The following is a 245,242-nucleotide window of genomic DNA, read 5'->3' as shown; positions in this document are numbered from 1 at the left end:
CCACAGGCGCCGCCCAGCTGAGAGAATTTTTAAAACATCTTGGCTGGGCATATGGCTCATGCCTGTAATCCTATCACTCTGGGAGGCTGAGGAGGTGGATTGCCTGAGCTCATGGGTTCGAGGCCAGCCTGAGCAAGTGGGAAACCCCAGCTAAAAAAAATAGCTGGGCGTTGTTATAGGTACCGGTAGTCCCAGATACTAGGGAAGCTGAGGCAAGAGAATCGCTTGAGCCCAAGAGTTTGAGGTTGCTGTGAGCTATGATACCACAGCATTCTACTGAGGGCGACAAAGTGAGACTCTATTTCTTTTTTCTTTTTTTTTTTTTTTTTATTGTTGGGGATTCGTTGAGGGTACAATAAGCCAGGTTACATTGATTGCAATTGTTAGGCAAAGTCCCTCTTGCAATCATGTCTTGCCCCCATAAAGTGTGACACACACCAAGGCCCCACCCCCCTCCCTCCATCCCTCTTTCTGCTTTTCCTCCCCCCGCCCATAACCTTAATTGTCATTAATTGTCCTCATATCAAAATTGAGTACATAGGATTCATGCTTCTCCATTCTTGTGATGCTTTACTAAGAATAATGTCTTCCACTTCCATCCAGGTTAATACGAAAGATGTAAAGTCTCCATTTTTTTTAATGGCTGAATAGTATTCCATGGTATACATATACCACAGCTTGTTAATCCATTCCTGGGTTGGTGGGCATTTAGGCTGTTTCCACATCTTGGCAATTGTAAATTGAGCTGCAATAAACAGTCTAGTACAAGTGTCCTTATGATAAAAGGATTTTTTTTCCTTCTGGGTAGATGCCCAGAGACTCTTATTTCTAAAAAAGAAAAAAGATCTAAACATATCGTCAATGGACATGGACAATGTATGGATTGAAAGAATCAAAATTGATAAGATGATCATTCTCTTGAATTGATCAATGGATTTAATATCCCTATCAAAATTGTGGCAGTTATTTTATTGTGGAAATTTGACCGTGAGATGTATATGGAAATGCAAAGGACTTAGACCAAAACAATTTTGCAAAAGCAGAACAACTTGGAGGGCTTCTATCACCTTATCTGAAAATTTACTGTAAAGTTATAGTAGTCAAGACTGTAGACAATGTCAAGATAGATGTAATATTGGTCTTATAAAACAGAATTGAGGGTCCATTACATTTATAGTCATTTGATTTTTAACAAAGGTGCCAAGGTAGTTCAATGGCAGAAAAGATAATCTTTTCACAAAATGATACTGGGACAGTTGGCTGTCTATATGTAAAAATATGAACTTAGACCTTTACCTTATAACATATATAAAAATTTACTGAAAGTGGCCCATAGACTTAAATGAAAGCTATAATTATAAAATTTTTGTAACAAAATAGAATTATTTTTCTTTGGGAATGAAAGTTTTATTTAAAAAATAGAAATTCTTTTTTTTGTTCTCAAGAATTGCTTAAATTAAGGCTGGGCATGGGCTCATGTCTCTAATCCTAGCACTCCATGAGGCTGAGGCAAGTGGATCGCCTGAGCTTTGGAGTGAGACTCTGTCTCTAAAAATAGCTGGGGTATGACACCCATAGCTCAGTGGTTAAGGCGCTGGCCACATACATTGGGAATTGCCGGTTCAAACCTGGCCCAGGCCTGCTAAACACCAATGACAACTATGACAAAAAAATAGCCAAGACATTGTGGCAGGCGCCTGTAGTCCCAGCTATTTGGGAGGCTGAGGCAAGAGAATTGGTTAAGCCCAAGAGCTTGAGGTTGCTCTGAGCTGTAATGCCACGGCACTCTACCACCGGCGACATAGTAAGACTCTGTCTTAAAAAAAAAATTGCTTAAGATAATTCTTTATGGGTGGCACCTATGGCTCAGTGGGTAGGGGGCCAGCCCCATATATCGAGGGTGGCGATTTTGAACCCGGCCCCAGCCAAACTGCAACAACAACAACAAAATAGCTGGGCGTTCTGGCAAGCAAATGTAGTCCCAGCTACTTGGGAGGCTGAGGCAAGAGAATCACCTAAGCCCAGGAGTTTGAGGTTGCTGTGAGCTGTGACACCACAGCACTCTACGGAGGGTGATAAAGTGAGACTCTCTAAATTAAAAAAAAAGATAATTCCTTATTTCAAAGGGACATTGCCAGGATAAAGCAATAGAGCTTCAGCTGCCCAATAACTGGAAAACTTCATGGCCACTGGCATGTTCCTGAGGCATCACCAAACCATATAATAGCTGTTAGCAAGTTCCACTCCGTTCAGAAAGCTTTCTCTATCTAGTTCTGCCTGCAGGCATCCGTCTCTCTTTTTTTTTGCAGTTTTTGGCCGGGGCTGGGTTTGAACTTGTCACCTCCGACATATGGGGCCGGCACCCTACTCCTTTGAGCCACAGGCACCGCCCAGGAATCTCTTAATTTTCTGAGCATCACTAATTATTTAGAGTGGGTGTCATGAGGTAAATAATCTTTCTGTATGATTATTAAACATTTTATCTTGCAGCAGATGTTATGCTTTTTTTTTTTTTTTTGAGACAGAGCCTCCAGCTGTCACCCTGAGTAGAGTGCTGTGGCATCACAGCTCACAGCAACCTCTAACTCCTGGGCTTAAGCGATTGTCTTAAGAATCATGGGCCCCCGCCACAATACCTGGCTATTTTTGGTTGTAGTTGTCATTGTTGTTTGGCAGGCCTGGGCTGGATTCAAACCCGCCAGCTCTGGTGTATGTGGCTGGTGCCTTAGCTGCTTGAGCTACAGGCACAGAGTCAGATGTTATGGTTGTTATATGCACATATTGGTGCTGAAAAATGTAAATTTGTATTCAGCCTGCAGAGCAAAACTGGAGATGGAACAATGAAGGGCAGAGTCATCTTGTGGCCAAGAATCTCCAGGACAACTGTGTGAACAGACACACACGTAAAAGGCGACTTAAAAGGTGTTATTGAAGAAGCAGAAGATCCCAGGGTGTGTTAATAAACATACAGAACAGCTGATTCAAGCGTGACAAGAAAGGTGAGAGAAAGGGGCATCGGGACCCGGCGGGGAACTCCGCAGGCTGGCTGCCAAACCAAGCCTCCGACCGGGGCTTCGGAGAAGCTAAGGCACAGAATGACAGGCCAGGACTTGCGTGAGGTGTCCGTGGCCTTGCTGCGAACTGGGATGGGCGCTTAGGGCTGTGGAATCGCCAGAGGGTCATGGAGCCAGGTTGGAACGCAAGAGCAGAGACTACTTAGCCCAGCCTCCAGCGTTTTTACCAGGCCCACCGGGCTGGGAGACAGCGCCTGGACACCAACCTACCTAGTTTCCTTAACCAAAACTGCCAAGAAAGGCTTGGAACTGAAACAGAACCTGATAGAAGAGCTTCGGAAATGTGTGGACACCTACAAGTACCTTTTTATCTTCTCTGTGGCCAACATGAGGAACAGCAAGCTGAAAGACATCCGGAATGCCTGGAAGCACAGCCAGATGTTCTTTGGCAAAAACAACAAGTGATGATGGTGGCCTTAGGTTGGAGCCCATCTGATTAGTACAAAGACAACCTGCATCAGGTCAGCACGAAGTTAAGGGGTGAAGCTGGTCTCCTTTTCACCAACCGCTCGAAGGAAGAAGTGAATGAGTGGTTCACAAAATACACAGAAATGGACTATGCCCGAGCCGGTAACAAAGCTACTTTCACTGTGGGCCTGGATCCGGGGCCCCTAGAGCGGTTCCCCCACTCCATGGAGCCACAGCTGAGGCAGCTGGGCCTGCCTACTGCCTTCAAGAGAGGTGTGGTGACCCTGCCGTCTGACTATGAGGTGTGCAAGGAGGGTGATGTGCTGACCCCAGAGAAGACCCGTGTCCTGCTTTTTGGGTATGAGATGGCTGAATTCAAGGTGGGATGCAGAGTCAGGAAGGTTCCAACAGATGGGACATGACTTGCCAGAGAGTGCATCTGAGTCAGCAGGAGAATCAGAGTCAGACATCTAGGACTGATGGGCTGTCAGGACTAATGGCCATCTTGCACTGCCTGGATTGCACTGTGTGGATTACGCTGGGCCACACAGGACCTTCCACTGCCCCTCCGGTGGGGGTAGCTCTTTATTCGGCTGTGGATGAAGAAGGGAGGGTAATGGGCACTGACTCTTCCTATACAGAATAAAACTACACAGGGTGTCAGCCTGGAGAAAAGGGGCTTTTCTTAAAAAAAAAAAAAAAATAGCTGATTCACCGTTCATTGGTTTTTTTTTTTTCGTAGAGACAGAGTTTCACTTTATGGCCCTCAGTAGAGTGCCGTGGTGTCACACAGCTCACAGCAACCTCCAACTCCTGGGCCCAGGCGATTCTCTTGCCTCAGCCTCCAGAATAGCTGGGACTATAGGCGCCCGCCACAACGCCCGGCTATTTGTTTTTGGTTGCAGTTCAGCCGGGGCCGGGTTTGAAACCGCCACCCTCGGTATATGGGGCTGGCGCCTTACCAACTGAGCCACAGGCGCCGCCCTATTTCACTCTTTTTTATTTTTATTTTTATTTTTTTGTAGAGACAGAGTCTCACTTTATGGCCCTCGGTAGAGTGCCGTGGCCTCACACAGCTCACAGCAACCTCCAACTCCTGGGCTTAAGCAATTCTCTTGCCTCAGCCTACCGAGTAGCTGGGACTACAGGCGCCCGCCACAACGCCCAGCTGTTTTTTGGTTGCAGTTTGGCTGGGGCCGGGTTTGAACCCGCCACCGTCGGTATATGGGGCCGGCGCCTTACAGACTGAGCCACAGGCACCACCCTTTTTTTTTCTTTTGAGACAGAGCTGCAAGCTGTCTCCCTGGGTAGAGTGCAAAATTTGAGGAAAGCTGATCCTGCAGGTTGTTTTTTGAGACAATCTCAGTATGTCGCCCCCCTTTGAGTGCTATAGTGTCATAACTCACAGCAACCTCCAACTCTTGGCCTCAAGTGATTCTCCTGCCTCTGCCTCCCAAGTAGCTGGGACTATAGGCGCCCGCCATAACGCCTGGCTATTTTTCGGTTGCCGTCATTGTTATTTGGCGGGCCTGGGATGGATTGGAACTCGCCAGCTCAGGTGTATGTGGCTGGTGCCTTAGCCACTTGAGTCATAGGCGCTGAGCCTCACCGTTTCATTGTTAAGTCAATCACTTAGTCACTCCTTTTATCTAACATTTATTAAATGCCTGCTATGTGCCAAGCACTGTGCTAGAAGCTCAGATGGCCAAAGAGAATAAGATCTCCCACCATAGGGAGCTCCTAGTTATGGCGGACACTTTTGGTTATCTACACAGCATCCATTTCACTATTTTTTTCTTTCTTTTTTTTTTTTTGTAGTAACAGAGTCTCACTTTATCGCCCTTGCTAGAGTGCTGTGGCATCACACAGCTCACAGCAACCTCCAACTACTGGGATTAGGCAATTCTCCTGCCTTAGCCTCCCCAGTAAGCTGGGACTACCAGCGCCTGCCACAACAACGGCTATTTTTTTGGTTGCAGTTCGGCCAGGGCTGGGTTTAAATCCACCACCCTCCGTATATGGGGCTAGCGCCCTGCCCACTGAGCCCCAGGCGCTGCCCCAATTTCACTATTTCTTACTTGTTATTAGAACACTGGTTTTGTTCAAGTATTCACTTACCCCAATGGAGGAGTCAATCCTATTTAGTCTAAACCAGTGATTTTTCAACTGGTGTGCTGTGAAAATTTTTAAAGATTTTTTTTTTGAGACAGAGTCTCACTGTGTTGCCCTGGGTAGAGTGCTGTGGTGTCATTGTAGTAGTTCGTAGCAACCTCCAACTCCTGGGCTCAAGCAATCCTGTTGTTCAGCCTCTAGAGTAGCTGGGACTACAGGCACCCGCCACAATGCCTGGTTAGTTTTTCTATTAAATTATTTTCCGAAGACATTCAAAGCACAGTAAGTATATTGTTTTCTTTACTCTTTTTGTTTTTGATCAACATAATTTAAGTGTGCAGCAGAAGTTTAACTATAGGTTCAAGTGTGCTGTGAGATAAAAAAGTGAAAAACACTGCTCTAAACCTATCATAGTGATTCGTTTCCTCTTGCACACCCTTGGAATCTGTATGGATTCTGACCAATGAGGCATGAAGTATAGTCCTCTCCAAGACTTTTGGGAAGGGTTTCTTAGTTTTTTCTTTGCTTTCTTTTTTTTTTTTTTTCAGTTTTTGGCTGGGGCTGGGTTTGAACCTACCACCTCCAGCATATGGGGCCAGTGCCCTACTCCGTTAAGCCACAGGTGCTGCCCTTTTTTTCTTTTTTGAGACACAGCCTCAAGCTATCGCCCTGGGTAGAGTGCTGTGGCATCACAACAGCAACCTCCAACTCCTGGGCTTAAGTGTTTCTCTTGCCTCAGCCTCCCAAGAAGCTGGGACTACAGGCGCCTGTCACAACGCCTGGCTGTTTTTGGTTGTAGTTGTCATTGTTTGACAGGCCCCGGCTGGATTCAAACTCACCAGCTCTGGTCTGTATGTGGCTGGCATCTTAGCTGCTTGAGCTACAGGTGCCACCCTCTTAGTCTTAAAAAGAAACATTTTACCAGTTATATCACATGAATAACATGTAGCCCAGATATACTGTGATGAGAAGGCCACTTCATCTCTTTTATTCTTTTTTTTTTTTTTTTTGAGACAGTTTAACTTTGTCACCTGGGTAGAGTGCTATGGCATCATAGCTCACAGCAACCTCAAACTCTAGGGTTCAAGCAATTCTCTTAGCTCAATCTCCTGAATACCTGGGACTATGGGCGCCTGCTACAATGCCCAGCTATTTTTAGAGATGGGGGTCTCACTCTGGCTCAGGCTGGTCTCGAACCTGTGAGCTCAGGCAATCCACTTTCCTTGACCTCCCAGAGTGCTAGGATTACAGGCATGAGCCACCATGCCCAGCCCTCTTTTATTCTTTTCAAAAATCTATAACTCTAATCAAATCATGAGAAAAACACCAGAAAACCCAATTTGAGGGTACCATTCTACAAAATACTTAATACTGCTCAAAACTTTCAAAATTATGACAACAAAATGAAATGTGGTGTCCTGGATTGGATCCTGGAACAGAAAAGGGCATTAATGGAGCAACTGTAAAATTTGGTTTAGAGGGCGGTGCCTGTGGCTCAGTCGGTAAGGCGCCGGCCACATATACCGAGGGTGGTGGGTTCAAACCCGGCCCTGGCTTAACTGCAACCAAAAAATAGCCGGGCGTTGTGGCAGGTGCCTGTAGTCCCAGCTACTTGGGAGGCTGAGGCAAAAGAATCGCTGAAGCCCAGGAGTTGGAGGCTGCTGTGAGCTGTGTGATGCCACGGCACTCTACCAAGGGCTATAAAGTGAGACTCTGTCTCTATTAAAAAAAAAAAAATTCGGTTTAGAGTCATAGCATATAACTCAATATTAGGCCAACCTAACCAGAAATAGAAAAGTAAAATGTGTAATATCATCTATTAGAAATGATAAAGGAGAAATAACAATAGATACCTCAGAAATTCAAAAAATCCTCAATGATTACTACAAAAATCTCTATTCCCAGAAATATGAAAATCGGAAGGAAATGAACCAATACCTGGAAATACGCCACCTTCCTAGTCAACCAGAAAGAATTAGAAATCTCAAATAGACTTATCTCAATCACTGAAATAGCATCAACAATATGAAATCTCCCAACAAAGAAAAGACCGCCACCAGATGGCTTCATATCTGAATTTTATCAAACCTTTCAAGAGGAACTAGTACCTATATTATACAACCCTTTCCAAAGCATAGAAAAAAAGGAATACTTCCCAACACATTCTATGAAGCAAATATCACCCTGATCCCCAAACCAGGAAAGGATCCAACAAAGAAAGAAAATTATAGACCTATACCATTAATGAATATTGATGCAAAAATATTCAATAAGATCTTAGCAAACAGAATTCAACAACACTTTAAAAAATTATGCAGCATGATCAAGTTGGTTTTATTCCAGGGTTACAGGGTTGGTTCAACATACACAAACCTATAAATATATCACATCAATAAAGTAAAAAAGACTATATGATTCTCTCAATTGATGCAGAAAAAGCCTTTGATAATATCCAGCATCTTTCATGATCAGAACACTTTAAGAAAATAGGCATAGAAGGGACATTTCTTAAACTGATAGAGGCCATCTACAGCAAACCCACAGCCAATATCATATTGAATGGTGTGAAATTGAAAACATTTCCACTCAGATCAGGCAAGGATGTCCACTGTCTCCACTGCTATTCAACATAGTAATGGAAGTCTTAGCCATCACAATCAGGCAAGAGAAGGCAATCAAGTGTGTCCAAATAGGGTCAGAGGAGATCAAACTCTTCGCTGATGATATGATCCTATACCTAGAAAATCCTATGGACTCAACTTCAAAACTCTTAGAAGTGATCAAGGAATACAGCAGCGTCTTAGGATACAAAATCAATACTTGCAAGTCAGTAGCTTTTATATATGCCAACAATAGCTGAGCTGAAAATATAGTCAAAGACCCTATTCCTTTTACAGTAGTGCCAAAGAAGATGAAATATTTGGGAATTTACCTAACAAAGGATGTGAAAGATCTCTATAAAGAGAAATATGAAACTCTGAGAAAAGAAATAGCTGAAGATGTTCACAAATGGAAAAACATACCATGCTCATGGCTGGGAAGAATCATTATTGTTATAATGTCCATACTACCCAAAGCAATCTACACATTTAATGTGCTCCCTATTAAAGCACCATGTTCATATTTTAAAGAACTTGAAAAAATAGTACTTTGTTTTATATGGAATCAGAACAAACCTTGAATAGCAAATACATTACTCAGAAATAAGAACAAATCAAGAGGTATCACATTATTAGACTTCAGGCTATACCATAAATCTATAGTGATCAAAACAGCATGGTACTGGCCCCAAAACAAAAGGACGATTTATGGAACAGAATAGAGAACCAAGAGATGAACCCACTTATTGTCATTTGATCCTTGACAAGCCTATCAAAAATATTCAGTGGGGGAAAAGGCTCCCTATTTAACAAATGGTGGTGGGTGAACTGGCTGGTGACCTGTAGAAGACTGAAATTGGACCCCCACCTTTCACCATTATCAAAAATTGATTCTCACTAGATAAAAGATTTAAACTACAAAAACACTAGAAGAGAGTGCAGGGAAAACACTTGAAGAAATTGGCCTGGGAGAATATTTTATGAGGAAGACCCCCTGGGCAAATGAAGCAACACCAAAAATACATTACTGGGATCTAATCAAACTAAAAAGCTTTTGCACAGCCAAGAGCACAGTAAATAAAACAGACAACCTTCAGAATGGGAGAAGATTTTTGCAGGTTATGCTTCCGACAAAGGTCTGATAACTCAATCTACAGAGAACTCAAACTAAATCAATAAGAACAAATAATTCGATTTTTATGTGGGCAAGAGACTTGAACAGAAACTTCTCTGATGAAGACAGGCACATGGCCTACAAACACATGAAAAAATGCTCGTCATCCTTAATCACCAGAGAAATGCAAATCAAAACCACTTTGAGATATCATCTAACTTCAGAAAGATTAGCCCACATCACCAAATCCAAAAACTACACATGTTGGCGTGGATGCAGAGAGAAGAAAACAACACTTCTACACTGCTGGTGGGAGTGGAAGCTAATATAACTTTGGAAAGAAGTTTGGAGGAACTCAAGGAACTAAAAGTAGACCTACTGTTCGATCCTGCAATTCCTCTACTAGGTCTATACCCAGATGATCAAAAATTATTTTACAACAAAGACATTTGCACCAGAATGTTTTTTGCAGCCCAATTCATAATTGTCAAGACATGAAAACTGCCCAAGTGCCCATCGACCCATGAATGGATTAACAAATTGTGGTATATGTACACCATGGAATACTATGCAGTCATAAAAAAGATGAAGACTTCATATCTTTTATGTTTACCTGCATGGAGCTAGAATATACTCTTCTTAGTAAAGTATCTCAAGAATGGGAAAAAAAAAAAGGGTGGTGCCTGTAGCTCAGTGAGTAGGGCACTGGCCCCATATACCAAGGGTGGCGGGTTCAAACCCAGGCCTGGCTGAACTGCAATAAAAACATAGCTAGGCATTATGGCAGGCGCCTGTACTCCCAGCTACTCGGGAGGCCGAGGCAAGAGAATCGCCTAAGCTCAGGAGTTGAAGGTTGTGGTGAGCAGTGTGACATCATGGCACTCTACCGAGGGCGATAAAGTGAGACTCTGTCTCTACAATAAAAAAGAATGGAAAAAAAAGTATCTGATGTACTCAATACTACTATGAAATCAGTGTGTAATCACCTATACATTCATATGAATGGCAAAACATAACTATAGTCCAGAAAGTAGAAGGGAAAAGGAGAGAGAGGGGAGGGTAGGGGGATTATGGGAGAGAGAGTATTTGGGGGATCTCACCTAATGTGCATGATACAGTGGTACATTTCAAAACTATTAAGAAACGAGGGCTGGGCGGTGCCTGTGGCTCAAGGAGTAGGGCGCCGGTCCCATATGCCGGAGGTGGCGGGTTCAAACCCAGCCCCGGCCAAAAAAAAAAAAAAAGAAACGAGGGCTTAGTGCCCATAGCTCAGTGAGTAAGGGCGCTGTCCACATACACCGAGGGTGGCGGGTTTGAGTCCGGCCCAGGCCTGCTAAACAATGACAACTGTACCCAAAAATAGCCTGGTGTTGTGGCAGACACCTGTAGTCCCAGTTACTTGGGAGGCTGAGGCAAGAGAATTGCTTAAGCCCAAGAGTTTGAGGTTGCTGTGAGCTGTGATGCCACGGACCTGTACTGAGGGCAACAGAGTTAGACTCTGTCTCAAAAAAAAAAAAAAAAAAAAAAGTATAATTGTGATAGATGTGTTACTTAGTTCAATGTAAGCATTTCGCACTGTGTATCAAAGCAGTACACTGAACCCCATAAATGCATCAATGTACAAAGTTATAATTTAATAAAAAAGGAAAAAAGTACAAGTAACACGGAAAATAATGAAACATTGTTGATTCTTTGATGTTTCAAAAATAAATAAATCTGGGTGACGCCTGTGGCTCAGTGAGTAGGGCGCTGGACCCATATACCGAGGGTGGCGGGTTCAAACCCGGCCCCGGCCAAACTGCACCAAAAAAATAGCTGGGCGTTGTGGCGGGCGCCTGTAGTCCCAGCTACTTGGGAGGCTGAGGCAAGAGAATAGCTTATGCCCAGGAGTTAGAGGTTGCTGTGAGCTGTGAGGTGATGGCACTCTACCCAGGGCCATAGCTTGAGGCTCTGTCTAAAAATAAATAAATAGGGCAGTGCCTATGGCTCAGTGAGTAGGGCGCTGGACCCATATACTGAAGGTGGTGGGTTAGAACCCGGCCCTCCCAAACTGCAACAAAAAAATAGCCGGATGTTGTGGCAGGTGCCTGTAGTCCCAGCCACTCGGGAGGCTAAGGCAAGAGAATCGCCTAAGCCCAAGAGTTGGAGGTTGCTATGAGCTGTGATACTATGGCACTCTACTGAGGGTTACAAAGTGAGACTCTTATCTCTAAAAATAAATAAGTTTACAAATGTGAAAAAAAATAGTCAATGATTTTAGTTATAGAATCACAGAGTTTAAATACAACCAATTTACTAAATGTTGTTACCATAGTTTTTTTTTTGCAGTTTTTGGGTGGGGCTGGGTTTGAACCCACCACCTCTGGCATATGGGGCTGGTGCCCTACTCCTTTGAGCCACAGGAGCTGCCCCCTGTTTCCATAGTTTTGAGAAATGTACAGCAGGAATGTAAGATGATAACATTAGGGGAATCTGAAATTGGGTGTTGGTATCTGGGAACTCTCTGTACTCTTTGCAATTTTTCTATAAATCAAAAATTATTTCAAAATAAAAAGGTTATTTTAAAAAGTCCTATTGGCTCGGCACCCATGCTCAGTGGTTAGGGTCCTAGCCACATACACTGGGGCTGGTGGGTTCGAACCTGGCCTGGGCCTACTAAACAACGATGACAACTGCCAACAGAAAAAAAAAAAAAAGGAACAGATGGGTGTTGTGGCGGGTGCCTGTAGTCTCAGCTACTTGAAAGGCTGAGGCAAGAGAATCACTTAAGGCCAAGAGTTTGAGGTTGCTCTGAGCTGTGACACCATGGCACTCAACTGAGGGCAACATAGTGAGACTCTGTCTCAAAAAAAGAAAGACCTACTGGGATAGATGTTCTTTCAGTGGACATTGTTGGGTCTGGTGTTTGCCTGGATTTGCTATAAACACACAGCCTGTAATGTGAAGTATAGGAAGATGGAAAGGCCTGGATCCTAGATGAGGCCAGTGAGCTACTGTGTAAACTAACCTGGAGCTGGGTGTGGTGCCCCACACCTGTATTCCTAGCAACTCAAGAGGCTGAGGTGGTAAGATCACTTGAACCAGGAATTTGGGACCAGCCTGGGCAATGTAGCAAGGCACCCATCTTGACAAAAAGAAAAAGAGAAAGTAAAAGCAATAGAAAAATTAGGTGGGCATGGTAGAAAACTCAGGAGTTTGAGGTTGCATGAAGCTGCCCCATTGCACTTGGCCTAGATGACTGAATGAGACCCACTCTCTCTCTCTCTCTTTTTTTTTTTAGAGACAGTTTCACTGTGTCACCCTTGGTAGAGTGCTGTGACATCACAGCTCACAGCAACCTCAAAGTCTTGGACTTAGGTGACTCTCTTGCCTCAGCCACCCAAGTAGCTGGGACTACAGGCGCCTGCCACAATGCCTGACTATTTTTTGTTGCAGTTGTCATTGTTGTTTAGCTGGCCCTGGCTGGGTTCGAACTCACCATCCTCAGTGTATGTGGCGGACGCTGTAACCACTGTGCTATGGGTGCCAAGCCGAGATGCAATCTCTAAAACAACAACAATGGGCGGCGCCTGTGGCTCAAGGAGTAGGGCGCCGGTCCCATATGCCGGAGGTGGCGGGTTCAAACCTAGTCCTGGCCAAAAACCAAAAAATAAATAAATAAATAAAAAATAAAACAACAACAAAACTCCACCTAACCAGTTCTGGAGCTGCACTATCTCTGGATTTCTTGTTTATGTGAAGCAGTAACTGCCTTTTTCATTTGAGTGTTTTTTTCTCCTGAGGATTGTAGTGGAAATCTCTGGGAATATGGATAAGTAAAAATCAGCACACTAATGTGCTGAGGTAGAAGTCTATAGGAGGCAAAGGAAAGGATCAGTGTGTTCTGCCTGGGGAACAGCCTCAAGACTGGCTTCTCAGATTGGAGTGTTATTTGAGCTGAGTCTTAAAAGACCGCAGAGGTATTTATGAATAAATCATGGAGTGGGAGTGGGTAGGCTGGAGTGAGCAGGAAGAGGCAGTTAATGTTCCAAATTCCCAGGGAATAGAATTTAGTAATGGTGGCTGAGGGAGCAGGAGGGCCACATCAGAGATGGGCGTTTGGAGTGGGTAGGGAACCAACACAATCAGATTTGCCTTTTTTTTTTTTAGAGAGAGTCTTACTTTGTTAGAGTGCTGTGGCATCACAGCTCACAGCAACCTCCAACTCCTGGGCTTAGGCAATTCTCTTGTCTCAGCCTCCTTAGTAGCTGGGACTATAGGCACCTGCCACAACGCCTGGCTATTTTTTTGTTTGCAGTTTGGCTGGGGCTGGGTTTGAACCCACCACCCTCGGTATATGGGGCCAGCACCCTGCCCACTGAGCCATAGGTGCCGCTCCAGAGTCTTACTATGTCACCCTTGGTAGAGTGCTCTGCCATCACAGTTCACAGCAACCTTTAACTCCTGGGCTTAAGTGATTCTCTTGTCTCAGCCTCCCAAGTAGTTGGGACTACAGGCGCCTGCCACAGCGCTCAGCTATTTATGGTTGCAGTTGTCATTGTTGTTTAGCAGGCCTGAGCCGGCTAAACAACACCTTCGGTGTATGTGGCTGCCACCCTACTCACTGAGCTGTGGGCGCCGAGCCAGATTTCCCTTTTAATATGGACTCACCTCTGGCTGGGTGCTGGTACCATAGAGGTGACAGCGCTAGCCATATACACGCAGGCTGGTGGGTTTGAATCCAGCCAGGACCAGCTGGAGGACAATAACAACTGCACCAAAAAATGGCTGGGCATTGTGGTGGGCGCTACTTGGGAGGCTGAGGGAAGAGAATCACTTGAGGGTGGAGAGAAACGTACAGATTTACTTTTTAAAATTTTTTTTTTGCAGTTGTCATTGTTGTTTAGATGGCCTGGGCCGGGTTCGAACCCACCAGCTTCTTTTATGTGGAGCCCACATTTACTTAAAAGGTAGAGTCAATGTGACATGGTCACAAACTGAACATGGAGGTTCAGGAGAGGAACACTGTATAGACGCTAAGGTTACAAGTGTGGAATGTTGATGGTACCATTTACTGAGAAAAAATATATAGAAGGAGCTTCAGTTTAAGGAAAAGATAAGACAATAGAGTAATTCCATTTTGGACATGTTGCCTTTGGGGTGCTCAGCGGAACTTAAGAGGAACTAGATGGAATAGGAGAAGCTAGTTGTCTTCAGCTAGGAAAGGCCTGACCTTTTCAGAGTCATCAGGGGTAGGCTGAGATTAGAATGAAAACCCCCAGAGTCCAGAGGCATATTCAGGGAGAAGACAGGCCATACTACATTCTGAGATGAATACTCCAGAACAATACTGTCCAATGGAAATATAATGGCAGCCACATATGTAATTCAGTTTTTTTTCTTTTTTTTGGCTGGGGCTGGGTTTGAAACCGCCACCTCCAGCATATGGGGCCGGCGCCCTACTTCTTTGAGCCACAGGTGCCGCCCATGTAATTCAGTTGTTTTTTTTTTTTTTTTTTGTGGAGACAGAGTCTCACTTTATGGACCTAAGTAGAGTGCCATGGCATCACACAGCTCACAGCAACCTCCAACTCCTGGGCTTAGGCGATTCTCCTGCCTCAGCCTCCTGAGTAGCTGGGACTACAGGCGCCCGCCACAACGCCCAGCTATTTTTTGGTTGCAGTTCAGCCAGGGCTGGGTTTGAACCCGCCACCTTCGGTATATGGGGCCGGCGCCTCACTGACTGAGCCACAGGCGCCGCCCGTAATTCAGTTTTTTTAATAGCTACAATAAGAAAGTAAAAGAGATACCAATCTTCCTGGATCTTAAAGATCCTGGTAAAAAGAACCAGGTAAAATTAATTTTACTAATACATTTTTTTAACCAAAAATAGCCAAAATATTATATCAGGATATAATCAATATAAAAATATTAATGAGATCTTTTATTTTTTGTACCTGTACTAAGTCTTTGAAATCTGGCTTGTATTGACACTGACAGCACATCTCAATTTGGACCAGCCCCATTCCCAGTGCTCAATAGCCAAAGGTGGTGAGAGGCTGCCAAATTGCACTGAGGCAGTTCTGAGTTCAAATCTTCTGAGTCTGCATTTTCTCATCTTTGAAATAAGGACTTAATAGCTATCTCCTATGGAAGGGCAATCTCTTGACACATAGTGGGCCTGCAATAAATGGTGACCCTTATTACTGAAGGAAGGAAGAACCTTTAGGAGGGAGGGAATGGAGACAATAAGGAATGAAGTTTTACAGAGACACAGCAGAGGGTTTTATGCTTTCTTCAAAGATGGGGGAGGTTTGGCATGTTTTTAGGCACAGGGGAGTTGCTCTTAGGGAGGGAGAAGAGATTAAGGCAATGCAGACTATGTGGGAAAATAAAGTAGGGAGATGGAATTGAAGCGTAACATGGAGAGATTAGCCTTAAACCCAACACTGATTGGTGGTGAGAGCTCCTTGAAGTTGGTTCCTTTGTCCTGTGATATTCCTCACACAGTACCTTTTGGTATAACAAAATATTTCAGGCTCCTCATCTCATTCTACAATGCCCTATACCTGAAACCAGCTATTTCTCTAATGAACCTTAATTCCTTTTAGTGACGAATGGTACATGTGTTACAGACCAAAATCTTTTTTGTTTTTGAGACAGAGTTTCACTTTGTCACCCTCAGTAGAGTGCCATGGTGTCATCACTCACCTCACAGGAATCTCAAACTCTTGGTCTCAAATGATGCTCTTGCCTTAGTCTCCTGAGTATCTGGGACAACACAATCCAGTGATGCCTGCCACAGTGCCCACCTATGTTTTAGAGACAGGGTCTCAGTCTTGCTCAGGGTGGTCTAGAGCCTCGGCCTCCCAGAATGCTAGAGACCCCTGGCTAGAGACCAAAATTTTAATGCAAAATATGCTTTTTGTTGTTGTCATTGCTGTTTAGCTGGTCTGGGCCAGGTTTGAACCTGCCACCCTTGGTGCATGTGGCCGGTGCCTTAACCACTGTTACTGGTGCCGCCAATGCAAAATATGCTTATTGCCAATGGAGTGTATTTGATTTTAGGCCCTTTTAGCAAAGAGAATGAATATATATATATATATATACACATACATACACATGAATACACATATATACATATTATAGAAATCATGGGTTTCCACTGATAGTTCTAATATCAGTCTACTTCTATAGGATTTTGTTTTCTTGTTTCCATTACATATCTGCATTTTTTCTTTCAGAGTGATGAAGGCTGGTTCTTAACATTAGTACATCTATAATATTTGTTTGTTCAACCATATAATACATGTGAAATAGTTTCAGAATTATTTTGCTAACAGTGCTACATAAACGAACCTACCAAAGACAGTTCAAAATGTGTTTGCAGTTTTCTCCCCACTCTTTTTTCATCAGTCCCTAGCTTTTTTTTTTTTGTAGAGAGCCTAGCTTTTTAACTACTACCACCAAACAAGGTTGCTTGCTGTAAGGAAGGTGGTAGCAGAGAGGGAGCAGGGGACTTGAGGAAATGGAGAAGGTACCGAGTAGCCACAGAGGAGGAAGAGTGATGGAGCTTCAGTTTCAGAAGCAGAGGGTAAGTTTCCAAGGGTGGAGAAGATACATGTGCGGTGGCCCTGGTGCACTTGATGGCATGTTTTCCTGCATCCTCTTGGCAGCCTGGGCATAGGAATAGAGAAGACAGATGGTTGGGATTGCTGGCTGCTCCAAAACTGGGGAACTACCAGGTGGACGTGACAGCAGGACAGAGGGTGAGGATACTGAGGTGCTGGCAAGAAAGTGGCGGACAGCATCAGCCCTGCCTGGAGTCTGGGCTGAATAGGGAAGGAAGTGAAGCCAAGCAGGAGAAAGGTAAGTGATGGAGCTGTGAAGGACTTATTGATGTGATTTCTTGTCACTGAAGCTAACAATCTAGGAATAGCCAACTCAGGGGACTATGAGGGGAGATGGCTGATACCAAAATTGATTTGGGACAAGATGAGAGAGACTGTACTCAGAGCAACCAAAGAGACCTTTTTCCTCCAGATCAGAGATTGAGAGAGAAAAGACCTAGTTGGCCTAGACTGAAGAGGGAAACTGTTCCAGGCACATTACTGCAATTTATGACCAACAGCTGAGAATAGTTAGTGTTCAAATAAGTGTGATTTCATAAAAATGAAAGGATATTGGATACCATTTCACCTGGAGAGTCACTTTACTTTTAAGGTCAGGAAGTAAAGGTCCAGAGCAGTTAGCAACTGCCCCCTCTTTTCCCTGCCCCTAGCCCAGATGGGATTCAAACTTAGGTGTTCTAAATTCCAAGTTAGTAGTTCTTTAACCCACTACTATTTCCTGAAGCTGGTAAGATGTCTGACTGATTGTTTGCCACTTGGATTTTAAGCCATGGGCAGGAATGGAATCTTACACATTAGTGTATTCTCCATAGTTCCTAAGTTAGTCACTGCTCAATGCTTTGTTTTTGAATGATGAGTCAGTGGGAATAGACCATATCTTAGGGTAGAAATGTCGGCAGGGAGCCAGAATTTTCAAGAAGCATCATTTCTTTTGGTATTCTAAGAGGATCTTCCTTTCTTTCAAGCCTCATTAAGCAAGCATTACTCTGGACATGTGTTATGCGCTTTGTCACTAGAGCTTTGTCAGTAAACATACTCATTAAAACAATGTCTTTCTGAACCTGATTTCACAAGGAAGCTTGTTTTTCACAGACAACATGACTCAGTTTCACAGAGCCAAGGTGGAACCCACTTAACTGGGAAAATATGTAAATTATGAGCTTCTTTTTGGTTGACCAGGCAGCATCAGTGTGAAGAAAAGGGAATTAAGATGGCAAGCATTTGCTCGGTGCCTGTGGCTCAAGTGGCTAAGGTGCCAGCCACATACACCTGAACGGGTGGGTTCAAGTCCAGCCCGGGCCGGTCAAAGAACAATGACAGCTGCAACCAAAAAATAGTCAGCGTTGTGGCGGACACCTGTAGTCCCAGCTACTTGGGAGGTGGAGGCAGGAGAATCTCTTGAGCCCAGGAGTTGGAGGTTGCTGTAAGCTGTGATGCCATGGCACTCTACCTAAGGCTACAGCTTGAGGCTCTGTCTCAAAAAAAAAAAAGATAGCAAGCATTAACAGAGATGAGCTTTTCCTTCCCAGTAATGGACGCTATTAAAGGGACAGAAATAGCCAGGCACTGTGGCATATGCCTGTAATCCTCCCCACTCAGGAGATGGAGGTGGGAAAATCTCTTGAGCCCAGGAGTTCGAGGCTAGCCTGAGCAACACAGTGAGACTCCTGTCCCTGTCTCTAAAAAAAGGATCAGATAGAAGTGTCACTGTAGAATTTAGTTCAACTAAACCAAGCCAAGCCATATGGTTTGTCTTTGTAGTTTGAGGAGCAGAATATGCTTTGTAGCTTCAAAGGCATATTGTATAGAAGGTGGCAAGTCTCTGTGCCCTGGAAACATCTCTGCTATTCTAGATAATTAAACCAGAATTAGTCTGAGAAGACCCTGAAAAACCAGAAGATGGGAGATCTATTTCTGCAAAGCAGAGCATTTTCTCCAATAATTGTGATCAAATTTGTTGATAATGTACCTAAATGAGTGATTGATGGTAGTTTCAGAGTGGCCAAGTACCCAGTAGGTCTTCAAAATTATTATTATTTTTTGAGACAGTCTGGTTTGTTGCCTTCGGTAGTGTGTTGTGGCGTCACAGCTCACTGCAACCTCAAATGCTTGTAGTGTAGCTGGAACTATAGTCATCTGCCACAATACTTGGCAAGTTTTTCTATTTTTAGAAGAGACAGGGTGTCTTGCTCTCACTCAGGCTGGTCTTGAACTCCAAGCTGAAGCAATCCACCCACCTCGGTCTCCCAAAGTACTAGGATTGCAGGTGTGAGCCACCACACCCAGCTTCTTTTATTGTTTGTTTTTATTGTACCTTTTTATTTTTATTTAATTATTTTTTAAAATTTGAGACAGTCTCACTATGTAGTGAGGTAGAGCGCCATGGCGTCACAGCTCACAGCAACCTTGAACCCTTAGGCTTAAGCAATTCTCTTGCCTCAGCCTCCCAAGTAGCTGGGACTACAGGTTTATTGTACCTTTTAATGAATGGGGAAAAAGCACCTAGAATTTTTCTCTTCAAAAAGCCACTGTTTCGGGGTGGCACCTGTGGCTCAAAGGAGTAGAGCACTGGCCCCATATGCTGGAGGTGGCGGGTTCAAACCCAGGCCCAGCCAAAAACTGCAAAAAAAAAAAAAAAAAGCCTCTGTTTTGGCTCAGCGCCTGTGGCTGAAGCTGCTAAGGCACCAGCCACATACACCTGAGCTGGTGGGTTCGAATCCAGCCTGGGCCCGCCAAATAACAATGACGGCTGCAACAAAAAATAGCTGGGCGTTGTGGTGGGCGCCTGTAGTCCCAGCTACTTGGGAGGCGGAGGCAGGAGAATCACTTGAGCCCAGGAGTTAGAGGTTGCTGTGAACTGTGATGCCACAGCACTCTACTCAAGGCAACAGCTTGAGGCTCTGTTTCATGACAACTGCAACAAAAAAAAGCTGGGTGTTGTGGCGGGTGCCTGTAGTCCCAGCTACTCTGGAGGCTGAGGCAAAAGAATTGCTTAAGCCCAAGAGTTGGAGGTTGCTGTGAGCTGTGACGTTATGGCACTCTATTGAGGGCAACATAGTGAGACTCTGTGGAAAAAAAAAAAAAAAAGTCTCAGCATCTGTAGCTCAAGCGGCTAAGGTGCCAGCCACATACACCTGAGCTGGCGGGTTCGAATCCAGCCCAGGGCCACCAAACAACGACAACTATAACCAAAAAACAGGCGGGTGTTGTGGCAGGTGCCTGTAGTCCCCAGCTACTTGGGAAGCTGAGGCAAGAGGATTGCTTGAGCCCAAGAATTTGATGTTGCTGTGAGTAGAGATGCCACGGCACTCTGCCCAGAGTGACAGCTTGAGACTCTGTCTCAAAAAAAAAAAAAAAAAAGCCTCTGTTTCCCCTCCTCTCCTCTCAAAAATAAATAAAACCTCTAGGGTGGCATGGGTAGCTCAATAGGTAGGGCGCTGGCCACATACACAGAGGTTGGTGGGTTTGAACCCAGCCCAGGCCAGCTAAAAAACAACAATAACAACTGCAACAAAAGAACAATAGCTGGGTGTTGTGGCAAGCACCAGTAGTCCCAGCTACTTGGGAGGCTGAGGCAGGAGAATCGTTTAAGCCCAAGAGTTTGAGGTTGCTGTGAGCTGAGATACCTTGGCACTCTACCCCAGGGTGATAGCTTGAGACTCAAAAAAAGGAAAAAAAATCTATGTCTATAGCATTCCTATATTTAATGTTCCATCAAAAACTTCCTAAGAGTAATGTTTACTGTCATCACTTTACCTCTTCACGTTTGTTTATATTACTTTCAAGAGATGTTGGCACCTCTCCAAAAACAGAAAAAGGTACCAATGGCACATGGTGCAAAAGTAAGGCTTCTTAAAACACATGTTCGTCTGGTTCAGCGTCCGTAGCACAGTGTCAGCCACGTACACCAAAGTTGGCAGGTTCGAACCTGGCCCGGGCCAGCTAAACAATTGCAACAAAAATAGCCGGGTGGTGGGCGCCTGTAGTCCCATCTACTCGGGAGGCTGAGGCAAGAGAATTGCCTAAGTCCAGGAGTTGGCGGTTGCTGTGAGCTGTGACGCTACAGCACTCTACTGAGGGTGATAAAGTGAGACTCTGTCTCTAAAAATAAAAAAAAGAAAGCAAAGTATTGTTCTCCTTCAACTATTAAATGCAAAATTGATCTTATTTATCCTCTGACCACATTAAATGCTATTTTTCAACTTCTGCCTGATTTTGTTCTCATAGTTTGCTCTTAGTAATCAAGATGCTTCAGTTTGTTTTTCCAGCAGCCTGAGATTTATTTCTGTTGTTCAGCGTGTAGCACGAATTACCTTAGTTTATCATTTTAAAATCTCTAGCCAGAGTCAGTCATCCTTCAGCCTCTCACCAAAAGCTTAATGAAAAATGACAGGCACAGCTGGGTTTGGTAGCTTGCACCTGTAATCCTAGTATTCTGGGAGACCAAGGCAGGTTGATTGCTTGAGCTTATGAGTCCAGCCTGAGCAAAAGCGAGACCCCATCTCTACTAAAATAGAAAAACTGAGGCAAGAGGATTGTTTAAGCCCAAGAGTTGGAGGTTGCTGTGAGCTATGATGCCATGGCACTCTACCCAGGGCAACAGCTTGAGATTCTGTCTCAAAAAAAAAAAAGGACAGGCACTTTGGCCTCTAGATGGTGCAGTATGTAAATTTCCTGTGGGGCACTTCTTCCTAATATAAGGAGAAAAACTTGCCACTCTTTTCTAAAGAGAATACAACTTATTTACAGGACTGACTACATGTGAGCTGGGCAAGTCTTGAAATTTAATTATCATGGCCTTTCAGCTATTACTGGATGTGAAGGCCGTGTCTGGATTTCACATTATTCTTTTCTTTTTATCCCTTTAACTCACATCAAAACTGTATCTCTCAGGAAGCTTTCTGTGTTCTCAAAAAGCAATTTAAAAACTGATCACATAATTCTGATTTTTTTTCCTGAGGCAGAGTCTCACTATGTCACGCTAGAGTGCTGTGGCACCACAGCTCACAGCAACCTCAAACTCCTGGGTCCAAGTAATTCTCCTGCCTCAGCCTCTCTAGTAGCTGGGACTACTGGTGCCCCCCCCTCCCCCACAATGTCCGGCTATTTTTTTGTTGCAGTTGTCATTGTTGTTTAGCTGGCCTGGGCCAGGCTCAAACCTGCCAGCCCTGGTGCATGTGGTTGGTGCCCTCCCCACTGAGCCAAAGTTTTTTTTTTTTGAGACAGAATCTTACTTTGTTGCCCTCGGTAGAGTGCTGTAGCATCACAGCTTACAGCAACCTCAAATTCTTGGGCTCAAGAGATTCTCTTGCCTTAGCCTCCCAAGTAGCTGGGACTATAGATGCCTGCCACAATGCCCGACTATTTTTTTTTTTTTTGAGACAGAGCCTCAAGCTGTTGCCCTGGGTAGAATACTGTGGCATCACAGCTCACAACAACCTCCAACTCCTGGGCTCAAGCGAGTCTCCTGTCTCCGCCTCCCAAGTAGCTGGGACTGCAGGCGCCCGCCACAAGGCCCGGCTCTTTTTTTTTTTAGTTGCAGCTGTCATTGTTGTTTGGCGGGCCCAGGCTGGATTTGAACCTGCCAGCTCAGGTGTATGTGGCTGGCGCCATGGCCGCTTGACCCACAGGCACCGAGCCATGCCCGGCTATTTTTAGAGATGGGAATCTCACTCTTGCTCAGGCTAGTAAAGTCAAAATAGTTAGAGTGAGTTAGAATGACCCTTCTTTAACATAACTCCAGCAGGTTGACAAGACATGCTGCAGCTGGCAGACTGTGGTTGGCGCTCATGAGGGACTTTCAGAAAGAAAAGGCTGACATAAAATATCTGTTCACATAGGATTATGCAGTTAACCAATCAAAGGAAACAACTTGTTAGAAAGAATTTTAATCATCAGGTTAAAAATGTTACAAGACTTTGTTGAGCATAATATATGAGACATTAAATTCTGGGTAATACAGGAATTATCACTATGTGGGAATACCTCATATTGAGCAAACCTGATACACAACAGTCTGATCATTCATCACTAGAAAGCCCTGACACAAGGTTTTTAAAAAATTCTTCCAAAACACTTCCAGAATATGTTGAAAATAGAGTTTTATCTTTTAAATTGATTTGTACATAATTTTAGAGAGAATATCTATTGGTTAAAATACATGCTGTAGTTCCATGAGCACACACTGCAGTTTCTAATAAAGGAAGCTTTTCTATACATCATAATAAAATTTCATTTTGTGAAAAAATAGTTACGTTCATGAGGTATGCATCTTGAGCACACGCACACGGTTCAAGTACATGGTGTAAGATCAGTGTGTGTTGAATGCACAACACAGTATACCATGAATGTATGTGGTTTCCAATCATACCTTTCCCATGTTTCAGAGTGTATCTAACCCCAAACACCCTGAAGAAGTGCCGTGTGGCACAGCCCAACAGCACCTATGGATATGTGTATATGTGCAAGGATGGGTATGCCACCAGGGTAGCACGGTCTCTTTTTGTGGCAGGATATCTGTTTCTAGGCCAGTTTGGCTTCATACCTGGAACTGGCTCTTGGCTTGAGTTTGTGCTTCTCTTTGGAGTGCATGATACTGTAAAGCCTGGTTTCTTATTCTGTGCAAACAAGATTTAAAAAGTTTAATTCACTTTATGTTGCCATTTCTAAAGTTATAGTTAATGTTGGCTTGGCTTTATAAGGAGTTAGTAAGTATTCGCATTTCTTTCCCAAAAACCAACATGGTTGACATTGTTTTTTTTTTTTTTTTTTGTAGAGACAGTCTCACTGTACCGCCCTCAGGTAGAGTGCCGTGGCGTCACACGGCTCACAGCAACCTCCAACTCTTGGGCTTAAGCGATTCTCTTGCCTCAGCCTCCCGAGCAGCTGGGACTACAGGCACCTGCCACAACGCCCGGCTATTTTTTTGTTGCAGTTTGGCCGGGGCTGGGTTTGAACCCGCCACCCTCAGCATATGGGACCGGCGCCCTACTCACTGAGCCACAGGTGCCGCCCATGGTTGACATTGTTAAAGGGCAGAGGTGAATTGAGCACTTATCCCGATCCTCTAGATAGCCAAATCAAGGTCTATGGGCAACGTTTAATTGCCCCAAGAAGTGGAGGGACTGCAATTTATACATTTTTTAGAATCGTTACACAAAGGAAGAGAAAAACTACATCTATTAAGGTGGGAGACTACTCCATATTTTCAATTGGAAAGTTAAATGCCCACATCTCTGTTAGAGAAATAACACAATAGAAATGTTAAGAAAATGAATTAAAAGTTTGGATGGCATACATCTTATTTATTTATTTTTTGAGTTAGAGTCTTACTCTCTTGTCCTAGGTAGAGTGTTGTGGAGTCATCATAGCTCACAACAACTTCAAACTCTTGGGTTTGAGCAGTCCTCTTGCCTGAGACTCCTAAGTAGCTGGGACTATAGGTGCCTGCCACAATATCCAGCTATTTTTTTTTTTTTTTTTTTTGTAAAGACAGAGTCTCACTTTATGGCCCTTGGTAGAGTGCCGTGGCCTCACACAGCTCACAGCAACCTCCAACTCCTGGGCTTAAGCGATTCTCTTGCCTCAGTCTCCTGAGCAGCTGGGACTACAGGTGCCCGCCACAACACCCGGCTATTTTTTGGTTGCAGTTTGGCCGGGGCTGGGTTTGAACCCACCACCCTCGGTATATATGGCACCGCCCTTTACTTTTTTTTTTTAAAGTAGAGACAGGGTCTTGCTCTTGCTCAGGCTGGTTTCAAACTTGTGAGCTCAAGAAATTAACCACAGTACTCGGCCTCTCAGAGTGCTATAATTACAGGCGTGAGTCACTGTACCTAGCCTTTTTCTTTCTTTCTTTTTATTTTATTATTATTATTTTTTTTGTAGAGACAGAGTCTCACTTTATCATCCTTGGTAGAGTGCTGTGGTGTCATAGCTAACAGCAACCTCCAACTCCTGGGCTTAGGTGATTCTTCTGCCTCAGCCTCCCGAGTGGCTGGGACCACAGGTGCCCGCCACAACACCCAGCTATTTTTTTGTTGCAGTTTGGCCAGGGCTGGGTTTGAACCCGCCACCTTCGGTTTATGGGGCTGACATACTACCACTGAGCCCAGGCTCTGTGCAATCTTTTTATTTTTTAAGACAAGCATAAAATAAAGTTTATTGAGGAAAATAAAGGTAGGTTTACAGAGTAAGAGCAAAATTTAGGCTTACAGAGCAAGATACCTTCACCATAGACAGTCAACAGGCCTCCATTGCCAGGGCAAGTAAAGAATCTTAGCTTGGCTGGGAGTGGTGGCTCATGCCTATAATCTCAGCACTCTGGGAGGCCGAGGCTGGCAGATTGCCTGAGTTCAGGAGTTCAAGACCAGCCTGAGCTAGAGCAAGACCCTGTCTCTAAAATTAGCTGGGTATTGTGGCAGGTGTCTGTAGTCCCACCTACTCAGGCAAGAGAATCACTTGAGCCCAAGAGTTTGAGGTTGCTGTGAGCTTTGACACCATGACACTCTATCAGGGGTGACAAAGTGAGACTGTCTCAAAAATAAATAAATTAATTAATTAAAAATAAAATAAAATAATCTTATCTTTACTGTCCATAAGGACCCTGCACATAGTTGGTGCTCTAGAAGATACAGATAAGTAAATGAGAGCATCAATCCAAGAATTCCTAAGCAACAGAGTTGGAAAGACAACAGGGACTTCACCTTGGGAGAACCATCCTTTCCATTAATATATCTAGTACACCTAACTGAATCCAGTAACTCTCAACCCTCTGTGCAAACATAGGGAAGCAACATCCACCCTGGGGTACTTGAAACAACAGCTAACTAGCTGTTTTTCTACCTCTATTTTTCTCCTTTTCAGGAAAGAATATGCAAGTGCCACAAATGAGCATGGAGATGTTATTATAGAGATATATATGAATTCATTCTAAATTATTCTTTTAAAAAGGCAAATCACAGCCAGGCCTGGTGGCTCAGGCCTATAATCCCAACACTTTGGAATGCCAAGGCAGGAGGATTGCTTAAAGCCAGAAGTTCAGGACTAGCTTGAGCAACATACTGAGACGCTATCTCTATGAAACATTTTTTTTAAATTAGCCAGAGTGTGTGGAACATAACTGCAAGAGGGACTCTACCTAACAAAATCAAATATTTGACTTGGTTGTTTGTACCTTCACATAAACCTGAAATAAATTTACTTAAAAAAAGAAATTATAGGCATGGTGGCACAAGCCTGTAATCCCAGCACTCTGGGAAGTTGATGTGGGAGAATTGCTTGCACTCAGGTGTTCAGGACTAGCCTGAGCAAGAACCAAAGCTAGACTCCATCTCCACAAAAAATAAAAACATTAACCTACGGTGGTAATCACCTATAGTCCCAGCTACTCAGGAAGCTGGGGCAGGAGGATCACTTGAACTCAAAAGTTTGAGGTTGCAGTGTTGAGCTGTGATGATACCACTGCACTCTATCTGGGGTGACAGAGTGAGACTCTGTCTCAAAAAGAAAAAGTCTGGGTATAGTGGCTCATGCCTGTAATTCTAGCAGTCTGGGAGGCCAAGGCTGGCGGATCGCTTGAGCACAGCAGTTTGAGATGACGCCACAGCACTCAAACCCAGGGCAACAGAGTGACCCTGTCTAAAAGTAATAAATACAAATAAAAATTAGCTGGGCATGGTGGTGTGTGCCTGTAGTCCCAGCTACTCAGGAGGCTGAGGTATAAGGATCACTCAGACCCAGGAGTTCCAGGTAACAGTGAGGAGGGCTTGGCGCCTGTAGCACAGTGGTTAGGGTGCTGGCCACATACACAGGGCTGGCAGGTTTGAACCTGGCCTGGCCCTGCTAAGCAACAATGACAACTGCAACAACAAAAAAAATAGCCGGGCATTGTGGCAGGCACCTGTAGTCCCACCTAATCGGGAGGCTGACGTAATAAGACTCTGTCTCCAAAAAAAAAGGTTAACAGTGACGTATGATCATGCCACTGCATTCCAGCCTGGGTGACAGAACAAGACCTCTAAAAAAATAAAAATAAAAAAGCGTATTGTTCGACTCAGCACCCATAGCACAGTGGTTACGGTGTCAGCCACATACACCAAGGGTGGCGGGTTTAAACTCAGCCTGGGACAGCTAAACAATAATAGCATCTGTAACCAAAAGTAGCCAGGCATTGTGGTGGGCACCTGTAGTCCCAGCTACTTGGGAGGCTGAGGCAAGAGACTCACTTAAGCCCAAGAGTTTGAGGTTACTGTGAGCTGTAATGCCATGGCACTCTACTAAGGGCAACAACAGCTTGAGACTGTGTCTCAAAAAAAAAAAAAGCAATTCATTCACATACTTGAGTACCAAATAATCAATGCTAACCTGGATGACGGCAACACGTCTTAAGGTTGAGAACCACTGTGGCGTTCACTGTCACTGTTTTACCTGCCATGTTGTCATGGAGTTTTAAATAATGGCTGCCTAACAAATATTTGCTGAAATAAAACTGAATTCTCTATGGCAAGCATTTAGCTCTGGGTGGGCTTCCTCTAGGCCTGTAGTACCAAGTAGGCTGCACCCTAGGGTGAAGAGGTGATTTATAGTTGGAGGGTACAAACTGCCTTAGATGTTTCACTTGAGCAGAACAAATCTGAGAAGGCAAAACTGTGTGGCTTGTGAATCACCACCCCTCCAAATCACAGATTACATTTGAGAACTACTTAAAATTGCTGGCATATAAGTATATACAGTATACTAGGTGAAGTACCTGCATTTTCTCTTTATTCTTAGTCAGAATCAGGGTAGTCACTGACGGGTCCAGAGAAGTGCCTTTGTCTCTTCCAATTAACTGTGTTTAAAGTAAATGAACAAATCCTCACTAAAATTTCCACTTCAACAAATGTGATTATATGGAATTTACATCATTAGTTTGCTTTTTATTCATGCATGTTGATTCATTATGATACTCTAATACAGTGGTTCTCAACCTGTGGGAACTGTATTAAAGGGCTGTGGCATTAGGAAGGTTGAGAACCACTGCTCTAATACAAAAAGAGAGGCAAGAGACAACTGAATAACAGTTCAAAGAAAAGGAAGAAAGGAGACTAACATTTATTAAGTGCCTACCATATGCCAGGTACTTAACACAGTTTCTTATCTAATTCTTACAACCACCTTAGGATGTAGATATTATCACCATAATACTTTAGATGCAGAAACTGAGTCCCAGAGATTCACAGCTCACAGCAACCTCCAACTCCTGGGCTTAAGTGATTCTTTTGCCTCAGCCTCCCAAGTAGCTGGTACTACAGGTGCCCGCCACAATGCCTGGCTATTTTTGGTGGTAGCTGTCATGAACCTGTAGTTGGCAGGATAGGGCTGGATTTGAACCCGCCAGCTTTGGTGTATGTGGCTGGCGCCTTAGCTGCTTGAGCTACAGGCGTGAGCCTTTTTTTTTTAGCCATTGATAAGAATTTATTCTTCTCTTAAATAAGATTATAGTGCTGTGAATTGTCTGTTTATAATTACAATTCCAAGATTTATGCTAAGAATTTTTTTCCATCAAGAATAAGACTCTTGGGTGGCACCTGTGGCTCAAGGAGTAGGGTGTCAGCCCCATATACCAGAGGTGGTGGGTCAAACCCTGCCTCAGCCAAAAACTGCAACCTCCCCCCCCCCCAAAAAAAAGAATAAGATTCTTGTTTAAAAAAGGCCAAGAGAGGGCGGCGCCTGTAGCTCAGTGAGTAGGGTGCCGGCCCCATATGCCGAGGGTGGCGGGTTCAAACCCAGCCCCGGCCAAACGGCAACAAAAAAATAGCCGGGTGTTGTGGCGGGCGCCTGTAGTCCCAGCTGCTCGGGAGGCTGAGGCAAGAGAATCGCCTAAGCCCAAGAGTTAGAGGTTGCTGTGAGCCGTGTGATGCCACGGCACTCTACCCGAGGGCGGTACAGTGAGACTCTGTCTCTACAAAAAAAAAAAAGGCCAAGAGAAAAAATTCAAAGCTATCCAAAATAGAAAGGTTCAGTAGCAACAACTGATGTTACCCTTTATACACAGAATGTGCTAATCTACACAGGCTTGTTTTTTTTTTTAGAGACAGAGTTTGACTTTATCCCCCTCGGTAGAGTGCCATGGCATCACAGCTCACAGCAACCTCCAACTCCTGGGTTTAGGCGATTCTCTTGCCTCAGCCTCCCAAGTAGCTGGGACTACAGGCGCCCGCCACAACGCCCGGCTATTTTTTTGTTGCAATTTGGCCAGGGCTGGGTTTGAACCCACCACCCTTGGTATATGGGGCCAGCACCCTACTCACTGAGCCACAGGCACCGCCCTACACAGGCTTGTTGTAGTACATACGCTGCATTTAGAGATTTGACACATGAAGCTTTCTCCAGAGAGCACAGGCAGATACAACATTTACTTTGTCAAACAGGCTCAAGATTTTAGTTTGGAGGACCATTTGTTAACGACAGATGCACTTAGTAGCTATCATGTCTTCATATTCTTTATAAGCAATTGAACCATCGGGCTCAATGGGCAAAACACTCAAATGGGCTGTATTTGGCAGGTACACATGATGGTCTCAGCACTGAGGGGTTGAGTGTCTCATAGATGATGTTCTGGACCACGGTGTGAACTGGAGAACCATACCGATGCCGAACTGCCCTGGGACAGTCCCCTTTACACTATTGAGGGTTATATCTGTGTGGGGCCACGATCCAGTTGTCCCACTTCAGCTGACTAAAGCTAAGTCTAAAGTCATGGAGCTCACACTCATTTTGGGGAAAAAGAAATTGAAGTATTCACTCAGATTCAAGGAAGCTGGAACCAGGGGCTTCTTCAGTTCATAGTCGGCCGTTTCCTGACCTCTCCGGTGACGGGAAAATCGCCTCTTCTCCCACAAGATAGGCAGACAGATTGTTCTTCTGGTCAGGAACCTGCAAAGGCCTTCTTTCGTAGTGAAGGGAATACCCCCTATGATAAGCCTGAGCCTGACTTGTGTCATTCAGATATAAGATCAGTGAGGGGAACACTAGAAGAGTCATGTTAATGGGCCATCCTGTGCCAAAGGAGGCTGCAGGTGGTCTCATGCAGGTAAAATTTACAGACATGTGAATCTTCTTGTTGGAGGCCACTAGAGACTGAAGGAGGGTGGTTATATCAATCTCAATCCACTTATGTTTCTTTCCAAATTCAAACTGTGAGTTAAAAGTAAAGGAATATGGAGCTCTAGAGAGAGTCTTGCCAGAAGATTTTGGCTCTTTTATCACCAGGTTGCATACACATTTAATGGGAGAGGAAAAGGAAACTGAGTTGTTGATAGTGTATAGGAAGACTGACTGGAGTAAGTGTTCAACAGTGGTAACACGATCCAGGTTAAACAGCAGGTTCCCTGATGGAAGGATTCCTGTCACCCGGTCTCCAGGAGCCTGCTTGTGCTGGGCACAGGGGGTGAAGAGCCGAATAGTATTGTAGAGGTGACTTCTGTTGGATTTAGGAATCCCTTACTGAGTAGCATATTCCTTATGGAGCTTCTTCATGTATTGCAAGGCTCTGGAGTCTGGCTGTAGCCTAGCTGCCCTATCTTGCCCATCAGATAGGACTTTGAAGAGAGGGGAAAGGAGGCCAGATCTATCCCTCCTGTCTGCAGTTGCAGCAATGACCAAGGCTCAGCCTCAGATTCCAATTCAGAACTAGCTGCAATCTGAGCTTCTCCCCTAGAAGCCTAGAACCAAGGCTACTAGGAAAACATGGCCAGGCAAAACAGCAAAACCAAAGGAGGAATTCGCCGGGAAGTGCCAGGGCTTGTAAAATCTAGGGAAGAACACATTTCCCCATGCCAGTCTTCTTTCTAAAGTCTTTTTTTTTTTTTGAGACAGAGTCTCACTATGTTGCCCTTGATATACTGTCGTGATGTCATAGCTCACAGCAACCTCACTCTTGGGCTTAAACGATTCTCTTGCCTCAGCCTCCCAAGTAGCTGGGACTACAGGGGCCCGCCACAACACCCGGCTATTTTTTTGTTGCAGTTTGGCCAGGGCTGGGTTCAAACCTGCCACCCTCTGTATATGTGGCTGGTGCCCTACCCACCGAGTCACAGGCCCCTCCCAAAACTTATTTTTATACATTAAAATAATTAAGAATTTAGGGCAGTGCCTGTGGCTCAAAGGAGTAGGGCACTGGCCCCATATGCCAGAGGTGGTAGGTTCAAACCCAGCCCTGGCCAAAAACTGCAAAAAAAAAAGAAAAAATAGCTGGGCATTGTGGCGGGAACCTGTAGTCCCAGCTGCTTGGGAGGCTGAGGCAAGAGAATCACGTAAGCCCAAGAGTTAGAGGTTGCTGTGAGCCGTGTGACGCCACGGCACTCTACCTGAGGGCGGTACAGTGAGACTCTGTCTCTACAAAAAAAAAAAAAAAAGAATTTTATAGCTACAAAACTCTAAAGTATTAAAGGTTAGTTCAGTGCCTCTCATCTACTGCCATTGCATCCTACTCTATGATATAATTCCTGCTCACTTGTTAAAATCTCCATCAGATTCTAAAGTCCTTGAGACAGGGATAGTATTTAGTTCAATGTTGCATTCCCAGCATCCAGTTAAGGGCTTAACATATAGCAGTTCCACAGTAAATTTTGTTAATTTTAAAATAAAATTTGTAGGTGGTGCCTGTGGCTCAGTGGGTAGGGCGCTGGCCCCATATGCCGAGGGTGATGGTTTCAAACTCGGCCCCGGCCAAACTGCAACAACAACAACAAAATAGCCAGGCGTTGTGGCGGGGGCCTGTAGTCCCAGCTACTTGGGAGGCTGAGGCAAGAGAATCGCCTAAACTCAGGAGTTGGAGGTTGCTGTGAGCTGTGATGTCACTGCACTCTACCGAGGGTGACAAAATGAGACTCTGTCTCTACAAAAAAAATAAAAATAAAAAAAAATAAAATTTGTAAGCCAAGGCTGGTGGATTGCCTGAGCTCAGGAGTTTGAGACCAGCCTGACCCACAGCAAGACCCTGTCTCTACTAAAAATTGGAAAGCTAGCTGGGCATTGTGGCAAGCGCCTGTAGTCTGAGCTACTCAGGAGGCTGACACAAGAGGATCCCTTGAGCCCAAGAGTTTGAGGTTGCTGTGAGCTATGTTGCCACGGCACTCAACCCTAGAATGAATGAGACTCTGTCTCAAAAATAAATAAATAAATAAAAATAAAACAAAGTAAATTTTGTTGGTCAGGTAAACGAGTGAATGGATGGATGAATGTATAGTAAAGCAGCCTGTTCTTACATTCTTGGGATACAATCCCAATCACCAATATTCGATGTCAGACTTCAGTGGTGTCTAATCCAAAGCACTTTCAGTGTCTCCCCTAAACTGAATGTTCCCCTGCTCCCAGTATCACTGACAGGTAAGGGTGATATAAATGACTTTTGTATCTTCACTCTGTGGGTGAGATGTGCTAATTAGAGAAATCAGGAGAATCTGTGTGACAAAGAGTCAAAAATACTACCTCATTCAACCTCGGTTTTTCATTTTCCATTGTTGAAGAACAGGAATTTTCTGAATTTTTCAAAAAGGTAGGCTGCTTTTGTAGAGTAGAAGCATATCTTGCTCTTTCCTAGAAGGAACGAATCAAAGGAGAATCTTTTTGAATTGATCCATTCATAATTGACCCAATTCACCAACAGCAAAACTCCCAGTTCTGTAAGCACTTCTTTTTTTTCTTTTTTCTGAGACAGAGTCTATGTTGCCCTTGGTAGAGTGCCATGGCGTCACAGCTCACAGCAACCTCAGACTCTTGGGCTTAAGCGATTCTCTTGCCTCAGCCTCCCGAATAGCTGGGACCACAGGTGCCTGCCACAATGCCTGGCTATTTCCTTGTTGCAGTTGTCATTGTTGTTTAGCTGGCCCAGGCCAGGCTCGGACCTGCCATGTTTGGTGCATGTGGCTGTTGCTGTAACCAGTGTACTATGGGCACTGAGCCTCTGTAAGCTTTTGTCCTTAGAAAACAAACGGTATGTATGGTGTGAGTACGACAACTCAGAGAAAGTCTGAGAGGGAGCTATGAAGTTGTTTTTTACCTGGACTAGACCTAGTCCCTCAGCCACCAATCCACTTGGACTAGCTCCAGCCACCACTCTCCCAGTACCACCTCTTTTCTTTCTTTTTCAGAGTCTCTCTTTATTGATCTCAGTAAAGTGCCCTGGTGTCACAGCTCACAGCAACCTCTAACTCTTGGCCTCATGTGATTCTGTTGCCTCAGCCTTTCAAGTAGCTTGGGACTATAGGCGCCTGCCACAATGCCTGGCTGTTTTTAGAGATGGGGTCTTGTTCTAGCTCAGGCTAGTCTCCAACTTGTGAGCTCAGGCAATCCCCCCACCTCAGCCTCCCAAAGTGCTGGGATTATAGGCGTGAGCCACCAAGCCTGGCCTCACCACCTCTTTTCTCTAGAAATCCAGACTTAGGCCAGGCATGGTGGCTCACACCTATAATCCAAGCACTCTGGGAGACCAAGGCAGGAGGATCCCGTGAGCTCAGGAGTTCGAGCCCAACCTGAGCAAGAGCAAGACACCATCTTTACTGAAAATAGAAAAAATTAGCTAGGCATTGTGGCAGAGGCCTCTGGTCTCAGCTACTCCCTGAGGCAGAAGGATTACTTGAGTGCAGGAGTTTGAGGCTGATTGCCATGGCACTCTAGTCTGGGCAACAGAGTGAGACTCTGTCTCAAAAAAAAAAAAAAAAAAAAATAGAAATTCTGACTTGGTCTAAATCCAGACTCTCTACGTCAGAGTTTAGGAGAGGCTCGGTGGGCCAAGACTGAAACCTGCTCAGAGATGTCCAGAAGAACCATGGAAAGGCTCTGATCTCAAAATAGAATATATCCCCATCTCAACCCCAACCCTCTTCTGGTTTGGAGTAACTTTGACCTCTTTTCCTGCTCCCTCTATAGAATACTCTAGATCAGACAGTAGAAATAGGTAGCAAGACTTACTTACTGGGTTATCTTCTGTTAACTTTAACTCCCGCATGAAGTTATTTTTCTGATACTGCTCATTTCGCTGTTTCCTAGATTGAAGCAGCTTCTTCTTTTTTTTCTTCTTAAGCACCTTCTTCTTCTGATTCAACTATTCCAGAAGTAGAGAAACTGGTCACTGAAGATGACAGAGCTATGCCCACCCCCAGGTACACCCACTCTTTTCACACAACACTCTTAAGACTCAAATGCTATAGGGCGGGGGGAACCCCCAGCCTTGGAGCCGTGACCTTCGGAAATCCTTAAGTGCAGCCTTTTGACTGACTCCAAATTTTACAGAACAAGTGCTTTTAATGAAGGGATTTGTTCTATGAAGTTTGGATTCAGTTGAGGGGCTATACTTGGGGATTTAGAGGGCCATATGTAGCCCTGAGGCCACGCATTACCCAAGAATGAATAAGCAATTTAGTTACTTCCTTACTAGAACCTGCTACCTACTTAACACCCCCAAATCCCACCATTACAGATATACTACCAAAGGGGAACGTATACCAAGAACCAAATATCTGTGATTTACAATATGAAACCAGATTACTTATGGCAATAATGTCAGATCCAAATAACACTGATCATTAACTATGTGTTTAAACTGATCATTAGTTTGGTTGTTACCATAAAGTGGCTTTAATAATTAAGCAAGAAAGTTATTTTTTCTTTCTTTTGTTTTTCCTTGCTTTTTTTTTTTCCCCCTCCCTTCCTCCCTTTTTTTTTTTTTAATTGAGACAGGGTCTTGCTCTGTTGCTTGGGCTAGAGTACAGTGGGGTCGTCATAGTTCATGAAAGCCTCTAACCTCCTAGGCTCAAGCAATCCTCTTGCCTCAGCCTCCTGAGTAGTTGGGACTATCAGTGCATGGAACCATGTCCAGCTAATTTTTCTATATTTGAAGAGATGGGGGTCTCTCTCTTGTTCAGGATGGTCTTCAACTCCTGGCCTCAAGCAGTCCTCCTGCCTTGGTCTCCCAAAGTGCTAGGATCATAGGCGTGAGCTGCTGTGCCCAGGCCAAGCAAGAAATATTTATTTATTTTTACTTCTAAGTTTCTGCACAAATCAAATAAGAAATTTATAAAGGACAAAATAAAAGATTCCAGGGCAAGGTGACCAGTTACTACACTCTTTCTACATTTTCTGTAGATCTTAGGACAGTTGGAAAATTTCACCAAATTATCAAGTAGTGTTGTGATTCTTTTTTTGAAACAGAGTCTCACTTTGTCAACCTTGGTAGAGTCCCGTGGCATCATAGCTCATAGCAACCTCAAACTCTTGGGCTCAAGCAATCCTCTTGCCTCAGTTTTTCATTTTTAGTAGAGACAGGGTCTCACTCTTGCTCAGGCTGGTCTCAAACTCCTGAGCTCAAGTGATCCAACCACCTTAACCTCCCAAAGTGCTAGGATTATAGGCATGAGCCGCCACGCCTGGCCTGTTGTGATTTTTTTTTTTAAGGCTGCTACTTCCTGGGTGTAACAGTTAATATAATCTCACCTCATCTGCTATATTCAGTAGGTGAACAGGAAGACCATCTGAAAGAGAGCTGTCAGAACCACTGGTGCTGTTTCCAAAATAAAAGAAAAAAGGGAAATAACTGTCATTAATATGTCTAGGAAGTATAATATTTACCAGACCAGCCACATAGGATTAGGATAGTTAGTCTATTATTTGCCTGATCATCTTTGTGTCAGTTATTAAGAATTCTTCAGACACATTCGCTTATTTATTCTGAATACCTCCTGCATGCCAGGCAGTGCATTAGGCACAGAGAATACAGATGAACAAGGCAGAACCAAGGAATTCATAATCCTGCAGCAAAGCAAATACTGGACAGATGGGTGACATTGCCCTTGGCAAAGGTTGGGAAGGGCCACAGGTTTCTCAAGAATCTTAGAGAACAGCAGAGGACTATGATTTATTTGAAAGCAGGTAATTTTTCTCATTCATTCCTGTCTGGCTGGTTCAGTTCAGAGAGCCAGGATCCTACCAGGTGCTCTGTAAAAATGTATCGAATATATAAACAAGGGGAAGGAATAGGAGTAAAAACCTACCTAACAGGTATAATGAACAATATTCAGGGCCCAGCACGCTGGCTCATGCCTGTAATCCTAGTACTTTTAGCTAGGCGTTGTGGCAGGTGCCTGTAGTCCCAGCTACTCAGGAGGATGAGGCAAGAGAATCGCCTAAACCCAAGAGTTGGAGGTGCTATGAGCTGTGATACCACAGCACTCTACCGAGGGCAATAAAGTGAGACTCTGTCTTTACAAAAAAAAAATCCTGGCACTCTTGAGAGGCCGAGGCGGGAGGATCCCTGAGCTCAGGAGTTTGAGACCAACTTGAGCAAGAGCAAGACCCCATCTCTACTAAAAATAGAAACACTAGCTGGGAGTGGTGGGGCGAACCTGTAGTCCTAGCTACTCAGAAGTCTGAAGCAAGAGGATCACTTGAGCCCAAGAGTTTGAAGTTGCTGTGACCTATGATGACATCATGGCGCTCTATCCAGGGTGACAGAGTGAAACTCTGTCTCAAAAAAAAAAAACAAAAAACAGAATATTCAGGTAATGGACATACTTATCGCCCTGACTAAAGCATTATGAAGCCATCTATGTAAAAAAAATTTGTATCTCCTTAATATTTTGAAATAAAAAAATTTTAAAAGGAGCTAAAACACGGAAGTAAACAAATATATAGACACAAATAAATTTATATGTATATAAACAAATAAATTTAATAAAAATCTGCAGGTCAGAGACTGAGAGTATTACTTTTATCACCCCAATTCTCTCTTCAAAAGTTTTATAGGTGGGGGTGGCGCCTGTGGCTCAGTGAGTAAGGCACCGGCCCCATATACTGGAGGTGGTGGGTTCAAACCCAGCCCTGGCAAAAAAAAAAAAAAAAAAAAAAGTTTTATAGGTGGGGCGGTGCCTGAGGCTCAAAGGAGTAGAGCACCAGCCCCATATGCTGGAGGTGGTGGGTTCAAACCCAGCCCCAGCCAAAACTGGAAAAAAAAAAAAAAAGTTTTATAGGTGGCACCCATAGCTCAGTGGGTAGGTTGCTGGCCACATACACCCAGGCTGGCAGGTTCAAACCCTGCCCAGGCCAGCTAAACAATAATGACAACTGCAACAAAAAAATAACCAGACATTGTGGCGGGCACCTGTAGTCCCAGCTACTTGGGAGTCTGAGGCAAGAGAATAGCTTAAGTCCAAGAGTTTGAGGTTGCTGTGAGCCATACGGCACTCTACCCAGGGCAACAGCTTGAGACTCTGTCTCAAAAAAGAAAAAAAAAAGAAACGAAAGTTTTGTAGATACATCTACAGAACAGTCTAATGTTTTCCCTCATTTTCCCTCCCTCTTTCTCTAAGGGCTAGGATTAATACAGATGCAGATAATCAATCTTTTCTTTCTTCATCATGTTCTTTGCTTAAGTATAACATTATGTTTTTTATTTCCTGGGGTTTGGTTAGCTAGAACTGAGAGCTATTCTCCATGACATAGAATCCACATATAAAAAGTTTCTTGGGGGCAGTGCCTGTGGCTCAAAGGAGTAGGGCACCAGTCCCATATACCAGAGGTGGCAGGTTCAAACACAACCCTGGCCAAAAACTGCAAAAAATAAAACTAAAAAAAAAAAAAAAAGTTTCTTGGCCAGGTGTGGTGACTCACCCCTGTAATCCCAGCACTCTAGGAGGCCGAGGTGGGTGGATTGCTTGAGCTCAGGAGTTCAAGACCAGCCTGAGCAAAAGTGAGACCCCATTGCTACTAAAATTTGAAAAACTAGTTGAGCATTGTGGCAGGCACCTGTAGTCCAAACCTCTCAGGAGGCTGAGGCAAGATCACATGAGCCTAGGGGTTTGAGGCACTCTAGCCTAGGGCAACTCTGTATCAAAAAAAAAAAAAAAAATGCTAGGCTCAGTATCTCACATCTATAATCCTAGCACTCCAGGAGGCCAAGGCTGGTGGATTGCTTGAGCTCAGGAGTTTGAGAACAGCCTGGGCAAGGGTGAAACCCCTTTACTACTAAAAATAGAAAAATTAGCTGGGCATTGTGCTGGATGCCTGTAGTCCCAGCTACTCAGGATGCTGAGGTAGGAGGATCATTTAAGCGCAAGAGTTTGAGGTTGCTGTGAGCTATGAAGTCACAGCACTCAACCCAGGGCCACAGAGTGAGACTCTGCCTCCAAAAAAAAAAAAAAAATGTTTCTTAGGCAACAAACTCAAATAACCTGGGAAAAGTCAGCATTTCTGTTTACGTTCTCCTTGCTCCCCTCAGTGCGCACTGAGGAGTCCCACAGCAAGATAGCAGGAAGAACACCCTATCCTCTCAGATCTAAGTCCCAATTCCTTGTTTTCACCAAGGTTTTCAAGGCAAGAGTAGCCTTTGAGGCCACTAGATAATAGTTTCTGCAGTCCCTTTGGGAGAAAACAGAAAGCTTTAACAAATAGGATTAAAGCAGTAGATGCAGTGTGTTCCCCAAAGTGTTAAAAACCACATGTGTGAACACCTAGAGGAAACTGAAACTGGGCTTGTACACTCACAGCCTACTTTTCTGGGCAATTGTGAGAATGCATAGGTAGAGCCCTTTGGAAGTTTATGATAGCCAGCTTTGTAATGCAGAGCCTGGCAAACTGGCTCCAATAATTCTTCATCAAGCCTGGTACTGTGGCTCACGCCTGTAATCCTACCACTCTGGGAGGCCAAGGTGGGTGGATTATCTGAGCTCAGGAATTTGAGACCAGCCTGAGCCAGTGAGACCTTGTCTCTAAAAATAGCTGGGCATTGTGGCAGGTGCCTGTATTCCCAGCTACTCGGGAGGCTGAGGCAAAAGAATCGCTTAAGGGGCGGTGCCTGTGGCTCAGTCGGCAAGGCGCCGGCCCCATATACCAAGGGTGGCGGGTTCAAACCCGGCCCTGGCCAAACTGCAACCAAAAAAATAGCCGGGCGTTGTGGCGGGTGCCTGTAGTCCCAGCTACTTGGGAGGCTGAGGCAAGAGAATCGCCTTAAGCCTAGGAGTTGGAGGTTGCTGTGAGCTGTGTGAGGCCACAGCACTCTACCAAGGGCCATAAAGTGAGACTCTGTCTCTACAAAAAAAAAAAAAAAAAAAAATCGCTTAAGCCCAAGAATTTGAGATTGCTGTGACCTATGATGCCATGGCACTCTACTGAGGGTGACAAAGTGAGACTCTGTCTCCAAACAAAACAAAAAAACTTCATTAAATGCATCAGCGTGTCCCTGCTGAGTCAGCTAAAATACAGAATCTGGCTGTTTCTGAGTTGATTAACTTTGGGCCCTATCAGTTGATATTCAGAGTGCATTTTGTTTTGGAAGCTGAAAAGTGGAAAGGAATGGTTGTGCAGTGGTCTTGGAAGTTTAGGCAAAGGATTCTGAGAAAGGGGAAGGGGTGACATGATGAATGGGGCACCCTACCTGGCCTGATGATTTCACTTAAGGTTCATCAGGAGACTCACCTAGAACACTTTTAAAGCAGATGTCAATGCCACACGGAATAGGAGAGCAACCCCCTTTCTACTATCTACCACAGACTACAGTGCAGCCTCTGGCAGAAGACCTCTGTGCCCAGCCAGAAACCTGGGGGCATCTGCATTAGCCTTGAGGCATACTGGCCAGTAAGCTGGAGTGGGAGGTGCTCTTGAACACTCGAGAGATGCCCACCCATCTGGGAGCTTCCCAAAATAGTCATAGAGACTATGAGGGTGGAGTTGAGATCCTGTATACTAAATTCAACAAATATTTATTGAGCTCTCCCTCTGTGCTAGGTACAGAACAGGTACTGCTCTAGTTGCATGAGATACAGAGGTGAACAAAGTCAAGATCTCTGACCTTGTAGAACCTATCTCCTAGTGGGAGGAGACAGACAATAAACAGTAGACATGATAAAGACTTAAATGATACAGAATTAAAGAGGATATAAATGCTACAGAAAAAAGTAGAGCACCTAAAGAGGATAAGGAGTGGCAGGAATGGGAATAGGAAGGCAATTTGCAGTATTAGAGTAATGAGTATGGGCCATATTGAAAAGGTGACATTGGGCATCGCCTGTGGCTCAGTGAGTAGGGTGCAGGCCCCATATACTGAGGGTGGTGGGTTCAAACCCGGCCCCGGCCAAACTGCAACAAAAAAATAGCCGGGCATTGTGGTGGGTGCCTATAGTCCCAGCTACTCGGGAGGCTAAGGCAAGAGAATTGCCTAAGCCCAAGAGCTGAAGGTTGCTGTGAGCTGTGATGTCATATCACTCTACCGAGGGTGACAAAGTGAGACTCTGTCTCTAAAAAAAAAAAAGAAAGAAAAAGGTGACACTTAAGCCAAGACTTGAAAGAGGGTGAAGGAATTAGCCATATGGATATCTGGGGAAAGAGCATTCCAGGCATAAAAAATTTCAAGTTCAAAGGCCCTAAGGCAGAAGAGGGCCTGGCAAGTCTGACCAAGAGTGAGGCCAGTGTGGCAGTAGCAGAATCTGAAAAGGAAAGGGTAGAGGCCATTAAGATATCAGGTAGCTAGATCCTATAGCTTTGCAGGTCATTATAGGGTGTTGGGCTTTTTATATGAGTGAATTGGAATGGACATTGAAATGATTTTATTTTTTAGAGACAAGGTTTCACTCTGTCACCCACGCTGGAGTGCAGTGGCCTGGTCACACTATAGCTTCAAACTCCTGGGATCCTACCCACTCTTAAGGTTTAAATAATATCTATCTACTTATGCCTGTAATCCTAGCACTCTGGGAGGCTGAGGCAGGTGGATTGCTTGAGCTCACGAGTTTGAGACCAGCCTGAGCAAAAGTGAGACCCCCCATATCTACTAAAAACAGAAAAACTGAGCAGAGGATTGCTTGAGCCCAAGTTGGAAGTTGCTGTGAGCTAGACACCACAGCACTCTACCCAGGCAACAGCTTGAGACTCTGTCTCAAAAAAAAAAAAAAAAAGAATATATATATATATATATATATAATATCTATCCGATGATGACTCTCTTTACTGGACTTCTCCATTGAATAACAGACCCATATATCCAACTGCTTATTCAGTATCTCCATTAAATGTCTAATGGACTTCTCAAACTTAACAAGTCCAACACTAGACTCCTAATCTTCACCATCTCTCTAACCTTTTCCACTCCCTTGATTTTCCCCATCTCAGTTAAAGGCAATTCCAGCCAATCGTGGAGTCATTCTTTCTCTTTTGTGTGTGAGTGTGTCCCATATCCAATCCATAAGCAAACTCTAATGTTTTTATTTCAAAATATATCTACAACCCAACCAATTCACATCTCCCCCCATAACTATTACTATTGCTTTGGTCTAAGCCACCATCACCTTTTACCTATACTAATGCAAAAGCCTCCTATTGAGTCTCCCTGCTTAGACCTTTCTTCTTCACAATCTATTTTTCGCACAATATCCAGAATGTTCCTTTTGAAACTAAAACCTAAGTCAGATCATGATACTCCTCTACAGCATGCACTCAATACATAATTGCTAAAGAAATGAAGTATATTTAAGGGTGCTGTGAACTAAAGAGTATGATGAACTTACTTATTCACATTTGTAGTCCAAAATCAAGACTAAGAAAATAACAGATCAAACAAAGCAACAAATTTATTTAAAAAAATAAACTCTGGTGTTTCTTTGTTACCTGGATTCAATGTCAGACAAAGAGATGTCACTCCAACTTCCTTCTAAATCCAAATCTTGTCCAAGTGCATTGAATTTCTTGTGGATTTCCTGTTGTAAGAGTGCCTTAAGCTCTGCTAGACACTGAGTAAACTGTGAAAGTGAAAAAAAAAAAAAGATTTTGGTAAGTCATTTATTCATCAAATACTTTCTAAAAATATGCTGAAAGGCTTATTATTATCGTTTTGTTTTTTTTTTGAGACACAGTCTTACTATGTTGCCCTTGGTAAAGTGCCGTGGCGTCACAGCTCACAGCAACCTCAAACTCCCGGGCTTAAAAGACTCTCTTGCCTCAGACTCCCAGTAGTTGGGACTCCAGGGGCCCGCCACAAGGCCCGGCTATTTTTTGTTGTAGTTGTCATTGTTGTTTAGCTGACCCAGGCTAGGTTCAAACCACTGTGTTACGGGCGCTGAGCCTATTATTATTATTATTTTAGGGATAGTGTCCTGCTTTGTCACTCAGGCTAAAGTACAGTGGTACAATCCTAGCTCATGGCAACCTGAGTGTCCTTGACTCAAGAAATACTCCTCCCTCAGGTCAGGTGCGGTGGAGTTATAGTTCACAGCAACCTCAAAGTCTTGGGCTTAAGTGATCCTCTTGTCTCAGTTTTTCATTTTGAGTACAGACAGGGTCTTACTTTTGCTCAGGTTGGTCTCAAACTCCTGAACTCAATGGATCTCTTGCCTCAGCTTCCCAGAGTACTAGGATTACAGGCATGAGCTGCCAAGCTTGGCCTATCACCACATTTCTTTCTTTTTCTTTTTGAGACAGAGCCTCAAGCTGTTGCCCTGGATAGGGTGCCATGGCATCACAGCTCACAGCAACCTCCAACTCCTGGGCTCAAGGGATTCTCCTGCCTCGACCTCCCAAGTAGCTGGGACTACAGGCGCCCGCCACAACGCCTGGCTATTTTTTGGTTGCAGCCATCATGGTTGTTTGGCAGGTCTGGGCTGGATTCGAACCTGCCAGCTAAGGTGTATATAGCTAGTGCCTTAGCTGCTTCAGCCACAGGCACTGAGCCCACATTTCTTGAAACATTATTTTTTCCAGGGCTGGGTTGAACCCACCACCTCCAGCATATGGGGCCGGCGCCCTACCTCTTTGAGCCACAGGTGTCGCCCTTGAAACATTATTTTTTACCTTGGTTTGGTCGGGATCACAGAAATCAAGAAGAGTGTCACAGACAAGATAACCTAGGGACTTCAAATCTTCAGTGGTAAAGTGGGTGTCTCTTTTACTACCTGGAAAAAATTTCATAAGCATTTTAAATTAAATTTTAATGATTGAATGCAAATCTAAGTTATAAATACCTTTTTAAAAATACCCAATTCTGTGATATGCTTCTAGACAGGGTAGCTCATCTAATTTTAGTTTGATTCAGAAGAACCTTTGACCACGAAAAAGCTTCTAATCAGGAGGTTTTACTTTGTGGTAGGCACTATGGCAGGTGCTTTATGCACTATTTCATTAAGAAGTACCTATAATGCAGTACTATAATCATTGCTTTTTTTTGAGACAGAGTCTTACTATGTTGCCATTGGTAGAGTGCTATTGCATCACAGCTCACAGCAACCTCCAACTCTTGGGCGTAAGCAGTTCCCTTGCCTCAGCCTCCCAAGTAGCTGGGACTATAGGTGCCCACAACAATGCCTGGCTATTTTCTTTTTGTTGTTGTTGGTCATTGTTGTTTAGCAGGCCTGGGCTGGGTTTGAATGAGCCCCGGTGCATGTGGCTGGTGTCCTAACTACTGAGCTATGGGTTCAGAGTTTTTTTGTGTTTTTTTTTGAGACAGAGTCTCACTTTGTTGACCTGCCCTTAGTAGAATGCTGTGGTGTCATAGCTCACAGCAACTTCAAACTCTTGGGCTCAATGATTCTCTTGTCTCAGCCTCTCCAGTAGCTGGGACTACAGGTGCCTGCCACAATGCCGGGCTATTTTTTAGAGACAGGGTCTCATTCTCTAATTCCAGGTCTTGAGCAATCACTATACTATACTGCCCCGTTAGGTATTATATTTCACATTCACTTTTTGAGTACTCAGTTTTAGCATAAGGCTAGAGAAGATAATTCTCTGTGTTGGTTATCTCCCCAGCATTCAAAGGCATTTCATCTCCCCTGGTGCTTTGCTTGGCTTTCACTTGCCATGTTGGCCTATGACATTCAAAGGGGAGCATACCCAGGGTGGACCCGCCAAAAGTAGACTCCACAGTGTAGCTGTTTAGGATTCCCATCCGCCACATCACAACTCTTCCTGTTCCTTCTTTGCACTTTTGGACCTTAAAATTACAACTATGAAAGGAGAACTAAAGAGAAATCCAAATTCTCCATTAATCATAAATCGGTCAATGTAAAATGTCTCAGATTTGTTAATATGATACAAGAATAGTTCCCTTGGGGTTTATGTATTATTTCCTAAAGCATGTTCCATAAAATACTAATTCTGAGGGATGTTAATAGGTATTACAGGGAAATAAGGAGTTCAGTGGTCATAACATGAAGGAGTTCATGTTAATCAGGGCGATAAAGAGTTAACAAAATAAAACAGGCTTTCTGGGGCGGCGCCTGTGGCTCAGTGAGTAGGGTGCTGGCCCCATATACCAAGGGTGGTGGGTTCAAACCCGGCCCCGGCCAAACTGCAACCAAAAAATAGCCGGGCGTTGTGGCGGGCGCCTGTAGTCCCAGCTACTCGGGAGGCTGAGGCAGGAGAATCGCTTAAGCCCAGGAGTTGGAGGTTGCTGTGAGCTGTGTGAGGCCACGGCACTCTACCGAGGGCCATAAAGTGAGACTCTGTCTCTACAAAAAAAATTTAAAAAAAATAATAAAACAGGTTTTCTCTGCAAGACTTCTCAGAGCATTTAATATGCTATTGCGGCTGGTGATCTTCCAAAGGAAAGAGAGTCAATTTACATATTATTTTCCAAACTTAATTTACTCATGAACCTTCCTTCCTCTTCCCTCCTCATTACTTCCCCCTAGAATTTTGTAGGGCTAGGTTCTTAGAACATCTGGTTGGCATTCAAGGTAGGAGCCAGTTTTTCTAAGACTTATTTTATGCCACTCCCCATAAACCCTTGGATCTAGTGGGTTTATTTGCTCTATATAATATGTGTATTCCTTATCCCTACAATCTCTGCCAGGAACTCTCATCACTTCAAGCTCAGTCTCCTCCACTGTCTATAAAAGACCCTAACCCTTTTCCTCACTTGGTTGGAGCCTATAACATACACTTTGCATCTAATCTTACCTATCCTATCCTGCTGAAATGTTTTAGAGTTGGTATCTCTAATGATTTTTAAAATATGCTCTGTGGAATTTAGGGGTTCTAGTGAGGAGCCTCAGGGCATTATCTGCTTCCAAGACTAAGGGAAATGGCTTGGCGCCTGTAGCTCAAGCAGCGAAGGTACCAGCCACATACACCAGAGCTGGCGGGTTTGAGTCCAGCCTGGCCCTGCCAAATAGCAATGACAACTACAACCAAAAAATGGCTGGGTCTTGTGGCGGGTGCCTGTAGTCCCATCTACTTGGGAGACTGAGGTAAGAGAATCGCTTAACCTCAGTAGTTGGAGGTTGCTGTGAGCTGTGATGCCATGGCACTCTTCCCAGTGCAACAGCTTGAGGCTCTGTCTCAAAAAAAAAAAAAAAAAAAAGACTAAGGGAAATGGGGCAACTTTCCAAGCTCTCTCTCCACTTCAATTAATTTGTTTTAGATGTGGGTTCTACATATGATCATTTGAAAATAAAAGAAGGGAGGTAGGAAGGAAAACTTCCTCTCTCTATATTTTTGAAACAAGAGCAATACAAAATATCTGTATCACATTCTTTTTAAAAAAATTTTTATTCTTTTTAATTTTTAGAGACAGAGTCTCACTCAGTCACCTTGGGGTAGAGTGCTGTGGTGTCATAGCTCACAGCAACCTCAAACTCTCTAGCTCAAGAAATCCTCTTGCCTCAGTCTCCTGAGTAGCTGGGACTACAGGTGTCTGCCACAACACCCAGCTATTTTTGTTAGAGATGGGGTCTCTCCCTCTTGCTCGGGCTTGTCTTGAACTCCTAAGCTCAAGCAATCTGCCCACCTTGGCCTCCCAGAGTGCTAGGAGCCACTGCCCCTGGCTGTCTCACGCATTTTTTTTGAGACAGAGTCTCGCTATGTAACCCTTGGTAGAGTGCTATGGCGTCACAGCTCGCAGCAACCTCTAACTCCTGGGCTTAAGCAATTCTCTTGCCTCAGCCTCCCAAGTAGCTGGGACTACAGGTGCCCACCACATTGCCTGGCTATTTTTGCTGTTGTTGTTATAGTTGTCATTGTTGTTTGGCAGTCACCGGGCTGGGTTTGAACCTGCCTGTTCCAGTGTATGTGGCTGGCGCCCTAGCCCCTGAGCTACAGGGGCCGAGCCTGTCTCACACATTATTAAGCGAGAAATTTTGCACTATCATTTAAATGCTTTTCTAAATCCAACCTACTTTCTTCTTTCTGGGGATGGGGAGAATATATGTATCTATATATATTTTAAAGATTTTTCTCTGTCACTCAAGGCTGGAGTACAGTGGTATGACCATAAATCACTTGAAGCCTTAATCTCCTGGGCTTCAAGTGATTCTCTTGCCTTACCCTCCCAAGTAGCTGGGATTACAGGCATATGCCACTATGCCTACTGATTTTTGTAGAGATGAGGGTCTCAGTATGTTGCTCAGGCTGGTCTAGAACTCCTGACCTCAAATAACCCTCCCATCTTAACATCCCAAAGTGCTAAGATTACAGATATGATCCCCCCATGCCCAGCCTGAAGCTACATCTTGTAGATCTATTTATTTAATTTAATTAATTAATTTATTTATTATTTTTTTTTTGTAGAGACAGAGTCTTTCTTTATCGTCCTCAGTAGGGGGCGATACACAGTTCACAGCAACCTCCAATTCCTGGGCTTAGGCGATTCTCTTGCCTCAGCCTCCTGAGTAGCCTAGACTACAGGCACCAGCCAAAACGCCCGGCTATTTTTTTGTTGCCGTTTGGCTGGGGCCAGGTTTGAACACGCCACTCTCGGTATATGGGGGTGGGGGGCGCCCTACCCACTCAGCTACAGGTGCTGCTCCATTTAATTTATTTATTTTTGAGACAGAGTCTCAAGCTGTCACCCTGGGTTGAGTGCCGTGGCGACATAGCTCACAGCAACCTCAAACTCTTGGGCTCAAGCGATTCTCTTGCCTCAGCCTTCCAAGTAACTGGGACTACAGGCATCCACCACAACGGCCAGCTATTTTTCTTTTTTCTTTTGAGACAAGTAGTCGCCCTGGGTAGAGTGCCGTGGCATTACAGCTCATAGCAACCTCCAACTCCTGGGCTCAAGCGATTCTCCTGCCTACACCTCCCAAGTAGCTGGGACTACAGGCACCCACCACAACGCCCGGCTATTTTTTGGTTGCAGCCGTCATTGTTGTTTGGTGGGCCGGGCTGGATTCGAACCCGCCAGCTCAGGTGTATGTGGCTGGCGCCTTAGCCACTTGAGCCATGGGTGATGAGCCCCGGCTATTTTTTTTGTTGCAGTTGTTACTGTTTTTTCCGTTGGCCTGGGCCAGGTTTGAATCTGCCAGTATTAGTGTATGTGGCCAGTGCCCTACCCACTGAGCTACGGGCATCACCCTGTAGATTTATTCATAATGCAAAAAATCAACTTCTAAATCAGTGCAGATTATCTGTATATGGCCAACTGTCACAAAGTTCTTAGCAAACTATTAAAAACTTTTATGTTGGCTCGGTGACTGTAGCACAGTGGTTACAGCGCCAGCCACATACACTGAGGCTGGTGGGTTCAAACCTAGCCCAGGCCTGTTGAACAACCATGATAACTACAACAAAAAATAGCCAAGTGTTGTGGCGGGTGCCTGCAGTCCCAGCTACTTGGGAGGCTGAGGCAAGAGAGTTGCTTAAGCCAAAAGTTAGACGTTGCTGTGAGCTGTGAGGCCCGGGACTCTACCGAGGGTGACAAAGTGAGACGATGTCTCAAATAAAAAAAAACAACAAAAAGAAACCCCAAAACAAAGAGATGCAATCTTGGCTCAGTGCCTATAGCTCAGTGGCTAGTCAGCCGACCACATGCACCAAGGCTAGTGGGTTTGAACCCGGTCTGGGCCTGCCAAACAACAATGACAACTACAACAACAAAAAATAGCCAGGGGTTGTGGTGGGCACCTGTAGTCCCAGGTACTTGGGAGGCTGAGGCGAGAGAGTTGCTTAAGTCCAAGAGTTGAAGGTTGCTGTGAGCTGTGAGGCCCAGCACTCTACTGAGGATGACAAAGTGAGACTGTGTCTCAAAAAAAAAAAAAAAAATCCAAAAACATAAAGAGATGTGATCTTGGCTTGGTGCCTATAGCTAAGTGGCTAGGGAGCCGACCACATGTACCAAGGCTAGTGGGTTCAAACCCAGCCTGGGCCTGCCAAACAACAGGATACAACAAAAAAATAGCCAGGGATTATTGTGGGCACTACAGGAAGTACTACTTGGAAGGCTGAGGCAAGAGAATCGCTTAAGCCTAAGAGTTGAAGGTTGCTGAGTTGTGACAGCACTCTACCGAGGGTGACATAGTGAGACTGCTCAAAAAAAAAACAACAAAAAAACAAAGAGAGAGAGAGAGAGAAAGATACAGTGTTCCTATGTTTATGTTGTCCAGGCTGGAGTGCAATGGCTATTGACAAATGTACAGGAGTTTTGACTTACTCCATTTCCAACCTGGGCCAGTTCACCCCTTCTTAGGCAAACTAGCAGTCCTCCACTGTTAGGAGGTCATCATAATGATGCCCAACTCGTGAATGCCAGACTGCAGAGCACACTACAGCACAGAACTCCTGGGCTCAAGTGATCCTCATGTCTCAGCCTCCCCCAGCCAGTTGTGATCTTGTATTATATCATTCCATCATTCATTCATTCCTCCTTCTCTCCCTCCCTTCCTTCCCTCATTTCCTTCCATCTTTCTTTCTTTTTTTGAAAGATATTGCAAATGGTGTTGTTTTTCTCTGGGTCTTTGTTTTGTATTTAAAATATTTTTTTTTTTTTTTTTTTTTTGTAGAGACAGAGTCTCACTTTATGGCCCTCGGTAGAGTGCCGTGGCCTCACACAGCTCACAGCAACCTCCAACTCCTGGGCTCAAGCGATTCTCTTGCCTCAGCCTCCCGAGTAGCTGGGACCACAGGCGCCCGCCACAACGCCCGGCTATTTTTTGGTTGCAGTTTGGCCGGGGCTGGGTTTGAACCCGCCACCCTCGGTATATGGGGCCGGCGCCCTACCGACTGAGCCACAGGCGCCGCCCGTATTTAAAATATTTTTTTAGACAGTACCTTGCTCTGTTGCCCAGGCTATAATGCAGTGGCCTCATCGTATCTCACTGCAACCTTAAACTCCTGGGCTCAACTGATCCTCCTGCCTCAGCTTCCCAAGTAGCTGGGACTATAGGCATGCACTACCATACCCAGCTAAGTTTTTGGCTGGGGCAGGGTTTGAACCTGCCACCTCCGGTATATGGGGCTGGCACCCTACTCCTTGAGCCACAGGTACCACCCTCCCAGCTAAGTTTTCTTTTTTTTTTTTACATGAATCCTAGTGTGTTTGATTCATATACAAAGTTACAAAATATGGGCAGTGCTTGTGGCTCAGTGACTAGGGCGCCAGCCCCATATACCAAGGGTTCAAACCTGGCCAAACTGCAACAGAAAAATAGCCAGGGTTGTGGCAGGCGCCTGTAGTCCCAGCTACTCAGGAGGCTGAGGCAAAAGAATTGCCTAAGCCTAGGAGTTGGAGGTTGCTGTGAGCTGTGAAGCCACCCACAGCACTCTACCGAGGGCAACAAAGTTAGATTCTATCTCTTAAAAAAAAAAAAAAAAAGTCACAAAATAGTCCCTGCCCAGAATTCTTTTTTGTTTTGTTTTGTTTTTTTGAGACAGAGTCTCACTTATTAACCCTCAGTAGAGTGCCCTGGTGTCACAGCTCACAGCAACCTCCAAATCCTTGGACTTAGCAATTCTCTTGCCTCAGCCTCCCGAGTAGCTGGGACTACAGGTGCCCGCCACAATGCCTGGCTATTTTTTTGTTGTAGTTTGGCTGGGGCTGGGTTTGAACCCACCACCCTTGGTATATGGGACCGGTGCCCTACTCACTGAGCCACAGGCGCCACCCCAGAATTCTTATGTTATGGAAATGAAAACCCTGGAATGAGGTGGTTTTACAAATATATTGGACTGGAACACAAACTATAGCTGTTTTGGGGCTGCAAACACACGTGGGCCTCAGAGCAGCTCCCCGTCAACAGCTCTGGCCCAGTGGTGTGGGCTGGTCCGAAGAGCAGCACTCTCTCTGAGTCCTGGCTTTCCCCTCCACAGAGCTGCACAGGTATCAGCTGCTCAGTACTCTCCACCTTTCCTTTCTATGGTGCGCAAGCCATACTGATTTAGGGCAGGTTTCATGTCCTTCTGTGGATCTGTCTCCTTGTTTGCACCAACACACTTCAAGCGCCTCAACACTGGGACTTTTCCATTTATTCCAGATCCAAACGCTGACTGCAGTGTGGGGCTGAAGTAAAATGACAATTTGGACACTTCTGAAAGCTTTAGTTGGGAGTTCCATTATGCAGGCCCGTCCTTGTCTCTTAGGATGGTCCTCCTCTTGCTTTAGGGACTGTTTCTGGCAATCTCGTAGAACACACAGTCAGTGCTCCAAAGGTCCATCTTGTACATGTAGAACCTATCAGTGAAGAGACACTCTGGGGCCCAGTACCAGCTAATAGAGACATATTCAGTGTATGGCTGCTTGGAATAGGTACTCTAGCAGGACCCAAAGTCCCATAATTTCAGGACATCCTGCTTTATTATATTTTCTGGTTTTACATCTCTGTGAAATATTCCATTTCTGTGCATATGATCAAGGGATTTATATAACTGGTACATATAGTACATAATTTTTTTTGCTTTTTTATTTATTTATTAAAAAATATTTTGTTTTTGAGACAGAGCCTCAAGCTGTTGCCCTGGCAGAGAGCTGTGGTGTCATAGCTCACAGCAACCTCCAACTTTTGGGCTTAAGTGATCCTCTTGCCTCAGTTTTTCGACCTTTTTTGTTTGTTTGTTTTTGAGACAGTCTCATTATGTTGCCCTCGATAGAGTGCTATGGCATCACAGCTCACAGCAACCTCAAACTCTTGGGCTTAAGAGAATCTCTTGCCTCAGCCTCCCAGTAGCTGGGACTACAGGCACCCGCCACAACGCCTGGGTATTTTTTGTTGTAGTTTGGCTGGGGCTGGGTTTGAACCTGCCACCCTTGGTATATGGGTCCGGCACCCTACTCCCTGAGCCACAGGCACCGCCCAACTTGTTTACTATCTTCATCCTGGATGTGGAAGCCTGAAACACTGCCAACACCGGACAGAAAAGAAAGAGGCAGGAAGGGTGGCCCCCTGCCTTCCCTGAGGCAGTGTCCTGCACTAAGACCTCCATGGTGGTCCCTTGATAGAAAGCATTAGGATCTGTCTGCCATGTTGTATCTCAAGTTTTCTATTTTTTGTAGGGATAAGGTCTTATTATGTTGCTCAGGCTGATCTGGAACTTCTATCCTCAAATGATCCTCCCACCTCAGTCTCCCAAAGTGCTAGGATTACAGTGGCATGAGCCACTGTACCCAGCCTACATAACCTTCTCTGTTTCCATATGATATTAGCATTTTTCTTATCCTTCACCTCTTCTTCCAGGGCCAACCTCAGGATTAAAGGTGACAGATAACTACCTACTAAGCATTTCAATTCATGCCCCAGGTGAGGCATCCAGAACAATTTCTGAAAATCATCTTTATTAAGATATAGTTCACATACCATAAATTCACTTGCTTAGGATGTAAAATTCAATGGGTAAGTATATTCACAGAATCGTTCAACTATTACTACAACCCAGGTTTAGAACATTTCATCCCTCAGAAAAAACCCAATACTCATTAGCAGCTACTCTTCATTTCACTTTTCCCCTACCATCCAGGGCAATCACTACTTTCTGTCTCTGACTTGCCAACTTGTAAACATTTCAAATAATTGAGTCATATAATATGTGGTCTCTTGTATCTGGCTTCTTTCACTTACCATGATGTGTTTAAGTTTTATCCATGTCCTACAGTATCTTCTTCTTTTTTTTTTTTTTTTTTTGTGGTTTTTGGCTGGGGCTGGGTTTGAACCCACCACCTCCAGCATATGGGACAGGCGCCCTACTCCTTGAGCCACAGGCGCCACCCCAGTATCAATATTTTAAATAACATTCCATGTATGAATGAATCTACTACATTTTTTTTTTCTTTTTTTGAGAGTCTCACTTTGTCATCCCCAGTAGAGTGCCGTCATGTAATAGCTCACAGCAACCTTAAATTCTTTGGCTTAAGCGATTCTCTTGCCTCAGCCTCCCAAGTAGCTGGGACTACAGGCGTCCGCTACAATAGCCGGCTATTTTTAGAGATGAGGTCTCACTCTGGCTCAAGCTGGTCTCCAACTCGTAAGCTCAGGCAATCCATTCACCTTGGCCTCTCAGAGTGCTAGGATTACAGGCATGAGCCACCATGCCCGGCCCTACTACCACAGTTCTATTTATCTGTTCATCAATTGATGTTGATAGACACAGGAATTTTGAAAACCAGATCTTTCTAAATGCTTGACGTCTAGGTTGCTGGCATTTACCTAAGGTAATAAAAAGGCATGCAAAATCCCAAATAATGGCCTGGTATGGTGATTCACACCTGTAGCCCTAGCACTTTGGAAGGCTGAGATAGGAAGACTGCTTGAGGCTAGGAGTTCAAGACCCGTCTGGGCAGTATAGTGAGACCCCATTTCTAAATATATATATATTAAAAAAAATTTTTTTTTTTTTTTGAGACAGAGTTCCAGTCTGTTACCCCAGGCTAGAGTGCCTGGCATTGCTAGATCATAGCAACCTCAAACTCTTGGGCTCAAGCAATACTTCTACCTCAGCCTTCCAAGCAGCTGGGACTACAGGTGCCCGCCACAATGCCTGGCTAAGTTTTTCTGCTTTTAGTAGAGATGGGTTCTCTTGCTCAGGCTTGTCTCAAACACCTGAGCTCAAGGAATTCCCCTCACCTTGACCTCCCAGAGTGCTAGGATTGTAGGTGCAAGCCACTAAGCTGGGTTTGAACCCACCACCTCCAGCATATGGGACAGGCGCCCTACTCCTTGAGCCACAGGCGCCACCCCAGTATCAGTATTTTAAATAACATTCCATGTAAAAAATGGAATTTAAAAATTTAAATATTAGCTGGGTGTGATAGAGTGCACCTGTAGTCTTATCTACCCAGGTGACTGAAGCAAGAGGATCGCCTAAGCCCAGGGGTTTGAGGCTATAGTGAGCTGTGGTTGAGCCATGGCACTCCAGCCTAGGTGACAGAGCAAGGCCGTCTTTTTTTTTTTTGAGACAGAGCCTCAAGCTGTCACCCTGGGTAGAGTGCTATGGCATCACAGCTCATAGCAACCTCCAACTCCTGGGCTCCAGCGATTCTCCTGCCTCAGCCTCCCAAGTAACTGGGACTACAGGCACCCGCCACAATGCCCGGCTATTTTTTGGTTGCAGTCGTTATTGTTGTTTGGCAGGCCCGGGCTGGATTCAAACCCGCCAGCTCATGTGTATGTGGCTGGTGCCTTTGCCGCTTAAGCCACAGGCACAGAGCCGCAGGGCCTTCTCTTAAAAAAAAAAAAAAAAAAAAAAAAAAGGAGTGGCGCCTGTGGCTCAGTTAGTAAGGCGCCAGCCCCATATACCGAGGGTGGCAGGTTCAAACCCGGCCCCGGCCGAACTGCAACCAAAAAAATAGCCAGGCATTGTGGTGGGCGCCTGTAGTCCTAGCTACTTGGGAGGCTGAGGCAAGAGAATCGCTTAAGCCCAGGAGTTGGAGGTTGCTGTGAGCTGTGTGAGGCCATGGCACTCTACCGAGGGCCATAAAGTGAGACTCTGTCTCTACAAAAAAAAAAAAAAAAAGTGTTGGCTTGGAGCATGTAGCTAAAGCAGCTAAGGTGCCAGCCACATACACCAGAGCTGGCGGGTTCAAATCCAGCCTGGGCCCGCCAAACAACAATGACACCTATAACCAAAAAATAGCCAGGCTTTGTGGTGGGTGCCTGTAGTCCCAGCTACTTGGGAGGCTGACACAAGAGAATTGCTTAAGCCCAGGAGTTTGAGGTTGCTGTGAGCTGTGAGCTGTGACCGTGGCACTCTACCCAGGGTGACAGGTTGAGACTCTGTCTCTGGTTCAGTGAGTAGGGCGCCGGCCCCATATACCGAGGGTAGCAGGTTCAAACCCGGCCTTGGCCAAACTGCAACCAAAAAATAGCCGGTGTTGTGGCGGGCACCTATAGTCCCAGCTGCTCAGGAGGCTGAGGCAAGAGAATCACGTAAGCCCAAAAGCTGGAGGTTGCTGTAGGCCGTGTGACGCCACGGCACTCTAACTGAGGGCAGTAAAGTGAGACTCTGTCTCTACAAAAAAAAAAAAAAAAAAAAAAAAAAATACTACATAGAGAAAGCAGTCAGTTCCCTTGTACCTCAGTAAATGGACAGAAAACCATCTTACATGCTTACCTTATCTGGTGCATTTTTGCTTAACATTAAAGGAAAGACTCGCTCATGAAGCCAATACTTGCGATTGTTGCTATTACAGCCATACAAGAAGATATTATTCTTACGGCTGTGGCCGTGGAAATCACAATACAAAAGAACCTCTCTTTCTTCAAGAAGTCTATTGAGGAGAGGAAAGAAAGGACTCAGTGGATATTCAGATGCATGGAAATCCTCTTTTACATTTACATGGATGGAGCTGGAACATATCCTACTTTGTAAAGTATCTCAAGAATAGAAGAAAAAATATCCCATGTACTCAGTACTATTATGAAACCAATTTACAATCACTCACACTTTCATATGAAGAACAGATCACAACTATGGCCCAAGATGAAGGAGGGAGGATGGGAGGGGAGGGGGGAGGTAAAAAAAAATGCATGGAAATAATCAAGGATTATGTGGCATCTCTTCCTTAAATATGGCTATTTATACATTCCCTCCCAAGAAAATCCCAACTTCAATGGCCTTCAGTAGACCCTATCCCCATCCTTAGCCATTGCTAAAAATATTTCACCAGCATTTCTTGTCCCTCTTAATCAGAGGGACTTGAAATGGAAAAGTCTGACATGGAAATGGATGGTGGGTAGGCCTTGTGTAAGCTGACAAGGAAGTGGAGCAAACCTATTGGGAAAAAGCCCACCCTGAAGCAGAACTGTGAAGAGAAGAAGGGAGGCATAGAGGCTGCAGCTACAGGAAAGAAAAAGAACCAAGGAGACTTGGTGCCTGTAGCTCAGTGGCTAGGGTGCCAGCCACATATACCTGACCTGGCAGGTTCAAACCCAGCCCGGGCCTGCCAAACAACAACTGTAACTAAAAAATAGCCAGGCATTGTGGCAGGCGCCTGTAAGTCACAGGTACTTGGGAGGTTGAAGCAAGAGAATCCCAAGATGAGGCTGCTGTGAGTTGTGCCGCAAAGGCACTCTGGCACTCTACCAAGGGCAACATAATGAGACTCTGTCTCAAAAAAAAAAAAAAAAACAAAAAAACCAAAAGAAAAGAAAAAGAACCAAAGAAAGCTTTTGTTCCCAACTTTCTAGGGGCAGTTCCTAAAGGCTCAGTTTGTCTTCTGATCACCCACGACACCTATTCCAACTGTATAAACATGCTGACTTTCTCCATGATGATGTTGGTAAGGTAATAATGCTACACATTTATAATGTGCTGGGTATATGCTAAATAAGTCTCATGGATTATCTCATTCAATCCTTACAGTAATAACCCAAGGCAGGTATTATTATCACCATTCTACAGATGAGCAAGCTGAGGCTCAGAGGTTAAATCACTTAGCCAAAGTCACAGAACCAGCCATTAGTAAACCAGGTCTCAAACCCAGGCCAGTCTAAGTCCCAAATTCATGCTCACCAGCCCAAACTACTCTCCACCTTTTTATTTTGAGACAGAGTCTGACTTGGGCTCAAGTGATTCTCTTGCCTCAGCCTCCTGAGTAGCTGGGACTACAGGTGCTGGTCACAGAGCCTGGCTATGTTTAGAAACAGGGTCTCGCTCTAGCTCAGGCTGGTCTTGAATTCCTGAGCCTAGGCAATCCACCCACCTCAGCCTTAAGTGCTGGGATTATAGGCGTGGGCCACAGCGCCCGGCCGTTACTCCCTACATTTAAACAGCATGGTTAGAAGGTGTGCATGCACATATTTTTACTGTATTTTCATTCCCAATGAAATTTAGAAAATTCCTTCAAAGTAAGTGCTATTAAAGGCTATAGCTATCAACTCTTTAACACAGGCTTGAAAACTGCTAACAGATTTTATTTTCTTTCTTCCTGAGAGGTAATATAAGATAGTAATAAGGAAGTCTCTAAATCTAGAGACCCTGTGTTTAAATATCTACTCTATCACTTACGAGTTGTGTGACCTTAGGCAATTAATCCCCTCATACAACATAGGATATTGAATTTGGGTCATGTGTGTAAAACACTGAGAATAGTGCCTGTCACTTCATATGTAAGTACTAATTGTTAGCTACTATTAGTATTACACAGGTCTTATGAAGAACACCTAGGAACTCGGACCTTTTCCATTCAATTGTTTCACTTACAAGTTTCATTCCTACATGAAATGTTGTATGTTCAGTTTCAACCCAAAGATTAGACATGATTTAAAAGTCTGAAAATTAACAAACCCACTTGACTGCAAAGAGAATGGTAAAAATTCTGTCTCCAAAGCCACATTTGATTCCTGTAACAGAAGAGACCTCGTGCCCCATCAGAGATATCTGGCGCTAGTACTCACAACATTCCCAGAAAGATCAACAGATAAAAGGTCTCACCTTTTGATCATGTTCCTGGTATACCAAATGCAAGGGAAAGTCTCCTTGAGAATGGTTTTATAATGCCTGTTCAAGTCCCTTCCAGCCAAGGAACATCGATAATTTCCCACAATCACACCATCTGGATTTAACATGGGAACCACCTTGAAGACAAAGATATCTCTGAGGAGCTGGGCATCTGGGGATTTGCTAAGGATGAAGTCCAGAAAGCCTTTCATAATCCAGGAGCCATTACTTTCCCCAGGGTGGACCCTAGCACTCAAGACCACAGCTCTCTTTGCAGCTGCCTGTTGAGGGGTCTGGGATGGATTGGTGATGGTGAGCAGGTAGACAGTATTTCCTGCTAGGCTCCTACATAAAGTTCGGAGCTTGCAGAACTGAGACTGGATGGGGTTGTTAGCCACTGACAGGAGGTAGCACTGCAAATTGGTGTATGTATAAGGGTAGAAGTGTGCAAAGAAGCAAGTGTCCTGGTCATGTGGAAACCGAATGGTCCACGTGAGACAGTAGAAGGGCTGTTGCCCATCATCTGTGTTGTTTTTATAGTACTTAATTTCATTTCCTTCTCTCCTCCAGCCAATGTTGTGGATGTTGGCATCCAACTGGGAGTACATGAGTGGCTTCATCCCTATGGTATAAAGGCTCTTGGGTTTTAGCAAGTTGATGATGGTGAAGCGATAGGTGGCATCTTTTCTGGTGTTCTGAACCCGAAAATAAAACCATTGAGTATGTTTGTTTGTGTAGAGGTCAGTTCGCAAGGTGAGTTCATACTCATAGGTGTCTCTGTAATGGGAAAAATAGAAGAACATCTCTGTAACTTCACATTCCTCTTAAAAACAAATCTGGAAAAATACTGCTTTTCTCTGGTAAAAATGAATCTATTTACAACAGAAAAACCTGAACCTGCAACATCAAACATTTATTTTCTAATTAGTTCTCCAATGCACATATTAAACTAGTAGAAACTTGAGGAAAGAAAAATTGTTTGGAATGGAGAAGACAGTTTCAAAACACATTGTTGCATATTTTTTTTTTTTGAGACAGAGCCTCAAGCTATCGCCCTGGGTAGAGTGCTGTGGCGTCACAGCTCACAGCAACCTCCAACTCCTGGGCTTAAGTGATTCTCTTGCCTCAGCCTCCCAAGTAGCTGGGACTACAGGTGCCTGCCACAACGCCCAGCTATTTTTTGGTTGTAGTTGTCATAGTTTGGAAGGCCCAGGCCAGATTTGAACCTGCCAGCTCTGGTGTACGTGGCTGGCCCCTTAGCCACTTGAGCTACAGGCACCACCCAGTTGCATAGCATGTTTAGAAGTTCTGTGAGCTTTTTGGTGTTTTTCCAGAGTGCTTAGTAGAAGTTTCTAACCACTGTAGTATATGGTAATGAACAGGTCGGGTGCGATGGCTCACACGGGTAAATCCTAGCATTCTGGGAGGCCGAGGTGGTTGGATTGCTTGAGCTCAGGAGTTTTAAAACCAGCCTCAGGGGGAAAAAAAAATTGTAAACATCATAATTTCCCATCAGTTATGAACACGGTGAATATGGTGTGGAATAATCCTACAACGGAATAATATACACTATTAAAAATAAAGATATATATGGATGGTTCTGCCATAAAAAAACACCTAAAATTTTTTAAGTAGAAAAAGACAACTGGGGCGGCGCCTGTGGCTCAACGGGTAGGGCACCGGTCCCATATGCCGGAGGTGGCAGGTTCAAGCCCAGCTGCGGCCCAAAAAAAAAAAAGACAACTGGCAAAACAATGTGTGTATATCATTATCCTTTTTTTTTTTTTTTTAAATTGAGACGGTCTCACTTTGTCATCCACTGAGCTACAGGCACCCAGCCTTTTTTTTTTTTTTTTTAGATAGTCTCACTTTGTTGCCCTCGGTAGAGTGCACTGGTGTCATAGCTCACAGCAACCTCAAACTCTTGGGTTCAAGTGATTCTCTTGCCTCAGCCTCCCAAGTAGCTGAGACTTACAGGTGCCTGCCACAACGCCCAGCTATTTTTAGAAGTCCGGAACTCAAACTCGTGAGCTCAGGCAATTCACCTACCTTGGCTTCCTAGAGTGTTAGGATTACAGGCATGAGCTACAGTGCCCGGCCAGCAGTTGCTGCATCTGGGAGGTGTGATGATAGGACTCTTTATATTATGCATATTTACTACATCAATCTTTTTTTTTTATTTTTGAGACAGAGCCTCAAGCTGTCACCCTGGGTAGAGTGCCATGGCATCACATCTCACAGCAACCTCCAACTCCTAGGCTTAAACGATTCTCTTGCCTCAGCCTCCCAAGTAGCTGGGATTATAGATGCCTGGCAGAATGCCTGGCTTTTTTTGGTTGTAGTTGTCATTGTTGTTTGGCAGGCCCAGGCTGGATTTGAACTCACCAGCTCTGGTGTATGTGGCTGGCACCTTAGCTGCTTGAGCTACAGGTGCTGAGCCACTAAATCAAATTTTAAGTGAGCTCTAGTTTCTTTCATAAGCAGAAGAAACAATTTAGATGATGTTTTATTCTGGGGAAAACATGAGTCATAATTATTCCATTCTTCTTCTTCACTCTCATAACCATTTCTTACCACTTCTCTCTTTTTTTACTAACACTCCTAATTCTGATATCATTCCTGAAAGTGCCTCTCAATCACTGTAATTACTATCCTTTTGGGAAATTTCTTTTTACTTACACTCTGACAGCTTTTTGTAGATTCCCACTCTCAAACCTTGATTCAAACAATAGGGTATTGTCTTCTGGTCCTTGCAAGGTGACAGCAAGTTCCTTGATACTTCCTCGTTTGCCTCCTACTCTGGAACTGGTGAAATAGGAACCTTCTGTGGGCACTGCAGATAAAATAAACATACTTTGTCCATACTTCTCTCCACTCAAAAATTCATTTATTCAGAAATTTACTGACCTCATCTATGTGGTCAGCACTATTCTAGGTGAACAACAGTTGAATATTCAAATTTTCAATCACCTTTGCTGAGACTTTTTTTTCCCTCAGTAGAGTACTGTGGTGTCACAGCTCACAGAAACCCCAAACTCTTGGGCTTAAGCGATTCTTTTGCCTCACGCTCCCAAGAAGCTGGGATTGCAGATACCCACCACAACATCCAGCTATTTTTTAGATGGGGGTCTCGATCTTGCTCAGGCTGGTCTCAAATTCATGAGCTCAAGCAATCCACCTGCCTCCCAAGTGTTGGGATTACAGGTGTGAGCCACCTTGTCCAGTGTCTTTTGCTGAGACTTTTAATTTTCATTTTTTTTCTTTCGAGACATGGTCTCACTCTGCCATCCTGGGTAGAGTGCAGTGGTGTCATCATAGCTCACGGCAACCTCAAACTGGGAGGCCCAAGCTATCCTCCTGCCTCAGTCTCCCCAGTAGCCGGGACTATAGGTATGCACCACCACACCTGATTTTCTATTTACATATAGATTGGGTCTCATTCTTGCTCTGGCTCTTCTTAATCCTCCTGCCTCCGCCTCCTAGAATGCCAGGATTATGGGCACAAGCCACTACAACTAGCCAGAGGCTTTTAATTTTCAACCATTTATTTCTTTGGAGTCTTTTAAGCATATAAGGGCACTTCCTTTTGTTTTATGACTCCCCTTGGTATCTCAGATACTGCTTGTACCCAACTGAACCCTAATTTAAAAGAAATGTTGGCAAAAATGATATTCTAAATGTTTGAAAATACAATGCTATTTCACCTACCTTTATGGAGGATCTGAAAACATTTGTAATCTTTTCTATAAAAAATGCAAATAGTGGCTTGGCGCTTATAGCTCAGTGGTTATGGTGCCAGCCACATACACCAGGGCTAGCTGGGTGTTGTGGCGGGCATCTATAGTTCCAGATACTTGGGAGGCTGAGGCAAGGGAATCATTTAAGCCCAAGAGTTTGAGGTTGCTGGGAACTGTAACACCACAGCACTCTACCAAGGGTGACATAGTCAGATGCTGTCTCAAAAAAAAAAAAAAAAAAAGAAAAAATATATAGTCAGATGTTAACAATACCCGTGAACAAGTACCCATAACAATTGATATCAAAGATGTTGACCAGGGGGCAGTATACATCCTACCATTAAATAGTAATATTTTGCTGGGCCTGATTTTATAACTAGTCAGTTTATTAGTGAACACACCCATATTTTGATGACTAAGGTAGAGCTAGACAGTGAATTGCTTTATTGCTTTACTATACTTTATTTCATTGTATATAGCTTCCCCCATAGTAATATTTATTATTATATTATTATTTATTTTTTTAGAGACAGAGTCTTACTTTATTGCCCTTGGTAGAGTGACGTGGTGTCACAGCTCACAGCAACCTCCAACTCCTGGGCTTTAGGTGATTCTCTTGTCTCGGCCTCCTGAGTAGCTGGGACTACAGGCACTTACCACAATGCCCAGCTATTTTTTTGTTGCAGTTTGGCCAGGGCCAGGTTTGAACCCACCACACTCGGTATATGGGGCCAGCGCCCTACCCACTGAGCCACAGGCACCGCCCAATTATTATTATTTTTAAAGACTGGGTCTCTCGTCTCTCAGACTTCAAAGACTTGCTCAGGCTGCAGTGCAGGCAGTGGCTGTTCACAGGTACTGCTACTGCTTCCTCAGCTTCCAAAGCAGTTGGGATTATAGGCATGTGTCACCAGGCCAAGCTTTGTTTTTTCACCATATTAACATTAACATGAGGAGAGCTCATAATCAAGGCAAGTGAGAGTGGAGCATGTGCTATTTATATCTCAGAGAAGCCTTGAACTATAATTGGCTCATTTCATCCCTCTACTTGCAGGAATATAAAAATTATGCAGACATTCCCTCCTACTTCTGCTTCTTTCTCCAAGAGCCTCCTCTGATTTCACTGACTAGGCACATTCTATTTCTAACTAAACTCGGTATATATTCCACCTCCAATAAAACATTTTCTGATCATTGTATTGATTGATTTTGAAATTGTGACAAATTTTTTTCTATTTCTTTCATATAATGTTTTCCAATTGTCAAAAATTCTTGTTTAAAAACTCTAATTGGTCCTGGTATTGATTGTATGTGCAGAGTATCAGATTATTTTTAGTGATGACAAAGGATGCCCTTGTGGGCAGCTCCCCTACCTCCTCCTATCCATCCCTAATAACAATTTGTGGTCTTGCCATTATTCTAAATTCGCTTCCCCCCCTCAGAAAGGTTCCTGTTACATTCTTTGCTCATTGCTCTCTAGCATTATGCCCCCTTTGTTCTATCTCTAATGGTACTGTTTCCACCTGCTCCACATCCTCCCCAGCACTTATTATTGTCTATCTTTTATTACTGCTATTCTAGTGGGTATGAAAAAGTACTAATGTCAGCTTGGTGCCTGTAGCTCAGTGAGTAGGGTGCTGGCCACATACACCGAGGCTGGCAGGGTCGAGCTGTCAGTTGCTAAATTCAGCAATAACAACTGAAACAAAAACAACAAAAAAATAGCTGGGTGTTGTGGGTGCCTGTAGTCCCAGCTACTTAAGAGGCTGAGGCAAGAGAATCACTTAAGCCCAAGAGTTTGAAGTTGCTGTAAGCTGTGACGCCACAGCACTCTACTGAGGTAGACATGCCTTTTCTTTTTTTTCTTTTTTGTAGAGACAAGAGTTTCACTTTATGGCCCTCGGTAGAGTGCCATGGCATCACACAGCTCACAGCAACCTCCAACTCCTGGGCTTAAGCGATTCTCTTGCCTCAGCCTCCCGAGTAGCTGGGACTACAGGTGCCCGCCACAACACCTGGCTATTTTTTCGTTGCAGTTCGGCCGGGGCTGAGGCCGGGTTTGAACCCGCCACCCTCAGTATATGGGGCCGGCGCCTTACGGACTGAGCCACAGGTGCCACCCAGACATGCCTTTTCAAAAAAAAGAAAGAAAAACTACTAACATCTAACATGGTTTCAATTTTCACTTAACAACTTATGATGTTCAGCATCTTTTCATGTACTTAAAAGGCATTTGTACTGGGCAGCGCCTGTGGCTCAGTGCGTAGGGCACCAGCCCCATAAACTGATGGTGGCAGGTTTGAACCCGGCCCCAGCCAAACTGCGACAAAAAAAAAATAGCTGGGCATTGTAGTGGGCGCCTGTAGTCCCAGATACTTGGGAGGCTGAGGCAAGAGAATCACCTAAGCCCAAGAGCCGGAGGTTGCTGTGAGCTGTGACACCACAGCATTTTACTGAGGGCAACAAATTGAGACTCTGTTTCTTTTTTTTAAAAAAACAAAGCATTTGTATTATTTTCTTTGGTAAAATATTCAAATCTATTGCCCATTTTTTAGTTGGTTTGTCTTTTTTTTGAGACAGAGTCTATTTCACCCTTGATAGAGTGCCATGGCATCATAGCTCATAGCAATGTCAAACTCTAGGTGATTAAGTGATTGTCTTGCCTCAGCCTCTCAAGTAGCTGGGACTACAGGCTCCCATCACAATGCTTGGCTATTTTTTTTGTTGTAGTTGTCATTGTTGTTGAGCTGGCCCAGGCTGGGTTTGAACCCGCCACCCTCAGTGTATGTGGTGGGTACCCTAACCACTGTGCTATGGGCGCAGGTTATAATCAATAATCTGCAATTTTGCTGAATTTGTTGATTAGATCTAGCTTTTTTTTTCTTATTTTTAGAGACAGAGTTTCACTTTGTTGCCGTGGTCTGTAGAGTGCTGTAGCGTCACAGCTCACAGCAACCTCCAGCTCTTGGGTTTAGGTGATCCTCTTGGTTCAGCCTTCTGAGTAGCTAGGACTACAGGTGCCCGCCACAACAACCAGCTATTTTTTGTTACAGTTTGGCCGGGGTCAAATTCGAACCTGCCATTGGTATATGGGGAGAGTGCCCTACTCACTGAGCCACAGGTGCTGCCCACATCTAGTAGTACTTGTATGTGTATGCATTCTTTTAGATTTTCTATATATCAGATCATATCCTCAGTGAATGGAGATAATTTTACTTTTTTCTTTCCAGTTTGGATGACTTTTATTTCTTCTTTTTGTCTAATTGTTCTGGCTAAAACTTACAGTATGATGTTGAATGGCAGTGGTGAAAGTGAGCATCCTTGGCGTGGTGTGGTGGCTCACTCCTGTAATCCCAGCACTCTGGGAGGCCGAGGCATGTAGATTGCCTGAGCTCACAGGTTTAAGACCAGCCTGAGATGGCTTGGTGCCCGTAGCACAGTGGTTAGAACTTCGAACCCAGCCTGGACCAGCTAAACAACAATGACAACTGCAACAAAAAATAGCCAGGCGTTGTGGGGGGCACCTGTGGTCTCAGCTACTTGGGTGGCTGAGGGATGAGAATCGCTTAAGCCCAAGAGTTTGAGGTTGCTGTGAGCTGTGACACCATAGCACTCTACTGAGGGCAATATAGTGAGACTCTGTCTCAAAAACAAAACAAACAAACAAACAAACAAACAAACAAAAAACACCAGCCTGAGCCAGACTAAGACCTCATCTCTAAAAATTGCCAGGAATTGTGGCAGGCGCCTGTAGTCCTTGGTACTTGGGAGCCTGAAGCAAGAGAAAAGCTCGAGCTCAAGAGTTTGAGGTTGCTGTGAGCTATAATGCCGTAGCACTCTACACTCCTTATCTTGTTACTGATCCTAGAGGTAAATCTTTCAGTCTTTTACCATTGAGAATGATGTTATTCCTTGTCATGTGTAGTCACCAACTCTCCATTCCATTATATCTGAGGTCAGCCAGTGGCTTAACAGAGATATTTCCTCATATACATATAGCGAAAAAAACCCTACAATCAAAAAAACTCACATAATTTTCCTACTCTTTGCATATTGGCTCTGAGGTGGGACTTTTTCAATACCAAGGTGGCTCAATGTTAGCCTTCACCTCTTGCTTGCACAGGACCCAAGGAACAATCAAAGGTGCACATCTAGGTTCTTCTTAGGTTCTTTCCTACACACGGGTGCAGCCCTAGCCATGTATCCTGCACTCCCCAGTATTTGTGGTGGCCCTTTCTTTTCTTTTTCTTTTTTTTTTTTTTGAGACAGAGTCTCAAGTTGTCACCCTGGGTAGAGTGCTATAGTGTCACAACCCACAGCAACCTCAAACTCTTAGGCTTAAGCGATTCTCTTGTCTCATCCTCCCAAGTAGCTGGGACTACAGCCACCCACCACAACACCTGGCTATTTTCTTTCTTTCTTCTTTTATTGAGACAGAGTCTCATTATGTGTCATCCTTGGTAGAGTGCTGTGGCATCACAGCGATTCTCTCAAGCAATTCTCTTGCCTCAGCCTCCCAAGCAGCTGGGACTACAGGTACCCGCCACAATGCCCAGCTATTTTTTGTTTTAGCAGGCCGGGGCTGGGTTCAAACCCACCATCCCTAGTACATGTGGCCAGTGCCCTCTCCGCTGAGCTATAGGAGCTCAGCTGGGCACCTGTAGTCCCAGCTACTTGGGTGGCTGAGGGAAGAGAATCACTTAAGCCCAAGAGTCTGAGGTTGCTGTGAGCTGTGACACCACAGCACTCTACTGAGGGCAACATAGTCAGACTATTGCTATAGGAGCTCAGTGGATAGGGTAGTATATAGGTAGTATACGTCTTTACATGCTTTTGATAGATGCTACCAGGAAAAACTGCTCTATCCCAAGAGGGGAGAAACAAAAATCAGACTTTGCTCTGACTCCTTAGGGAGAGGTGAGACAACTTAAAAAAAAAATCAGAAACAGTTTTTTGAGAATAAGATCCATACTTTCCTTCCCCAACACCAGCATGACACCTTAGGAAATGGGCTACCGTCCTCATAGCCTCTGCAGAGCTGAAGAATGGGGAAAGCTAGGTGAGTTAGCAAAAATGCCACTTTCTCTTTTGCAATTTTTTTGTTTTTGAGATAAAGTCTTTTTTTTTGTTTGTTCGTTTTTTTGTTTTTTTGAGATGGAGTCTATTGCCCAGGCTTACCTTGAACTCTTTGGGTACAAGCAGTCCTGAAACTATAAGGGTGCTTTACTGCATACAACCAGCTCCAACCTTCTCTTTTTTGCAGTTTGTTTCTTCACTAAGCATTTCTCTCAGTTGCTGTTTATAATTTGATTCTAGCATTCTGAAAAGATTGATTCTTTTTTTTTTTTTTTTTAGAGATAGAGTCTTACTTTGTCACCCTCGGTAGAGTGCTATGGCATCACAGCTGACATCAACCTCAAAACTCTTGGGCTTAAGCGATGATTCTCTCTTACAGTCTTGAGCCACCTCGACTGGCTGATTTAGGGGAATTTTTTTTTTTAGAGACAGAGTCTCACTTTGTTGCTCTCAGTAGAGTGCATGGCGTCACAGCTCACAGCAACCTCAACTCTTGGACTTAAGTGATTCTCTTGCCTCAGCCTCCCGAACAGCTGGTACTACAGGCTCCTGCCACAACACCTGGTTATTTTTTTGGTGCAGTTTAGCTGGGGCTGGGTTCAAACCCACCACCCTCGATGTATGGGGCCAGCGCCCTACTCACTGAGCCACAGGCGCTGCCTGAAAAGATGGATTCTTTTAGCTTTTCCCAGGTTAATGGCTGCTTCTATAGAGGGACTGATTTTTGGAGCTCTTACTCTGCCATTTCTATCAAATGCCTTTACTGTGCCACATGGTTTTTGTCTTTTATTCTATTAAAATGTATTTCATAGCCAGGTGCAAAGGCTCATGCCTGTAATCCCAGCACTTTGGGAGGTTAAGGCAGGTAGATTGCTTGAGCTTAGAAGTTTGAGACCAGCCTGAGCAAGAGCCAGACCCAGTCTCTACTAAAACAGAAAACTATGGCTTGGCACCTGTGGCTCAAGTGGCTAAGGTGCTAGCCACATACACCTGAGCTGGCAGGTTTGAATCCAGCCCGGGCCCACCAAACAACTATGACGGCTGCAATGAAAAAATAGCCCAGCGTTGTGGCGGGCACCTGTAGTCCCAGGTACTTGGGAGGCAGAGGCAAAAGAATTGCTTGAGCCCAGGAGTTGGAGGTTGTTATAAGCTGTGATGCCACAGCACTCTTCCCAGGGTGACAGCTTAAGGCTCTGTCTCAAAAAATATATAAAATAAAATAAAACAGAAAAACTAACCAGGTTTTGTGGCAGGTGCCTGTAGTCCCAGCTACTTGGGAAGCTGAGGCAAGAGGATTACTTAAGCCCAGGAGTTTGAGGTTGCTGTGAGCTATGGCGCCACAGCACTCTACTGAGGACAACATAATGAGATGTTATCTTAAGAAAACAAATTGCATTTAATAACTGATTTCAGATGTTGAAACAATTTTGCATCTCAAGTATAAATTCCACTTGGTCACAATGTATATTCTTTTGTTGTTGTTGTTGAGATAGAGTCTCACATAGTAACCCTGGGTATAGTGTCATGATGCCATAGCTCACAGTAGCCACAAACTCTTGGGCTTAAGCAATCCTCTTGCCTCAGCCTCCTAATAGCTGGGACTACAGGCACCCATCACAATGCCTGGCTATTTTTTCTGTTTTCATAGACGTGGAGTCTTGCTCTTGCATAGGCAGGTCTCCAACTCCTAAGCTCAGGCAATCCACCCACCTCGGCCTCCCAGACAGCTAGGATAACAGGCATGAGCCATCTCACTCAGCTATAATTATCTTTTATATGTTACTAGATTAGGTCTGAAGTCAACCTTGTAGAGGATTTTTTGCATTTATATTCATTAGCGATATAATCTTGCCATTTTCTTGTGATGTCTTTGCCTGGCTTTGGTTTCAAAAAAGGGTAATACAGGTTTCATAAAAGAGGGGGAAACTTTTCTTCCTCTTCTGTTGTCAGAGTTGGTGAACATTTGGTACTAATTCATCTCTAAATGTGTGACAGATTTCAAACAAACCCTGCAAAATCATCAGGGCTTGAGTTTTCTATTTTTTGAGACAGTTTTACTATGTCACCCTTGGTACAGTGCCGTGCCATCACAGCTCACAGCAACCTCCAAATCCTGGGCTTAGATGATTGATTCTCTTGCCTCAGCCTCCCGAGTAGCTGGGATCATAGGCGCCCACCATAACTCCTGGCTAGTTTTTGTTGTAGTTTGGCCAGGGCCGGGTTTGAACCCACTACCTTGGTATATGGGGCTGGCGCCCTACTCACTGAGCCACAGGCGCCACCCTGGGCTTGAGTTTTCTTTGTGGCAAGTTTTTGTTTTTGAGACAGAGTCTCAAACTGTTGCCCTGGGTGGAGTGCCATGACATCATAGCTCACAGCAACCTCCAACTCTTGGGCTTAAACGATCCTCTTGCCTCAGTCTTTCTATTTTTAGTAGAGATGGAGGTCTCACTTTTGCTCAGCCTGATCTTGAACTCATGAGCTCAAGCAATCCACCTGCCTCGGCCTCTCAGAGTGCTAGGATTATAAGCGTGAGCCACCTCACCCAGCCACTGTGAGAAGATTCTTATTACTAATTCAATTTCTTTGTTTTTTAATTTTTTAATTTTTGTGACAATGTCTCACCTTGTCACTCTTGGTAGAGTGCCATGGTGTTATAGCTCACAGCAACCTCAAACTCTTAGGCTCAGGAGATCCTCTTGCTTCAGCCTCCCCAGTAGTTGGGACTGCAGGCACCTGCAACAATGCCTGGCTTTTTTTGTTGTTGTTGTTTAGACAGAGTCCCACCCTATGCCCCTGAGCAGAGTGTAATGGCGTCATAGCTCACTGCAACCTCAGACTGGGCTGTGGGCATCCCACTGCTTCAGCCTTTGGAAGCCGCGCTCGCTACCTCACCTGGCTGGGTTTTTCCATTTTTTTCATGAGTCGGGGTTTCACTCTTGCTCAGGCAAGTCTCAAACTCCTGAGCTCAAGCAATTCTCCCTCCTCAGCCTCCCACAGTGCTGAGATTACAGGTGTGAGCCACTGCACCCAGCCACATGGCTATTTTTTTTTTGAGATGGGGGTCTCGCTCTTGCTCAGGCTGGTTTCGAACTCCTGAGCTCAAACAATCCACCTGCCTCCGCCTCCCAAACTGTTAGGATTATAGGCATGAGACACTGTGTCAAAGGAGTAGGGCACCAGCCCCATATGCTGGAGGTGGCAGGTTCAAATCCAGCCCCAACCATAAACTGCAAAAAAAATAATAATAATAATAATAATAAGAAGAAATGTGTTGTTCAATTTTTTTTTTTTTTTTTTGAGAGAGAGACTCACTATATTGCCCTCGGTAGAATGCTATCGTGTCACAGCTTACATCAACCTCAAACTCTTGGGCTTAAGCGATTCTCTTGCCTCAGCCTCCCAAGAGGCTGGGACTACAGATGTGCACCACAGTACCCTGCTATTTTTTTGTTGTGGTTGTCATTGTTGTTTAGTAGGCTCAGGCTGGGCGAGAACCCACCAGCCCCGGTGTATGTGGCCAGCACCCTAACCACTGAGCTTCAAGTGCCAAGCCAATGTTGTTCAATTTCCTAATATTTGTAGGAATATTGTTTATTCTCATTCTATTGTTCACATCTCAATTTTGTTGTGGTCAGAGAATGTACTTTGTATGATTTCAACGCTGTTAATGTATTAAGACTTGCTAAGCCTGGTGTGGTGCTCATACCTGTAATCCTAACCCTCTGGGAGGCTGAGTTGGGTGGATTGCTTGAGTTAAGGAGTTCAAGATCAGTCTGACAAGACAAGTCCCCATCTCTACTAAAAATAGAAAAAAAAAAAGGGTAGTGCTGAAGGTGGGTTTCCTAGGCTACGCACGGGGGACTGGTTCCTTGTTCTAGGGGAAAGTCCCCGGATCTCAGGCAGAGAATGCCGCGTGCACGCGCACGTAGACATGGGTCCGTTTCTCACTGTTAAAACCCGCCAAAAAGCGAATCTCGCAGAGCAGCGTGGTGTGTAGGCGTCATCCCTCAGCTTCACTAGTTACACAGGCAGTGCGTGTCTTAGCGCACCAACCACATGTGGCTCATTCTCAGCACAGCTATTAAACAAATAGATAAATAAAATAAAATAAAATATAAAAGAAAACTAGCTAGTCATTGTGGGGGGTGCCTATAGTCCTAGTTATTGGGAGGCGGAAGCAAGAGGACCATTTGAGCCCAAGAGTTTGAGGTTGCTGTGAGTTATGACACCACAGCACTCTATGCAGGGCAATAGAATGAGGGTCTGTCTCAAAAAAAAGAGACTTGCATTATGGCCTAGCATATAGTCTATCCTGGGGGATCAAACAGGTGCCTTTGAAAAGAATATGTATTTTGTTGTTCTTTTGGGGCATAGTGTTCTGTATTATATTTTACAAAAGGCATAGATTCTACCTGTAGAAGTCCACAACTCAATTCAGGAAACCATATACTACATGTACATTCAAAAAAGTACTCACTAGGGAGGCACCCATAGCTCAGTGGTTATAGGGCCGGCCACATACACCAAGTCTGGCGGGTTCCAACCCAGCCCAGGCCTACTAAACAACAGCAACAAAAATAGCTGGGCGTTGTGGTGGGTGCCCGTAGTCCTTGTAGTACTTGGGAGCCTGAGGCAAGAGAATCGCTTAAGCCCAAGAGTTTGAGGTTGCTGTTGAGCTGTGACGCAACAACACTCTACTGAGGGTGACATAGTGAGACTCTGTCTCAAAAAAAAAAAAAAAAAAAAAAAAAGGTACTCACTAAAGTACATATAGAAGGTAGTAAAAAGAAGAGTAAGCTTCCCAGGTTGATACAACATTTGATTTTCAGGAAGGGGAATAACAAGGAATAAACTCTAAAATGGACTTAGAACTATTAAGAAACTGTCATTTTCAGCTTGGTGCCTATAGCTCAGTACTTAGGGCTCTGGCCACATACACTGGGGCTGGCGGGTTCAAACCCGGCAGGGCCTGCTAAACAACAATAACTACAACAAAAAAATTGCCGGGCATTGTGGTGGGTGCCTGTAGTCCCAGCTACTTGGGAGACTGAGGCAAAAGACTCACTTAAGCCCAAGAGTTTGAGGTTGCTGTGAGCTGTGACACCACAGCACTCTACCCAAGGCAACACAGTGAGACTCTGTCTCCAAATAAATAAATTAAAAAAATTGACTGATCATGACTGGTATCAGGGATCCCATTTAGGTTGGTCTGGAAAAGACAGTTTATCACTAAAGCATAGATTTTTCAAATCACCTTTATCTAAGAAAATACATTTATTATAACTGTGTCACAATTAACCACTCATTGTTCAATGTAATGACAATACCTGAATCTAATTGATAGACAATTTTGCCTTTTTCCTCTCCTACAATTTCTGGTACCTTTTCATTTCCTGTAGGTTGATAGAAATATTCTGGTTGAGGTGGAACCCATTCTGAAAGGAGACATTTTAAAAAGTACAAAATAAATAACATAAAAGAAGATGTCACTATATTATCATGTTTTCTACTTGAACTTTAATGATAACTCTGAGTGGTTTCATTGAGATCACTGGAAATGGTAATCAGATGGAATTCTCCTAAATTTCTTATAGGCACTAATAAAAATAAATAAATAAATAAGATAAAAGGCACTATCAGAACTGATATACAACTAAAATAATAATTATTAAAATAGCTAGTTTGGTTGAATCAAAACAAATTCCCACCCTAAGTTTTCAGGTTGTTTGTAAATTATGTATTGCTTCTTTCTACAAAGACTATAAAGAGGGCTGGGTGAGGTGGCTCACACCTATAATCCTAGCACTCTGAGGGCCGGGGCAGGTGGGTTGCCTGAGCTCACAAGTTTGAGATTAGCCTGAGCCAGAGTGAGACCTCATCTCTAAAAATAGCTGGGTGTTGTGGTGGGCACCTGTAGTCCCAGCTTCTTAGGAGGCTAAGGCAAGAGAATTGCTTGAGCCCAGGATTTGGAGGTTGCTGTGAACTATGATGCTACAGCACTCTACTGAGGGTGACAAAGTGAGACTCTGTCTCAAAAAAAAAAAAAAAAGGATTATAAAGAGACTTTTAATAAAAAGTACATATGATTAAATAAACTATAAACATAAGACTTAAAAATAAGCCAAGAAAGTCAATATAGCTACTACAATAGCTCTTCAAAATGTGAAAAAAAAAATGTGGTCCTGATTTTCCTTAAAGTCAGGAAAATATTGACAGCTACATAGGAAAATATGTAGCTGACAATTACTTTTTTTACCACAGAGGAACAAGTCTATTAATTGTTTCAGAGGAAACAAGGCTTTTTGATTAGCACTGAATTAAAAAAGATTTCTTTCAGGTTGGGAGTGGTGAATCCTGCCTAGAATCCTAGCACTCTGGGAGTCTGGAATGGGAGGATCACCGGAGCTCAGGATTTGAGACCAGCCTGATCAAAAGTGAGACCCCTTTCTCTACTAAAAATAGAAAAGAAATAACCGGGAGCTGTGGTGGATACTTATAGTCCCAGCTACTCTGGAGGCTGAAGCAAGAAGGACCGCTTGAGCCCAAGATTTGAGGTTGCTGTGCGCTATGATGCTATGGCATTCTACCGAGAGTGACAAAGTGAGACTCTGTCTCAAAAAAATTTCTTTCATAGGACTTCAGCAACTTGTCAGTATCATTTTAACTACAGTAGCCAGAGATGAAAGCCAAGGGCATGTAAAGACACAACTCAGTAAAAGATGCTTATTTGTTTTCTTAAAAGTTACATAAAATGATAAGTAAAGCTTTGACAATTTAAATGGTAAGGTGCTTGTTATTAAGTTTCCTTAAAATATATATGTAAATTTTTTTTTGGAGACAGAGTCTCACTCTGATGCCTCAGGCTAGAGTGCTAAGGCATCAGCCTAGTTCATAGCAACCTCAAACCCTGGGGCTGAAGTGATCCTCCTGCCTCAGTCTCCCATGTAACTGGGACTACAGGCACCTGCCACAACACCCAGCTACAGACTCACTCTGTCTCCCTCAGTAGAGTACCATGGCGTCATAGCTCACAGCAACCTCAAACTTTGGGGCTCAAGTGACCCTCTTGCCTCAGCCTCCTAAGTAGCTGGGACTACCGGCACCCACTACAATACCCAGCTATTTTTAGAAATGGGTTTCACTGGGCAGCGCCTGTGGCTCAGTGGGTAGGGCGCTGGCCCCATACATTGAGGGTGGCGGGTTCAAACCTGGCCCCGGCCAAACTGCAACAAAAAAATGGCCGGGCATTGTGGCGGGCACCTGTAGTCCCAGCTACTTGGGAGGCTGAGGCAAGAAAATCACCTAAGCCCAGGAGTTGGAGGTTGCTGTGAGCTGTGTGATGCCACGGCATTCTACTGAGGGTGATAAAGTGAGATTGTCTCCACAAAAAAAAAATGGATCTCACTCCAGCTCAGGCTGGTCTTGAACTCCTAAGCTCAGGCAATCTACCCATCTTGGCTTCCCAGACTGTTAGGATTATAGGCATGAGCCACTGCGCCTGGCCAGGATCTACCTCTTGGTCAGGCTGGTCTTAAACTCCTAAGCTCAAGTCATCCTCCCTGAGTCTCTTAGTATTGCAGGCATAATCCACTATGTCCAGCCTCTCCTTGAAATTTTTTCAAAAGCTGCTTTTTTGAAAGATCTTGTGGTTTAGTGGATTGCCACTAAAATAACTTGGTTATTAAATTACAATTTGCCACTTTTATTTTTTGCTTTTCAAACTGAATCCCTAATCGGGTCACAGGAATTCTCTCTTGGTCTAATTCTACTATTTTGTATAGGGAATAGCAAAATCCTATTGTCTGGCCAGATAAACTTGTACTTTTATCTAAAAACTACACAGGGTAGGAGCAGATATCTTAGGACTCTTCCCAGTCATTGTACCAACTCAAAATGCCCTGGTCCCCCTTTTCCAAATCCCCAAGAGCAGCACTGTCCCCAGCACAGAACACTGAGCCCCTCCCTAAATTTTCATTCCCATCTCTTGTCTCTCATGCTCAGTGTTTCATGGTTACCAAACACGTGGTACTCTTTTACTGTTTCCTGTAACTGGAATACTTTTGACTCTCATTTGGGACATTTCTACTCATTCTTTTTCTTTTTTTGAGACAGTCTCACTTTGTCACCCTCAGTAGAGTGCCATGGCATCATAGCTCACAGCAACCTCCAACTCTTGGACTTAAGCAATTTTCTTGCCTCAGCCTCCCTAGTAGCTGGGACTACAGGCACCCGCCATCACGCCCAGCTATTTTTAGAGATGGGGTCTTGTTCTGGCTCAGGCTGGACTCAAACCTGTGAGCTCAGGGCAATCCAGCTGCCTCGGCCTCCCAGAGTGTTAGGTTTACAGGCGGGAGCCACCTTGCCCGGCCTCTACTCATTCTTTAGATCTCAGATCACATGTCAGCTCCTTTTGGATACCCATCATGCTGATGTCTAAGCTGGGCTAGGTGTTCCCCCAGGGACCAAGCTCTATGCAATTGCCTGGTAAAATAATTTCCCCAACTAATTGATGAATTCTGGATTCTCCCACTTGTTCATCACTATTACCTCTCGCACCAAGAACTGTATTTAGCATACGGTAAATGCAATTACATAGGTACTGAATGAATATTTTAAGAAGGGAGTGAGAAAATAAGAAAGATTCAGTTGTTTATACAGTAGTCTAAAGCAGAGATATTATGTTGGGTAGACGTAAATTTTCCGGTAATTAGAAAAGTCCCTGCTTTTCAATGCAACCCACTTCTGTAAATGCCTCATAAAATGGATGCAAAAGACTGTACTTGCACCAGGAGTTCACAGGTATGATCAGCAATGTCATAAAAATGTCTCCACTTGGGCAGCGCCTGTGGCTCAGTGGGTAGGGCGCCGGCCCCATATATGGAAGGTGGTGGGTTCGAACCCGGCCCTGGCCAAACTGCAATAAAAAAAATAGCTGGGTGTTGTGGCGGGTGCCTGTAGTCCCAGCTACTCAGGAGACGAGGCAAGAGAATCGCCTAAGCCCAGGAGTTGGAGGTTGCTGTGAGCTGTGATGCCATGGCATTCCACCAAGGACGATAAAGTGAGACTCTGCCTCTATTTAAAAAAAAAAAAAAAAAAAAACTCCAACGAACTCAAAATATAATTAAAGACAGTAAAAACTATTCTGGCATATATGGCCTTCATCAATTATACCAAGGCTGGTAAAATTACAACTCATCAATAATACTGAGATAGGAATAATATAGAAAACAAGTTTAAATATTTATATATTTTAGCCTCTAGGAATGTATCGTCCCTTTCTGAAAAATTCAGAAGCATTCTAGTTTATACATTAGTGTAATTTTACTTTGATGAGTATATATCAGTTTCCCAAAGTTTAGTTTTTTCAGAGTGAGTTGACTGATGTTGACTCTGTCTTGCCTTTAGCACACAGCACTTAAAATTCTAAGGTCTGGCAGAATAGCAAGACTACCACACACAAGTCACATTACCAATATGATGAACGTTTTCCTTGATGACCTCACATTCTATTGGCCATCTTGGAGCCTGCAGTGGCCCGCTGGTAGAGAAAAAGCCAAAGAGCTCTTGAGGTTCTCGAAGACGTGGGTATACTCTGTCTAACTCATCATAAAGAAGCTGTCTGGTTCTAAGAATTGGTGAACTCAGCATAAGTGAATCTGCCAAAGGGAAAGGGAATAAGTGAACATCTTTCTTTTCCTCCTTGGGAACTTTAACTCATTTATAACAATGAAATAAATGTAAGCACTATATTAAAATGTCAGTATAGATATACAATTCTATGACATGCCTTTCCTTCAAGAACAGTGGTTCTGGCTCAGCACCTGTGGCTCAAGCGGCTAAGGCGCCAGCCACATACACCGGAGCTGGAGGGTTTGAACCAGCCTGGGCCCACCAAACGACAATGCCGGCTGCAACCAAAAAACAGCTAGGTGTTGGGGCGGGTGCCTATAGTCCCAGCTGCTTGGGAGGCTGAGGCAAGAGAATTGCCTAAGCTCAAAGAATCGCTTAAGCTGCTTGGGAGGCTGAGGCAAGAGAATTGCTTAAGTTGGAAGTTGCTGTGAGCTGTGATACCATGACACTCTACCCAGGATGACAGCTTGAGGCTCTGTCTCAAAAACAAAACAAAACAAAACAAAGAACAGTGATTCTCAACCTTCCTAATACTGTGATGTATTTTCTTTTTTTCTTTTGCAGTTTTTGGCCGGGGCCAGGTTTGAACCCACCACTTCTGGCATATGGGGCCAGCGCCCTACTCCTTGAGCCACAGGTGCCACCTCCATGCTGTATTTTTATTGTTACAAAGGGGTCACAACCCACAGGTTGAGAACTGCTGTTCAAGAAGGAAATTTAGTCCAGAACGACAGATTCAGAATTATAAAATATTAAGATTCTGCATGTCCATTCAATATATAAATGTAAAGGTTTAGAGTATGTTAGAAGCTTTTTAAAAATTAAAGTTAATAAGTCTAAGAAATTTCAATGGTGGGTTACAATGAATAAAAAATTACTTAATGTATTTTATTTTTTTGTTTAGAGATCGACGAGAGGAAAATTAGCATTTTAGAAAAAATACATAAAATGTTATTAACTACAGTGAAATATTCTACAAATTAAATTTTAGCTCCATAATATAACTAAAGGATAGAGACTTATAAAACAAAGAGGATAGAAAGGAGAAGGGGAGAACAGGAGTGAGAAGAGGCAGAACAGAGGAAGGACATCTCTTGGGAAAGAAAGAATGAGACAAAAGAGGAAAAGAAAGACTTTTTGGGAGACAGAAAAAGAAAGCATATGAGAGGAAGAAAGAAAAAAATGCAAACAAAAAGGGGAACTAAACGCTGACAGTCCCTCAGTGCCCATTAGACATGAATTCCAGGCTTGTCTGGTAATTTTTGGTTTGGGTCGTGAAGACATATTCCCATAAAGAAACTTAAATTTAAAAAAAAAAAAAAAGAAACTTAAATTTTCTGGTCTGGAAGGACATGAAATACCTCTGCTTACAGCTTCTATCTGTTTGTGCCCAGTTGAAGATAAATAGGTAGACCCTGGAAAGAAGAGGAGGTACAGTTTGTCCTAGGGATTTTTGTCTTTCTTTTTTTTTTCTGCCCACTGTCCCCATCCCTTCTCACTTCCCATGCCCATGATGGGGCCCTGTATTATTATATATGTAAATCTTTTCCCCACACTTCAATGGGAGAAAAGAAGAAGAAGGCAATAAACATTTGAAAATTACTCATAACTAAAGAAATATAAATCAAACTGATAAAGAAATACCAGTTTTACCTAATGGATAGGAAAGACATGTATGTCTTCACAATCATCCTGGCAAAGGTATAAGTAAACAAAACCTGCTGTTAAGAGGGCAAATTGATGCAACCTTTCTGAACCTGTCCAGAACAGTTTGATAGCATCTAATACAATTTATAATAGACACAATTCTTGGATCTAGCAATCCCATAGCTAAGAATTTATCTTAAATACTTTCTCAAAAAGTTCATAAACACCATCTTTCTCTCTCTCCCCCCCATTCTCTGCTCTCTCATCTCTTCCCCTATCTTCCCTTTCTCTAATATAAAATACACTTATACTTTTATATATATTTTTTGACATTTTATAAATTTAATTGCAAGAAAATACAAACTCGGGGGCGGCGCCTGTGGCTCAGTCGGTAAGGCGCTGGTCCCATATACCGAGGGTGGCGGGTTCAAGCCCGGCCCCGGCCAAACTGCAACCAAAAAATAGCCGGGCGTTGTGGCGGGCGCCTGTAGTCCCAGCTACTCGGGAGGCTGAGGCAAGAGAATTGCTTAAGCCCAGAAGTTGGAGGTTGCTGTGAGCTGTGTGAGGCCACGGCACTCTACCAAGGGCCATAAAGTGAGACTCTGTCTCTACAAAAAAAAAAAAAAAAGAAAATACAAACTCTACTAATAACAAATCCAAAAACAACTTTAAAAGCAAATTTATGAATACACATTAATGAGTTAACATGGCTGATAATAATTCTTTTTTTTGTCTCTTTTGGCCGGGGCTGGGTTTGAACCCGCCACCTCCGGCATATGGGACCGGCACCCTACTCCTTGAGCCACAGGTGCCGCCCGGCTGATAATAATTCTAACAAATCAAAATTTAGCAACAGTGGTCTGAAGTTTGGGCTGGCTGGGAGATGGCCTTTCATCTCAAAAAAGACAGAGGGGTTTTGCAAGTGAACCTGCATCTGCAGGGCAGATTTTTTTTTTTTTTTTTTTTTTGAGACAGAGCCTCAAGCTGTCGCCCTGGGTAAAGTGCCGAGGCATCACAGCTCATAGCAACCTCCAACTCTTGGGCTCAAGTGATTCTTCTGTCTCTGCCTCCCAAGTAACTGGGATTACAGGCACCTGCCACAATGCCCGGCTATTTTTTGTTACAGCTGTCGTTGTTTGGCGAGCCCGGGCCAGATTCGAACCTGCCAACTCAGGCGTACGTGGCTGGGACCTTAGCTATTTGAGCCATTGGTGCTGAGCCATACTTTTATATTCTAAGAAAAAATTCATCAATATGCATATACTCATTACATATAAAGATGCTTATGTAGCAATGTTCGAATAACAAGAAAGTGGAACAAAGCATCCATCGAAAGGGAAGTTTAAATAATTGTGCCTAATTAATGAGATGGAATAGATGCCTTTATTTGTTTGTTTTTTTTTTTTGTAGAGACACAGTGTCACTGTACCGCCCTCGGGTAGAGTGCCGCGGCGTCACATGGCTCACAGCAACCTCTAACTCTTGGGCTTACGCGATTCTCTTGCCTCAGCCTCCCGAGCAGCTGGGACTACAGGCGCCCGCCACAACGCCCAGCTATTTTTTTGTTGTTGTTGCAGTTTGGCCGGGGCTGGGTTTGAACCCGCCACCCTCGGCATATGGGGCTGGCGCCCTATTAACTGAGCCACAGGCGCTGCCAGGAATAGATGCCTTTAAAAAGAATGAGGTGGGCGGCACCTGTGGCTCAGTGAGAAGGGCGCTGGCCCCATAAACCGAGGATGGTGGGTTCAAACCCATGCCCGGCCAAACTGCAACAACAACAACAACAAAAACTGAATGAGGTGGGTGGTGCCTGTGGCTCAGTGAGTAGGGCACCGGCCCCATATACTGAGGGTGGTGGGTTCGAACCAGCCAAACTGCAACAAAAATAGCTGGGTGTTGTGGTGGGCGCTGTAGTCCCAGCTACACGGGAGGCTGAGGCAAGAGCATCACCTAAGCCCAAGAGCTGGAGGTTGCTGTGAGCTGTGACGGCATAGGACTCTACAGAGGGCAACAAAGTGAGACTGTCTGTAAAAAAAATAAAAATAAGAAAATAAAAAGAATGAGGTAAAGCCTGCCTACACAGGAGACTGAGCTAGAAGGAACGCTTGAACCCAGGAGTTCAAGACCAGCCCGGGCAATAGTGTGACCCTGGCTCTACCAAAAAAAAATTAGCCAGGCCTGGCACACACCTGTAGTCCCAGCTACTTGGGAGATGGAGGTAAAAGAATCACTTGAGCACAGAAGTTTGAAGTTGCAATGAGCTATGATTGTGCCACTGCCCTCTAGCCCAGGTGACAGAGTGAGATTGTGTCTCATAAAGAATGAGGTAAATTCTTCTAATATGTATTATTAAACAAACAAACAAACAAAAATCAAAGAGATTGTGTATAGAATACCCTGTGGGCGGCTCAGTGCTAGGAGTTGTTTCTTTCTAATTGAATTTTGAGTGTCAGTAAATTGGACCAGGGAAAACTGAAGGGGAGGTCAGCTGGCTCCTGAGCCAGCCATCTCACCCTGACCAGTCTCTTCTGCTGCTCCTCTGGCCTGTTCTCTGTTAGGCTACATTCTCCTGAATTCCCATAGGAGTTATTAGGCAGTGAGACTCTTGGGGAGAGGAGTGTCACACATACTGATATATTACTCACATAGAAGCTTCTCTTTTTGCAGGGTGTCTGATATAAAATCATCTCTTTCCCCCAAAGAGCTATTCACCAGGTATCGAGGTTTATTCTTCCAAACATGCTGATGTGTAGCAGGGTCTGGTAAACTGCCTCTCTGCCCTAAGAATAAGCAGTTTTATTAAAGTTGCTCATCACATCTTAACATCTAGGTTAATACCAAACCACTACTACCTAAATCACCACTCACTACCACAGGCCTTTGCAATGAGCATGTGCCACTTTTCAAAGGGCTTTCACATTTCAACTTCTGTTAGGCATTAATTATCCCCATTTTACAACTGAGGAAACGAGAGTAAGCAGGAAGACCTAAGCAACAGCATGGTGTAAGGGAACAAGAAAGGACTTGGGAGACACAAAGACCTGGTAGCTTTGGCATGCCTGAATGCTTTGAACTAAAATGGGAAGGCCTTAGAAAATGCCTCCTAGGCTCGGCGCCTGTAGCTCAGTGGTTGGGGTGGCTGGCCACGTACACCTGGGATAGTGGTTTTGAACCCAAGCCCAGGCTTGCTAAACAACGACAACTACAACAAAAAAAATAGCTGGGCACCTGTTGTCCCAGCTACTTGGGAGGCTGAAACAAGAGAATCACTTAAACCAAGAGTTTGAGGTTGCTGTGGGCTGTGATACCAATGGCACTCTACCAAGGACAACATAGTAAAACTGTCTCGGAAAAAAAAAAAAAGAAAAGAAAAAAGAAAATGCCTCCTAAAGGACTTTTAGACCTCTCCTGTTTCCCCACCACTCCAAGAGCAGGGAAGGAGGACTCTCTCTGAAATTTCCTTATCTAAGGAAACTTCTTTCCAAAAGAAAAGCAATTGTCTTAAGACCTCCACCTGAGAAATCTCATCAAATAATCAGGAAAAATTAACCACTACAGAAGAAAAGAAACTAAAGGTCCCCTCCTGACAAAGTGAGACAGTTTCAAAAAAATAATAAAAATAAATAACAATAAACAAATAAATAAAGTCCCCTCCACACCCAGATACACTTTTTTTTTGCAGTTTTTGGCAGGGGCTGGGTTTGAACCCGCCACCTCCAGCATATGAGGCCAGCACCCTACTCCTTTTTTTTTAGAGACAGAGTCTCACTTTGTTGCCCTTTGGTAGAGTGCCGTAGCATCACAGCTCACAGCAACCTCCAGCTCTTGGGCTTAGGCGATTCTCTTGCTTCTGCCTCTCAAGTAGCTGGGACTACAGGCTCCTCACAACGCCTGGCTAATTTTTTGTTGCAGCTGTCGTTGTTTGGCCATCCCGGGCTGGATTTGAACCCACCAGGTTCAGGTGTATGGCTCAGCCGTTTGAGCCACAGGTGCTGAGCCCAGTGGTTCTCTCTTAACCATGGTTTCGTTTTCTGCAGTTTCAGAAAAAAACTGTGGGGTCAACTGTGGTCTGAAAAGTAAATGGAAAGGTCCAGAAATAAGCAATTCTTAAAAGTTTGTTTTTACTGCAAGCCATTTGCTGTCTGTACATCACCCTTTTGTCCAGCACATCTATAATATATGTGCTATCTGCCTGTGAGTTACTTAGTACCTGTCGCTGTTATCAGATTGGCTGGTATCATAGTGCTTATGTTCAAGTAACCCTTATTTTACTTAATAATAGCCTCAAAATGCAGTAGTAGAGATGCTGGCAATTCAGATATGCCAAAGAGACACCATAAACTGCTTCCTTAAGTGAAAAGGTAAAAGTTCTTGACCTAAGGAAAAAAATTGTCTGGTGAGGTTGCTAAGTCCTGCAATAAGAATGAATCTTCTGTCCATGCAATTGTGAAGAACGAAAAAAAAATCTGTGCTAGTGTTATTGTCACAATGCAAACTGCAAAAGTTAAGGCCATAGTGTACTTAGTGTTAAGGTAGAGAAGGAAATTTATGGATGGAAAATATGAACTGAACCTTGTTCTGACAGTAATTAAATTCAATACTATGTGTGGTTTCAGCTATTCACTGGGAGTCTTGGAATATATCCCCCGTAGATGGGGGAGGAGGCCTATAGTAGTTAATAAGAAAGTTTAATGAGCTTGTTAGAGATAAACACCGTTCCAATTTTAGTATATGTGCTGCTGAAGCAAGCAAAGATAAAATCAACACTAAAAACTTGGCCAGCTGGAAAAAAAAAAAAAGGTAGGTTGGGCGCTGGCCCCATATACTGAGGGTGGTGGGTTCAAACCCAGCCCCAGCCAAACTGAAACAAAAAAATAGCAACCAGTAAATGAAACAATTCACTTTAAGACCCCAGGAAAGGTGATGTTAGGTAAGAACACATATTACCTTTAAAGTAGCCATAATACCGAAGGTGATGGTACATAAAGTCTTCATAGGGATCAGGATGAGCCTGTTTAAGGAAAGGCCAACTCTATCAGAATAGTCCTTTGAGACAACAATAAACCCTTGAAAAGTACACAAGCAGGCCAGGTTCAGTGGCTCACACCTGTAATCCCAGCACTTGCGAGGCCCAGGTGGTTGGATTGCCAGAGCTCAGAAGTTCAAGACCAGACTGAGCAAGGTGAGACCCCATCTCTGAAAAACACTCTACCAAGGGTGACCAAGTGAGACTCTGTCTCAAACAAACAAAAAAAAAAAAAAAACAAAAAAAGAAGAAGAAAGTACACAAGCATTGATTGGACTGTGTACTCGAGAATTTCTATATACAAACCAAGACATTCATACACGTTATTGTATCTTGGGAATCAAGACCTCCAGCTAGAAAAAGGGATATCCTGCTACCAGAATATCCCTTGTGATCTAGTATTGGATTTCTGCGGAGTTCACAGAGAGGGGTGTGTACCAACCTCCTGCTTCAGCTCTGTTTCCAATGCTGGGAACATGTTACTTCTGCATGGTATGATGACCAGTCAGTGACATTGGCATCCAGATGCACCTCCTGCCCACTTTCCAAATAAGCAGCTGATTACGCAGGAGACGCTACAAAGCCAGAACAGGACAATTAAGAAAAACTGTCGGTAGCTCTTCTTCCTCCACCCTACATCCAGCTTTTCGCTTGAGGAAACCCAGCTGGTGGTTCCCTCCTCGAGCTGGGAGGCGCACCTGAAGATCAGGAAGAGCTATGCGTCCGGGCCCGGCCCCACGCTTCCCGCTCCCTGAGAAGGGAGACACCTGCCACCAGGATGCTACGGGAAAGCGAAGGTGAGGGTAGGGCATAAGGCCAAGTCGTCTCCGGGTACATGGAATAGAAAGGTCAGGGGTCGGGAGGGTGCGCCCTGAAAAGGGAATTTAGGAATTGGTTCCCAGCTGTTTGGCCCGGGGAAGGTGGAGAGGTTTCATATGGGTTGGAGACAGTAGGGTAAACAGAAATGTCCTAAGAAGGAAGACGAAAGGTACAACCACCTCCAAGCCCCAGCTTGTCCCGGGCAGCAAAGGTGGGCGCAAGGCCAGCGGCAGCAGAGAAGCCTGGGATAGCCGGGAAGCCGTCAGCGTACCAGAGAGAGGATATGCTGCAGCCCTCACCCACCACGGCTTTTCTGTGAGGGCCTGGGTAGCCTAGCAACCGAGCAGGAAGCGGGAGGGTGGGGCAATCTGGCGTTTCCGGGGAGCTGGGCCCCGCCCCCAAGGACAGCGCGGGGAACCCTGGGAAGGTCAAGTGTGGCGGGTGCTGGCGGTTTAGACTTACTCTTCCTTCATACTTTATAGCCCTAATCTGGGGATCGAAATTGGATTGATGAGTACAATACCAGTAGTCTTCAACGTATTTCCCAGCTCGTTTGCAGTTCCTTAGCTTTAGGTAACTGCTAAATGCTTTGCTCCAAGGGAACTGCTTCCCCTTTCACCTCACATTTATTCTCTTCACACTATAGGTAGAAGGAAAAATTACCTTCTACATTGAAAAATCACAAGAAACGAAGTTAGCCAAATAAATAACACGCAATTCAACTCATTAGTTTGAACAAAATTTAATTATATGCATAGAAATATACTGGAATAAAATTCAAATTATTATCTTTGGTTAACTTTATATGATGGCAGCTTTATCTATTACCTTTAGAATCAAGAGTGGGAAAGAGAAAAGCTATAAAGCACCTTTATTTTTTAACACATTACATTATTTCCAGGACTTAAATAGGTCAAATATTAAGCTAATATCATAGAGTACAAACCAAATTTAAGTCATACAGCACCTTCTGGTACTAGAGGCCTGTTTTCTAACCCTGCCCCACCAAACCCCCTCCATTCCTACCCAAGATCCTGCTGTTCTTTTCCTGAAAGCAGTTCAATTGGTTTGCACATGCCTTGCACTGTATTTGATTAGAAAAAAACAATTAAGAATTGACTTAAAATAAGTCCTGGTTACATAATCAGGGGTTACCAGGCTTCGAAGAGCAAAAGGATAACCAATCAGAAGTATAAAAAAAGCTTTATTAGTGCATATATACAAATTTACAAGGTCAAAAACTGGAGAAATACAAACAGTTTTAAAACACAATTTGCCTTTTCTTCAGTTTAAAGTGACTTTTACCTGATTGTGGTACCAATAGAATGTACAGAACAGTAAACTGCTTTTTAAATACTGGAATTTTATGGAGACAATATTCACACAAAGAGAGGTAAATTTTGGACCAGGGTAAGACAACTAAGACACATTGATACAGAGCGACTTTTGCTGCACATACTCAAGGGGTAAATTCTCAAAATCAAGGATAGGAACACAAGCTGTTACTGCTTGTATTAAAATTTAAATATGTCCCCTAGTGTGTGAAATGACTGAGCCATCAGTTCTAGAGTTGGTCAGAAAGAACTATTTAAAGACTGTGGCCAACTATCAGCACAAGATAACCACCTGACAGCACTTCAGGGGTGGCAGACTAGGGGAAGAGGTCAGAAAGAGATCCTGGTAATCCCAGTTAAGCAAAGTCAAATACAGAGCTGCCTTCTGAATTGCACTTGTTCTGGGGTTAGAAGTCACTGAGAGCCTGTGCCACACTAGAACTAAACTAACCTATCAGGCAGAAAAGTTCTTCACTTTTTGCCATTGAGCCCCACTGAAGTATCAGATTTGTGTGCCACACGTTCCTCAAAATTGATGAGGTTAATATACCTAACATGCTAAGTTTTGCCAGTGTGATAATAAAGGCAGCCAGGTCAAAGCAATTCCAATCACCTCACCTTTCAGCAAAACACACAAATTACAATTCACAAGTATGAAAACTTTGTATCATATGTTCTTGACCAGGAAGTTCATATGCTCTCCCCCCTCAACATTTATAGTTTATTTGACAACAGTAAAACTGGTTAAGACTCTGAAATAAACACAAAACAAATTAAAATTTTTTCTAGATTTAAAAACTATGTGTTTGGAGTCATTTTCCTTCTCTTCAGTCTTGCTCGCCAATCCTCAGGAAGGGCTTCAAAATTAGCATTTCTCTCTGCCATGCCACTGTTAAAACAACATACAGATTACTTCACTGGAAAGAAAGAACAAAAGTGCTCACTCCCTAGCAAATAAAAACCTCTCACCTCTAAAACTGAAAACTTTATCATGCCAGTTTATAAAATATTCTTAAGTTTCTCAACTAAATTTAAGCATGTTCTTCAAATTTTTGAATTGATAGGCCAACCAAACACACATCTATATACACTCATTTTATGTACACATCTAAGTATATATTTTATATAAAAACATATCTCCAATAACCATTAAAGCCATACTGAAGGAATAAAACACCTTCTTTCTAAAGTTTTTCTCCTTAGCACATACAAAGCACAATTCTTTAAGGTGGATATATTTGATCTTGAATATATGTCATCAGAGGACCCTTGGAACTAATGTTAAAGTTTCTCTTTTGAGCAATTTTGTTTTTGAGACAGAGTCTCACTTTATTGCCCTGGGTAGAGTGCTGTGGCATCACACAGATCACAGCAACCTGCAACTCCTAGGCTTAGGCGATTCTCTTGCCTCAGCCTCCCGAGTAGCTGGGACTACAGGCACCCGCTACCCTCGGTATATGGGGCCAGGGCCCTACCCACCGAGCCACAGGTGCCGCCCTCTTTTGAGCAATTTTATTTGTATGTATTAAAACTCAAATTCCATCTTGCAATTACCAGCATGGGCGCACTGGACCCTTTCATAAATTCAAATTAAGATAGAAACTATCAGATGTGAACTTGAAATCAGACATCAATATTTATGAGATGGTTATTTTTGTCTGGAGACAGAGTCTCACTCAAATGTCCTGGGTAGAGTGCCGTGGCTTCATAGCTCTCAATAATCGCAAACTCCTGGGCTTACTGATTCTCTTATCTCAGCCTCCCAAGTAGCTGGGACTACAGGCACCCGCCACAACACCCTGCTATTTTTTTCTATTTTGAGTAGAAACAGGGTCTCCTAAGCTCACTCAAGGGCTCCTCCTGCCTTGGCCTCCCAGAGTGCTAGGATTACAGGCGTCAGACACCACTCCTGGCCTCTTTCTAAAATTTATGAGGCTGGGTATGGTGACTCACACCTGTAATCCTGGCACTCTGGGGTGGCACCCTACTCACTGAGCCACATGCAATGCCCACAACTCTGATATTTCTGATTTTAAAAAAAATCTCTAGAACACAGTTTTTTTTTTTTTTTTTTGAGACAGAGTCTCACTTTGTTTCCCTCAGTAAAGTGCCGTGGTGTCATAGCTCACAGCAACCTCAAACTCTTGAGCTTAAGCGATTCTCTTACTTCAGACTCCCAAGTAGCTGGGACTATTGGTGCCTGCCACAACGCCTGGCTATTTGTGTTTGTTTCTTTGTTTAGCAGGCTCAGGGCCAGGTTCGAACCCACCCCCAGACCTAGTGCATGTGACTGGCACCCTAACCACTGAGCTATGGGTGCCCCCCCCACCCACAATTTTTATAGGAAAATCATGCTATGAATTAAAAGCGGTTTTCTGGGCTCAGTGGCTGGAGGTTGAAGCAAGTAGATTAAACCGAGCTCACAGGCTTGAGACCAGCCTGAGTAAAAGCAAGACTCTTGTCTCTAAAAGTAGCCAGGCATCATGGCAGGTGCCTGTAGTCCCAGCTACTCAGGAGGCTGAGGCAAGAGAAATGCTTAAGCCCAAGAGTTTGAGGTTGCTGTGAGCTATGATGCTACAGCACTCTACTGAGAGTAACAAAGCAAGATTCTGTTTTTTTTTTTTTTTTTTTTAAAAGAAAAGCTGTTTTAGGTAAGTTTATAAAGAATAGCAAAAATTAAGGGGTGCAATCTTAAGAATATGACTGTACTAATACAACTAGTACCACCACGATCAACCCCCTCTGTAATCCCCTTTCTTTTTACCTAACCAGCTGCTGCTGTTTCCACTCTTCAATTCGCTTCTGTGCAGTTGATTCCCGGTCTTCTTCACTGGAACTAGAATTGTCCTCTTCATCTAACTCACGCTGAATACTCTGCCACTTCTTTACTAAAGATGGCATTTTGGTTTTACTCTTCTTTGCCTATAACGAAGATTAAAGGTCAGAGGGAATATAATATGTAAACTAAAGAAATGACACCCCCTCGCCCCTTTTTTAAGACAGAGTCGCCCTCTATCATTCTAGGTATAGAGTGCAGTGGTGTCATCATAGCTCACTGCAACCTCAAACTCCTGGACTCAAGCAATTTTCCCACATCAGTCTCCCAAGTAGCTGGGACTACAGGTGTGTACCACAATGGGTTAATTTTTTAACTTTTTTGTGGAGATGGTAGCTTGCTTTTGCTTCAGATGGTCACAAACTTCTGAGCTCAAATGATTTTCCAGCCTCAGCCTCCCAGAATGTTAGTATTATAAGGGTGAACCACTGTACCCAACCTAAGAAATGAGTCTTATACACTGGAAATCAAGAACTTTTGCTAGTTCTAAGGAATAAGTAGACCGTAATCAAGTAGACTTGATTATAATAACATATACAGAAAATAAGTACTACTCTAAGTTCTTGTCAGAAATTCTATCAACTTTAAACCAAAAGGGTTGGCTAAAAACACCCATAAAACAGCTCAGTGCCTGTAGCACAGTGGTTACGGTACCAGCCACATATAACAAGGGTGGCATGTTCAAACCCAGCTGGGACCAGTGAAACAACAATTGACAACTGCAACAAAAAATAGCTGGGTATTGTGGCTGGCACCTGTAGTCGCAGTTACTTGGGAGGCTGAGGCAAGAGAATCGGTTTATTAGCCCAAGAATTGGAAGTTGCTGTGAGCTGTGACGCCATAGCACTCTACCAAAGGTGACATAGTGAAACTCTGTCTCAAAAACAAACACCCTTAAGACTGTAACTATTGATGATTAGGTTAATACTAAGACAGGGTATATAATAAATCTTATTTTTCTTCTTCAGTCTTACTTTCATTATACAAACTACCTATAATAAACATGTACTTTAGTAGTGGAAAAAAAAAAAAAAGGCTCAATGCCCATAGCACAGTGGTTATGACACCAGCCACTTGCACTGAGGCTGGCAGGTTCGAACCCAGCCCAGGCCAGCTAAAGAACAATGGCAACTGCTGGCTGGGCATCCATAGCACAGTAGTTACAACCCGCCACATGCACCAAGGCTGCCGGGTTCGAACCTAGTGGGGCCAACTAAACAATGACAACTGCAACCAAATGATAGCTGGGCGTTGTGGCGGGCGCCTGTAGTCGCAGCTACTCTGGAGGCTGAGGCAAGAGAATCGCTTGAGCCCAAGAGTTTGAGGTTGCTGTGAGCTATGATGCCACAGCACCCTACCGAGGGTGATATAGTGAGACTATCTTTATAAAAAAAAAAAAAAAAGGGTGGGGGGGCGCCTGTGGCTCAAGGAGTAGGGCGCCGGTCCCATATGCCTGAGGTGGAGGGTTCAAACCTAGCCCTGGCCAAAAACCACAAAAAAAAATATAAATAAATAAAAATAAAAAATAAAGGGCAGTGCTTGTGACTCACTGGATAGGGCTCTGGCCCCATATACAGAGAGGTCCTGGTCCTGGCTGAACTGCAACCCAAAAAATAGCCGGGCGTTGTGGTGGGTGCTGGTAGTCCCAGCTGCTCAGGAGGCTGAGGCAAGAGAATTCCCTAAGCCCAGGAGTTGGAGGTTGCTGGGAGCTCAATGGCACAGTAGTGAAGAGACCTTCCCTAAATGCATTATCTATAAAAGCTCTGCCTTCCAAAGATTTCTGTTCCCTTTTATTTTTTCTCCACTGCTTTTACTTTCCTTCCCACCTACAATGTCAATAACTCAATGCTTTTAACCTTTTGGGTGTGAGTGAACAATACCTGTAAGCAATCATTTTGCAAACAAAAACTTGATGACAGGCGGCGCCTGTGGCTCAGTGGATAGGGTGCCGGCCCCATATACCGAGGGTGGTGGGTTCAAACTCGGCCGCGGCCAAATTACAACAAAAAAATAGCCAGGCGTTGTGATGGGTGCCTGTAGTCCCAGCTAATCAGGAGGCTGAGGCAAGAGAATCGCCTAGGCCCAGGAGTTGGAGGTTGCTGTGAGCTGTATGAGGCCTGTATGAGGCCACACTTCCGAGGGGGGATAAAGTGAGACTCTGTCTCTCTAAAGAAAAAAAAAAAAAAAAAAACTTGATGACACGCCTTACTGTTACCTTACTACTTAGAGTCTATAAGCATCATACCATTGGTTCTCAGGATTTTTCATTTGTACCTAAAATAACTGGTATCAGCCTGGGTGAATTATTTTGATTAGTAAGAAACCAAAGAACTACCCTGTTTCCCCGAAAATAAGACAGTGTCTTATATTAAGGTTTGCTCCCAAAGATGCGCTAGGTCTTATTTTGAGGGGACGTCTTATCTTTCCTGTAAGTAGGTCTTATTTTCGGGGAAACGGTACCAGTATGCCCCAGGTACGGTAATGGTTGTTGAAACTGATGCACACCTCAACTGGTAGATTTGGTTTCTCAGCACACTCTTCAAAGGATTAAAAGCACTTAACATATATATTTTTTCCTTATCTGTTTCCCACTTCATCCCTTGCCAGAAGAAAAGCTCTACAAAAGCAGATTTTTGTCTGATTCACTGCTAAATCCTAACCCCTTAGGGAAAACACCTGACTAAAAATTAGAGATTGCTAAGACCAATTGTTGTCACTATTTTTTTTTTTTTTTTTGTAGAGACAGAGTCTCACTGTACCACCCTCTGGTAGAGTGCCGTGGCGTCACACGGCTCACAGCAACCTCTAACTCTTGGGCTTATGCGATTCTCTTGCCTCAGCCTCCCGAGCAACTGGGACTACAGGCGCCAGCCACAATGCCCGGCTACTTTTTTTGTTGTTGTTGCAGTTTGGCTGGGGCTGGGTTTGAACCCGCCACCCTCGGCATATGGGGCCGGCGCCCTACTCACTGAGCCACAGGCGTTGCCCTGTTGTCACTATTTTTGAAGAGAAACATGTGTCTGAAGACCCGACCATGTTATACTGTTAGTATCACAAGTAGGAATAGGTATGACTAAATGCTGTAATTCTGTTAGGACTAGATAAGGTGATTTTCTACTTGTACTTGAAGCAGATTTCCTGAATAAAGTCCCCCAAATTCTGAGAAAGAAGCTTAATATTTTTAGTCTTTCTAGGTTCCTTGGCTCCCTGCCAAATACTCTATATTATCAATAGTAATTAACTTTCTAGGGAAATGAATGCTCATGTTTCATGCTCAGAACTTCAAATACCACGTTCTATTCTGTCATTTTGCCTTTGGCACAACCTTACTGCATACTATACCCTTCCAACAAGATCCATTCTAGATTAGCATGCAATCAAATGAATAAAAGTAAAGATAGATTAATAAATGATTGCATGGCGGTGATGCCTGTGGCTCACTGGGTAGGGAGCCAGCCCCATATACTGAGGGTGGCACGTTCAAAACTGGCCCCGGCCAAACTGCAACAAATAGTAGCAATGCATTCTGGCAAGTGCCTGTAGTCCCAGCTACTCCAGAGGCTGAGGCACAAGAATTGCCTAAGCCCAGGAGTTGGAGGTTGCTACAAGCTGTGACAACACAGCACTCTACCGAGGGCGATAAACTTAAGACTCTGTCACTAAAAAATAAATAAATATTAAATTAAATAATAAACAAATTAAAAAAAAATAAATGATTACATGAGGCTTGGTGTCCATAGCACAGTGGTTACGGTGCCAGGCACATACACCTAGGGTGGCGGGTTTGAACCTAGCCCAGCCAGCTAAACAATGACAACTGCAACAAAAATAGCTGGACATCATGGCAGGTGCCTGTAGTCCCAGCTACTTGGGAGGCTTAGGCAAGAGAATTGCTTAAGCCCAAGAGTTTGAGGTTGCTGTGAGCTGTGATGCCATTGCACTCGACCAAGGGTGACACAGTGAAACTCTGTCTCAAAAAAAAAAGGTTAAAACTTTAGGCTCGGCACCCGAATCACAGTGGTTATGGCACCAGCCACATACACTGAGTCTGGTGGGTTCAAATCCAGCCTGGGCCAGCTCAACAACAATGACAAATGCAACAAAAAAATAGCCAGGTGTTGTGACGGGTGCCTGTAGTCCCAACTACTTGGGAGGCTGAGGCAAGAGAATCTCTTAAGCCCAAGAGTTTGAAGTTGCTACGAGCTTTGACACTACGGCACTCTACCAAGGTCAACATAGTATGGCTCTGTCTGAAAAAATAAATAATAAATGAAAAACAAATTTAAACCCCCTCCTCAACAAAAACCTCAGTATAGTACTGGCACAATGACAGGAATACCAATAAATGAAAAACATTAATTAAGAGTGAAGAAATAGGTGGTGCCTGTGGCTTAAGGAGTACGGTGCTGGCCCCATATATTGGAGGTGGTGGGTTCAAACCTAGCCCAGGCCCAAAAACTGCAAAAAAAAAGAGAGAGAGAAAAGAGTGCAGAAATAAACCTATATGTTGGCTTGAAGTGGTAAGGCGCCAGCCACATACACGCGAGCTGGCGGGTTCGAATCCAGCCCGGGCCTGCCAAACAATGACAGCTGCAACCAAAAAATAGCCAGGTGTTGTGTTCAAATCCAGCCTGTGCCAAGTCAACAACAATGACAAATGCCACAAAAAAATAGCCGGGTGTTGTGATGGGTGCCCGTAGTCCCAGCTACTTTGGAGGCGGAGGCAGGAGAATCTCTTGAGCTCATTAGTCAGAGGTTGCTGTGAGCTGTGATGCCATGCACTCTACCTAGGGCAAAAGCTTGAGGCTCTGTCTCAAAACAACAACAACAACAACAAAAAAACCTGTATGTTTTGTTCAACTTATCTGACAAGAGTGCCATGTCTTGAATCAAGTTGGACCTCTAGGACCTCTATTTCACATCATACAGAAATATTAAATATTAACTCAGGCTCGGCGCCTGTAGTTCAAGCGGCTAAGGCGCCAGCCATATACACCAGAGCTGGCGTGTTTGAATACAGGCTGGGCCTGCCAAACAACAATGACAACTACAACCAAAAAATAGCTGGGCATTGTAGCAGGCGCCTGTAATCCCAGCTACTTGGGAGGCTAAGGCAAGAGAATCACTTAAGCCCAGGAGTTGGAGGTTGCTGTGAGCTGTTGACACTACCCACGGCACTCTACCCAGGGCAACGGCTTGAGGCTGTCTCAAAAAAAAAAAGAAAAGAAAAGAAAAGAAAAAGAAATACCAGATCCTGCAAGAGCCACTGCTGCCAATGACATGTTCAAGGTACTTTAGAAGTCCGTGGGGCCGGCCAGCCTGAGCTTGCTCACCTTCAAAGTCTATGCAGCACCAAAAAAGGACTCACCCCCCCCACAAATCCAATGAAGATTAATGACTTTTCACTCTACTCAGTTCCAGAGGGTCAATCCAAATATGTGGAGGAGTCACGGACCCAACTTGAAGAAAGCATCTCACAGCTGCAAAATCACTGCAAGCCATATACAAGTTGGTGTCGAGAAACATACTCCCAAACTAAGCTCAAGATGCAAAGTTTGGTTCAATTTGGGTTAGACAGCTATGAATATCTCCAACATGCCCGGCCTGGGTTTTCCCTAAGACTTGGCGTTGTTATTGGTTTCGCTGGCCTTGTTGGACTCCTTTTGGCTAGGAGGTTCAAAAATAAAAAAGCTGGTGTATCCACCTGGTTTCATGGGATTAGCTGCCTCTATCTATTATTCACAACAAGCCATCGCATTTGTCCAGGTTGGTGGGAGAAATTATATGACTGGGGTTTGCAAGGATACATAGTTGTAGAAGATTTGTGGAAGGGGAACTTTCAAAAGCCAGGAAATGTGAAGAATTCAACTGGAAATAAGTAGAAAACTCCATGCTCTGCCCATTTTAATCAGATACAGGCAAACATTGGAAACTCCATACAGTAAATTAATTACTTCTACAGACAAATGGCAGAGAAGTCAGTATTGACTGTATTAAACTGGCATGCTTCACCAGGAAAAACTACACTAGGCCTCTTTTATCTTGGGTGATATTTTTCTACAAGCAAACTAATCTGAAATCCTGTCACCTAGAGATAATGTATAAGCCTTAGAATTCTTCATGCTCATGTTGCTATTTATGCACATAATTAAAATCCAAGTTAAAAAAAAAATCAACCCAAATGAATCAATGGCCTATATTAATGCAAAGAACTATAAAGTTCTTAAAAAAGAAATGACGATTGAACTTTGCATAAATTTAAAACATTTGGTCTGCAAAAGACAAAAAAACAACAACGAACAAACAAAAATAAGGCTAACAGGTAAGGAGAAAATAGTTGCAAACCATATAAGGGTCTTATACCTGGACTACACATAGAGCTCTTACAATTCACAGAGAAAACAAAAAAAGAAACCCAATTAAAAAATAGGCAAAGGACCTGAACAGGTATTTCTCCAATGACGATATATAAATGGCTAAGAAAATTAAAAAAGTTCAACATAATTAGTTATGAGAGAAATGGAAATCAAAACCACAATGAGATAACTACTTCATACCCACCAGGATAGGCATAATAAAAATAAAAAACAGGGCGGCAGCTGTGGCTCAGTTGGTAAGGTGCTGGCCCCATATACCGAGGGTGGTGGGTTCAAACCCTGCCCCGGCGGAACTGCAACAAAAAAAATAGCCAGGTGTTGTGGCGGGCACCTGTAGTCCCAGCTACTTGGGAGGCTGAGGCAAGAGAATCGCTTAAGCCCAAGAGTTAGAAGTTACTGTGAGCTATGTGATGCCATGGCACTCTACCTAGGGCCGTAAAGTGAAACTCTGTCTCTACAAAAAAATAAATAAATAAATAAATAAAAAAAACAAAGGATAGGCATAATAAAAATAAAAAACAAAGGCTGCTCGGGAGGCTGAGGCGAGAGAATCGCGTAAGCCCAAGAGCTGGAGGTTGCTGTGAGCCCTGTGACGCCACGGCACTCTACCCTCGGGCGGTACAGTGAGACTCTGTCTCTACAAAAAACAAACAAACAAAAAAAAAACAACAAAGGGTGGCTCCTGTGACTCAGTGGGTAGGGCGCTGGCCACATACACTGAGCCTGGCAGGTTTAAACCTGGCTAGGGCCTGCTAAAACAATAAAGACAACTGCAACAACAAAAAATGGCCAGGCATTGTGACAGGCACCTGTGGTTCCAGCTGCCTGGAAGACTGAGGCAAGAGAATCACTTGAGCCCAGGAGTCTGAGGTTGCTGTGGGCTGTGGTGCCATGGCACTCTAAGCTTACATTATGGCAAGATTCCATTTATATGAACTATCCAGAATTGGTAAATCTAGAGACAAAAAGCACCCTGGTGGTTTCCACAGGATGAGAGAAAAGCTAATGGAGAGTGACTGCATTATGGGTACAGAGTGCTCTTTATGGCTAATGAAAATGTGGTTTTGAGGGGCAGCGCCTGTGCCTCAGTGAGTAGGGTGCCGGCCCCATATACCGAGGGTGGTGGGTTCGAATCTGACCCCGGCCGAACTGCAACAAAAAATAGCTGGGCACTGTGGGCACCTGTAGTCCCAGCTACTCAGAAGGCTGAGGCAAGATAATTGCCTAAGCCCAAAAGCTAGAGGCTGCTGTGAGCTGTGACGCCACAGCACTCTACTGAGGGTGACAAAGTAAGCCTCTGTCTCTAAAAAAAGAAAAAAAGGAAGAAAAAAAAAAAAAGAGAGAAAATGTTGTTTTCTCTGGGTGTGGTGGCTCACGTGTGTAATCCCAGCACTCTGGGAGGTCCAGGTACGTGGACTGCTTGAACTCAGGAGTTCAAGGCCAGCTTGAGAAAAAGTGAGACTCTTTCTCTACTAAAAATAGAAAAACTAGTACGGCACCCACAGCTCAGTGAGCAGGGCCCTGGCCACATACACAGAGGCTGGCAGGTTCAAGCCCGGCCAGCGCCTGCTAAACAATGACAACTGCAACCAAAAAATAGCTGGGTGTTGTGGTGGGTGCCTATAGTCCCAGCTACTTGGGAAGCTGAGGCAAAAAGCCCAAGAGTTTGAGGTTGCTGTGAGCTGTGATGCTAGAGCACTCCACCAAGAGTGACGAAATGAGACTCTGCCTCAAAAACAAAACAAAACAAAACAAAACCCCACAGCAACAACAACAAAAAAACAAGGCTAACTGGGTATTGTGGAGGGCGCCTCTAGTCCCAGGTACTTGGAAGGCTGAGGAGGTGAGGAGGGCAGGTCACCTGAACTCACAAGTTCCAGCTTGAGCTAGCTAGAGTGAGACCCCATCTCTGAAAAATAGCCAGGCATGGTGTGTGGCTGGCACCTATAGTCCCAGGTACTCGGGGGGCTGAGGCAAGAGAATTGGTTAAACCCAAGAGCTGGAGGTTGCTATGACCTGTGATGCCAGAGCACTCTACCAAGAGTGATGAAATGAGATTCTGTCTCAAAAAAAAAAAAGAAGAAGAAAAAGAAAAATAAGAAATTCTTGTTTTACGGGGAGGTGCCTGTGGCTCAGTGAGTAGGGCACGGGGCCCATATACCAAGGTTGGTGGGTTCAAACCCAGCCCCGGCCAAACTGCAACAAAAAAATAGCTGGGTGTTGTGGCAGGTGCCTGTAGCCCCAGCTACTTGGGAGGTTGAGGCAAGAGAATCGCCTAAACCCAGGATTGGAGGTTGCTGTGAGCTGTGACATCACAGCACTCTACCGAGGGTGATAAAGTGAGACTCTGTCTCTAAAAAGAAAAAAAAAAAAAAAGAAATTCTTGTTTTACAAGACAGATGTGGAAGTGGTACAATATTGTGACTGAACGGAATACACTTGAAAATAGTTAATTTTATGTTAGATGAATACAACCTCAATACATTTTTAAAAATAAAAGTCTTTGAGGGACTTTACCTAACAATTGCAATCAGTGTAACCTGGCTTATTGTACCCTCAATGAATCCCCAACAATAAAGAAAAGAAAAGAAAAAAAAAAAAAAAAAGTCTTTTAACCAGAGGTTTATCATACCTTATCTTTCTTCCCTTTTTTTGTCTTCTCAGGTGGTGGCACTTTGGGAGCTGGTGGTGGAGGAGGAGGAGGAGGGGGTGGTGGTTCTATCACAGCAGTAGCAGGCGCAGCACCTCGAGCCTGGAGTGGCTGCAGTGATGGAGCAGTCACTCCGATTGGGACAGAACATTCAGCATAACTCATAATTGCAGGTGCTGTTGCTAGTCCAAGGTAATTTGACTGTAAGCTCATTCCTCTGGCTTGATGGCCCAATCCTGCTGCAGGATGGCTAACTGGAATTGTCTGATGTCCAATCCCTGTTGCCTGGTTTCCAATCCCTGTTACCTGGTGACCTAACACAGAAAACATAAAATGATACTATAAAAAGGACACTCTGATAAGAACAGAGGAAGAAAAAAAAGGAATTGCGGGTTAGATCACCTACAAAATGATTCCAATATTACCTTTTTCTCAAAAAATATAGCCATATTTGTTAGCAGGAAAATATTTACTTTTTAATACCTTAGCTTTTACTTAAAACAACAAAATCTCTGATGTACGTAAATGAACAGAAAACAATCTGGAAGGATAAATGCCAAACTGTTTACAGTTGATATTTTAGTAAGAGAAAGGACCTTTTTTTTTTTTTTTTTTTGAGACAGTTTCACTTTGTTACCCTCGGCAGAGTGCCGTGGCATCATAGCTCACAGTAACCTCAGACTCTTGGGCTTAAAGTGATTCTCTTGCCTCAGCCTCCCAAGTAGCTGGGACTACAGGTGCCCGCCACAACTCATGGCTATTTTTTAGAGACCAGGTCTTCCTCTAGCTCAGGCTAGTCTTGAACCTGTGAGTGCAGGCAATCCACCCACCTCAGCCTCCCAGAGTGCTACGATGAAATGTGAGCCACGGTGCCAGGCTGAAAGGAAGTTTTTATAATCAAAAGCCTTTAACATTTCTTCAACATGTCTTCATTTATGACATCTACTGCTGGAAACATGGAAAACAAATGCATTGAGAAAAACCACACTTTAATCACCACACTTACCTGTAGCTATAGCTGATTGGCTGTAGAGGACTGGAGAACTGCCGATGGTTGCTGACCTCTGAACCACAGCAGTACTAATTTCTGTAGCTTTTCTCTTTATTGCTTTAGTGGAAGGGGAACTAGAAATGGCTGAATCAACTGAACTCTGAAATACAAACATTCTGGTCAGTGGCTGAAGGACTTGGTTAAACATACTCTTCTAAAACAAAACATGGTGTCAATCCGGCTCTACTCCCCCAAATTTCAAAACCTACTACTTACCTGGCTAGTTACAACTGTGGTTTGTGCTGAGGGTTTCAAAGGAGTATCCTCCTCTGTTCCTGGGGCAGGAGGCTCCTCACTCCCTTCATCTTCCATCTCCACCTCTTGGATCTCTCCATCTTCTATAGGAGGAGGTGGGGGAGGAGGTGGCGGAGGCGATTCTGGGGGGGGGCGGCGGGGGTGGTGGCACTTCCAAGGGTAATGGAGGTTGAAGCACAGGAACATTTGACTGAAGGAGGGTCCAGAATGGAGTAAGTGGCATAAGTGATGCCGAAGAAACTTGACCAGAAAAGGATTCTTTACAAAGAGAACCTATGAAAACAGATAAGAGTTAGAGAAAAAGGAAAACAAAAACTCCCTGGCTTATAATCAGAAACATTCAATTGATCAAGAGTCAAACACCTATAGGAATTTAGCACAATGTGAAGAATATAGAAAGCCATTTTAAACAGGGACTAGCTGCTCTTAACAAAAATCTGACTCACAGGCCATCTAATTCTCTACACTGATGCCATTAAAATATGAACTCAGTTTGGAAACGATTTTCATGAGAAGTAAATTTATGAACCTCATAGCACTTCCCCTGCTGTATTGTAATAGTTTGACCTTTGGGTCCAGATTCATGGATGAGTAAATGATGAATATCATATCAACTCAATGAGAAATTCAGTTATCTGAATCTGCAGTTTGAAGTTTTTGGTTGGAAATAGCAGAAGGTAATATGCTGGGGTCTTTTTATTTCTTTTCTTTTTTTTGCAGTTTCTGGCCAGGGCTGGGTTTGAACCCACCACCTCTGGCATATGGGGCTGGCGCCCTAGCCCTTTGAGCCACAGGTGCCGTCCTGAGGTCTTTTTATTTCAAAAGTGAAAGTGTTGAGTGTTACAAAGCGCATTTGCAATACTGAAAGTACCACCCATGTACTTTCTGAGTGGTGATGATCCAGAGGATTAACTATTCAAAATATATTATGTTGTGGGGCTTTTTTTTTTGAGTACCCCTCCCTCCCAGAGACAGGGTTTCCATCTGTTACCCAAGCTCAAGTGCAGTGGTATAATCATAAATCACTATAGCCTTTAACTCCTGGGTTTAAGTAATCCTCCCACGTAGCTGATATTACAGGTGCATGCATCCACATGCATGGCTAATTTTTAAATATTTTATACAGATGGGAGTCTTACTATGTTGCCCAGGATGGTCTCAAACTCCTAGCCTCAAGTGATCTTCCCACAATGCTAGGATTATAGACATAAGCCATCAGCATTCAGCCTGAGTTAGTAAGTTTTAAAAATAAAAAGTGCTACTGTGGACTTTATCCTTCCTTCACACATTTTTGTAAATTACATTCACATGGTCAATCACAGCAACACAAATTGGGAGGTACTTTAGGTTTGTAATGGGAAATGGGAAATTTTGGAAGACAAATAATAAAAGTAAATAATTCAGATGTTAAGAGAGAGGTGTTTGAAGATGCAGAGAATTTAAAATTGCTGTTGCTGAAGTTTTAGTTAAGAAACTGTACATAAAAAAACTACAAGGCCAGGTACAGTGGCTCACGCCTGTAATCCTAGCACTCTGGGAGGCCAAAGAGGGTCGGATCGCCTGCACTCACAGGTTCAAGACCTGCCTGAGCCAGAGTGAGACCTTGTCTCTAAAAATAGCTGGGCATTGTGGCAGGCACCTGTAGTCCCAGCTACTTGGGAGGCTGAGGCAAGAGAATCACTTGAGGCCAAGAGTGGAGGTTGCTGTGAGCTATGACACCATGGCACTCTAAGGAGAGCGACATACTGAGATTGTCTCAAATAAACAAACAAAAAAAACCCCCTGCAGGATCAGCTTTCCTCAAATTTTGCAATAACTACCATTGATTACTGTTCTTTCTCTGCTTGGAAAAGCTTTAAAGATTAGAGAAAATAGGAGGGTATACTTACTTGTAGCCTTCCCCATCCCTCTTTATCGTCAATAGGGAAGTTTCACAATATATGGGACTATTAGATATATATCCCAGGAATGCTGAAGGGGATTTTCTCCCTAAAATCATAGAATTTAGGAGTAGAAGAGACATGAGAAATCATCTATTTCAACCTCCTCATTTAAAGGTAATGAAACCCAGGCAGGAACTGACTTGCCCAAAATCATACAGGTATTAGTGGCCAGGCCAGAGCCTAAGCCCAAGGATGACTCCTCATCTAGCACTCCCTACTTTACTAAGATCTCCTCATGAGACACCAGGAATTCAAGAACTTTAGAAATCTCAGTAAAAATAAATAAATCTCATTTCTCATGGAGTAGATACCCAGATACGGCCACCTGTTAAATTTCATGGCCAAAGTGGTGGATTAAATAAAGCTCAATTATGAAAGGCTCTAGAGAAAGAAAAAGGTCATTTACGTGGCTTTGTTCAAAATACACCACACTGGCACTCAATAAGGAAAACCCAAAGCGACCATGACCCATTTGGCTTTTTTAGAGTACCCATTCTTTTTATGGAACCGATAGATAATATATTATGTAAAAGACTTTAACATGATTCACATTTCCACAATTAAAGACAGTTTTCCAGCTAAAAAATTTCAAATGACTCATTATGCTTCTTTACTTGGCTCTATCTAATATTAATTCATACATTAACCTTCAGACAAATAAAGTATGATTATGGCCAGGCAACCTATATTATGTAATAGTACATCCAGATTACATTAGGACTAAGGCAATAAACATTGAACATTAATAATTGTTTAAGGATTAAACCTTCCTCTAAACTAGCCACAACATAATGGTAACAAAATAAGATTTTATAATATTGTTAGATTTCTCATCTTGAAGCATAATGCTACACTGGCATAATTATGATGGTGACACGCTGCTATGTAGAGGGAACAGGAAAAACAGTAGGTTCAAGGTTAATAATGTGGTTTATGACCTCCAACAAAGCTAATCAGAATTAACTAAATCTTGTGTAAATCCTCTAAACTAGACTTGATAAATTTAGCCACATACAAGGAGCACTTTTAGAATTAATGCTTGAATCTTGGATCCTGTTGTAGTTGTCTACATGCGATGACTGACTAGGTTTTCACATTCATATAGATAAATGCATACTCCAAAGATGTGCATACTCCAAAAAGGCTGTGTGATTTTTTTTAAGGTTGTGCCTTAACATCAGTAATTATCTGTTAGTGTTAATACAACTAACTTCAAAAATTCTGGTTTGAATATCCATGCTTCTCCTTTCTAAATTTAATACAGTTAGTATTTTGCCATTTAAGAGCATATTGAAATCGGAAGTCCAAGGAGAGATTAAAATAATATGCACAGCATTTATGTGCTAGAAGATTTTATTATTATTTTTTTTTAGAGATAGAGTCTCACTTTGTTGCCCTCAGTAGAGTGCCGTAGCGTCACAACTCACAGCAACCTCCAGCTCTTGGGCTTAGGCAATTCTCTTGCCTCAGCCTCCCGAGTAGCTGGGAGGCTACTTATTGATAACGCCCAGCTTATTATCATTTCTTTAAAGACAGAGTCTCACTTTATTGCCCTAGGTAGAGTACTGTGCCATCACAGCTCACAGCAACCTCCAGCTCTTGGGCTTAGGCGATTCTCTTGCCTCAGCCTCCTGAGTAGCTGGGACTATAAGCACCCACAATGCCTGGCTATTTTTTGTTACAATTTGGCTGGGGCCAGGTTCGAACCTGCCACCCTCCATATATGGGGCCCGCACCCTACTCACTGAGCCACAGGCACTGCCCATGCTAAAAGATTTTTAAAACTACATTTTTTTTTTTTTTTTTGGAGACAGAGTCTCACACTATGTCACCCTCGGTAGAGTACCACTGCATCACAGCTCACAGCAACCTCAAACTCTTGGGCTTAAGCGATTCTCTTGCCTCAGCCTCCCAAGTAGCTGGGACTACAGGTGCCTGCCACAATGCCTGGCTATTTTTTTGGTTGTAGTTGTTGTTTGGCAGGCCCAGGCTGGGTTTGAACCCACCAGCTTCTGTGTATGTGGCTGGTGCCCTAACTGCTGAGCTATGAGTGCCAAGCCTACAATTTTTAATTTTTCTTTATTTTTATTTTTTGAGACAGTCTCAAGCTGTTGCCCTGGGTAGAGTGCCATGGTATTACAGCTCACAGCAACCTCAAACTCTTAGGCTTAAAGCGATTCTCTTGCCTCAGCCTCCCAAGTAGCTGGGAATACAGGCACCTGCCACAACACCCAGCTATTTTTTGGTTGTAATTGTCATTGTTGTTTGGCAGGCCAGGGCTGGATTTGAACCCACCAGCTCCGGTATATGTGGTTGGCACCCTAACCACTGAGCTACAGGCGCCAAGCCCAATTTTTAATTTTTCAATAACCTTGTTTGTTTAGGCAACTTTATTTCTATTCATAGGTAGTCCTCATTTATTTTCCCCCAAGGAGAAACTATTTAGTATTTTGAAAGAGGCAGGTTTATAGATTTAAAGTAAATAATAACACAAATAGTTCCATCACAGAGCTTAAAAAAAAAAGCATTTAAATTTAACACAAGTGATGTAAGCCCAATAAGACATGTTTGATATCTTTTTTTTTATTTTTTTCATGTTTGATATCTTGAAATACTACCCCATCTTTAGACATGACGTTAAATACAAACACTGAAACGATGAAATAATTAGAAATGATTGTGACAAATGAATAGAATTTTGAAACGTCCTTGGCTCCTCATACTGTAGTAAATTTTTGTTTTGTTAAAAGATGGTTTTAGTCACTGGATAAAAAACCAGTGGATAAAAAACCATATTATAAACTGTCTTTACAGACTCATAACAGTGATCAGTAATGCTCTTAAATTAAATCCAACAGACCTTGGGACAAGATTTGGATTTTTTTTAGATCAAATTTATAATGTTGTTTTAGGGGTTCTCAAGAAAGGCAGGCTTAAGAATGTAACCTATCAGTGGCTTTCTTTTTCTGAGACAGTGTCCTATCATCAGAGCTGGCATGCAATGGCATCATCCATAGCTCACTGTAGCCTCAAATTCCTGGGCTCAAGCAATCTTCCTGCCTCAGCCTAAATTTCTAAGACTACAGGCTCATGCCACCATGCCTAGCTAATTTAGAGACAGGCCTCATTCTTGCTCAGGCTGGTCTCAAACTCTTGACCTCAAGTGATCTTCCTGCCTCAGTCTCCCAGGATTACAGGCATGAGCCACCGTGCCCAGCCTATCAGTGAGTTTTTCCTACAGCACAACTAGTTTTGTTTTAATCAGATAGGAATGGTTCAAGATCCACCTCTTACTAGATAGGATCAACCACGTATGTCATCCTGGAAAGGAGAAAATAACTTTAACTCTATAATGTGTTCACAGAACATTCAGAGTTGGTAACTACAGAATTTTCAACTTTGGCAGGGGCTTTAGATCACACTAAAGTAGTCAGGAGTGGAATCATTTACCCAGGAATCACTATTAAGCACCTTCAGTTCATTAATTACTAAAAAGCAAACAACCCCCCCATCTATTATCAGACATTTCTATTATTGCTACCAAAAGAAGGGAAAGAATTCAAAAGAAAGTCTCCTAAATGAAAAAGGAAAGTAAAATACATTGTAACTTGAAGAAGTAGATTAAAACTGCCCTTTTCCTATGTTCTAAAATTATCACTGCAAGCACGTGTGGCTTTTAATTTAAGGTGCTCTGATGATTCCTAGCCTATTTAAGAAAATCATTTGGTATAGCACCAGAACTTTTCTACTGTGACCAGGGAAGCAGCAGAGTATAAAGACTCATTTTTTTATAAGTAGAAGACAAAATAACTCAGTTCTTCACTCTCTACGCTATAACAAATTACATTTTATTTATTTTCAAAGTCTATTACTTTAGAAACCACCCACAGATTCTTGTCTTCCTATGCCATCAACTTTAACAAGCAGCTACAAATTTGTAAGATTAAAGGTGGTTAAACATAGTCTTGATTACACTACATTACTCACTTACATTTTGTCATTCCAAGAAAGACAGACTGGGGGTGGGGTGTATCTTTAATAACATGGCAATAGAGTTTTGGGCTCTTCTGAAGAGCTATTAGATCCTCAGAATGACTGAGGAACAAATAAGGCCTTATTTTAGGACTCAAACACAACCCTAACTTCCTAATAAACACAATGTAACCTAATTGTATATACCTTTAAATTAATAAAAAAAAAAAAAAAGTATAACAAAACTGAATTCCTTTAAGAGTATCTTAAATGGAATGAGCTATCAAATTTGTGATTGTTTTATACTAGGATATTGTTCATTTTCTTTCTTTCTTTTTTTTTTGTTGAGACAGAGTCTCACTTTACCACCTTCAGTAGACTATTGTTCATTTTCAATGGCTAATAATTTTGTTTTTTGAAACAAGTACTAGTTATACAGCATTTCTTCATATCCTTGTGATTTGTGCCAACTATATACTTCTTGTAAGATTAATGGAGTTGAGAAATGAGGATGCAATATGAACAGATTAAGTGTTCTATAGAAATGGACAAGTCTTTATTTTTTTTTTGAGACAGTCTCAATCTGTGGTCTTCAGTGGAGTGCCGTGGAGTCTTAGCTCACAGCAACCTCAAACTCTTGGGCTCAAGCGATTCTCTTGCCTCAGACTCCTGAGTAGCTGGGATTACAGGCGCCCGCCACAACACCCAGCTATTTTTAGGGATGGGGTCTCACGCTTGCTCAGGCAATCCAGCCACCTTGGCCTTCCAGAATGCTGGCATTACAGGCGTGAGCCACCTTGCCTGGCCCTGGAGAACAAGTCTTCCCATACTCGATATTGACAGTTCATCTGTCTAGTTCCTTAGCATTAATCAGCTTTCCTATTTTTGGAGACCCATAGCAATGACTATGGCATAATAGATATAGGACAATCTTTTAAATCAAAACACACTGGGTCATCTTTTCATTTTGAGCAGTTTAACATAACAATATGCTGATTTCCAAACAGAATAACTTATTTTAGTTTAAGCCTCTATTTTTCAATTAGAAATTTACATTATGATATAACTTATTTTCTTCTTAAATTTTATAATTTAATGAAAGATTGTTTTTTCCTCTAAAAAACATTTCTGCCCAATTAATACAGGGTAAATTATTGTACCTGTAGTATTCTCAGAGGATTCTGCAGAATTTGAATCATTGCCAGTTTTGTCTTTCAAAGTCTGTTTAGGAAGAGTCTCATCTCTGTTTTCTTGCGCTTGGCTTTCTTCTTCCTCCTCCTCACCATCTGGGAACTCCCACTGAGACTCGCCCGACTGTTCGTTTACATAGAAATATCGTCTATGATCCCTAAATTACAAGAAAGAAAACACATGTTTTAAAACCCATTCTCCTACAAAGACACTTCCATTTGGTCCTGTCCCAGGGCAGCAGTCTGCTCTCACAGGGACGAACCTCTTCTTAGGACTGCTATTCACAAAGGCAACAAAGAGCTTTGACAATTGAGGATGGAGAACCAAGGATAATTCAAAGCTATCTGCACTGCCAGCAGCTCTGTGAATACAGCCCTGAGCCCTCTCACTCCAACAGATGACTTAGAAAACATCTTTCTTTTTTTTTGTTTTTTCTTTTTTGCCAATGCATAACAGGGTTTGACGTTTCATTAATGAAGGGACTCAATCGCCTAGAACACTAATTTCCCTTCCAAAGAAGAGAACGAAGTTTGTGAAAGGTGACTCTTCCCCTCTTGGACCGTGGAATTCACATTTCATATTCTTGGTATCAAACACAGTGAAAGCTAAAGAGAGGGAGAGGATCTGGGAGCTGAAAAATAAAAGAGCAAAGATTTCAAATAACGAAAAAAAAAAAAAAACCAAGAAAAGCCAAATATATAAAGAAATGTTTTCATCTGACCTGCTGGCAGAGGATAGTAATCTTGTTCTTCATTCACATCTTCAGCCACGAAGTTTTCCTTAACTTCACCGAGGTTAATCAGGAGTAGTTGCTTCCAGAGGTCCTGTAAAGCGCACAGAGCTCTCGCATGCGCTTAACCCCCAAGCCCGCCCTACTCCGTGCAACACTCTGGAGAGTAAAAACCAGCTTTGTCCAATCTTGGGAAAAAATCCGTTACATGGAACACTTTAAACATTGCTTTTTGTTTCTCCAATGTGTGGCTGGCTCAGCCTTTGTGCTTGCTGGGGCTTTGCCTGCCCAGCACTGCTAACTGCTGCTGCTCTCAGTCTCTAGACAGGCTGTCACGTCGTCAGGTGGTGGTGATCACAAATCATGTCTGAGATGTCAAAGGTGAAAGGTGAAAAGGGGAGAAGAGTGCGTACCTGTCCCAGTGGCAGGACCAGCCTTTAGGAGTGGCGTTTATTTCATACTGTTTTAGTTGTTCTGCTGCATCCTGAAGTTTTCGTTTAAGGTAGTTTCCATTAAGAGCCCCTTCCCTCCAGTCTGCAATTCGAGTCTATAACCAAGAGAGAAATAAGTTAAAGACATTATGTTAGGAGGCACAGTTAAAAGGAAATGAATCTCTGTTCTGAGACTGTATCAATGTACTCTGATGAAAGTAGACCAAAGAAAAATACACCCCTGTCTTTTTTTTTTTTATTGTTGGGGATTCATTGAGGGTACAATAAACCAGATTACACTGATTGCATTTGTTAGGCAAAGTCCCTCTTGCAATCTATACCCCCCATCTTAACTCATAAATCAATGCTAAGTATACTGAAGAATTCTGTAAGATGACCAAGCTCCAGTGTATTTTTATACTGCCAACACTGTTACCTGTGAAAATGAGTTGCAGCAGTTTTGTCTCCCTCTTTGGACTTTATTTAAAAACTGGTATCCATAGGGTGGTGCCCGTAGCTCAGTGGGTAGGGCGCCAGCCACATACACCCAGCCTGGCGGGTTTGAACCTGGCCCAGGCCAGCTAAACAGCAATGGCAACCGCAATAACAACAACAAAAATAGCTGGGTGTTGTGGCGGGCGCCTATAGTCCCAGCTACTTGGGAGGCTGAGGCAAGAGAATCGCTTAAGCCCAAGAGTTGGAGGTTCCAGGACGACACAGTGAGACTGTCTCAAAAAGAAAAAAAAATTGGTTCCCCCAGTTATCTACTTTTTTGGGGAAACACAGTACACTTAGATCAGTACTGTTAGCAATCAAAATTAAAGGTTTTATTTTTATGTTTTTTGAGACAGAGTCTCACTATGTCACCCTCAGTAGAGTGCCATGGTGTCACGGCTCACAACAGCCTCAAACTCTTGGGCTTAAGTGATTCTCTTGCCTCAGCCTCCCAAGTAGCTAGGACCATAGGTGCCCGCCACAACACCCGGCTATTTTTTGTTGTTGTTGCAGTTATTATTGTTTCAGCTGGCCCCACCAGGTTCGAACCCACCAGCCTTGGTGGATGTGGCCGGCGTCCTACTCACTGAGCTACAAGGTACCACCAAAAGGGTTCATATATTAAGGAAATTAGTCAACTTCCTACAGGAGCATCATATCTAATAATCTTTGTGTCATTTTATAAAGTACACAGGTTACAAATAGGACCCAGAATTTTCTTTCATGAAGATTTATAATGCTTTAACACTTAGAAGATACTTTCAAAATCTGGCTTTATCTGACCACAATAAATACAATTTTCTTTGAAAATATATATCTATTAAAGGTGATATCATCCTTACACACAAAACTTTCAGTATTCATCTTCATAATTACATTTTGCCTGGGCTAAAATATAGTTTTATTTCCTGGAATGACGGTTAAAATATGCATCAAGGTCAGAAATTTATGTTTAAGGGCAGGCACAGTGGCTTATGCTTGTAATCCTAGCACTCTGGGAGGCCAAGAAGGGAGAAACCCTTGAACTCAGCAGTTTGAGACCAGTGTGGGCAAGAATTGAGACCTCTTCTGTACTAGAAATAGAAAAATTAGGCTCAGTGCCCATTGTTTCGATGGTTAGGGCATTGGCCACATGCACCGGGGCTGGTGGGTTTAAAACCGACTCCAGGCCTGGTAAACAACAATAACAAAAAAAAAAAACAGCCAGGCGTTGTGGTGGGCGCCTGTAGCCCCAGCTACTGGGAGACTGAGACAAGAGAATCGTGTAAGCCCAAGAGTTTGAGGTTGCTGTGAGCTGTGATGCCATGGCACTCTACCCAGGGCGATAGCTTGAGACTGTCTCCAAAAAAAAAACAAAAAGCTCAGTAATGACGTAAGTTCTATAGGAATTAAATGCATATACTGAGACTCTGTCTCAAAACCGCCCCCCCAAAACAAAAAACCCACATAGAATTAGAAAAATTAGCCACATGCTAGTCCCACCTATTCAGGAAGGAGAGGGAGGAGGATCGCTTGAACCTAGGAAATTGGAGGTTGCTATGAGCTAGGCTGATGCCACTGCACTCTAACCTGGGCAACAATCTCACTGTCTCTAAAGAAAAAAGAAAGAAAAAGTCAACAAAAGAAAAGAAATATAAGTTTAAAAATAAGCAAGGGTGGCGGGTTCCAACCTGGTCTGGGCCAGCTAAACAACTATAACAACAACAACAAAAATAGCCGGGTGTTGTGATGGGTACTGTAGTCGCAGCTACTTGGGAGGCTGAGGCAAGAGAATTGCTTAAGCCCAAGAGTTGGAGGTTGCTATGAGCTGTGATACCACAGCACTCTACTGAGGGTGACATAGTGAGACTGTCTCAAAAAAAAAAGGCAAGAAGAACCAAATAAAAAAAAGAATGAAAAATAGTTGATGCAGTTTTTTTGGGAATAGGATCTCCCTCTGTCACCCAGGCTGGAGAAGAGTGGAACAATCATAGCTCCCTACAGCTTTGAACTCTTATCCTCAAGTAATCATCCTACCTTGGCCTCCTAAAGTGCTGCATTATAGGCATGAGCTACCCACTCTGCCGGGCAAGATAAATTCTTCAACATTTATAGCATTTCATTTAAACACTGTTTCTACCAAAAAATGGCTAACTTACCTCAGTCTGTAAAAGCAGCACATGAAAGTTGGAGATGGACTGTCTATTAATGCCCAGGAATTCAAATTTACTTGTCAGGGTATTTGCCACCTCTCCAATCTGAAACTATAATGTAGGAAAGAAGAAAAGTAAAAATAAAAATAGAATTAGCAATATTTTCTATATTACGTAAAGAATTGCATTTACTATTACAGATACAATATGAGTCTATAAACAGCTGTATCTACTCATGGATAAAATAAAATTCTTATTTGTATAAAATAATTTTCACATAGTAAGTGATAAAAAGTGCTCAGTAACAGGCGGCACCCATAGCTTAGTGGGTATAGTGCCAGCCACATACACCAAGGCTGGTGGGTTCGAACCTGGCCTGGGCCAGCTAAAACAAAGACAACTGCAACAACAAAAAAAGATAGCCAGGCATTGTGGAGGGCACCCTAGTCACGGCTACCTGGGAGGCTGGGGTTGAATTGCTTAAGCCCAAGAGTTTGAGGTTGCTGTGAGCTGTGATGTCACAGCACTCTACCCAGGGCGATAGCTTCAGACTGTCTCCAAAAAAAAAAAAGCTCAGTAATGACGTAAGTTCTATAGGAATTAAATGCATACCTCTACTCAATCTACTATAATACATTCTAGTATAATATGGAATTCAACAGTTAAAAAGAGACCCCAATCTAAAAGGCTGAACTGAGAAAGATGGCCTGAAATGGGAAGATTTCAGTCAAAGAATACAAAATTTAAGTTATAAAACGAGTAAATTTGGGGGAATCTAAGACACAACATGATGACTGTAGTTGTCAACACTATTGTTTTTATGGCTCGGTGCCTGGCTCAAGCGGCTAAGGCGCCAGCCACATACACCTGAGCTGGCAGGTCGAATCCCGCCTGGGCCCGCCAAACAACAACGATGGCTGCAACCAAAAAATAGCTAGGCGTTGTGGTGGGCGCCTATAGTCCCAGCTACTTGGGAGGCAGAGACAAGAAGATGGCTTGAGCCCAGGAGTTGGAGGTTAGTTGTGAGCTGTGATGCCACAGCACTCTACCCAGGGCGAGGGCTTGAGGCTCTGTCTCAAAAAAAAAAAAAAAAAAGAAAGAAACAAAAAAAGCACTATTGTCTTTATATTTGAAATTTGTTTAAGAGATTAGATCTTAAATGTTCTCAAGACATATACAAACAAAAGATGCAAACTAAGCAAAGTAATAGGGTAATTAGCTAGTTCATGGTAATTGTATCACATGTAGCAAATTATTATTATTATTTTTGAGACAGATTCTCACTTTGTTGCCCTTGGTAGAGTGCTATGGCATCATAGCTCACAGCAACCTCAAACTCTTGGGTCTAAGTGATTCTCTTGTCTCAGCTTCCCAAGTAGCTGGGACTATAGGTGCCCGCCACAATGCCTGGCTATTTTTTTTTTTTTTTTTGGTTGTAGTTGTCATTGTTTAGCTGGCCAGGGCCGGGCTTAAACCTGCCAGGTGCATGTGGCTGGTACCATAACCACTGTGCTACGGTCCCCGAGCCACATGTAAGCAAACTATTATGCTGTTCATAGTAAATATTTAACTTTTGTCAATTATACCTCAATAAAGCTGGAGAAAATATGTTCTGAATGATATGACTTGCAATATTGCCAATTATCCATTACTAGTTGCTTATACAAGCTACTTACTGAAGCTTAAAACAAAATGAATTCTCTAGTCCCTTCTATATGGTTCTAACAAACCAAAGAGTTCTCTCTCTTTTAAGACAAAAGAATATGCTATGTGTTTTGTTTCAGACTACCCTTAAATAGCCAATACTTACTTAGACTAATTCTCGTTAATGGGTTAGAAATACAAGTAGGACTAAATATGCCTTTGTATTATCTATAACTTCTAGTCTCGGCTTGGTGCTTGTAGCTCAGAGGCTAGGTCCCCAGCCACATATACCGGAGCTGGTGGGTTCAAATCCAGCCCAGGCCTGCCAAACAGCAATGACAACTACAACCAAAAAAAAGCCGGGCGTTGTGGCGGGCGCCTGTAGTCCCAGCTACTTGGGAGGCTGAGGCAAGAGAATCGTTGGAGGTTGCTGTGAGCTGTGACACCATGGTACTGTACCCAGCGTGACAGCTTGAGACTTTATCTCAAAAAAAAAAAAAAACAAACCAAAAAAAACACACTTCTAGTCTTGTTAGTACTCCCAAGCCAGAAAAGCCTATATTGATAAGCTACTGCTTTCTAAACAAGGCTTAACTTGAAAATAAGCAGTATTTAGAATTTATTTTGGAATTATTTCTCAATAGCAAGTCAGCCCTTTAATTCCTATTTCAACCTTAAATAAGATCTTTTCATATATCCAAGTAAATGATTTAGCCTGGGAAACAGCAAAGATTCCTTCTACTACTTGCTAATAGAAAGTAGTTTAATGACTGGCCTTTTAAAAAACATTAGTCTAGGGCGGCGCCTGTGGCTCAGTGAGTAGGGTGCCGGCCCCACATGCCGAGGGTGGCGGGTTCGGACCCAGCCCCAGCCAAACTGCAACAGAAAAATAGTCGGGCGTTGTGGCGGGCGCCTGTGGTCCCAGCTGCTCGAGAGGCTGAGGCAGGAGAATCGCGTAAGCCTAAGAGTTAGAGGTTGCTGTGAGCCGTGTGATGCCACGGCACTCTACCCGAGGGCGGTACAGTGAGACTTTGTCTCTACAAAAAAAAAAAAAACAAAAACATTAGTCTAGGGCTGGGCATGGTGGCTGACACCGAGCTCACACCAATCCTAGCACTTGGGAGGCCGAGGTGAGTAAATTGCCTGAGCTCGCAGGTTCGAGACCAGCCTGAGCCAGAGTGAGACCTCAGCTCAACAAAAAAAAAAAAAAAAAGTTTTGTCAAATAGCCGGGCGTTGTGGCGGGCGCCTGTAGTCCCAGCTACTTGGGAGGCTGAGGCAAGAGAATCGCCTAAGCCCAGGAGCTGGAGGTTGCTGTGAGCTGTGACATGACAGCACTCTACTGAAGGTGACAAAGTGAGACTCTGTCTCTAAAGAAAAAAAAGAAAAAAATAATCGTCAAGCTGCATTAAGTGATATACTTACTTTCAAATCCTGTTCTTCTTCTACCTTTGGTGCTATTTGTACTTTGGTTTTCTCTGGAGATTCTTCCACTTCCATCTCTTTGTCTGAATTCTCATCTGTTTTTTCTAAAATTTCAGCACCAATTGCTATAAAAGAAAACATGTAAAATTAAATAAGAAGGACCAATACCAGTAGAACCCCACATGTATTTTCTACCCCATTTAGCAGATAACTGAAAAAGGTCACCAAAAGCTCTCCTTTGCCTTTTCTCCTTACTCATTAAAGCCCCTATAATTTTTCAACCTGCTATATTTATAAAGCCCAAAACTTTACCCTTTATAATCATCTTTCTTAAGATACAGGTATAAATAAAATTTTACTTCATTCTATCGGATTATCCTACATAGGCCAGGTGAGGTGGCTCACGCCTGTAATCCCAGGCTGGGGTGGGTGGATTGCTTGAGCTCACTGAATTTGAGACCAGTCTGAGCAAAAGCAAGATCCCGTCTCTACTAAAAACAGAACTAAGGCAAGATGGTCGCTTGAGTCCAAGAGATGGAGGTTGCTAGGAGCGATGATGCCACAGCCCTCTACCCAGGGCGACAGCTTGAGACTGTACACAGTAACAAAAAAACAAAGATTATTCTATCTACTAAAAACAGAACTAGGGCAAGATGATCGCTTGAGTCCAAGAGATGGAGGTTGCTATGAGCGATGATGCCACAGCCCTCTACCCAGGGCGACAGATTGAGACTGTACACAGTAACAAAAAAACGAAGATTATTCTATATAGTTTCTGCTTTCCTTTTCTCCTTAACATAATTCCTTATCTTCTTTTCCAGAATACCATTGCTTTGGTTACTTTCCAAGGTAGATATCAAGCCTAAAATACTAAGATGGGAGGCTGGAAGGAAAGGCTCTCAAAATCAGAGCAGCATTAATTTTTAATCATCTGAAAACTTCCTTCCAAAACTGATTAAGACCTATAGACGACAATCTATATTGGACTCACCTTTCTGGTTGGTGCTCATATCTATTGGTAGTAGAACCCTCCAAAAGAGAATGGGTTTACCACTAGCTTAAATGAAGCACAAGATATGAGCTCTGTTACCATTTTTCTTGTGTTTGCTCCAGAAACATTAACCACTGCAGCTCCTCCTTGTTACCTTTTTTCTTAATACTTCTAAACCCAAAAGTTTCCCATACATACAATGTAAATGATAGTCATGAGAATATCAGTTTTTATAATGCCATCATTTATTAGAAATCTTGTATCTGACGGCCAAGTATAAAAATTTCACAATTAAGCAGACTCTGTCACATTAGAATGCAATGTAACACTAGGAATCTGCACTGTAGTGATAATTAAATGTGCATAAAAATAACAGCACCGGGATCAGCTAGTCTGAAGACAGTGAGTTATCTCAACTGATGTTTAGAAAGTCACAGATGGAATTTCTTGGTCTACTCTTGCCCTGCTTTCTCACTACTACACTTCACTAGTCTTTTATCTTTTCTTTTTTTTTTTTTTGAGACAGTCTCACTTTGTCGCCCTGGGTAGAGTGCTGTGATGTCACAGCTCACAGCAACCTCTAACTCGGGCTTAAGCTATTCTCTTACCTCAACCTCCCAGGGACCATAGGCGCCTGCCAGATGCCTATCTATTTTTCAGAGATGAGGGTCTCACTCTTGCTCAGGATGGTCTTGAATTTGTTGAGCTTAGGCAATCTATCCACCTCGGCCTCCCAAGTGCTGGGATTACAGGCGTGAGCCACAGTATCTGATCCTACTTGACCAGTCGTAAAAAAATAAATTAAGGCCAGGGAGGGTGGCTCATGTTTGTAATCCCAGCACTTGGGAGGCTGAGGTGGGTAGATTGTCTGAGCTCACAGGTTTGAGACCAGCCTGAGCTAAAGCGAGACCTCATCTGAGAAATAGCCGAGTGTGGTAGCAAGCACCTGTAGTCCCAGCTACTCGGGAGGCTGAGGCAAGAGAAGCACTTGAGCCCAAGAGTTGGAAGTTGCTGTGAGCTATGCTACAGCACTTCACCAAGTGAGACAAAGTAAGACTGCCTCAAAAAAAATTTATTAAAAGAAGATATAAGAACCAGGATATTTATTATAGCATTATTCATTATGAAAGACAACAAATAAGTATAATACATTCTAAAGAACAAAATGAACAATATAGCTTCCTAGTATTAAAACCGAATACACCAAGCACCTCAGAAGCTCTGTGTGCCTTGTTAATACACACAGACCGCACATACCTCTATCTTTATGGTGTTTGTCACTATCTTCCTTTACTTTCATCATGGACAGAACTTACGTACATTTTTTGCTTATTTTCCAATTTATATACATAAAATATTAACATATACATTGTTTTGTGGCTTTTTTGTTCAAAATTTATTTCAAAGATCAATTCATTTGATGAATATAACTATGGTTTACTCAATATGTCACCAGTTCTCATATACCTTATGTAAGAATATACCACAATCTATTCATTTTCTGTGGCCTATAAAGCTTTCCTGATTATACAACTGCAACATTTATTCTTTTTCTTGAGACAAAGTCTCATATTGTCAACCTCGGTAGAGGATCAAGGCGTCATACCTCACAGCAACCTCAAACTCTTGGGCTTAAGTGATTCTCTTGCCTCAACCCCCCAAGAAGCTGGGACTATAGTCACCTGCCACAATGCCTGGGTATTTTTTTTTTTGGAAACAGAGTCTCAAACTATAGCCCTGGGTAGAGTACTCTGGCGTCACAGCTCACAGTAACCTCCAACTCTTAGACTCAAGTGATCCTCTTACCTTAGTTTTTTCTATTTTTAGTAGAGACAGGGTCTCTCTTTTTGCTCAGACTGATCTTGAACCTGTGAGTTCAAGCTATCTACCTGCCTAGCCCTCCTAGAGTGCTAGGATTACAGGTGTGAGCTACCACACTCTGCTCTGTTTTTCTTTCTTTCTTTCTTTTTTTTTTTGTAGAGACAGAGTCTCACTTTATGGCCCTCGGTAGAGTGCCATGGCATCAAATAGCTCACAGCAACCTCCAATTCCTGGGCTTAAGCGATTCTCTTGCCTCAGCCTCCCAAGTAGCTGGGACTACAGGCGCCCGCCACAACACCCGGCTATTTTTTGGTTGCAGTTCAGCCGGGGCTGGGTTTGAACCCGCCACCCTCGGCATATGGGGTCTGCGCCTTACCGACTGAGCCACAGGCGCCGCCCTCTGTTTTTCTTTTTTAAAAATAGAAATGAGTTCTCATTCTATTGCCCAGGTTGAAGTATAGTATCATCATAGCTCCTGCAGTCTTTAACTCCTGGGCTCAAACAACTCCCCCTTTTCAGCCTCCTGAGTAGGCAGGAGTGTTGGTGCACACCATCATGCCCAGCCAAATTTTTTATTTATGTTCTGTAGAGACAGGGTGTTGCTTTGTTTCCCAAACGAGTCTCAAACTCTGGCACCAAGCAATCTTCCCACTGTGACCTCTCCCCCAAACTGCTGGGGATACAAGCATGGGCCACTGCGTCCAGTCAACATTATTTTTTAAAGAGTGGAACAAACACAATTTAAATGTCCATCGATGGCTTAGCACCCATAGCACAGTGGTTATGGCACCAGCCACATACATGGAGGGTGGCGGGTTTGAACCTGGCCTGGGCCAGCTAAACAATGGCAACTACAACAAAAAACAGCTGGGCGTTGTGGCAGGCACCTCTAGTCCAAGGTACTTGGGAGGCTGAGGCAAGACAGAGCCCAAGAGTTGGAGGTTGCTGTGAGCTGTGACACCATAGCACTCTACTGAGGCAACATAGTGAGACTCTGTCTAAAAAAAATAAAAAATGAATGTCCATTGATGGGACATCTCTATGCAAAGATAGAGAAGGTCTGAAAAGATATGTCAGCACAAATATAAATGGCAGAGAAATGGACCACAGGGGTATGGAATAAGAACAAGGAAAAGAGGAACGAAGAGGCCATGCGCAGTGGCTCGCACCTTAATCCTAGCACTCTGGGAGGCTGAGGTGGGTGGATTGCCTGAGCTCATGAGTTTGAGACCAGCCTGAGCAAGAGTGAGACCCCACCTCTACTAACAAATAGGAAAACTGAGGCAAAAAAATTATTTGAGCCGGCGTTGGAGGTTGCAGTGACCTATGACACCATGGCACTCTACCCACGGCGATAGCTTAAGACTATGTCTCCAAAAAAAAAAAAAGGGCTCAGCGCCTATATAGCTCAGTGGCTAAGGTGCCAACCACATATACTGTGGCTGGTGGGTTTGAACCCAGCCTGGGCCTGTTAAACAATAACAACTACACTAAAAAAATAGCCAGGTGTTGTGGTGGGCGTCTATAGTCCTAGCTATCTAGGAAGCTGTGGCAAGAGAATCACTTGAGCCCAAGAGTTTGAGGTTGCTCTGAGCTGTGAATCCATAGCACTCTCATAGCACCGAGGGAGACAAAGGGAGACTGTCTCAAAAAAAAAAAAATAAAAAAAAAAAAAAGAGGAAGGGAAACTTCGCCCAGGCTAGCCTTGAACTCTCAGGCTCAAATGATCCTCCTGCCTTGGCCTCTGTGTGCCCAGCTGTTTGTGTTTTAACCATGCCGTACACAAGTATTTTCTGGTAGGTGTACTCAATTAAGGTTTGTTGTTCAAACCTCATTGCCTTTTTTTTTTTTTTGAGACAGAGTTTCAAGCTGTCACCCTGGGTAGAGTGCCGTGGCATCACAGCTCACAGCAACCTCAAACTCTTGGGCTCAAATGATCCTCTTACCTTAGCGTCCCAAGTAGCTGGGACTACAGGTGCCCGCCACAATGTCCAGCTATTTTTGGTGTTGCTGGGAGTTGTCATTGTTTTAGCTAGCCCTGGCCGGGTTTGAACCGCTAGCCATAATGTATGTGGCTGGCTCCTACCAACTGAGCTCTTATTGCTGCCTTTTAACCACAGAATTAGGGCCAAAATGGAGATTAAAATGCTAGTTTTATTCAAGCTTCTCTCATACAACTGAAAAATGCAGCATGGCCTCTTCAACCCTGAAAGAAGACAATTTGAGTCCTCGTGACAGGACCAAATTATCTTCCCACCCATGGAGGCTGGGGCAACTTCTACACAGAAATGAGGGTGTGCTCACCAGAAGTAGTCCTTGCCTGCTTTGCTTAGCAGTTGGAACTAGTGAACAAAGGCTACCCATGGGTTTCAGACACATCAAGGCAATTTCTGCAGCAAGCAACAAAAAAATGAGGGGAGTGTCCATCTTTTCTACTGCTTTTGAGAGAGAAGTAATCCCCACTCAGTAATGAATACAACACCCAATGGATGTCAGCCTCTCTCACTCTCCACTCATACACTCCTCTACTAAAGGTGGAAGAGGAAAAGGTAGAGGAGTAGAAGGAAGCATCATTTCTGACGCCCCCAAAACAGAAAGGTATGATCTCCCTCTTTTTTGCTGAAGGGGAAATTTAAAATGGAAAAGAATTATTTTTTTCCCATCCATATGGTTCAACTTTGAAGCTTAACATGAAGCATGAATTACCAGTTTCTCCATTTTCTGGAGTATCTCGTCCAGTTTTGCTAGAACTCCGACTAGTGGATTCTGGACTGGTAGCTCGAACAAACATCTTCCATTTTCCTCTTTTAGTCATAAGTCTACGCATTCCATCTTGAGATGCTGGTTGGCTGGTATCAGAACATGGACTAGACCCTGACACACTACCATCTCCTTCCTCCAAGGCTCGCAACTCTGCCTGCAGAGAACATAACAACGAAGTCAGCGTCATTATCTGCTTACTTATGCATTGATCAGTAGCAAGAATAATGGCCATGACTATATTTTTAGAATTAAAAACCTTTGAGAATAGAAAACATTTGTTTTGTTTTTCTGAGACAGAGTTTTACTTTGTCCCCCTTGGTAGTGTTCTGGTGTCATAGCTCACAGCAACCTCAGACTCTTGGGCTCAAGCGATTCTCTTGGCTCAGCCTCCCAAGTAGCTGAGACTATAGGCACCAGCTACAACTCCTGGCTAGTTTTTCTGTGTTTAGTAGAGATGGGGGTCACTCTTTGCTTAGGCTGGTCTTGAATGCCTGAGCTCAGCAGATCCACCTGCCTTGGTCTCCCATAGTGCTAGGATTACAGTTGTGAGCCATTGGGCCTGGCAGGAAATATTTCCTAATACATTTTTCCATCAGAACTGAACATTATCCATATTCTATTGCTAATCAATATATGCTTATCCATGATTACAATAGGAAATACTGACTTGAAGGGGACAGGTTCCAGCGTTCCAAACATGAAAAATTTTCAGTTTACCCAACAGAAAAAGCTTAATTTATCTAGCCCCCATAGCTTCAAAAATCTTCAAATGGGGGAAAAGCTTCAAGGTACTATTACTGTTACAAAAGTTGGAGGTTGCTGTAAGCTGTGTGACGCCACGGCACTCTACCGAGGGCAATAAAGTGAAACTCTTGTCTCTACAAAAAAAAAAGAAAAAGGTAGACCTTTAAAGGCAGATTAGACAGTTCTAAAAAAAGGGGGGGAGAGGGCAGAAAATAGATAAAAACTAACCTCCCAATGAGGAATGATTCCTGTGGACCATTTTTAAAAAAACGAGGAACATGAAATTATAGGTTCCTTTTAATCTGTATTGTACAATGCCCATTTACCCATTCAAACAACGTCATGGCTTGTCTCTGCACTTTAATTGCAGGATTAAAAACCAAAATATCACAACGTTCACTTGTTAAGAAATTAGATCAAAGTTTCATTACTCATCGCACCTATACTTAAATCAGAATGCTTTATTGGCTGTCCCCTGACAAAAGCATCATAATATAAACAAAATCTCAACAATGGGGATAAGTCAAGTGCAATGTTCCTGGTGTACAATAGTCCTAGGGGGAAAAAAAAACACACTTCAGCTAAACCTTCAAAATCTTACTTTTTTCCTTTCCAAAACTAGCTCCAGCTCAAGGGTATCTTGTTCCTCTTCCTCCTCACTTTCTCCAGACTGGACGACACTGCAAAGATCCTCCTGAGAAGGGTCTTCAATACTGTCCAACGTAACTTCCTGTGGCTTGACTACTGTTGCTGCTTCTTCTACTGTTGTACTTATTATTTCTTTTACTTCCAGAAGGGGCTCTTCTTTGCAAATCACTTTTCTTCTCCATCTCTCCTCTTCCTCTTTTATTCCCTCGGGCAATAAAGGAGCGAGCAGTGATGCTGCTACCCCTTTCTTTTCTTCCTCATTATTTGCGAGAGCTTGAATGCCTTCATTTACTTCCTATAAAGGTTAAAATAATTTAGTCTCATTTAATTTTTAGAGAAGTCTTAACTACATACACATTCAATTATTCATTTTTTTTTTTTTTTTTTTGAGACAGAGTCTAACTCAGTTGCCCTAGGGTTGAGTGCTGTAGCATCATAGCTCACAGCAACCTCAAACTCTTGGGCTCAAGTAATCCACTTGCCTCAGCCTTCCTTGTAGCTGGGACTATAAAAAGCACTGGCCACAACTCCCAGCTAGTTTTCGAGATAGGGTCTCTGAGCTCGATCCCCCTGCCTTGGCTTCTCAGACTGCTGGGAATACAGACGCGAGGTATCACCCCTAGTCTCTATTGTTACATTAACTACTTTCAGTCAGTCACTGGGTATTTTTTTTTTTTTTTTTTTGAAACAGAGTCTCACTAGATCACCCTTAGTAGGGTGCCATGATGTCTTAGCTCACAGCAACCTCAAACTCTTGGACTCAAGCCATTCTCTTTCCTCAGCCTCCCAAGGAGCTGGGACTACAGGAGCCCACAACACCTGGCTATTGTTTTTCTCTCTCTCTTTTTTTTTTTTTCTTGTAGTTTTTGAGTGGTGGGCCAGATTTGAACCTGCCACCTCCGGCATATGGGGCCCGGTGCCCTACTCCTTTGAGCCACAGGCGCCGCCCAACACCCAGCTATGTTTTAGAGACAAGGTCTTGCTGTGGCTCAGGTTGATCTCGAACTCATGATTGTGAGCTCAGGCAATCCACCTGGTCTTAGCCTCCCAGAGTGCTAGGATTATAGGCGTGAGCCACCACACCTGGCATCCCTGGGTATTTTTTAAAACCACGTCCCAAAAGGCTGGTATATTTGTCCCATTACACATATGTAACAGAACACTATTATTTTAGAAAGGCAGTGATTGAACTAGAGCCTAGCACTAGGGAAAACTGAAAAATATCCTCCCTGCTTTTCGCAGGATGACAAAACATAGACTAATAATAAGCAGAGGTAGATTTAAATAATATCAGTAATTCACGAGCTCAACACACGACTAGATAAATCTTCGTTGTCTTCTATCGTGTTATTAAAACTTCACAGGTATGATGTAAAGGTGACTTAGAGGTAAGTGAAATATGTGATTATATTTAAAGTATTTTCCCCAATGGGATAATACTTGTCCATCCTCCTTCCTAGAATTGTAAAGATTATTTTAAAAGTATTTTTGGGGGCAAGGCGCAGTGACTTTTGCCTAGAATCCCAGCACTCTGGGAGGATTGCTTGAGCTCACGAGTTAGAGACTAGCCTGAGCCAGAGTAAGAGAGACCCTGTCTCTGCTAAAAATAGAAAAACTTGGCTCAGCACCTGTAGCTCAAGTGGCTAAGGCGCTGCCACATACACCAGAGCTGGCCTGTTCGAATCCAGCCTGGGACTGCCAAACAACAACAACTACAACCAAAAAATAGCTGGGCTTTGTGGCAGGCACCTGTAGTCCCAGCTATTTGGGAGGCTGAGGCAAGAGCATAGCTCAAGCCCAGGATTTGGAGGTTGCTGTGAGCTGTGATGCCATGGCACTCTACCCAGGGTGACAGCTTGAGGCTCTGTCTCAAAAAAGAAAAGAAAAGAAAAGAAAAATGGAGGCAAGAGGATCTCTTGAGCCCAAGAGTTGGAGGTTGCTTGAGCTATAATGCCAAGGCACTCTACCCCCAAGGCAATAGCTTGAGACTATGTCCCCCCCCCCCCAAAAAAAGGTACTTTTTGATTCCAAAAAGTCATCATTTTAAAACTGAAGATAAACCATAATTCAACATATACTTCCTAAAGAATACAACTGCTTTTCTTATTAATGTAGCCACAGAAATGCTTACATTTCATTAGCATAGGCTGAATAACCCAATTACGAAAATCCAAGATGTTCCCAAATCTGAAACTTTTTGGACACTATCATGACAATGAAAGGAAATGCCCACTGAAACATTTCAGATTTTGGATAGTCATATCGGGACAGCTCAATCAGTAAGTATAATGCAAATATTTCAGAATCCAAAAAAATTTGAAACCTGTAACACTTCTGGTCTCTACTATTTCAGATAGAGCATGCTTAACCTGTAAATAGGTTTTAAGGTAGTCCTTTTTATTTGAAATCGTAGGTGGAATGATTCTGTTTGAAGTGGAGAGGGGACCAGGAGTCCTGCCTGGTTGGCTGCTGCCAATTCCTTCGCAATGACCCAAAGGAAACTCAGTGGCACCCTAATGCTCTAAAAATCCAAAGAACTGGACAGCTGCTATAAATGCTGCATAATACACAGAAATGGATTAATTAAAACTAAGAAACAGAATTTATCTATTTCACATCTGTGTTATATTGCTTCTGTTACTGTCCTCAGAGTAACATTCAAGTTTATTGGATTTGAAAATGAAAGCAAATGAGGTAAATAGCAACACTGACCTTTTTGACTTCTCGCTTGGCTATGACTGGTCCACTTTTACTATTGGAAACAGAAATAGTTTTCTCCTTGTTATATATGTCTGTATTTACCACAAAACTAGCTTCGGTACCTGTTACAGAACTGAAAAATACATATACTTAGCAAGAGAAATACAAGACAAATGTTAGGAGAAAAAGAGAAGACTGATTTCCTTCTAGGTAATTTCTTTTTCAAGTTTATTCTTACCTGGGCTGGTAATGTTGTAATCCCTGTACCTGGGTGGCAAGATACTGGGGTAACTCCCAAGTTACTTCATTTGTTTGTGTGTTCCAATAATAGTAACAGCCTGTGTTCTCATCCCAAACTTCCTGCCAATCTCCCATCTCAATTCCAACTAGAAGAAAATAAAACAATTTTTTTCAACACATGCTTACCATCAGCTGGGCTAGATAAAGAGCAGTGGAATTCTTTTCCTTTTTTTTTTTTTTTTGATAGTCTGTTTGTTGCCCTTGGTAGAATGCCGTAGCATCATAGCTCACAGCAACCTCAAACTCTTGGGTTCAAGTGATCCTCTTGCCTCACCCTCCCCAGTAGCTGGGACTATAGGTGCAGGCCACAACGTCCGGCTTTTTTTTTTTTTTTTTGAGAGAGGGTCTCCCTGTCGCCCTCAGTGGACTGCTATGACATCACAGCTCACGGCAACCTCAAACTCTTGGGCTTAAGCGATTATCTTGCCTCAGCCTCCCAAGTAGCTGGGACTACAGGCACCGCTACAATGCACGGCTATTTTTTTTTTGTAGAGACAGGGTCTCACTTTATGGCCCTCGGTAGAGTGCTATGGCCTCACACAGCTCACAGCAACCTCCAACTCCTGGGCTTAAGTGATTCTCTTGCCTTAGCCTCCCAAGTAGCTGGGACTACAGGCGCCCGCCACAACGCCCGGCTATTTTTTGGTTGCAGTTAGGCCGGGGCCGGGTTTGAACCCACCACCCTCGGTATATGGGGCCGGCACCTTACTGAGCCACAGGCGCTGCCCTGCATGGCTATTTTTTTTGTAGTAGTTGTCGTTGTTCAGCAGGCCCAGGTCAGGTTCAAACTCCCTAGCTCAGAGTATGTGGTCGGCAACCTAGTTGCTGAGCTATAGGCACCGAGACTTTTTTTTTTTAGAGACAGGGTCTCACTCTGGCTCAGGCTGGTCCTGAACTCCTGAGCTCAAGCAATCCGCCCGCCTCAGCCTCCCAGAGTGCTAGGATTATAGGAGCAAAACACTGCTCCCAGCTTTAAGAAATATTTTCTTGATAAACTTTCAGTCATCTCGCACACATAGTTGAAAAAACACAACAGTTTGCTAGTCTGTATTTTAAACTCTAAAATACTTTTCAAATGCCTAGAATATCTTTAAGGATTGCACTTTAGATTTCTTTCTTTCTTTTTTTTTGGAGACAGAGTCTCACTATGTCACCTTTAGTAGAGAGCTATGGCGTCACAGTTCACAGCCACCTCCAACTCTTGGACTTAAGCAATTCTCCTGCCCCAGCGTCCCAAGTAGCTGGGACTAAAGGCGCCCATTACAACACCCAGCTATTTTCTTGTTGTAGTTATTGTTGTTTGGCAGCCCCGGGCTAGATTTAAACCCACCAGTTCTGGCTGTGGAGCTACAGGCGCCAAGCCGTGCACTTTAGATTTCTTTAAAAGTCAAAGGATCAAGTTTACCTCCTGCCAATGAACACTGGGTATCATACTGCCACCCTGAGCTCTGGGTTGAGTCTGTTCCGTTTGAAGTGGTGGAAGAAAGGGCAGATGTTGCTGCCTCCTTTGGCTCTGGTCGAGGTGGAGTTGGAGGTGGAGCAGAAGCCCCTACAGGAGCTGAAGGCTGAGGAGCTGTTATGGCATCGATCTCCTTCAGAATGAAAAGAGTAATAAATGCATTAATTACATCAAAACCAGAAATTTGAGGAAATGGCAATCACTTTAAAAAATTCTACACACTCGGGCGGTGCCTGTGGCTCAGTCGGTAGGGTGCCGGCCCCATATACCGAGGGTGGTGGGTTCAAACCTGGCCCTGGCCAAACTGCAACCAAAAAATAGCTGGACGTTGTGGCGGGCGCCTGTAGTCCCAGCTACTCGGGAGGCTGAGGCAAGAGAATCTCTTAAGCCCAGGAGCTGGAGATTGCTGTGAGCTGTGTGAGGCCATAGCACTCTACCCAGGGCCATAAAGTGAGACTCTGTCTCTACAAAAAAAAAAAAAAAAAAAAATTCTACACACTCAATCTCAACTTCTCAAATCAAAACCCTTATCTTCCAATTATAAAAGTTCCCCAAACCCCTCCAATTCTCCTTTCTTCTCCTTCCTGGAAGGTTCACAAAAACCAGAGATGGTGACTGATAGAGGAAAGAAGGTGGAGAGAGAGACACTGAAACGGACAGGTATGCTGACTACTTGAGATCCAGGTCCCAAAGCAGCTTCAGTAACTAAAACCCCAAACAAAACCTCCACGAACCGCTAAGAAGTTGGCCAATGTACTATCAATATCAGTCGACTGGTTTCCATTTGCCTCTTTGGATTGTGCTGGTTTTTCAGAAACATCACTCTCATCGTCATCACTGTCAGCATAAGCACCAAGTAAGCACAGACCTCCTGGAAACAAAAAGAAAAATGATATTAGTAATAATAATGCCAGTATGTCCCTACAAAGTATCTGAAAGAAAGTATAATGTGGTTCTTTAGTGGAAGAATTTATATTTAGCTTATTTAAGATTAAAACTTAAGGTTAGTAATTCTTATTTGCTTAACATTCAATTTCTATCAGTTTCAAAATACAATGTAAATACCACTACTACTATGTATAGAACTCAGGACTCTAGATTTCAGGGAGGTATGGGACTGAATCAGAAGCAGCTTCCATCTCCTATGTTAAATGGTACAGTGCAGACTGAGGCCATTTTGTTCAGGTTAACCAAGATATGTCTCATTTGTTAAGAAAAGCCTCTTAAAGCAAGTTTATTCAGTTCTGAAAAATGGTGGCATTTTGGGAACTTTTGGAGAAACAATAGCTGCACAACTTTCCAAACAAAACCTGATTTAAAAAATTTGTTTGCCAGGTTGCTCAGCTCCCATAGCTCAGTGAGTAGGGCGCCAGCCACATACATGGAGGCTAGCAGGATCAAGTCTGGCCCAGAACTGCAAAACAACGACAAATGCGACCAAAAAATAGCAGGGTGTTGGGCAGTGCCTGTGGCTCAAGCAGCAGGACGCTGGCCCCATATACCGGGGGTGGTGGGTTCAAACCTGCAGTTCAAAACTGCAAAAATAAATAAATAGCCAGGCATTGTGAGTAACTGTACCTACAGTCCCAGTTACTCAGGAGGTTGAGGCAAGAGAATTGCTTAAGCCCAAGAGTTTGAGGCTGTTGTGAGCTGTGATGCCATGGCACTCCACTGAGGGTGGCATAATGGGACTGTCTCCAAAAAAAAAAAAAAAAAAAAAAGCCAAACTCCAAAAAACTCCAGCCTCTTGAAAATAAACCAGCAGAGCATTGTCATCACCCGGTAAAGCTGTTTCACCACATGCACCAAACAAATCTATAGAGTAGTTTTAGCACTCCTCTTTTCAAGAATTTATTTTACACCTATTATACCATACATTATGTTTTAAACACTGACATTAACGCCCTAACAAGATAAAACAATGACAAAAAGTTTATCTTATTAGAAACAAGATACACCATCACTTACTGTCTTCAAACATTACTGTACTTCATAATTTGACAAAGCATTCATGAGACAATCTGCACACTAAACAAATACTATCACCCTTAAGCAGACATGACTGTCCTAAATTGTTTATTGGGTTATGAATTTTACAAACATTACTATATTAGCAGTAACGGTGGAGCTGGAGAGTATTGCACCTTCGCCAAGCTGCACGGCAGGGACCACCAATAGTATGGCGGAAGGCCATGGCTCTTTAGCCTGCAGATGTCAGCCCACACATCTCCCTGTGCTTGAGGACTGGTTTGGTGATCCACTGGGTGTCAAGATTTCTTCTGATAGCTTTATGGAATGGATCAATGAGGATAACCTCAAAAAATTGCTACGTCAAATCTTCACCAAGCTTAGGAGGAGGATGCTTACGTGGACATTTCTTTTGACATTTTCCAGTTAATCACTCTTATTTTTTGAAGCTTGTTGGTCAATCTGAATTTTCTGAACATGAGGTAACTACCATAGAGTAGGAACTACCAATTAAGAAATTTCTTTTTTTTTTTTTTTGTAGAGACAGAGTCTCACTTTATGGCCCTCGGTAGAGTGCCGTGGCCTCACACAGCTCACAGCAACCTCCAACTCCTGGGCTTAAGCGATTCTCTTGCCTCAGCCTCCAGAGTAGCTGGGACTACAGGCGCCCGCCACAACGCCCGGCTATTTTTATTTTTTGTTGCAGTTTGGCCGGGGCTGGGTTTGAACCCGCCACCCTCGGCATATGGGGCCGGCGCCTTACCGACTGAGCCACAGGCGCCGCCCCAATTAAGAAATTTCTTGGCGGCTCCTGGCTCGGATCCATTACAGCGGAGCCTCCGGGAGCCGAACAGCTTGCAATAAAAGGCTTTTTTGCTTTTGCATCGGAAAAAAAATAAATAAATAAATAAGAAATTTCTTGGCTCGGCGCCTGTAGCTCAAGCAGCACAGACACCAAAGCTAGTGGGTTTGAATCCAGCCCGGGCCTGCCAAACAACAATGACAACTACAATCAGAAAATAGCCAGGCGTTGTGGTGGGCGCTTGTAGTCCCAGCTACTTGGGAGGCTGAGGCAAGAGAAATCCCTTAAGCCGAGGAGTTAGAGGTTGCTGTGAGCTGTGATGCCATAGTACTCTACCCAGAGTGACAGAATCTCACTTTGGCTGGAACTCCTGAGCTCAGACAATCCACCGGCCTCAGCCTCCCAGAGTGCTAGGATTATAGTTGTGAGCCAATGGACCTTGCCTGAGGAAATTTCTGTGTGGTAAAAATCTGCACGTTAGTACTCAGCACTGATGGATTTTGGAGAGCAAGGCTAGTTTAGTGACATCCATAGAAATAATCACTCAGGTTACAGGCCTTAATTCTATATTCTTTGGTAAAAGGTTCCAACCATGTGAGCTACATGGAATTTTCATTACAAAATTCCCCAGCTCATATGTAATACATTCAGTCAAGGTTCCATCTATTTCCATTTCCTTCACCTTAGAGCTAATCACACACAGTACATACACCAAACCTCCTCCAACTTCCTAATGAGTATGAAATTACCAAAGTAAATAATATTAAACTTAGTAGTTGTGGGAAATTGACATAGTTAATATTATCAGAAACAGAAATCGAGGCGGGGTGCAGTGGCTCACGCCTGCGATCCTAGCACTCTAGGAGGCTGAGGCTGGTGGACTGATTGAGCTCACAAGTTCCAGACCAGCTTGAGCAAAATTGAGACCCCGTCTCTACTAAAAATAGAAAAACCTATAGAGGCAAGAGGATCACTTTAGCCCAAGAGTTGGAGGTTGCTGTGAGCTATGATGCCATAGCACTCTACCTAGAGCAAAAGCTTGAGACTCTTATCTCAAAAAACAAACAAACAAAGCTTGGTGTTGTGGTGGACACATGTAGTCCCAGCTGCTTGGGAGGCTCAGACAAGAGAATCACTTGAGCCCAAGAGTCTGAAGTTGCTGTGAGCTGTGACGCCACGGCACTCTACCCAGGGTGACAGCTTGAGACCCTGTCTCAAAAAAAAAGGAAAAAAAAATTGATTTAATATTTCTTAAGCACAATCTGGTAACAAGTACAAAGAGCTATAGAACTCAAGTTTTTTCAGCTAGATGATTATCTTTGATATTACAACCCAAGGAAATAACTTAAGAAGCATTCACAAAGCTTTAACGGCTTGCTTTAAACAACTGAAAACTGTGAATAACTCAAATGTTCTTAAATACGGGGCTGGCAAAGCAACTTATAGTACTGTACTTGAGGTAATACTATTTTGTGATTAATCAAGCCATTACAGGATTACATGAAATAACACTAAAGGGATTAAAAAATTAAAGGAATAAAAGCAAGCCATAAAATGGATGCATATTCCATACAAACCTCTGAAAATTTAGTGCAAATGCTTCTAAGGAAAGGCATGAATTCAAAATAATACTGAAGGCTCGGGGAGGTGGCTTATGTCTGCAATCTTAACACTCGGACGCCAAGGCAGAAGGATTGCATGAGCTCAGGTATTGAGACCATCCTCAGTAAGACGGAGACGGAGTTTCTACTAAAAATAGAAAAAAATTAGCTGGCCTACTGTGGCCCAACCTACAGTCCCAGCTACTCGAGAGGGTGAGGCAGATCACTTCAGTCCAAGAGTTTAAGACCAGTCTGGGCAACATGACAAGACTCTTTAAACAAAAGAAAGAAAACCCTTGGGAGACTGAGGCAAGAGAATTGCTTAAGCCCAAGAGTTTGAGGTTGCTATGAGCTGTGACGCCACGGCACTCTACCTAGGGCAACAGCTTGAGACTCTGTCTCAAAATAAAGAAATAAAAGCCTTAATCACACCCTAGCCTATTATTAAGATTTACTGCTACTTTAAACCCGAGGAAACAAGGCTATTCTTTTTTAAACCAACTTCCTGAGAAGCAAGCAAGGCCATATTCCAAGGCCACAGTCCTTAACAATCTTTTTCTGAGAGGGGTGCTGACCCTTCAAACCTCAGTGTGCTTACCTTTGAGGAACAGGGTCATATAATTTGCAAACCAACTAACGACATCCAGCAGTAAATTACTAAGTCTTAGGTGTATACCTGCTGTAATTTGCATGTGTACCCTAAAGTGCATGTTTTTTGGAAACTTAATCCTTAATGCAAGAATGTTGGGAGGTAGGGATCTAACGTAAGGTGTTTAGGTCATGAAGGGTCTTTCAAACCATAGCAGTAATCAAGGAAGTTTCTCTGATGAACAGTATAAGTTCTATACATCATACATGAGACTTTGAAGACTCAAGTGACAAATTTGCAAATACAAAATGGTATTACCTATTTCTGAAATTTCACTCACCATCAAATCTTAGCTTTTTTAAAATTTCAGATTAATACAAGGGCACACATAATTAAGTTACATTGGTTTTTTTTAAATTTCAGATTAACATACAGGTACATAGGACTAGGTTAAATTGTTCAAGTCTTAGCTTTTTTAACCCACACTGGTATTTTTTTAAGTGGTAAATGGTGGGGAGAGAGAAATAAGCATTTACCGTTTTAGAAATCAACTAGTATAAAAAGTATTCCAATCTGAAAAGAATAAAATTACTATCAATCAAAGAGTATTATTTAACATCTAACATATATATTTTTTGACAGAGTCCCACTATGTTGCCCTTGGCAGAGTGCCATGGCATCACAGCTCACAGCAACCCCAAACTCCTGGGCTCAAGCAATTCTCTTGCCTCAGCCTTCTGAGTAGCTGGGATTACAGGTGCCCGCCACAATGCCCAGCTATTTTTTGTTGCAGCTGGCTAGGGCTGGGTTCTAACCTGCCAGCCTCAGTGTACATGGCTAGTACAGTAACCACTGTGCTATGGGCACCGAGCCAACATCTAATATATTTTAATCTTTCTTTCTTTTTTTTTTTTTTGATACAGAGCCTCACTTTGTTGCCCTCGGTAGAGTGCCACAGTGTCATAGTTCATAGCAAACTCAAACTCTTGGGCTTAAGTGATTCTCTTGCCTCAGCCTCCTGAGTAGCTGGGATTATAGGCACCTGCCACAATACCTGGCTATTTTTAGAGATGAGGTTTCGCTCTGGTTCAGGCTGGTCTCGAACCTATGAGCTCAGAGAATCCACCCGTCTTGGCCTCCCAGAGTGCTAGGATTACAGCACTGCCAACTTGTCTGGCCTTATAAAACTTTCAATATACAGAGGAGTAGAGAAAATTAACATCCTCAGTACTATGTTAGAGTATAATACACACTATTCAATTTAATCCTCAAAATAAATCAGGACTGTAAGATAAATGAAATTCAACCCAATTAATAATTTTCCTAGCAGGGGTGTCCAACTTATTGGCTTCTCTGCACCATATTACAAGAGTTATCTTCAACCACACATTAAGTACACAAACACTAACGAAAGCTGATAAGCAAAAGTCCTCATAAAACCTCCATGCAGACCCTGGAGACATAGGATGTACACTGTGGTAGGCCTCAGAGTGAACGCTAAAGTGATGACACGAATCCTGCTTTATCTACAAAACCACTTTTGCAAATACAATATTTGTCTGTGCTTTAAAAATATGTAATAAGTGCGATTTTAAGGTCAACAAATATTTGTCAGGTACAATTTACGAAGTATTATAAAATGACAGAATGTGCAGGGTGCTGAGGTGGGAGGATTGATCACTTGAGGCCAGGAGTTGGGGGCCAGGCAACACAGTGCAAAAATTTTAAAAATTAGGGGCGGCGCCTGTGGCTCAGTCGGTAAGGCACCGGCCCCATATACCGAGGGTGGCGGGTTCAAACCCGGCCCCGGCCAAACTGCAACCAAAAAATAGCCGGGCGTTGTGGCGGGCGCCTGTGGTCCCAGCTACTTGGGAGGCTGAGGCAAGAGAATCATTTAAGCCCAGGAGTTGGAGGTTGCTGTGAGCTGTGTGAGGCCACGGCACTCTACCGAGAGCCATAAAGTGAGACTCTGTCTCTACAAAAAAAAAAAAAAAAAATTTAAAAATTAGCCAGGCATGATGGTGTGTGCTTGTAGTCCTAGCTAGTTAGGAAGCTGAGGTGGTAGGATCATTTAAGCGCAGGAGTTCGAGGTTTCAGCGAGCTATGATTGCGACACTGCATTCTAAGCCAGGCAACAGTGAGATCCTGTCTAAAAAAAACAAAAGAAAAAAGGGCGGTGCCCATAGCTCAGTGGATAGGGTGCTGGCCACCTACACCAAAGCTGGCGGGTTCAAACCCGGCCTGGACTAGCAAAAACAATGACAACTGCAACAACAACAACAACAACAACAAACAGCCAGGGCGGCTCCTGTGGTTCAAAGGAGTAGGGCACCAGCCCCACATGCCAGGAGGTGGCGGGTTCAAATCCAGCCTGGGCCTGCCAAACAACGATGGCTGCAACAAAAAATAGCTGGGCACTGTGGCAGGCGCCTATAGCCCCAGCTACTTAGGAGGCAGAGGCAGGAGAATTGCTTGAGCCCAGGAGTTGGAAGTTGCTGTGAGTTAGGATGCCACGGCACTCTACCCAGGGCGACAGCTTGAGGCTCTGTCTCAAAAAAAAAAGCACTATCTTCTCATTTCAGGTGGTGCCTGTGGGTCAGTGGATAGCCCCATAGACTATGGGTAAGAGCCAGCCCCATATACTGAGGGTGGCGGGTTTGAACCCAGCCCCGCAAACTGTAACAAAAAATAGCCAGGTGCTGTGGTGGGCACCTGTAGTCCCAGCTACTCGGGAGGCTGAGGCAAGAGAATTGCCTATGCCCAGGAGTTGGAGGTTGCTGTGAGCTGTGACACCACAGCACTCTACTGAGGGCAATAAAATGAGACTCTGAGAAAGAAAAAGAAAAGAAACAGAATGAAATTCAAGCCATGGCTGGTGGTCTCTGAAGAATACCAAGGTAGTGGGAAGGCCAGAAAACTGGATATAAAATAGCATTAGAAGAAAAAGTAGTATAAAGCATTTTGGGTACAAGAAAAGTGACAAAATTCCCATTGGTCCTAGCACTCTGTGAGTAGATTGCCTGACCTCATGAGTTGGGAGACCAGCCTGAGCCAGAGTGAGACCTTGAGACCTCTTCTGTAAAAATAGCCAGGTGTTGGCTCGGCACCCATAGCTCAGCAAGGAGGGCACCAGCCACATACACCGAAGCTGGCGAGTTCCCAGTCCGGACCTGCTAGACAACAATGACAACTGCACCCAAAAAATAGCCTGTGTTGTGGCGAATGCCTATAGTCCCAGCTACTCAGGAAGCTGAGGCAAGAGAATCACTAAAGCCCAAGTTTGAGGTTGCTGTGAGCTGTGTGGCACACAGCACTCTACTGAGAGCAACAAAGTGAGACTTGGTCTTAATAAAAAATTAAAAAGTAAAGTGTATATACTGACAAGTCCTTAGGAACAGAAAGATTTTAAATTACATTTCATGAGAGAAATATAAGTCAGCAACTCCAAAATATCCTACAACCAATTTGAACTTAATGAAAAATATTCTAGAAAAGATGTTTTTAGAAAACCAAATAACAAAACCCTTTACCTGTTGCTTTCACAGCAGTAGGTCTGGTGGTCATGACTGGTTTTGGAGTAGTCTGAACTCTTGGAACCTCCACCACCACTTCCTGTTCATCTGGATTTCAAAAAACAAACAAACAAACAAAAGAAAACTGTAGTCAGACTTCAGACCTGGGAAAACACTAGGGGTGACACAAATCAACCTTCCATTTGACCGTTCAGGTATGTATTTCATCAATTGAAAAACAGGGTGTCTCACTGATCCAAAGAACAAGATGATAAACAAGCAAAGCTGGAATCTTCCATTTGCCCAATGAGTTTAACTCAAGGGAACAACCTGAACAATATACATAAAGATTACATCTGCAGTACTTCAAAATTAACACACAATACATCTCCAGGCTGTGACTCAACCTCTACAACATGCACAGCTACAGCATATTTTGTGCAATTGGCTATCCAAAATGATTTCTCAACCTTTGAAATGGCAGCAGCTTCTTGGGCTGTGGTTGGTTTGTTCATTCATTCATTCATTCACTTTTGGGAGCCTTGCTCTGTTGCCCAGGCTGTAAGTACCGTGACGTCATAGCTCACAGCAACCTCAAACTCCTGGGCTCAAGCGATCCTGGCTGTAAGCCCCCCGAGTGGCTGGGACTACAGACACCCGCCACAACGCCCGGCTAGTATTTTTTCTTTTCTTCTATCTGTGGTACAGACGGGGGTCTCACTCTTTCTCAAGCTGGTCAGGAACCCCTGGGCTCAAGCGATCCTTCCGCCTCGGCCTCCCAAGGTACTAGGTACAATTACTCTTAACTCAAGCACCATTCCAGAGAGAACCCTACAAGCACTTGGTAACCCACGGCTTGGCTTATAGGATTTGGGGGATGCCTATTAGTTTGGAGATACTTACACTCTGGCACAATAAAAAGGACCCTGTTCACTTCCCAACAATCTCTATTTTCGGTTTCAACAAAAATGAAAAGAAACTGATGACGTGTAGAAAAGACCTGATCTCACAGTCACAAGCCTGGCACGCGGACTCCTACATTCACATCTACCCTATGCGTTAATCCCAAAGAGACCCGATGCGATTAGGAGGCTCCAGGTGCCAGGGTCCCGGTCGCATTTCAAACGTTCCCGGTGCAATCCCAGCACCAGAGATGGCGCCTCGGGGTGGGCCTGGCGAAGTGCGCACGGCGTGGCCGGCCCCTTCCGCCGCCCGGGGCCCGCGCAGCCCTCCCCGCCAGCCCCGGGAAGACAGGCCGCCAATATCTCTCTCGGTCGCAGGGTGCAACCGAGCGCCCGTAGAAGCCTAGGCCGCAAGCCCCGACCTCGAGTTTCGGACGCCCCAACTAGGGGAGGGGACTCTCGAGCACTCTTACCTTCCGAAGGCGAGTCGTCCAGGGCCGCGGTGGTAGTCACCGCAGTTGCGGTCGTAATCGTGGCCGTGGTCGTCGTCGCCGCAGCCACCGCCGCCGGTGCGGGCTGGCTGGGGGCCACTGCCGTCGAGTCCTGCTCGGCGTCGGGTTCTGGCTCTGGGTCTCGGCCCGGCGTGCTGCTCCGAGGACCGGGCGGAGAGAGCTGCAGGATGGGCCTGCGACCGGGTACCGCCCGGGACTTCTTCCCCATCGCGAGCCAGAGCGCGAGCAGCTAGCGTCTGGCAGCGGAGAGGGGCGGGCACTCGCCGCAAGGATGCGTAATCAATATTCATACACTACGGCACCGCCTCCCGCCGAGTCCGCTTTTAACCGGCGGCCGCGTGACTGCGCAAGCGCCTTGGGACCTCTGGAGCTTCTGGCTCCTCCTCTCCTGGGATAAAGGGCGGGTTTACCCACGGCGCTAGGCAATTGGCTGGTTTGACACAGAGAAAGAATCGGTAGCCAATAAGATAGGGAAAAGGGTGAGCGTCAAGCCAATAGTGCGGAAGGGCCTGAGTTTAGAATGCGTTCTCTACTTCCATAGGGTTCCACCCATGCGTCTTGTGGAGTCTTTTCTTTATTCCCCTTGTCCTCCATTTTGTGGCTGTTCTCGGCGAAGCGTTCGATGCTGTTTGTGCTGTAGGGAGGTGTGCTGTTTTCCGCGCCCTTCCTCAAATTTCGCCCTGATTATCGTGGTTTACTTTGAGTATAGCTTTGAACATTAAATTGGACAGTGGGTCTTTTACGCTGTTATAATTTCTTAGGATGTCTTGTTAGGCTTACTAGCTTGGAAAAAAATCACTAGGCGTTCTATTACCTACAGGGAAAAAATATAAATTGTTGGAATGGGATACAGGAACCTTACTAATCTGGTCTCACTTGTCCTCAACTGGCTTTAATTAATATAACACCCCCCTCACCTTTACCCGGTTCCTTAATGCCCCCACTATCTCTCTCCTCTACTTCCAGAGCCAGCCACTTGAAGGATCACCTTTCTCACCTTCAGTTTCTCCCACTGGCTGTTAATAATTACTGTAGTAAAGGAATCCTCATAACCCTGACAAGAGTACAGCCGCTTTAGAAAAAATAAGGAACACCCTCCCCAGACTCTTGGAGCGCTCCAGAGTTTCTGGAAATACCCTACCCATATCCTGGCCCATACTAGGGATACGCCCATAATCCTGACGGGCACTAGAGGTGAGTCTCGGGTGGTAAGCCGGTGGTAGCCCTGATGGAAACATAGATCAGACGAGTATGATTCGTTGACTTCTCCATTCCAGCTATACTGATAAGGGTAATAAAAGCCTCTTGCAACTGTGTGAGAGTTAGCTGACTCCTGGTCATCCACTACTCTACTTTTTCGTCTAATAAAGCCTTTCCTTATCCCTGACCTGGCCTCTCCGTTTGGTCGACTCTTGCCCAGTCTTTACGGAATTACTCACTGTGCTGCCCTACTGGTGGATCTCAATTACTGCATCACAGGATGAAATTCTTTTAATTCCTGAAGGCTCAATCCTGTGCAATGCAGACGTGCCCGGAGGAGCCCATCCCCTTCCTAACACTTGGCAGCCTACTGAGCCTCTAAACTGAGTTTAAATGAGTACCAAGGGTTTTATGTCCGCAGCGGTTGAATTCCTACTAACAATGTCTAACATTATTGAGCACTTACTGTAGGGTAGTTATCCCCAGTTAACAGAGGCATCCTCAAGTTGGTTTCTGAATGCAAAAGCCAGGTGAGTAGTTACCCATCTCTTTTGTTTTCTGCAGATGAAATGCACTTTCTGGGATAAAGGAAACACTCAGCAAATGTCTTTGAATAAATATATACAAACTTGAAATAAGTAGCAAGACTTCATTCCTTTTCTTACCCATGGGAGGAATATCTAGTTTAGGATATCCTGAAATTGTAGATGCTCCAGATTTCTGAAAATTTAAGATCTAGAAGCAAGAAGAATTTGCTCTTTAGAGCTGTCAGCAATTTCCTGATTTATTTATTGGGAGGAGAGGCAGCAAAATACATTAGTTGTGTATAGGTATTCTGAAGCCAAAAATCTAGATTCAAAACTTGGCTCCAGCACTTTCCAGATATGAAGGCTTGGACAAGTTTCTTAGCATGCCTAAACTTGTTTTTGCAACTGTAGAATGTGTTAGTATCCATAGGGATGTCGCAGAGTTTAAATCAGATCATAGGTTTCCTCCTTTTTTCCTTCTTTGCTTCCTCCTTCCTTCCTTTTCCTCTTCTTTTTCTTCCTTTTTTTCTTCTTTCGTTCCTTCTTTTTTTATTTTTTTTTTTGTTAAGATATAATACCACCAGGCAGTGCCTGTGGCTCGTGAATAAGACGCAGGCCCCACATACCGAAGGTGGCGGGTTCAAACCTGGCCCCAGCCAAACTGCAACAAAAAATAGCTTGGGCATTGCGGCGGCCGCCTATAGTCCCAGCTACTCACGAGTCTGAGGCAAGAGAATCGCCTAAGGCCAGGAGTTGGAGGTTGCTGTGAGCTGTGATGCCACAGCACTCTACCAAGGGCAATAAAATGAAACTCTGTCTCTAAAAATAAATAAATAAATAGAGATAATATCACGGCTGGACTTTCATAGCTCAGTGGATAAGACCCGGGTCACATACACTGGGGCTGACAGGTTCGAACCTGGCCTGGGCCTGCTAAAACAATAATGACAACTACAAAGAACCCCAGCTGGGCATCGTGGCAGGCGCCTCTAGTCTCTGCTACTTGGGTGGCTGCGGCAAGACAATTGCTTAAGCCCAGGAGTTTGAGGTTGCTGTGAGCTGTAATGCCATGGCATGGCACTCTACCAAGGGTGACATAGTGAGACTCTGTCTCAAAAAAAAAAAAAAGAGACAATTATCATTGTGTTGCCCAGGCTGGAGTGCAAAGGTGTCATCATAGTTCTTTGCAGCTTTGAACTCTTAGGTTCAAGCAATCCTCCTGCCTCAGCCTCCCAAGTTAGGACTATAGATGCACCACTCCCTACACACACACGCACACCCCTAATTTTTCTATTTTTTTTTTTTGAGACAGTCAAGTCAGTAGTTCAGTGGGTAGGGCGCCAGCCCCATATACCGGGGGTGGCAGGTTCAAACCTGCAGTTTGTTTTGAACTGCAACAAAAAAATAGCTGAGCTTTGTGGCAGGTGCCTGTAGTCCAGCTGCTTGGGAGGCTGAGGCAGGAGAATCACATAAGCCCAGGAGTTAGAGGTTGCTGTGAGCTGTGTGAAGCCACAGCACTCTACCGAGGGTGATAAAGTGAGTCTCTGTCTCTCCAAAATAAAAAAAAAAAATAGCATCAAAAAGAATAAAACAGGGCTGGGTGTGGTGGCTCACACCTGTAGTTTTTTTTTTTTTTTTTGGAGACTGAGCCTCACTATGTCACCTTCAGTAGAGTGCTGTGCCGTCACAGTTCACAGCAACCTCAAATTCTTGGGCTTAAGTGATTCTCTTGCCTCAGCATCATAAGCAGCTGGGACTATAGGTGCACGCCACAATGCCCGGCTATTTTTTTGGGGGGGACTGTCACCTTTGGTGGAGTGCCGTGACATCATAGCTCACACAAACCTCCAACTCTTGGGCTTAAGCGATTCTCTTGCCTCAGCCTCCGAAGTAGCTGGGACTACAGGCACCCGCTACAATGCCAGTCTGTTTTTTTGTTGCAGTTGTCATTGTTGTTTAGCAGGCCTGGGAGGGGTTCAAACCCACCAGCCTCTATGTCTGTGGCCGGTGCCCTAACCACTGAGCTATGGGCACCAACCCAATGTGTGATCTTCTGTGCAGCTGAATTTGGTTTGCTAGTATTTTTGTTGAGGATTTTTATGTCTATGTACATCAGGAATATTGGCCTTTAATTGTCTTTACTTGTAGTGTTCTTATCAGGCTTTAATTTGAGAGTAATGCTGGACTAACGAGTTTGGAAGTGTTCCCTCCTCTTCAATTTTTTGAAAGAGCTTGAGAATGATCAGTATTAATTCTTTAAATGCTTGATGGAATTCAGAAAAGAAAATCCAAAAAAAGAAGCAAAATCTGTTCCAGATGAGAAGGAATCAGTGAAAGATCTCTGTATATATGGAAAACCAGAGTGAAAGGACACCCCCAAAAGAAGACAATAACAACAAACCAATGGAAACCAACCAAAATGAGAATATTGAAATGACTGATAAAGTATTTTGAGTATGGATTGTAAGGAAGCACTATGAAAAAATCAAGTGCCTATCCATATATGAATGGATTAATGCAATGTGGTATATGTATACCATGGAATAACTACTCAGCCATAAAAAATGGTAAACTAATACTTTTTGCAACAAGCTGGATAGAACTGGAGATCAATTTTTTTTTTTTTTTGTAGAGACAGAGTCTCATTGTTATCGCCCTCCATAGAGGGCTGGGGCATCATACAGCTCACAGCAACCTCCAGTTCCTGGGCTTAGGTGATTCTCTTACAAGCACCCACCACAACGCCTGGCTATTATTTTGTTGCAGTTCGGATGGGGCTGGGTAATAGGCACACTTATAACTTTGACTCAAACTATGCAAAAGCAGCCCGGCACAGTGGCTCACGCCTGTAATCCCAGCACTGTGGGAGGCTGAGGAGGGAGAATTGCTTGAGCTCAGGAGTTCGAGATTCACCTGAGCGACAGTGAAACCCCGACTCATGAAAAAAATGGAAAAACTCAGCTGGGTGCCACGGTGAGCGCCTGTAATCCCAGTGGCTTCTGGAGGCTGAGGCAGCGGGATGCCCACAGCTCCGAGTCTGAGGTTGCCCACTGCACTCTGCTCAGGGGCATACGGTGGGACGCTGTCTCAACAAAATAAAAATTTTAAAAAAGCAAAGAAATAAAAAATAAGCATCAAAATAAAATTAAAAAAAAAAAACAAAAAGAAAAAAATACTATGCAAGAGCAATTCATGTAACCAAAACATTTGTGCCCCCATAATATTCTGAAATTAAAAAAAATTTAAATATTAAACAAAAATGCTTGGTGGGTCCAGACAACGTGGCCCACCTATAATCCTAGCACTCTGGGAAGCTGAGGTGGGCGGATTACCTGAGCTCACGAGTGCAAGACCAGCCTGAGCAAGAGTGAGACACCTCTCTCTACTAAAAATAGAAAAATTAGGCTGGGCATCTGTAGCTCAATGGTTAGGGCACTGGCCTCATGCACTGGGACTGGTGGATCTGAACCCAGCCTGGGCCTGCTAAACAAAACAAAGCAAAAATTAGCCAGGTGTTGTGGTGGGTGCCTGTAGTCTCATCTACTTGAGAGGCTGAGGCAAGAGAATCGCTTTAGCCCAAGAGTTTGAGATTGCTGTGAGCTGTGATGCCATAGCACTCCTCTACCAAGGGTGACAAAGTGAGACTCTTGTTTCCAAAAAAACCCAAAAAACAAAAAACACTATGACATTAAAAGTTTTCTTCTAAGAGTCACACCTTTAATTAATGGTAGCTAAATACCAAAAAGGTAGGGAAACTTTTATTACTACATTTGGGAAAAGCAAGGACTAATGATGTTATAATGTAAAGTATTACATTATCCAGCAAACAAAAATACAGACTCAAAGTGGTGAGAAAAGTAGAAAATAAGTTGAGGGGGTATGTTGTGCTGTGGTTTGGACTCTAAGTGAAGAAGGAAGAAGAAAATGAACAGAAGAGCTGAGATGGCTCTGGCACAGGAGCTAGGCCTTGAACCAAAATACCAAAGATAGGAAAAGTTGGTCAGTGTCTTGTGAACTGCCATTGCTTTGATCAGCAACACAAGTGGATGGGTTTCTGGAATAGCGCCAGCCTGTTGCTTTCCAGTGATGGCTACAACAGAGCTTGTTTTTTCAAACTGTGGGTTATGATCTATTAGTTACTCATGAAAACATCAGAGTACATAGCAAGTGAGGATACAAATTTTGAGAAACCTTTCTTTTGGGTGTCTATGTTTATGAAGGTGAAAACATTTTTCTTACTATGGTTCAAAGCCACAGGTGTAAAGAGCTGGGAGGGAAAGGGCTCTCCCAGTCTTTTTTTTTTTTTTTTGTGGTTTTTGGCCGGGGCAGGGTTTGAACCCATCACCTCCTCCAGGTGAAATATAGAACTAATATTTTAGATACTTTTAACTATATATATGGGACCAGCACTCTACTCCTTTGAGGCACAGGCGCTGTCCGGGCTCTCCCAGTCTTTAATTACACCACAACCTCATATTAATCAAAATAGACCTAAATGAAAAAAGAACGACACATCTCAGTGTCTACCAACAACAGTACCACAGAGAAACTCACTGTTAATTAACATATGTAATGTAAATATGATATTGACAGTATAAAAATTAAAGGCATATGAACAACTCAGGAAAAATTAAAGGGCATACCAGCAAGTAGAATATAGATATTTCCTGAAAAGATAAATTTTAATATACAGAATAAAATCTACAAAGACTTTATTATTTTTCACTTTCCCCTAAATTTGTGGCATGGATGCTTCTGAATCTGACCAGTGAGGTTTATATTTTGGTCCAATACATTATTAGACTACTTGTGTGATCAAGTCCGGCTTGATTATGATAAATCATAGAAGGCATCAGAATTTACTTTAAAAATCTGTTGCTTTTATAGATAGATTTTCAATTTTTTCTTAGCTAAGAGCTTACTCAACTTTAGCTTCAAAATCAGATTCAAAATAAGGTATCTTCTTTAAATAGCTGGTCATCATTTTAGGCTTAATCTAGACAAATTATTTGATATTTTATCGAAGATCATACAAAAACTACAATAAATAATAAAAAGAGTACACAAAATTTTAGCCTCTGTTTGCAATACAGAAAATACATGTCAGTTCTGGACCAAATAATTCCGCTGAAATACAAAAAGTGATAGGGTAGAATTAAAAGATCTGCGGTGACTGCTTTTTTGTGGTCAGCTACAACAAACCAATAACCACTGGTTATTTTGGAAAGTGGAAGTGGGTTTTAATTTTCAGATAAAGAATGTCTTCAGTAGTTTAAAAAAATATAAACTCTAAAAAAGCTTGTGAATCATATACAAAAGCAGCTATTTGAGTCCAAAGTTGAAACCCAGAAATTGTGTTAGCACCACCAGCAAGCACAGGTCCGCTGTCCTTGGACTCTTCAGCCCTCCGAGCTTGTGCAGAATGCGGACTTGAATGTTCTATATGTCATTTACAGTTGTAAAAATGGCCTTGAGTATACAGAATTCCTATAGGATAGTCTTAAGCCCAAGGAGGCACCAAGTGGTTACAAAGGCTAGTTAACAAACCAGATCACAAGTTCCGACGATATAATAAATCTCGTGTTGCCTTATCAACTTTTTGCTGGTAGTCCTCCAATTTGTCAAGTATTTTCTGGGATAGCTATAAGAGAAGAAGGGAATTATTACAGAATAGCTCAAACATTGAAAAAGACTCAATTTGCTAATCACTTTGACTTCACCAGTTAGGCTCTACTTAATATAGATATTAGCTATTCCGCTTCATTTCATCACCATTCAGTTTAGAAGTCTGCTCTGTGACTCCACTGATAAAGTTGGACTTTTTTGTTACAGTATATACAATCCTTCGATCTTGTTCTGATGAATTTTCTATATATGCAAATCATAGCAGTATGTTTTTGGCGGGGGTGGGGGGACAGAGTCTTAAGCTGTTGCCCTGGGTAGAGTGCTGAGGCATCAGAGCTCACGGTAACCTCAAATTCTTGGGCTTAAGGGACTCTTGCCTCCGCCTCCTGAGTAACTGGGACTACAGCTGCCCGCCACAACGCCCAGCTATTTTTCTGTTGTAGATGTCATTGTTGTTTAGCTGGCTGGGGCCAGATTTGAACCTGTGAGCTTCGGTGTATGTGCTGGTGCCCTGCTAACTGGGCTACAGGCGCTGTCCATATCAGTATTTCAAATAAGCATATCACTAGCTCTTTTTTTTAGAACCAGAGATATTATATCTGATTTAAGTAGTCATTAGATGCCAGGTGAAATATAGAACTAATATTTTAGATACTTTTAACTATATATATTTTTTGGGGGTGGGGTTGGGTGGACAGAGTCTCACTATGTCGCCCCTGGTAGAGTGCCGTGGCATTTCAGCTCACAGCAACCTCAAACTCTTGGGCTTAACTGATTCTCTTGCCTCAGCCTACCAACTAGCTGGTACTACAGGAATCTGCCACAATCCCTGGCTGTTTTTTTTGTTGTAGTTGTCATTGTTGTTTGGCAGACCCAGGCTGGGTTGGAACCTGCCAGCCCCAGTAAATGTGGCTGGCGCCCCAGCCACTGAGCTATAGGGGCTGAGCGAGGATAGTGATACTTTTTTACACTGCATTTCAAATACCTGTTTACCCAGTAAAATCTGCCATACCAAACTGTAAATGTCTTTATTTTTCTGACTCTGTAGTGTAGTGACCCAATCATAGTTCACTGTAACCCCCAATTTCTGGGTTCCACTGATCCTCAGCCTCTCAAGTAACTAGGATTCTAGGCCTGTGCCACTATGCCTGGCTAATTTTTTCTTCCTTTATTTTTCTGTAGAGATGGTATCTCCTTATGTTGCCCAGGATGGTCTTGAACTCCTGGCCTCAAATGATCCTTCCTCCTGCTCTGGCCTCCCCAAGTGCTGGGATTACAGGTGTGAACCACCAACTCTGGCCTATAATGAACTGCCATTTGCCTCTGTATAACTAATGTCTACACAGTTTCTCATTAAGTTTTTTGACCAAGTTGCTTAGATCCTTTGCCTTATTTATAAAGAGACTGAGGTAGCTTCTTAAGGGCAGTAACAAGCTTTTGCCCTCTCTTTAATCCTTGAGAACTAAAGATCAAGCTGTGAGGTACAATTGCTAGTGCAGGGGGTTACAGAAGATGTCTCATGAAAGGGTTTACTTACTGCAATGTTGTGACTGTTAGCACTGTTCTCTCCCAGAGCTTGGAGAAGCTGATCAATGGAGGAGTATGGAAGCCACACCATTGGGGCTGTTGCAGACAGAGGAAACTGAAAGGAAAATGTCAGGTATATATAAAAAAAAAAAATCTGAAAAATGTATCATTTCTTTTGGAAAGTTGCTTTTATAGGACACTATAACATAAAATGCTTATTTTTTTCACAATAAGAAACTGTCTGTGTATACATACATATTTGTGGGAACTTTGGTAATTTACTTAACCTCTAAGTATCTGTTTCCTCAAAAGTTTAAAAAGAAAAAAAAATAGTCCTGGATAAGGGTACTATAAGGACGAAATGAGAAAATGCTTGTAGAGAATTAGCATAGTCATAGCACACACAAAATACCATTTTGTTTTTATTCACAGCACAAATACACCTGCCTCCCTCCACTGAATAATAAATGCACATTCTTTTGATTAAGAAAAATGAAATTTATTCTCATTTTTATAAACAGAAAATGAAGAGATTTCTAAAGATCAATATTTAGTTGTATAACTACAAACAGTAAAGGTTAAACACATTAATATAATTCAATGTACAGATTTCCAGATTCTCACTTAGTGTGATAATACAGAATTAAAAAAGAAATGCTTATATAGATGCTGCTTGATGAATGATGAGGTTATGTTCTGATAAGCCCAACATCAGTTGAAAATATCCTAAGTTGGGCAGCGCCTGTGGCTCAGTGAGTAGGGCGCCGGCCCCATATGCCGAGGGTGGCGGGTTCAAACCCAGCCCCGGCCAAACTGCAACAAAAAAATAGCCGGGCATTATGGCGGGCGCCTGTAGTCCCAGCTACTCGGGAGGCTGAGGCAGGAGAATCGCCTAAGCCCAGGAGTTGGAGGTTACTGTGAGCTGTGTGAGGCCACGACACTCTACCGAGGGCCATAAAGTGAGACTCTGTCTCTACAAAAAAAAAAAAAAGAAAATATCCTAAGTTGGGGCGGTATTTGAATCCGGCCCCGGCCAAACTGTAACAAAAATTAGATGGGTGTTGTGGCGGGCGCCTGTAGTCCCAGCTACTCAGGAGGCTGAGGCAAAAGAATTGCCTAAGCCCGAGAGCTGGAGGTTGCTGTGAGCTGTGACACCCCGTTACCCTACCAAGGGTGACAAAATTAGACTTTCTAAAAAAAAAAAAAGAAAATATCATAAGTTGAAAATGTGTTTACTTATTTATTTATTTTTTGGAGACAGATCTTACTTTGTTGCTGTGGCATCACAGCTCACAGCAACCTCAAACTCTTGGACTCAATTGAGCCTCCTGCTTCAGCCTCTGGAGTAGCTGGGACTATAGGTGCCCAGCACAAAGCCTGGCTATTTTTAGAGATGGGGTCTTGCTCTGGGTCAGGCTGGTCTCAAACCCGTAAGCTCAAGCAATCCACCTGCCTTGGCCTCCCAGAGTGCTAGAATTACAGGAGTGAGCCACCAAGCCTGGTCATTGAAAATGCATTTAATACACTTAACTTATCGAACATCATAGCTTAGCCTAGCCTAACTTAAATGTGCTCAGAACACTTCTTAGCCCATAGTTGAGCAAAATCATTTAACAGCCAATTTTATAATATAGTATTGAATATCTCATGCAATCTATTGAATACTACATTCAAAGTAAAGAGAATGGTTTTATGGGTACTTCAAGTATGGTTTCTACTAAATGCTTATCAGTTCTGAATCACTGTAAAGTCAAAAAACCATTAAGTTTAATCACTGTATTAATAAATTGAGGACCATCTATATATGCCTACCTCAATTCCGAAGTACTGATGTCCTTTCCCCAATACAGCATCCACATATTCTGACACCAAATCCACAGCTTCTTCTAAAAGGTCATAGTTCAAATATAGACGAAGCAACTCAGCAGCATCAACTTTCTATAAAAAATCAATGATTAAGAATATATACTTACTTTCTTCTTACCTGAGTATTGACCAAATGATGCTGGCTGTCTGATTCTCTGCCATTTACATTTCTCAATATAAATAAATGAGTGCCTTGGTTCACTCATCCGCATTTTAGGATAAGAGTTAAATCTCCAATAGCCCAGTTGCCTCTAAGCACATCTATTATATGCTGAACCTCCCCTGTTTTATAATCTATTAAGATACATTTTAATTTCTCTCACTGCAGCATCCCTAACTGTAAGGTCAACAAACTTTTTCCAGAAAGGCTGAGTACTCTGGTAATAGTATATTCACACTAATTCTCAGAAATACGGGAATGACAGATGTGAAAGGATTTCAAAGAATCACCAGTTTTAAATTTGAATATAGCCTTAGTTTGGAAGATCTCTAGTCATTATGTTAAAATGCTTTCTACATTCTGATTTGATTACAATCTTACCTTTACCACCTTAGCTGACTTCTCTACTTCCTAACTTAAAAAAAAAAAAAAAAATTGACTTTGCTGAAATTTTTCTTTTTTTGAGACAGAGTCTTACTATGTCGCCCTCGGTAGAGTGCCATAGCAAGCACCACCGCTCACAGCAACCTCAAAATCCTGGGCTTAGGGCGGCGCCTGTGGCTCAAGGAGTAGGGCGTCGGTCCCATATGCTGGAGGTGGCGGGTTCAAACCCAGCCCCGGCCAGAAAAAAAAAAATCCTGGGGGCAGCGCCTGTGGCTCAGTGAGTAGGGCGCGAGCCCCATATGCTGAGGGTGGTTCAAACCCAGCCCCGGCCAAACTGCAACAAAAAATAGCCGGGTGTTATGGCGGGCGCCTGTAGTCCCAACTACTTGGGAGGCTGAGGGAAGAGAATCGCGTAAGCCCAAGAATTAGAGGTTGCTGTGAGCCGTGTGACGCCACGGCACTCTACCCGAGGGCGGTACAGTGAGACTCTGTCTCTACAAAAAAAAAAAAAAAAAAAAAAAAATCCTGGGCTTAAGTGATTCTCTTGCTTCAGCTTCTCAAGTAGCTGAGACTACCTACAGACGCCCGCCACAACGCCTGGATATTTTTTTTGTTGTTGTAGTTGTCTTTGTTGGTTGGCAGGCCCAGGCTGGGTTGGAACCTGCAAGCCTTGGTGTATGTGGCCAGCACCCTAACCACTGAGCAACAGGTGCATAGTGGATGTTATTATTACTCCTTCTTTTCTTTTTCTTTTTTTTTGCAGTTTTTGGCCAGGGCTGGGTTTGAAACCACCACCTCTGGTATATGAGGATGGTGCCATACTCCTTGAACCACAGGCACCGCCCACTCCTTCCTTTCTATTTTTTCTTTTGCAGTTTTTAGCTAGGGCCAGGTTTGAACCCTCCACCTCCAGCATATGGGGCTGGTGGCCTGCTCCTTGAGCTACAGGCGCCACCCCCTTCTTTTCTTTTTAATCACCTCTCAATCAGAATGAAAGAGTGAGTTCTTTTTTTTGTTTTTTAGACAGTCTCACTATGTCACCCTCGATAGAGTGCAGTGGCGTCTTAGCTCACAGCTACCTCAAACTCTTGGGCTCAAACAATTCTCTTGCCTCAGCCTCCCAAGTAGCTGGGACTACAGGCGCCTGCCACAACGCCTGGCTATTTTTTTTTTGGTTGTAGTTGTCGTTGTTTGGCAGGCCCAGGCTGGATTCGAACCCACCAGCTCCAGTGTATATGGCTGGTGCCCGCCACTGAGCTACAGGTGCCAAGCTGAAAGAGTGGGTTCTTATTCTCTGTAAGATCCACATACCTTGTAATTATTTATAAGCCAATTAGGCAGAGGCACTCCATGAGACAAGAGCTTGTTGATTACACAGTGGTGATACAAGTTATTTTGAACTTTGTATCTTTCCAGGTAAGTTGATAATAGTCTCCATGCCTCATCTGTAGCACTTGAAAAAAGCAAAAAGGACTAATGAGTTTCAGATTATTAACAGAGAGAATACCATTCAAAGCATATATTTACAAGAAAAATATTTAGAACAAAGGAACATCACACTCTGAAGCCGAGTAAATACAGACTTTTGCCTGTAAAAGTACATTTTCTTTTCTTTCTTTTTTTTTTTTTTGAGACAGAGCCTCAAGCTGTCGCCTTGGGTAGAATGCCGTGTCGTCACAGCTCACAGTAACCTCCAACTCTTGGGCTCAAGTGATTCTCCTGCCTCTGCCTCCCAAGTAGCTGGGACTACAGGCGCCCGCCATAACGCTGGCTATTTTTTGGTTGTAGCTGTCATTGTTTGGTGGGCCCGGGCTGGATTTGAACCCACCAGCTTAGGTGTATGTGGCTGGCACCTTAACTGTTTGAGCCACAGGCGCCAAGCCAAAAGTACATTTCTTTTTTTGGCCAGGGCTGGGTTTGAACTCGCCACCTCCGGCATATGGGACCAGCGCCCTACTCCTTGAGCCACAGGCGCCTCCCCAAAAGTACATTTCTTAATTATGTAATACGTTAAGTCTTTGAGGATGGGGTTATGGAGAAGGAGAACTTTCATAAGCAAAGACATCCTGGTTTGGATAATAAATGGGAATGATGTCACCTTAATTATAAATTCTCCAGCTTTTATAAAAACTCAGCCAAAAAAGAAAGAAAAAAAAAAGAGAAATGATCTGTGTAGGACAATTTAATCAAAGAAAGAGGGCTACAGTTTTGAAACAGGTAAAATCACCCAGGGGCGAATGAACATCAGGGCTGTACCTAGACTCCTTAGTAGTGATGACAGATGAGAGCTGATTGGCTGCTAGCCAGGCCCAGGCTTCTGCTTGTGCTGCCTCTCCTCCAAACTGCAGTTTGATGCACCTGCAATGAAAAGGGTTCCACACTTATAAACTAAATGCTGAAATATGCCACTTTATTCTGCTGCTAAAACTAGAGAGATGAGATGGCAACGTTAGGTCTATCGCTGAATTCTACCACTGGAGTATTGGTTCTTCCTTCTCCTCAAAGCCACACAACTGATGACGCACAAGGACATCAATAAATGTTGAGACTTCCAATTCACAAACTCCCTTCCTCCTCTCCCTCTTTTCTATGACAGGGTCTTGCTCTTTTGTTTGGGAATGAGAGCAGTGGCATGTCATAGCTCACTACAACCTCAAACTCCTGGGCTCATGCAATCCTCTCCAGAATGACTGGGTGTACAGGTACATGTCATGGTTCACTATCTTGTTCAGGCTAGTCCCAAACTCCTGATCTCAAGCAGTCCTCTCACCTCAGCTTCTCACAGTGCTAGGATTATAGATGTGAGCCATTGCACCTAGCCTCTAATTCATACATTTCTTGACTAATAGTTAGGTATAAAGCAATTTCAATAAGAAATCTTTTTAATGATGCTTACAGGTGCCAAATGATGTCTTAAAGGATTTACTTAAAGACAGCATATACCTTGTCAGAAATGTACGCCATTATTTAACTCAGGTTATCTACTCTTCTAATTTCTCAAAAGAAGCTATAAATCAAGATCTTTTCTTCTTGAAAATCACAAGCCACTAAAATTCTTTTAAAAAAATCCTTGATAGCCAGGAGTTGTGGCTGGTGCCTATAGTCCCAGCTACTTGGAAGGCTGAGATAAAAGAATTGCTTAAGGCTTGGAGCCTGTAGCTCAATGAGTAGGGCGCCAGCCACATACACCAAAGGTGGTGGGTTTGAGCCCAGCCCAGGCCTGCTAAACAATAATGACTACTGCAATGAAAAAAAAATGGCCAGGTGTTATGGCGGGCACCTGTGGTCCCAGCTACTCAGAAGGCTGAGGCAAGAGAATCACTTGAGGTTGCTGTGAACAGTGACACCACAGCACTCTAGCGAGGGTGACATAGTAAGACTCTGTCTCAAAAAAAAAATAATAAAAATAAATAAATAAATAAAAATCCTTGCATGGGCTCGGCACCCATAGCACAATGGTTATGGTGCCAGCCACATACACCAAGGGTAGTGGGTTCAAACCTGGCCCAGGCCAGCTAAACAAGAATGATGACTGCAACAAAAAATAGCCAGGTGTTGTGGCAGGTCGCTGTAGTCCCAGCTACTTGGGAGGCTAAGGCAAGAGAATCACTTAAGCCCAAGAGTTGAAGTTTGCTATGAGCTGTGACGCCACGGCACTCTACCCAGGGTGACAAAGTGAGACCCTGTCTCAAAAAAAAAATTCCTTGCATGAATTAAACAAAACACTTCCTTAAACCACAAATGGCTTGTAAGCTACCTGGCTTGTGACTACTGATTCACACTAAGCAACAGGATAATATATTTGCCTTACAAAACTAAGACTATAAAATTATAATTTTATACATACTTGAAAGCAAGTCCCTCGAAGACTGGTGTTAAGGGAAGTTTAAAAGTCTGACACAGTGAGATGGCAGTGTCAAAGAGGCCAGCCTGAACTAAAAGAGTGACCATCTCCTCTGCTGATGAGCTTCCTATGGAAAGGGGAAAAAGGCTATTTAGTGCACTCAACTGTATACAAAATGAGCTCAAAGACTTTGTTTCTGAGTATCTCAGAGTAACCACTCCATGTTTTGCCCGTCTAGCACATTATGTTTGCTGCTGGACCAAAAATGTGCTATTGGTAGTAAGAGACGAAAGGCTGTGACTGCTGCATTCCTACCTGCAACTGCAATTGCTGATGAATCATGCTGAGCCAAAGTGAGGCGAATGCGAGCCAGGGAACACTCCTTCTCTAGATCTTCCAGTTCCAGGATTTCAATTTGCCGATTTGCTATAAAACAAAGGAAAGAATTTTTAAATCCCAAAGTATAAGGCAAGTGTCAACTAGATTAACTCAACTTGCCTATGCCCACTAACCATTAATTAATATTCAATTTAATTTCCACAGGCATTAAGAAAGGAGAAAATGGGACACAATAAAACCTAACTGAAGAAATTAAGCAACATCCTGCTTCACTTAAAAGAACTGAGTCAAATCAAAGTACTCCACTAACAATAACTGCAGTAGAGGAGGTACTCACAAGGTACTTTACAGGCAATTTCATTTAATTCCAATAATGCCAAAACACTGCCACCTCTCCCCGTAAGAAAGGAATATGACCAAAGTACAAGAGGCAGAATTAAAACAAAATGTGCCCAAATCTAGAGCCTTGACTCTTTATGGAAGGATACATGCCTTCCTAGAAATGTCAAAGGAACCTGATAAAAGAAGTTTGGGACTGAGCTGATTTAAATAAAACATACAACAAAACAAACACACTCTGTCTGTTTGTTGTTGTTTTTTTGTAGAGATAAGAGTTTTACTTTGTCACCCTCGGTAGAGTGCCATGGCATCACACAGCTCACAGCAACCTCCAACTCCTGGGCTTAGGCGATTCTCTTGCCTCAGCCTCCCAAATAGCTGCAACCACAGGTGACCGCCACAACACCTGGCTATTTTTTGTTGCAGTTTGGCCGGGGTCAGGTTTGAACCTGCCACCCTCGGTATATGGGGTCAGTGCCCTACTCACTGAGCCACAGGCACTGCCCATCTTTTTTTTTTTTTCTTGAGACACAGCCTCAAGCTATCACCGTGGGTAGAGTGCTATGATGTCATAGATCACAGCAACCTCAGACTCCTGGGCTTAAGCGATTCTCTTGCCTCAGCCTCCCAAGTAGCTGGGACTACAGGCGCCCACCACAACACCCGGCTATTTTTTGGTTGTAGTTATCGTTGTTTGGCAGGCCCAGTGGGATTCGAACCTGCTAGCTCTGACGTATGTGACTGGTGCCTTAGCTGCTTGAGCTATAGGTGCCACCCCACACTCTCTTTTTTAAGCTTTTTCATTTCTCATACATCCATACATTTTCTAAGAGTTACCAATCTTTAGTAGATTAGAATGTTGAAGGAACTTTACAATATTTTACAAACAATCTAACTACTATGTATAAAATGTATGTATGGTATATGACAATAGTATATAGTATTTAACAATATAACTGTACGCAATGTTAAAATATAACTATTATCTTTATTACATATATAGTTTACCCTTGAACACCATAGAGAACAGTTGAAGCTCTAATATCTGATTTCCAAACATCCTTAACTACTATAGAGTAATAGCTGACTGTTGACCAGAAGCCTTACCAACAACATGAACAATTAACCAAATTTTGTATGTAATATGTACCATATACTGAATTCTTACAATAAAGTAAACTAGAGGAAATTATAAGGAAGAGAAAACATATTTACTATTCATCGAGTAAAAATGGATTACCATAAGGGTCTTCATCCTCATTGTCTTCATGCTGAGAAGGTGGAGGAGAGAGAGGAGGGGTAAGGGGCAGAGTGAAGAAGATGGAAGCATAGGCAGGACAAGTGGGCGCACTCGGCATAACTTACAGAAATATGTCATAATTTGTCTAATATTTTTGTTTTTTCATTTATCTAAAAATGTTCCTATATGGTTTCAATCCTTCTTCCACCATCTGCTTTAGTTTCAGTGCTTGTATCATAGGAGGGTCCGTTATAAAATCACTCAACAGCAGTCTTGAATAACTGTAACACTTCTGCCTGACTGCCTGATGTCAGTTTGTTTTCTGGCACTGCTTTATAACTTCTTCCTCATCATCTGGCACTGGTTCAGAAGCACTCACTTCCGTCAAGTCACCTTATAGTAATTTCTCTGGTGTGGTGTCTAGTAGCTCTTGAATTTCTCTATGATCCTTAACTTCAACCGTTAACCTACGACCTTTTATGCCATATCCATAATCTCGCTCATGATTTCCTCGAATGGCTGTCATTAAATCCTGAGAAGTCATGCTCAACATCTGGACACATGAGCTAAACTCACATCAATAGGAGGTGGCTACAAATTATATTATAGTAGTACAGTATGTACTATTCTTAATTTTATGCAGTTATACCTTAGCACATCTTTACCTTTGTTTTACATTTCTCTTGACTTCAAATGTCACCATGTAGGATGTGTGTGTCTGTAAGCTTTTTAAAAACAATGTTAAACTAGTAAGAACAGATACTACACTTCATCTTGGCCAAAAGGCAGAGAAAGTGATGTGTTTGTAAGTTTGTTATTTTTTTTTTTTAAGACAGAGTCTTACTCTGTTGCCCTTGTTAGAGTGCTATGGTGTCATAGCTCACCGCAATCTCAAACTCTTGGGCTTGAACAATCCTCTTGTCTTAGCCTCTGGAGTAGCTGGGACTACAGGCACCTGGCACAACATCTGGCTAGGTTTTCTAATTTTACTTTTATTATTATTTTTGAGACAGAGTCTCACTTTGTCACCCTTGGTAGAGGTCACAGCTCATAGCAACCTCAAACTCTTGGGCTTAAGCGATTCTCTTGCCTCAGCCTCCCAACTAGCTGGACTACAGGTGCCCAACACAATGCCCGGCTATTTTTAGAGACAGGGTCTTGCTCTGGCCTAGGCTGGTCTCAAACCTATGAGCTCAGGCAATCCACCCGTTTCAGCTTCCCAGAGCACTAGGATTATAGGCATAAGCCACCGGGCCTGGGCTAGTTTTTTTATTTTTAGTAGTGACTGGGTCTCACTCTTGCTGAGGTTAGTCTTGAACTCCTAAGATCAAGCAATCCACCTGCCTCGACCTCCCAGAGTGGTTGTTTAAGTTTTGATAATTTTTTTCTCCTTTTTCAAACTAATGAATTAATTAAAAAAAAACAAAACAAAAAACTTTCCTCCATCAGCCAGTCATCCCTGTGGTAATTTTTCTGATAGCTATTGCTTAAAACCCTAAAGGTCAGGCTCAGTGCCTATGGCTCAAGTGGCTAAGGCACCAGCCACATACACCTGAGCTGGCAGGTTCGAATCCAGCCTGGGCCCACCAAACAACGACAGCTGCAACCAAAAAATAGCCAGGTGTTATGGCAGGTGCCTGTAGTCCCAGCTACTTGGGAGGCAGAGGCCGGAGAATTGCTTGAGCCCAGGAGTTGGAGGTTGCTGTGAGCCCACAGCACTCTACCTAGGGTGACAGCTTGAGGCTCTGTCTCAAAAAAAAACAAAACACCCCCTAAAGGTCAGAAGGATCTTAAATCTCTACTTTCAGTTTTGATAAATTTCAACATTAAAAACCTTAAAAGGGGGTGGCACCTGTGGCTCAAAGGGATAGGGCGCTGGCCCTGTATGCCAGAGGTGGCGGGTTCAAACCTAGCCCCAGCCAAAAACTGCAAAAAAAAAAACCCTAAAAGGCCAGGTGCAGTGGCTTATACTTGTAATCCTAGCACTCTGGGAGTCCAAGACGGGTGGATCACTTGACCTCAGGAGTTTGAGGCCTGCCAGAGCAAGAGTAAGACCTCATCTCTACTAAAAATAAAAAACTTTGCGGGTGCTGTGATGGCACCTGTAGTCCCAGCTACTTGGGAGGCTGAGGCAGGAGGATAGCTTGAGCCTAAGAGTTTGAAGTTGCTGTGAGCACCACGGCACTGAAACTGGAAAGACAGAGAGAGACTCTCAAAAGCAAACAAAGAAAAACCTTAAAAAACATTTTCTTTTTTTTTTTTTTTTTTTGGACGGGGCTGGGTTTGAACCCACCACCTCCGGCATATGGGACCGGCGCCCTACTCCTTGAGCCACAGGCGCTGCCCTTAAAAAACATTTTCTAGAGATAGCATCTTGCTATGCTGCCCAGGCTGAAATACAGTGGCTATTCACAGGCTTGATTATCATGCACTATAGCCTTGGACTCATGGGCTTAAGTGATCCTCCTGCCTCAGGCTCTACTACTTTTTATAGTAGACTTGTATTTATTTTATGATAGTAAATGATAAAATAGACTAGTACCTATATATATTTTATGCATTCATGAATATCTAACTTTTCCTTAATTTTTAAATTATTTCTAGGCTATGTGGTTCATCTGTGAATTCTTTCAAATTGTCACAAATCTCTAAAAAATTTTCTAATACATTTATTGAAAAAAATCCATGTGTAAGTGGACTCCTGCAGTTTAAACCTATGTTGTTCAAGGTTCAACTGGAACTACCATAATATAACATATATATAAAACCAGTCTCTCATAATATTTAACTATTATAACATAGCAACATAACTACAGTCTAACAAAGAATCATCATGAGACTCCTAACTTACTTGGGGCAGCTGTGATTTCTCCATCATGATTCCTCTTAGGGGATGATCCAGGGCGATCGTACTAATAACACAAGACAAGTTATTTAACTGAAAATTAGCATTTTAGTTAGATATCATTAACTGAAATTCAGAGCTTTCATGGTTAAATTCTCTCAATAGAAATCCCTTCTATTTCAACCAGCATAACTCTTCTTACAGAGGTGGTATCATTATCAAGGAAATGGACTTGTTTACCAACTTGCTCACTTAAGCATAAAAAGTTACTGAGTCCAAGGAGATGGATCTGATCTTCATATAAACAACTCGACATTCATTGGCTCCAGAGTTATATTCTCCAACCATTACCCTTGGCAGCAGGCTGGCAACTGCAGGAACCATATAATAGAAGTAGCTGGGTATATGTGACCTATCAGTATGTAGGAAAAACTCAATATGTGTGTCCTTCAAAGCAATAACCACAGACTGAATTAACAAACAAGACTGAAATAAACACAGCTATAGATTATTGAGCACTGTCTGTGGGTCAGGCGCTGTTACTGTTCTAAGCAACATACTCAAATGATTTTACTTAATATCCAAACATGATTCTGCCAAGAGAGCACTTGGAGAACAGAAAAAAAAAATCAAGCCTATGAAGAGATATTATTATGTGTACTTTAGGCAAGAGAATAACTGAACAAGCAAAGTTAATTAAGCAATTTGAAGTCAGTCAGGTCTGCTTTACTCCAAAACCACTCTACAATACTTTTTCCTACAATAATTCTGAATGCGAGAACTAAAGGGGTACCAATACATAACAATCAAATTGTTGCACAAAAGGCCGGGCATGGTGGCTCATGCCTGTAATCCTATCACTCTGAGAAGCTGAGGTGGGTGGATTGCCTTGAGCTCAACGGTTCGAGACCAGCGTGAGTAAGAGTGAGACCTCCATCTCTTAAAAAAAAAATTATTGCAAAAAATAGATCAGGTTCATAAATATCCCAATAGAAACTTTAAATGAAACGAAGAATGATGTGGCTGGGCGTGGTGGCTCATGCCTATAATCCCAGCACTCTGGGAGGCTGAGGCAAGTGGATTGCCTGAGCTCACAGGTTCCAGACCAGCCTGAGCAAGTGCGAGACCTCATTTCTAAAAGAAAATAGCTGGGTGTTGTGGTGGAAGCCTGTAGTCCCAGCTACTCAGGAGGCTGAGGCAAGAGGATTGCTTGAACCCAAGAGTCTGAGGGAGTCTGAGGTTGCTATGAGCTATGATGCCATGGCACTCTACCAGGGGCCCAAGGGCAACAAAGTGGGACTCTGTCTCAAAAAAAAAAAAAAAAAAAAAGAAAAGAAAAATTATGTAATGGTTTTGAAAGGATCAAACCAAACAAATTAAATAATTCCAAAATTCCAGAATGGGAGATTTTCATACCACTGCACCAGATGCTGGCTGCACAATCCATGCATATTCAGGACGAATAAGTCGTAAACAATTAATAGCAGCCAGATAACAGTTGCCTTGTTTCTCAAGTCCCCGGAGAGTTCGAACCTCTCTGCCAAGACGCATTCCATACTCAAACATCACTGTGCCAGCTATGAGGCAAAAATAAGTTAGACATTAGAATTTCAAAAAAGTGTTTCTGTAGAAATACACAGACTTTGTTATACTTACTAAATACTAAAATTAAAAACTAAGTTAGCCTGGGTGGCACCTGTGGCTCAGTGAGTAGGGCGCCGGCCCCATATGCCAAGGGTGGTGGGTTCAAACCCAGCCCCGGCCAAACTGCAACAAAAAAAATAGCCGGGCATTGTGGCGGGCGCCTGTAGTCCCAGCTGCTCGGGAGGCTGAGGCAAGAGAATCACATAAGCCCAAGAGCCGGAGGTTGCTGTGAGCCGTGTGACGCCATGGCACTCTACCGAGGGCAATAAAGTTAGACTCTGTCTCTACAAAAAAAAAAAACAAAAAGAAAACTAAGTTAGGCTTAAGATAAACCTTGCCCCCAAAATCATGTTGGGGAGGATATGGAGAAATCGGAACCCTTATGTGCTATTGCTGAGAATGTAAAAAATGGTGCTGCAGCAATGGAAAACACTACAGTGGTTCCTCACAAAATTAAAAATAGAATTACCACATGATCTAGTATTTTCATTTTTGTGTATATACCCAAAAAAATTGAGAGCAGTGTCTCAAAGAGTTAGTTCCACACTCGTGTTCATAGTAGCATTATTCACAATAGCCAAAAGGTAGAAGCAACCCTGTGTCCATTGATGGATAAACAAAATGCCGTATGTAACTACAATGAAATTTTTTTTAGTCTAAAAAGGAAGTTCTGACACATGTAACTACATGGAGGAAACTTGAAGATTTTTTTTTTTGAGACAGAGTCTCAAGCTGTCACCCTGGGTAGAGTACCGTGGCATCACAGCTCACAGCAACCTCCAGCTCCTGGGCTCAAGCAATTCTCCTGCCTCCGCCTCCCAAGTAGCTGGGACTACAGGTGCCCACCACAATGCCCAGCTATTTTTTGGTTGCAGCCATCATTGTTGTTTGATGGGCCCGGGCTGGATTTGAACCCACCAGCTCAGGTGTATGTGGCTGGCATCTTAGCCGCTTGAGCCACAGGAGCTGAGCCAAAAAACTTGAAGATTATATATATATATATATATTTTTTTTTTTTTAAATAGAGACAGAGTCTCATTTTATCGCCCTTGGTAGAGTGCTGTACCATCACAGCTCACAGCAACCTCCAACTCCTGGGCTTAGGCAATTCTTTTGCCTCAGCCTCCCGAGTAGCTGGGACTATAGGCGCCCGCCACAACGCCCAGCTATTTTTTTGCTGCAGTTCAGCCAGGGCTGGGTTTGAACCCGCCATCCTCAATATATGGTGCTGGCGCCCTACCCACTGAGCCACAGGCGCCGCCCTGAAGATCTTATATTAAGTGAAATAAGCCAGTCACAAAGGCAAATACCATATCATCGTAGTCCCCAAATTCATAGAGATGGAAAGTAAAATGGTGGTTCCTGGGTTGGGAGAGCTAGGGGCCGAGAGGAATGAGTATAGAGCTTCAGTTTTAGAGGATAAGAGTTCTGGAGATTGGTTATACAAAAGTGTGAATGTACTTAACTATTAAACATGTAAAAACGGTTAGTAGTATATATTTATAAAGACAGGTGGTATTGCTATGTTGCCCAGGCTGAACTTGAACTCCCAGGCTCACGTGATCCTTCTGCTTCAGCCTCCCCAGAAGCTGGGTGCCAGGCATTGGTCACTGAGCCAAGCTGGTAAATTTTGTTATTTGTATTTTACCACAATTAAAAAAAAAAATGGATCCAAAACACAAAAAAAGGATCCTAGCACTCTGGGAGGCTGAGGTGGGTGGATTGCTTGAGCTCACAGGTTCAAGACCAGCCTGAGCAAGAGCGAGATCCCATCTCTGAAAACAGCTGGGTGTTGAGGCGGGCTCCTGTACTCCCAGCCACTCGGGAGGTTGAAGCATAAAAATTGCTTAAGCCCAAGAGTTTGAGGTTGCTGTGAGCTATGATGCCATGGTAATCTACCAGTGAGACTCTGTCTCAAAAAAACAAAAACAAAAAAAAAAAGAAAATGTTATTTTTGACTTTTAGATACTTTATTTCCCTATCTAAAACTAGTTTAGAAAGCTAGTCTGGGCCACTATCACCTATCCCTACCCAGGAATTTGAGATCAACTGATGTTTCTCAGATTGGGCAAGAGCGAGAGCTAGTCTTTACCAAAATAGAAAAATTAGCGGCTCAGAGCCCGTAGCACAGTGGTTATAACATCAGCCACATACATGGAGGCTGGCAGGTTCGACTCAAGCCTGGGTTTGAAAGGCAACAAAAAATAGCCAGGCATCGTGGCAGGCACCTGTAGGCTCAGCTACTTGAGAGGCTGTGACACCATGGCACTCTACCGAGGGTGAAATAGTGAGACCCTGTCTAAAAAAACAAAACAAAACAAAACATAGACTCTTGGTTCAGCACCCGTAGCTCAGTGGTTAGCATGCCAACCACATACACTGGGGCTGTTGTCAGGTTCAAAACCAGCCCGGGCCTGCTAAACACTGACAATTACAACAACAACAAAAAAAATAGCCATGGAGGATGCCTGAAGTTGTCATTGTTGTTTGGCAGGCCCGGGCTGGGTTCGAACCCGCCAGCTCTGGTGTATGTGCCTGGTGCTCTAGCCACTGAGCTATAGGCACCAAGCCTTAGACTCTTATTTTTTATACTTTTTTTTTTTTTTTGTAGAGACCGAGTCTCACTTTATGGCCCTTGGTAGAGTGCTGTGGCCTCACACAGCTCACAGCAACCTCCAACTCCCGGGCTCAAGCGATTCTCCTGCCTCAGCCTCCCGAGTAGCTGGGACTACAGGCGCCAGCCACAACGCCCGGCCAATTTTTGGTTGCAGTTTGGCCAGGGCCGGGCCTGAACCCGTCACCCTTGGTATATGGGGCCGGCGCCCTACCGACTGAGCCACAGGCGCCGCCCTTATTTTTTATACTTTAATTGCATAGGTTGAACAAGGCACTGAAAAATACATTGTTTCTGAGGCAGAATGGGACTATAGAAACTAAGTAACATTTAAAAAAACTCTTCCTGTTTTTTAGGCTGGGCCTGGTGGCTCACGCCTGTAATCATAGCACTCTGGGAGGCTGAAGCAGGTGGACTGCTTAAGATCAATAGCAAGACCCTGTGTCTACAAAAAAATGGAAAAACTAGGTGGGTGTGGTGGCAGGTGGCTGTAGTCCCAGCTACTCAGGGGACTGAGGCAAAAAGTTCGCTTCAGCCCAAGAGTTTGAGGTTGCTGTGAGCTGTGACACCATAGCACTCTACCCAGGGTGACAGAGTGAGACTCTGTCTTTAAAAAAAAAAAAAGGGCCTCCTTCTTCTGCCGCTCCTGGTGGTGCCTGTGTGCTCGTTCAGTGCGGACCTGGTACCTCTTTTGTGAAGCGGCAGCTGAGGAGACTCGGGTGCTCGCCAAGGCAGATGAAAAGCCTAAGGAAGGAGTCAAGACTGAGAACGACGATCACATAAATTTAAAGGTGGCGGGACAGGATGGTTCTGTGGTGCAGTTTAAGATTAAGAGGCATACACCACTTAGTAAACTAATGAAAGCCTATTGTGAACAACAGGGTTTGTCAATGAGGCAGATCAGATTCCGATTTGATGGGCAGCCCATCAATGAAACAGACATGCCTGCACAGTTGGAAATGGAGGATGAAGATACAATTGATGTGTTCCAACAGCAGACAGGAGGTGTCTACTAAAGAGGGAACCTGCTACTTTACTCCAGAACTCTGTTATTATAGACCAAGATGACATTCTCGATTAGAAAACTGCAATTTGGTTCCACCACATCCTGACTACTACAGTATAGTTTTCTCTATTCTTTTCATTTTCCCCTTCCCTATTCCTTTCTTGTACATAAAGTAACTGGTGTATGTGCACAAGCATATTGCATTTTTTTTTTAAACTAAATGGCCAACGATATGTTTTGATTGACATCAGGTGGAGATGGGTTGGGGAAAAATATTGGTTCTGTGAAAATACCCCCTTTTCTCCATTAGTGGCATGCTCATCTGCTCTTATCTTTACATTCCAGTAAGTTATTTTGCTCTCACTGTTTTAACAAAACAACATGAAAAACCTTGCATACCTTGTTCAATTGGAGAATTTTAATGTTTTCATTTATCATTGTAAAACCAAGGACAATTTTATAAGTTTTTTGTACGTAGCTGTTACATGTAGGGCAATCTGTCTTTAAGTGGGGATAAATTACTCTAAAAAAAAAAATAAATCCTGGATAGTTTTCCCTTTAAGTCAAGCGTCTTGTTGTTTAAATAAACTTGTTTAAAAAAAAAAAAAAAAAGACAGAAAAAGATAACAGCATTTCTTTTGAATTTAATTCACTAAATTAATTAGTTATATTCCCTAATTTGTAAGTGTACTAAGGTGATATAAAAGAATGTCCTTGGGAGATACATCTATTTATTATGCCTTAATAATCAAGATGTCTAGGGTGGTGCCTGTGGCTCATTCGGTGGGGCACCGGCCCCATATACCGAGGGTGGCGGGTTCAAACCCGGCCCCGGCCAGTTGCAACCAAAAAATAGCCGGGCGTTGTGGCGGGCGCCTGTAGTCCCAGCTGCTCGGGAGGCTGAGGCAAGAGAATCGCTTAAGCCCAGGAGTTGGAGGTTGCTGTGAGCTGTGTGAGGCCACGGCACTCTACCGAGGGCCATAAAGTGAGACTCTGTCTCTACAAAAAAAAAAAAAAAAAAAAATCAAGACGTCTGTAACTTACTCTTCCAAAGATCAGAAAAAATTAACACAGGAGCAAATAAGTAGAGAGAGCAAGAGGGAGGAAGGGGAGGAAAGCAGGAAAAGAGGGAAGAGGAGATAGATAAGCAACTTATGTGACAAAATGTTAACAATTGGTGAATTTGGGCAAAGGGTATATATGTAGGGTGTTCATTGCATTAATGTTTAAGCTTTTCTGTAGACTTGAAAATGTTAAATTAAGGGCAGCGCCTGTGGCTCAGTGAGTAGGGCACTGGCCCCATATACCGAGGGTGGCGGGTTCAAACCTGGCCCCGGCCGAACTGCAACAAAAAAATAGCCAGGCATTGTGGTGGGCACCTGTGGTCCCAGCTACTTGGGAGGCGGAGGCAAGAAAATCACCTAAGCCTAAAAGCTGGAGGTTGCTGTGAGCTGTGACACCACAGCACCCTACTGAGGGTGACAAAATGAGACTCTGTCTCTCTAAAAGAAAGAGAAAACAAAATGTTAAATTAAAAAGGTGAAAGAAAAAAAACAGCAGGGCTGCAGCTGTAGCTCAAAGGGGAGGGTGCCGGCCACATACACCAAGGCTGGTGGGGTTGAACCTGGCCTGGGCCAGTTAATACAATGACATGTGGCACCCCTAGGTCAGTGAGTAGGGCGCCGGCCACATGCACCAGGATTGGTGTGTTCAAACCAGCCCTGGCCTGCTAAAAACAAAAAAAATAGCTGGGTGATATGGCAGGCATCTATAGTCCCGGCTACTTGGGAGGCTGAGGCAAGAGAATCACTTGAGCCCAAGAGTTTGAGGTTGCTGTGAGCTGTGATGGAACAGCACTCTACCTAGGGCAACAGCTTGAGACTCTGTCTCAAACAAACAAACAAAAAAACCAATTCAGTAGTGTATCATTTGATAACGTCTAAGGAATACCATCTGTTTTATCCAGATGACTTTAGCACACTTAAGCAGTCAGAATTTCACTCTAAAAACTGAAATAAGAAAAGGGAGAAGGCCATTGGTGATATGGCAAAGGAACTCAAAACCAGTCACAAGAATTAAAGGCAAGGTGTCTCTAGTGAAGAAAAAGCTAAAGTTTCCTTTATAATTGGACAAAAGATGCATACAGCATGCAATCTTAATGGAAACACCCTGTGAGTGTTCTAGAATGGGAGTAAGAACACTTTTTTTTGAGACAAATTCTTACTGTCGTCCTGGATAGAGCACCTTGGTGTCATAACTCATAGCAACCTCAATTTCTTGGGCTCATGGGATCCTCTTGCCTCAGCCTCCTGAGTAACTGGGACTACAGGCACCGCCCACCATACCCAGTTAATTTTTCTATTTTTACTAGAGATGGAATCTTGCTCTGACTCAGGCTAGTGTGGAATGCCTGAGCTTAAGCAATCTACCCACCTTGGCCTCCCAGAGTACTAGGATTACAGGCGTGAGCTATGGCACCTGGCCTTTATTTTTGTTTTTGTAAGGACACATCTTTTTTTTTTTTTTTTTTTGTAGAGACAGAGTCTCACTTTATGGCCCTCGGTAGAGTGCTGTGGCATCACACGGCTCACAGCAACCTCCAACTCCTGGGCCTAAGCGATTCTCTTGCCTCAGCCTCCCGAGCAGCTGGGACCACAGGCGCCCACCACAACGCCCGGCTATTTTTTGGTTGCAGTTTGGCCGGGGCCAGGTTTGAACCCGCCACCCTCGGTATATGGGGCCGGCGCCTTACCGACTGAGCCACAGGCGCCGCCCTGTAAGGACACATCTTTAAGGGTAATAAGTAATCTTCAAAAGAGTGAAGCTAATCTCGTATTTGTAATATATGTTTACATATAAAAACTATGTAAATCTAATACACAGTATTTTTGTAAGATGTGATTAAACAGCCAGGCATGGTGGCTCAGGCCTGTAATCCTAACACTCTGGGAAGGCCAGCCTGAGCAAGAGTGAGACCCCTGTCCCTAAAAAACAGCTGGGTGTTGTGGTGGGTACCTATAGTCCCAGCTACTTGGGAGGCTGAGGCAAGAGAACTGCTTGAGTTCAAGAGTTTGAGGTTTCTGTGAGCTGTGATGCCACGGGGTGACTGAGACTACTGTCTCAACTAAAAAAAAAAAAAAAAAAAAATGTAATTAAACTAACAAGGCTGTCTTCAGCAGATGCTGTCTGATTCATTTGCTTACCTTTGCGGTAATTATGGCGATAGATGTGAAAGGCATAGAGAAGTTCATAGTAATTGTGAGTCATTAGGTCCACAGCTCGAGCACGTGATTCAATTATTCCCACAACCTAATGAAGGGGAAGCAATCAGATATCGAAGTTGGCAGTAATCATAGCAATCACACAGTTGTTTCTAGCCATCAGTGGATAACCAATGGTTACCTCATTATGCAGATTCACATAGGGAAACTCTACAAGATCCTGTAGCTGTGAGCGTTCACAAAGAATTACCACCAGCTGCCGTAAACAATCTAATTGCCTAGAAGGAAAGAAAGGGATATGAGGGCAAACTGTGTTAGTGAGTTAAAGGGGACAGGTAAATTGCCTTCTCTAAAAAAAGACTATGAGATTACCTGCTGGAATCAGGAATTTGTGTTAAGGCTTCATATGCTTGGCTATTGTGACCCAAATCCAAATGATGCTTGAAAATGCATGTCCTTAAAGTAGCCTAAATATCAAATTTGTATCAAATATGAGAAAAGAGCAAAGAAATCAAAATACCACATCTACAGCAAACCTTAAGGAAAATGACTAAATTATAGTTAGCTTTTACCTGACTTTTCCAGTCATCACCTGCTTCAGTTATTGCTGATGTAGCCAACTGGATAACCAGTTCAGGCAAACCGACAACATCCAGTAGACGTAAAACCTAGGAAGAAACAAGAAATTTCCATTAAAATGAACATGATAGTGTCCTCCAAATTGAATTATGGGTTTTAATTAGTTAGAAAGATAAAAGTAAGAAAAAGTTTAAATCAAAGGTGCTCCCAACTAGATAAACAAGATTATTTGATTAAAACTTAAGGTTTTTCTTTTTTTGGCTCAGCAACTGTAAGATAGTGGTTATGGTGACAGCTGCATACACTGAGGCTGGCAGGTTTGAACCTGGCCCGGGGCCAGCTAAACAACCATGACAACTGCAACAAAAAAAAAATAGCTGGGTGTTGTGGCAGAGGCCTGTAGTCTCCGCTACTTGGGAGGCTGAGGCAAGAGAATTGCTTAAGCTCAGGAGTTTGAGGTTGCTGTGAGCTGTGACATCAGGGCAATCTACCGAGGGTGACACAGTGAGACTCAGTCTCAAAAAAAAAAAAGTTTTTCTTTTAGATTCTTTAATTTTATACAGACTTGATGTAAAATCTTTTTACTTATTACCACTGGAATAACAACTTTCTATAAATAAAATTTGATTTAGATAAACCGTTTCTCTCTAGAAAGAAAAAAAAGAGAGAGAGAGAAAGAGAATACTAATTTTTTGAGACAGAGTTTCATTATGTCACCCTTGGTAGAGTGCTGTGGCATCACAAGCTCACAGCATCCTCAAACTCTTGGGCTTAAGAGATTCTCTTGCCTCAGCCTCCCAAGTAGATGGGACTACAGGTGCCCACCACAACACCTGGCTATTTTTTTTTTTTTTTTGAGACAGGGCCTCAAGCTGTCGCCTTGGGTAGAGTGCTATTGCATTATAGCTCACAGCAGCCTCCAACTCCTAGGCTCAAGTGATTCTCCTGCCTGCCTCCACCTCCCAAGTGGCTGTGACTACAGCCATCTGCCACAACACCCGGCTATTTTTTGGTTGCAGCTGTCGTTTGGGCTGGATTCGAACACGCCAGCTGAGATGTATGTGGCTGGCGCCTTAGCCGCTTGAGCCACAGGCGCCAACCCACACCTGGCTATTTTTTTGAGATGAGGTCTTGCTCTGGCTCAAGCTGGTCGCCAACACGTGAGCTCAGGCAATATACCTGCCTCAGCCTTCTATAGTGCTAGGATTACAGGCACGAGCCACCTCATACAGCCAGCTACAGAAACTATTGATGAATAATGGATTAAACACGGGATTTCTGGTTGTCCTTACCTTTCGACAGTGGTACAAAGTAATAAAATAACCCCAGAGACATGAATGTGTTTATGTTCTTATATATACATGCATTCAATAAGAAGTTGGTGGGATTAAAAATGCTCTCTGATCATCAAGGGCCTCTTTATAGGTATTAACTACAGTCACCCACCCAGCAATCACAGGAATATTTTACACAAGGACTGTGTGGTGCAGAGAAACTTGCCCAAGGTCACATAATTACCTGGGATTCAAATCTTAGCAATGTAACTCTAGAACCTACAACCGTATGGTTCCAAGATAATTAACACAGTGAACATTTCCTACTTATCCCCTTGATCTGCTTTAGTTTTTATTCAGAGCACTTATCACTACTTGTCATTATGTATTTACTTGTCTAATCTCTTTCCTACTTGAATGTATGTAGCATGAGGGCAGGGAATTGTTCTTTTGTATTTAGAGCTTTATCCTTAGTGCATAGTACATAGTAGGCTCTCAGTAAATATTGATTAAATGAAGGAATAAATACAATTTCACTACTGTTTAGGTCACAGATGAATGTAAAGAATAGCAAAGGAATTAATATCATGGCCTTATACAAATGCTAAAGAGAATATTCTAAATGTTTGGTATAACTCATTTCTAAAACACCACAGAACTGTGGTCTTCAAACGCCTGTATTCCTAGCATACTGGGAGGCCAAGGTGGGTGGACTGCCTCTTGGGAGACTGAGGAAAGAAAATCTCTTGAGCCCAAGAATTTTTATTTTTTTTTTAAATTTCAGTTAATGTGAGGGTACAAACAGCCAGATTACAATATTTGAATTTGTTAGAGTCCCTCTTGTAGTTGTGTCCTCTACCTAATAGGTGTGTCATATGCCCTTTCATTGTGCCCATTAAGTAGGAACATCCCAAAGCCCCCCTTCTGCTCTCCCTTGTGTGCCTCCCCCCAACATGAACTGAAAAGAGTTTTTCTCCTCTGTGGGTGTGAATTAGACCGTCTACTGGCTGCATATGAGTATTGAGTACATTGGATATTTGCTTTTCCATTATTGTGACACTTTACTGAGAAGAATGTGTTTTGACTCCATCTAGATTAACACAAAAGATATAAAATGACTACCTTTTTTTAAAGCTGAATAGTATTCCCCAGTATACATATGCCACAGTTTGCTAATCCATTCCTGAGTCGATGATGGGCATTTAGGGTGTTTCCACATATTGGCAATTATAAATTGAACTGCGACAAACAATCTAGTGCAAATGTCTTTCTGAGAAGATGATTTTTTTTATTTTATGTAGATGCCTAGTAGCGCCCAAGAGTCTGAGGTTGCTGTGAGCTGACACACTATAGTATTCTACCCAGGGCAATAGAATAAGACTGGCTCCAAAAAAAAAATCAAAAAATCAAATTTGACTTAAAATATGTTTTTTTTTTCTTTTCTTGAGACAAGTCTCACTCGGGCACACTGAGTAGAGTGCTGTGGCAACCTCAAGATAATTAACACAGTGAACATTTCCTACTGTGCTGTGGCAACCTCAAGCTCTTGGGCTCAAGCAATCGTCTTGCCTCAGTTTTTTTATTTTTAGTAGAGACAGGGTCTTGCTCTTGCTCAGACTGGTCTCGAATTACCAAGCTCAAGCAATCCACCTGCCTCGGCCTCCCAGAGTGCTAGGATTACAGGCATGAGCCACTGCATCTGGCCCACAATATGTTTCTTCAGTTTCTCTAGGCACAGTCAACGCCATTTGGAAATTCTTATGCATTTTTACATGGTGTGGTATAAGAAGGGCCAAAGCATGACATAATGTACCTTGTCATAATACTGTAGCCTGGGGGTGGACACGATCTCCCCATCCTCTGAGCGGATTAAGCGATCTAAGAATTCCTCTTTGCCGACTTCAGAAGCTGCCTGACTGAAACATTCCAGAGCCTAGAGGAAAAGAATACAAAGTGACTTAATAGTAGATTATTCCAAATCTAGGTGCTACAAATAGGAGTTCACATGCCAAGGAAAGCAAAAAAAAAAAAAAAAAAAGAAAAAGAAAATTATTTAAGATAGTCTATTCATAATTTCTGCCACATCTAAACTCTGATGCATTAATATTTTCAAAAAACTTATCTCACTATTTATTTAATTGCTATTAATTAAAAAGTCAACCATAGTAAGATGATGATGGACAGACAGACATGTAATAAGCCAACTGTAGCAACATGGTTTTTGTTTTTCTTGAGACAGAGTCTGGCTCAGGCTGGAACATGTTAATAAGTACAGAATTTGGGAGCTGAGTGCGTGGCTCATGCTTGTAATTCCAGCACTTGGAAGGCCGAGGTGGGTGGACTGCCTGAGCTCACAGGTTTGAGACCAGCCTGAGCCAGCGCAAGATCTTGTCTATAAAAACAGCCAGGCCTTGTGGTAGGCACTTGTAGTCCCAGCTACTTGGGAGGCTGAGGAAAGAGAATCGCTTAAACCCAAGATTTGAGGTTGCTGTGAGCTGTGACACCACAGGACTCTACCGAGGGTAACAAAGTGAGACTCTGTCTCAAAACAAACAAAAAAAAAACACAACTGTAGAATTTGAGTGGTGGGTCTATACATGTTTCACTGTACAAGTCTTTAAACTTCTGTGTATATTTGAAAAATTTAAAAGTAAACAACCATAATGAGAAAAAGCAGCATAAAACAAAAACCAGAGGCCAGGGGAGGTTGCTCACACCTATAATTCTAGTACTCTAGGAGGCCGAGGTGGGTGGATTGCCTGAGCTCACAAGTTTGAGACCAGCCTAAACAAAAAGCAAGACCCCATCTTTACCAAAAAACAGAAAAACTGAGGCAAGAGGATTGCTTAAGCCCAAGAGTTGGAGGTTGCTGTGAGCTATTACACCATGGCACTCTACCCAAGGTGACAGCTTAAGACTCTGTCTCAAAAAAAAACCAAAAACCAGGCGGTGCCTGTGGTTCCCTGAGTAGAGCACTGGACCCATATACCAACGGTGGTGGGTTCAAACATGGCCCGGACCAAACTACAACAGAAAAAACAGCCGGGCGTTGTGGCAGGCGCCTATAGTCCCAGCTACTCGGGAGGCTGAGGCAAAAGAATCACCTAAACCCAAGAGCTAGAGGTTGCTGTGATCTGCGATGCCACAGCACTCTACTGAGGGTGACAAAATGAGACTATCTCTAAAAAAAAAAAAAACAGACAATATGATTATAAAATTATACAATATAATAAATAAACTTGACTAACAAAAAAATGCATTGGGCGGCACCTGTGGCTCAAGGAGTAGGGCGCCGGCCCCATATACTGGAGGTGGCAGGTTCAAACCTGGACCCAGCCAAAAACTGAAAAAAAAAAAAAAAATGCATCCATAAAAACTGCATAGGGGCAGGAGAGTTTTAATATTTTCTTATTTCCAGGGGCAGGAGGGTTTTAACATTTTCCTATTTCCTATGTATTAAATAAAACCACAAAGTACAAGTAGCTGAAGAGTCCTTGCATGTATATCAAGCTGTTTGTTGGCATTAGTAGTTTTCTTTATCAAGAGGAGTCTAACCTCCTAGTCTCTATAATCTAGTTAGATGGAAACTAAGAGTTCTCCTTGCACTAAAGCATATCACTCAAATGCAATTTACCTTCCGTCCTTCTCCTGTAACTAGGTAACATCGTCCCAGCATGAATCGACAGGAACCAACATTGACTTGACACCAAGGATGTAACAGTTGAATGTAATCCTTGAAGACATAAAAGGTGCTTACTGATTAGAAAAATAAACTTTACTCAAAGAGATACTTATTTCCAAGTTGTTCTTCATACAGGGAGAGAAGTTTTATTTCCTGAAATCATCTGGAGATTAAAACCTAATCCTGTTAATATATATATATATTTTTTTGAGACAGAGCCTCACTTTGTTGCCCTTGGTAGAGTACCATGATGTTATAGCTCACAGAAACCTCAAACTCTTAGGCTTAAGTGATTGTCTTGTCTCAGCCTCCCAAGTAGCTGGGACTACAGGCGCCTACCACAACACTGTTATTTTGTAGAGACAAAGTCTTGCTCTTGCTCAGTGTGATCTCGACCTGTAAGCTCAGGTGATCCACCTGCCTCAGCCTCCCAGAGTGCTAAGATTACAGGTGTGGGCCTCTGTGCCTGGCCGTTTTATATATATATATATATATATATACATATATATGTATATATGTATGTATGTATTTTTGTTTTTTGAGACAGAGTCTCACTATGTTGCCCTCGGTAGACTGCCATGGCATCACAGCTCACAGCAACCTCAAACTTTTGGGCTTAAGCAATTCTCTTGCCTCAGCCTCCCAAGTAATGGGACTACAGGTGCCTACCACAACGCCTGGTTATTTTTTGGCTGTAGTTGTCATTGTTGTTTGGCGGGCCCAGGTTGGGTTCAAACCCCCAGTTCCAATATATGTGGCTGATGCCCTAGCTGCTGAGCTACAGGCACCAAGCCAACCAACCAATATATTCTTATATATTCACTTCTCCAAATGATCTGATTTTTAAGTCTGGAATGGGGCCCAAGAAATTTGATTCGTGTTGTCTGTGTACTATACTTTAAAAAATATACAGATTTGATTTTTTACTCAGGAAATTTACAGCGTTAACAGGGAAGACAGATACATAAACAAAGATGATTATGGTTAAGGATTATTTAGGTTAGATATCTTATGAAAGCAAATGGGAGTTCTGTAACACATACACACACTCACACACACACTTTACATGTCAATAAATTTTCACTTTTTGGTATTTATTAGTTCAATGACTAGATTCCAATAAAGGATTTATATGAAGACAATAATGGTATGTTTATATTACTATAAAAAAAATCTAGCAGAGAGAATTTTTAAAAAAAAGATACTCTAGAAAAAATTACGTTAGGGATGATCCTATCAAGAGAGGCAGATCTGAAGCTGAGATGGTCTTCTATAAGAAAAAAATAGATCAGGTGAGGTGGGTGACGCCTATAATCCCACCACTCTGGAGGGGCGAGGAGAGTAGATTGCCTGATCTCACAGGTTCAAGACCAGCCTGAGCAAGTGTGAGACCCCGTCTCTAAAAAACAGCCAGGCATTGTGGTGGCCACCTATAGTCCCAGCTACTCAGGAGGCTGAGGCAAGAGAATCACTTGAGCCCAAGAGGTTAAGGTTACTATGATGCCATAGCACTCTACCAAGGGCATCATAGTGAGACTCTGTCTCAAAAAATAAAAATAAATAAATAAATAAAAAGCATTTTAGGATGGCACCCGCAGCTCAGTGGTTAGGGCACTGTCTACATACACTGGGGCTGGCGTGTTTGAACCCAGCCCAGGCCAGCTAAACAACAATGACAACTGCCAACAACAAAAAAGTAGCCAGGCTTTGTGGTGGGTACCTGTAGTCCCAGCTACTTGGGAGGCTGAGGCAAGAAAATTGCTTAAACCCAAGAGTTTGAAGTTGCTGTGAGCTGTGACGGCACAGCTATGACGCACTCTACCAAGGGTGACATAGTGAAGACACTGTCTCAAAAAAATAAAAATTAAAAATTAAAAAAAAGAGAGAGAGGGCGGCGCCTGTGGCTCAAGGAGTAGGGCGCCGGTCCCATATGCCAGAGGTGGTGGGTTCAAACCCAGCCTTGGCCAAAAAAAAAAAAACAAAAAAAAAGAGAGAGAAGTAGAGAAAAATCTCTCCTCTTTCAATTTTATTACTTTAAAAAAAAAAAAAAAAAGCCCAGAGCAACTGATATTCCAGGCAGCCAAGTACTAACCAGGCCCAAAGCTGCTTAGTTTCTAAGATCAGGCAAGATCAGGTACATTTAGGGTATTATGCCCATAAATAAGAAAATCTCCGGGCGGCGCCTGTGGCTCAGTCGGTAAGGCACCGGCCCCATATACCGAGGGTGGCGGGTTCAAACCCGGCCCCGTCCAAAACTGCAACCAAAAAATAGCCGGGCATTGTGGCGGGCGCCTGTAGTCCCAGCTACTCGGGAGGCTGAGGCAAGAGAATCGCTTAAGCCCAGGAGTTGGAGGTTGCTTTGAGCTGTGTGAGGCCACGGCCCTCTACCGAGGGCCATAAAGTGAGACTCTGTCTCTACAAAAAAACAAACAAACAAAAAAAAACTCCTTGGGGCATGTCTTGGCATAATCAAGTTTAATTACTATAGTTCTTATTATCAAATCAAAATTCCAGCAATCTCATTCTTTATAAAAATAATTAAAGCTGAAATGTTCAAAGGAACTCACCTGCAATTGTACATACTGACAATTTCCCATCAAACATTCTAGAAAGAGACAACCAGGATTGCTAGGCCATCTAGTTACTGGTTAAGGAGACTGCCTACTTTTCTAGGCAAAACTTAAATATACATATTGGGCATCAAACTAATCAATAAAATCTTGCTCAACTCAGCAAAAAAACAAAGTAAAAATAGGGATCATGTCTGAAAATACTTAAAAATCTTGTCAGGTGGTAAGCATCTAACCTCATTAAAGTTTTTCATTAAACTTGAACTTTACCTCAGAAATGAAAACAATGTAACCTACGCATTTTTACTCTCAAACTGAAATTAAAAAAATTCTTCATTATACAGGCAGAATCAGAGCCTTGGACTATTTGGGTAGGAGACCTTTCAACTGGCTTTTAAATAAAAGGATACAAAAGTTGCAATAAATAACTGGTAACTGCAGTGATCATTTCAGGCCAATTTAATCCAGTTTGGTTTAGAGGTGCCTTTGGTTGAGAGAAGAGATGATATAATATGTGTTTTCTTGCAACTTCCTGGAAGAATAACTCCACAATTGTCTGAGGGCTAGATACTTAAAAAGAAAGTTATGATAATCACAAACTGGTGATGGTGAGATCAATGATAATATCAGTTTTTGATTCAGACAATCTAGCAATTAATTTTATCATTATAAGAAAAAACACTTAACAGGTGGCGCCTGTGGTTCAAAGGGGTAGGATGCTGGCCCCATATGCCGGAGGTGGGGGGTTCAAACTTACCATTTCAAAACAGAAGATGCATCAGGACAATATAAATAAAAACTGTTTGTAAACTGTGAAGTACTGGGCAAATGCAATAAAAAGCCACTTAATTCACTTACAGTCATTTCTTCTCACTGATCTCACTGTATCTAAGTGCCTTTCCTAGAAACTCCTTACCATAAACACATTAAGTCCTACGATACTGAGTATTTTACCAAGACAATGGAAAATAAATTCTCTAGAATAATGGTTTTCTTTTTTTTGGCTGGGGCTAGGTTTGAACCCGCCACCTCTGGCATATGGGACCGGCGCCCTACTCCTTGAGCCACAGGCGCCGCCCTAGAATAATGGTTTTCAAGTAAGAGAGAGGGCGCCTTTTAAATATTCATTGACTAAGATAAGATTACAAAAGCTACCATGAACTTAGTAAATTTTTAAATGATTTTGTTGAATTAATCACTGAAGCATCAAAACACAATGGAAAGGCTCAGGCCCATAGCTCAGAGGTCAGGACGCCAGCCACATACACAGAGGCTGGCGGGCTTGAGCCCAGCTTGGGCCTGCTAAACAATGACAAACAACTACAACAAAAAAAATTACCAGGCATTGTGGCGGGTGCCTGTAGTCACAGCTACTTGGGAGGCTGAGGCAAGATAATCACTTAAGCCCAAGAGTTTGAGGTTGCTGTGACACCATGGTACTCTACTGAGGGCTACATAACGAGACTCTGTCTCAAAAAAACAACAACAAAAACACAATGGAAAACTACTGTCTGTACCATACCCTTAATTGATGCCTGATCTGAGACTACAGTTTCACCGACCCCTTGCCACAATCAGAAGTCTCAGGCCACAGCTTTCTTCTTTTTTTTTTTTTGAGACAGAGTCTCACTTTGTCACTCTTGGTAGAATGCCATGGTGTCATAGTGCACAGCAACCTCAAACTCTTGGGCTCAAGCAATTCTCTTGCCTCACCCTCATGAGTAGCTGTGCCTACAGGTACCTGCCACAATGCCCAGCTATCTTTTAGAGATGGGGTCTTGCTCTTGGCTCAAGCTGGTCTTAAACCTGTGAGCTCAGGCAATCCACCAGCCTCAGCTTCCCACAGAGTGCTGGGATTATAGGCATGAGCTGCCGCCCCCCGCCAGGCCACAGCTTTCTTTCTTTTTTTTTTTTTTTGTACAGACAGAGTCTCACTTTATGGCCCTCAGTAGTGTTGTGGCGTCACAGCTCACAGCAACCTCCAACTCTTGGGCTTAGGTGATTCTCTTGCCTCAGACTCCCGAGTAGCTGGGACTACAGGTGCCCACTACAATGCCTGGCTATTTTTTTGTCGCAGTTTGGCTGGGGCCGGGTTTGAACCTGCCACCCTTGGTATATGGGGCCGGTGCCCTACCCACTGAGCCACAGGAACTGTCCCAGGTCACAGCTTTCTAAAGAAGCAAAGAGCTTGGCCAACCTTTCCATAGGAAACGTGGCAAATGATCTATTTTAATGAATATATAATTTAAAATCAAATGCATACAACGTTCACTCCTTACCAAACTTATTTGTCATTAAACTACCAGAGTCTGTTAGTTCCAGTACTGATAAGTGTTGGAGATTAGATTCCCTGTGAAAAAAGGGAAAAAGACAGTTTAATAAATTCTGCTATGCCAAACATTACTTCTATAAGTTATATTATTAATATTAAGAACACTTTCAACTTAATCGATTGTTGTCCATCAAATTACTCAGTGATCCTTCAATGAGCAGGCAGAATAAATAGCAGAGTTTGTATTACTGAAAATGTAAATCTTTCCTAGGAAGCAGACTCATAGGAAAAAAAAGAAAAAGAAAGAAAATGTGACTCTTGTAATTCTTGTATTTTCTTTCTTCCTTTGGTTATAAAGAAGTTCAGTTTACCTTTAATAACTATAGCCCAATGTTTTTGTGTATGGTCTACCTTTCATTCTGTTCATCTTATTATTTTGTCTTTAACATGATTAACCTGTACATCATATACACATATATAATTAACTATTAAATTAATTAAAAGTAATAAATATATTTTATTTCATTCTTGTAAGTTGCCTTCAACCTTTAGAAAATGAAGCATCTGAAAGCTCTCTGAATCTTAAGGGCACATAATTTTATTGTATGAATAAAGAATTTTTTTTCCCCTTTAAGACAGAGAGAAAATAATTAAATTCACAGTTTATTTTTAAAATAATGACAAGGAAACTCACAGGGTGTCAAGTGGAACATCAGTTGCCAAGCACTGACTCCCCCACTTAATGAGGTAGTAAGATAAGAGTAGGGGAGCTGTTCGATGTAGGAGGTCTTGCTGAGCTTGAAAGAGCTGACCAGCTCCCAAAATCACCTATACATGATGGGTGGGTAGATGAAACAATAAATAATAGTCATCAGTAAGGGTGACTCTAGTGGTTCAGGTGGAGATAAAATAACAAACCTAGCTACAAAGAGGACAATATTGTAAAAGCAACACACCTATTACATTTTGGGGTAGGAAGTGGCAAAATAGCTTTCCCCAAATTAATAGTCCAAAAATAATCAACAGCTCACCAAGTTATGGGAGCTGATGCTAAATCTGTGGGTCCAGAACTGAAGAAGAGGAAGAGGGAAATCTAAATCCTCTCTTACGTTACTGGTGTTAGGTAAAAATATGTATGATCATATAGAGGCAAATTTGGCAATACTATCAACATCCTTAAAAATGTGCATACCTTGTGACCAATCAATTCTAGTTCTTTTTTTAGAAATGGGAGTCTTGCTATGTTGCCCAGGCTGGAGTGCAGTGGCTATTCACAGGCGCCATCCCGCTACTGATCAGCACGGGAGTTTTGACCTGCTCCATTTCCAACCTAGGCCAGTTCATCCCTCCTTAGGCAACCTGGTGGTCTCTTGCTCCCAAGAGGTCACCATATTGATGCTGAACTTAGGGTGGACACCCAAGCAGCATAGCACACTATAGCCCAGAACCCCTGGACTCAAGTGATCTTCCTATCTCAGCCTCCTGAGTAGCTGGGACTACGGGCTCGCACCACTACATCTGGCTCAATTTGTAACTACATTAGATATTTATTAAAAAGGGATAGATGGGCTCGGCACCTGTGTCTCAAGCAGCTAAGGCACCAGCCACATACACCTGAGCTGGTGGGTTCGAATCCAGCCCAGGCCTGCAAAACAACAACGGCTGCAACCAAAAAACAGCCGGGTGTTATGGCAGGCGCCTGTAATCCCAGCTACTTGGGAGGCAGAGGCAGGAGAATTGCTTGAGCCCAGGAGATGGAGGTTGCTGTGAGCTGTGATGCCACCGCACTCTACCCAGGGTAAGAGCTTGAGGCTCTGTCTCCAGAAAAAAAAAGGGGTAGATGCCAAAATTTAAATAGTGGTTATTACCAGGTATAAGATTACAGATTTTTTTTTTTTTTGAGACAGTCTCACTTTGTCACCCTCAGTAGAGTGCTGCAGCATTATATCTCATAGCAACTTGAAACTCTTAGGCTCATGCGATCCACTTGCCTCAGCTTCCCAAGTAGCTGGGACAATAGGTGTATACAAAGCCTGGCTAGTTTTAGAGATGGGGTCTTGCTCTTGTTCAAGCTGGTCTGGCCTAATGAGCTTGGGTGATCCACTGGCTCAGCCTCCCAGAGTGTAGGGATTTACAGGTGTAAGCCACTATGTCTGGCCCTACAGATTGATTTTTATTTTCTTCTTGCATACATATATATTTTTTTTTTTTTTTAGAGACAGTCTCACTTTGTCACCCTTGGTAGAGTGCCGTGGTATCACAGCTCACAGCAACCTCTAGCTCTTGGGCTTAGGTGATTCTCTTGCCTCAGTCTCCTGAGTAGCTGAGACCACAGGCGCCCGCCACAACACCCAGCTATTTTTTTTTTTGTTGTAGTTTGGCTGGGGCCAGGTTTGAACCCACTACCCTCGGTATATGAGGCTGGCACCCTACTCACTGAGCCACAGGTGCTACCCTTGCATACATATCTTAACAAGATTCTGCAATGGATATCTATTACTTCTGTGTTTAGAAAGTCAAAGGTTATAATTTTAAAAAACAAAACACCTGAAGAAATGGAAGAATCTACATGGATCAAAAAAGAACTTAGTAAGGGCTAACTAACCTACGTGACAATCTCGGCAAAGGTTTCTGTTTATCATTGGTGGTCTTAAACAAATTATCTTCCTAAATGTTTTTTTCTTATTTTTGCCTGAAATTGTACCATTATCAATATATTTGTGTTAATAAATTCCAATTTAAAAAGTATAAATGCCTCTGGGAGCCCCAAGGACTGTCAGCTATTTATACATTAACATGAATTGGTTTAATCAGATTGTTTTCTTGTCAGGCTTGAACGAGGTTATTGACTCACAGAAAATTGACATTTCTGACTGTGGAGAGAAAGGTAATTTTTAAGCATGGAATACTCACCAAGGTAGGCAATTGGGACTCACAATTGACAGCAATAAAAGTCTGGTGGTCTGAGAGTAGTACAGAAGAGGAAGCACAGAATGGAGCCAGGAGGACCGCAAAGACAAACTTTGCAATCTCAAGATTGCGTTTAAGGTAATCCTTACACTGGATGTTCTTTTTCCTCTTTCTAAACTGTACCCTGCTTTACATCCAAGATAGAACAATAATACTAAATTTGGGGATAACAAACCTGGAAAAAATTTCAACTATTATAGGGCGGCGCCTGTGGCTCAGTCGGTAAGGCGCCGGCCCCATATACAGAGGGTGGCGGGTCCAAACCCGGCCCCGGCTGAACTGCAACCAAAAAATAGCCGGGCGTTGTGGCGGGCGCCTATAGTCCCAGCTACTTGGGAGGCTGAGGCAAGAGAATCGCTTAAGCCCAGAAGTTGGAGGTTGTTGTGAGCTGTGTGAGGCCATGGCACTCTACCGAGGGCCATAAAGTGAGACTCTGTCTCTACAAAAAAAAAAAAAAAAAAAAATTTCTACTATTATAGATATACAAAGGTTAAGAGTAAAGCAATCTGGCCATGTGCAGTGAGTTTATGCCTGTAATCCTAGCACTCTGGGAGGCTGAGGCAAGAGGACCCCTTAATGTCAGGAGTAGAGACTGGCTTACGCAAAAGGGATATCTTGTCTCTACTAAAAATAGAAAATACTGATTAGGACTGGTGGCAGATGCCTGTAGTCCCAGCTACTCCGAGCCTGAGGCAGGAAGATCACTTGAGCCAAGGAGTTGGAGTGGGCTATGATGACACCACTGCACTCTATCTGGGGTGACAGAGAGAGACTCTGTCTTAAAAATATTTTAAAAACAAAGTAATCTGCTTAATGTGTTCTTAATCTGTAATCTTGTAAGGATTATGATGCTTATTCATTATTAATTCAACAAGTATTTATAAGAGCACCTATTAAGGCCAAACATGGGGGATAATGCAGTAAACAAAGTCTCTGCACTGGCAGAGCTGACATTTTGCTGTGGTGTGCCTATAGGTCTGCGTCAGGTTTTAGATTTTATAAATTTTCCCTTAAGTAGTACTTACTGCATCTCCTAGCCTCATTAACAGCTGCTGTAAGATCAAAAGGTCTCGGCAGATCAGGAAGCGAGTGCTGGCAATTTTGTGCACACCTCTGCACACAATATTCCCTGCCGTGCTACTACCATAGATCTGGGAAAGATTCATTCGAACATTCAAAGGTTGAGCTATAAGGAGAATAAAAACAGAGTTAAATATGTCATTGTTTTCTCTAAATCAAAGAAGCACATTTGTTGTTCCGTCATTTACCTGGATTGAATCCCTTTTCCATTTCCATTTCTGTTTCATAATCCATTTCCCGTATTAGAAGTCCAATGGCATGGATTGGGTTTCTAATCTCTTGCAGTTTACTACAAATATCTTCCATCACATTTTCTCTATAAGCACAATTGGAAAACTCCTATTGCTACTCAGAATAGGTAAGACAGGCTCCACATAGACTCCATATAGTCCTATAAACTAATGCTTTATGAAACAGGAAAACCAGCTGTGTCACAAATTACTGGAGATTATCACTCTGGCACACAAAATACTTTCACTCCACATAAAAAATTTCCCCTCAGTTTTTCAGATGTGAAAGACAAAATGAATATACCAAATTTTATAAGTCTGCTTCCAGACTTGAATTTGTGTTATAGAGTTTTTGTTTAAAAGCTGAAACACGGCTCGGTGGCTAGGGCGCCAGCCACATGCACTGGGGCTGGTGGGTTTGAAACAGGCCCAAGCCTGTAAAAACAAACAAACAAACAAACAAAATAGTCAGGCGTTGTGGTGGGTGCCTGTAGTCCCAGCTATAAGGGAGGCTGAGGCAAGAGAATCGCTTGAGTCCAAGAGTTTGAGGTTGTTGTGAGCTGTGATGCTACGGCACTCTACTGAGGTTGACATAGTGAGACTTTGTCTCAAAAAAAAAAAAAAAGCTGTAACACCCATTTAGAATAATAGCAAATAGACTTTAAGCCACGATGTACATTTCTTGAAAGAGTTAACAACCCAACTCTGTCACTAGAAATGGCTGAATTTCCATTAGGAAATGCACTTTACCCTAAATTCTCCTTACACATCAATAGTGATCAAATCTTCCAGAATCTGTTCTGCAGCCTTTTCTGGAGACTGTAGGTTGTAACAACTCATTTCCATCATAACTGACATATCCATAGTAACTGACTCTCCAATCAGCCGGAGGCATTTTATAAGACAAATGACATCCCGAGCAACATCCACATCTATGAGTAAGAGAAAGTAAATATTCATGTTTCAAGACAATGAAGATCTATTGATATTATATTAAAATGTTAAAAACTAAATGCCAAGGGATCTATGTGAGGCTTAAGAGATGCTTAAGACTCTTCAGTTTCCCTTAATATATGCACAGTACAGTAAGATGACCAGTATAGGTCACTGTGACAATCAATGTTTTTTGCCTTCATCTGAAACAAGGTACAGTTCATTTAGGAAGGGGACTAAATATGGAAGTAACAATCACTATTACCATCAGATATGGTTGTCTCATCTTCTGTCAAAAGGTTCTCATCAGGTAGGCGATATAAATGATCCACTACGGAGGAGGGCACCAGGAAAGACAGGTACCCCTGGAAATACAAATCTTCCAGTTACATTTTTTTACAGTGAATATTTTTGTAAATTTTCTTTTTTCTATTTGTAGGAGGGCTACGTCATTCCTAGAGGTACTGCAATACCAGGATGATGTATAGAGTTGACAGAACAAGCTTTTATTTTATCTCCTTGCTCTAAAAATTGATCTAATATATTTAAAATTGCACATGAACTTTGCAGCCACTCTCTATTGTCCTCGGACAGAGGAAGAATCAAATATTAAATTAATGAGAACAGATACTAGATATATACTTGATCTTAGCTGAAAGGCTGAGAAGCAATCAATGAATGTTTAAAAGTATAAAATAACTGAGACATGACTCTTATGAGCAAACACCAGACAAACACAAATTGACAGATACTATATAAAACAAGTATAGTACTCAAAAAAAGTAAATGTCATAAAAAAAAAGTGAATGTCATGAAAGACAAAGGCTGATAATAGTTTGAGATTAAGGTAGATAAACATGACAACTATTAATAAATGTTTATAAGATTTTGGATTGAATTATGAGTCAAGAAGAAAAATTATAAGTAAAATCTGAATGTAAACTGTATGAATATGGGTGAAAGGTATGCAGAAATTCTTGGTACTGCTCTTGTAACTTTTACCTTAAGTTTGAAATTATTTTGATATAAAAAGTAAATAAGATGAAATGCAAAAAAAAGATAATAGTACAAAAAACTATCTAAAAACAACTAAATTATAATTTCAGGGAAAAGAATATAAATACAAAATCCTAAAAGCCAAGTAAACATTCACCAGAACAACATTCTACAAGACTGACTAAACCATCTAAAGAAGTTTTTCTCTAAGCACCAGCTCCCTTACTTTTTTCAGCAGGCACACCATGTTTGTGTGTGGATTCAAATGTAGGGCCAGAGGATGAGAGAGGGCTTCTTGATACTGGAGACAACAGGCATAGAACTTGCACCAGAATTCCTGTTGTAAATTTCTAAACTCCTCCTGGGAGAATTCATATTCTGTTACACTTCCTTGAAGCTGGCAAAGAAGAAAGAAATTAAATTCTGGATACCATTCAGTACATTTCTCCACTGAGTACATAATTATTCATTTTACTAAGCTACAGCCAAATGAATACTCCTTATATATTAAACGTCACAGACCGTACAAATGTGTATCTAATTCTCTAATTAAAAGGTTTAAAGATTTAAACATCTGATTGACAAGGTCAAGTGAACAATTCCAACAATTCCTCAGTACCAATTTGCCCTATATCAAGATGGAAGAAATTATCATTCTTTCTCTACCCAAACCTTACCTCACTTTCAACAGCTAAAGTAACTTCTTTCTTTAGTTCACTCCAGGAAAGATCCAAATTCCTCTCAGTTGCTCGGCAGAAAATCTATAATTAAAAGATGCATTTTAGGCCAGGTATAGTAAGTAGCTCATGTCTGTAGTCTCAGTTACTTGGGAGGCTGAGGCAGGAGGATCACTTGTTTCCAGGACTTTGAAGTTGCAGTGAGCTACAACAATGCCATTGCATTTCAGCTGAGGTGACAAAGTGAGACCCTATCTCAAAAAAGAGACATTTTAGAGTACTCCATGATACTCAATGAAAAATACTCCAGGTTAAAAGGCACTGAAGCAATGTAGAACTGCACAACAGAGAACGAGCTGAGCACACACCCCGAACACTGTGCAAGTAATTTTATAGCAATTCTGAAATAGTTTCTATAGACTAAACTATAGAAATCCATAAATCTGAGAGAATTAGAGTACATTTAGATCTTTATCAAAAGCAAAATAAGGGCAGCACCCATAGCTCAGAGGGTAGGGTGCCAGCCACACATACTCAGGCTGGTTGGTGGGTTCCAACCCAGCCCTGGCCAGCTAAACAACAGTGACAATAGCAACAAAAAAATAGCCGGGTGTTGTGGCAGGTGCATGTAGTCCCAGCTACTTGGGAGGCTGAGGCAAGAGAGCTGCTTAAGTCCAAGAGTTGGAGGTTGCTGTGAGCTGTGACACCACAGCACTCTAACCAGAGTGACATAGTGAGACTCTGTCTCAAAAAAGCAAGCAAAATAGTGCTGTTGCTCAGCTGGAAAGATGTAGATGATGCCAAACATACGTACTCTGAGACTGGCATAAAGGTAAGCTGAAGTATTGATGGGGTTAGGTCACTCTGCTGGGAATGATTCTCCAAACCAAATAACTTTTAAATGGCAGTTTGGGACTAATAACACAGAAGAGCTATTGAGAAACTTGTCACTGGAGGTAAAGACAATTAAAAGATAAATGTCCATCAGATAAGTTTCTGAGGGTATTTCTCCTTTGTGTGGGAGGTCAGACTAAGGTGCCTTTGAATTCCATGAGCATAATTATATTTTATTTATTTATTTTTGAGACAGTCTCACTTTGTTACCCTCAGTAGAGTGGTAAGTGGTGGACTCATAGCTCACAGAACCTTCAAATCCTTGGGCTTAAGTGATCCTTCTGCCTCAGCTTCCTGAGGAGCTGGGACTACAGGCACCTGCCACAACGCCGAGCTACTTCTTTTCTTTTTTTTGCAGTTTTTGGCTGGGGCTGGGTTTGAACCGGCCATCTCCAGCATATGGGGCCGGCACGCTACTCCTTTGAGCCATAGGCGCCCCCCCCCCAACCTTTTTATTTAAGAGACGGGGTCTTGCTCTTGCTCAGGCTAGTCTTGAACTCCTGAGTTCAAGCAATTCACCCACGTTGGCCTCCCAGAGTGCTAGGATTACAGGCACTGCACCCGGCCATAATTATATTTTAAATCCATGAAGTGACAATTTACAGAAGGCTATGTAACTTTAAAGAATATGTTCATAAAGCGTTGGGCATCTCTTAAACTTTGTGTTTTATTTATTTATATATATATATATTTTTTTTTTTTGAGAAGGAGTCTCACTGTATCTCCCTCAGTAGCGTGCTATGGCGTCACAGCTCACAGCAACCTCAAATTCCTGGGCTTAAGCGATTCTCTTACCTTAGCCTCCCTTGTAGCTGGGACTACAGGCACCTGCCAAAACGCCCGGCTAATTTTGTTGCAGTTGTCATTGTTTTGCTGGCCTGGGCTGGTTTGAACAGCCTTGGTGTATGTGGCCAGGGCCCCACCCACTGAGCTATGGGCGCCATCCAACTATGTGGTTTAGAATTTAAACTTTTTTTTTTAAAAATAAAGCAGTATAAAGGAATAGCAAGCAATGAGGTAGAGGAGTTTCCTTTAAAATATTTATTTATTTATTGTTGTTGTTGTAGTTGTCATTGTTGCTTGGCAGGCCCCGGATGGGTTTGAACCCACCAGCCCCAGTGTATGTGGCCAGCACCCTAGCAGCTGAGCTATAGGCGCAGAGCCAGAATTTAAACTTTTTTCTTGAATCTGAACTAACTCAGACATCCATCGTACTAAGAACAAAGCAGAAATAGACTATAATAAAAAAAAACTTTAGATTTCTTTCAAGTATATAGATTATATTCAGTGTAGTATGGTATCATTTTTGTTTTTTTTTTTGTTCCCCCACCTGTCAATTTCTCTTTTTGCCTCTGGCACGTTTGACCAGTTATTGGGACAGCAACCCCTACCTCTCAATCTTCACTAGAAATTTTATTTAATGGAAAGAATATTTAAAAACAATTTCAATATTGGGCGGCGCCTGTGGCTCAGTTGGTAAGGCGTCGGCCCCATATACCGAAGGTGATGGGTTCAAACTCAGCCCCGGCCAAACTGCAACCAAAAAATAGCCGGGCGTTGTGGTGGGCGCCTGTAGTCCCAGCTACTCGGGAGGCTGAGGCAAGAGAATCGCTTAGGCACAGGAGTTGGAGGTTGCTGTGAGCTGTGTGAGGCCACGGCACTCTACCGAGGGCCATAAAGTGAGACCCTGTCTCTACAAAAAAAAAGAAGAAAAAAAAAAATTTCGGGCGGCGCCTGTGGCTCAAGGAGTAGGGCGCAGGTCCCATATGCCAGAGGTGGTGGGTTCAACCCCAGCCCCGGCCAAAAAAAAATCACAAAAAAAAAAAAAAAAAAAATTCAATATTATTTTAAAAACATACATGCATAAATACAGAAATATTTAGTATTTAATATACGCAAACCAAAACAGTAATAACATACAATGTAGAAATAAGATAAGACATAGTCTTAAATTAACAGTAAATATTTTCTTACTGACCTGTAAAGCTTTACATAAAGCTGCATTTGTGAATCGTCCTGGTGTAAAAAGATTCTGTAAATACATCTCCTGTTAGAACATTAAAACAAAAATCAATAACATTCTAAAGACAAAATTTGGAAAAATTTGAAGAAAGAATTCAACACATAACACCACAGTTTGGGTTTTTATTATATGAACACAGACATTGTGCCCTTCCGCATTTGAGCCGTAAGAAGCAGTTAGCCCTGTTTTCACACCACCATGTCTCTGAGTCAACTAGATGTACCCACTGAAAATGGTGTGCTCCTTATGGAGAATAAAATGAGAAATCTCATACTGCCTGATCATTTTGACCAACTCTCACGAATCCGATGTGTCCTTAAGTAGCAAATGTGACTGATCTTCATTCAAGTTTCCTTCCTTCTACTGAGCTTCTGCTGGATGATAAAGTGACCAAAATAAAGGAGAAAGCCAAATATTTTATAAATCAACACAAGATTTCAACTTTCAGACAGAAGCTCAGTGTCAGTAATTAACTGGAACAATAATTAATGACTACTCAATTCACTGGGATTAAAAATTTACCAATATTTAATTTCGGATATTTAAAGTGGATTTTCTACTCCTACAAACAGTCACGGTTTCAGAATCAGAGCCCATAATCTTTAATCTCATTTTAACACTAAGGTATCAACTGAAAGCCTTTTCTTTCATTTATCTTGAGGATAGCGTGAAAAATGTGGAGACTAAACTGTTGTGCTCTTTATTTAACTACCTTTTTTTTTTGCAGTTTGGCCGAGGCTGGGTTTGAACCTGCCACCCTCGGTATATGAGGCCCGGCGCCCTACCCACTGAACCACAGGCGCCGCCCTATTTAACTACCTTTTAAAATAATTTTCTTCATAGCATACACCTCTATCAGGATTTATCTTATTTCTAGTTTATGTGCATGTATCAACATCATTGGTGTAGTGAACATCTAAGTGTATGTGTCTGTCCAGAATCTGTGCCCTCTCATTCTACTACAAAATCCCTTATCTTTCCATGCCTCCCCTACCCGTACTCAATTGATTTTACCAGCTCCTGCAATAGCAAGGCCCAAGCTGAACATGTGTCCCATGCCAGGCCAGTGAGTGTCACCTCAAGGACCTGGGACTGAGGTACTGCTCTCTTTCCTCTGGAGTAGCCAAGTTCACAGAATGCAAGCTCACTTGGGTGGTGGGGGACCTTGTCTGGGAATAAACCAGACAAGGGTGGTTTAAATGCAAGCTCACTTGGGTGGTGGAGGAAAGTAGACTAGAAAGGGAGAGACCAAATCCGGAAGGCATTGCTCAAACCAGGTAATACTGAACTTTTCAGCTGCAGAAATCAATGTATTCTCCTTTTAGCTTATGTCAGCTGAAAGGGTTCCAAGATGGTTCTTCTTTTTTTTTTTTTTTGTAGAGACAGAGTCTCACTTTATGGGCCTAGGTAGAGTGCCGTGGCCTCACACAGCTCACAGCAACCTCCAACTCCTGGGCTTAAGCGATTCTCCTGCCTCAGTCTCCTGACTAGCTGGGACTACAGGCACCCGCCACAACGCCCGGCTATTTTTTGGTTGCAGTTTAGCCGGGGCCGGGTTTGAACCCATCACCCTCGGTATATGGGGCCGGCGCCTTACCGACTAAGCCACAGGCGCCGCCCCCAAGATTGTTCTTCTTAAACCATCCCCTTATATAACACTTAGGCATGTGCTTACTCTGGGGTCTTGATCATCTCTGATGACAATCTCTTCCTCTGGCAGAGGCTGCATAAAAACTGGATTCCATTGCCCTGCAACATTACTACAGAAAAAAAATCCATCAATTTATATAGAAATGATGCACAAAAATGAAACGCTATTGGCAGTATCTGAGCAGGGAAGACCCTCTCACTGAAGCCCTGCAACAACTATTCTATTAAAAATTTTCTTTTTTTTTTTTTTTGCAGTTTTTGGCCGGGGCTGGGTTTGAACCCACCACCTCTGGCATATGGGGCTGGCGCCCTACCCCTTTGAGCCACAGGCGCCGCCCCTCTATTAAAAATTTTCAAAAAAAGAGAGCGGTACCTGTGGCTCAGTGAGTAGGGCGCTGGCCCCATATACCAAGGGTGGTGGGTTTGAACCTGGCCTCGGCCAAACTGCAACAAAAAAATAGCCGGGCAGGTGGCAGGTGCCTGTAGTCTCAGCTACTAGGGAGGCTGAGGCAAGAGAATCACCTAAGCCCAAGAGCTGGAGGTTGCTGTGAGCTGTGATACCATAGCACTCTACCGAGGGCAACAAAGTAAAACTGTCTCTTAAAATTTTTTTTTCAAAAAAAGAAATGAAGACATGTATTCTTAGCAGAGTCTAGTTTTTATACAAGCATTCTTATGAAGTTTTAACGGGTATCTTCCTAAAATCAAAAGCCTAAACACAAATCTACAAATAATAGCTAACTTTTATGCTGCTTTTAGTGTTATGTTAAATGTGGTTCTAGATATTACTCATGTATGCCTTTCAATAAATACTCTTTGAAAGATACATTACTCCAGTTCAGCGCCCGTAACATAGTGGTTATGGTGCCAGCCACATACACCGAGGGTGGCAGGTTTGAACCCAGCCCTGGCCAGCTAAACAACAATGACAAATGCAACAGAAAAACAGCCGGGTGTTGAGGCAGGTTCCTGTAGTCCCAGCTATTTGGAAGGCTGAGGCAAGAGAATTGCTTGAGCCCAGGAGTTTGAGGTTGCTGTGAGCTGCGATGCCATGACACTCTACCCAGGGCAACATAGTGAGACTCTGTCTCAAAAAAAAAATTTAAATATACATTATTCTAGTTTCATAGAAGTGGCAAGTGAGGCTTAGAGTGTTATCATAGGTAGTAAGTTGTATAATCATGATTCCAACCCTGCTCCAACTCTGGTGCCGGTGCTTTCCGACCACTTTGCTTGAATGCCAACTATAAGGAATACTCATATCTTCTGAGGTATGGCTTGGGGGTATTCTGGGGAGCAATCATTCTTAGAATTCTACCTTCTTGGGTTATGAAGGACTGAGAAGGTTCAATTACTAAAGGGTTTTTTTAAGCGGTGTTCCAGGGAATCCTCTACAGATGTTTCAGGGGTTATACAAGTGTTTGCTTCAAAATTGTTTTTTAAAATGTGCTTGTAACTTTTTTTTGAGATAGAGTCTCACTCTGTCGCCCTTGGTAGATTGCCATGGCATCACAGCTTACAGCAACCTCCAGCTCTTGGACTTAGGTGATTCTCTTGCCTCAGCCTCCCAAGTAGCTGGGACTACAGGCGCCCGCCAGAACATCCAGCTATTTTTTATTGTTGCAGTTTGGCGGGGGCCGGGTTTGAACCACCACCCTTGGTATATGGGCCTGGCACCCTACTCACTGAGCCACCCATGCTTGTAACTATTAAACAAACTTTAAACTTATGTACTCAATACTAATATGAAACCAACAGATGATCTAATACATGCCCACATAAGAAACTCAACTCAATTCAAGCTGAGGGAAAGGGAATGAAGGGAAGGGGAACGAGGGAAAGGAGAAGAGGGGAGAAAATTGGTGTGCTCCCACTTAACAGACAATGTAAGGACATATGTGGCACACCTTTTAGCTGTGGGATACAACTAGAAGAGGGACTCTACCTAACAAACGCAAATATTGTAACCTAGTTGTTTGTACCTTCACATTAACCTGAAAGAAACAACAATAACAAAATAAAAAACCACAAAACAAACAACCAAAAAAAAAAAAATCTTTAAACTGTCAGGCATGGTGACACACACCTGTAGTTCCAGCTACTTGGGAGGATAATGAGGGAGGATCAGTTAAGCCCAGAAGTTCAAGGTTATAGTACTCTATGATTGTACTTATAAATAGCCACTACATTCCAGACCAGGTTACATAATGAGATCTTGTCTCCAAAACAAAAAAAAAATTAAAAACTAAAAATTTAAAGTAATACACATTAAAAATATTAGATACCAAATAGATTATCGACATATTGTTATAATTTTGCACTCATAAAATAACAGTTTTATTTTATATGTTGGAGTTCATTATCTTTTGAAAAAAAGGCTTCCTCTTTTAAAAAAATTTGAGAAGCACTGTACTTGTCCAATCTATTCCTCATCTCACAACAAAGAAATGGAGAACACAAAGGGGCTGCCGTGTCTTTTGGAAATTGTGGATATTGAGACAGTAAACTAGATTAGGAGTATTTCTTTGCTTAGAAGTAAACTAGATTAGGAGTATTTTTTTCTTTTTTGAGACAGAGTCCCATTTTGTCACCTTCGGTAAAGTGCTGTGGCGTCATAGCTCACAGCAACCTCAAACTCTTGGGCTCAAGCCATTCTCTTGCCCCAGCCAACCTAGTAGCTGGGAATATGGGCACCTGCCACAATGCCCAGCTATTTTTAAAGATGGTGTCTCACTCTTGCTCAGGCTGGACTGGAAACTGTAAGCTTAAGCAATCCACCCACCTCAGCCCCCAGAGTGCTAGGATTATAGGCATGAACGATCGTGCCCGGCCCCGATTAGCAGTATTTTGGCTATGTGCCACCTCTCCCAAGAAATATGGTATTTTCTTTATCTTAGTCCAATCCTAAGAATTCTCATTTTGTGCTAAAACCAAAAGGTAAGAAACAATACAAAATGCAAAAGAAATATTTCAGAAGATAGTTAACAGCAAGCCTACTCAGGGCCAAATCCTTCACTTGAAAACATAAAAAGCTTAGTTCTTAGTTCTTGACTTAGTTCTACATAAAAAGCTCGTCTTCTTAGCATGAAACTGCCTGGAATGAGGTAGAATGACAGAATTAAGTGACCCATACTGTTCAAAGTTGATATATTTCACAACTGTTTGGTTCTCAGCATCATGCCACAGGGCCCAGATATCCGTGGAAGTTAAGGCAAAGTCAATCAGTGTCTCCTAGGAGGAAATGTAAAAAAAAGGGCTAAAAGAACAAAGAAAAGGTAGTAATTCATGGTGACTTAAATTTGTATTGGTGTGAGAGGTAAAGGGATAAAAACAAAACATAGTGCTACATGAACTTGGTACAACCCAAATGAAATTTTGTTCCCACACATCAGGAAATACTCCACTTTAAGACTACAGTCCCATTACACCTGCAATCTCCAGCCCCTGGGCCTCAGACCAGTACTGGTCCATGGCCTGTCAGGAACCAGGCTGCACAGCAGGATGAGCAGTGGGGGAGTGCGGAGGGGACAGAAGGAAGCTGCATCTGTATTTACAGCTTCTCCTCATTGCTGGCATCACTGCCTAAGCTCTGCCTCCTCTTCCTTGTCCCTATCCCCAAGACTACGGAAATACTGTCTTCCGTGAAACCTGTCCCTGGTGCTGAAAAAGATTGGGGAGTGCTGCACCACACACAGTGGGGTTAGCCAACGCTTCTTCTTCTTATACTTATATAACACGCAAAGGATGATTCAACCTACCTGAGAAGTGAATAGTGAGGAAATGTGATCTAGACTATAGCGGTTACTCTCGGTGCTCACCAACTGGAAAATGCAGAACTGTTAAAACACAAGTTGGTAATTTATATACTTGTAAAAAGCAACATGTTACTTTTCTAAGCAAGGGCTATTTGCATGTAGAACCATTTTATTTAAAAAGGTGGTAAGATACACATAAGCATAACATTTGCCTCTGTAACCATTTTTAAGTGTACAATTCAGTAGTTATAAGTATATTCATGGTTGTGCAATTTCCAGAACTCTATTTTGAATAACTGAAACTCTACGCCCATTAAACCACTCCCCATTCCCTACTGACCCCAATTTCTATCAACTACTATTTCACTGACTCTAAGACTTTGACTCTTCTACATGCTTCATGTAAGTGGATAAAGAAAACGATAAATCATACACTATTTATCTTTTTATGAATGGCTTATTTTGCTCAGCATAATGTCCTTAAGGTACACTCATGTTATAGCATGTGTCAAATTTTCTTCCATTTAAAAACGGAATAATAGGCTCAGTGCCTGTAGTCAGTGGCTAGGGCGCCAGCCACATACACTGAAGCTGGCAGGTTCAAATCCAGCCCGGGCCTGCCAAACAATGACAACTACAACCAAAAAATAGCCGGGCATTGCACTGGGTGCCTGTAGTCCCAGCTACTTGGGAGGCTGAGGCAAGGGAATCGCTTAAGCTCAAGAGTTTGAGGCTGCTGTGAGCTGTGGCACCACAGCACTCTATGGAGGGCAACAAAGTGAGACTGTCTCAAAAGGAAAAAAAAAAAGGAATAATATTCAACTGTAGGCATACAGTATATTTTATCCATTCATCTTTCAATGGATGTTTGGGTTGCTTCCATCTTTTAGCTATTGTATATAATGTTACCGGCCAAACTGCAACAACAAAAAAACACAAAAATAAACAAACTTAATTAAAAAAAAAAACTAACTTAAAAAAAAATATATCTCTTTGAGACCTTGCATTTAATTCTTTTGGGTATATAAACAGAAGTGGAATTTAAGGATCACATGGTTATTCTATGTTTAATTTTTTTGTTTTTTTTGAGACAGAGTCTCACTTTGTCACCCTTGGTAGAGTGCTGGGGCATCACAGCTCACAGCAACCTCAAACTCTTGGGCTCAAGTGATTCTCTTGCCTCAGCCTCCTAAGTAGTTAGGATTACAGGTGCCTACCATAATGCCCTGCCTATTTTTAAATTTTTTTTAGAGATGGGGTCTTGCTCTTGCTTAGGCTGGTCTTGAATTTCTGAGTTCAAGCAATCCACCTGTCTCAGCCTCCCAGAGGGCTAGGATTACAGGCATAAATCACCTCACCCAGTCTACTTCTAAACATTAACTTCCCCATAAGCACGAAATGTGTACATACCTTTCGGTAATTCCATTTGTTTACCCAGACTTCCAAATGTGCTCTTTCTTGTTTAGTTTTAGTTAACTTTTTCAGTCATGTTTCTTTAAACTCTCTCCCTTCCTACTGACAACCCCTCCTTTAAGATCTTCTAATCCACATTCTGACAAAAACCCCACCATCACCTCAGAAATAAGCTTAACACATGAAGCATCTAGGTGGTACCAAGAGCTTAAATACCCTCAGTGAGTGTCAGCTATTTCCCCACATCAACACACACAGCGTAACTCACTTATTCCATACCTGTCCTCGTTTTGGTGCATGCATGTATATTCCTAGGTAGAGCCCCATGGAAGGGGAATAAGCAAGTCGTAATTTGTGTCCAGTTCCAGCAGTGAGCCGAAGGTCTTTATTCACGGGTACATACTCCAGCATATCAGCTACCATGAGGCACATTTGGTCCTGCCCAAGATAAATGTTAACAGGTGGTATTCAAAGAATATTCAGGCTAGATAAACATATTCTCTACCTTCTGAGAAGATGCACTTTCATTACATCTATCACTCTATCTAGTTTATCTGCTGAAAGACTTTATAGATTTTTGTTTTTAAAGGCTAGGATGAAAAATATTTTTTCAGTCTGATGGATAAAATCATCAGCTTTGCTTTTTGGTTAATCTTGGAAATTATTTTTCCAACTTGCATTTTAAAACCAAATTTACTGCTCTTTTTTTTTTTTTTTTTTTTTTGTAGAGACAGAGTCTTACTTTATGGCCCTCAGTAGAGTGCTGTGGCCTCACACAGCTCACAGCAACCTCCAACTCCTGGGCTTAAGCGATTCTCTTGCCTCAGCTTCCCGAGTAGCTGGGACTACAGGCGCCCACCACAACGCCCAGCTATTTTTTGGTTGCAGTTTGGCCGGGGCCGGGCTTGAACCCGCCACCCTCGGTATATGGGGCCGACGCCTTACGGACTGAGCCACAGGCGCCGCCCAAATTTACTGCTCTTAAATAAAGGGTATACTTTGTGCTACTCTCTCAACTTTCCTATGGGATTTATAATATTCAAAATAATAAAAAGAAAAAAGGAAGGAAATGTATGCAAAATAAAGCTAAGTGAAATTGTCTGAATCTGGAAATCACACATAATTTCCAAACTAAATGATCTGATAACCTTTAAAAAAAGCAGTAAGGTAGATTTCAGTTCTCTCACAATTCCAATTTAAATTATAGTACTATAGATGTAGCATTTACCTTGAAAGACCACATCCGTAGCTTATGATCCTGACACAGAGCAAAGATAAAGGCATCATGCTCGACACAGTGAACAGCAAGACTGAGGGGACGATCTGAAGTCCCCTGTTCACCCCTAAAAACATACGGTTAAGTTTTAGTTTAACTGCTGAAAATAATCTGATCATTAGAACTTGCAATTCAAAAGATTGTTAAGTGTACACTCAGAAGGAACAGCAGCTTATATGCTGATATAAGACAAATACATTCCTGTTTGGTTTATAATCATTTGCTATAATAAATTTAAAAGTATCTACATAACAGTGGGACAATTTCCTTTTGTACTGTTTTACTCTAACCATCAAAAATCTTCACTTGTAGTCTCGGTGCTGGTAACTCAGTGGTTAGGGTGTTGGCCACATACACCGGGGCTGGCAGGTTTGAACCCAGCCCGGGCCTGCTAAACAACGACAACTTCAACAAAAAAATAGTCGGGTGTTGTGATGGACGCCTGTAGTCCCAGCTACTTGGGAGGCTGAGACAAGAGAATCGCTTAAGCCTAAGAGTTGGAGGTTGCTGTGAGCTGTGATGACACAGCACTCTACCAAGGGCAACATAGTGAAACTCTGTCTCAAAAAAAAAAACAAACCCAAAACTTCACTTCTAATAACTTTAAACACAATTAAATTTGAGAAATCAGGGTAGAGCATTGAACTGACTATTGTGAGCATAAACAGTAAGCCAGTCTCTGTTGCTAAGGTGTCCAATCACAAACGAAATGTACTCTGGGCCGGGGGCACTGACTCACACCTGTGAACCTAGCACTCTGGGAGGTCAAGGTGGGAGGAGTGCTTGAGGCCAGGAGTTCAAGACCAAGACTGAGCAAGAGCAAGACCCCATCTCTACAAAAGACCGAAACAATGAGCCGGGCATTGTGGTGTGCTACTCAGGAAGCTGAGGCAGGAGAATCACTTGAGCCTAGGAGCTTGAGGTTGCAGTGAGCTATGATGAAGCCACTGAACTCTAGCCCAGGCAACAGAGCAAGATTGTCTAAAAGAAACAATACATGTACTCTAGGGCAACGCCTGTGGCTCAAGGAGTAGGGCGCCAGCCCCATATGCCACAGGTGGCAGGTTTAAACACAGCCCCAGCCAAAAACTGCAAACAAAAACAATACATGTACTCTGGAGCATTGTTTTCCTCAGACAAAATGGAATATTATACTGACTCTTCTCCTTTCTTTTTTTTTTTTTGAGACAGAGTCTCACTTTGTCACCCTCAGTAGAGTGCTGTGCTATCACAGCTCACAGCAACCTCAAACTCCTGGGCTTAAGTGATTATCTTGCCTCAGCCTCTCGAGTAGCTGGGACTACAGGTGCCCACCACAATGCCCGGTATTTTTAGAGATGAGGTCTCGCTCTTGTTCAGGCTGGTCTCGAAACTAAGAGGTCAGGCAATCCACTTGCCTTGGCCTTCCAAGTACTGGGATTACAAGTGTGAGCCACCCTGCCTAGTCTTTCTGTCCTTTCCAGTATCATGTCTACCTTGGAGTAAGACCGGAAACACTAACAGGTGCCAACCAGTGCCGACCCAATTCTTGGGCCTTTTGATTTACCTATCAGACATGTACTCACCTGATAGCTGTTGGCATCCAGCCTGTAAGCAATCGCTGCATTACTGAACTCTGTTTCAGTTCCACAACAGATACCATCCCTACAACGATATGCAAGGTACCTCTGGATCATACTTGGAGAAACTCAAAGACTAGAATGATGTAACCACAAACAAGGTCATTATAACAGGTGACAGGTTTCTATAAATTTCTGTACTAAAAAAGTTTTAGGATGTACTTTTCCTACATACATCACACCTAAAATATTTTGAATCATAATAAGATCAATAAAAATAGCATTTTTATACATGTGCAAATTTTTGCCATTTATAAACAGTGACCTATATTGCCACTCAGCAGAAATCACTTCATTCTTTCCAAAACAATCACTGGGTACCTTTCAGCCATCAGTTAGTTCTAGATGCTGGACTAGTATACAAAACTATACTGTTTTATAACAGTAAGCAAAATAAATTAAAAAACCCTCGTCCCCAGGGAACCTACATTCCACTGGGGAAAGAAGCAAACAGTCAAATTAAGTAGAATGGTAATAAGTGAAGAAAAATAAGACACAAAAGGGATATAGAGAACCCTCATGGGGGACAGGACCTGTAAGGAGTTGTAATTTTGAAAAGGGTGGTCAGGGACAGCCTCACTGAAGTGACACTGAGTAAAAACTTAAAAGAGGTGAGGAAATGAGCCAAGTTTGTAGCTGGCTTTCCCAGGCAAAGGCCCCGAGGTAGGAGTATGCCTGGTGTGTTCAAGGAATTCCAAGGTGTGTGGCTGGTGGAGAGAAGGGGAGGGGGAAAGAATGAAAAGATGAGTTTAGAGAGGCAACAGTGGGGCACTCGTAGACAGCATAAGACTCTGGGTTTATTCAGAGTGAGATGAAGAACCCTCAATGGACAGCTTTGTGCTCTCCTGTCACATGACCCAACTTATGTTTTAAATTGATCAGTTTGCCTGAGAAATTTCTGAAGACGGGTAAGGACAGATCTTAGGAGGTATTTAGGAAGCTAATGCAATAACCCAGATAAGAGACAGATAGTGGTGAACTGATGCAAGGTATCGAACTCTATGTTTCAATTAACTTATTGTCATTACAATACCTCCACCTGAGCAAGACAACTAGTCGATTTGTCTCTTAGCATGAGACTTAAAACCTTATTTAAATACATGCCCAATCCCCATTCTTACCAGGTAAATCATAAGGAGGTAGTTTAAGAATAAAGATCGCCCCAGAAGCAGATGGCAAAGCAAACAGAGCCTCCCCATCACTGCTAAGCCAGGCTGCTGAGATGGTGGAATTAGGGGATATTCCAGGAACTGCTGGAATTAAATGATAGTTGCAGGGATCCCTGAAATCAACTCTTCCAATGTCAGTGAATATTGACTGCATCTGACTTTCAATTACCAACTCCTGTGGAGTAAATTAAGAAGAAAAATCTGTTAAATCAAAATAAGCTGAATTTTGCTCAGTTTCTCTCAATTGCTAAAAAATCTTTTAAAGTTAAAAACTGTGGAGCTTAAGAAGAAAGCTTTTAAATGGGAACTATTTCTTTTCATCTCGTTCTGAATCTTATGGAAAAAAAAAAACAAAACATTTCTTCAGCTACAACTATGTGTCTGATCATTTAAAAATGGTAATTATCGGGGCGGCGCCTGTGGCTCAGTGAGTAGGGCGCCGGCCCCATATGTCGAGGGTGGCGGGTTCAAACCCAGCCCCGGCCAAATTGCAACAGAAAAATAACCGGGCGTTGTGGCGGGCTCCTGTAGTCCCAGCTGCTCGGGAAGCTGAGGCAAGAGAATCGCGTAAGCCCAAGAGTTAGAGGTTGCTGTGAGCCGTGTGACGCCATGGCACTCTACCAGAGGGCAGTACAGTGAGACTCTGTCTCTACAAAAAAAAAAAAAAAAAACATGGTAATTATCAGAGCAGTGCTTATGGCTCAAAGGAGTAAGGCACCAGCCCCATATGCCGGAGGTGGTGGGTTCAAACCCAGCCCTGGCCAAAAACTGCAAAAAAAAAAAAAAAAAAGTAATTATCAAAGAATGCTTGGTGAGGGATAAAAAGAACCCAAATTGCCTTCAGTTCCAAAGAATATTACTCAAGCACTAAATCTGTGACAGCCAGGGTAATTTGAGAAATAAAAGATATTACACTTAACCAACTTACACTCCTATACATCCGGGAAGGGTGTGGTAGAAGTAACCTGTGCACTGTTTGATTGGTCAATATCAAAATTATCACATGATTCTGAGTCTCAGAGACATAAACCCCTCCAGGTAAGACACTGCAATTTTGAAATTTTAGGCGAACTGCATTATTCAACAGATTTATGTCCAGTGATTCCTCTACCAGCTCCAATGTATCTCCGGAGGTCTTCCTGTTAAAAAAAGAGACATTTTTAAGCTTTTCTTTCTCATTGACCATTGCATTGAAATATATGAAAACAGCATCCAAGTGACTGCCCCAAATTTGAAAATTTTGGATAAACAGATTCAGACCTCTTTTACGTTCTAAATCACCACATTATATACATTTATAAAACATGGGATAACAAAATTCAAATCTCATTATCATTTTGTTAAATGAAAGCATTTCCAAACTTGATAGCCCATTTATTTAGGACAATATTCAATACAACTGAACTTTACTATAATAAAAATCAACATTCCACACCCCCATTACTTATAGTAGAGCACAGCCTTCACATATACTACAGTGTCAAACAAAATTGATGTTAATAATTGTGGGTATTAAAAAAAAATAATAATAATTGTGGGTATTTTCTCCTTGTATTACTTCTTAGCTGGCAATAGCACAGAAGAATAGCAATTTAATGGGTTTTACCCTTTACAGTTGTGTGTGTGAGGTAAAGTATTTCTCATTAAATAAATATTCTAATCTAGGCATGGTGGCTCATGCCTATAATTCCAGCACTTTGGGAGGCTGAGGCAGGAGGATCATTTGAGGCCAGGAATTTAAGACCAGCCTGGGCAACATAGAGAGATCCTGTCTCTAAAATAAATACAAATTAGCCAGTGTGGTAGTACGTGCCTGAAGTCTAAGCTGCTCAAGAGGCTGAGGCTGGAGGATTGCTTGTGCCCAGGAATTCAAGGTTACAGTAAGCCATGACTGTGCCACTGCACCCCAGCCAGAGCAAGAGAAAGATCTGGTCTCTCTCTCTCTTTTTTTTTTTTTTTTTTTGAGTCAGTGTCTCACTTTGTTGCCCTCGGTAGAATGCTGTGGCATCATAGCTCACAGCAACCTCAAACTCTTGGGCTCAAGTGATTCTCTTGCCTCAGCCCCCCAAGTAGCTGGGACTACTGGCACCCACCACAACGCCCAGCTATTTTGGTTCAGGCTGGTCTTGAACCTGTGAGCTCAGGCAATCCAAGTGCCTCAGCCTCCCAGAGTAATAGGATTACAGGCATGAGCCACTGTGCCTGGCCCAAGACCTGGTTTCTTTTTTTTTTTTTTTAAGACCTGGTTTCTTAAAAATATAAAAATAACTTTGCATGACTGGGCGTGGTGGCTCACTTCTGTAATCCTAGCATTCTGGGAGGCTAAGGTCGGTGGATTACTTGAGCTCACAAGTTTAAGACCAGCCTAAGCAAAAAGCGAGACCCTGTCTCTACTAAAAATAGAAAAACTGAGGATTGCTTGAGCTCCAGTTTCTATGAACTATGATGCCACAGTACTCTATCCAGGGCAACAACTTGAGTCTCTGTCTCAAACAACAACAACAAAACTTTGCATATTGAACATACTAAGGCAGGTTTACCATTACTCCTCAAAAAGAGTTTGCTTAGTAATAAATAACGGGGTAGAGTTTATTTTCCTTAACATCTGGCTCCTAGTTTTAACCTCTGCTCCTCTAAAGTAAAAATAATTTTCTACTAAAATTGTTCTGTCTTTCTTTAAGCATCTCATCATCTCAAATTCCTTTCATTTTCTCTACTTTAATGTCCTTTTAACACCTTAAAGTGTTTTTCCTTCCTTTTTTGTGAATGCTCCCTTGCCTAAAGACAGGATAGATCATATCCTAGAATTATCCCACCATAAATCCTTCTTTTACTAAAAGTCTGCCTTTACGCCTGGGATTGTCATCTTGGACATCTATAAATATTTTGGTTGCTTCTGACTGTTTCATCTTACCTATAACGAGAAAAGAAAAAACATCTATGTTATGAATAAATCCAGGGTCTTCTTTCCACAGAGCTAAAAGAGTTTTAAAAATCTATCGGTTGGTTTGGCACCTATAGCTCAAGTGGCTACAGTGCCAGCCACATACACCGGAGCTGGCAGGTTTGAATCCAGCCTGGGCCCACCAAACAACAATGACAACTACAACGAAAAAATAGCCAGGTGTCGTGGTGGGCACCTGTAGTCCCAGCTACTTGGGAGGCTGAGGCAAGACTTGCTTAAGCCCAAGAGTTTGAGGTTGCTGTGAGCTGTGACACCACAGCACTCTACCCAGGGTGACAGCTTGAGACTCTGTCTCAAAAATAAAAAAAATCTACTGGTCCTGGCTGAGCCCCTGTAGCTCAGTGGTTAGGACACTAGCAACATGCACCAGGGCTGGTGGGCCTGCTAAAACAAATGATCAAGGGTGGTGCCTGTGGCACAAAGGAATCGGGTGCCGGCCCATATGCCAGAGTGGCAGGTTCGAACTCAGCCCTGGCCAAAAACTGCAAAAAAAAACAAATAAAAATCTATTGGTCCTGGCCAGTGGTGCACGCCTGTAATCCTAGCACTCTGGGAGGCTGAGGCAGGTGAATAGCTTGAGCTCACAGAGTTTGAGACCAGTCTGAGCAAAAGCAAGACCCCATCTCTACTAAAAATAGAAAAACTGGGTGGCGCTTGTGGCTCAGTGGGTAGGGCACCGGCCCCATATACCAAGGGTGGAGGGTTCAAACCCGGCCCCGGCCAAATTACAACAAAAAAATAGCTGGACATTGTGGCAGGTGCCTACTTGGGAGTCTGAGGCAAGAGAATTGCCTAAGCCCAGGAGTTGGAGGTTGCTGTGAGCTGTGTGACGCCACGGCACTCTACCGAGGGTGATAAAGTGACACTCTGTCTCTACAAAAAAAAAAAAAGAAAGAAAGAAAAACAAGCATGAGGATCACTTAAGCCCAAGAGCTGGAGGCTGCTATGAGCTATGATGCCACGGCACTCTACCCAGGGCAACAGCTTGAGACTGTCTCAAAAAAAGAAAAAAAACAGTGGCACCTATGGCTCAACGGAGTAGGGCACTGGCCCCATATGCTGGAGGTGGTGGGTTCAAACCCAGCCCCGGCCAAAAACTGCAACCCCCCCCCCCAAAAAAAAAAAAAAAAACCCTAGTCTTCCTTGTTAAGGGATATACAACCTAGCAGGAAACACAGTTTAAAGCAGTGACAAGATAAAAAAGCATATTATATTAATATTTAAAAAAGTCTATTAGCTAGGCAGGCTGGGATGCTGAAGCAGTGGATTGCTTGAACCCAGAAATTTGAGGTTGCAATGAGCAAGGTCTCAAAAAAAAAAATCTATTAATCTTTACAAGAAGACCCTAACAGTGGCCAGGGAATAATATGATAGTATGTCATGTGACTAAAGAAAAAAATGACAGTACATACTGTGCTTAGACAAAGCCAGAACTGTGTTAGGGATGCAGGGTCAAGTTCTTCACATGCAACTCTGCAATGTGGCAGGCTTGGAACGGTAGAAAACAGCACGGTGGGAAGGCCCTAACTTCCCATCAATGTATACTATATTACCTGCATTATTCCCCCCTAAGCAAGCCCCCTTTCAGCAACTAAAGGCCAATCTCTAACTTTTTTAAGTATCCTTCTCTCCTTCCAGGGCCTTCCACTGCCATTCAAATAGTCTCTTCCCTTGTCTCTCCCTTTCTGTTACCCCATTTTTCTTGCCCCCCCCCCCCACTACCAAGGCAGTTATCACATTCTCTCCATTCCCCTCAATGGCCAAGCATTCTCTATTTCCTCCCCTCCCTCATACTCTTAAACCTACTAAATCTGGCTTTTGCCACCATCACACCCTCTGCTTATCAAAGTCACTGTACTAACTTCAATGTACTCTTGATTCTGCATTATCTTCCTTCGTCAAATAGTCTTCTCTCGGCTTCTGTGATACTGTTCTCTCCTGGACGTCTTCCGATCTCCTGGACCTGATCCCCCATGTTAGATTTCCTCAAACCTGATCCTGGGTCACCTTCTTTACTCCCAAGGCATATCTTATCCATTCTTAGGATGCAAGGATGATTCCCCAGAGCTACTCGACTCCATTATGGTATTAGTACAATTTTCTGGATCCTCAACTTGATCTCTAAAGAATACTATCACATTCCACAGTTATGCTTTTTTTCTTTGAGACAGAGTCTCACTATGTTGCACTCAGCAGAGTGCCGTAGCATCACAGCTCACAGCAACCTCAAACTCTTGGGCTTAAGTGATTCTCTTGCCTCAGCCCCCAAGTAGCTGGGACTATAGGCACTCACCACAATGCCGGGCTATTTTTTGTTGTTATTGTTATAATTGTCATTGTCGTTTTAGCTGGCAGAGGGCTGGGTTCCAACCCACCAGCCTCGGTGTATGTGGCCAGCACCCTACCCACTGAGCTACCGGTGCTGCCCTCCAGAGTTATGGTTAAAGTTGGGTCCAGGATCTCCCCAAGGACACTGCCCTTCTCCCACCTCACACTTTCTTTTTTTGTTGTTGTTGTTCAGATAGAGTCCCACCCTATGCCCTGACTAGAGTGCAATGGCATCATAGCTCATTGCAACCTCTGACTCAGGCTGTGGGCATCCCGCTGCCCCAGCCTCTGGAAGCTGCTGGGATTACAGGCGCTAGCTGCAGCGCCCAGTTGGGTTTTGCATTTTTTTTTATGTGTCGGGGTCTCATTCTTGCCCAGGCAAGTCTCAAACTCCTGAGCTCAAGCAATTCTCCCTCCTCATCCTCCCAGTGCTGGGATTATAGGCATGAGCCACTGTGCCCGGCCCCCCACTTTCTGTATCATGCTCCTTATAATGGGGCCTCAAAATAGGGCACAGATGTTCTGCTTGTTTCCCACTGCCACTCCTGGCCACTGCTCCTCTCTTCTTGCCTGACCCACTCGGCTCTGAAGCTCATAGAATCAGATACCACCTGCTACTCCTGCTTGCTACAGTTATTTAAAAATTTCTCTCATTAACCTTATTTGTTTGTATCCTTATAAACCTGCCTGAAACAAAATTCCTGGACTGGCCAAATCTGAAAAACAAACAAAAACACCTGCTTCACCTATACTTTTTAACATCCGAATTAATAGTATCTCTATAACTTCCAGTTACTCAAGCCAAAAATCTGGGGATCACCACTGACTCTTATGTTTCTTTACATTCCTCATCTGAAACAGCAGTAGTTCTAACAAATCCACCTGGAAAGCACATCCAGAACATTTCTCACTGCCTCTATCACTTACCACCTGGCTTTAATTTAATTTTAAATTTTAAAAAATTTCTCTCATTCCTTGAAGACTAGTTCCTGGCCCACCTCCATTCTCTCCCACACTATTCCTGCCATATTCTGAATGATTTCAATAGCTACATTTTCCCTAACACCTTGTCAGCTTCCTCAATCCGTCTCCTCTAGTGGTTGTCCTCACCTCTATCTATCAAATCATTCCCAACTACACATAAATATACTATAATATTTCCTCTTTCTACCTCTGCTCTCCACCTACCATGTGCTTCCTGCTTCCCTTATATCAATATTCTTTGAAAGAGTTGCTCTATACTTACAATTCCTCTCCTTCCTGTCTCTCTTAAACATGCTCCACCAAGGCTTTTGCATCCTACTAGAACAGCTCCTGACAAGGCCGTCAGTGACCTCCATGAAGCATTTCTCAACTCACCTGATTTACATACAGCACTGAAAAGTTTTCCTCTCTCTTCCTTCTTGCAATCTATCCCTCAGCTTCTAGGACTCTGCTCTCTGTTTGACTCTCACTTCAGTTGTTACTCCTCCTCACGTTTCTTGTATTGTAACTGTTGGAGCCTTCTAGGGTTCCGTCCTCAGACCTCTCTGTACAACTGGTTCTCAACTGGGGATGATTCTGCCTCACTTCCCAAAGATATTTAGTAATTATCTAGAAAGGTTACCATAATTGGAGCAAAGATGTGGGTATGCTATTGCTATACAGTGTATAGAGGCCAGGGATGCTACCCAACACCTTATGTGTATAAAACAGTCCCTAACAGAGAAGACTTACCTGATCCCAAATGTAAACAGTGCAGAGACTGGCAAACCATGATTTATTCTCATTCTCTAGGCAATCTCATCAGTAAAACAGTTTTACATGCCACCTAATACCAATAATTTCCAAATCTGTACCTCTTCAGTAAACTTCCTACTCTACTCTTTTTTTTTTTTTTTTATAGAGACAGAGTCTCACTTTATCATCCTTGGTAGAGTGCTGTGGTGTCATAGCTAACAGCAACCTCCAACTCCTGGGCTTAGGTGATTCTCTTGCCTCAGATTCCCGAGTGGCTGGGACTACAGGCACCCGCCACAACACCCAGTTATTTTTTTGTTGCAGTTTGGCTGAGGCCAGGTTTGAACCCACCAACCTTGGTATATGGGGCCGGCGCCCCACCCATTGACCCACAGGCGCTGCCCCAAACTTCTGACTCTTTCAACCTTTCACTTGTGTATCTAACAGGCATCTCAAATTAAACCTGTCTGAAACAAAAATCCTGTACTCACCAAATCTGAAAACAAACAAAAACAACTGCTTTACCTATACTTTTTTACATCTGAATTAATGGTATCTCTATAACTTCCAGTTACTCAAGCCAAAAATCTAGGGATCACCACTGACTCCTGTGTTTCTTTACATTCCGCATCTGAAGCAGCAGTAGTTCTAACAAATCCATGTGGGAAGCAGAACATTTCTCACTGCCTCTATCACTTACGGCCCTGGTCTAAGCCATCATCATCTCTTTTTTTGGATTGCGGCATCAGCGTCCTGACGGGTCTCCCTGCTTCTACCCTTACTCCCACTATACTCTATTCTTAACCTAGCAGCAACAGTAATCCTTGAAAACACAGATCTCAGATCATATGTCATTCCTTCACTTAAACACTCCAGTGGCTTCTTCCCATCTCACTCAGAGCTAAAGCCAAGCAAGGCCTTAAAATAACCAAAAAAAACCCTGATGTGGTTGGCTCTCAGCTGCATCTTTCTTACTATTCGACCCTTTGTTCACTCATCTGCAGTCTTGGCCCCTTGCTATTCTTTCAACACAACATACAAGCTCCTGTATAGGGTTCTTTACACTTTTTGTTCCTTTTTCTTAGAAAGCTCTACCTAAAAAGCTTATCTCCCAGATACTCTTTCATCTTCTGCTCAAATGTCAATTTATCTCTGGGTCTTGCCCAACCACCTTATATAAACCATTAAATTCTGTAGACATTCCTCTTCTCCTGCTTCCCTATTTTTTATTTCACTTATTACCTGACACACTACCTTTACGTGGGGGAATTTTTGTTATTGTTGCTACTGCCTATTTCATGAGAGTGGGAACTTTGTTTTGTTCCCTGCTATATCCCCAGACCCTAAAAATTGACTGAAACATATCAGGCACACACAAATTTCTTAAATAAAATTTTTATCTCTAACGTAAGTTCTCTTCTGAACCTTAGACCTATAAATTTTAATGTCTCCTTTCATTGCCAAAGGGCTGCTGTCCAAGTACATCAAATTTAGTATGACCAAAAGAATTACTCACATTTCTCCAAATCTATCTTTTATATCTCAGTAAATGGCAACCTCTCCACAACCACATCTAGTTAGTCATATCTGAAACCAGGGTGCTGTCATTGCTTCCTCCCTTTCCCTTCCCATCTCCTATTCCGCATTCTATCTAGGGAATCCGAATCCTAGGGAATCTACCTTCTAAATGTATCTCTTTTTTTTTTTGAGACAGATGTCACCCTTGGTAGAGGGCCATGGCGTCACAGCTCACAGCAACCTCAAACTGTTGGGCTTAAGCGATTCGCTTGCCTCAGCCTCCCAAAAAACGCCTGGCTATTTTTTGTTGTAGTCGTCGTTGTTGTTTAGCTGGCTCGGGCCAGGTTCGAACCTGCCAGCCTCAGTGTATGTGGCTGGTCCCTATTGTACAGGTGCTGAGCCTAAATGTATCTTAAATTAATCTTTTCTTTTCCTAGTCATTCCCACCAGCATCCCTTACTTGGGCCATCGAAAAAAAGAAAGTGTTTTTTGGTATTATACCCATCCAACCCAAATCTACTTTCCACAAAGCAGACTGATCTTCTAAAAATGCAATTTTGACCATGTTGGTAAACTCTTCAAAAACCCTTCAATGATGGTTCAATGTCTGTATTTAGGATAAAATCCAAAAATCCTTAAAAAAATGTGTACTTAGGATAAAAATCAAAAAATCCTTAAAAACGACCCAAGGGTCCCTCATGGTCTGAGTCTTGCCAGCTGTCCAGCCTTAGCACCACTCACATCACTTTCTGTTTTACCTACTGCACTTACGCCACATAGACCTTTGGTCAGTCCCCCAAACCTGGGAAGGCCTTTCCATATGGTGATCCTGTTTGCTGTACTGTTCTTTATACCATTCCCCATGCCTATCTAACTTTTCATCCTTCAGGTCTTAGGCTAACTGAATTCCTTAAAGCCTCTTCTTGCCCAACTAATAACATTTAGTTCTCCCATTAGCCTCTCAAAGTCCCTGTATTTTTCCCTACGGGAAGTATAAACATTTGCATTTATATACTTGTGTAGTGGTAATCAGTTCAATATCTCTTTCTTCCACAATACTGCCCCAGGAAAGGTAGGTCCACATCTATTCTTATACTACAACATCATCTCAGGATAATGAAAATGGTGGTTGTTTTCGTTCATCATTTCATCCAAGTACCTAGCATAATGCCTGACATATAAAACCTCTAATCATATTTTTGGAATGAAAGAAGCTGCAAAGCGCTATAAAAACATAATGGGTTCATGTTTAAAAGTGATCTTAAGGGCTTTATCCCGTAAGCCACATTCCTTCTGCTGTTGTCTGGGGGGAGGGGGTTACCTCTCCTAGAACTCTGTCTCCTTAGTCTTCCCCTGATTGACATGGATTGAAAATAGTCTTTCTTTCCCTGTGGATTGCGGCTTTGCAGAATGACATTTGGGCGACAGTGACAAAAATTTACATCCTGAACCCTACCTTCCAAGGGGTTTTGGCGAAGTGCAGCACTTACCAATGAATGAACCTGTTTCTGGTAACCGAGAACAACTTGCCACTTTCCGCATAGTAGAAGCCTCCCGCACTCTCGCTATATTTCACAGCGCCAGTCACAGCACTTGCAGTCCCTGCAAAATGAACGTGGTCAACCTACAGACGTGGTTCACTGCAGATGACAGGCACTGAGGTGCTGAGAAAGCAGAGGGTGATGGATTGACAACCCGTACAAAGAAAAGAGGAAGACGTCGGGCACCAAAGAAGCCCTGATCCAGAGGCAATAGGCATGTGGACCAAGGTGGATGAATCCGGGGGCGGTCAGAGACCCAAGGGAGGAGCCGGAGGGGAAGGATCGGATCGCGCCCTCGCTGGCCACATCCCTACCATCGCCGCTGACTGTGAATTCCCGAAAGTGCCTCGGCCCTTCGCGTTCGGCTCCGCTTAGCTCCACGAAGCTCCGTTCCAGGGATCCCGCCGCCGCCATCTTCCCGCCGCCGCCGCGATGCCCGACGGGACACCGGCGGGGCCGCGCGGCTGCTGTCACTTCCGGGGGCGGGCGGGGGAGCGGCGGGCAGGTGCAGTGACCTGGGGAGGGGAAAAGCGGGGCCGACCTTTTACTGCGAGAGGTTTTACGGTGAGAATGAGGGTGGGCGGGGAGGAAGCCAGAAGCGAAAAGGGCTGGGGAAACCGACTCTATCTGCGGGACCCTGCCAGTGGCTGGCTGGGACGCCTCCAGAGGGCGGTGTCCTTTTCCCGGCGGCCTCGGCGCAGGGGGCGGCGCGGGGTTTGTTTCCATTTTGAAATCGCCGGCACTAGCTGCCGGGCTGTCTCCGGGAGCGGCGAGGTCCGTTCAGCGTGTTTGGCGGCACCAAACCTCTACCTGCGTAAGAGTGTCCGTCTGTACACCTCCGCTGGGTCTCACTTTATTCCCCCTTCATTGACACGTGGGAAAAAGGGGAACGAAAAGAAGGGCCTTCTGGCAATTTTTTGACTATTTTACACTGTTCGCGTAATCTAATGTAATGAAACATAATAACGCGTTTAAAGGTTGATGCTGCAACCTGCCTAGGTTAAGTATTACTTGCATTCATGAAAGGAATTTGCCTTTCATTCTACCCCTGATCTTGCTCTTGGCTGCCAATACACTAAGTGTCTATAGTGCATGTTGAGACGATATTACGGAAGTAGATGCTCAAAATTGAGGAAAATGCTAATTTCCAGTGGGAAAGGTTTTGTTCCTTAATGCTAGCCGGCGTTTGTTAAGCAGCTCTGTAACCTTGTTACCACCAGTGACCCCAGCTATTCTGTCATTTTCCGTTTTATCCAGTTCTGACCACTATCCCCCATTTATCCACCTCACTCTCTCTAGGACACCAACTCCAGCAATTCAGTTCCCTCATTTCACCTAAGACCTTTTCGTTGTCCCTCACTTCCTTTGTGTTTTTCCTGTTTAAATTCCATTAAATTACTCTCTTGCTTAACTCTCTTCATCACCCTCTGGTAAAACCTGTAACTTATATTAAATACAAAAATGTAGCTAAACGTGGCTAGAGAAAAATACACACACATACTGACATGCCTCCCTCTAACTTCACCAGGACCATGAATCTTGAGTGGGCTCATAACCACTGCCCCCCCCCCCAAAAGTTGTATTTTACATGCCCATTTACTGTGCAAATGAGTATTTTTATTTTTATTTTTTGCAGTTTTTGGCCAGGGTGGGGTTCAAACCTGCCACCTCCTGAGAAATGGGGCTGGCGCCCTACTCCTTGAGCCACAAGCACCACCCCATGAGTATTTCTTTTTAATTTTTTTTTTTGAGACAGAGCCTCATTTTGTCCCCCTGGGTAGAGTGCTGTGGCTTCTTAGCTCACAACAGCAACCTCAAACTCTTGGGCTTCAGCGATTCTCTTGCCTCAGCCACTGCACCCAGACCCAAATGAGTATTTCATAACTCCTTTAACCCCCAACACCTCCTTCATCCTCACTTTATCTCAGCTTGCTTCTTTACTTAGAAAATTAAAGCAATCAAAAGAGAACTTTCATGAGGCGGCTCATGCCTGTAATCCTAGCACTCTGGGAGGCCGAGGTGGGTGGATTGCCTGAGCTCACGGGTTGAATAGCCTGGCATTGTGGCAGGCATCTACAGTCCCAGTGAGGACTACTTGGGAGGCTGAGGCAAGAGAATCGCTTGAGCCCAAGCGTTTGAGGTTGCTGTGAGCTATGACGCCACAGCACTCTACCTAGGGGGACAAAGTGAGACACTGTCTCAAAAAAAAAAAAGAAAGAAAGAGAACTTCCTCTACTATATCTCTCCACCTATCAACATCTGTATCCACATATTTTGCCTTCCCTTCCCTTAATATAAAAATTGAACTGTCTGAGCTTATGGTGAGACAGACGATTTTTCTCCTTCTTAGATCACCTGCTCAAGGATATTATTCCAGAAATTCAAGTCTCCTATGTCTTCAATTTTTCCCCTTGTTACCAAGTTGTTCCTCTGAGCATACAAACATGCTGTTATTTCTTCTGCCCACCACAAAGACTCTACTCTTTGCAGCTGCTGCCTCATACCCCATATCTCTACACCTCCCCTACTACAGCAAAATTCAAGAACATTTTTCTCTCATTTTCTCTTATACCCACTTTTATTAGGCTTTTGTTCCTATTTTCTTGCTGAAACTTCTTTTTTCAAGGTTGCCAACGATGTCCACATTACCATACTAATACCGAACTGTTATTTCTAAGTGTACTTGACACCTGCTGAATTTGACCAATTGATTGCCTTTTCCTCTTGGAAACACTTTCTGCACATGGCATCCAGGATTCCACACTTCTGATTTTTGCTTGTTTCATTGACTCTTCCTTTTCAGACTCCTTTCCTAGTTGCTCCTCTTTTCCCCAGCCTTTTGACTTTGGAGCTCCACAGCTCAGTTCTTGAACTTCTTTCTGTCTATATTCACTCCCCTGAGAATCATATCCAGTCTTATGGTTTTAAATACCAAGTTGTTATATGCTGATAGTCCAGTTCAAACATTTCCTCTGAAAATATTCTGCTGCTGCTTCTGTATCATAGATTTCACATGTCTAAAATTGAAGTCCTGATATGTTCAAAACTAAAGTCCTGGCTGGGCAAAGTGACTCATGCCTGTAATCCTAGCACACTGGGAGGCTGAGGCAGGTGGATTGCTTGAGCTCAGGAGTTTGAGACCAGCCTGAGCAAGAGCAAGATCCCATCTCTAAAAGTAGAAAAACTATCTGGGCTTTGTGGCAGGCGCTTGTAGTCCCAACTACTTGGGAGGCTGAGGCAAGAGGATCACTTGAGCCCAGGAGTTTGAGGTTGCTGTGAGATATGACTCCCTGTATAGCACTCTACTGAGGGCAACAAAGTAAAAGTCCATCTCAAAAAAAAAAACAAAAACAAAAACCAGGCTTGGCACCTGTGGCTCAAGAGGCTAAGGCAGTCACATATATCTGAGCTGGAGTGTTTGAATCCAGCCCAGGCTGCCAGACAACGACAGCTGACCAAAAAATAGCCGGGCATTGTGGCGGGCACCTGTAGTCCCAGATACTTGGGAGGTGGAGGCAAGAGAATCGCTTGAACCCAGGAGTTGGAGGTTGCTGTGAGCTGTGATGCCACAGCACTCTACCCAGGGCAACAGCTTAAGGCTCTGTCTCAACAAAAAACAAAAACTGAAGTCCTAATCTTTTCTTCACACTTAGTTCAAATATGACTAGCATATTTCTAATTGCTCAAGCCAGAATCTCTGGAATCATCTTTGAGTCCTCTTTTTCTCTGATCGTATATGCAGTCAGTAAGGAACTCTCGTTGACTGTACCTGCATAATACATTTACAGTCCAACCATTTCTCACCTCTCTGCCCTGTGTCAACCACTAGCATTATTGTAATAGCCTCCTAAATTGCTTCCCTGCTTTCTGCACTCATCCTCCACCCCTCGACTAGACTCCACATTCTGAATCATGCCTGACACGTAAGTATTTGGCAAGTGAATGAATGAATGAGTAGTCCAGGCAAGAGTTGGTGAGGACCCAAGTGACATGGAGATTAAGAAGGGAGTAGATTAAGTGAATACTCAGGAAGTAAAATCAGTGGCATCTGGTCTGGTGAGTGTGAAAGTGAGAGAGGGGGCCACGTCCAGGATGACTCCTGTTTTTGTCTTGACAACTGATGCCATGAACTGGGTGGCAACAGTAGAAGAATAGCAGATCTGGAGAATAGAAAAGAAAACTGAGTTGTATTTCCTTGTAAAAATACCAATCAGAACTGACATTAAAGTTTATAATATTGCTGAATGTAACTTATGGATTATTGAACAAAACTACTATTTAAAACATTTTTTCTTCCTGAATCAGGATTTTAAGCTCCTGAAATTCATCATTTTTATCTTGTACTAAGTAAAGTACTATTTTGAGACTGTATACTAAATGTGAGAGTGGCATTATTTTTAGGTGATTTTTTTAAAAGATATCAACACTTTTACTGTCAATATTTACAAATTCCTGGTTGAGTTATAAATGATCATGACACAGTAGTGTGTGGCATATTACAGCTGAGAGAACTATTCTGAAAACTGATTATTTCCAACTTCATATCTAAAGGTCAGGCCTCTTTCCTTAGTTTACAGTTTTTATACTCAGCTGCCTCCTTGACATCACTTGGATTTCCCACAGACATCTCAAACTCAGCACATCTAAAACGGAACTCATGGCTCAGCGCCTGTGGCTCAAGCGGCTAAGGCGCCAGCCACATGCACCTAAGCTGGCGGGTTCAAATCCAGCCTGGGCCCGCCAAACAACAATGACAGCGGCAACCAAAAAATAGCCAGGCGTTGTGGTGGGCGCCTATAGTCCCAGCTACTTGGGAGGCGGAGACAGGAGACTCGCTTGAGCCCAGAAGTTGGAGGTTGTTGTGAGCTGTGATGCCATGGCACTCTACCCAGGGAGACAGCCTGAGACTGTCTCAAAAAAATAAATAAAATGGAACTCATTTCTTCCCTCTGTATACTCAGCTGCCTCAGGTATTCTGAGGTGTTCAGACTCAAGTATTCTGTGTCTGCGTGACTATCACTGCCCAATTACCCAGGCTAGAAATCTAGTAATTAGATTCCTGGACTTTTCTCTCTTATTCCTAACATCCAAATCTCATGTATCTATGTGGCAAATAGATTCAAAGATTTATTGATATTCTTTCCATGGAGAGGTATAGTCTTGGTTGCCTCCCTTGAACATAGAAGGGGATAGAATAATAGAATACAGCAAAAGTAATAAGTAAGTAATAGAATACAGCAAAAGTGACACTGTGCCAGATTAGCTTTAAGAGAGTCACTTTTCTCTTGGAACACTGACTATGAGAGAAACCAGCTGTCATGTTAAGAAAATTGACTGGGACTGCGCCTGTGGCTCAGTGGGTAGAGCACCATATACTGAGGGTGGTGGGTTCAAACCTGGCCCCAGTCAGACTGCAACAAAAAATACCCAGGTGTTATGGCGGGCACCTGTAGTCCCTGCTACTCGGGAAGCTGAGGCAAGAGAATCGCCTAAGCTCAGAAGGTTGCTGTGAGCTGCGATGCCACTGCACTCTACTGAGGGTGACAAAGTGAGACTCTGTCTCTAAGAAGAAAAAAGAAAGAAAATTGACTATCTCTGGGGTTGCCATCCTAGAGAGATTGCAAAGGTTACAGAGCTGTAACCCCTCACTCCAAGGTTACATGAAGTGAGAGATGCCTGGTGAATCCCTAGTTGTTCCAGCCCCAGTTATTGAGTCACCTCAGCTGAGGCCCCAGATATGTTGTAGAGCAGAGATAAGGCATCACCACAGAGCCCTGTGAAGATTGCAGATTTGTGAGCTAAATACATGATTGCTATTTTAAAATTAAAACTTATTTTGGATAGGGGTATCGCTATAGGCTGGTGTCAAACTCCTGGACCCAGAAGATCCTCCTGCTTTAGCCTACTGAGTAGCTGGGACTATGAGCGTGTGCCACTGTGCCCAACTAGTTTTTCTTATTTTTTTATAGAGATGGGGTCTTGCTATGTTGCTCTGCCTAGTCTCAAATTCTTGGCCTCAGGTGATCCTCTCTCCTTGGCCTTCCAAAGTGCTGAGATTGCAGGCATGAGCCACAGCACCAGGCCATGATTGCTAATTTCAGCCACCAAAATTTGGGTAGTTTGTTAGGGTGCAATAGATACAAGGAACATTTTTCCCCCTTGATACTTTACTTCATATAGCCTTCCATGTTTCATTCTTAGATCACAGAAACAATTTTCTTTTTTTTTTTGAGACAGAGTCTCACTTTGTTGCCCTTGGTAAAGTACCATGGGGTCACAGCTCACAGCAACCTCCAGCTCTTGGGCTTAGGTGATTCTCTTGCCTCAACCTCCTGAGTAAAACAACATTCTTTTGCTTTATTTTTTTCTTTTTTTTTTTTTTGAGACAGAGTCTCAAGCTGTCACTCTGGGTAGAGTACTATGACATCACAGCTCACAGCAACCTCAAACTCTTGGGTTCAAGCAATTCTCTTGCCTGAGGCTCCCAAGCAGGTGGGACTACAGGCGCCCGCCACAATGCTTTTGGTTGCAGTTATCATTGCTGCTTAGCAGACCCAGGCCGGGTTGGAACCCACCACCCTAGGTGTATGTGGCCAGTGCCCTTGCCAGCTGAGCTACAGGCGCCACTCTGAAACAACTTTCTTTTTTTTTTAATCAGCTTTATTTATTTTTATTATTTTTTATTTTGTTTTTGAGATAGAGCCTCAAGCTGTCACCCTGGGTAGAGTTCTGTGGCATCACAGCTCACAGCAACCTCCAACTCCTGGGCTTAAGCGATTCTCTGGCCTCAGCCTCCCAAGCAGCTGGGACCACAGGCACCTGCCACAATGCCCGGCTATTTTTTTGGTTTTAGCCATCGTTGTTTGGTGGGCCCGGGCTGGATTCGAACCTGCCAGCTCAGATGTATGTGGCTGGCGCCTTAGCCGCTTGAGCCACAGGCACCGAACCCTGAAACAACTTTCTAATTGATCTTTCTCTTCTCCTGCTCTCCCTGCCTCTCCACTTTACACTGTGAGGGCTCGGCGCCCATAGCTCAGTGGTTAGGGTGCCAGCCACAAACACCAAGGCTGGTGGGTTCAAACCCAGCTGGGGCCAGCTAAACAGCAATGACAACTGCAACAAAAAAATAGCCAAGCATTGTGGCGGGTGCCTATAGTCCCAGCTACTCAGGAGGCTAAGGCAAGAGAATCACTTAAGGGCTCAGTGCCTGTGGCTCAAGCGGCTAAGGTGCCAACCACATACACCTGAGCTGGTGGGTTCGCATCCAGCCCGGGCCCGCCAAACAACAATGACGGCTGCAACCAAAAAACAGCCCGGAGTTGTGGCAGGTGCCTGTAGTCCCAGCTACTTGGGAGGCGGAGGCAGGAGAATCGATTGAGCCTAGGAGTTGGAGGTTGCTGTGAACTGTGATGCCACAGCACTCTACACAGGGCGACAGCTTGAGGCTCTGTCTCAAAAAAAAAAGAGAGAGAATCACTTAAGCCCAAGAGGAGCTATGATGCCACAGCACTCTACTGAGGGTGACATAGGGAGACTCTTGTCTCAAAACAAACAACAAAAGAAAAAAACAAAAAACAAAGAAATACACTCTGAGGTAAGTGTTCCTAAATACTAATTATACTGTTATGTTTCTTCTTAAAAACTTTCAGGGGTTCTCTGTTGTCCTGACTTTCAAGGGCGTTCTCCCTATTTAACTATATCTCCCTTCTTTAAATGCCAGAACCTTCTTGAATGAGAAACACTTATTTGTCCCACTCGTACATTTCCTTCTTCATATTGTGGGAGCCTAACTTGAGTCCAAATGGGATTTAGTCAAATCCGTACACATCTGTCAAACTGGTAAAATTTTCATCCTGAAAACCTATTTTTAAGGGGTTTTGGGAAACAATTTTGCTATAGGGGAGAGGAAACCCTGTAGCAATTTGATGCTGTGGGACTTAGTTGAGTGGAGGGATCATTTTGAGTATAGTATGATTTGTCTCTCTCCCCAGCTGCCACTGGACTCGGATCTGAGGCCTTTGGAGACGAGTAGAAGACTAAAAACGAAGGCTCGGTGCCTGTGGCTCAAACAGCTAAGGCGCCAGCCACATACACCTGAGCTGGCGGGTTTGAATCCAGCCCAGGCCCACCAAACAACGATGATGGCTACAACCAAAAAGTAGCCGGGCGTTGTGGCGGGTGCCTGTAGTCTCAGCTACTTGGGAGGGGGAGGCAGGAGAATCGCTTGAGCCCAGGAGTTGGAGGTTGCTGTGAGCTGTGATGCCATGGCACTCTACCCAGGGCGACAGCTTGAGGTTCTGTCTCAAAAAAAAAAAAAAAAAAAGACTAAAAAAGGAAAAGGAGGGTGGCACCTGTGGCTCAGTGGGTAGGGCACCGGCCCTATATACCAAGGGTGGCGGGCTAACGCCCCGCCCTGGTCAAACTGCAGCAAAAAAATAGCTGGCCGCTGTGGCGGGCGCCTGTGGTCCCAGCTACTTGGGAGGCTGAGGCAAGAGAATCGCCTGAGCTCGGGAGTTGTGGAGGTTGCTGTGAGCTGTGACGCCATCGCACTCTACTGAGGGTGATAAAGTGAGACTCTGTCTCAAAAAAAAGAAAAAATAGCCAGGCCTTGTGGTGGGTGTCTGTACTCCCAGCTACTTGGGAGGCTGAAGTAAGAGAATCACTTAAACCCAGGAGTGGGAGGTTACTGTGAGCCGTGATGCCATGGCACTCTACCCAGGGTGACAAGTTGAGGCTCTGTCAAAAAAAAAATAAATAAATAAATAAATAAAGGAAAAGGAGACCAAGTTCATCACAAATTCTACAAAACATTGAAGAGGGAGCCACTATTCCCCTGTGCAAATGACCCTAGAGAAATTTGCTTATTTAAAGTCTCTAGTCTCTGGTGGTGCCTATGACTCAGTGAGTAGGGCACCGGCCCCATATACCGAGGTTGGCGGGTTCAAAGCTGGCCCCTGCCTAACTGCAACAACAAAAAGAGTCTCTAGCTCTGTAGTGGCCATAGGGATGGGGTAAGTGCATGGCTAAAACTCATGTCCAGTCGAGCAGAGTGGTTCCCTAAAAAGCCTGGAGCCTGGCCAGCACAACAATTCTTACCTGGTAGAGTTACCTAGATTGCTTGGGAATAGATTGTTTCATATGAAGATTATTTCATGAACACAGACACTCCCTAGGTACTCCCAGAAATGCTTAAAGGACTCTAGCAGAAATTGAAGCTGCCTGAGTAGGTGAGGCAGAATTTAGTAGAATTAGTCCTTTTTTTGAGACAAAGTCTCACTCTGTCTCCCTGTGTTGAGTGCTGTGGTGTCATAGCTCACAGCAACCACAAACTCTTGGGCTCAAGCAATCCTCTTGCCTCAGCCTCCTAAGTACCTGAGACTATAGGTGCCTATCACAATGTCTGGCTATTTTTTTTTTTAGAGACAGGGTCTCACTCTCGGGCTGGTCTCAAACTACTGAACTCAAGCAATCCACCCTCCTTAGCCTCTCAGAGTTCTAGGATTGCAGGCATGAGCCACCAGGCCTTGAGACAGTTTCACTATGTCACCCTCTGTAGAGTGCTGTGGCATCACAACTCACAGCAACCTCAAACTCTTGGGCTTAAGCGATTCTCTTTCCTCAGCCTCCCTAATAGCTGGAACTACAGGTGCCCGCCACAACATGCAGCCACTTTTTTTGTTGAAATTATCATTGTTGTTTTAGCTGGCCCAGGATGGGTTCAAACCTGACAGCTTCAGTGTATGTGGCCGGTGCCCTACCCGCTGAGTCACGGGCACTATCTTAGTTCCTATTTTTATTTATTTATTTATTTTATTTTTTTCTAAATAGATATATATTTATTTATTTGCATATATAGTTTACACACATGCCGATATAATAAAAAATAACCCCTTAACAGCTCTTAGACACATGGGTCTTGTATATCCCAAGCCAAGTCCTGCAGTGGAGGTAGCATGTGCTCCTATTTTACAACATCTCATGGGAGATCAGTGGTTAAGGAGGACTTGAAACCCAACCAGGCCTGACACACTGAGGCCACTCCGAAGGGACTGCCGTGGGAGAAGACACAAATCTATATAAAACCTTTAACATTTAAAGGGATCACATTAATTTCAACAGCTTTACTGAGCTTGGACACCCAATAAATTATATACTCACTCCAGGTACTTGGAAGATTATTGCACAGCTCCTTAACTGATCGAGTCAGGACAAATGCTCACTTCCCCACAACCAGAATCAGCGCATCTCCTACAAGGACACCAGGGCTGTCGCAGGCTGCGTAAAGTAAACCAGTAAAGTAGCATTATTCTCATGGCTACATTCACTTCAGTGTCAGGTTTACGAACATGGAGCTTTCTGAATAGAGAGGCAGAGGCCCTGCCTGCTCAGTAAGAAACATTTCCTATAGTGCTGTAGATTGATGAAGGCCGTCAATACTAAAAATAGATTTCAGTAGCATGTTCCTGACATTGTACAGCAGCCTGGCTCAAGGATTTCTCCCCCTACATGATTCCTAAGACTATTTGCTATTAGATTCTTTGTTTTGGCTACTTGATGGTTTTGATGAATTTGCCTTGATCAGGGGTATTCAAGTACTTCTCTGAGAGTCAGCCTCTGGCTTGGATTATGCTTCAACAGTCTTGAAATAAGGTCTCTGGCTCCCTCTGTTACAAATTTAGGAAATGTGAATTCAATCCGTGATATTCTTTTGTAGTTCTCTTGGTGTTTGCCTCAAAAGGAAGCTTCCCAACTAAAAATTTATAGCATAGAACTCCCAGGCTCCAGAGGTCTACCTTCTCATCGTGCATCCGACCTTCAGTCATCTCGGGGGCAGGTAGTCCAGGGTGCCACAGAGAGTGGTTCTCCTGGAGGATGGAGCATGAACCGACCAGCCAAAATCTGCAATCTTAAGCTATCCAGGTGATCCCAGCAGCAGGTTCTCTGGCTTAATGTCTCTATGAATAACTCTCTTTGAATGGCAGTAAGACAGGGCATTTGCCAATTCTGTGATGTAAGTAGCAGTTCTCTGCTCATCAAACTTTGAAAGTTTCTGGAGTTCTCTATAGACTGTTCCAAGTGGGGCATATTCTAGAATTAGGTGAACTCTGGTGGCATCATGGAAATAACCATACAGTCTGAGAATATTAGGATGCTGAAGATGGGACTGTATTTCCACTTCTCTTCTGAGCTGATGCTCCACTCCTGCTTTTTCCAGCTGAGCTTTAAACAGCACTTTAAGAGCCACGATAAACTTGCTTTGCTTTTCTCTTGCCAAAGAAACATTACCAAACTTTCCTTTACCCAGCAGGTGACCAATTTCAAAATCTTCCAAAGCCCATTGCCGTTTTTTTTGATTCTTCATTTTTCTGTTTTGATGTCACTTCTTCCTCAGGTTTATTTCCAGGTGCTGCTGGCTGGGGTTGCTGGCTCTTCTGGGTGTCATTCAGTGGCTTAGAGACAGGATGAGGTACACTGGTTGCCTGTAATTGCTTCTGCGTATGATTCTGAACTGGTTTGTGGCTGGAGATAAGCTTTTGTGCTTGAGAAGGAATGCGCTGGGAGGAATTTGAAGGGCACAGGACCCACTGAGCCTGACCACTACTCGCAGGTAACGGATTCTGACCGGAAAACTACTGGGTCACTGGAACGCGTTTTGGACCATCAAGTAGAACTGTGGCCTTAACAAGCCCTAAAATGTAGTTTTCTTTTGATCTGTCCATGATGCTTCAGATCCAAGTCCCTGAGTCCTCTGAGCTCTCAGCCCTGTTACTATGTAACTGTTCTTGTACCATGGTTTAGGCTGGGGTAGTTACTGTATTGAACTACTTCCCTTGTATATGCATACATATTAGATCTTTTTATTAGAATTCTGTATGCTTTATTGTATGAGTTTTCTATTGCTGCTGTAATAAAGTACCACAGATTCAGTGACTTAAACAGTATTAATTAATTAATTAATTTTTTTTTTAAATCATAGCTGTGTACATTAATGCGATCATGGGGCACCATACACTGGTTTTATAGACCGTTCGACACATTTTCATCACACTGGTTAACATAGCCTTCCTGGCATTTTCCAGGTTATTGTGTTAAGACATTTATATTCTACATTTACTAAGTTTCACATGTACCCTTGTAAGATGCACCGCAGGTGTAATCCCACCAATAACCCTCCCTCTGCCCATCCCTCACCCCACTCCCTCTCCTCCCTCTCCCCCTTCCCCATATTCTTAGGTTATAGCTGGGTTATAGCTTTCATATGAAAGCTATAAATTAGTTTCATAATAGGACTGAGTACATTGGATACTTTTTCTTCAATTCTTGAGATACTTTACTAAGAAGAATATGTTCCAGCTCCATCCACGTAAACATGAAAGAGGTAAAATCTCCATCTTTCTTTAAGGCTGTATAATATTCCATGGTGTACATATACCACAATTTATTAATCCATTCATGGATCAGTGGGCACTTGGGCTTTTTACATGACTTAGCAATTATGAATTGGGCTGCAATAAACATTCTGGTACAGGGCGGCGCCTGTGGCTCAGTGATTAGGGCGCCGGCCCCATATACCAAGGGTGGTGGGTTCAAACCCAGCCCCGGCCAAACTGCAACATAAAATAGCTGGGCATTGTGACGGGCGCCTGTAGTCCCAGCTACTTGGGAGGCTGAGGCAAGTGAATTGCCTAAGCCCAGAAGCTGGAGGTTGCTGTGAGCTGTGTGACGCCATAGCACTCTACTGAGGGTGAGAAAGTGAGACTCTGTCTCTAAAAAACAAACAAACAAAAAAAACATTCTGGTACAAATATCTTTGTTATAATGTGATTTTTGGTCTTCTGGGTATATACCCCGTTTCCCCGAAAATAAGACATCCTCCGAAAACAAGACCTACTTACAGGAAAGATAAGATGTCTCCTGAAAATAAGACCTAGCACATCTTTGGGAGCACACCTTAAAATAAGACACTGTCTTATTTTCGGAGAAACAGGGTACCTAGTAGAGGAATTATAGGATTGAATGGCAGATCTATTTTTAGATCTCAAAGTGTTCTCCAAACATCTTTCCAAAAGGAATGTATTAATTTGCATTCCCACCAGCAGTGTAGAAGTGTTCCCTTTTCTCCACCTCCGTGTCAACATCTCTGGTTTTGGGATTTTGTGATATGGGCTAATCTTACTGGAGTTAGATGATATCTCAAAGTAGTTTTGATTTGCATTTCTCCGATGATTAAGGATGATGAGCATTTTTTCATATGTCTGTAGGCTGTGCACCTGTCTTCTTCAGAGAAGTTTCTCTTCAAGTCCCTTGCCCAGCCTGAGATGGGATCACTTGTTCTTTTCTTGCTAATACGTTTGAGTTCTCTGTAGATTCTGGTTACTAAACCTTTGTCAGAGACATAACCTGCAAATATCTTCTCCCATTATGAGGGCTGTTTGCTTGTTTTGCTTACTGTGTTCTTGGCTGTGCAGAAGCTTTTTAGTTTGATCAGGTCCCAGTAGTGTATTTTTGAAGCTGCTTCAATTCCCCCGGGGGGTCCTCCTCATAAAATACATGCCCAGACCGATTTCTTCAAGGGTTTTCCCTACACTCTCTTCTAGTATTTTTATAGTTTCATGTCTTAAGTTTAAATCTTTAATCCAGGGAGAGTCTATCTTAGTTAATGGTGAAAGGTGTGGGTCCAGTTTCAATCTTCTACAGATTGCCAGCCAGTTCACCCAGCACCATTTGTTAAATAGGGAATCTTTCCCCCACTGAATGTTTTTAATTGGCTTATCAAAGATCAGATAACGGTAAGTAGGTGGGTTAATCTCTTGGTTCTTTATTCTGTTCCAGACATCTACTTCTCTGTTTTTGTTCCAGTACCATGCTGTTTTGATCAATAATGATTTATAGTATAGTCTGAGTTCCGGTAGCATGATTCCTCCTGCTTTGTTTTTATTTCTGAGTAATGTTTTGGCTATTCGAGGTTTTTTCTGATTCCATATAAAATGAAGTATTATTTTTTCAAGATCTTTAAAGTATGACAGTAGAACTTTAATAGGGATTGCATTAAAATTGTATATTACTTTGGGTAGTATGGACATTTTAACAATGTTGATTCTTCCGAGCCATGAGCATGGTATGTTTTTCCATTTGTTAACATTTTCAGCTATTTCTTTTCTTAGAGTTTCATAGTTCTCTTTATAGAGATCTTTCATGTCCTTTGTTAGATAAACTTCCAACTATTTCATCTTCTTTGGCACTACTGTGAATGGAATAGAGTCATTAACTGCTTTTTCAGCTTGACTATTGTTGGTATATATAAAGGCTACCGATTTATGAATGTTGATTTTGTAACCTGAGATGCTGCTGTATTCCTTGATCACTTGTAAGAGTTTTATAGTAGAATCCCTGGTGTTTTCCAAATATACAATCATATCATCTCCGAAGAGCAAAAGTTTGATCTCTTCTCACCCTATATGGATACCCTTGATTGCTTTTTCTTCCCTAATTGTGATGGTTAAAACTTCCGTTACAATGTTAAAGAGCACTGGAGACAATGAGCAGCCTTGTCTGGTTCCTGATGTAAGTGGAAATGATTTCAATTTAACTCCATTCAATACGATATTGGCTGTGGGTTTGCTGTAGATGGCCTCTATCAGTTTAAGAAATGTCCCTTCTATGCCAATTTTCTTAAGTGTTCTGATCATGAAGGAATGCTGGATATTATCAAAACCTTTTTCTGCATCAATTGAGAGAATCAGTTTATGTGCTGAATTATACTTACAGATTTATGTATATTGAACCAGCCTTGAGACCCTGGGCTAAAACCGACTTGGTCGTGATGTATAATTTGTTTGATGTGTTGCTGGATTCTGTTTGTTAGGATCTTGTTGAATATTTTTGCATCTATATTCATTAGTGATATTGGTCTATAATTTTCTTTTCTTTTTGGGTCTTTTCCTGTTTGGGGGATCAGGGTGATGTTTGCTTCATAGAATGTGTTGAGTAGTCTTACTTCTTTTTCTATATTTTGGAATGGGTTTAGTAATATAGGTACTAGTACCTAATAATATAGGTACTAAATTTACTGAAGTTAGACTTGTGACCTAAGATGTGATTGATTTTGGAGTATGTTCTGTGGGCTGATGAGAAGTATGTGTATTCAGTTTTATTGGGATGAAATGTTCTGTGGATGTCTGCTAAATCTTTAAAGGTTTGATAGAATTCTGACATGAAGCCATCTGGTCCTGGGCTTTTCTTTTTAGGGAGATTTCGTATGGTTGATGCTATTTCAGAACTTGATATTGGCCTGTTCAACATTTCCACTTGATTCTGGCTAAGTCTTGGAAGGTGACATGCTTCCAAGTATTGGTCAATTTCCTTCATATTTTCATATTTCTGAGAATAAAGTTTTTTGTAATATTCATTAAGGATTTTTTGAATTTCTGAGGAGTCTGTTGTTATTTTGTCTTTGTCATTTCTGATTGATGAGATTAGAGATTTTACTCTTTTTTTCCTGGTTAGGTTAGCCAAAGGTTTATCTATTTTATTGACCATTTCAAAAAACCAACTTTTTGATTTATTGATCTGTTGTATAATTCTTTTGTTTTCAATTTCATTTAATTCTGCTCTAATTTTGGTTATTTCTTTTCTTCTACTGGGTTTGGGGTTGGAATGTTCTTCCTTTTCCAGTTGCTTGAGATGTCCCATTAAGTTGTCAACTTCCTCTCTTTCCGTTCTCTTGAGGCAGGCTTGCAGTGGTATAAATTTCCCTCTTAGGACTGCCTTTGCGGTATCTCAGAGGTTCTGATAATTCGTGTCTTCATTGTCGTTTTGTTCCAAAAATTTGGCAATTTCCTTCTTAATCTCATCTATGACCCAGCTATCATTCAGCATAAGGTTATTTAACTTCAATGTTTTTGTATGAGTATGCAGATTCCTATTGTTACTGAGTTCAACTTTTATTACATGGTGGTCCAAGAAGATGCAAGGAATAATTTCTATTCCTTTAAATTTACTGAAGTTAGACTTGTGACCTAAGATGTGATCGATTTTGGAGTATGTTCTGTGGGCTGATGAGAAGTATGTGTATTCAGTTTTATTGGGATGAAATGTTCTGTAGATGTCTGCTAAATCCAAATGTTATATGGTTAGGTTTAAATCTAAAATTTCTTTGTTCAGCTTCTTAATGGAGGATCGATCCAACACTGCCAAAGGAGTGTTGAAATCTCTATTATGGAGCACGAGGAAATCAAGTTGCTCATGTCTGTTAGAGTTTCTCTTATAAATTGAGGTGCATTCTGGTTTGGTGCATAAATATTAATAATTGAAATCTCATCATATTGAGTATTACCCTTAACAAGTATGAAGTGACCATTCTTATCCTTCCTTACTTTTGTTGGTTTAAAGCCTATTGTGTCTGCAAATAGAATTGCAACACCTGCTTTTTTCTGATTACCATTTGCCTGAAATATGTACAACCATCCTTTCACCCTGAGTCTATATTTATTTTTTAAGGCAAGATGTGACTCTTGTATGCAGCAAATATCTGGCCTGAGTTTTTGTATCCAGTCAGCTAACCTGTCCCTCTTTAGAGGACAGTTTAAGCCGTTCACATTAATGGAGAATATTGATAGGTCTGGTAAAATTTTGGGTATCGAGTTTTTCGAAAGTCCAGAGGACATTTTTAATCCTTTTGCCACTGTGGAAGTTGGAGTTCGATCTGAAGTTTCTGAGTGAGTTTACTTTTGTGGTAGAGGATTGGGCTGGCCATTATGGAGGACAGGTCTGAGAATATCCTAAAGAGCTGGTTTGGTTATGGCAAATTTCTTCAACATATGAATGTCATTAAAGTATTTAATTTCTCCATCATAAATGAAACTCACTTTCAGTGAGCTGGATACAGGATCTGGGGTTGAAAGTTATTTTGTTTTAGGAGATTAAAAGTCGATGACCATCTTCTGGCTTGAAAAGTTTCAGCAGGGAGATCTGCAGTCATTCTAATATTCTTCCTTTTGTAGGTAATGGATTTCTTATGTCTGACTGCTTTCAGAATGTTCTCCTTCATATTAACTTTAGTGAAGTTAATTATGATATGCCCGGGGGATGTCTTATTTGGACTGAGTTGTGCTGGGGTTCTGAAACTGTCTGCTATCTGAATTTCAGAATCTCTTGGCATGTCTGGAAAATTCTCTTTCATAATTTCATGGAGAAGGGCCTCTGTGCCTTGCAAGGCCACTTTCAGGGATTCCAATGAGGTGGATATTAGCCTTCTTCGAATTATCCCAGAGCTCTCTGAAAGAATGATCCATTTTTGCTCTCCATTTCTCTTCCTCTTTGAGAGTTTGAGAGCGTTAAAAAGCTTTGTCTTCAATGTCAGAAATCCTTTCTTCTGCTTGCTCCACGCTGTTACTGAGGGATTCTACTGTATTTTTTAGATCTTTGAGAGCTGCAAATTCTTGCTTCAGTGCATCAAAATCTGTGGTGATTTTGTCTTTAAATTCGTTAAATTCTTGAGACAACTTTTGAATTGCTCCTCGAATTTCTAATTCCAAATTTTCCTCCATTCTATTAATCTCTCCAGGGCTTTGCAATCCAAATTCTGAATTCTATTTCTGACATCTTGGCCAGCTGTTTATTAATGGGATCTTCAGTTACATCTGCCATATCTTTCCTTGGGGGGTTGATTCATGTTACCCAAGTTTTTCTGCTGATTCTGCCCTATTACTATTTTACACTATTTGACTTTTCCCCTGGAGCTTTGTTGAGGACCTGTACAGTGCTACAGCCCGAAACTGGGGACCTGTTTGGTGTGATGGGGCTAAGTGGTTTGTTTTCAGCTAGTCTCTGTCCAACCCTAGTGAAACAGTTACTCTGGGTTGAAGTCTCAGCTGTGGAGAAATACCAGCAATTAAGTCACCCCACCCCGCACAGATAACGATTGGAAAAGGAAAATCAAACCTTCCTACAACCGCACACCCAGGGCACCACTAGTCCTCAGTTGATTGGCTCAGTTCAAAAGATCCAAATCAATTGTCTCAATTGCCTCAATCACGTGGGAGAGTTTAAAAGGTCTCTGGCAACTACTTCACAGGGGTCTGCTGACAACTAAAATATGACTTGCTCTCGTGCTCCATGAAGTCAGGAGGACCCACCCAGCAAATAGATTAGTCTGGGAAGGTTGATGCCTCCTTCCCCACCTTGCACCTCTGTCACACCCAGTCACTGATAGCCCCACAGGGCTGTGACCTAGTTGCCTCCAATGAGCAGATACTCCAGGGGTTTGCACCTGCCTGAATCACAAGGAAATCTATATCTGCTCAGCCAGGCCACTGCTCTCTGCCTCTATCCAGCAGGGAGAGGTGAGGCCTGACAACCTCAGGCGCTTGATGGTGGCTGGGGGGTTGTTCACTCAGTTCCAGCCCCACCACTGATTGATGTTACTGACCCAACAGAACAACTTTGCGGAATTTGTTTCTGTCCCGGCTAAATTCCCCTGCAGAAGAGAAGCTGTTTTGAGTTCTCAGAACCTGCACCTCAGGCCCTATCTTTGCTGCTGCAAAGGTTTGTATTCGCAGCTCCGTTAGCTGTCAGTTCTAGCCTCCTGCACTCCTTTGTCTTGGCTGACAATCCCCTGAGGGCCAGGTGCGTCTTAGGCTCAGAAAAGCAGTCCTCCGGGTCAGCCCCACCCTGGGTGTCAGCCAACACTGCCTGTGCATTTTCTAGTCCCCACACTCCACCTAGGCCGGTACCGCCTCAGCAAACCCTTTACTCATGGGGCCTGGGTTTCTGTCCCAGATCTGTTCTGCAGTGGTTGCCACCTGAGAAGATGCCTGGCCTCCTCTGGTTGCCCAGAGAGACAGGGTGTGTGGCTTTTTTCCAGTGTTAATTTATTATTTCACATTTATGGGGGTCAGAAGTCCAGCGTGGGTCTTACTGGCTAAAATAAAGGTGTCAGCAGGGCTGCCCTATTCCTGGAAACTCTAAGGGAGAATCTATTTTCTTCTCTTTTCTAGCTTTGAGAGGCCACCATATTCCTTGGCCCCCTTCCTCTACCTTCAAGGCCAGGAACGTTACATCTCTCTGTAATCTCAACTGGAAAGGTTCTCTGCTTTTAAGGATTTATGTGATTAGGTTATGCCCACCTGGATAATCCAGAATAATCTCCCCATCTCTAGGTCCTCAAACTTAATAACAAAGTTACTATTAACTCTGAACTATACAGTATATTCACAGGCTCCAGGGATTAGTACATGGACATTTTTTTTGAGAGCCATTATTCTACCAACAATATTTATGATTTACTAAATATTTCACATATATCCTAATGTGATCCTCATGAGATCCTTATCAGGTAGTAGTATTCCTGTCAAATAGATAAATTTTCTAAAGCACTTGTTAACAATATAGTTTTTATCAGTTGTTCCCACCCTGACTCAAGAGTTCAATCTTAGCATTACTTGATGCTAATAGGGACAATTAGGCATAAAGTGTTTCCTGGTGTGATGCAAAATGAGGTACACTGGCACACAGTGTCACCTATAAGCCATTTTAACCAGCTTTAAGTTATAATTTACACACCATAAAATTCACCCCTTGGCTCAGTGCCTGTACCTTAGCAGCTAAGGCACCAGCCACATATACTGGGGCTGGCAGGTTTGAACATTGCCCGGACCTGCTAAACAACAATGACAACTACAACAAAAAAAATAGCCCAGCACTGTGGTGGGCACCTATAGTCCCAGCTACTTGGGAGGCTGAGGCAAGAGAATCACCCAAAGCCCAAGAATTTGAGGTTGCTGTGAGCTATGACACCACAGCACTCTACTGAGGGTGACATAATGAAACTGTCTCAAAAAAAAAATTTACCCCTCTACAATGTACAATTCAATGGTTTAAGTATATTCACATAAGTTTGCAACTGTCATCACAATCTTATTTTAGAACATAGTTATCACTCCCCAAAGAAGATTCATACCCATTAGCAATCACTCCCCATTTCTCCCTCCTCAGCCTATGGAAACTACCTAGTAATCTACTTTATGTTTCCATAGATTTGCCTATTCTGAACATTTCCTGTAAATAGCATCATAACCTATGCGGTCATTTTTGTCTAGCTTCTTTAACTTAGCATAGTTCTTTTTAATTTTTTTTTTTTTTTTTTTTGTAGAGACAGAGTCTCACTTTTTGGCCTTCAGTAGAGTGCCGTGGCCTCACACAGCTCACAGCAACCTCCGACTCCTGGGCTTAAGTGATTCTCTTGCCTCAGCCTCCCGAGTAGCTGGGACTACAGGCGCCCGCCACAACGCCCGGCTATTTTTTGGTTGCAGTTTGGCCGGGGCCGGGTTTGAACCCGCCACCCTCGGTATATGGGGCCAGCGCCTTACCGACTGAGCCACAGGCGCCGCCCAGTTCTTTTTAATTTTTTATTACAAATATGAGGGTACAGATGTTCACATTACATTGTTTTGATTCCTAAGGTAAAGTTCAAGTTGTAGTTGAGCTCTTCACTCAGGGCACTGCTGAACACCCTCACACTGTGCACATTAGATGAGATTCCTCCCAATTGCCCTCCTCTCCCCCTTGCTAGATTATATTAGGGTTTTTTCTTAGCATAATGTTGTCAAGGTTTTTCCATGTTGCAGCATGAATCAGTACTTTGTTAAACCATAAAACAGTTGTTTGGGCGGCGCCTGTGGCTGCCAGCCCCATATACCAAGGGTGGCGGGTTCGAACCCAGCCCTGGCCAAATTGCAACAAAAAATAGCCGGGCATTGTGGAGGGCGCCTGTAGTCCCAGCTATTTGGGAGGCTGAGGCAAGAGAATCGCCTAAGCCCAGGAGTTGGAGGTTGCTGTGAGCTGTGATGCCACAGCACTCTACCGAGGGCCATAAAGTGAGATGTTGTCTCTTAAAAAACAAAACAGTTGTACATTTAAAAAAGCATTTAGAACACATAAAACAAGGCAGCATTTATTCTTTTGTCTCGTCTTCTGGAGTGGGATCTGTTGGTGGCCCTGCACGGCGGCACTGTGCTCTCTGTGCCGGTATTGCTGTCACTGGTTCCTTCCTCTGCCATCCCATCGACCCCTCCTGCCCAGTCTCCTTGTCAGCAGGAGTTGATGTGCCTTCTTCAGCATTCTGTTCGCTCTCTGTCGTTTCTTCAAGGTGTGTCTCCCCTGTTTGGAATGTTCTCGTCTTTCTTTTCCTCAGGTTTGCTGGCCGCTTGCTCCTCCTCGGGGACGACGCTGCTCTGAGTGCGCTGGGCCTGCCTGGTGGCCTCCTCCTCCCTCTACTGCCTCCTGCGGGCCTGCTCCTCTGCCTGTGCAGTCCACACGGCCATCTTCTCCATATCCACTTCTATCTCAGGCCGCACAACCTTTTGAGTTCATTATTAAATCAATCTGTGCTTTCCAGAAATTTCCTCTTCTTTTCCCCATGTTGTTCCTCCATTTGAAGTTGTTTAGCTTCCAGTTTTCCCAGATGAACCCTTAGAGACTGGACCTGTCATTTGAGAACCAGCATCCTAGCTGTTGCGACAATGGACCGAACGTCTGGCACCACACTCTGAGGATTTCACTGATGAGGCAGTGGTTTCTCTGGAAACGGGCAGTGGCTGTATGCTTCAGTGAAAAGCCATCATCATAATCCTCTGGATCCTCAGCAAGCTGAATGTTCCTGTCAGGTTCTCCTTTCTCCGTGCGAGACTGTCTCTGTCAGCTTTCTTGCTCTAAAGCAGCTTCTGCACGACTTTTTGCATTTATGTAAGCAAGGTACGTGGGGCAATTACAATAGACCTCCATAGATTCATTGTACTCTATCTTTTCTGCTCCACATTCATTTAAGTACTCTTGTTTCTCTTCATCAGCAAGATCTCTCCACATGCTACCAATAATCTTGCTAATCTCCCACAACTGTAAGTCAGGGTTAGAAGCCTTTACTTGATCCCAGGCTTTTCTGCTATACCTCATGTAGGGCATCAGAGGCTTATCTGGTGGCTTTGGAATCATAAGGCCAGAGGCTGCTGTGTCCGGGCTGTTGGTGCCCAGGTTCCTCCCTAGCCTATCACTGTAGGTGTGGTGACTGGATTGTGGTGACTGGTTCCACAAACCCTGGTGTGCTGGGCATTTGTGTTGCAGGAGCTAGGGTGGGAGGTGGGGCTTAAGAGGTTCTTTCTGATATTTTGGAAGATTAAGTTCTCAGTTCCTTAAGAATGAATCTGTAGGCTAAGGTGGGTGGATTGCCTGAGCTCAAGGTTCCAGACCAGCCTGAACAAGAGCAAGACCCCGTCTCTAAAAATAGTCAGGTGTTGTGGTGGGTGCCTATAGTCTCACCTACTTGGGAGGCTGAGGTAAGAGAATTGCTTGAGCCCAAGAGTTTGAGGTTGCTGTGAACTCTGACGTCACAGCACTCTACCAAGGGTGACAAAGTGAGACTCTGTCTAAAAAAAAAAAAAAAAAAGAATCTGATGGGCAGAAAAAGCTCCCGCAGCTCCAACTTCACTTCCTTTTGTCCAGCGCACCCATTAATATTTTATTCCTTTTTATGGCTGAACAATATTCCATTGTATGGATATACCACACACTATCCATTCACCAGTTCTTAAACATTTGATTGTTTCCACCTTTTGGCTATAATAAAAAAATAATATAGGTCAGGTCTGGTAGCTCAGCCTATAATCAATGCTAGCACTCTGGGAGGCCAAGGTGGGTGAATCACTTGAGCTCACAAGTTCGACACCAGCCTGACCATGAGCAAGACTCAGTCTCTACTAAAATAGATAAATTAGCAAGGTGTTGCGGCAGGTGCCTGTGGTCCCAGCTACTCGGGAGGCTGAGGCAGGAGGATCACTTGAACCCAGAAATTTGATATTGCTGTGAGCTGGGCTGAAGCCACAGCACTCTAGCCTGGGCAACAAAGTGAGATCCTGTCTCCAAATATATATAATAATTGCTATGTATAAATATTAATATTACATTATAATAATGTTGCTTTGAACATATAAAATTTTCATGCTGAAAATGTTTCATCTACATTGTGCTAGAATACCCCTCCATAAACCTGTCTGTGTCCTAATCCTTGGACACTGTGACCTCTCGTGGCTAAAAAACCCTTGTGCATGTGATTAAAGTTAAGGACCTAGAGATGGGAAAATTTATCTGGATTATACAGGTGGGCCCAATCTAATCACATCGTCCTTAAAAGCAGAGAAATGCTTCCCTGCTGAGATCAGAAAGATGCGAGGACAGAAGAAACGTCAGAGGTATGTGATGTTGCTGTCATTTAAGATGGAGAAAAGGGGCGGTGAGCCACGGAATGTTGTCTGCCTCTACACGCTGGAAAAGGCGAAGAAATAGATTCTCCCCTAGAGCCCTGGTGGCATCTTGACTTCTGCACTTATTTGAAGGGAGCTGCATCCAATAATGGGTCAGTGTGGAAGTATAAAGGTCCAGCCCTCTTGCCTTGAATGAGAATAACTCTGAAGGACCTTCTCAACTCCAGAGCACTGTGTAGGATTGGCTGAGGCCTCTGCTGCAACCACATTGCATTTCAACCTCTCTGTCATGCCTCCCTCATTTCCTTAGAAGTGTTTCCCAGTAAACCTCCTGCATGCAAAGCTCTTTCCTCAGAGTGTGGGAAATCCAATGTAAAACACACACACACACACCCTCCTCTTGCCTAAGGATGGGCAGGTAGCAGGAAAAGAGAATTTGGAAAAGGAAAGAATTAGGGAGAACCTATTCTAAATTCTAAAATTGATGATGAAATAATGGAAAGGACATCAACTGGGCACTAGAAGGCTTGGATTCAAGTTCTAGCCTGTCTCAACTGGTCCCTTGTCACTTGGCAAACCACTCAATATCTCTGTGTCTGGGTTCCTTAGCATAAGGTGATCTTCTGGCCCTAAAGCTCTGGGATCAGTGTCCTAACAGCCAGAGATAATCTTTACCTTTGTCCCTTCTTAATTTCCAGGTTCTGAACTGAGCTCATCTTGTGGACAGAAGCTTCCCAGGACTGGGGACTGAACATGTTCTCTCTGAGTCAAAATTAACTTCTGGGGCTTGGTGCCCATGGCACAGTGGTTATGGCGCTGGCCACATACATGGAAGTTGGCAGGTTTGAGCCCAGCCCAGCCCGCCTAGACAACAATGACAACTGCAATAAAAAAAAAAAAAATAGCCAGGCATTGTGGTGGGTGTCTATAGTCCCAGCTACTAGGTAGGCTGAGGCAAGAGAATCACTTAAGCCCAAGAGTTGGAGGTTGCTGTGAGCTGTGATGCCACAGCACTCTACCAAGGGTGACAAAGTAAAACTCTGTCTCAACAACAAAAAAATTAACTCCTGGGTACATATAATAACTTTGGACCAGTTATTTCATGCTATGAGAACTTCTTAGATGCTTGTCTAACGCAATGCTTTCCATACACAGTATTTTCTCAATACTTCAATGTATACTTTAAAATTTTTTCATGTTTGTAAAATAAGATGTATCATGCAGTCAATGTCCATGTTTAATGTTGTCATGTTTATTTTCTCAGAAAAACAGCTCCAAAATTGATGAGACATCTGTCAGGAATTTCCTAGGAATCTAGGAATTACCATTTTTTGACAGTGAGCTCTTTTAGGTTTAAATCACTGTCTTATTCTTTTTATTTTAATTTAATGAAAAAAATTTTTTTGTGAGCAGTGCATGTGGCTCAAAGGAGTAAGGTGCCAGCCCCATATATCAGAGGTGGCGGGTTCAAACCCAGCCCTGGCCAAAAACTGCAAAAAAAAAAAAAAAAGAAAGAAATTTTTTTTGTGATAGAGTCTCACTATACTGCCCTGGGTAGACTGCTGTGGCATCACAGCTCACAGCAACCTCGAACTCTTGGGCTTAAGTCATTCTCTTGCCTCAGCCTCCCAGGTAGCTGGGACCACAGGCACCTGCCACAACACCTGGCTATTTTTTGGTTGTAGTTATTGTTGTTTGGCAGGCCCGGGCTGGATTTGAACCCGCCATCTCTGGTGTATGTGGCTGGCGCCATAGCCGCTGAGCTACAAGTGCTGAGCCTCTCATTCTTCTTATCTCCAAAATCCATAAGAGTTCTGGGAACTCAAAGGTACCTAATAAATGTTTGAGGAATAACTAAATGCATAGATGTACTTTTTTTTTTCTTCCGAGACAGAGTATCACTATGTTGCCCTCAGTAGAGTGCTGTGGGGTCATAGCTCACAGCAACCTCAAACTCTTGGGCTTAAACGATTCTCTTGCCTCAGCCTTCCAAGTAGCTGGGAATACAGGCACCCACCACAACGCCTGGCTATTTTTTTGTTGCAGTTTTCATTGTTTGTTTTGGCAGGCCCAGCCCCTGTGTATGTGACCAGCGCCCTAGCCACTCAGCTACAGGCACTGAGCCCATATATGCATTTTTATTTATTAAATTTTTTTTAGGAGTGATAGAGCAATAGTTTGTTAGGAGATACAAGAAAGCTTCCAATACAATGGAAGGGGTTCTGAATGGATTGTCCCATTTTTAGAACATTTAAATACCTCTTGAACTATTACTGTTCTGATCTGGTTATAACATACATTGAATCATATTGCCATCTAGTGGTTAGTGACTTGATTTAGAAACAAATTGCAGAATCTTCCCAAAATTATTGATGTGACCCAAGCTTTATTTATCGATATTTTCTGAAGAAAAATACTTTTATCATTGAATATTGTAAGAATGTCTTGATTTGCCAGCCCATCACTAACAGATAATTATAAATGAACTTTGTAAATACAATAAAGGAATTGTAAATAGGACTTTTACGCAGGTTTTCCTAACTTACTAGTTACCCCTTGAAAGAATTTGATAGTTAAGTATGGGAAATGTTGATAAAATTAAACATATGTCTTTCCTGAAGAACTTTTCAGAGACATTAATAGGACAGTATTCTTTGTATACCTCCAAAAAGGCCTTGTGAATAATGTGTTTTCCAGAGTCTTTGTCCTACAGAATACTCTTTTTAAGGAGCAACTCATTGGACCAGTGTTCTATGGGAATATATATTCTGGGAAACCAGGCTTTACTGTTATTTTCCCCATATATTAAAACTATTTATTAGAACACTATTTTCCTGACTACGAAGCCACCTTTGACCTTCATATCCATGTTTTAGACACAGCGAATTCAAAGAACACCCTAATAAGTCTGTAGTAATACCTCATATTTTTATGGAGCTTAATTAATTTTAGGTGATAATTTCTTGAATTGAAATTAGCATTATCTCACGATGAACATTTTTATATAATCTACTTTCTTTTGGGTTCTAGGAACACAAAAACGTTGGACAACATTCTCCATTTAGACAGTGACTTTCCATAATTGCCATTACTGATAGCAGCAATGACTGGGGATGCAACCACAGTGCAAAAGACTTGAGATTTTCCATTTCTTTAAAAGGTTTTCAACATTTCCATTTGCCTATATGTTGCTCCATTCGTCATGACAACTAAAGTTAAAATTCCTGACGGGATCTCCATTTATCCCTCATTTATTCTTTCCGTCTTAATTGTACACCCACCATGTGTGAGGCACTGGGGTTGTAAAGATCCCTTGGGGCCGATGTGTGGTGGCTCACTCCTGTAATACTAGCACTTCAGGAGTTTGAGGTGGAAGAATTGCTTAAGGCCAGGAGTTTGAGAGCAGCTTGAGCAAGAGTGAGACTGTCTTTGCAAAAAAAATAGAAAAGTTAGCTGTGCTTGGTGGCATGGCCTGTATCTCAGTTACTTGGGAGGCCGAGGCAGGAGGATCTCTTGAGCCCAGGAGTTGGAGTTCGAGGTTGCAGTGAGCTTTGGTGACAGCATTGCTCTTTAGCTCTGGCGACAGAAAGAGACTCTATCACAAAAATAAAAGAAAAGAAGAAGGCGGCTCAGTGGCTAGGGGGCTCATACAGTGGGGCTAGTGGGTTCGAACCTGGCCCAGGCCTGCCAAACAACAATGACAACTACAACAAAAAAATAGCTGGGTGTTGTGGCGGGCACCTGTAGACCCGGCTACTTGGGAGGCTGAGGCAAGAGAATTGCATAAGACCAAGAGTTTAAGGCTGCTGTGAGTTGTGACGCCATGGCACTCTTCCAAGGGCAACATAGTGAGACTCTGTCTCAAAACAAACAAACAAACAAAAAAACCTCAGAATAGGAGCTGAAGCAGTCGGGGTCCTTGTCCACCTCGTCCTCTTTGTATCTCTGTTGTCCGGTAAATTGGGTGTTTATGAAGTATTTGTTGACAGAATGAAAAATTTCACATTCCCACTTTAATGGAGAGACAAAAGAGATCTAGAGATAACAGTAAAATATGATGGTTATTATAAAAAAGATATATATAAAGGAGAAAGAACATTCTAGGCAAAACGTCTTGAAGGCACAGGGAAAATGGGCAAGGACTGGCAAAGAGGGCTGGGATCACATTTGGAGACCATTTCCTTTCTTGCTGAAGGCTTTGGATTTCCTTAAATGTCTTTCCTGGCAATTCAGTGCTTAAAGTACTTAGAAAAATCTTATTGTGTATTTGATATAAGAATTTTATTTTGGGCGGCGCCTGTGGCTCAGTGAGTAGGGCACCGGCCCCATATACCGAGGGTGGCGGGTTCAAACCCAGCCCTGGCCAAACTGCAACAAAAAAACAGCCGGGCGTTGTGGCGGGCGCCTGTAGTCCCAGCTGCTCGGGAGGCTGAGGCAAGAGAATCACCTAAGCCCAGGAGTTGGAGGTTGCTGTGAGCTGTGTGACGCCACGGTGCTCTACCGAGGGCAACAAAGTGAGACTCTGTCTCAAAAAAAAAAAAAGAATTTTATCTTAACTTAGATCAAACCTTTGTAAATAGTTAAAATTTGTTTTTGAAAGTTTGATCCAACCTCAGCACAGAGGGCTTTATCATGCGTGGGCTTGGAAGAACCTTCTTTAAGGAGAGTAAACTCTGCTAGAGGTTGGTAACTCATGGAAATCCTGGATGACATCGTAATTGCCCTGACATGGTGTCTACAATTTTGAACCCCCCAGAAACCCTTAGAGCAGAGCCCTTTTAAAAGTAAAATTGTGGCATAGGTGAAGCATGTCAGTGACTTCTCACTTCCCTTTTCAGTATTCTTTCTCCTACTGAGTCTCCCATTGTGACTTCAGACACCAGGGCCCTCAGATGGCCCCTGAAAGCCCTGGATTCCCACCTAGACCTGATCCTTCTGTGCTTTGAATGTATCCTTAGTGACCATACACTAGATTGTGTTCACTTTTCATGTAATATTTTCTGAAAATTCCAAAATGTTGTAATTCATTACATGATTAATTAAATGTTACTTTAAGTGCTTGCACACAATTTAATTCACAAAATCTGAAAAGAATCCTTGCTTGAACCATATGTTCTGAGTTTTGCTTCAAAAAATATGAGTACTGGGCGGCACCTGTGGCTCAGTGAGCAGGACGCCGGCCCCATATGCCGAGGGTGGCGGGTTCAAACCCAGCCCCGGCCAAACTGCAACAAAAAAATATCCGGGCATTGTGGCAGGCGCCTATAGTCCCAGCTGCTCGGGAGGCTGAGGCAGGAGAATCGCCTAAGTCCAGGAGTTGGAGGTTGCTGTGAGCTGTGTGATGTCACGGCACTCTACCGAGGGCAATAAAGTGAAACTCTGTCTCTACAAAAAAAAAAAAAAAAAAAAAAAAATATGAGTACTTCGCTCAGTGCCTGTAACACAGTGGTTACACTGAGGGTGGTGGGTTTGAACCTGGCTCCGGGACAGCTAAAACAACAATGACAACTGCATCAAAAAAATAGCTGGGCATTGTGGCAGGCACCTGTAGTCCCAGCTATTCAGAAGGCTGAGGCAAGAGAATTGCTTAAGCCCAAGAGTTTGAGGTTGCTGTGAGCTGTGACACCACAGCACTCTACCCAGGGCCACAAAGTGACACTGTCTCAAAAAAAGAGTACTTACCATGTGAGGACACAGTACCAAACCCTCCCTCCAAAAATTACAAAACAAAAATAAGTGCTGTATGTATCAAAGCTGGCTCTGGTATAATTGGAAATGAGTACTGACATTACAGTAATTCACACTGAGGGGCCAGTGATGAGAGTGAGACCCCCGACTCATGAAAAAAAAGGAGAGGTGGCGCCTGTGGCTCAAAGGAGTAGGGCGCCAGCCCCATATGCCGGAGGTGGCGGGTTCAAACCCAGCCCTGGCCAAAAACTGCAAAAAAAAAAAAAAAAAAAGGAGAAACCCAGCCGGGTGCCATGGCGAGTGTCTGTAATGCCTGTAATCCCAGTGGCTTCCGGAGGCTGAGGCAGCGGGATGCCCACAGTCCAAGTCTGAGGTTGCAGTGAGCTATGATGCCATTGCATTCTGCTCAGGGGCATAGGGTGAGACTCTGTCTCAACAACAACAACAACAAAAAAAGCAAAGAAATAAAAATAAAAAATAAGCAAGAAAAACATAAAAAGCTCAATAGTTTGCCTGTCCCAGAGATTAGGGTACAGGGACACATTTTTTCCTCTTTGGCTCATCTTGCTAATCAATTGTAGAAGTCCTTTCCTAGTGAGTCTCCATACATTTTCAACACAGTGATTCACATAGCTACCACCAGTTGACTGGAATTGATTGGCCTGTGATATATATACACCTATATACATTTTATGCCGTCCTTGAGTTACAGACATCCTATCTATACTCAACTCACACTTATGAATGGGGGCTATTACAGATAATAGGTAAACCTGTTCCAACTTACATACAAATTCAATTTAAGAACAAACCTATAGGCTTGGTGCCTTTAGCTCAGTGGCTAGGGCGCCAGCCATATATACCGGAGCTGGCTGGTTCAAACCCAGCCTGGGCCTGCCAAACAACAATTACAACTGCAACCAAAAAATAGCTCAGCTGTTGTGGTGGGTGCCTGTAGTCCCAGCTACTGGGGAGGCTAAGGAAAGAGAATCACTTAAGCCCAAGAGTTTGAGGTTGCTGTGAGCTGTGATGTCAAAGCACTCTACCCAGGGTGACATAGTGAGACTCTGTCTCAAAAAAAAGAAAAAATCCTGCTTGGATAACTGTGGTAATTAAATAAATAAATAAATAAAAGGAAAAAATCTATAGAACCTATCTTATTTGTAACCCAGGAACTGCCTGTATTCCATTTACCATCTAATTCAAATGAATGAAGCTCTAATGGTGGAATTGGAGGTATCAACAAGGAACCAGATGTGTGAGTAGCCTCAGTAGGGGCAGTTAGATCAGGTGCAATGCTCACATCTGTAATCCTAGCCTTCTAGGAGGCTGAGGCCCATAGATCGCCTGAGCTCGGAAGTTTCAGACCAACCTGAGCCAAGAGTGAGAAGACTCCATCTCTACTAAAAATAGAGAAACTAGCCAGGTGTTAGTGGCAAGTAATTATAGTCCTAGCTACTTGGGAGGCTGAGGCAAGGGAATTGCCTGAGCCCAAAAGTTTGAGGTTGCTGTGAGCTAGGATGCCACAGCACTCTACTGAGGGCACAGAGTGAAACTCTGTTTGAAAAAAAAAATAGGGGCAATTAAGTCATCTCAGTAAAATATAATTACTTTTTTTAAATTTTTTTTTTTTTTGTAGAGACAGAGTCTCACCTTATGGCCCTCGGTAGAGTGCCATGGCATCACCCAGCTCACAGCAACCTCCAACTCCTGGGCTCAAGCGATTCTCCTGCCTCAGCCTCCAAAGTAGCTGGGACCACAGGCGCCCGCCACAACGCCCAGCTATCTTTTGGTTGCAGTTCAGCCGGGGCGGGGTTTGAACCCGCCACCCTTGGTATATGGGGCCGGTGCTCTACCAACTGAGCCACAGGCGCCGCCCCAAAATATAATTACTTTTAACCTTAAAGACCAAGATCAAAGTCCATCTACCTGGGCATGATGGCACATACCTATAGTTCCAGCTATTTAAGAGGCTGAGGCTTGGTGCCTGTGGCTCAAGCGGCTAAGGTGCCAGCCACATAAACCTGAGCTAGCGGGTTCAAATCTAGCCCGGGCCCTCCAAACAACAATGATGGCTGCAATCAAAAAATGGCCGAGTGCTGTGGCGGGCCCCTGTTTTCCCAGCTACTTGGGAGGTGGAGGCAGGAGAATTGCTTGAGCCCAGGAGTTGGAGGTTACTGTGAACTGTGATGCCACGGCACTCTACCCAGGGTGACAGCTTGAGGCTCTGTTTTAAAAAATAAAAATAAAAAAAAAAGAGGTTGAGGCAGGAGGATTCTTTGAGCCCAGGAGTTTGAGACTATAGTTTGTAATTATGGTGCCTGGGAATAGCCACATTACTAGCCTGGGCAACATATTGAGACCCTGTCTCAAAAAAAAAAAGCCAATTTAGAAAAAATATTCTGTTTGCATGTGTAGAGCCTAGGACTGCTTTTTCATGAAAAACACACACTTTGGAGTATAAATTCTCATTTATATCAAGACTCTTGGGGTCACACTCACTTCACACGCTCCCTTCTCATTCTCTCCTGTCTTATAATCTTGGGGCTGCCATTTCTTTTCTTGCTGCACCATCATGGGCAGTGGCAATCAGCCTACCCACACCTTTTTGTCTTCCTATGCAAAATGATGGCAGTAAACATCAATTGAGAGATTTTTTGCAATTTGTCCTTTCGTCTGCTCCTGAGAGTTGTTTTTGTTTTTTTAGAGAGAGTTTCACTTTATCGCCCTCGGTAGAGTGCTGTAGCGTCACAGCTCACAGCAACCTCCAACTCCTGAGCTTAGGCAATTCTCTTGCCTCAGCCTCCGGAGTAGCTGGAACTACAAGTGCCTGCCACAACGCCCGGCTATTTTTTTTTTTTGCAGTTTGGCCGGGGCCAGGTTCGAAACACCACCCTCCGTATATGGAGCCACAGGTGTCACCCTGTTCCTGAGAGTTCTGTAACATCTTTTTCTGTTCTACCCCTTAAAAGAGTAAAACGTTTCAAATCATGAAAATAGGAAGAATTTTTAGAAGTATCACTCCTTCATTTCGTCCGCTGTTTCAATGTGGGGTGGGTGCCAAAAGATGTCTGTAGGCAAATAAGGCACTTCCATATCTCAGAGCAAGGATTCTCATTGATATAAGAAGGAGGTTAGAACTTTGATTAGAGGCTCCAGTTTGAGGTCAAAGGCTAATGCTTTTCTAAATCTCAGACTTTAGCCTTGTTTTTGCTGGCCTTTGTCATCGCCCAAATCCTGCAAGAATGTCTGGAAATTAAGGCAAAATGTCCAACTGCAGTCTCAGGCGTGGCAAAGCTTCTATAGGCAACCAGAGGTCCGCACCCAATGATTGTTTATATTTCTCTTGCATCCTCCAGGATCCTGCTTACGCACCAGTTTTTCTTGAGTAACGATGAGTGGAGCCAAGTCGGTAACGGTAATGTTCCTTGTCTGCCTCCTTGGACTAGTCCTGACGCTGGCCTCGACAATGCCAGGCTCGGGAACTATTTGTTTCTGAATTCCAGCCAAGAAGTCTAACAATTCTTTCCCTTCCTTTCCATTGCCCTCTTCTTCCTCACCAATGCCAAGTCTGGGATTTTCCTTGTCTAGAGACCACAAGGGCAAGGAAATGAACTTTCTTGGGATACGACAGAACACTTAACAGAAAATGTGTCCTTTGTTCTCCTTCAAATACCTTTTCCTTAAGTGATATTTCTGTCTAAGGCTTCCGCAGAGAGTTACTTCTGCACTAGCTATTTAATTTTTCCTAGGTCTCTGTCAAAAAACTAAGAAATAGGCATTGGAATGCTGAATTTTCATAGCTCAGAAAGAAAACATGAGGCCAGGCACAGTGGTCCACACCTGTAAGCCTAGCGCTTTGGGAGGCTGAGGTTGGAGGATTACTTGAGGCCAAGAGTTTGAGGTCAGCCTAGGCAACACAGTGAGACCCCCATCTCTATAGAAAATTAAAAAATTATCCAGGCATGCTGGCACTTGCCATCAGTCCCAGTTATGTGGGACGCTGAGGCAGGAGGATCTCTTGAGCACAGGCCTTTGAGGATGAAGTGAGCCGTTGCACTCCAGCCTGGGTGACAGAGGGAGACCCTGTCTCAAAAAAAGAAAAAATGATTTGTCCAGGCATCTAGCCAGGCAATTCTGTTAGTGGTGTCCGAATCCATTCTTTAAATTTATTTAAAATTCCTTTTAACTCCCGGGAACCACATGTAAAACAAAGGAAGCAAATCCTTGTATTAACCTACAGAAAAGAGAAAGATGCAGGTCTGGTTGTTGATCACAGATTTGACTGTGGGGTGGAAAATTTTGCTTCATTCAGTCAAACCCAGGAATAGTTCAAGAGAGATTATAGCTGACAGGAATATGGGGTCCACTCCCCACTGTTAACCAGCTGCTTAACTTTGAGCAAGTCACTTCACTTCTCTGGGCCTCAGTTTGCTCATCTGTAAAATGAGGCAGTTGGGCTTCACAGTGGCTCAGGTTTCCTTCTATCTTTAGTACTCTACAACTGGGAAAATGCTAAGCATGGGTGAAAACACCTTCAGAAAGTCAGAAAAACATCTGTAACACTTTAAAAGAATAGTCTCTGGTGGATAAAAATGTGCTTATAGTACAGTTTGACTTAGCAATTTCACCCGTGCGGTTTTATCCTAAAGAAACAATCAGAGGGTGGTGCCTGTGACTCAGTGGGTAGGGGGCCAGCCCCACCGAGGGTGGCGGGTTCAAGCCCAGCCCCGGCCAAATTGCAACAACAAAAAAATAGCTGGGTGCTGTGGCAGGTGCTGTGGTCCCAGCTACTCGGGAGTCTGAGGCAAGAGAATCACTAAGCCTGGGAGTTGGAGGTTGCTGTGAGCTGTATGTCATTGCACTCTACCGAAGGCGACAAAGTGAAACTTTGTCTCTACAACAACGAACGAAAGAAAGAAAGAAAGAAAAGACAGAAAGAAAGGAAAGAGAAAGAAAGAAAGAAAGAAAGAAAGAAAGGAAAGAGAAAGAAAGAAAGAAAGAAAGAAAGAAAGAAAGAAAGAAAGAAAAGAAAGAAAGAGAAACAATAGGAGGTATGCTTCAGATTACATGCTCTGATTACAGAAATAGATACAAGAATGACTATCACAGTGTTTGGGGTTTTTTCAAAGTAAACTTTTACTTTTAGATTAGTTTTAGATTTACAAAGATGTTTCAAAGATATTAATAGCACAGAGGGTTCCCTCCCCTTTTCCCTGTTGCTAACACCTGACACTAGTATGATGAGTTAGTCACAGCTACTGAACCATTACAGATCCAACATTACTGAAATCCACCCTTTATTCTTATTTCCTTAATCTATAATGTAATGTCCTTTTCCTGTTTCAGGATTCTATCCAGTACACTGCATTACATTTAGGAGTCATGTCTCTTTAGATTCCTCAAGACTGTGAGAGTTACTCAGATTTTCCTGGTTGTTTTTTCTTTTTGAGACAGAGCCTCAAACTGTCACCCTGGGTAGAGTGCTGTGGCATCACAGCTCACAGCAACCCCCAACTCCTGGGCTCAAGTGATTCTCCTGCCTCCAGCTCTCAAGTAGCTGGGACTACAGCCCGCCACAACGCCCGGCTATTTTTTGGTTGCAGCCATCATTGTTGTTTGGCAGACCCGGACCAGATTTGAACCCACCAGCTCAGGTGTATGTGGCTGGCACCTTAGCTGCTTGAGCCACAGGCACCGAGCCTAGATTTGTCTAATTAAAATAATAATAATAATAATGATTAGACTGGGGTTATGGAAGGAAGACCACAGAGGTGAAGTGCCATTCTTGTCACTTCATATCAGGGTGCATGCTATGTGATTTTTCACCGATGATGTTAAGCTTACATAGCTGAGGCAGTGTTTGCCAGACTTCACTGTGTGCAGATGCACTTTCTATCTTGTTTTTTGGTGGGGACAGAGTCTCACTATGTCATCCTGGGTAGAGTGCTGTGGCGTCAGAGCTCACAGCAACCTCAAACTTTTGGGCTTAAACGATTCTCTTGCCTCTGCTTCCCAACTAGGTGGGACACAGTGCCCAGCTATGTTTTGGTTGTAGTTGTCATTGTTGTTTGGCAGGCCCAGGTTGGATTTGAACTTGCCAGCTCTGGTGTATGTGGCTGGCACCCTAGCCACTGAGCTACAGGCGCCGAGCCCTCTCTCTTATTTTTGAGATAGGGTCTCCCTCTGTTTCCCAGGCTAGAGTGCAGGGGTATGATCATAGCTCACTGCAGCCTCAAACTCCTGGGCTCAAACGATCCTGCCTTAGCCTCCCAAGTAGTTGAGACTACAGGTGCATGCTTACCACACCTGGCTAATGTTTTTTTTTTTTTTAGTATTTTTCTTTTTGAGACATAGTCTCACTTAGTCACCCTCAGTAGAGTGCTGTGGAGTCATAGCTCATAGCAACCTCAAACTCTTGGGTTGGCCTCTCAAGTAAGTGGCTTGTCTCAAGATAAGCAATCCTTTTGTCTTGGCCTCTCAAGTAGCTGGGGCTACAGACGCCTGCCACAATGCCCAGTTTTTGTTTTTTGTTTTTTTTTGGAGAAGGGTTCAAAAACCCTTGAAGGGTTCTCACTCTTGCTCAGGCTGGTCTCAAACTCCTGTGCTCAGGGAATCCACCGCCTCGGCCTCCCAGAGAGCTAGGATTACAGGCGTGAGCCACCACACCGGGCTGTGATATATTTTTAATAAGAGAAGTTCTCAGAAAAGCTGAAAGTCAATAATAGGACTGGAAACTCCATGAGAGCAGAGACTTTGCCCATTTCACTCACCAGCGAGCGTCTCCTGCTAAGCATGGTTCGACACATTGTAGGTGTTAAAATAATCTGTTGAATGAAAAGGAGGTGAGTTAAATAAATTAACTTACATGATATAATGGGCTACTAGCCGTTGTCATAACTATTTGGTGATATGGAAAAAACGTAAATAATATATTGTTCACTGAACAAAGCATTAGAAAGCAATTTCTATACATCCAATTTTCCATAAAGTGTGTGCTTATGCATATGAGCATGAATGTGTGTAGATGTGTGTGGAAAAGAAGTACAAGAAAAAAAATTTTTTTTTTTTTTGCAGTTTTTGGCTGGGGCTGGGTTTGAACCTGCCACCTCCGGGTTTGAACCCGCCACCAGGGGCCGGTGCCCTACTCTTTTGAGCCACAGGCACTTCCCAGAAGTACAAAAATTTTGTCATCATGCTAACAGTGGTCATTGGTATTGCTGGATGGAAGGATTACAGGAGATTTTTATTTTCCTATTTGGTGTTTTAAAAAAATTTTAACAATGAAAAGGAATTATATGGCTTGGTGCCTGTAGCACAGTGGTTACATCGCCAGCCACATACACCAAGGCTGGCGGGTTTGAACCCAGCCTGGGCCAGTTAAACAATGACAACGCAACAAAAATAGCCGGGTGTTATGGCGGGCGCCTGTAGTCCCAGCTACTTGGGAGGCTGAGGCAAGAGAATCATTTAAGCCCAAGAGTTTGAGGTTGCTGTGAGCTGTGATGTTACAGCACTCTACCGAGGGGGACATAGTGAGACTCTGTCTCCAAAAAAAAAAAAGAAAGAAAGAAAAAGAAAGAAAGAAAAGAAAAGGAAGAATACTTTTGAAATTAGAAAAAAATGTAATAAAAATGGAGAAAAATTTTAACCTTCAAAAGGATTCTTGAGCAGGGAAAACAGATGTTCCAGTACAATGCCCAGTAACCAAATTATTTAGCCATGTATTGGTATCTGTGAAGGAACTGAAATCAGTGGTGCAGGGCAGAGAGGGTGTTGTCCTCCAACTCTGCAGTTTCTAGGAAACAGGGTGCACTAGGCACCATCTGTTTCTGATTTAGAGCATTAGCCTCTCAAGATCATGAGCTATATCTTGGTTGCTCTCACTGCAAATTGTTTAAAGTTAAAAAAAAAAAAAGAGTACGGAGCAAAACCAAACGGACAGGATGCCAGAGTGAATGGCATTATTGTATCATTTGCTTTCTCTTCCCTGGGGCTTTGCATTTTAAAAACACATGTTGTAGTTTTTTTTTTTTTTTGTAGAGACAGAGTCTCACTGTACCGCCCTTGGATAGAGTGCCATGGTGTCACACGGCTCACAGCAACCTCTAACTCTTGGGCTTACGCAATTCTCTTGCCTCAGCCTCCCGAGCAGCTGGGACTACAGGCACCCGCCACAACGCCCGGCTATTTTTTTATTGCAGTTTGGCCGGGGCCGGGTTTGAACCCGCCACCCTCGGTATATGGGGCCGGCGCCCTACTCACTGAGCCACAGGCGCCGCCCCACATGTTGTAGTTTTTCTGTGATTATCTTTCCACTTCCTGTGTTGTATCTCCGCTACTGTAAATATCCCTTTGTATAGTCATACTTTCCTTTCCTTGTGTCTTACACGTGTGTCTGTCTTAATAGTCACTTTCTTCGGTTTTCCACTGTTTTTCCTACTACTAATTTGTATGAGTCCAATGATGTTCTTATTCTCCAATCAGGTTTGCAGAACCCTGGTCTCAAATCCCAGTTCCATCTTTTATTAACTGTGTAATATGGGGAAAATTACATAACGTCTCTGCATTTTCCCCTCTGAAAATGAGGACAATGTTATGTACCCAGGGGGAATATTGTGAAGATTAAATGAGATTTAATGTAGATATGCAGAGTTCTATCCTAGTGCGAGGCACAAATGAGGAGCTTAACCTTGTTATCCTTTACCTCCTTCCTCCTCCTGTGTGTCCTCTAATCCGTGTCTCAAGCTGTCTTTCTAAAATACCAGCACAACTACGGGATCAAGTCTAAACTTAGCAGCTTTCAGGGTCGTCCTCAAAGGAGCCTCAACCCATCTTTGTGGCCTCACTACCTCCTGGGCACATTCCATACACACATACTCTCCAGACACACCAAATTACTAGTTGTTGCCAAAATACAAGTTATTGTTCTCTCTCTCTCTCTCTTTTTTTTTTTTTTGAGACAGAGTCTCATTTTGTTGTCCTTGGTAGAGTTCTGTAGTGTCACAGCTCACAGCAACCTCCAGCTCTTGGGCTTAGGCGATTCTCTTGCCTCAGCCTCCTGAGTAGTTGGGACTACAGGTGCCTGCCACAACACTTGGCTTTTTTTTTGTTGTTGTTATTGCAGTTTGGCCAGGGCCAGGTTCAAACCTGCCACCCTTGGTATATGGGGCCGGTGCCCTACCCACTGAGCCACAGGCGCCGCCCTACTGTTCTCTTTTTGCCTTTACAAGTGCTACTTTCTGTGTGTAGAAGTCTTTCCCACTCCTACCTGACAAACTTCTTTGTGAAGACTTCTCTGATAGCTTGAGGTTCCCAGCCCCCTCTCTGACCACAGTAATTTGTTCAGACCAGTGTGAATGAAGTTCCTTATTCAAGTGTCTGTACCATTCACTTGTGTCTTCCATATATAGTTATTCAGTTGCTATTATGTGCCAGCCACTGGGAATGTAACCTCTAGTGATATTGTGAGATTCTGGCTTGGCACCCGTAGCACAGTGCTTATGGCACTGGCTACATAACACCAAGGCAGGCAGGTTTGAACCCAGCCTGGGCCTGCTAAACACCAATGACAACTGCAACAAAAAAAATAGCCAGATGTTGTGGCGGGCGCCTGTAGTCCCAGCTACTTGGGAGGCTGAGGCAAGAGAATCGCTTAAGCCCAAGAGTTTGAGGTTGCTGTAAGTGACATAGTGAAATTGTCAAGGAAGGAAGGAAGGAAGGAAGGAAGGAAGGAGGAGGGAGGGAAGGAAGGAAGGAAGGAAAAAAAGAAATTGTGAGATTCCATAAGGACAGAGCCCTGTCTTACTTTTCCCCCTCAGATGGCGAAAAGCAAGTGCTTGATATTTTTGTTTGCTGAATGTTGGATAAAATCAGAGCATTTCTTTTTCACTTGTCAAACTGAAAATCATGATACTACCAAATACTTCCTCAAAGATAACGGACAGATACTTTCTTTTACATGTAACATATTGTTGTGCTTTTTAACAATTCCAGGGGGCTTGGAGATACTCCTTTGCTTTGAATGTTCTCCATCTGGAAGAGTTTATCTAATTAAACTGAAGACTGCAGATGAGTTGGCCTCATTTATCTCCAGTGGATGAAATCCTTTATTCTCCAGAGGATTCCTCAGACAAATATCAAGGGTCAACGTTATTTTTAGTAACATGTAGTTTTGAAAGTCTTAAAAATTCCTAAATTTTGTAAAACATAGTTTTGAAAATATGTTTCTTTTTACTTTAAATTTAGTAGTGATCTTTAGCCTACAGACGTATTTGTTTCAACTCTAAGTTATCCAAATTACCATAATGGAGACTAAATTAGTAATTCATCCACAAAAGGGAAATTAGGAAAAAATGCTCTTTCCCCACTTTTTTTTTTGTATGTGTAGATTCCTGTTGGTAATGGTATTCTGATGGTGATTCAGAGAAAGCTATCATCCTTCCTTTTTAGGGGAAAAATATTTTTCTCTTTTTTTTTTTTTTTGTGGTTTTTGGCTGGGACTGGGTTTGAACCCGCCACCTCCGGCATATGGGACCGGCGCCCTACTCCTTGAGCCACAGGTGCTGCCCAGGGGAAAAATATTTTTCTTCATTAATATTTGTCGACATCTTTGAGCTTGCTTGTGTTCTCATTCTTACCCACGTCTTCTCCATTCTGTCCTAATGTGTAGAAACACATGACCCGTGTTTTCTTGGATGTATTTGGATCCCCGTATACTTCATAGGACAATTATGAAAATTCATGTGCTAATTACATGCTAATTTCTTTGAGCTTCAGAATGAAAACACTGTGTAATTTCAAATTAACGACAATTAAATAGCTGAGTTTTACTGCTGTAAATTTAGTTATTCAGATAAGGTTAACTTTTTCTCCTCTAGATGGAAACAATTTGTGTATTTCCTGGGTTATATCACGAGATCAAAGTTGATGGGCCCTCATAGGAAGAAGCTAAGTCAGGTTTTAATGAAAGAGACACTATGTGATGCAATAGTGAATAAAGCAAAGCTAACGTCCATCGCTACCATCTTTGCTAGAAAGCATCCTGGCATGCACAAATGGCTCAACTGAATTTCATTAAAAACTAAAAAACACAGGGCAGCGCCTGTGGCTCAGTGAGTAGGGTGCTGGCCCCATATGCCGAGGATGGCGGGTTGGGACCCAGCCCCGGCCAAACTGCAATAGAAAAATAGCCGGGCGTTGTGGCGGGAGCCTGTAGTCCCAGCTGCTCGGGAGGCTGAGGCAAGAGAATCGCGTAAGCCCAAGAGTTAGAGGTTGCTGTGAGCCGTGTGAGGCCACGGCACTCTACCGAGGGCGGTACAGTGAGACTCTGTCTCTACCAAAAAAAAAAAAACAAACAACTAAAAAACACAAAGGTTAGGTTAGAGAGAGGGATGGCTGGATGGGACACAGAGGAATTTTAGGGCAGTGAAACTGCTCCGTATGATCCTAGAATGGAGATACATGTCATTATACAATTGCCAAAACCCATAGAATATACAACACTAAGGATGAACCTGAATGTAAACTATGGATGTTAGATGACGATGTGTCAATGTAGGTCCATCAATTGTAGCAAATACACCACTCGAGTGCACAATGTTGACAGTGGGGGACCGTGGGGGCAAAGGGATATATGGAGAATCTGTACCTTCTGCTCAATTTTGTTGTGAACCTAAAACTGCTCTAAAAAAAAAATAAAGTCTCTTCAAAAAAGGAAGCTAAAAAGTAACAGTGTGGCGTGAAAGAATCCACAGAAGTTTGGCTTCATTTCAGTGAGGACCTCTCTGAGTGCTCATCTGTGTCCCCACCCAGCCTCTTTCTTATCCCTTCCTGGGGCAGTCCCTCAGCCTTTTTCAAGACTCTGTCCGGGGGCGGCGCCTGTGGCTCAGTGAGCAGGGCACCAGCCCCATATGCCGACGGTGGCGGGTTCAAACCCAGCCCTGGCCAAACTGCAACAAAAAAATAGCCGGGCGTTGTGGCGGGCGCCTGTAGTCCCAGCTACTCGGGAGGCTGAGGCAGGAGAATCATCTAAGCCCAGGAGTTGGAGGTTGCTGTGAGCTTTGTGATGCCACGGCACTCTACCGAGGGCAATAAAGTGAAACTCTGTCTCTACAAAAAAAAAAAAAAAAAGACTCTGTCCGTTTTCTTTTCCATTCTTCTTTGGGGGGACAAAGGGCTGAACAAGGTCAAGGGTTGGGGGTGGCTGTGAAATGGAGAGATCATTGAATTCAATACAATCAAATTTTTCTTGGGTCATCATAATCCCAAATAACAGATTTGATCCATTCCTTAGCTCTTTTTTTTTTTTTTTTTTTTTTGTAGAGACAGAGTCTCGCTGTACCACCCTCGGGTAGAGTGCTATGGCGTCACACGGCTCACAGCAACCTCTAACTCTTGGGCTTACGCGATTCTCTTGCCTCAGCCTCCCGAGCAGCTGGAACTACAGGCGCCCGCCACAACGCCCGGCTATATTTTTGTTGCAGTTTGGCCGAGGCTGGGTTTGAACCCGCCACCCTTGGCAAATGGGGCCGGCGCCCTGCTCACTGAGCCACAGGCGCCACCCCATTCCTTAGCTCTTAAATGATGTTTGGCACTTTATAGTGCCTCAGAGATCAGAGAGTTGTCACCAGGCGCTTTTCTTATTTCTATTCTTTCTCCAAGGCCCCCACAGTATTTCTGTGGAAGTCAACTTGTCCAGCCTTTATCTCCTGGTAGTGTCAGAGGGGGTTAGTCACATTTTATAGCCTTGCGCAGAAATGATTCTGCTAATTTGTGCCTTGGTTTTATAAGGAAGGTCCATGAAATCCATCACTATGCTTTGAGGACACTGATGTTATTAGGAGTCTGATCACCAGACTCCTTTGGAGCAATCACAGGAGACACATTAGCTCTAGAAAAGTTGTGCCGTACCCATGCGACTGGTGTGTTTGTTCTTTAGGGACACTGCTGCATTTCTTAACACATTTACATTTCTCTCTTTGTGTTGATTACTGGAATCTCTGAGCTAACTTTTATACCATTTATGGTAAAGACTTCATGACCTTCCTAGCACTCTGGGAGGACAAGGTGGGTGGATTGCTTGAGCTCACGGGTTTGAGACCAGCCTGAGCAAGAGCAAGACCTCATCTCTAAAAAATAGGCAGCATTGTGGTGGGCATCTGAAGTCCCAGCTACTTGGGAGGCTGAGGCAAGAGGATCAATTGAGCCCAAGAGTTTGAGGTTGCTGTGATCTGTGATGCCACAATGCTCTATAGAGGGTGACAAAGTAAGACTCTGTCTCGGCTCGGTGCCTGTGGCTCAAGCGGCTAAGGCGCCAGCCACATACACCTAAGCTGGCGGGTTCGAATCCAGCCTGGGCCCGCCAAACAACAATGACGGCTGCAACCAAAAAATAGCCGGGCGTTGTGGTGGACGCCTGTAGTCCCAGCTACTTGGGAGGCGGAGGCAGGAGAATCGCTTGAGCCCAAGAGTTGGAGGTTGCTGTGAGCTGTGATGCCACAGCACTCTACCCAAGGTGACAGCTTGAGGCTCTGTCTCAAAAAAGAAAAAAAAAAAGAAAAAGAAAAGACTTCATGACTTGTATCTTATCTTTAATTTTTTACTTTCCCTTTGCTATATGTTTCTTATTTAAAATTTATTTTATCCTGGCTCAAAGGGGTAGGGCGCTGGTCCCATATGCCAGAGGTGGTGGGTTCAAACCCAGCCCTGGCCAAAAACCACCAAAAAAAAAAAAATTTATTTTATCTTGCTATGGTGTGAATAGGCACTTGTGGATAGGAAAATCCAGAGAATAGTGAGCTCTTAAAACTCCATTTATGAGATGTGGGCCTGCCACAAATTACCCATAGTAAGGTGAGAATTATGTTAGAAAATGCAATTTAAGCACCATGGCAATCCTTAGGGTATGAATAAATATAGCAATAAATGTGTGGAATACACCCAAGTCATGGTGCCCAGGGATCACTGAATGAATGGCAAAGCAGGAATCTACGAAGGTCTTTTTCAATTTGGTTGTTAACAAAGATTTGCTTCCCACAGGAGAAAACCTCAAGTCACTCAAAGGAAGTGATTCACAGGGAACAAAACTAGAGAGTAGTGAAGGTGGCCCAGAGGAAAATTGGGTACTGCCAAGCAGACACTTTATTGAAAAGCAAATATATAAACTGTCTAAACCAGGGTCACAAGCTCCCTGCAGAGTGCCTAGAATCTCTGCTGATGAATTGAAGAAAATTTGCAATAAGGAAAAATACACCCATCTGAAAAGAAATCCAGTTCATAAGGTCAGCCCAACCCTAAACAACATCAGTGAACAGGAATTTGGTTCACTGAACAATACCAGTCTTAGCCCCACGGTAGACAACTCATTCCTTTCCAAAGTGCACACAGTTCACACCTATTTTTGTACTGAACATTCTATATAGAACCTTTGGGGAAAAGTCCTGGACAGTCAGGAACCCTGAAAATATTTGACTTGGTTTCCGTGTACAGTTGCCTGGCAGAATGTGTCCCTTTTACCATGTTAGCAACTGCCAACTTCATAAAGTGCTGCAA

The 245,242-nt window shown here is 43.1% G+C and overlaps 4 protein-coding genes and 7 pseudogenes across 8 annotated transcripts; 3 read left to right on the top strand and 8 right to left on the bottom strand.

Annotated features, from left to right (window-relative positions):
* Positions 1 to 3,269: 3,269 nt before the first annotated feature.
* Positions 3,270 to 4,255, top strand: LOC128564356 (mRNA turnover protein 4 homolog; annotated as a pseudogene).
* Positions 4,256 to 22,808: 18,553 nt separating this feature from the next.
* Positions 22,809 to 82,755, bottom strand: AGBL2 (AGBL carboxypeptidase 2). 5 transcript variants are annotated; one of them, XM_053561758.1, is made up of 18 exons: positions 82,636 to 82,755; positions 82,080 to 82,212; positions 81,719 to 81,844; positions 81,559 to 81,622; positions 79,257 to 79,391; positions 76,326 to 76,379; positions 74,805 to 74,990; positions 59,198 to 59,351; positions 56,513 to 57,295; positions 54,191 to 54,347; positions 43,769 to 43,895; positions 42,734 to 42,834; positions 41,555 to 41,685; positions 35,396 to 35,462; positions 33,879 to 34,007; positions 32,393 to 32,500; positions 27,669 to 27,749; positions 22,809 to 23,535 (listed from the first exon to the last, which is right to left on the bottom strand). In XM_053561758.1, the coding sequence occupies exons 2-18, from the start codon at positions 82,113 to 82,115 to the stop codon at positions 23,362 to 23,364; spliced, it is 2,613 nt and encodes an 870-aa protein (XP_053417733.1). In that variant the 5' UTR covers positions 82,116 to 82,212; positions 82,636 to 82,755; the 3' UTR covers positions 22,809 to 23,361. The 5 variants fall into 5 exon arrangements, with proteins under 5 accessions (XP_053417733.1, XP_053417734.1, XP_053417735.1 ...); XM_053561759.1 differs by lacking the exon at positions 81,719 to 81,844 and adding an exon at positions 70,662 to 70,769; XM_053561760.1 differs by lacking the exons at positions 74,805 to 74,990; positions 76,326 to 76,379.
* On the bottom strand, positions 29,362 to 30,445 carry LOC128565356 (growth/differentiation factor 9-like; annotated as a pseudogene).
* Positions 82,756 to 83,182: 427 nt separating the features above from the next.
* On the bottom strand, positions 83,183 to 132,562 carry FNBP4 (formin binding protein 4). Its single transcript, XM_053561757.1, is given in 18 exon segments — positions 83,183 to 84,679; positions 86,555 to 86,712; positions 95,636 to 95,967; positions 96,660 to 96,804; positions 96,921 to 97,091; positions 97,093 to 97,232; positions 104,035 to 104,222; positions 105,209 to 105,342; positions 107,860 to 107,964; positions 110,921 to 111,045; positions 116,439 to 116,649; positions 117,841 to 118,182; positions 120,600 to 120,720; positions 120,826 to 120,973; positions 122,293 to 122,479; positions 123,081 to 123,217; positions 130,837 to 130,926; positions 132,194 to 132,562. Coding segments are annotated over 18 exon segments (3,072 nt in total). The 5' UTR covers positions 132,441 to 132,562; the 3' UTR covers positions 83,183 to 84,588.
* Positions 90,389 to 92,621, top strand: LOC128565357 (MICOS complex subunit MIC26-like; annotated as a pseudogene).
* A 5,951-nt stretch (positions 132,563 to 138,513) lies between the features above and the next one.
* Positions 138,514 to 202,370, bottom strand: NUP160 (nucleoporin 160). The gene is made up of 36 exons (XM_053561755.1): positions 202,061 to 202,370; positions 201,696 to 201,807; positions 192,604 to 192,814; positions 191,628 to 191,850; positions 190,453 to 190,531; positions 188,840 to 188,954; positions 187,891 to 188,049; positions 186,202 to 186,279; positions 185,577 to 185,674; positions 182,469 to 182,553; positions 180,749 to 180,817; positions 177,877 to 177,960; positions 177,426 to 177,596; positions 176,469 to 176,568; positions 176,037 to 176,202; positions 175,229 to 175,356; positions 174,986 to 175,146; positions 171,685 to 171,818; positions 170,998 to 171,068; positions 169,129 to 169,288; positions 168,716 to 168,785; positions 166,101 to 166,199; positions 164,280 to 164,399; positions 161,186 to 161,281; positions 160,986 to 161,080; positions 160,795 to 160,891; positions 160,596 to 160,701; positions 153,545 to 153,705; positions 152,135 to 152,195; positions 147,681 to 147,791; positions 147,369 to 147,492; positions 145,778 to 145,879; positions 144,833 to 144,974; positions 142,924 to 143,049; positions 141,122 to 141,226; positions 138,514 to 139,600 (listed from the first exon to the last, which is right to left on the bottom strand). Exons 1-36 carry the CDS (start codon positions 202,158 to 202,160, stop codon positions 139,511 to 139,513), a joined length of 4,209 nt encoding a protein of 1,402 aa, XP_053417730.1. The 5' UTR covers positions 202,161 to 202,370; the 3' UTR covers positions 138,514 to 139,510.
* LOC128566276 (uncharacterized) lies at positions 149,987 to 150,082 on the bottom strand (annotated as a pseudogene).
* On the top strand, positions 155,125 to 157,402 carry LOC128565226 (small ubiquitin-related modifier 2-like). Its single transcript, XM_053561589.1, has 2 exons — positions 155,125 to 155,210; positions 157,012 to 157,402. The coding sequence occupies exons 1-2, from the start codon at positions 155,125 to 155,127 to the stop codon at positions 157,400 to 157,402; spliced, it is 477 nt and encodes a 158-aa protein (XP_053417564.1).
* LOC128566268 (uncharacterized) lies at positions 176,643 to 176,875 on the bottom strand (annotated as a pseudogene).
* A 9,895-nt stretch (positions 202,371 to 212,265) lies between the features above and the next one.
* On the bottom strand, positions 212,266 to 213,539 carry LOC128565349 (aurora kinase A-like; annotated as a pseudogene).
* A 9,160-nt stretch (positions 213,540 to 222,699) lies between these two features.
* LOC128565351 (SWI/SNF-related matrix-associated actin-dependent regulator of chromatin subfamily E member 1-like) lies at positions 222,700 to 223,869 on the bottom strand (annotated as a pseudogene).
* Between the last annotated feature and the right edge of the window lie 21,373 nt (positions 223,870 to 245,242).

The sequence above is a fragment of the Nycticebus coucang genome, chromosome 14 (assembly GCF_027406575.1).
Source record: "Nycticebus coucang isolate mNycCou1 chromosome 14, mNycCou1.pri, whole genome shotgun sequence".
Classification (NCBI taxonomy): domain Eukaryota; kingdom Metazoa; phylum Chordata; class Mammalia; order Primates; family Lorisidae; genus Nycticebus; species Nycticebus coucang.
Note: the sequence above shows the minus strand (reverse complement) of the source record. Positions and strands in the feature narration are given on the sequence as shown.

Bases quoted from the DNA above. Each gene is read 5' to 3' on its own strand.
- NUP160 (XM_053561755.1), bottom strand. From the start codon at position 202,160: ATGGCGGCGGCGGGATCCCTGGAACGGAGCTTCGTGGAGCTAAGCGGA. The intron at 188,955-190,452 runs GTGAGTACATGT...GTATGTTTTTAG, and splicing joins TGGATGCCAACAGCTATCAG to GGGTGAACAGGGGACTTCAG. The intron at 176,203-176,468 runs GTAATAGTGATT...TCTTACTCATAG, and splicing joins TGAGACAACCATATCTGATG to ATGTGGATGTTGCTCGGGAT.
- LOC128565226 (XM_053561589.1), top strand. From the start codon at position 155,125: ATGGTGGTTCCTGGGTTGGGAGAGCTAGGGGCCGAGAGGAATGAGTAT. The intron at 155,211-157,011 runs GTTATACAAAAG...AAAAAAAAAAAG, and splicing joins GATAAGAGTTCTGGAGATTG to GGCCTCCTTCTTCTGCCGCT.
- AGBL2 (XM_053561758.1), bottom strand. From the start codon at position 82,115: ATGTTCCCAGCATTGGAAACAGAGCTGAAGCAGGAG. The intron at 81,623-81,718 runs GTGTGAGCCACT...TTCCTTAAACAG, and splicing joins CGCAAGTGCTGGGATTACAG to GCTCATCCTGATCCCTATGA. The intron at 76,380-79,256 runs GTGAGTAATATA...TCTTCTTTCCAG, and splicing joins GCAAAAAGAGAAGCTTCTAT to GGTCTACCTATTTATCTTCA.